The sequence below is a fragment of the Microcaecilia unicolor genome, chromosome 8, assembly GCF_901765095.1.
Source record: "Microcaecilia unicolor chromosome 8, aMicUni1.1, whole genome shotgun sequence".
Lineage (NCBI taxonomy): Eukaryota > Metazoa > Chordata > Amphibia > Gymnophiona > Siphonopidae > Microcaecilia > Microcaecilia unicolor.
The window spans coordinates 212089279-212377636 of NC_044038.1; the positions used below are offsets into that span (position 1 = coordinate 212089279).

The window sequence follows — 288358 nt, forward strand, 5'->3', positions numbered from 1 at the left end:
TAGTTGACGCTATAGATATGTTGTTTAGCCATGATGTAGGGTGGCAGTTACTACTACTACTATAAATCATTTCTATAGCGCTACCAGTCGTACGCAGCGCTTCACAAATGAACATGAAGAAAAGACAGTCCCTGCTCAAAAGAGTTACAATCGCTTCAATTTTCCCCTTTGTTTAGTGAATTGATAAGTGGATCTGTGTGATTCTCTTCTTATTGTAGTTTTATACTATTTGCATTTAGAGAATTTTTGTTCTGCCCTTTTTTGCAGTTAACTGTTCTCATATCCTCACAGTGACATAGTTTTAGCATTAAAACAATAAATATATCAATAGCATAAAACAGTGTGTTTCAAAGTCCACTGTTGTCCCTTGTATTCCTGCTGACCAGTGGCTGTGCTCTATCTTGTCCAGCAGGCAGGTCCTACAAAACACTACTACTACTACTTAACATTTCTAAAGCGCTACTAGGGTTACGCAGCGCTGTACAATTTAACATAGAGGGACAGTCCCTGCTCAAAGAGCTTACAATCTAAAAGACAAGTGAACGGTCAGTCCGATAGGGGCAGTCAAATTGGGGCCGTCTGGATTTACTGAACGGTAGGAGTTAGGTGCCGAACGCAGCATTGAAGAGGTGGGTTTTAAGCAAAGACTTGAAGATGGGCAGGGAGGGGGCTTGGCGTATGGGCTCAGGAAGATTGTTCCAAGCATAGGGTGAAGCGAGGCAGAATGAGCGGAGCCTGGAGTTGGCGGTGGTGGAGAAGGGTACTGAGAGGAGGGATTTGTCCTGTGAACGGAGGTTTCGGGCGGGAACGTAAGGGGAGATGAGGGTAGAAAGATAGTGAGGGGCAGCAGACTGAGTGCATTTGTAGGTATGAAGGAGAAGCTTGAACTGAATGCGGCATCTGATTGGAAGCCAGTGAAGTGACCTGAGGAGAGGGGTGATATGAGTATATCGGTTCTGGCGGAATATAAGACGTGCAGCAGAGTTCTGAACAGATTGAAGGGGGATAGATGGCTAAGTGGGAGGCCGGTGAGGAGTCCTTTGTTAGCAGAAACATAAGGCAGACCAAGTCTCAGGTCATCTCCCTACCAGAAGAGGACGCATAGGTTCTGAGGTCTTCAGCTTACCTGAAGACAGTAGCAAATGTGGACTCCAGCTGGCTCACAATTTCCAGGTTTCAGCTGTCTGAGGCTGGGGAGACGGAATGAACAGCAAATGAGTTACTTTTCCATGTGTTGAAGATTCAAGGCTGATAATAAGCCACCTCACCCTTAGCAACATTAAGGCAACATTGAGGGTCAAAAATGCTACCTAAATTGCTTGATTTAGATGTCATTCTCCCCAAAATATTTTTATGTGTGGGTCATTATCAAACAAAAAATGTCTATCCCCAAAACATCTAAGTGCTCACAGCTGAAATGTCTAAAGTGCCCTACAAACCTGTGCATCTCGGTATTTTCAAACCTTCACATCCAAAAAAAAACTCTACCAAGTAGGAAGGGCAACTTCAGCAATGCTGAGGTCCATCTCCTAGTGAAGGAGATAGTGGTACGCCATGGCAATCATTTTGTCCAAAAGAGCAAAAACTCTGTTCTTACTCCAGCCAAAGAGAATGGGTGAAAATATGCTACAAGCTAAATGCAACCTACTATGCTAATTGAGAGGTGAAGGACTGCAGAAAGAAATGGAGGCAGTTGAAGAGGCTTGTGAAATGCAAGGCTAGAGACACCATGCTGGATGCAGACCCCATGAACCTCATCCCAGTGGAGCACATGGTGCACAATCTCCCCTACCTTGGTAAGTCTCAGAAATTAAAAAAAAACATCCCATAGAAATAACTCGAATTAACCGCATGACTCCAACAATAAAGTGACACATTTTGGGATGCTCATTTTAGGGAACAGGAAATAACAGAGCAATGTTTGGAATGCTTTGAGCAGGAAGAAAGCTAAATATAGACTTTTTAAAACTTGTTCTGATGACTCCACAGCCACATGGATTTTCAGGATATCCACAATGACTATGTACAAAGAAAATGTGCTTACCCTGGAGACCATGTTAACACGAATTTTATCTCATGCATATTCATTGCAGGTCCTGAAAATGACTGACTATGGGGTCAATTAGGGCAGGCTTCAGAGGCCCAGGGTTTAACTAAAAATAGCCCAGGTGCAATTTGATGATGGTACAATGGAATTATCTGCGGTAACTCCAGCTTTTACTGTATTGTACATCTTTACAAACCCACATAATATGTGAGAGAAAACTGAGATGTTCCAACCTGACACCTGCTGTCTGCTCAGACAGGAAGAATCTAATCAGAATGCAGTGTGACAGATGGAAGCAGAAGGAACTGGGCCGCAGGCTGCATCCAAATTATTTTCAGACTTCTCAGAACTTCTCCATCTACACCCCTAAGAAATAGTTAAAATAGACTGGGAAACCAGCTAGTGAACCCAGGATTTTTAGCCAATGAAATACCACTGTGTTGTTTCTGTCATTTTACTTTACTTTACCATAATTGTATATTTTTCTCACACCCAGTTCAGGTTTGGAGCGGATTACAGCTGTCAGTAAACTAGTCCAATGAGACTGGGAGCTTACAAAGTAAAAAAAAAAATACAATCTTTGTCAATCAGGGAAAGATTATATTGTTCACATATTTTTTAAATGAGTCTAACCTCAGAAGAGGCACAGAAAATTACATTAAAACCAAACTAAATAAGCAAAAACGTTACAAAATTATAAAATCAACAATGCAATTCTCAATACAAAGATAAATGAGATGGACTCAGATTCAACTTGAAAGTATATATTTTCTGAATAGTTCTGCTTTAAGTAGTTTACGGAATGAAGCATATTGTGTCGGCAAGACAATGGAAGTAGGTAAAGAATTCCAAATTTTGGTAGCCTGATAGGAAAATAAACCTGTAAAAGACTTAAAAAAAAAAAAAGAAAACAAAAAGAGCGGAAGAAAACCAAAATAGACCAGATCCACACCACAAAAGAGTAAGAGCACCAAAAAGTTTATTAGGACCCTACACGGTCCGTGTTTCGGCCAACTGGCCTTCTTCAGGGGTCTTCAAATTGCCGTATACAGATGTGCCTCCAGAATTCTCTTGGAGTGGAAGGCAAAAACGCTGGTGCTGTCTAAAAACAAGCGTTTATGCCTTTCACTCGAAGAGAATTCTGGAGGCACATCTGTATACGTCAATTTGAAGACCCCTGAAGAAGGCCGGTTGGCCGAAACATGGACCGTGTAGGGTCCTAATAAACTTTTTGGTGCTCTTACTCTTTTGTGGTGTGGATCTGGTCTATTTTGGTTTTCTTCTGCTCTTTTTGTTTTCTATGTGCTCTCTGCGGGAGACTTGGACCTTCTTTTTGTTGGAAAGACTTTTTTAAAACACAATCCTCTATATGATGTAAAAGATAGTCTCAGGTGATATTTTGATGTCAATGTACTGACCATAGAGCACATATAATCAGGAACTAGGTCCTGAAAGATCTTAAACACAACACAACAGAGTTCAAAAATTTGGGCCTCCACTGGCAACCAATGAAACTGTATATAATAAGGAACAACTTTATCAAACGTTCTCAAGCCACATATAAGACGGATACCCGTATTTAGTATATGTGTTAAAAAAATTTTAGCATGCAATAATTTAGGGCCCTTTTTACAAAGCTGTGGCAAAAGGGGGCATGCTCTGGACTCGGTACGTGTTTTTGACTTACACCGAGGCCCCCATTTACCGCAGCGGGTAAAAGGCAGGTCTTTCTTTTTTTTTAGGAAATAGCCACGCGGCAAGTAAAGCGCTTGCCGTGTGGCCATTTCAGGGGGAAGCCTTCACCGCTACCCATTGAGATGGTGGTAAGGGCTCCCACGCTAATCCAGCAGTAACCAGGCAGCACACGGCATTGCCTGATTACCACTGGGTACACACCAGCGCTATAAAAATAAGTACCGGATATGACGGCACGCTAGGGGTGGGAACTACTGCCGGGCTGCTGCGGTAGCCCGGCGGTACTTCCTTTTTAGCAAGAAGTAAGCCCACATTGGGCTTACCGCCGTTTTGTAGAAAGGGCCCCTTATTTTGCCACACACTAAACTGATTTTGCATGCAGTAAAATCATTCAGCATGACCTAATAACAGTGTAGGGGCCCTTCTTTGAAAACACACAAGAATCTGGGCTTAGTGCATTTTAACATGAGACTTTCCTGCGCTCTTAGCCCAGATTTAACATGGCAGTATACAAGGGTTGTTTTGTTTTTTTGTTTTGAAGGTCTCACGTTGCAATGGAAGATGTAAAGGATTGCTTTTCAACCCTGCTTTGTCCGATAATACACTCTGAAATCTTCTGTCTTTGACCGAAACTAACTTTCCTTGTAAATACAAAAACAAGTTGGATTGTGGAAGATAAGGCACATCTCTGACCAATTCAGTTTGTGCAGGAGGGAAACAGGATATGCTCGGAGTTCAGGAGCTGAGCTACCTGACCAGTGGTTTGTTTACTTGGGCCGGAAACATGTGACTGCATCCTCATGTACATTCTTGTAATTTTCCTTAGTTCTGAACATGAGTTCTAAGCCTTATAAAAAGGGGGGCTTGTTGCAGCAGAGTTTTTGAGGCTCATCTGTGGGTAGACGTATCGCGCAGAGGACTTCTTCCTGGTCATAAGGAGACTTCGGGCTTTCGCTGCAACGGGCCTCCCAGCTGATGAAATAAGGGCTTGAAATTCCTGACCAGTGATGTTGTATGTATAATATGTATATATCTGTCTTATAGCTTTCTTTTAGTTAGATGATTTAATCATTGTATATACAGTGTATATATATATATATATATATATATATATATATATATATATATATATATATATATATATATATATATATATATATATTGATCATTGTAGATTTTAGCACCTCTAATAAAGGTCTCATTTACCTAATAAGAATCCAAAAGAATCCACAGTAATTATTGAGTAGTCTGTGTTAGTGAGACAGGCTGTAAATCCACAGCAGTACACACGTTAATATTTCCATTAGCTTGCTGGACCTGCAAAATATTAACGAGGGAGAACTTACCATATCCTATTTATGAGAAATAAGCACTCCCACATTAAATCTGTGTATCCAGTTAGTGTATGCTAATCATAATATGTTAGCTGGATAATGCTTCCATGCCCATTCCTTGCCCATGCTATGCCCCCTCCCATAAATATTTTCCAAAAAATAAATAACATGCAATTACCCCCAGATTCTTTATATGGCAAAGCATGTGCAAATTTGACAGTGCAGTCAAATTGCGTGTGCAACTTAATTGTTTAACAAAATAATCAGCGCCAATAATTGGGCACTAACAAGCAATTACCAGCACTAATTGGCACTAATTAGAATTTACACTTGCAAATTTCTAAGCCTATTCTGTAAAACGGTGCATGTTAATTCTAACTTGTGGATCTCAAAAGGGGGTGTAGTCATGGAAGGGGCATGGGCATTTCTAGATATTATGCCCACTGTTATAGAATATGCCCGATCTGCACCTAAGTTAGGCATGGGCATTTATACCAGGTTTTAGTTGGTGTAAATGGTTGCACCTAAATTTAGTCACAGGTGCAGGTGGGAATTCTATAAACCATGCCTAATGTTATAGAAAAGTGCTAAGCATTTTTTATTTCCATGATGACTGTTTGGGCGCCATATATAGAATCAGAGTGTGAAAACAAGCAAAATATCATAAAATGCTTTACTGTGTTTTGCAGTACCCTGTTCTTATCCCACCAAGGGGACCTTTTCCTAACTGCAGTAAAAAGTGGCCCTTGGCATGCCCATTCATGGGTTTTCCCCCATGCTAAGACTATTTTTACTGAAGCAGTAAAATGGCTAATTTTCCCTTTTTTGAATTAACGGCCATGAGTTAATGATAATGCACACATATTAAAGGTAAAGAATGCTTAACCAAAATATTAAATATATCTCTCCCCCCCCCCCCCCCCCAAGAAAAATAACTGCTTTTAAAATTATACAATGTTTTATCTGCTATTGATCACTTTGACTTTTAGCGGTAAGGAAAGTCCTCTGACATTGGACCTTCACATATTACTTGCTGATATTTGTGTCTGGTGAAATGGACTGGGTTCAAACCATCGGTCTGAAAAACCTCATGCTGTTTTAGCTACGTGCACACACAAAAAAATGTTTGTTCTCTACACAAAATGTTCCATTATCTACTACTACTACTACTTATCATTTCTAAAGTGCTACTAGATATACGCAGCACTGTACACTTGAACATGAAGAGACAGTCCCTGCTCGACAGAGCTTACAATCTAATTAGGACAGACAAACAGGACAAACAAGAGGTAAGGGAATATTAAAGTGAGGATGAGTGAATAAGGGTTAGGAGTTAAAAGCAGCATCAAAAAGGTGGGCTTTTAGCATAGATTTGAAGATGGCCAGAGATGGCGTTTGACGTACCGGCTCAGGAAGTCAGGAAGTCTGTTATCATGCCTCAGTCCAAAATTGCAGGCAAAAAAAAAAAAAAGAAATTTACTTAGCAAGCACTTAACCGCACCATCCCAATGGAGATCTCCATCTCACTTTTATCAAGCTTCCTCGGGGGATCCAAAATATGGTGCTTCCATGCTCATCAATAGGGAGCTTTACAGTAAGCTTGCTCCTGCAAATAAACAAATTATTAAAACTTGTGCCATTAGACAAGCACTAAAACTACTTGCGTAATTTGACATTGTTCACACTGGTTCCACCACTCACTATCTAACGACACATACATACCCTGCACTGACAGAAACCATTGAGCAACAGCCAATTCAAACTGTTGCCTAACTAATCGTAAGGGCCATGTCAATACGTAGCAATAAACTAAATCGGCAACACGATCTACTGGAAAAGTTAATCAAGAAACACCAATCACTGTGGGCCTCATTTACTAAGGCATGCTAGAGTTCTTAGCATGCTCTAATAATTAGGGTGTGCTAAACATTAGAGATATCCATAGGAATATATGGACATCTGTAACATTTAGCGTGAGCTAAAAACGCTAGCACGCCTTAGCAAAAGACCCCCTAAGCGTGTTCATCCAAAAAATATTGTCCATTCTAGATGGGTATTCAAACCATTCGGTTCTAAAGACTGGAGACAGTTCTCCCAATATTCAAAAGCATTTAACAAGCCAGGATCAGCAGCTTGCTTTTTAAGGGGTCCTTTTACTAACCTGCGGGAAAAAAAGGGCCCTGTGCTGGCAGCAGGGGCCATTTCTCTTGTGTGCCAGGGCCCTTTTTCCCAAAGCCAGTAAAACCCGAAACAAATGCCGGGTTACCGCCTCACTAGCCTTTCTGCTGATTTTCAGTCCCACTTTTGAAGTTATATTTGTCCGTTTGAATGCGTAAGATATCTTTGGCTGATTTGAACCTAACCAGCTAAGTCTGAATATCGACGTAGCCGGTTATGTCGAAAAATTAACCAGATATTCAATGCTGGTCACCAGAATTGGCCTGGCATTGAATATCCAGGTTTAGTGCTGACCGCGGGAGTTAGCCAGACTAATTCCCGTGGTCTGAATATCAGCCCTGGTATATCCATCGTTGCTCATGTTGTATCAATATCTTATCATGATCACCATCCCAACATTTCAGTAGAATATGATCAATAACAAAACACTTGAAGGAGTCAAAATCATGTCCATACTTAATCCACAAACGAACCTTTTCCGGAGACGGGAAGGTGGTAGAACTAGAGGACATGAATTGAGGTTGAAGGGGGGCAGACTCAGGAGTAATGTCACGGCTAGGGTGGTAGATACGTGGAATGCCCTCTCGCGGGAGGTGGTGGAAATGAAAACAGTAATGGAATTCAAACATGCGTGGGTTAAACACTAAGGAATCCTGTTTAGAAGGAATAGATCTAAGGAATCTTATCAGAGATTGGGTGGCAACGCCTGTAATTGGGAAACAAAACCAGTACTGGGCAGACTTTTACGGTCTGTGCCCTGAGAAAGGCAAGGAAAAATCAAACTCAGGTATACATATAAAGTATCACATGCCATGTAAAATGAGCTTATCTTGTTGGGCAGACTGGATGGACTGTACAGGTCTTTATCTGCCATCATTTACTATGTTACTGTGTAAAAGAGAAAGACACTTCCAAAAACACGAGAGAGTCAGAGATGGCTCACCGACCGTTTCATTCTTAGAATATACCCATCCAAACTATAAGAAAGATTACACTCTTCTTGCTGGAACTGACTAACATTTGGGAATAATTATGCCCCTATGGAACTTTTTAAATTTAGGCTTGTGTTTGTTCAAGTCTATTTTCTGTCCTAAGTTATCTAGTTAGTAGGGCTGCGTGGGTTGATTTTCAACAGTGTTATCTGGATAATGCCACTGAAAATCCATGCACTGCCCTCATCAGCCAGACATATTAGGGTAACGTGCTGCTATCCAGATGTCCTTTTAAATATTGGGCCCTTTGTTTCTATGTATTATCCAAACATTAAAATTACCTTTTATATTTTGCTGCTTGTCATTACCTTGTTTCCATGTGAACAGTTTCCTTATTCCCATGTCTCCAGTTTTAAAAATGTTGAATGAGTTTTATTTTGCCTGTCTAGCACTGTATTCATGGAGCTAATGGAATAGCATTAGGCTGTTGCTGAAATACATACACCAGAAATGGAAATGGCTTTAGCTTTCATATGGAAAATAGATTTCAATCAGCAACAATAAGCCTGGTATTAGTACAGACCTGCTGACTTACGCAGGACTTAGATAATTAAATCTTTTATCCTGAGGAAAAGCTAGTTAAAATGCCGCAATCGGTAAGATTCAAGCAGAGAGTTGCAAGTTCTTAGTTCCAGAGGCTGCTGGTGATCATCACTGAGAGCTATCAAATTTAGAGAAGTGCTATCATTTTTCAGTGAGATGGACAGAGGAACATTCTGTGTCATTTACCATCCAAAACAGCACACGCATTAAAAAAAAAAAAAGCAGCAAAATGGCATTTTATTTTTCATCTGTGTTTTAGCACATTCTAGGATGTCGATCATTAGAAGCATTTTATGTGATTGGCTGCAGTGCATGGAAGAAGTAGGCAGAAACCATCAGGTGCTTTCCCCTAAAGACCAGCATGACCATCGGCGCCCCTCAGAGACTGTACCCAGAGGCCATAGACTCTGATCCCTCACTATTTATGACTAATACCAAGTCAGCCCAAGCAAAGCTGACTCAGGTACCCCATACTCAGGCACCCTGAAACAGGATACACTGAACTAGGGAGAACCTGAATTTCTGGCACCCCGATGGACCAATAATACTTACCTTGTCCAAGGGAAACATCCTCTTTGTCCATTGTCATCCTGGAAAAAAGGTGGTGGTCCAGCCAATGTCCCCGATAGTTTCCTCTGTTGACTTTAACGGATCTTTATAGAATTGCGTGCAGCCAGATTCATGTGCAACTCCAAATTAGTGCCAATTAATGCCAGCAATTGATTGTTAATTGATTGTTAATGGCTCGCTATCTAATTTATTTGTGCACAGATCTTAAGATTTTGTGCAACTTGGGGCACCCAAATTTGGGCACCATTTATAGAATCTGGGGATAAGTGTCAAATTGTGGGGTCCTTTGACAAAGGTGCACTAGCGTTTTTAGCACACACTAAATGTTAGAGATGCCCATATATTGCTATGACAGTAGTATATAGGCATATAATCAGTTATGTATGTGAAGGGAGTGATAGTTAATCCCAAGCAAGTATACTCAGCTTCACTTCAACTCATAGGCGCCCCATATAAGAGGCTTGGGGAGGCTAAGCCTCCCCAGCCCAATCGTCGACTTCCGCTTGTGGTGCAGCCCCCCCCCCCCCCCCCCCCCCCCCCATTTTCATCTTTTATTTCCGTGGCAGCGACGTCAATGAAGAAAAAGACTACAGGCTCGCCGCCAGCTTCTCCCTTCTCTCTGCTCTCGCGGAAACAGGAAATGCATCATGGGACACTGTGTGCAGAGAGAAGGGAGAAGCTGGCGGTGAGCCTGTAGTCTTTTTCTTCATTGACGTCGCTGCCACGGAGCGTATGGAGGTAAGCTCCGCCCCCTTTAGCCTCCTCAAACAGTTGGGCTACCGACCGTCTATGCTTCAACTTATCCTCATTACATAGCTAAACACATTGAGGCGCTTTCAAGGGATCATCAGATTAGCGTACCAACCTCTAAAATGGCTGTAAATTATTTTGAGCCAAGCATTTTGAAAGAGACGGTATCGCAATCCTCATGAATCCCAATTTTTAAAATTTTCTTTGATTTAAAATCCGCCGCTCTAAAATATAGGAGACTACCTTGAAACAGCGTCTAGGGAAACATGGATCTATGTCAGTGATACCGAGTCTCCACTGCATATGATCTAATGTGGCTGAAAATTTGAAATTAAAAGATAAAAATGGAGAAATTAGGATATATGATATAAGTAAATGTTACACTAGAAAATCAAAGAAAAATTTTAAAATTGGGATTTATGAGGATTGCGATACCGCCTCTTTCAAAATGCTTGGCTCAAAATAATTTACCGCCATTTTAGAGGTTGGTACGCTAATCTGATGATCCCTTGAAAGTGCCTCAGTGTGTTTAGCTATGTAATGAGGATAAGTTGAAGTGAAGCTGAGTATACTTGCTTGGCATATATTGCTATGGGCATCTCTAGCATTTAACATGCGCTAATCATTAGTATGCATTAAAACCACTAGCATGCCTTTGTAAAAGACCCCGTTTATGTGCAAGTTTATAGATTTGGGGTATGAATCTATGTGAAAAATAAATACTTCATAAATGGAATGCACTACATATATTTGCTTCTTGGGATGTTCAGGACATTCCCCCAAATTCTATATAAGGTGCAATGAGCAGCATGCATTAAATTGGGTGCACACCCAATTTACGCATGCACCTTAATTGAGTAATGAGCCAATCAGTGATGATAATTGGCTGATAACAATTAGCATCAGTAATTGGGAATAATTGGAATTTACATGCATTTCTTTTAGGCAGATTCTAAAAAGAAGGCAGATGTAAATCGTACTGCATATAGCTGAAGAGGGGGGCGTAGTCATGGAAGGAGTGTGGGCATGTCAGGATGCGTTATGCAAATTTATGCATGCTGTTATAGAATTCGGGGGAGCATGCTTACACTTATGCATGGGTATTTATGTCAGGTTTTCAGTGGCATAAATGTATGTTATGCAGCTTTATGCGCTATTCTATAAACCGTGCCTAACTTTAGGTGCAGTATATAGAATAGCGCTAAAGGCTTTTTTTGTAACATGTCTAGATATTAGATGTCATTTACAGAATCTGACCCATTGTGCCTTTACAATACCTCTGTGCTAATTGCCTGGTTTTTTTTTTTGACAGTCATTAGATAATGATAATATTGAAGTACAAAACATCTCAGGCACAGCAGCACAGGAGAAGAACGAAACAACACTTTATTCAGCCGAAGGATTTATTATCAGTTCATACTGCATACATACTGAAGTGTTAGTTAGCAGACCTTGTTGAAATCCAGCAGAAAAAATATGGAAGGTTTTTTTTTTCCACTAAGTAACAAAGAATAGAAAAAAATGGAAGTTTAAACAGATGAATCATTTCCAACTCATTTCTTAACCCCCTCTTTGGACATCCGGAGTTCATCAAGAGGATGAGAACATGCACACAAAGTTATTTATGGATAAAATATTGGCATTTAACCATGTCAAATGTTTAATAAACTTACAGACAATAATGAACAGAGGTTTGACGCACACCCACTATTGTTATCCGAATTGCGACATCGGGTACAGTGACCTCCCCTGTCTAGCTTGAATCGAGATCTATTTTGTGCATTCACTGTGCCTACCGAGCATACAGGTGTCAGAGAGAGAAAAGATCAAAGATAAAGGAATGGTAGAGATGGAAGTGGAGAGATTATTTAAACATACCATTCAGAAAGAAGTATTGATAATAAATGGGTAGATTTATGGGGGAGGTAAGTACTTAGAAGTGAGCTTAAGAGAATGAAGTGTTTTCCCCTTAAAAGAGAGATGTATGCTATTACTGCATCCGCAACCCAATAATAACTACAGGGAAATGCCTGTCAAAGATAATATAAACACTCTGCTGTTAATGATCAAGCACTACCACTTTAAACCTATGTCGGATAGGGTCTCTCTATAGTCGATGACCTAATGTATATCACAATCCAATTTATTACTCAGGAACCTTCATGCAATACCATAATGTACTCTTCTTTACCATGCATGTATACACATAGTATGTATATATATATATATATATATCTCTAATATAATAAAACGCACCCTCAACGTTCTGAGGACAACGTTCTGAAGTCACTCAGACTCCCAGAACGGTTCGTAAGTTCGTGGTGGTGAAGCCACTGAACGACTTGCTGCCCCGCCCTCGCGTCAAACGTCATGACGTCGAGGGTGGAAAACCAACAGAAAAATGAAAGAAGGGACCGCATCAAGGAAGGGGGAGGAGTAGGGAAACACGCGGAGCGTGTTTCCCTACTCCTCCCCCTGCCAAGGAAACGCTGGCTACCAACCTAGAAAACCACCCAAAAGCTACATAGATAAAATGGAGCCCCGCCAGAGAATGACCGAGGTCCAACACCCCCCGCCCCCCTCGCGCAACGCCCTCCCCCCCCAAAACAACCAACAAACCTCAAGAGAAGAAAAGAAATCCCACAAAAAACAGGAGGTGCAACACCCCCCCCCAAGCCACCCACCGTCGCGTACCTTTGCTGGCAGGGGACACGAAACCCCGCCAGCATAAGTCCTGTCTTCAGACTCCGGCGTGATCTTCAGCATTACTAGCCTCTGCAGGCAGGGCTTCTGTGCGTCTGACGTCATGCACGTACAGGACGTCAGACGCACATAACCCCGCCCAGCAGAGGCTAGCAATGCTGAAGAACATGCTGAGTCAGCAGACAACACAGGACTTCTGCTGGCGGGATTTTGGGTCCCCCGCCAGCAACACTATGCAACGGTGGGTGGGATGGCGGCGGCAGTGGGACTATCGTGCTGGGTGGGATGGCGGCGGGGAACATCGCGCGGAGGAGGCAGTGAAGGCAAAAAAACAAACCCCTGCAATCTAGCAGCGCTTCCTTCACTCATCATCAAAGCACCGCTTCCAGAAACCCCTGCCCCCACACACACACTCACTCACTCATCTGGCAGCGCTACCAGACCCCCCCCCCCCACACCCCTCTTCATCCAAGTTGAACACCACAACACACCCCCCACAACCCTCCAACACACACACTCTCTCTCTAAAAATCTCATCTGCCAGCGCATCCTGAACCCCCCCCCCCCCACACACACACACATACACTCTGTCTCATATGGCAGCGCTTCCAGAAACCACGTACACACACACACATATACACACACACACACACTCACTCTCATCTGGCAGCGCTTCCTAAAACCCCTGCCACACCCACACACAGTCACTCACTAATCTGGCAGCTGTTGCTGACCCCCCCCCCCCCCCCCCCACACACACACTCACTCACTCTCATTTAGCCACACTTCCTGAACCACCCCACCACCACCACACACACACACTCACTCTCATCTGGCAGCGCTTCCTAAAACCCCTGCCACACCCACACACAGTCACTCACTAATCTGGCAGCTGTTCCTGAACCCCCCCACACACACACACACACACACACTCACTCACTCTCATTTAGCCACACTTCCTGAACCACCCCACCACCACCACACACACACACACACACTCTCTCATCTGGCAGCGCTACCTGAACCTCCCCCCCCCCCACACACACACACAAACTCACTCTCATCTGCAAACGCTTGATAAACCACCCCCCCACACTCATCTGGCAGCGCTTCCAGACCCCCCACACACCCCTCTTCTTCCAAACTGAACCACCCAACACACCCCCCACACCCCTCCAACATACACACTCTCACAAAATCTCATCTGCCAACGCTTCCTGAACCCCCCTGCCACCCCCCCCCCCCCACACACAGTCACTCACTAATCTGGCAGCCGTACCTGAACCCCCCCCAACACACACACACACTTATTCACTCACTCTCATTTAGCCCCGCTTCCTGAACCCCCCCCCCCCCCCCCCCCACACACACACACACACTCACTCACTCACTCTCTCATCTGCCAGTGCTTCCTGAACACACGCCACAAACACTCACTATCATCTGGCAAAACTTGAAAAACCGCCCCCCCCCCCCACACACACACACACTCACTCATCTGGCAGCGCTTCCTGAACCACCCACACCCCTCTTTTTCCAAGCTGAACCCCCCCAACACACCCCCACACCCCCAAAACACACACACCCACACTCTCATCTGGCAGCGCTTCCAGAAACCCCATACACACACGCACTCACTCTATCTCTCATCTGGCAGCGCTACCTGAACCCCCCTACCCCCCCACCACACACACACACTCACTCTCTCTCAACTGGCAGCGCTTCATGAAACCCCATACACACACACTTACTCTCTCTCTCATCTGGCAGCGCTTCCTGTACCCCCTGCCCCCCCCCACACACACACACTCCCTCACTCTGTCATCTGCCATTGCTTCCTGAACCCCCCCCCCCCACACACACACACACACAAACACACACTCACTCTCTCACTTTCATCTGGCAGCGCATCCTGAATCCCCCACACCCCTCTTCTTCCAAGCTGAACCCCTCCAACACATCCCCCCCACCCCACACACACACTCTCTCTCTCTCTCTCTTCCTCTCCTCCAGCACACCAATTGCTTAGGTGCAGTGGCAGCAATCTCAGACACCAGAGAAAGAGGGGGGCCTGACACCATAGAGAGAGAGGGAGGGAGGTATCTCTGTCACACACACACACTCTCTCTCTCTCTCTCTCTCTCTCTCTCTCACACACTCTCTCTCTCTCTCTCTCACAGACAATGTGTTTCTGTCTCTCACTCTCATACACTCTATGTCTCACAGTGTATCACATTCACTCTCTATGTGTCACACAGTCACTTACATACTCGCTTGGTCTCATACACTCAGTCTCACAGACAATCTGTGCCTCACACACACTCTCATTCTCGCACACACTGTATCTGTGTGAAACACACTCTCTCTCTCTCTATCACACTGTGTCTCCCATACGCAATTGCACACACTCTCATTCTCACACACACACTCTCACACAGACACACTCACACCCAGACTCACTCTGTCTCTCACACACACACACACACTCGCACTTTCACTCTCTCTATCACACACAGTCACTCTCACATACACTCTCCAAAACATACACATTATGAGGAAAACCTTGCTAGCGCCCGTTTCATATGTGTCAGAAACGGGCCTTTTTTACTAGTACTATAATAAAACTCACCCTCAACGTTCTGAAGACAACGTTCTGAAGTCACTCAGTCACTCCCTGAAGGGTTCATGGATTCATGGTTGTGAAGCCACAACACTGACCATGTCTCTCTGCCCCGCCCTCGCATGACGGACCAATCAGAAAAAACACCCTCAACATTCTGAAACACAAAGGACCATCACTACACCGTTCCCAGGCAATACTAAGCAACGTAAGACGGACCAATCAGAGGAAACTACGTGACAATAAGGGAGGAGCATTCCCCAGCAGAATGGCTCATTATCTGTGCAGCACGGAGAGCACAGAACCACCACTGGAACGAGAGAAGAATATTCCTGCTGTGGGTATGTGCAAAAATAGACCGGGGGGGGGGGGGGGGAGAGAAATTTTTTAATGCCTAATGCCAGTACTGAAAAGTGCCAGAGGGCCTATAGCACAGACTATATTTGGGATCGCTTGACATGGAGTCAGAGGAGCCGGGAAAACAACATGCCCGTCACCATCTGGGATGTGGGCGAACAGGACAAGCTGCAGCCCAGCTGGAAGGATTACCCGCGATCCAGCCAGCAGCAAACAGCGATCAAGGACAGCACAGCACATCCCCCCAACCCCCAAGCAAAAAACAAAACAAAACAAAAAAAGACACACATCAACAACCTGCACACACACCGCACCCTCACACACTCACACACACACACAAAATAACTCTGTGACACATACACACACACACACACACACACAAAAAAGCCACATGCTAGCGCCCGTTTCATTGGTTTCGGAAACGAGCCTTTTTTACTAGTATATATATATATATATATATATATATATATACACCATGATCTGTTCCATATATATTATGTTCCATGTATGTTACCATGTATGTATGCACCTTAACGCATTACCATTTGTGATTCTGTTACCCGGAAATGGCAACCGCCATTACGGCAAATGTAAGCCACATTGAGCCTGCAAAATTGTGGGAAATGTGGGATACAAAGAAGGGCATAATCGAACGTCGCCGGCGAAATAGATCGCCGGTGATGTATTTTGGCGGTGGCGCAACAGCTGGCCGGAACCGTTTTATCGAAAAAAAATGGCCAGCCATCTTTTTTTTCGATAATACGGTTTAGGCCGGCCAAATGCCAGAGTTCGCCAGGTTTGAGATGGCCGGTTTTGTTTTTCAGCAATAATGGAAAAAAATGCCGGCCATCCCGAACCCGGCGAAATCCAAGGCATTTGGTCATGGGAGGAGCCAGCATTTGTAGTGCGCTGGTCTCCTGACATGCCAGAACACCAACTGGGCACCCTAGGGGTCAGTGCGGTGGACTTCAGAAAAAGCTCCCACATGCATAGCTCCCTTACTTTGGGTGCTGAGCCCCCCAACCCCCCCAACCCCCCCCCCAAACCCACTACCCACAAATGTACAACACTACCGTAGCTCTTAGGGATGAAGGGGGCAACTACATGTGGGTACAGTGGGTTCTGGAGGGCTCCCATTTACCAGAACAAGTGTTACAGGTAGGGGGGATGGGCCTGGGTCCGCCTGCCGTAAGTGTACTGCGGTACCCACTAAAGGTGCTCCAGGGACCTGCATACACTCAGGCCTCTAGGACTTGTTGCTGCTGTATAACCTTGGCACACCAGTTGACACCTGAAGACTAATCTTTTTGAAAAAGTCCTTTATTTGAATAAGCACGTTTACTCACAGTTAACTGCAGATCAGAGGTTGTGCCCCACTGGCAAAGAGTCTCCCTGGTATTGAGATTAGCAGTAGGTCAGAGCTGGAAGAATGGTGTACAATGGCCTCTTTCAGCAACATTCAAGGTAATAACTAAGTTCTCTAACGTGGGTAACACATGAAAGGGATCTCAAACTGGCTTACAAAAATGGCCACTACCTCATGGACTACCGGAAACAAAACTGGACACACTCTGACCCAGTTAGCAGGGGGAAAAGCACCATGGGAGTAGAGCCCACTACCCTACACCCACCACAATGCATTGCTGATGTGACTCTGCAGTGCACCTAACAGAAAAGGTGTCACACTCACCCAAGAGCCACATCACAACCAGGGAAAGGCTGTCAGAGGATAGAACACATTCTGCTGTCATGGAGGTGGGTACAGCATTTGAGGCTGGCATACAGGCTTGCAAAAAAGGTTTTTAGTTTTATTGTTTTAGTGTGGGAGGGGGTTGGTGACCACTGGTCAGTTGGGGCACCTTTTTGAGGCTTGGTTGTGAAAATTAAAGGACCAAGTAAACCCGGCGAAATACTGCTGAACGCTGCTTTTTTTCCCATTATCCGTGAAAGCCGGCCATCTGGTAGCCACGCCCATTCCCGATGTCCCGCCTTCGCTACGCCACTGACATGCCCCCTTGAACTTTCGCCGGCGAGGTGACGGGAAAGCGGCGATGCTGTCAAAAAAGCCGCTTTCAATTATACCGATTTGGCCGCTTTTGCGAGATCGCCCGCCATCTCCCGATTTATGGCCGGCGATCACTTTCGAAAAATAAGCTTGAAATGCTACAAATAAATAAATAAATAAAATATGGGTAGAAGTTAACCAGTCACTCATGCAATTATTGGTCAATCAACCCATGCCATTTTTTTTCAACGAGATACTTACATCGAGGCAGATTACCAAGATCTCACATTGCAAATTTATTAGTATTAAAGTCCTTGCATTTTATTCATTACATTGTTATGTTCCATTAAAATAAAGTTCATCCTATCCATAAGGATCCTTGTTCTCTCTCTAAAGTGAGAGCAGAGAGTTGTAACTTGAATTTTAAGGGGTAATTTTCAAACTGCATGCTAAATTCATGGAATTTGCATTGGTTTTCAAAGAGGACGAACACACATACTTTCACTTTCAAACTCGCAGGAGGTACAAAGCACCCAGGAACTTTGCTCCAGATTTATATATGGGTAGATATTTTCATTTCCCTCCCACTCTCAACCTGTTCTCTAAAGCAATGTTTCTCAATCCAGTCCTTGAGCCACACCCAGCCAGTCCTGTTTTCAGGAAATTCACAATGGACATGCATGCGGACCTAATAAGGAGTGGAGGAGTAGCCTACTGGTTAGTACAGTGGGCTTTGATCCTGGCAACCTGGGTTCAATTCCCATAGCAGCCCCTTGTGACCCTGGGCAAGTCACTTAACCCTCCATTGCCCCAGGTACAAAAAACTTAGTTTGTGAGCCTCCTAGGGACAGAGAAAGTACCTGTATATAATGTGTACAGCGCTGCTTACGTCTAGTAGCATCTCAGGTATATTGACTATGGCTATCCTGAAAACAAGACTGGCTAGGTGTGTTGAGAAGAAGTGCTCTAATATATATCAGGATCTCCCAAACTACCACCAACTCTCGCTCATGTCGCACATGCTCAATTGCACTAAAACCGAGCATGCACGCAACGTGAGGAGAAGCAGGGCAGGCAATGCACAGAGAACAGCGCTGGAGAAAGGATTCAGCTGGCAGGGGTTGGGTCCCCCACCAGCCAAACCAGAGGTCCCAGATCCAATTGGGGGGGTGGCTCAGGCTCCCAAGGCCCCCCATAGCCTCGGCACTGATTAAACCTCACTGACTTAGCCAGCCACCAATATCCAGCAACACTTAACAGGTTAGTGCTGCAGAATATCACCGCTAACCATTGTGTTTAAATATTGAGCTGATTATTTTAATTCAGTTTATAAATCATTGGAATTAAATTTGACCAGTGAATACTAATGAAGTAGAACACGCTTCTTATAAGAGGATTTATCCCCAACAATGGTTACACAGTACTCAGAAAGACTGACGTTCAACAGACATGCTTCCTTGCTTTGGTGGAAAACCTGATTTCAGTTGTTTGAACAACAAGCCAAGAAGAGAAACTCACGGTCAAATATCTAAAGTGCTGCAGGGCCAAGCAGATATCTCATGAGTTGTAAGGACATGCTGCAAATTCTATTGTTTTATTTGTGGCCTGAGTTCTAGGAGAAAAGAAACTACCTAAAGTTCTAAACACTTGCTGATAATGAGCATCTGGAGCTGATAGAGCGCCCTGAGGGATTTTTAGAAACCAGCAGTACAGAGAGCAGAACCTTGCATCAGAGTTAGGATAAAGCAATACTTGAGAGAGAGGAAGAAAGGAAGAGGGGGGGAGAAGAAAGGAAATGAAGGAGAAAATGAAGGAGAGTGGTAGAGGGACCAACATTTAGGATTTTGCTTTTTGAATTACTACAAGATCTTTTCATTTTTGATTGAAAGGAAGTTCCATCAAAAGAGACCATGACAAAAGACTGTTGTAATGCATGGACACATTTCTTCACAGCAGAGGTGCAGAAATTTTCTGAGACACGCCACCCGTGGAACAAAAGTAGCAACGGAATTCCAGAAATGATCAGACAAATTTGGAGGATCCACAGTGGTGAGGGTAAATGAGCAGGGTGAAGTAGAGGCATATAATCCAAAAATTCTTGTTTCGGTTCGTTTCCCATGTTGTTTATGAAATGTTTCTTTTCACTTGGGATTTTTAAAAACTTGTTTTCATTTCGGGGGCAATGTCATCAAATAGTCGGTGATACTGCACACTATTGCCCGATAATGCACATTATCCCCAGATTCTATATAGCGTGACTAAAATTGAGTTCGCAAATCCAGTCATATTTTGGAATTGCGTGCACAATTTAACTACTTAACAAGCCAAACAGCATCAATAATTGCCACTTAGCAAGCAATTATTGGTACTAATTGGCATTAATTAGAATTTATGCGCACAACTTGCTAGGCGTATTCTCTAGAGTGGTGCGTGTAAATTCTAATGTGCATTGCCAAAAAGGGGGCATGGCCATGGGCATGGAATAGATGGACCATGGGCATTATAGAATATACCTGCTCTATGCCTAATGGCGTAAATGGACGTGCTTAGAGTTAGGTGCAGACATGGCCACTAGGCATATTCTATAAACTGGCTAGATAACTGGTGGTTATCTCCTGTTGAATATTGCCAGTTAGCACTTACCCCTGGATTCTATATAGCGCGCCTAGAGATCTACGCCGAAATCCAAGTGTATAACAACACACATAACTTAATTGGCTGAACAAGCTAATCCATTTTGATAACTCTTAACAAGCTATAATGAGCACTAATTGGCAATAATTAGAAATTATGTGCACAACTCACTAAGTGCATTCTGTAATGCAGTGTGTCTAACTTCTAACTTGCATAGGCAAAAAGGGGTGTGGTTATGGGTGGGGAAGTGGGCATTTTTTGGGCATTCTGAAGTTTACACATGTAGTTATAGAATATGGCCCAGTGTGCCTAAATCTACGCACCACCGTTTCATTGGTGTAAATGGATGCACGTAGTTTTAGGTGCTGACATATCAACTAAGCGTAACCTATATACCGTGCCTAAATCTAGGTTGTCCAGAGTGAAGTACCTTAAATTAGAATTAGCTTGTAAGTGGTACAATAGGAAACTGGTAACCAATGTTCATTATGAAGAAGAAAAGATTGAAAACTGATAATCTGAACTGTTGGTACCACTCAAAAAAACGTGTAATGAAGTAATTTCTTAGTACTAATCATCACAACCTATTGTTTGAAAAAACCCTCAGAATATACCACCACCTTTAAGGCAATATCATTTGTTTTTTTGCCTGGTGGAATAGCACCTCTTTCGTTGGGCTTATTCTTAAATGTGCTTATACGTGCTATTACAACAGTCCAAACGTGCTAACATAATACTCATAAACAGTGCTCAAAAAAATCATAAACTTATCTTTCAGACAATTCTTTGGCTGACTCCGTCTTTTAATTTGTTGATTTTTTTTCATTGACTTTTTATGATGACGCGCCCTTGTAGCTTTAAACTGCCGATCTTACATTCATAGGTCCATTAAATTTCCCCTAGTCGCACCCGACGCCGCGGGTTTCACTACTTTCCTCAGGGACTCGGCTTAAATGTCATGTTGTCTCTTGTAATCGGCTTAAACCACCACCACCAGGCAAAAAAACAAATGATATTGCCTTAAAAGTGGTGGTATATTCTGAGGGCTTTTTCAAACAATAGGTTGTGATGATTAGTACTAAGAAATTACTTCATTACACATTTTTTTGAGTGGTGCCAACAGTTCGGATTATCAGTTTTCAGTCTTTTGTTTTTGTAATTTATTAGGATTGTTCTACTTAAGACTTTGGGGAGGTTCAGTATATATTGTTCCGTTATGAAGAAGAGGCATTACATGGTCAAACTTGTGAGAGTTCATCATTAGTCGTACAGCCAAGTTCTGGACAAGTTGCAGACGATGCGTATCTTGAGCTCTATTCTATTGCAAAAGTGCATTACAGTAATCTAGCCTGGATATGACCAAGGAGTGGATAAAAATGCAGAGTGCTGAAATGGTAAAGAGATGCCAAGTAGGATAAATCATGTGAAGCTTGAAGTAACTATCTTGGATTAAAATGGAAATGTGCATTGTGAATGTCAAAGAGCTGTCAAAGGTTGCTCCCAGGACTTTGATGGAATCCACTGAAAACGTGAAGGGTTATGCTGATCTTTATATGCCCTCCCCCACCAAGGAACCTATCAGTTCTTTATCCTAAATTCCCCTGAAGAGGTCAAGTGAAATTGAAATAAAGCACATACACTATATCTATCTATCTATCTATCTATCTATCTATCTATCTATCTATCTATCTATCTATCTATCTATCTATCTATCTATCTATCTATCTATTTATAGATAGATAGATAGATATAGATATAGATATATATAGGTATATATAGCTATAGATAGATAGATAGATAGATAGATAGATAGATAGATAGATAGATAGATAGATAGATAGATAGATATAAAAGCAAAGGCCAATGCGGAGCGAGCTCCTGAGTCTCTTAAACTGCAGAGATTCTACAGGGCTAGTTCAATGATTTATTTGTTTAATTACATTTGTACCCCGCACTTTCCCACACATAGCAGGCTCAATGTGGTTTACATAGTAAAAATTAAATAGAATTACAAAGTTTTGAAAGAGATTATTACAAAATTGTAGTAAACGTAGAAATAATGGGGTTAAGGGATAAGTAAATTGAGCATGGAAAGATAAACAAATATAGGGTGCGTAAAAGGAAAAGAATATGAGGAGGGTAAGGCGTAGGAAGGAAGGGGAGGAAAAGATAGGGGGTAAGCATAAGGAGAATGCTTACACTTCAACCCTCTTCCTTTTATTGGTAAACAATCAAAGCCACATCATCATTAGATTCAGGAATCACATGTTATCAGCATCACATATTATCTTTCTTATGAAAGTTCAGCAGAATCTTGGAAAATTATTGTAATATCGGAATATGTCAGCAGTTGTCCATCCAGCATATTAGTAACAAGCTGACCCATATTTTATCTTTCTAATTCACGTCAAGTCACTTAATGCTGACAAAGCTATGATTTCCCAAAAGCAATGGGATCATGGACACGGCCTAATTCTTTATCATTCTGCTAGCTTAGAAATATGTGTTATGTCTAGCATCTCTCTGAAGTTATTTCAACATTAGCTCAATGTCCAGTAAATTATTATTATTCAGCAGTTGTTGTAAGCAGAATCATCTAGCTTTAAGCTTTTTGTCTCCCCTGATTTAATTGCTACATTAATCATAATCATTTTCAACCCGGACCTGGGGGGGTCGCTGTTCTCAGACAGATTTTCCAGACCATCACCACTACTGGAACTGTGTTCCCTGATATCAAAATTGGCACAGAAAGGATTGGCATGCATAGGCGGCCAAAGACAAGCAGTTAAGACGTATCTGGATTAAGTTTTAGTCTACTGGAGTGTATCCAGTCTGCTATTTGTGTTAAATTAAGATTGAGATTATCTATTCCATGGGTACTATTAGAGTGTAATGTTACCAAGATCTGTATGTCATTAGCATAGATGAATAGAATGAGACCAAGTGACTGAATACGAATCAGGAGACCAGTATATATATTAGGGTAGGGTAGGGTAGGGGTGAGTATGGACCCCTGTGGAATGCCACATTTTAAGATGTAAGGCTTTTTCCTTTCCTTTTGATACGTCTGATTTCTTTTTTAGATATTTTGAACATAATTAGAGCACCGCATACAGATATACAATGCAGCTTTTTGTAAGTTTGATGAACTATGCTCCATTCCTCTATATTACATTGATATTTTAGGAAAATCTAACGTCATGAAGAACTGCAGGAATGAAGAACATGCACCTTCAGATGGAAAATGGACTCCTCTATACACTCTAAACCCAAGTGTAGATCAGACATCAAATTCCATGCGTGTAACATGTGATCAGATTTAATTCAGAGAATGAGATGGAACAAAGTAAAAGATTCATACTCATGCAGTAACACCTGGCGCATCAATTCACCGAGGGGAGGCTTGTGTGGATTTTTGCAATAACATAGGACAAGTCTATGAAAATATCCTGAGTGAAAGAGACAGCCAAACTCTAACACAAACTAAATTGTGATGCAAAATTGACCTACACTAGAAGAAAAAGTAAAGCATTTTTTTAAACTGAGAGCACAATGAACAGTCTTCCATATTTATTAGAGGCAAAGAAATGGAAAATCTATTTACATTTCACGAAATCATATAAAAGGGACTAAAAAAATACTGGTAAAAACAATTCCTAATCCACCCACAGAACGTTTATGTATTGTGACAGCTGGAATATTGCTGAGAGATCCCCTCTTCAATAGAATTCATTTTGTTTCCAATTCATTATCTGAATGACAAAAGGAAATACTTTCTCTCTCTGATACAGTCTGATCATTCTGTCTCCTACCTTTCTTCCCATCCTCTCTACATACCCCCAGTCATTAAAGCAGCAATATTAAAAGGAAATAACTTTATAACAACACCTTCTTTCACCCTAAGAATAACTAATCATTGCGATTTCATTTTCTGTTTTATTTTAGTGTAATGCATTTCCTGTCCAGTCTTTGAGACACAACTAAAGCTGGCTGTGCTCTTAATAAAGAATATCCACAAAAAATATGGATGAGAAGTGTTTGCACACAATGGAGAAGTGTATACAAGTCTATCTCAAGCATATTCATTGTGTGTATTCTGAAAAACTAAGTGTGTCTCGTGGCCTGGGTTAGAACCCCTGTTTTAGAGTGTTTGTTTCTCTCTTCCTGGTTAATGGTTTATGATTTATGTAAGGTTTATTTACAATCTGCTGTTTCCAAGGTGAAGAATAAAGGAACATACATAATAGATATACAACAAACAATCAAAAACAAAAAGCTAAATGATTAAAAATACATAAAATATCAAAAATACAAACATAAGAAGCAATCAAAATCAGTATAAAAACAGAGCTCAAGATAGGCATCGTCTGCAACTTGTCCAGAAATAAAAATGGCTTCCGGGCTAACATTACATATGACCTAATAAATCATAACATAAAGATTTCCCAATAGCTGTGTTGTACATAACAATACAGGTGTCTGGTCCTAATTTAATTCACAAAGACCCCATAAGTCAATTTAAACAAATGACCTTTAAAGGAAGATGTATCAGATTGTGCTCTAATCTCCAGTGACAATTGGTTCTACTCTTGGCCTTGAAATAGAAAATACACATCTTGCAGTGTCCACAAAGTACAGATGCAAGAGAGGAGACAAGTCTCCTCAGAGCACAAAGACATAGTAGGTGTGTAGACATGCAACACATTTGTCAGATAGTAAGCTGAAACATGATGCGATGCATGGTGAATCAACAACAGCATCTTAAATTTGATTCTGTAAGCTACAGGGAGTCAATACACTCAAACAAGATGTGATGTAACATGCTCGAGTCAAGAAATACCAGCAAAAGGTGAGCAGCAGAATTGTGGACAACCTGTGAGGACCTAATGCTATTGACAGATAAACCTATATAAAAAGAATTGCGATAGTCAAGATCACTAAGGACCATAGCCTGTAATATTGACCTAAAATCAACGACAGAATGCAAAACGTTTAACATGCTCAACATCCTTAGCTTAAACTAAGTACAAGGCTTTAATTACAGCTTGTAGCTGTGGTTTAAACATCAGGCCAGAATCTAACAGAACTTCTAAATTCCTAATATAATGGGAAATCTAGATTGAATGACTGGAAAGCAGGACTTCTGAGGGAAAATCTGGAGGTAAGCCATGACTAATCAAAAAGATCTCTGTCTTTGAACTATTCAACGGAAATAAGCATACTAGAAGTAGGAACAGTCAGCAGGAAGAAAAATTGTATATCATCCACATAAATACGGTAGTGAACTCTCAAAGACTGTGATCTCTCACTCAATGGGATCAAATACAAATTAAAGAGGACCACAGACAAATAGGAGCCTTGGAGAACTCCAGGTTTGAAAGGCCTGGGAGAAGAAAACTTCACTGTCTCCCTTGCAAAAATGAGTCAGACTACTGCAGCATGGTTCTCAAAAGATCATAAACGCCGAATTATAATGGAGTGATCCATGGCGTCAAAAACAGCAGAGATATCAAGAAAAAATCAAAAGTACCTGCTGCAATGATCCAGTCCTTGCCCAAAAACATCAAGAGTGGGCAAGAGAAGAGACTCATTGTTATGGGTTATTGTTATGATGCCTTCTCTAAGTAAAACCCAAATTGGGAAAGAACCGCTTTCTTTATCAGTTCTGCCACTACAGGCAGAGAAGACATTGGGTGAAAGTTAGAGGTTACATTAGGGTCTAAAGCATAGGTTTTGTTTTTTGTTTGTTTGTTTTTTCAATAAAAGGCAGATTGCTGCAAGTTTCAGAGCTACAGGAAACTAACCTTCCATAAGAAACACATTTACAATAGATAGAGTAGGAATAGCCATGGGGCAGCAATTTGCAGGGCCTGAGGGAAACAGCAGTCTTTTGGTAATGAAGTAAGCCTAAAAGACCTCAAGATCACCTGCACCTTCATATCTCCAACCCGCTTCGTAGGTTCCCCGATCAAGAATCTGCTCTAGTGGATGCAAGCTTTAGCTTTGGATTAAAAGAATTGACAAAAAACATCAGGGGATAAATACTGTGAAGAGTACGAGGACACGGAGTGGGAAATGGCCAGGGAAGGGGATAGAAGGGCTCCTTTGGGGTGACCTGAGTCCGCCCGTAGGGGTGGCTGCTGTAGATTCCGGTCCCCAAGGATCCAGCATGTTAGGGAAAGCAGTTGGTCGCCTTCCTCAGAGGAAATAGTGAGAGCCAAAGACTACAATTCCAAGCAGCCCCTGAGGGAGATACCAAGTACAGCGTCTAGCCAGTTAGTGGCTAGACGCTAAGCGCTAATATTCAGCGGAGATAACCAGCTATCTCTTGCTGAATATTAGTTTTAAGCTAAGTGCTATTTAACCATCCAGGAGCCGTTGCTTTCCAATTAAATAGTGCTGAATATCGGGCCCTATGAGTCCAAGCAGAACCTTTGTCCCTGCAGTATATGAAATGACCATCGGGGGTGTTACGCTTCCAATGATTCTGAAAGCATAATAGAAAGTGAGACAGAAACCCACAGTCTCTCAAAACATAATGCGTAAGTCATATTCTATTATAGGAATCTAGAAAACATTGTTTGCTGGGGGCTACTGCACAAATTCTTAAAAAAAAAAAAAAAGATACCATAAAAATACCTGTTGCAATGCCTAACTTTTATATTCAATGGGCTTTATATGAATTAGAGGGTATTTTTTTTCTTCTTTACAGGAGGAACAAACTGGAAAAATAAACAAATGTTTTAATGCACAGGTGACTCATCCAGTATAGCTTTTAAAAAAAAATTAATTGCATGACATTTCTTTTGCATTGTGACTTACAGCAGTAAGTTCAGCTATTCTGTACGGTGACTGAAAGCTTCCTTTGTTCTTCATGAGCTCGTGCACAAATAGAATCTGAGGCCACCGTAAGAACATTGGTGGCCCAGCAGCAGGAAAGGGTCTTAGCTTCTGCTTTCTGCTTCCCTAATGCATACCATCCATTTCAATTAGCAGGACACAAAATGATATTGTGTTGTAGCAACATTGCGACATAGTAGATGACAGCAATAAAAGACAGTTTCCCTGATATGCAGTGCCGGGCCATGTCCTGGTACTGGCACTAAATATAGGGGGACAAGTTTGAGCAGTCAGGCTGCCAGAACTTATTGGGGCCTGGCTGATATTCAGCTGGTGCTGCATAAGAGTTATTTAGCCTTGGCTGAATTTCGGGCTGGGACAGGCATAACTTTTATTTTGTTTTTTAAATGCCCCAAATCCCACTCCTGCCCCCTGACAATAGCCCTCTTTCCTTCCCTCTTCCCCTCAGTCTACGGCAAGAACCTCCCCCCCCCCTACAGAGGGCACCTATAGCCCTGGTGGTCCATGGTGGGTATTGGGGGGAAGGAGTTAAGGCCTCTCGCTCCTGTCCCTTGTGACCGCTGAAGGAAAGTGGCTGCTGTGACGTCTCGTGGCAGCTCATGATACTACATAGTACCGCAGTACTACACAGTATCATGGCAGCCATTTTCTTTCAGCAGCCACAAGGGGCAGGAGCAAGGGGCCTGCACTCCTGCCCCCAACTACCACCATGGAAAACCCTGGGCTTAAGTTAGGCCTGGGCGAAGGGTCTACCTGGTTAGCTAGGGGGGGGAGTGAGGGGCCCTCCTGGGAAGGAGCTTTATTGCTATGTGCTGGGGGGGAGGAGGAAAAGCAAAAGGGCCATTATCAGGTGGAGGGGCTCAGAGGCTTTTTTTTACAACCCCCCCAATCCCTCCCCCCCAAAGTTATGCATGCTTTGGAACTGTCCTAAATTTGGCTGCTTATCTATGTAGGTGCTGGCATTGAATATTACCAGCACCCGCATAACCCTGGGTTCCTCTCTAATGCCACCCCCTGTATGGCCCCTGACCTGCCCCCTTTTTTTGGCAGCAGTCAGAGGCAATATTTAGCAGCACTGCCCGTTTTAGTGCCACTGAATATCAGGGGTTAGGTGGCAGTGCGTTTTTTTCTAGCAAAAAAGGTGCCGGAACTCAAATGCCAGGCCACCCTTCAGGGGTGGGGTGATCACTGAGGGACCCACCCCACAGTAGCCAGGCCCCCTGCAACCAGTCAGAGAATCTGACAAGCCAGAATTGGTGTGAAGAGCCTGAGCACTTTCATTAAAACTTGGGGTTCATGGGTCAATTTTAGCAGACAATGGAAAAGGTGCTAGTACTCAGTACCCCCTCAAAAAAAAGCCCTGGTAGGTGGTGACAAGCAACTTAAGCGAGCAGGAGCCTCTCCTATCTGCTTGAATCACTTTGAATATCAGCCTCAGTTTGACCATCCACTCTGACCAACTATACTGCTAAGGATATATGCCAGCTCCCAGATATGAATGAGCTTTTTTCATAGAACACCGAGATTGGAATTGAGATGTCCAGAGTCTTTTGTAAAATATGTTCAAGGACATGCAGGTGTTCCTGTGTGTTCGTTGCCGTGCACAGCAGACGCAACCATTTAATAAATATACGTATGGGAAAATTAGCAGCATGAACTCAACAGATTCCACATGGGTGTGCCAGCATGTCCGCGTGGAAGTGGAAATTTTGCAGCTTCCATGTGTAAGTGGCACTGCTTCCACATCTGGCAATCTCATTTTACAACTCTATGGTGCTTATTTTAGAAGCTCTATTCTCGTTCTGGACATCTGAAATCCAGCATTTAGACATCCATATTGCATGCATGTCCAAATCTCAATTTTATAAAGCCAGGATATGGACATCTGAAACTGTCTATATGGCAAAGGGGTGTGGTCTGGGTGGGAGGAGCCAAATATGACATCCAGCTCTGACTTTAGAAGGGGAAGGAATGTCTATGTCTAAAAAATGGCCAGAATACAGCAAAACACACCATGAACCTTCAGAAATGGGGCACAGTTCCTTTAATTAAAAAAAACAATTATCCACAAGAAGGAAGGGACTCTTCGCTCTCAAATGCGCGAATAACTACTTCTTCGAGTGGATGGAAATTTTCTTCTTGATTTCATGAGGAAGAAGTTTGTGTTGATACACACGGTATTCATTTCATATTAGATCATATTTGACCCCTGACGCAGGCGTTGTGTACCGAAACACGGCCCATGTCAGGTCCATAATGGATCATCGTTTTTTTTTTTTTTTAATTGAAGGAACTGTTTTCCGTTTCTGAAGGCTCTTGGTGTTTTTTGCTGTATTTTGGACTTTGTTTTGTACTTTGGACCATCTCTGTGTGGTCGCATATGTCTAAAAAATGGACATCGGTATTTTGACCTAGCACCACACATCCAAGTTACTGCTCTTGCTTATTGAATACTTGCCTTGGACATTTGCATTCCATGCGTGCTCTGCAATTTCAAGTTCCTTCTTTAAGTAAAGCTCATTTGGTTGTGACTAGAAAGGGAGCATTTTGTGTGACCCCTATATTGTGGAATGTACTCTCACGATCTTTGTGAACAGTGCAATCCCTTCCACGCTTTAAACGTTTTTTTTGAAGAAGTATCATTATGTAGCTGCCTTTGGTACTGCGCTCCATGAGGGTTAAAGGGCTTGATGCTTTGGGTGCCTGTTGATGTTAAAATTTGTCTTATTTGTTGACTCTTTTTAAGAATGATTGTGCTTGGAGTTCTTTTCTTTCTTTTTTTTTTAACATTTTTAATTGTACATCACTGTGATTTCTTGTGAACTTCAGTGTTGTATCAAGTTAATAAACTATAAAGTATTTCACTCCAGTCACCAGGACAGGCGAAGGTGCTTATGTCACTGGAACATACCATCCAGATCATATGAAGGGATGATGTAAAACAAGAGAAAATGGAGGGAAAAAACAGCACCATGCATTTTCTTGCTTTAAGGATTTTCCCTTTTCTTTGGTGTTTTCAGTACAACATGCTATTTGTTTCCTTCTTTTTCCAGTACAAATCAGACTTTACTGTAAGCTCTTCCAGTGACAAAGAGATATGTGACATCTCAACAGAGACACGGTTCAGCAGGACTACTGTACTGGGATCTTTATTAGTACAGTTAATACCAGGACCACCGAGACAAAGCCGGGTCCGGGGCAAACAACCCCCTGGACCCGCCCCCCTTCCAGGTCCACCCTGCTTACTTATCCTGCTCCGCCTCCTGTCACTGTGCACAGCAAACTTCCCCAGGACCCAGCACTAGCATTGCTCTCCTGTTTCTGTCTGCGGCAATGCCACAGAGTAGAGTCCGTCCTTCCTCCCTGTTGCGTCCAAAGAGGCTGTTTGGACGCGGCAGGAAGGAAGTACTTTGCTCTGCGGCGCTGCCGTGCACAGGATCAGGAGAGCAATGCTAGCGCCGGGTGGGCCAAACTTGAATGTCGGGCCCTGGGGAATTTTGCCCCCCCCCCCCACCCCCCTTCTCGGTAGCCCTGGTTAATACCAGCCTATTTCTTCTTTTTTTTTTGCTCTGCTCTGGATAAGGGCGGTATATACACGATAGTAAATGAAATGAAAATTCTATATGTGGAGCCTGAAAAATCCGCACAGAATGAATTTGCAACTAAGTGTATTCTATAAGTGGCGCCTAGATTTAGGTGCAGTATATAGAATATGCTTAGTTGATATCTCAGTGCCTAGAACATTCATCCATTTACACCAAGGGAAATGTAGCGCAAATACTGGCATGTAGATTTAGGCACAGAGGGACTTATTCCATATCAGTGCACACAAATTTTGGAACACCCATGAAATGCTCATCTCCCCACCCATAACCATGCCCCTTTTTTAGCTCTGCGCTTTAGGCGTTGTGCATTACAGAATACACATAGTGAGTTGTGCTAGTTAATTCTAATTATTGCCAGTTAGTGCTCATTATTTCTTGTTAAGTGCTCTTAAAAACAGTGATTGGCTTGTTAAGCCAACTAACCAGCTCATTTTCAAAAGAGATCCCCAGCCATCTTCCAACACAAATCGGGAGATGGCTGGCGATCTCCTGAAACCAGCCAAATCGGTATAATCGAAAGCCGATTTTGGCCAGGTTCAACTGCTTTCCATCGCGGAGCCGGCAAAACTTCAAGGGGGCGTGTCAGTAGGGTAGTGAAGGCAGGACGGGGGCGGGATGGGGGCGTGCTCTCGAGATGGCCGGCTTCGCCCGATAATGAAAAAAAAAGCCAGGCTTGACGAGCATTTCGTCGGCTTTACTTGGTCCCTTTTTTTTCATGACCAGACTTCAAAAAGGCGCCCCAACTGACCAAATGACCACTGGAGGGAATCGGGGATCACCTCCCCTTACTCCCCCAGTGGTCACCAACCCCTTCCCACCCAAAAAAAAAAAAAAAAAAACTTTTTTGCCAGCCTCTAAGCCAGCCTGAAATGTAATACCCAGCTCCCTCACACGAGTATGCAAGGCCCTGGAGCAGTTAATCACATAAGCACATAAGCACTGCCACGCTGGGAAAAGACCAAAGGTCCATCAAGCCCAGCACTCTGTCTCCGACAGCGGCCAATCCAGGCCCCAAGAACCTGCCAAAAATCCCAAAATTTAATAACGATCAATGGACTTTTCCTTCAGAAATCTGTCCAGATCCCCTTTAAACTCAGCAAGGCCAGCTGCCGTCACAACCTTCTCCGGCAATGAGTTTCAGATTCTAACTTCGCGCTGAGTAAAGAAAAACTTTCTCCGATTTGTTTTAAACCTACCACATTCTAATTTCATCTTGTGTCCCCTGGTTCTATTATTGTTAGAAAGCGTAAACAAACGCTTCACATCTGTCTGCTCTATCCCGCTCATTATTTTGTAAACCTCTATCATATCACCTCTCAGCCACCTTCTCTCCAGGCTAAAGAGTCCTAGCCGTCTTAACCTCTCCTCATAGGGTAGTCGTCCCATCCCTTTTATCATTTTTGTCGCCCTTCTCTGCACCTTCTCCAATTCCTTTATATCTTTTTTGAGATGAGGCGACCAGAACTGAACACAATACTCCAGGTGCGGTATTGTTTTAGTGGGTACTGCAGTGTACTTCAGACAGGTGGACCCAGGCCCATCCCCCCCACCTGTTACAATTGTGGTGGTAAATGGGAGCCCTCCAACCCCCCCAAAACCCACTGTACCCACATGTAGGTGCCCCCCTTCATCCCTAAGGGCTATGGTAGTGGTGTACAATTGTGGAGAGTGGGTTTGGGGGGGGGATTTGGGGGGCTCAGCACACAAGGTAAGGGAGCTATGTACCTGAGAGGTATTTTTTTTTATTTTTAGAAGTGCCCCCTAGGGTGCCCGGTTGGTGTCCTGGCATGTGAGGGGGGCCAGTGCACTACAAATGCTGGCTCCTCCCATGACCAAATGCCTTGGATTTGGCTGGGTTTGAGATCGCCGGCATTAGTTTCCATTATCGCTGAAAATCGATGCCGGCCATCTCAAACCCGATCATCTCTGACATTTGGCCGGGCCCAACCGTATTAGCAAAGAAAAGATGGCCGGCCATCTTTTTTGAAAATACGGTTGGCTCCGCCCATATGTGGAGCCGGCCCCAGAGATGGCCGGCGCCGTTCGATTATGCCCCTCTAAGTTACGCACATTGTTATAGAAAACACTTGGATTTTGGCTTGGAACGCTAGGTCCAATATATAGAATCAAACGGATTGTGCCTATCTTGTAAACACAAGCACTGATACTTTCTCTCAAGTAGGTGTAAGTGACCATACCTAGAACACTCATGCGTGCAAGTGGATTAGTGCATTTTATAATATATATGTAATTGCAAACTCCGTCCATGCTCTCTTTAAGCTCCACCCATGTATATATGTCTGTTGACAAACTACATCCCATCATCATAGGCTATTTAAGCCTGTATGCCACACACGTGCAAAAGTGACTTTATAAATCTAACGGAATTCAAACATGCGTGGGATAAACATAAAAGAATCCTGTGCCAAAGGAATGGATCCTCAGGAGCTTAGTCAAGATCGGGAGGCGGGGCTGGTGGTTGGGAGGCGGGGATAGTGCTGGGCAGACTTATACGGTCTGTGCCAGAGCCGGTGGTGGGAAGCGGGACTGGTGGTTCGGAGGCGGGGATAGTGCTGGGCAGACTTATACGGTCTGTGCCCTGAAGAGCACAGGTACGAATCAAAGTAGGGTATACACAAAAAGTAGCAAATATGAGTTATCTTGTTGGGCAGACTGGATGGACCGTGCAGGTCTTTTTCTGCCATCATCTACTATGTTACTATGTAGTTCATTCCCAAATGAGCAAAAGCTTCATACCCAACAGAAGTGACACCTCTCGGCCCCTTTGCTCAACCCAGTATACCCCTCATGCTCCTTCCCCCATAATATTCCCCCAGTTTTCAAAAGGTCTGGCTCCACAGGAGTCACCCTACACCAAATCACTACTTTCAAAGGTATGGTAAGGTTTCAGGAGCAGGAATGATGTTGCTGCTCACCAGCACCAAAGCTGTAACAGAATTTCCAAGTTACCCAGTTCCAGAAGATTTTAGGCCAGTCCTGGATTTCTGTCTATCTTATCCTGATAGATTATGGAATCTGCATCACTGCTTTCAATGAATGGCATCAGGAGCTGCAAATCTCACACTGCTTTGGGATGTAAGTTCAAAACCAGGGCTGGCCAAAAAGTCTCTCTCCTGGAACTTGGCAGCTCTGCTGTAAACTGCACTGAATGATCTGAAGCTTTCTTTTACCCAGCACATGAAGTGCCAATAAAAAAAAAAAATCTGAACCAATTAGGACCAATTATTACAAAATGGGTGACAGGAAATGTGAGCTGTGTATCCCTTACATAAGTTTTCATTTATGATTATTTCAACTCTGTCCTCCTGGAGGAAAAAGCCATAGAATGTTATTGAATGGACGAGGGAATAATACACTATTTCTAGGATGGGTGGGACAAATTGCTTGTTCTTTTGGCCGCTGTCGGTGACAGGGTGCTGGGCTCGATGGACCCTTGGTCTGTCCCAGCATGGCGATGCTTATGTACTTAATAGTCAGTTGGTGACTAAAACGTGTATACTTTATAGCAGGTAATAACTGTTTCTGTTGAATCTAATCCCTTCCCTGTTTTTTTTTTCCTTATTGTTTCCTTCTTCCCTGTACTATGTTTATTGCATTATTCCATTTTTTAAAATTTTTTTTCTCTAAAGGGACATGTCACAGCCAGTTAGTGCATTAAACTTAGCATCTGCTAACTGTTTTAACACAGAGGCGCCCTTTTACTAAAGGGTTGCCGAATGGCTACGGGCTTGCCGTGCGCAACCTGGAACTACCACCGGCCCGACACAGCCGCCGGCGGTAGTTCTGCCTTGAGCACGCGTCATGTCTAGCACTACGGAAAATAGTTCCATAATTTCTAGCGTGGCTTTAACCCGGCGGTAAACGGGCAGTGCCGTGCGCTGCCTCGTTACTTCTGGGTTACTGCGGAAGCCCTTACCACCACCTCAGTGGGTGGCAGTGCTCCCCCTCCCCCACCACATGGCCATGTGGTAAGAACAATATTACAGCATGGCCATGTCTTTTTGGGGTGCTTTTTACCCACTGTGGTAAAAAGGGACCTGGTGTGCAGCAAAAACGTCCCCCGCAGCTACCACAGGTAAAAGGACTCCCGCTGCTACCACAGGTAAAATGGCGCCCACAGCTTGGTAAAAGGAACCCAGAGTTAGCACACGAGCACTTTAGTGCCTCCTAGATAAGAGATTTCTTGTTAAATTGCTGAACATTGTAAAACATGTATCCACAAAAATAAATTAATAAAAAAAACATACATGTGCCTACACACACACACATACCTAAAATACCCTCATCTAGAAAGCAGAACGGTAATGATTTTTCACGATCTCGGGTATACTTGTGGTCCATTGATGTACTGTGCAGGAACACCATGGTGTAACAATACCATTATTGATTTGAATGTTATGACAGCTAGAGTTGCTTTGAGAAATGCCTCCAATTCTCCCTTCACCTTAACAATCAAGCATAAAATCATAAAAGAGGGCACACGGACAACTTTGTTCATTCCTTCTGCTGAATCTACTAGTTTAATTAAAAAGAATAAACTGTTACCAGCTACATCTTGAAAAGAAGGTTCTCCTGCAGTGGATGCAGGGTTTTGATCTTACTATAAATTAAAACACTCTTGAAAAAGAGGCAGTGAAAACGTAAAACAAACATTTAAAATTCACTGAGATAATTACATTGCAATTAATGGCTCTATTCTGACTTTAAGCAATCTGCCACTCAATTTAATTACCTTTCCATTAAAAATTGACAATTGCAGGCACCAAGAAGAAGCCATTTTGGATCGATTTTTGTCTCACTTGTGCAAACGAGAAAATTGAATGATCCATTCCAAAAACAAATGTGATAAATAACGAACTCTTACCCTGCTTCTCTCTCCATCATCCTGAATGAAATGTATTTTATATATTACTGCTTGGGGGTAGGCATATTCTATATTGATTGCTATCATTCAGACTCAAAAGGTCAGAAAAGGTCTGCCAAGGTAAAAAAAAAAGTTGTTCTTATAAATATCTCTAAGGTTCTCTACCTTCAGGAAAATATATAGCATAAAAGAAATGTGTTTTTTTCTTGGAGAGGAAATTGGACTAAAAATACAGAATCTCTCCAAAAAATCTTTAAAGAATGCTTTGTTCTGCATATGCTGCATATTAAATAGTGACAATTCTATAACGATTAAATATTTTATTTTTGGATTATTCCAGCACTTCTTCACTAGCCTTCCAGGGCAGTTATTTTGACAAGAGAATCAAAAGTTATCTGATTGAGACGCAGAAGCAGAAAATACGACAGTAGGGCTATATGGCACTTTTAGTCTGTTCCTTCCTTATACTCTGCTATGTCAAGGATTCCCAGTGATGCCTAGATATATCTTCATTTCTTTGCAGCTGCATTACTGTAAGCTTTCTTGAATTGTGTTACTGTTTTTAATGCAGCCTAGTGGTTAGTGCAGTGGATTTTAATCCTGGGGAACTGAGTTTGATTCCCACTGCAGCTCCTTGTGACTCTGGGCAAGTCACTTAACCCTCCATTGCCCCTGGTACAGAATAAGTACCTGAATATATATGTAAACCGCTTTGAATGTAGTTGCAAAAACCTCAGAAAGGTGATATATCAAGTCCCATTTCCCTTTCCCTATTTGAGATTCTACATGGAATGTTGCTGCTATTGAGATTCTGTTGCTACTATTTGAGATTCTACATGGAATGTTGCTACTATTGAGATTCTGTTGCTACTATTTGAGATTCTACATGGAATGTTGCAATTATTGAGATTCTGTTGCTACTATTTGAGATTCTACATGGAATGTTGCTATTCCACTAGCAACATTCCATGTAGAAGCCTGCCCTTGCAGATCAGGAACGTGGCTGCGCAGGCTTCTAAATGGAATGTTGCTAGTGGAGGAGTAGTCTAGCGGTTAGTGCAGTGGACTTTAATCCTGGGGAACTGAGTTCGATTCCCACTGCAGCTCCTTGTAACTCTGGGCAAGTCACTTAACCCTCCATTGCCCCTGGTACAGAATAAGTACCTGAATATATATGTAAACCGCTTTGAATGTAGTTGCAAAAACCTCAGGAAGGTGATATATCAAGTCCCATTTCCCTTTCCCTATTTGAGATTCTACATGGAATGTTGCTGCTATTGAGATTCTGTTGCTACTATTTGAGATTCTACATGGAATGTTGCTACTATTGAGATTCTGTTGCTACTATTTCAGATTCTACATGGAATGTTGCTATTCCACTAGCAACATTCCATGTAGAAGCCTGCCCTTGCAGATCAGAAACGCGGCTGCGCAGGCTTCTAAATGGAATGTTGCTAGTGGAGGAGTAGTCTAGCAGTTAGTGCAGTGGACTTTGATCCTGGGGAACTGAGTTCGATTCCCACTGCAGCTCCTTGTGACTCTGGGCGAGTCACTTAACCCTCCATTGCCCCTGGTACAAAATAAGTACCTTAATATATATGTAAACCGCTTTGAATGTAGTTGCAAAAACCTCAGAAAGGTGATATATCAAGTCCCATTTCCCTTTCCCTATTTGAGATTCTACATGGAATGTTGCTACTATTTAGATTCTACATGGAATGTTGCTATTCCACTAGCAACATTCCATGTAGAAGCCTGCCCTTGCAGATCAGGAACGCGGCTGCGCAGGCTTCTAAATGGAATGTTGCTAGTGGAGGAGTAGTCTAGCGGTTAGTGCAGTGGACTTTGATCCTGGGGAACTGAGTTCGATTCCCACTGCAGCTCCTTGTGACTCTGGGCAAGTCACTTAACCCTCCATTGCCCCTGGTACAGAATAAGTACCTGAATATATATGTAAATCGCTTTGAATGTAGTAGCAAAAACCACAGCAAGGCGGTATATCAAGTCCCATTTCCCCATAGTCGCTGAGAGGAGGGGAAGGGGGGCAAAGTTCCCTGGGCCCAGACCTCCAAGGGGGGCCCGGCGCCGCAGTCCCACCCGCCCTCCGTCATTGACCGTCTGCCCCCTGCATTGAAATCGCAGTCTCACCTCTGTGAAAGCAGCGCTGCAGGCAGCAGAACGCCTCCCTTCGGCTCTCCTTCCCTCCCTGTGTCCCGCCCTTGTCTGACGTAACTTCCGCGAGGGCGGTACACAAGGAGGGAAGGAGGGCCGAAGGGAGGCGTTCTGCTGCCTGAAGCGCTGCTTTCACAGAGGTGAGACTGCGATTTCAATGCAGGGGGCCCGACCTGGTGGCGGATGGAGAGGTGAGCGGTGGTGACCTCGGGGAGGGGTGAAGGTGGGAGCGGCGGCAGCGACCTCGGGGGGGGGGGGGGGGACAGTGCGGGCGGCAGGGGTGTGGCCCAGGGGGCGGCCTTGCCCCGGGCCCAGCCCAGTCTCTCGGCGACCCTGCATTTCCCTTTCCCTTTTACTAAATGATATTAGGCACTTAGAGCCGGATTCTTTATATGGAGTCTAAAATGTAGACACATCAGTATAACGCAAGTAGCACTATTCTATAAACAACATCTACAGTAAGAAGTGGTTAATAGAATAGTGCATAGGCTGGGGAAATGTGCTTACATTTAGGCATGGCCATTTACGCCACTGGTGTAAATGTCTGTGCCTAAGTATGCACGTGTTCCCCCGAATTCTATAACAATGCACGTAAACTTGAATGACGTCCCCAACACAGCTACACTCCTCCCATGGCCACACCCCCTTTTCAGCTACATACACTTCTGTTGAGCCTAAAAAGAGGCTCATATAAATTCCAATTATTGCCAATTAGTGATGATAATTGATTGTTATTGGCCAATTATCATGAATGGCTCATTACTCAATTGAGTAGCACACATAAAATTGGCAGCATGCATAATTTAGCACGTGCTTCTCGCCGTGCCTTATATAGAATGTGGCCCTTAAAGCGTGGTTAGTACACTGTAAAAAGGCTACCATACAAACATGTTAAAGGTATGTGAGGTAGTTATCTGTTACCACACATTAAACCCTGCATTATTCCATTTTTCTCTGAAAGGATGTGGTATGGCCAGTTAGAACAGTAAACTTAGCATGTGCTAACTGTCTAACATGGAGTTAGACTCCATTAAACTCTGGAATTCGTTGCTGGAGAACGTCGTGAAGGTGGTTAGCTTGGCAGAGTTTAAAAAGGGGTTAGACGGTTTCCTAAAGGACAAATCCATAAACCACTACTAAATGGACCTGGGAAAAATCCACAATTCCAGGAATAACATGTATAGAATGTTTGTACATTTGGGAAGCTTGCCAGGTGCCCTTGGCCTGGATTGGCTGCTGTCGTGGACAGGATGCTGGGCTTGATGGACCCTTGGTCTTTTCCCAGTGTGGCACTACTTATGTACTTATGTAGTACAAGAGCACTTACCTCAGGATTCTATATATTGTACCTTTAATTTTTGCATGGAAATCGAAGAGTATTCTATAACAATGCGTAACAGGGACCACATAAGCATCTATGCACGCCCAATGTGTGCCTAAATGGAGTTACCGCACGGCTACCATGTGGCCCTTGCGGTAATTTCATTTTTGGTACACGTTTGCTATGCGCAACTGAAAAATATTTTTTTATTTTCTGGCGTACGTCAGCTACGCGCCAAGTGGCATTTGGTGTGCGTAGGTCATTGCCGCCCGGTTACCGTGTGAGACTTTATCACTAGGTCAATGGCTGGTGGTAAAGTCTCAGACCCAAAATGGATACGCAGCAATTTTCATTTTGTCACACGTCCATTTTCGGCAAAAATTTTAAAAAGGCATTTTTTTTGCAGGTGCGCTGAAAAATTATTCTGTGCGTGCCCAAAACACACATCTACACTACCGCAGGCCATTGTTCAGTGCAGGTTAGTAAAAGGACCCCTTAATTGGTTAACTAGCTAATCAGTGCTGTCAATCGGATGTCAACAACCAATTATCAGCGCTAAGTGACATTAATTAAGATTTACACACACGATTCACTAAATGTATTCTGTAATGTAGAAAATTCTAAGTCACATAGTTGAAAAGGGGGCATGGTCATAGGCAGGGCATGGGCATTTCTAAAATCTATGCGCTTTGTTATAGAATACACCGCTCTGCGCCTAATTTAGGCGTCGGGATTTACACCAAGTAAAACATGGCAAAAATGGCCATGACTAAATTTGATCACACAGAGAGGCACTCGGCATATTCTATATACTGTGTGGAAATTTAAGCCTAGTCTATAAAACGTAGGTATACTTTAGAGAATACACCTAGGCATATTTTTTTTTCTTCATGGAATTTTTCAGGCATTATATATAGAATCTAGCCCTCAGTGCCTCCTAAATAGCAGGTGGTAAGTGGTCCTACATTAATATCGTGCAGGTACCACATACTAATGGTAATATTAACTCACAACCTGCAATAAAAACTGTGTATGGGTGTCTCTAGCAGGGGCGTAGCCAGACTTTGGCGGAAGGGGGGTCCAGACCCCGAGGTGAGGGGGCATATTTTAGCCCCCCCACGGTGCCGCCGCCCCTCCCTCGTCCCCTTTGGCCCCCTCCTGCCGCCGCCAACCCTTCCCCGTCACCACCGTCAGGTACCTTTGCTGGCGGGGGTCCTCAACCCCTGCCAGCCGAAGTCCTCTTCAACGCCGGTCTCCAAGTCCGGTACGTTCGCTGCTCTGGATTATGTTTCTGTGAGTCCTGACGTTCCTACGTGCAGGACGTCAGGACTCACAGAAACAGAATCCAGATCAGCAATGCGCTGGAGACTGGCGCTGAAAAAAACTTCGGCTGGCGTGGGTTGGGGACCCCGCCAGCAAAGGTACCTTATGGTGGTGGCGAGGAAGGTTTGGCGGCGGTGGGAGGGGGGTTCAAATGTGGCGGAGGAGAGTCGGCAGGGGGTGTGAAAGCAGGGGGGCCAGGGCTAAATATGCAAGAGCCCATGCCCCTGTGGCCCCACCTAGCTGCGCCCCTGGTCTCTAGCATTTAGCACATCCTTATCTTTAGCGACTAGTTCGCCTTTGTAAAAGGACCCCTAAGTTTGTACCTGAGGCAATAGAGGGTTAAGTGACTTGCCCAAGATCACAAGGAGCCACAGTGGGATGTGAATCGGGCTTCCCTGGGAAGCTCGCCAGGTGCCCTTGGCCTGGATTGGCCGCTGTCGTGGACAGGATGCTGGGCTTGATGGACCCTTGGTCTTTTCCCAGTGTGGCATTACTTATGTACTTATGTGCTAGCCATTAGGCTATTCCTCCACTCCCTATTCGGCCCACAGATAACCACAATACCAAGGGACAAACAGGCCAGGGAAAATCTGTCTATGGGCTGGTATTGGCCAGTGGCCTGCAGTTTGGGGATTCCTGACCTAAATTTATCTGCCAAATATTTCTTGAAAAAATCATACATTTTTTTTTTTGTTAATTGACAGAAGAGAAATAACATAGATCCAGTATACATGATTACAACATGAGTAGAGGGCAGTTCTCCATTAGTTCTCTGAAGCTTATTGATTGGGTATCTCTGCAAAGTACTTATCTTTGGGTCTCACCTCTTTGGCCATTATGCTTTCTACAGTACACGTAAAGGCTCTTCATTCAATATTGATATTTACTCACAAATTAAATTATTTTTTGCTGTAGAAGAAAACTCTGGAATTTGTTGCCGGAGAACGTAGTGAAGGCGGTTAGCTTGGCAGAGTTTAAAAAGGGGTTAGACGGTTTCCTAAAGGACAAGTCCATAAACCACTACTAAATGGACTTGGGAAAAATCCACAATTCCAGGAATAGCATGTATAGAATGTTTGTACGTTTGGGAAGCTTGCCAGGTGCCCTTGGCCTGGATTGGCCGCTGTCGTGGACAGGATGCTGGGCTCGATGGACCCTTGGTCTTTTTCCAGTGTGGCATTACTTATGTACTTATGAATCAGGCTCAGATTGCTGGCATTGTTTGGGGTTGATTAGCTATTATTTTTTTTGTCTTAAGTTTTCATCTATATTTACATTTTTGTTGATCAATTAATTTCATGTCAAGTTTAACCCAAGGCAATAATAAAAAGCCCCCCCCCCCCCCCCATTTTTTTTCTTCTGTGTTGTCAATAGTGTGCACTATTGCAGAAAAAGTATGGCCTATTGGTTTATTTAGATTTGATATACTGGCATTTGGAGACTCTGTTATGGAAGTTTACAAATATATTTATTTATTTGTTACATTTGTATCCCACATTTTTCCCACCTATTTGCAGGCTCAATGTGGCTTACATATGAACGGAGAGGCGTTCGCCAAGTCCGGTATGAACAATTACAAAGTGATGTTGTGGTAGGATAAGGTTCATGTGGAACAGACACATTAGGGAATCGTAGAGCGGAAGAGTTGCGTTATGTCCATTACGTACTTTGGTTTCGTTGTGTTGCAGAGTTTAGGCATTTAAGTTGGATCAAAGATAAATCAAAGATAAACTGGGAAAAGAAATGCAATTTCCTAAAGAAAAGAGAGTAGAACAGTCCTACCATGATTTATTGGTTTACCTAAAGGTGCCGGAGACTTTTGGCTTAATCAGTTCCAAAGGCATTTGTAAATAAGAATTTCTAAGACAATTCTTGAATATCTGATAAGAAATTCCAATTCTTATAGGTTAGGTAAACTATTCCATAAAGAAAACCCCACTACACTACAATGAGTGATGAATAATATCAAGGTGAATATATTGAAAATACCACAAGAAGATTTTGCTGGGCAGATTTTAGTGATCTAGAAGAGGAATAAGGTGTTAGTAAGCATAACAGAAAAAAAATGGCAGTCCTGAATGATACATTTTATAGACAAGTGTCAAAACTTTAAAGGTAATTTTGCGAGAAAATGGGAACCAATGCTCACCTTTATAAAGGTAAAACACTGTCCCTTTAATAATGTTTACTGCTGTGTTTTGAATTATTTGATGACATTGAACATCAATCAACTGAAGGCCTTTAAGGAGTTGAAGTAGTCAAACCTGCTTATAATCGAAAGAGAAAAACGCCTATATTGCGACCCAAATAGGGAGATGGGCGTCTTTCTCCTGTGGGCGCCCAAATCGGTATAATCGAAAGCCGATCTTGGGCGTTTCCAACTGCAATCCATCGCGGAAACAGGTAAAGTTGACGGGGGGTGTTGGAGGCGTGGTGAAGGCGGAACTGGGGTGTGGTTATCGGCCGAGGAGAGATGGGCGTCTTTAGCTGATAATTTAAAAAAAAGGCGTTTTTACTGCGATTTTGGGTCACTTTTTGTGGACCCTTTTTCTTCACGAACAAGTCCCAAAAAGAGCCCTAACTGACCAGATGACCACTGGAGGGAATCGGGGATGACCTCCCCAGACTCAACCAGTGGTCACTAACCCCCTCCCACCAAAAAACCCCCACTTTAAAAAACTTTTTTCCAGCCTCTATGCCAGCCTCAAATGCCGTACCCACCTCCATGACAGCAGAATGTGTTCTATCCTGTGACAGCCTTTCCCTGGTTCTGATGTGGCTCTCGGGTGAGTGTGACACCTTTTCTGTTATGCGCACTGCAGAGTCACATCAGCAATGCATTGTGGTGGGTGTAGGGTATTGGGCTCCGTGATTCCACTAGCTTGTGGCAAATGCTCATGATGTTGGTAGTTGGTAGGCTCTACTCCCATGGTGCTTTTTCCCCTGCTAACTGGGTCAGAGTGTGCCCTGTTGTGTTTCCGGTAGTCCATGAGGTAGTGGCCGTTTTTGGAAGGCAGTTTTAGATCCCTTTCATGTGTTACCAACGTTAGAGAACGTTCTTACCTTGAATGTGGCTGAAAGAGGGCATTGTACACCATTCTGCCAGCTCTGACCTACTGCTAATCTCAGTACCAGGGAGACTCGTTGCCAGTGGGGCACAACCTCTGATCTGCAGTTAACTGTGAGTAAGCGTGCTTATTCCAATAAAAGACGTTTTCGAAGAGATTAGTCTTCAGGTGTCAACTGGTGTGCCAATGTTATATAGCAGCAACAAGTCCTAGAGGCCTGCATGTATGCAGGTCCCTGGAGCACTTTTAGTGGGTACCGCATGCACTTGGACCCAGGCCCATCCCCCCTACCTGTAACACTTGTGCTGGTAAATGGGAGGTCTCCAAAACCCACTGTACCCACATGTAGGTGCCCCCTTCACCCCTAAGAGCTATGGTAGTGTTGTACATTTGTGGGTAGTGGGTTTTGGGGGAGGGGGGTTGGGTGCTCAGCACCCGTGGTAAGGGATTTATGCATGTGGGAGCGTTGTCTGAAGTCCACCGCACTGACCTCTAGGGTGCCCAGTTGGTGTCCTGGCATGTCAGGGGGGTGAGTGTACTATGAATCGTGGCCCCTCCCACGACCAAATGGCTTGGATTAGGACATTTTTGAGCTGGGCGTTTTTAGTTTCCATTATCGCTAAAAAAACAAACGCCCAGCTGAAAAACGTCCATTTTTTCAAAAATACGGTCTGTCCCGCCTCTTCACGTACCCGTTTTCGGACATAGACGCCCATGGAGATAGGCGTTCGCGTTCAATTATGCCCCTCCACATGGCCCAATAGCATTATCAATAGGCATACAATGGAAGAATGCTATATACTACTGTGAGATAGTGTACACTACTGAGCAATAAATTATGCTATAGAGCAATAGGGTGCACTGTTTGAGCAATAGGGAGAAGTACTGAGCATTGCCCCAAATAAAAAAAAAAAACAATCTAGATGAAAAATATCATAAACAAAAACAATGAAAATTCACACACACCTTATTACCACTAAAATATGTTTCAAGCTCTTTCCTTACCTCACTGATTAGGCCAGGATGGGAAGTGAAAGTTTGTGCTTTGTTTTGTTCCTCGTGCTATTTATGGGATTTTTTCATTTTACTAGTTTTCGTTTACCCATTTTGTCACTTTTATCAGTTTCTGATAATAGCGTGCACTCTTTGGAAATAGCACACCCTCTTTCCATATACTGCATTCTATTTCCAAAGAATGACCGCTACCATCCTATTCTTTAAATCATAACAGTAAAGTTGGAATGAATGGATGAATTCTATTGACAGTTTCATCTCTTTATAATGACTGCAAGTTTTTTCATCATGAGCTAAGGTAAGGCCTATCTTACAGATGTCTTTATATCAACCGAGATACACTTTCATTTAGCCTAATTAAATATTCAAAGACCAAAAAGAAATGAGAATAAAGTATAATACCATTAGAGGAAGGAGCATTATCAAAAAAGGCAAGCGGAGGAAAATAGGCAACACAGCACTTTATCATCTAAGGTTTTACTGCAGAAATCAATTTGATAATAAAACACTTATTCTACTGTGATTCTATTGTTATGAGACCAATAAACAAGAGACAGGATTTGATATGGCTAAAGAAACAATACAATGCATGCAGGAAGAAAGTGGAGATATATATTAGCTTTAAAATCCAGTTTCGCTAGGGATCAAAAAAATGAGCTGGACACCATGACATAGATAAAGTAAACAAAAGTATTCTGTATTTTTATCTCCTCTTTCAAAAGGGAATAGCGACACCTAGTGGCTCAGATGAAGTTTTATAGCCTTGCTAGGCTTAGATTCGCAATCCGTTGATAATGGGAGAGAATACACTACTTATTTGCCGTATTTTGAAATTTGTTTTCATTAGGGAGTGAACCTGATTTGTGCAGGAAGCTACACACAGGCACTGTGGTTCTTTCTTCATGGTAGGGGGAATTATCTTTAAGGAATATTTTATTTGGTAGGGGCAGACACTACATTTCCTTTGCACCTTCTTCTCTTTGATGTTGCAAATATAAAGGAGACCTTCTACAAAAGGCCATTAATTCTTATGCATTTATTCATTTTCATTTATTAGGATTTATTTACCGCCTTTTTGAAGGAATTCACTCAAGGCGGTGTACAGTAAGAATAGATCAAACATGAGCAATAGGCAATTACAGCAGTAAAAATATTCAAATAACAATACAAAGTATGGCATGGTTTACTACTTGGCAACACAAACAAAGCACAAAAGGGCCTTCAAAGTTGGAATAACATGGAAACTTTAATGAAAAATGACCCGACATGGGCCCTGTTTTGGCGCAAAGCGCCTGCCTCAGGGGTCAATTGGTGAACGTCTCGAATGTCAATGAGCAAATAGACCGCATTGTGGTAAACACACCGTTTTGTTTGTCACTAAAATTCTAGTGCGTAGTAGCGGGCTCTGTAGATCGCTAAAAACATCGGCCATGTTCGAAGAATAGTATACTACTTACAATGTCAACACAATATGTAACAGAACATTTTAATTGACAGTGTAGGGTATAAGCAAAGATGGAACATATAGATAGGTGAGAGAGTAAGAAGAGTTAGAAAGTAAGGTAACTGATTTAAAGAAAGTTGCACGTGAGGTCAGAGAGATGGTTAAATATTGTCTCAGCTAGGCAAGGAGTGGATAAACACGTCCTGCTGCAGTATGTGCAGCCTGAGTCACTCTTTTTGTGTGTGTGTGTGTGTGTGTGTGTGTGTGTGTGTGTGTGTGTGTGTGTGTGTGTGTGTGTGTGTGTGTGTGTGTGTGTGTGTGTGAGACTAACTAGTTACTTCTTCCATTAAAGGCCTGGTTGAAGAGCCAAGCTTTCACCTGCTTCCTGAAGTAGAGATAGTCTTTCGTTAAGCGGAGCCTTTCAGGGAGTGCACTCCAGAGTGTGGGGGCTACTCCTAAGAAGGCTCGCTTGCAGGTATCACATTGTGTAATGTCTTTTGGAGAGGGTGTGGTTAGTGATAGTCCTTGAGAGGACCTTAGTGTCCTTGGTGGTGTGTAGAGGATCATCCTATAGTGCCATTTCCTTTGAGGGCCTTGAAGTTCAGACATAAGAGTTTTAAATTTAACCCTGTATTGTACTGGTAGCCAATGAAGTTTTTGCAAAAATGGTGTGATGTGGTCACGTCGCTTGCAACCTTCTATGAGTCTTGCTGCTGCATTCTGAATCAATTGGAGCTGGTGCAGGCCCTTTGTAGTTAGACCATTGTATAGTGCATTGCCGTAATCCAGGCTTTAATGTGAGATTATTGCGTGAAAAATTGGCGACTGTGCGACTGGGTTTTGCAGTAGTTTGCCTATTTCCGTGTGTTATACCACATTACTGAATATTTCAGATTTTTTTCTTTCAGGCATGAGAGGAGAGAGAATGGGTGTGGAAGTGTTAGTCAGCTGACACATAATACTTACTGCGTCCAACCGGCTAATGAATAGTTAACGTGGAACCACTTTCTGTCTCCTGATTAGGAAGCACTAAATGCTTCTGTATTAACTAAGATCAGACATTGCGCATTAATGCTAATGTTAACTCATATCCTGCAATAAAAAATAGTGTAGAACTAGTTTGGGGCTTCCCGTGCATTAAAATTCTGCACTAACACTTTTTTGTAGAAAGGCCCTAAATACGTACATACAGTGGGGGAAATAAGTATTTGATCCCTTGCTGATTTTGTAAGTTTGCCCACTGACAAAGACATGAGCAGCCCATAATTGAAGGGTAGGTTATTGGTAACAGTGAGAGATAGCACATCACAAATTAAATCCGGAAAATCACATTGTGGAAAGTGTATGAATTTATTTGCATTCTGCAGAGGGAAATAAGTATTTGATCCCCCACCAACCAGTAAGAGATCTGGCCCCTACAGACCAGGTAGATGCTCCAAATCAACTCGTTACCTGCATGACAGACAGCTGTCGGCAATGGTCACCTGTATGAAAGACACCTGTCCACAGACTCAGTGAATCAGTCAGACTCTAACCTCTACAAAATGGCCAAGAGCAAGGAGCTGTCTAAGGATGTCAGGGACAAGATCATACACCTGCACAAGGCTGGAATGGGCTACAAAACCATCAGTAAGACGCTGGGCGAGAAGGAGACAACTGTTGGTGCCATAGTAAGAAAATGGAAGAAGTACAAAATGACTGTCAATCGACAAAGATCTGGGGCTCCACGCAAAATCTCACCTCGTGGGGTATCCTTGATCATGAGGAAGGTTAGAAATCAGCCTACAACTACAAGGGGGGAACTTGTCAATGATCTCAAGGCAGCTGGGACCACTGTCACCACGAAAACCATTGGTAACACATTACGACATAACGGATTGCAATCCTGCAGTGCCCGCAAGGTCCCCCTGCTCCGGAAGGCACATGTGACGGCCCGTCTGAAGTTTGCCAGTGAACACCTGGATGATGCCGAGAGTGATTGGGAGAAGGTGCTGTGGTCAGATGAGACAAAAATTGAGCTCTTTGGCATGAACTCAACTCGCTGTGTTTGGAGGAAGAGAAATGCTGCCTATGACCCAAAGAACACCGTCCCCACTGTCAAGCATGGAGGTGGAAATGTTATGTTTTGGGGGTGTTTCTCTGCTAAGGGCACAGGACTACTTCACCGCATCAATGGGAGAATGGATGGGGCCATGTACCGTACAATTCTGAGTGACAACCTCCTTCCCTCCGCCAGGGCCTTAAAAATGGGTCGTGGCTGGGTCTTCCAGCACGACAATGACCCAAAACATACAGCCAAGGCAACAAAGGAGTGGCTCAGGAAGAAGCACATTAGGGTCATGGAGTGGCCTAGCCAGTCACCAGACCTTAATCCCATTGAAAACTTATGGAGGGAGCTGAAGCTGCGAGTTGCCAAGCGACAGCCCAGAACTCTTAATGATTTAGAGATGATCTGCAAAGAGGAGTGGACCAAAATTCCTCCTGACATGTGTGCAAACCTCATCATCAACTACAGAAGACGTCTGACCGCTGTGCTTGCCAACAAGGGTTTTGCCACCAAGTATTAGGTCTTGTTTGCCAGAGGGATTAAATACTTATTTCCCTCTGCAGAATGCAAATAAATTCATATACTTTCCACAATGTGATTTTCCGGATTTAATTTGTGATGTGCTATCTCTCACTGTTACCAATAACCTACCCTTCAATTATGGGCTGCTCATGTCTTTGTCAGTGGGCAAACTTACAAAATCAGCAAGGGATCAAATACTTATTTCCCCCACTGTAAGTATTGCCATACTGGAAAAGACCAAAGGTCCATCAAGCCCAGTATCCTGTCTCCAACAGTGGCCAATCCAGGTCACAAATACCCAGCAAGATCCCAAAAATGTACAAAACATTTTATACTGCTTATCTCAGAAATAGTGGATTTTCCCAAAGTCCATTTAATAACGGTCTATGGGCTTTTCCTTTAGGAAGCTGTCCAAACCTTTTTTAAACTCCGCTAAGCTAACTGCCTTTACCACATTCTCTGGCAACGAATTCCAGAGTTTAGTTATATGTTGAGTGAAGAAACATTTTCTCTGATTTGTTTTAAATTTACTACATTGTAGCTTCATCGCATGCCCCCTAGTCCTAGGAGCCAACTTTTTTTTAATTAATGGGGGTGCTGAACCCAATGGAAATTACCCCTTTCTAGACACAGTTAAGGAGTTTGCTGAATATGGAGGGGGATGCTAAGCACCCACAGCACCCACAGAGCTGGATCCTATGTCCCAAATTAGTTATGCTTTGCAAGCCTTTCACTTTATTCTGAGTAGAAGTTTTGAAAGGAGTTCCAAGTATAGCATATCTTGCAGTAGCAAATGGTGTCATGGTGAGAATTAGGGAACTCAGGGCTCAAATGCCATGTCTTCCGTGAATTCATCTTTTATTTCATTAAACAGAAACTTAGAAGGCATTTTTTATAAGACCATGCAACTTAGGTAGTAGATATGCATGTAAGTTAGCCAAATTCTTAAAGGGAGTTGTCACAGACTCAGGGGAAGTGAGCCGTTGGAACGTAGCTGGATACCAACTATCGACAGGCGAGTCACATGGGCTAGGCACAGCACTAGGCAAAGTACTAGGCAAGGCAAACAGGGTTAGACTGAAGACAAGACAGACAGGACAAAGCAGACAAGGCTAGGCAGGACAATATTGTGTTCAGTTTTGTAGGCCGTATCTTGCTAAAGATGTAAAACGACTGGAAGCGGTGCAAAGAAAAGCTACGAAAATGATATGGGATTTGCGTTGCAAACCGTACGAGGAGAGACTTGCCGACCTGAACATGTATACCTTGGAGGAAAGAAGAAACAGGGGTGACATGATACAGACGTTCAAATATTTGAAAGGTATTAATCCGCAAACGAACCTTTTCCAGAGACGGGAAGGCAGTAGAACTAGAGGACATGAATTGAGGTTGAAGGGGGGCAGACTCCAGAGTAATGTCAGGAAGTGTTTTTTAACGGAAAGGGTGGTGGATACATGGAATCCGCTCCCATGGGAGGTGGTGATGAAAACGGTAACAGATTTCAAACATGATAGCCAAGTTTGTAATCTAAGGCAGCAATTTTATCAGGCATTTCTGTGTCTGAAACTGTGTTTTATGATTGGAATGTCATGTATATTCCAGCAATGTCATAAAGCACTGTTCTGCACACAGAAATGCATTAAAAAATTACTGCCTTAGACTTTAATCTCTCTGGGGCAGGGAACTATTTTTTTTTTCATATTTCTATACTTCCTGCCTATCCATAGAATCCAGGCAAAAAAAAACAACACACAGCCTAAAAATCCATTAAAGTTAACATAAGTAAAAAACATAACTATATAAAAAAATGATACTCTGAAAATAAAGGGGAAACTTCACAGCTCTGCAACCCAATCAACTACTAGAGATGTGCATTCCTTTGAAATGACATAACCAGCATTTTTAAAATCCCAATGATTACCACCATTGAAAACTGACCCATGAATGTATTTATTAGGTATACCGCCATTTGGTTTCCATCATGGCAATGAACAAAAAGGCATATAAGACCATTAAACAATTGTTCACACTGGGGGGGGGGGGAAGAAGAAGTAGCATGACAATAATTAACTATAGTGGAGACAGCAGCGGGACACAGTAGGAAAGAGGACGGTGAGGAAAACAGCAGGAAAATACAGGAAACCAGCCCCTTAGAATTTTGTCAACAAACATATATTTGGAAGAGCATGACGAATGGCCAGTTCTTCAACAGAGCTTTACATTTTTTTCAGGGAGAAAACTCAGTGGATCTCTACTGGGAGTAAGTTCCAGACAGTGGAGTCTACGCCAGAAAATGCTGAACCCCGTCAGCTCGTAAGAGTCAGTTTCCTACGTGAGGAATTGACCAGCTGATTTGTGAATGAGGAGCGCAGAGTTCTAGAAGGCCAAAGTGGTACCATCAGCAGGGGCTTAGCCAGACCTCGGGGTGGGAGGGGGCCAGAGCTCGAGGTGGGGTTGGCACATTTTGGTCTGCCGACCCTCCCACCCCGCTGCCCTGCCACTTCCCACCCACTGCCGCAGCAAATACCTTGGCTGGTGGGGGTCCCCTACCCCCGCTAGCTGAAGCGCTGTCCAGCACTGGTCTCTGGCGCTGCTGCGTTGCCTGCCCTGCTCTGTCTTCCCCTCACTTCCTGCACACTTCACTAAAAGGAGTGTACCGGACCTGAGGGGAAGACAGAGCAGGGAAGGCAGCACAGCAGCACCAGAGACCGGGGCTGGACAATGCTTCAGCTGGTGGGGGTTGGGGACCCCCGCCGGCAAGACAAAGGGCCCATAGGAAATTTGGGGGGGGGCCCAGGCCCCCGTGGCCCCACGTAGCTACGCCGCTGACCATCAGTGAGCTAAGATAAAGAATGGTGCCAGTACAGATGCTTTATTAGCAATGAATACGAAACTGGATATGCAACCAGTGTTCTTTACAAGAGAGGAGTCGGACAATCAAATTTTTTGTGTCGTCAATGAGCAGCACTGCAGTATTTTGTACCAGTTGAAGGTGTCTCAGGAAGTATAAAGGAGCTTCAATAAACAGTGCATTACAGAAATCTAGTCGGTTAAGAATCAGAGCATGAAAAAGTTTTCAATGCATGAAGCTCTAAGAATGCTTTAAGAAATTTGCATTTCTACAGTGCTATGTGGATTTCTGAGCAACTCGAGAGAAGTGATCTTTAAATCATAAGGTATATAAATTATGCTTCTGAGTGGTCTGCAGCAGCTGAATATTGACCTGGGCTTGCAAGGGGGGGGGGGGCATTCTGTACGTGGAGCCACTTTTTTAAAAAATAATTTTGTTGTGTTTTTTGTTTCAATTTTTAAAATGTCTTTGTTTTTATTCTTTTAAAAATGTAAATTATTTTTAAAGGATCCCTTTTACTAAAGCTTAACATGTACGAACAGAAAGTAGCATATTTTAAATGCTGCGCGTGTAACCCATGGTTGTTTAAGAATTAAGATAGAATGAACCCTGGGTAGCAGGTCATTAGGGGAGTGACTGGAGGACCCGGGAGGAGCTCAGAGGTTATAAAAGGGAAACCCAGTAGGAAGAGAATTGTCCCTGGTTCTGCCTCTTGACGGAGTAACAAGGTCCTTGGTTGCCTGAGTTCTGTGTTACCTATAGCCAGGTCTGGCCCAAGGCAAGATGCCATCTGAGGCGGAGCTAACATGCTGCCCCTCCTGGGCCGAGATGCCGCCGCACCCCCCCCCCCCCCCCCCCCGGGCATTTTACATCATGATGATGATGTTCCAAACCCGGCAGCGTTTCCCATATGCTGCCCTGCTGCCGCCGGCATCCACTTCTTCCCTTTACTACTACTACTACTTAACATTTCTAGAGCGCTACTAAGGTTATGCAGCGCTGAACAGTTTAACAAAAAAAAGGACAGTCCCTGCTCAAAAGAGCTTACAATCTAACGGGCGAAATGTCAAGTTGGAGCAGTCTAGATTTCCTGAATAGAAGTTAAGAATGTGTGCTTCCTGCCCTGAAATTTTAACTAAGGCATTTTTTTTCAGTTTGGCAGGAGGCTGCCTGAGCCTCTGACGAAACAAGGTTACTTCAGAGAGGTGGCCGCGGTAAAGGGAAGAGGCGGGTGCTGACAGCGCCAGGGCAGTGTATGGGAATCACTGCTGGGTTTTGAATGTCACCGTGATAAGGTAAAACACAGTTAAGCCGCTCTCAAGATGCCGCTCCTGAAGAGTGCCACCTGAGGCCCCTGCCTCAGGTGACCTAATGGTCGGGCCGCTGTTGCCTATAGCCCCCTGCCAGGTGACCCAGTGCAATTAAGGGGGGGTCCTGCAATGCTGTAACTGACGGATTGAAGTCATAGGCAGTGAACTGTTACACTGCCTCATCCATCTGAGGAGCCAGAAACTCGACGGATTTGGGGAATCCAGCCGTAACCGGGGCTCAGGTGGAGTATGATCTACACCTGGCTGTGCGAGACCTTCGAGGTGGCAGCCCGAAGGGAGAAGGCAGTTACAATGAGTCTGGCCCGGATGGTATTGAAGTACATCGGGAGAGTGAAATCTGTTCTGGGTTCCAATTAGGCTGCAGGACAGGCATGAGGGTTGTGTATATGTGTTAACCCAGTAATGTACTATTGCTGTGATCATCTTGAAAGCAATTATGATTTACATCTGAACTGTATGAAGATCAGTGCAGTGAAACCATCCAGGGCTGCCGAGAGACTGGGCCAGTTACTTTGAATCATCTGAGTGTTGTGTGGTTCCTGAGTGGATGTGCTGACAGGTCCAGAGTGAGTAAGTGACTGTCATGCCTCTCGAATCCCTTCTAACCAGGGATAGCAGGAACGGGTTACGCACGTCCTATTTTATACCTGTGAGTACATGCTAAACTTTAGTACAAGGGATTCCAAAATGAAAATAAGCAAAAAATTAAACCAAACAAACAAAGAAAAATAATGTGAATAACCTGTGTGTGAATTGGGGACAGGAGGAGCAGACAGAAGGAGCCAACTGTGATGGAAGAGTGAGGAAAGAGGAAAGGACCAATGTAGGAATCAGCAAGTGACATCAACAAGCAGGACTACAACAGTGCCACTGCCCCAGACAAACCTGACGTTATGAAATGGCACAACAAACAAGACCCATGTTTGTCCTAGAACTCTGGTAGCTAAGATCACTTTTACTAAAATAATATTTCAGGTAATGCAGCTTAATGCGAGAATTTCTCGCACATATCCTGCAAATTGAGTGTATTTCTTTTCTAGGGCATTTTTGCGAGTTGTGCGCTAATATTGCCATTAGCATGTGAGACCTGCAAAAACTAAGGGGTCCTTTTACTAAGGTGCGCTAGAAAGCGGCCAGTGCTGCGATTAGCATCTGGGTTTGCCGCATGCTCCGACCACTTTCTAGCGTGGCTGAAAAATGGCCGTGGCTGGCTTATTTAAAATGGCCACATGCTAATTTCCCTATTGGTGCATGGCTACTACCGCTGGGAGCCCTCATTGCCACCTGTTTAGGTGGCAGTAAGGGCTCCCACAATCTACTCCTGTGCTAATCAGGTAGTGCATGGTAATGTGCCCACACTACCCAATTAGCGTTGGCATGCCTACTCTGCACCAGTGGCGTAGCTACATGGGGCCACAGGGGCCTGGGCACCTGTAGATTTGGCCCTGGACCCCACTGCCGACGACCCTCTTGACCTCCCCTCCTGCCGCCAACCCTCCCCCGCCGTCGTCACCTACCTTTGCTTGCAGGGGACCCCAACCCCTGCCAGCCGAGGTCCTCTTCTTCTGGCGCAAGGCTTTGTTCTGCTTCTGTGAGTCTGACGTCCAGCCTCTGACAGCAGACTATTTATCGACTATCTGGCGTCACGTAGGATATGCTATTTTGAGCTGTTCATGCTGGTTTTTTATGAAGAAATTTTCTTATATCCTTGTCCTGATAGATTATTTGATACCGCTCTAATTCAAGAAAGATACAGACTAGCCCCTGACGCAGCCCTATCGTTGGGCGAAACACGGCCTGTGTCAGGCATTTGTCTCATACACGGTATCTTCAATAAAGTTTTTTTTGGATATTATACTGATCTGCTAGTTTGTTTTCCACGTACAACGTGCAGGACATCAGACTCACAGAAACAGAATGAAACCTTGCAGATCAGCCAGTGGCCAGACTCACAGATACAGAACGAAGCCTTGCGCCGGAAGAGGACCTCGGCTGGCAGGGGTTGGGGTCCCCCGCCAGCAAAGGTAGGCGGGGGAGGGTTGGCAGCGGGAGGGGGGTTTGAGAGGGTCGTCGGCAGGGGGGGGTCAAAGTTGTTGTTGTTGATGGTGATGGTGGTGGCGGCGGGGCGGGGCAGGGGGTCAGCAATGGCGGGGGGGGGGGGGCTAAAATGTGCTCCCTCACCTCAGGCTCTGGACCCCTCTCCCGCTGAAGTCTGGCTATGCCCCTGCTCTGCACCCCCCAAACACACCTCCCACAGCAAAAAAGAAGAACTATTTTTTCATGGGAGTAGCGTGTGCTGTCATTCAAACTACCACAGGGACATCTCCGCACATCCCACGGTAGCGCCCCTTTCCCCTGCAGTAGGCCCATCTTAGGCCTTAGTAAAAGGGCCCCTTAATGCAGGAGCACCTAGTGACCTAGTGCCTCCTATTTAGGAGACAGTAAGGGGCCCTTTTACTAAGGCGCACTGAAAAACAGCCTGCGCTGGTGTAGGCACGTGTTTTGAACGTACGCTGGTCTATTTTTCAGCGTGCCTGTAAAAAAGGCCTTTTTTATATGGCCGGAAATGGACGCACGGCAAAATTAAAATGAGCACGCGTCCATTTTTGGCCTGAGACCTTACCCCCCCCCCCCCACACTCACTGACTTGGCGGTAAGGTCTCACGCGCTAACCGGGCGGTAAGCGTCACTGTGTGTACAATGCCAATTACTGCCTGGTTAGCGCCACTCGGTAGAAAATAAATATCAGACGCGTGTAAAAAAAAATGGAATTAACGTCCAGCGCACGCGGTAGCCGGGCGGTGGTTCCAAATTGATACACATTGGACAAGCGTAGACGCCTAGGCGCCTTAGTTAAAGAGCCACTGAGCGATCCCATGATACAGCTGTATTAACCAGTTAGCCCACACTAACCATAACATGCTAGCTGGTTAACGCAAACACGCCCCCTCCCAAAAATAGCTATAGAAAATTCGTAGTGCACAGTTTATCGAGCAATAACAGGGAAAATACCAGACAACGCTGCAACGTGTTTGTGCGGTAGCCTGTTCTTTAGTACAAGGGTCCTTTAAAGAGAAAAGTCCTTGGTAAGGAGTTGAGCTGTGGACAGTTAAGAAGCAGCTATGCAGGCTTCACCCATTACATGGCCTGAACAACTTTTGCTAAGCAACTCATGATTATCAGAACATTGAATCCGGGCATGATTCTGTGAACACAAGCAAAATTATTCTAACAATTCTTAATTCTCACTCATTTATACCAGATGTTTGTCTTTCTCTATATCATTCTCTATCTACTGTTGGGGTGATTAATATATTTTCAACTTAAATTAAATCTACTCTGCGTAGAATTAACCACAGTCATTGTGATACATTAAATACCAATACAGGGGAAAAATAACCTTTTCAGTCCAATTAATTCTGCTAATGATAGTATTAGAAGGGGGAATCATTAGATAGGACTGAGTGACTTTTCTACAGGCCAAGGTCACATCTTCTTTGGTATAAGTGACGACTGAACCAGAGGTAAATTCTCACCTTATCCATCATTACATTACTGACTTCTGAATAAAGGTGTCCAGTCAAATGTCACTTATTGACAACACAACCAATGCATCTTCCTTTTCAAGACTGCAATCGAGGGTCAAGAAAACCATGAGATAAAGGATTATCTGTAATAACATGGCCTCATGGACACTAGGTGGTGGAGGAAGGCAGATATACAGCTTGCTTGCGATAAGCTACTTTGTGTAGCTTCTGTGTTAAATGATAGTCTGGTGTTGAATGAGTTGAGTGCAAAGTGAAAAAGGCATTCATTATGCTGTCAAAAGGAATCATTCAATAACGAAACCTAAACTGAAATCCATTTTGGCTTACAGCTCTGTTCCTCATCCTGATACCTAGGTTTATATCAATTATTGTTTGTTATCTGCAGAATATTTTACATGTATTTCCATTTTATGTTCTATTACTCAAGTTCATACTTAAATGGTATTACGTGGAAATGGTTGGAATGTGCATAAACAAAACAAAAAAGCTTGAATAGTCTTGCTTTTAAATGAAACATTTGTGCTTATCGTGTTTTATTTTTTTCACGCATTTCCTATTTTTGTGCACACATTGGGGTAATTCTAGATTGTGAGAGCAGCAGGGTCAGAAAAAGTACTTGTGGAGAACACGTAAACTGCTTTGGTTATACTACAGAAAGGCAGTATATTAAGTCCATGACCCTTTATCCTTTTATAATATACTAGTAAAAAAGGCCCGTTTCTGACACAAATGAAACGGGCGCTAGCAAGGTTTTCCTCGGAGTGTGTGTGTTTGGGAGAGTGTATGTGAGAGTGAGTGTTTGAGAGTCAGAGTGAAAGTGTGAGTCCAATCTATGCTCCTCTGTCACCTGGCCCCTCCATTCATCCCTATCCAGCAATTCCGCTGTCTCCCTGAGGCCTGCCCTGCAATCGATATGCATCCATGGTCATCTGTACCCTCCATTCATCCCTATCCAGCAATTCCCCTCTCCCTGAGTCCTGCCCTTCCAATCCATGCCCATCCATGCTCCTTTGTCACCTGGCCCCTCCATTTTTCCCTATCCAGCATTTCCCCTCTCTGCCTGAGGCCTGGCCTGCAATCCATATCCATCCATGGCCATCTGTCCCCTCCATTCATCCCTATCCAGCAATTCCCCTCTCCCTGAGTCCTGCCCTTCCAATCCATGCACCTCTGTCACCTGGCTCCTCCATTCATCCCTATCCAGAATTCCCCTGTCTGCCTGAGGCCTGCCCTGCAATCCATATGCATCCATGCCCATCTGTGCCCTCCATTCATCCCTATCCAGCAATTCCCCTCTCCCTGAGTCCTGCCCTTCCAATCCATGCCTATCCATGCTCATCTGTCACCTGGCCCCTCCATTCATCCCTATCCAGCAATTCCGCTGTCTCCCTGAGGCCTGCCCTGCAATCCATATGCATCCATGGCCATCTGTCCCTTCCATTCATCCCTATCCAGCAATTCCCCTCTCCATGAGTCCTGCCCTTCCAATCCATGCTCCTTTGTCACCTGGCCCCTCCATTTTTCCCTATCCAGCATTTCCCCTCTCTGCCTGAGGCCTGCCCTGCAATCCATATCCATCCATGGCCATCTGTCCCCTCCATTCATCCCTATCCAGCAATTCCCCTCTCCCTGAGTCCTGCCCTTCCAATCCATGCTCCTCTTTCACCTGGCCCCTCCATTCATCCCTATCCAGCAATTCCCCTCTCTGCCTGAGGCCTGCCCTGCAATCCATATGCATCCATGCCCATCTGTGCCCTCCATTCATCCCTATCCAGCAATTCCCCTCTCCCTGAGTCCTGCCCTTCCAATCCATGCCCATCCATGCTCATCTGTCACCTGGCCCCTCCATTTTTCCCTATCCAGCATTTCCCCTCTCTGCCTGAGGCCTGCCCTGCAATCCATATCCATCCATGGCCATCTGTCCCCTCCATTCATCCCTATTCAGCAATTCCCGTCTACCTGAGTCCTGCCCTTCCAATCCATGCCCATCCATGCTCATCTGTCACCTGGCCCCTCCATTTTTCCCTATCCAGCAATTGCCCTGTCTCCCTGAGGCCAGCCCTGCAATCCATATCCATCCATGCCCATCTGTCCCCTCTATTCATCCCTATCCAGCAATTTCCCTCTCTCCCTGAGTCCTGCCCTCCCAATCCATGCCCATCCATGCTCCTCTGTCCCCTGCCGCCTCCATTCATCCTTTTCCAGCAAGTCCCCTGTCTCCCTTCCATGACCCCCTCTTGCATCCATGCTCCTCTCTCTCCCATGTCCCAGCCTGGGCCGCCCTCTTCTCCCCCCCCCCCCCTTCGCATCCATGGTGTCGTTTCTCCCCTGCCCTCCCGCTCCCATTGTTTTTCTTTTGTGACCACCCTCTTCGCTCCCCCCAACATGGTTTTTATTTTTTTTTCTTGTTTTTAAATGTACCTACGTGGTTCCGGCAGCGAAGCGTCAGGGAAGGAGGCGGTGCTCCCGACGTCTAGGTTTCCCTTCGCTGTGTTCCGCCTTCTTTTGACGTCATCCTTGACGTCAGAAGAAGGCGGAACACAGCGAAGGGAAGGCTAGACGTTGAGAGCGCCGCCTCCTTCCCTGACGCTTCGCTGCCGAGCGTTGCGATTGGATGAGTGTCATTGCTCCGCCCTCGACGTCATCACGTTTGACGCGTGGGCGGGGCAGACACAATGCGATCTCACCCCCTTCACTTTTGGCTAACAGAGGCTTCATTCGAACGTTGGAGGTGCGTTTTATATAGAGAGATTATGGGGCACGTTTTCGAAAGAGAAAAATGTTTAAAAAGTGGTATCAGGCAGCATTTGGACGCTTTGCTTGCCAAAACATTCAAATCACTATTTTTGAAACCTATGTTGCAGATATGTATCTATGCAGTTTGACTGCAGTGTGTCCAAATCACAAGAGGGCCTGTTGGGGGCAAGATTAGGGCGTTCCCAAAATTTGGACATTTTGCTGCCATAATGGAACATTACCAAAACATCTAGGATGTTTTGAGCAAGACCTGTTTTAATATCAACTAAGGCACAAAACTGTGCCCTAAATGACCACTAGAGGAATAAGGGAATGCAGTGCCGTACCAAGGGGGGGGCGGTCCGCTCCGGGTGCACCCTGCTGGGGGGGAGGGGGTGCTGCGCGCCTGTTGGCCGAGTCCGCTCGTTCCCTCCCTGCTGCTCCCTCTGCGCGGAACAGGTTACTTCCTGTTCTGGGGCAGAGGGAGCAGCAGGGAACGAGCGGACTCGGAGCTGACAGGCATGCGGCACCCCCCAAGCAGGTAAAAATGCACCCGGGGGGGGTCACGCTGCACCCGGGGGGGGGGGGGCGCATCGGCGATCCGCCCCAGGTGTCAGCCAGCCTAGGAATGTCACTGAGGGAATAGCCCCCCTTACTCCCCCCAGTGATCATAAGTACATAAGTATTGCCATACCGGGAAAGACCAAAGGTCAATCAAGCCCAGCATCCTGTTTCCAACAGTGGCCAATCCAGGTCACAAATACCCGGCAAGATCCCAAAAATGTACAAAACATTTATACTGCTTATCTCAGAAATAGTGGATTTTCCCCAAGTCCATTTAATAACAGTCTATGGACTTTTCCTTTAGGAAGCCGTCCAAACCTTTTTTGAACTCCGCTAAGCTAACCGCCTTTACCACATTCTCTGGCAACGAATTCCAGAGTTTAATTACACGTTGCGTGAAGAAAATGTTTCTCTGATTCATTTTAAATTTACTACATTGTAGCTGCATCGTATGCCCCCTAGTCCTAGTATTTTTGGAAAGCGTGAACAGATGTTTCACATCTACCCATTCAACCCCACTCATTATTTTATAGACCTCTATCATATCTCCCCTCAGTTGCCTTTTCTCCAAGCAGAAGAGCCGTAGCCGCTTTAGCCTTTCCTCATAGGGAAGTTGTCCCATCTCCTTTATCATTTTCGTCGCCCTTCTCTGCACTGATCACTGACATCCTCCCCACCCTACCCCCAAAGATGTGAAAGAAACAGTACATACCAGTCTCTATCATATTTTAAATGTTATGGCCAGTCCTATTAGAGCAGCAAGCAGGTCCCTGGAGTAGCGGTGGTGGATGCAGTGCTCTCTGGAGAAGGGGACCCAGGCCCATAATCCACTATCACTGTTACACTTGTGGTGGAAAGTGTCAGCCTCCCAAAAATCCACCCAAAACCTACTGTACCCACATATAGGTGACACCTGGTGTATAGTTGGTTTTGGTTTGGGTGGGTTCTGGAGGGCTCAAAATACAATATAAGGGGGGAAGGGTGAGATATGTGCTTAGGAGCTTTTATGTGAAGCCCACTGCAGTACAACGTGCAGGACATCAGACTCAGAATTTGAAACTGAAGGAAGCTTTGCTGCAACGGAAGAGAGGACCTTGGCTGGCGGGGGTTCGAGTCCCCCACCAGCAAAGGTAGGTGACGGCGGTGGGGGAGGGTTGGCGGAGGGAGGGGGTGGAGAGGGTCATCAGCGGGGGGGGGGGGGTCAAAGTTGGCGGCAGGGGGGTCCGGCAATGGCGGGGGGGTCGGCGGCGCCAGGGGGGCTAAAATGTGCCCCTCACTCTGGCAATGGCCCCTCCTCCCGCTGAAGTCCAGATACGCCTCTGCCTCCTGCATTCCAATGGCTTGATTTTTTGTGTTTTCCACTTAGATTTTTTTTTTTCAAAAATAGACCAAAAAGATAAACGCACAGAACACATTTTCAAAAAAAAGGGGAAAACATTTTGCTGTTTCGAAAATCGCTACACTTGCCACTTGGATTCTGGACGTTTCATGTTGAAAATGCCTGTCTGTAGGTACAAACATTTATATGCAGCAATTAATATATAGATTAATGGCATTTACATGTGTTTGAGTGCGCATGCATGCCTAACTGACCAAATTCCATCCAAGTGCTAGTCCATTTAACTTACAAAGTACGTATTTGCGAGGTGGGATATACGCATGGGCAGAGCATGGTTGGGGCTCACACTTACATGAGTAACTTATAGAATTCTATCAGTTACGTGTGTATCTGAGGCAATTAGGCACTAAACACAAACTCTATGGCTGGCATAAGTGATCGCATCTAACTTTTATGATAGAGGTCTATAAAATAATGAGTGGAGTGGAACGGGTAGATGTGAATCACTTGTTTACTCTTTCCAAAAATACTAACCTGCTTATTTTCGAAAGAGAAGGGCGGCCATCTTCCGACACAAATCAGGAGATGGCCGCCCTTCTCCCAATTCCGGAAGGACGTCTTCAACTGCTGTCACTTCCCCTCCTTAGGAAGGAAATTATGTGCAAATGAACTAAAAGAGAGCAGCTCATTTGCAGGCAATTTCCTTCATGCATGCCCATTCCTTTCCAGATCGGTAAGGGAAGGGCTTTTTACATTCAGTTAGTGGGACCAGTGCACTACAAATGCTGGCTCCTCCCACGACCAAATGCCTTGGATTTGGCCGGTTTTGAGATGGCTCCATGGATAAATCCTTCTTATCTGTTCCTTTCTCCACTACTGCCAACTCTAGACTTCGCGCCTTCTGTCTCGCTGCACCCTACGCCTGGAATAAACTTCCTGAGCCCCTACGTCTTGCCCCATCCTTGGCCACCTTTAAATATAGACTGAAAGCACACCTCTTTAACATTGCTTTTGACTCGTAACCACTCGCCTCCACCTACCCTCCTCTTGTCCTTCCTGTACACATTAATTGATTTGTTTTGCTTACTTTATTTTTTGTCTATTAGATTATAAGCTCTTTGAGCAGGGACTGTATTTCTTCTATGTTTGTGCAGCGCTGCGTATGCCTTGTAGCACTATAGAAATGCTAAATAGTAGTAGTAATAGTAGTAGTAGTAATGGCCGGCCTCGGTTTCCATTATCAGCGAAAACCGATGTCGGCTATCTCAAACCCGGCGATCTCAACATTTATGTCGAGATTTGGCTGGCCCCAACCGTATTATCGAAAAAAAGATGGCCGGCCATCTTTTTCAAAAATATGGTTGGCTCCGCCTATTTGCGGAGCCGGCCCCGGAGATGGCCGGCACCGTTCGATTATGCCCCTCTAAGACTCCTGTTACGCATGGACCAGGTGTATTCTATAACCATGTGCATAGATTTTAGAAATGCCCATGACCCGCCCATGGTCACACCCCCTTTTCAATGATGTGACTTAGCACTTAGGTGCAACACATTATAGAATACGCTTAAACAGTTCTGTGCGTAAATTCTAATTAATGCCAATTACTGTCAATAATTGTTAAGTGGCAATTATCAACACTGAATGGCTTGTTAACTCAGTTGCACACACAAATCCAGAATGTGACTGGATTTGTGCGTGCAACGTAAGTCGCGCTATATAGAATCCGGGGGATAGTGTCAAAACCAACCCATATCATACTCAACCAATGACACTAATAAGACCATGGGTGTATCTAATATGACCTTCAGATGTGGTATCTTCTTTTGTATTCCAAAATATTTCAGCGAATAGCACACCCAACTCCTCATCAGTCAGTGAGATTCCATGTGAATCATTATATTTTAGTTATATAACAAGCTCCCAAACTAGAAAAAATATGAACATAATAAAAATTCCCATAAATAATATAGAAACATAGAAAATTATGGAAGATGAAGGCTATATGGCCTATTCAGTCTGCCCATCCATATCATCCCTATCTCTTCCTCCACTGAGATCTCACATATCCTATGCTTTTAAAAATTGAAATAGACCCTTCATCTCTACCACCTCCACTGGGAGGTCGTACCACACATCCACTACCCTTTCCATAAAAAAGTATTTCCTTTGATTACTTTTGAGTAATTTGCCCTCTCGTTTCAGAGCTTCCTTTCAGCTGAAAGAGACCTGTCTCTTGTGCATTTATGCCATAGAGATATCTAAATGACTCAATTATATATTCTCCCTCGTCTTTCTTCCAAAGTATACATAATGAGGTCTATGAATCTGTTCCTATATGCTTTATATTGAAGACCACTGACCGTTTTAGTAGCCACCATCTGGACAGACTCCATCTTGATTATATGTTTTTGAAGGTGCAGTCTCCAGAACAGTATACAGTACTCTTAATGGGGCCTCACCAGAGACTTATATAGAGACACTATCATCTCCTTTTTCCTGCTAACCATTACTCTTTTTAAGCACCCAATCATCCTTTTGGCTTTGGCTGTCGTCCTTTCTACCTGTTTGGCCACCATAAGATCGTCATAAATGATCATCTCCAAGTCTTGCTCTTCTTTCGAGCAGAGAAGTACTTCTCCCCATAAGTGGTACCACTCCCTTGAGTTTCTGTAGCCCAAGTGCATAACCTTGCATTTTTTAGCATTAAATGTTAGTTGCAAATTTCTGGACCATTCTTCTAGCTTAGCCAGAACCCTCCTCATGCTATCCACACCATCAGGAGTGTCTACCCTATTACAGAGTTTTGTATCACCTGTAAAGAGGAAAATCTTACTTGACAGCCCTTCCGCAATATCACTCACAAAGATGTTATAAAGAGCCGAGCCAAGGGCCGACCCCTGCGGTACACCACTTGTAACATCCTTTTCCTCTGAGTGAACTACATTTACCACCACCCTCTGTCTTCTTCCACTTCAACAGTTTCTAACCCAGTTAGTGACTTGTCAGTTCAGACATGGGAAGCTAAACAAAATGAAAACGTTTGGGTTGCACACCCCTAATATTTGGCACCACTATCTGCAGAAATGGTGACATTGAATATATGTATTTGGTGGTTACTGGCACTAGCTATACAGATAGTAGTGATATAATGCTGATATCTAGATAGCTACACGGCTTAACCTACGAGTGCTTTTTTGCTATCTGCAGAACAGTTGAATATTGCCAATGCTACAGTTTGCAGAATGCTTATGCTCAGCCATTGCTCCTCCCCACTTCTATCCACCGAGGTGATCTGTAAGAATTTTCAGTGGCATTATCTGGATGCCGGTTTCTATTATTCAGGTTGTGAGCAACATCTAGAAAAAAAACCAAAGTCAGTCATTTGACCTCCACAGGATCCCTTGTACCTTTGGATACTATCAGCTCCAGGTCTGGGCCTCTTACTACCTAACAAAAGTGATTAAATGGAGACTAGGGGAGTGTAGGCCCTCTACTGCTGTGGCCCTTCAGGCATTGCCCTTTTGTCCCAATGGTCAGTCTTCCCCTGATCAACCCAATATTAAAAAGCTATTATCCAGATAAGTGCTTTTGCAAATCAGGCTGATATTATTCAAAGGTATGAGACCCTTTGGAGATAAAATGACCAATCTTGCACTTTTCTATGTGCTGTTTAGAACCTAAAAGAGGTATCAATAAATAAAATGCAAGCAATATGCAAGGAAGACTCATGCTGACGTGGCATGCACTGGCATGTGGAGAAAGTGGATTTTCATTCTTGAGCTAGAATTCCACTCCTCAGGTTTATCGAGATTGGTGAAGCTACTGAGGCATCAGTGAAAGCCTTGGCTGCAAGGGGGAATTGGCAGGGGGGTATCTGCCATTGTTCAAAGTCAACACCTGATTGCCAGGATTAGGGTTTTGTATTGGCCAGCTGGTAGAAGGAGCTGCTGCCTGTGGCTTCTGACTGAGGTCTGTCATTGTGATTCACTGGGTTGAGTTGGAAAGGAGGGGGATTATAAAGAGAGGTGGGGGTGGGGACCCTGAATAGGTGCAAATGAGGTCATGTAGTGCCATAGCCCAACAGAATCCAGTTTTGGATGAGCCGGAAGCCTAGAAGGAAGGAATCGAAAAAGTAAAATTAAAAGAGGACCCAAGCCATCGCTGACAGAATGGATTACCAGCTGAAACAATAAAGTGAAATGACAAGGAAACACATTGAACCAACTCATATATTTGCAACAAATTCCTAGGATACAAAACCAGTTTATCATTATTTTTTTTTCTGTTTGTTCAACTTTAAAATATGAAACAAAATGCATTGAATATATACATAACAGAATGATTCTCAAATTTTTTTTTTTTGCAAAGGTTAAAAAATTGCATCGCAGATTTAGGATTTCCAAACCGAGCACAGACTCTTGACACAGTCCTCCTCACCAATGTTCAATTTCAGTTTCTTTTTTTTTTTCACTTTAATAATCTTGAATCAGTTTGTCTCCAAATATAACAGAAGAAGCTTCCGAAATCTTTTGCAGTCTTTATCAATGTTCTGATCTGTAGCTGGGGAACGTATCTGTTCGATGGAGCTTCAGTGGACTGGAAACATCTTCAGCAATAGAAATTAAAAAGACAAAAATAAAAAGATAATTAATGTTCTCTACTACCTTATCCTAATGAGTGAGTCAGCAGTGGAGGTGTGAACTTGGCCCAAGAACCAATGAAACTTATCAAGAGGTGAGAAAGTCTTCAAGGGCAAGCGGGCTTATGACACAAAGGCCTCCAGTGAGCTAATATCACAAGGCTGGGATAGAGTAGAGAAGGACAGAGGTGATTATCAGATTGCTTGGCTTGGGTGAGCTACCTAATTTTTCATATTCAGTATCATAAAGTACAGGTAGAACAGAAATAAGGCTTTGTGGAAATTTTATAAGAAGCTGTTTAGTTTAGGTGGCAAGAATAGGTGTGAATGGCAGTATTCTAATTGGTTACGTGTGTCTGTGGACACACATCCATGCAATGACCATTTTCTGGCTATACAGTATTCTATAAGTATGTACCAAGATTCAATGGCATGTACTTTGAAGGTTGGGGGGGGGGGGGGGAGATCACATGGGCAAGGTCCACACTTATATGCATAGACTGTAAAAGTTTATAATTTAAGTACATTATTTTGAAATCTAGGTATAAGCATTTAGACCAGCTCTATGAATGGACATGCCTGTGCCATCTAATTTTCTTTATAAAATAGGCTTCAAATAGTATCAGTTAAGTGTGCAACTTAGCACACCTATTTTACACATGCCATTGACATGGCCTAAATGGTCGCAACTAAACTTACGCTAATATTCCATGAGGGCATCTTGGTGCGCATATGCTGTTATATAATTGGCATCCAATACACACCATCGGCACAGCTAAATGGAGGTGCCAATTTGAAGAATTGCCTTGATACTTAAATATTTTTAGAGGAAATGGTGTGGTAGCCATGTTAGTCCAGAACACTGCATTAGTGACTTTATGGTGAGAATACTAAGAGGAAATTTTCAGATAATCCTGGAACATAAGACCTTTGAAGTTAACATGATGAAATATTCTGACATCCACTAGAAAGGTCTTAACAAAGATCTGGGTTTCCTATCACGTTATAAACCATAAAATGATACTGCTTTGTTACCCTCTGATCACCCAGCCATCTCTCCCTGTTTCTCATCCCCACCTCCACTCCTACTTTTCCATGGATTGTAATTGAAATGCTATTATGAGTCACTTATATATTCTGATATTTGTCACCATTTGGTCATTTCTGATATTATTATTATTGTTATTATTTAAGACATTTATATCCCACATTATCCCAAACAAGTTTGAGTTCAATGTGGCTTACAATAAACAGTATTGGATACATAACAAAGAATAATGCATAAGAAAGTAATTTGTTGTAAGAATCCAATTTTACAATACAATATCATAAACATACTGGGATCATAGGAGCCGACTCTGTGCTTGAGCACCCCAATATTGAGAACAGTCCTTGTATGTGTCCAAGGAGGGGTTATTTCCATTGGGCTTAGCACCCCCAATAATTTTGAAAAGTTAGCTCCTATGACTGGGATAGCTATGGATGTTTAACATTTAGAAAATCTATTATGAATGAGAAATTGCACATGAAGCAAAGAGAACGTTAATGGTAAATAGAGTAATAACCAATTCAGGTAATAATTAATTGTTTGAGATATGGTTGTTCTTTGTGAGGGTTTGTTTGAATAGGAACAATTTGAGGAATTTACGGAATCTAGTATATTCCTGTATATTTCTTGGGTGGTAAGGAGTTCCACCATTTGGTTCCTAGGTTAGTGACGTCTGCAGAGTGGACAGTTTTGTAAATCACTTTTTTGCAATTTGGGAGGTGTAGTCTGAGATAGTTTCTTGTCTCATATTTAGTGTTTCTTTGAGGTAAGTTTATTAATGGTACCATATAGTCTGGAGCTGTGCCATTTAGTATTTGAAAGATAAAGGTACATAATTTGAAGGTGATTCTCGCTTTGATGGGAAGCCAGTGTAATTTGATTAATAAAGCGGAGGCACTTTCAAAACGAGAGATTTTGTATATGAACCTGGCTGCAGTGTTTTGAGCTGTTTGGAGTTTTTTCAACAGCATATACTGTATGGCATTACAGTAATCGAATTGGGATAATGTTAATGATTGTACCAATAGCCTGAATGTTTCTGTTGAGAAATAGGGTCTGATCCTTTTTAGTTTCCAAAGAGACCTAAAAGATTTTGTGATTACTGAGGAAACTTGAGTATCAAATGTTAAATGTTTTCCCCGTGCGTCATGGCCTGGAAATGGTGTGTGCTTAAGGTAGAACTACATATTAACATAGTAAATGATGGTAGATAAAGACCTGTACAGTCCATCCAGTCGGACCAACAAGATAAACTCATTTTACATAGTATGCAATACTTTATATGTATACCAGAGTTTGATTTGTCCTTGCCATTCTCAGGGCCCAGAACTATTCTTGTACTAAATGTTCTGAAGCTAACATCGAAACCCCTTAAAATTTACACTCCAACCCATCCATATCTATTCAGTCATAATCAGGGCACAGACCGTAGAAGTCTGCCCAGCACTGGTTTTGCTTTCCAATTACTGGTGTTGCCACTCAATCTCCGCTAAGATTCTATGGATCATTCCTTCTAAACAGGATACCTTTGTGTTTATCCCATGCATGTTTGAATTCCATTACCGTTTTCATCTCCACCACCTCCCACGGAGGACATTCAATGCATCCACCACCCTTTCTGTTAAAAAAAACACTTCTTGACATTACTCCTGAGTCTGCCCCCCCCCCCCCCCCCTTCAACCTCAATTCAAGTCCTCTAGTTCTACTGCCTTCCCATCTCCGGAAAAGGTTTGTTTGTTTGTAACGTTTGTAACGTTTGTAACGTTCAAATATTTGAACATCTGTATCATGTCACCCCTGTTTCTCCTTTCCTCCAAGGTATACATGTGCAGGTCAGCAAGTCTCTACTTGTACGGTTTGCAATTCAAATCCTATACCATTTTTCTAGTTTTTCTTTACAGCGCTTCTAGTCTTTTTACATCTTTAGCAAGATATGGCCTCCAAAACTGAACACAATATTCCAAGTGGGGCCTCATCAATGACTTGTAGAGGGGCATCAACACCTCCTTTCTTCTGCTGGTTATAACTCTGTATGCAGCCTAGCATCCTTCTGGCCATGGCCATCGCCTTGTCACATTGTTTCTTAACCTTCAGATCCTTGGACACCAACTACCGCCAGAGGCCATGTTGGGCCAGCGGTAGTTCCAGGTTACCCCATGGCAACCCTTTAGTAAAGAGGCCCCTGAATGAAAAAATATTTCCTCCTATTTGTTTTAAAAGTATGTCCACGTAACTTCATTGGAGTGCCCCATGAACTTAGTACCTGTACTGAATATAATATATAAACCACTTTTATTGTAACCACAGAAAGGTGATATATCAAGTCCCATCCCATTTCCCTTTCTTTATACTTTTTCAAAGAGTAAAAAATCAATTCACTTTTACCCATTCTACACCACTCAGAATTTTGTAGACCTCAATCATACCTCCTCTTAGACATCTCTTTTCCAAGCTAACGAGCCCTAACCTAACACATATCGTCTCAAGAAACCCAATGACTATTCTCTATCTTGCAAATGTAATTGAATCAATGTAATCTCTAACAACTGTTAAATGTAAGCCACAATGAACCGAAACTCATTTTTGGATAATTGTGGGATACGAGTATGAATAAATTAAATAAAATAACCTCTTTAGCTTTTCCTCATATGAGGCAGATAGTAAAGTTTCTCACTCAACCAAGAAAACCAAGAGAAAAGAAAAACACCATAACATTCTATCTAGACATATCCAGTGGAAACCAACCCTCATTAATCTACTAAATTAAATGCTAACTTAAAAAATATGTTTTAAGTTGAATCTTGAAATTCTTTAAAGATTCCTCTTTTTGTAAAGCAATAGATAAGCTATTCCAAAGTGCTGAGGCCAATCAGAAAAACGTGCCATTCCCGGTCATTGCAAAACATGCTTTAGAAGCATGGGGTACAACCATCCTATTATCAGTCAATCAGTGGCGTTCCGTGCTTGGCTGACACCCGGGGCGGATCGCCGCTGCGCGCACCCCCTGGGTGCAGTGCAACACGGCGCCCCCCCCCCGGCATGGAACGGCACCCCCCCTGGCGTTGGCACCCCCCTGACGTGGACCCTAAACCCTGCCCCCCCTGGCAAAGTGCCTCTCACTCCCCACCTGCCTACCAGCTGAGCTCCGGCCGGCACCTCCAATCTGCAGCGCTGCAGACTTTAAATGAAGAAAACCATCTCGTCGTTGGCCCTTCACTACTGAGTCCCGCCCTCTGATATAACTTCCTATTTCCTTGAGGGCGGGACTCAGTAGTGAAGGGCCAACGACGAGACGGTTTTCTTCATTTAAAGTCAGCAGCGCTGCAGATTGGAGGTGCCGGGCCGGATCTCAGCTGGTAGGCAGGTGGAAACTGTTGGGGGGAGTGAGAGGTGCTGTGCCGGGGGGGGGGGGGGGGTGGACGGAGCACCCCCCCACCCGTTGACACCCGAGGCGGACCGCCCCCACCGCCCCGCCCTTGCTACGCCACTGCAGTCAATGATCTAAGAGACCTACTGGGATCACATGGGATTGCCAAAGATAATAAATAAGGTAGGGCAAGTTCAAACAATGCTCTATAGGCTAACATAAGTATCTTAAATTCAACTCAATATTTCACTGAAAGCCAATGAAACCTCAAGAACAACAAAGTAACATGGTCCCTAATAGACAAATGGCTGCATTTTGAAGAGTTTGGAGCCTCTTTAACTTACCGTCGAGAGCCCTGTATAAACTAAAATTACCATAGTCTAATATTGAAAACTTCACTCTTTGGTAGTTTCTAGTAGTGGTTTCACTTTAAGACAAACCAAGATTGGCTGGATAGAATCTGTTTTGAAAATTATTGATTCTGCACCTTTCCTCTGGCCTCACTGGCTCTTGGCTGCCCCACTGACTTTAATAGCCCATATAGACTTGAATGACAAAACAAAAATGAAACAAACCATTGGCACCTTTATTGTTTTTTTTGTTAAATTTTGGATGTGAAGCATAAGAGCATTTTTGTTTCACTTTGTACATCCTTTTCAAATTTCATTTCATATTGGCTGTAGTACTCAAGGAGTCCACTGGATGCCCTCCTCCAACAAAAAAAAAAAAGGAGAGAAAAGACCATTTTCAGAATGTTTTGAGATGAATGAAGGTCAGCAAATTTTTGCAAGTCCATATCAAGCATAATACTGCTTTAGAAGATGCAACCATTCAAAAAGATCAGCAGCAGGGACCGCTGCCATACAGACACTGATTTCAAAACACAAATCAAATGCATTAGTCAGTGGAGGAGTGGCTTAGTGGTTAGGGTGGTGGACTTTGGTCCTGGGGAACTGAAGAACTGAGTTCGATTCCCACTTCAGGCACAGGCAGCTCCTTGTGGCTCTGGGCAAGTCACTTAACCCTCCATTGCCCCATGTAAGCCGCATTGAGCCTGCCATGAGTGGGAAAGCGCAGGGTACAAATGTAACAAAAATAAAATAGATACTATTGGAGATTCTACATGGAATGTTTGCTATTCCACTAGCAACATTCCATGTAGAAGGCTGCGCAGGCTTCTGTTTCTGTGAGTCTGATGTCCTGCACGTACTTGCAGGAGGTCAGACTCACAGAAGCAGAAGCCTGCACGGCCACATTGGTGATCTGCAAGGGCCGACTTCTACATGGAATGTTGCTAGTGGAATAGCAACATTCCATGTAGAATCTCAAATAGTAACAACAGAGTGGGGAGGAGTGGCCTAGTGGTTAGGGTGGTGGACTTTGGTCCTGAGGAACTGAGTTTGATTCCCACTTCAGGCACAGGCAGCTCCTTGTGACTCTGGGCAAGTCACTTAACCCTCCATTGCCCCATGTAAGCCGCATTGAGCCTGCCATGAGTTGGAAAGCACGGGGTACAAATGTAATAAAAAATAAAATAAATAAAAATCTTATGGGATCAAAACAGAAGCAGGAATTTGCAATGCTCAGATCAGCAGACCACCGCACAAAGTTAGGAGTAGAAGAAAGGCTTTAATTCCACCAAAAACATACTAAGTCCAACGTGGCCACACTTCGCCTAAAAGAGCTGTCACAGCCAGTCTTTGAAAAGATCCTACCTTTTAGTCCGTTTTTGAAGGTCAAACACATTTATTCAGATAAAGTCATCTGTGATGGTACAAAAATCTGAGGAGAGAATATATCCAGCGAGACACAAAACAGGGATAGCCAGAACAACACAAACAGGAATATATATCCGACGAGACACATAAGAAGAGGGATAGCCAGAACAACATAAACAACACTAATGCCACCCCTAAGCAGAGGCATAGCCAGACCTCAAATTCTGGATGGGACACTGGGCAAAACTGGGTGGGCACATGTAGTCTCTATATCATCCCCCCTCTGCGCCAACAAAAAAAACATTAAATATCTGAGCTGATGGGGATCCCTAAGCTCCACCAGCTGCAGAGGTTCTCCGGAGGCAAGAACAGCTCCCTCCCCTTGCTCCAGCTGGTGGCACTGTGCATGTGCTGCCCTGACCCCTCGTGCATACTCAGGTTTCATACCTGTGTGAAAACATAGCATGTGCAGCAGGGGAGGCCAGCAAAACAGCAACACATACACAGTGCTGCCGGCTGAAGCAAGTAGGAAAGGGTGCTGTTCTTGCCGCCGGAGGATTTATGCAGCAGGTGGGGCTTGGGGATCTCCCCACCCAGCTATTACAAGGGTGCTAGAATTTTGGGCGGGCCTACACCACTTCCCCTACGACTAAAGATAACAACTTAGTGTGCACTCTTTTTTATGACCACTTTTCACGTGATATTGTGAGAATTTTAAGAAAACGTTGGCACTAATCTAGGGAATCTCAAATTTTCCTGAAAAGGAATTGATGCTGGCTTATAAGAGACATAAAAACACTTCCCACCAATCAGAGTAACAGGAGGACCAAAGTGGACATTATCCCAGTGGCCTATGTTCTATCTTTGAAGTCAATTTGAAGACAAAAGGGTTCTTTCACTAAGGAGCACTAATGAATTTAGTGTACGCTAAATGCTAAGATGCCCTTATATTCCTATGGGCATATTATCATTTACTGTATGCTAATCATTAGTGTGAGCTAAATCCGTTAGCTCGCCTTAGTAAAAGGATCCCTAAGACTCAAACAGTGGACCACTGGGGTGACTTACAAATTAAGTGGTCCTTTTACTAAGATATGCTAATGGATTTAGTGCAAACTAATGATTAGTGTATGCTAAATCCATTAACCCACCTTAATAAAAGGACCCCAAGACATTTCTCTAACTGTAGGTCAGAAGGTGTCATTACATTGTTATATGCCCTTGTGAGTTACTGTACATTGGAAAGACCAAAAGAAAATTAAAGACCAGAATTATTGAATATAGAAAGTGCAATCAACCACAGAATATTGGAGAAACCACTTGTAGATCACTGCATTAAGAACAATTGCACTTTTTAAAATGTTGTATTTATGATTTTTGCAATACTCTATCGAATCAAAACAATTTGAATAGAAATTGAGATACAACACAACAAAAAATCCCAAATATGAAACACAAACTAAAGAAGTAAAACTAAGGGATCCTTTTACAAAGGACCGCTAACAGCCTCTCTTAGCGTGTCTTAGTAGAAGGACCCCTAAGTTCTCCTTACAGAACAAATTAGGGGGAGATCCAAGATATGGAAAAGAGGAGTTAATTATTAATACAAACAAATAACACCAAAGAAAGAGCCTAAAGTCTCAAATATCTGCAAGAATCACAGCTAAAACTACTCAACTGCTCCCCATGTCACTCGCAGCCAAAGTGGGTCTTATTTTACCATCAAGGAAAAGTTGAAATTGTGCAGGTTCAAAGAAAACATATTTATGCGTTTCACAAGTCACAATACGTTTACAGGGAAATCTCGCATTCGAAGAGAACGAGCCTCCTGGGCCGAAAGTAAGAACTTTTTTCTTTGATCTTGTGTTAATTTACATAAATCAGAAAACACCCACAATTTGTGATCAAGAAATAAGACAGTTTTGTTATAACAATGCATAATTAACATCCCCCCGATATTTAGCGCTATTTAACTGGCCAGGAACAGCTCTTGGCCAGTTAAATAGTGCTTAACCGACTATTCACGAATATTTAGCGGGAGATAGCTGGTTCTCTCCCACTGAATATTCCTGGTTAGCGTTTAGCAGCTACCAAGTTATATTGTGCAATATAGCCAGCTATCCGCTATTATTCAGCACATCACCAGCTAAATTTGGCGATCTTTCGGTGGCCAAAAAAGAAAACAGGATGCTAAGAATTATTAGGAAAGGAATGGTGAATAAGACCAAAAATACTATAATGCCTTTGTATCGCTCCATGGTGTGACCGAACCTTGAGTACTGTGTTCAGTTCTGGGCTCCGTATCTCAAAAAAGATATAGCGGAATTAGAAAAGGTTCAAAGAAGAGCAACCAAAATGATAAAGGAGATGGAACTCCTCTCGTATGAGGAAAGGCTAAAGAGGTTAGGGGAGATATGATTGAGGTCTACAAAATCCTGAATGGTGTAGAGCGAGTAGAAGTAAATCAATTTTTTACTCATTCCAAAAGTATAAAGACTAAGGGACACTCGAGGAAGTTACATGGAAATACTTTTAAAACAAATAGGAGGGAATATTTTTTCACTCAACTAATAGTTAAACTCTGGAACTCTTTGCAGAAGATATGGTAACAGCGGTTAGCATATCTGGGTTTAAGAAAGGTTTGGACAAGTTTCTGGAGGAAAAGTCCATAGTCTGCTATTGAGACAGACACAGAGATGCAATTGCTTGGCCCAGGATTGGCAGCATGGAATGTTGCTATTAATTGGGTTTCTGCCAGGTACTTGTGACCTGGATTGGCCACTGTTGGAAACAAGATACTGGACTGGATGGACCATTGGTCTGACCCAGTATGGCTACTCTTATGTTCTTTGGCTGATGTAAACTTAACCAGACAGCACTGAATATTGGCTTGGCCAGTTAAGTTTAAACTGGCCAAAAATAAACTGGATATTCAATTCTGATTACCGGAAATGGCCCAACATTGAATATCCAGTCTCATCGCCGACTGCAGAAGGGCTGTCTCCCGTGGTCTGATTAACAGCCCCTCTATCTTTATCCTGCTCAAAAACAAAAGTTACCAATAATGTAACTCTATTTGTCTCTTCATCCCCTGATTGTTCTAGGGTGGATGATATACCAAGACTATCGCTAGAAATATTAGGGGTTTCTATACTCCCTTGCTCAGATCTCTTTGGCAAGAAATTGCATTTAGCAACAGGAGGATGAGTTTCCACAGGGATCTTCAGTATTTCCAAAAACACTTCTTTAAAGTGTCTCTTTTGCAGCTCAAAGTCTACTTTCAGGACATTCACAAATCTAAAATTCAAATATCTCAATTTCTTCTCAAACACTTCTATCCTACGATGAGCGATCAGTCCACCTTGTACAAATATATTAAATAGCGCACCTTATTGTTCCTGTGACTATTCCATTTTCTCAATACTTTCTATTGCTGAGGTCAACCTCTCCTCCTTTTGAGCCATTTTACCTTCCAGATTATTTGTCAAATGAGCGAGTTCTTCCAGTCTTAGTTAATGAAGATTTCATCCGGACCAGGGCTGACCAAATGGCATTGAGTGTAACAACCAGAGGTTAATCAAACTTCAAGGGGCTGGCCCCTCACTTTGGGTTCCCCCAAATAATGGCCTGGATAATCCAATTCTGAGGCCTCCAAAACTGACTTCATTACCTGCTCCAGTGCCACAGATACTAGCTCCATGCTCAAACATCTAGTTCCAGATTGTGATTTCCCCGAGCAAGTAGACTAGACCAGGGTAATCAGTACATCCCTGTAATCCACTCCAAGAAACCCAGAACTAGAGTGCACTTCGGCATTCTGGTCTGGATCTTACAGCTGCTCGATTCTGGAACTTGGCTGGGAGGGTGGACTTTGTGTGTCTGGACTCAATGAGACCTTCAGCAGTTGCCTCCAGCAAAACCTTCTCCGCCAGCGATTCTATGGCTAGAGACACTATTTTGGAAGATGCAATGAAAGTTGAAACTAAGGACTGCTTGCCATCAGGAGGTTTAGGAGACTCGGAGGACAGAATCCTTATTTTAGCCCTTCACCGGGGCCATCTCAAGTTGAAAAATTCAAACCAGGAAATCGTTCTAAGGTAAAAGCTTGAGAGCTGAACCCGTGCAGCCACACACATCTAGCAGGCAGACACCATTTTGGATCTCTCCACAACCCTGATCGTAGTTTTGATCAGTTAAGAATTTTAAGTTCAGAAGAAGGGCAAAAAAAATTATATTTAAACTCAACTTAACCTCATTCTACCACAATATCACTTTGTATTCATTCATACCATGTATTTGTTCAGACCGGAATCGGCTAACGCCGTTAATGGTAATATGTAAGCCACCTTGAGCCTGCAAAAAGGTGGGAAAATGTAGGATACAAATGTAACAAATGTAAATGTAATATCGTAACACAGGATGGATTAAACGATGAATCTGATCTTCCAGTGTTTTTATTAACATAGATGTTGAAAAGCTGACTGTAGTGCTAATAATTTAAGTAGAACTACTAATGAGCTTTTTTTATTTTTTTATTTAACACATTTATATCCCACATTTTCCCACTCAGTTGCAGGCTCAATGTGGCTTACATAATACCGAAGAGGCAGGCTCCGGTTCAGTAAAATACAAATACACAATATAGTAATAAGCATCTAAGAAACATAAGTACAAGGCAACAAAGAAATAAAGAGGGGGTGGTGATAGAAGTCCAATACGGTCCATAGTTTTGCTGTGTCGCAGGAAGTAGAAAGTTAACTGGGGTCAGGGGGGGAAAAGCCTTCTTAAACAAGTTGGTTTTCAGTAATTTCCTGAAGTTAAGATGGTTATGGATAGATTTCACGGTTTGGGGCAGAGCGTTCCACAGTTGTTTACTTATGTAAGAAAAGCTGGATGCATAAATTGATTTGTATCTAAGTCCATTGCAGTCTGGATAATGCAAATTTAAGTAAGTTTGGGAAAGGGCTGGTACTATTTCTGGGGGGTAGATTTATGAGATTCAACATGTATCCAGGAACTTCGCCGTAATAATCTTGTGGACCAGAGTTCAAACCTTGAAGGCAATACGTTCCTTGGTGGGAAGCCAATGCAATTTTTCACAAAGGGGTTTGGCACTTTCAAATTTTGATTTTCCAAATATCAGTCTGGATGCTGTATTCTGTGCAGTCTGAAGTTTCTTAATTAGTTGTTCTTTACAACCTGCATAAATTCCGTTGCAGTAATCTAAATGGCTTAATACCATTGATTGCATTAAGTTGCGAAATACATCTCGTGGGAAGAAAGGTTTTATACGTTTAAGTTTCCACATTGAGTGGAACATTTTCTTTGTAGTGGAATTTACTTGGCTTTCAAGTGTCAGATTGCGGTCAATTATGACACCAAGTAGTTTTAGGCTATCTGAGATAGGGAGGGCATGGTTAGGGATGTTTAAGGTTGAAGGTCTATATTTATTGTGTTGAGATGAAAGGATAAGACAATGAGTCTTTTCAGTATTTAGTTTCAGTTGGAATGAGTTTGTCCATGTGTCCATTGTGTTCATGTTGTGTACTGTTAATTGATAAAGGAGAAGGGGGTAGGGCAGGTTGGCTCTATCCAAAACCAAGGGAGATGTGTCGATTTCATAAGACTCCTGACGCAGGCACTTCTTGCGTCAAGTCATTTGAATGCTCTTCAATATAGGTTTTGAAATCAACACGTCTCCCTTGGTTTTGGATAGAGCTAACCTGTCCTACCCCCTTCTCCGTTATCTGACTACTTTCGTAGGAATTACTGCACCTCCACAGTACGTGGCTTTTTGCTCTCATGTACTGTTAATTTACATGTTCATATCATTTTAATGTGGGATTGTTTAATACATGATAATTGTTTATTTTTTAATTTAAAAATTATTTATAATACACAAATAAATAATAAGAATAAATTTTTAACTTGCATTCATGTGTTTTATCATCTTAGGGCCCTGTTTACTAAGGTGCGCTAGCATTTTTAGAGTATACTAAAATTAGCACGCGCTAAACGCTAGAGATACCCATATGTTCCTATGTGTATCTCTAGCATTAGCACATGCTAAAAATACTGGCGTGCCTATAGTGCAGCTTAGTAAACAGAACCCTTCATTTCTAGTTGCTATTAGAGGAGTGGCCTAATGGTAAGTGTAGCAGGCTTTGATCCAGGCAGCCTGGGTTTCATTCCCACGGCAGCTCCTTGTGACCTTGGGCAAGTCAATTAACCTTCCATTGTCCCAGGTACAAAAACTTAGATTGTGAGCCCTCTAGGGACAGAGAAAGTACCTACATGTAATGTGTACAGCACTGCATGTGTCTATTAGCACTATAGAAATGATTAGTAGTAGAATATAGAGACTCTCTGACTAATATTCAGGCCATGGCAGTCAGCATTTATTTTTAAACGGTACTTAGATGGCCATCCCTGCAGTTCGGAAGTAAGGCCAGTGCTGGGACTCAGACTTCTATGGTGTGTGTCCCAAATATAGCAAAACAGGGAAGACTTCTACAGTCTGTGTCCCGATTATGGAAAGACAGATCTGGATGGGCTGGAGTGAACTTTGACAGCAACTCCAGTAGTTGGGAAATAAGACCAGTGCTAGGCAGACTTCTATGGTCCCGAAAACAGCAAGCACAAATCAAGAACAAATATCCATATAGCTTTTATATCCTATGCTATGAGTGTATCTCAGAGGGGAGGGGAAGATAAGGTTAATAGCAAGTAAAATGTTATCACTTTGCAACGTTGTTGGATTGTTGGTTTGATCACGTATTGACTCATGTAGGTTAATATTCATTTTGAGCCCTAAAAGCCTAGTGTTATTGAAGGTTCAATGATGTTACCTTCTGGAGGGTGGCTGCCAGGAGGTCCTGGTTTGCAATTTTTTGCAAATGATGGGAGCACAGAGCCCAGAGATTATGAAGCATTACAGTAAACATCAATCTTGTTTTGTACTCAACAAATAAATTGTGTTGACAGAAACAAAATATCATTCACATATTTATATAATGAACCTTTGATCTGAAACTAGGCATTTAAAAGCACATTTAAATACAGCTAATGTGGTCTTTTTTTTTCTCCTGATGCCTTTAGAGCTAGAAATTGAAGCAAATAACTGTTTTTTCATACACTTTAATTAAGACGCACTCAGTGCGACTCCATGAATATTTCATGTTCCATAAGGCAGCTGCCTTGTTTACAGTGGGATACAATGTGGAGAAACGAAATGACCATTATCATGTCTGCTCAGTTAGGTTTATTGGCTTTTGACACCTTTGATGTTCAAACAATGTTTAAAAGCAAATTAAAATTAATGATCCCAGCAGTATTTGTCACACTTCTCAGTTGAAGATGTCACATGCAAATACCTCTATTTGTCTCGCTAGAGGATTTTTCTCACTGGTTATGTTTAAACATTGATAATAATGGCAGTGTTTAAAAATGTGTAAATCTTTGCTATAAAGGGGTGATGGAAGCAGGATATAAAGTTCTCAGTTTGTATGACTATACATTAGAAAAATGATGAAAGCTAACAGAGTATCATTACAAGCTTCCCTAGGGTCAGCAAGACACTAGAGGTGTGCCCGGCCAAAAAAAGTTTCAGTTAGCCTTCATTTTAAATGACATTTTTGTGATTTTTATATATTTTTCATGTTTTTTTCCATACATCCTGATTTTTGGCGTACATTGTGCACAAAACCTTTTGATGCACAAAACCTTTTGGTGCACATAAATGTTTGCATGCTCACTAATTCATAGATATACATGCCTAAAAAGTGATTTCAGTTCATTTTATATTTTTAGGTGCCCATATAAACCAAACATGTACTCACAATTCATATTCCGTAGAATACAGATATGAATCAGTCTAGGCTTTGAGCAAGACTGAAATTCAGCTAGGGGCAGCGGAACATCTTATTGGTTGGAGGGGCCAAACAAACCAATTTTTGGCCCTGCCCCCAAGATGCTCTGTTCAGCAAAAATTTGGTGGAGCTATGGCCCAGTGGCCCAGCCAAATCTGCTGCCTAGGAGTGCAGTTCTATGGATCTTTAGATAAGTCAATGTAATTTCAAGTATTCCGCTGACTGTCAGCCAACAAGGTAGGCACAATCTCATCTGGAAACCCTCTAGAACAGGATTTATCAACCCAGCTCTTGGGGAACCCCAAGACGGTCTGGTTTTCAAAATATCCACAATGAATATCCATCTTACTTCTAATGCCAGTCAGAATATCCATGAGATATATTCGCATGTACTGCTCCAGAACATCTCTTTGCTCTGCTCTTCTCTCCCTACAGACCATTTATTACTATTTATTTCTTCTGTAGGGACAGTGGTGGCATTAGCAGTGCTTGATAGTGAAGACACATGGGACTTAGCCAGCTTTTGCTCTGTTTCTAGGTTTTGTCACTTTCATGGAAGCTGGGAAGAGGAGAAGCTCCCACAGTGTCTCGGAGCCTTTGCATCTTCATATTTTCACTACTACTGCCACCAGCATCATAGTAGAATAAGCCACGCCTTCAAAAAAAGGATCTTAGGGAAAAAGAAAGTTGTGAAGGGGATAAGGTTGAGAAGAGAGCAAATTGGTTGTGAAGGATTGAGAATCTTGAGGTCAGGGAAGGGAAGAAAGGGTCAGACCATTTATGTTTTATCTTCTAAAGTTGGAAACCCTACTAACGATTGACTGAATAAAATGCTTCACCTAGATTTGCAGCGTTTAATATATACTTCTTTATAACTCCTATCATGTAACCGAGAGCATAAAGCCAATAGGTATGTACAGAGACACCTGTAAATTCTGCAGCTCACATGCCATCTACATTTGTCATTTCTGTAAGGAAAAACCCATTTGTAATTTGCTTTTAGCCATGTGTTTCACTGATATCCATTTAAGCATTAACTGACAGCTTAATTACAGAAAGCAAAAGTGAATTAGTAACAGTGTTATTTATGATTCCACCTAGAAGATGTAATTACTGAGATGAAAAGTGAACCTCGGAGCATCTAGTTGGAACTCAAGGGGCCAGTAAATAGATCAGATAAAAGAAAAATGAATTTACTGATTGCTTCAATTGCAGTTGCTATTTTATAAGCTATTTTACTCCAAAATCCTAAAACAGAACAAACATGAATATATTCGTATGATATGGAGGAGTCGCCTAATCGTTAAAGCAGCATTCGGTGACCCAGGGGAACCCAATGCAAATCCCACTGCTGCTTCTTGTGATCTTGTGCAAGTCACTTAACCCTCTATTGCCTCAGGTACGAACTTAGATTGTGAGTCCTCCAGGGACAGAAGAATACCTAGAGGGGCATAATCGAAAGGGGCACCCAAGTTTTCCCGAGGATGTCCTTGCAAGACATCCCGGCGAAGGGGCGGGGAAACCCGTATTATCGAAACAAGATGGGCATCCATCTTTTGTTTCGATAATATGGTCGTGGATGCCCAAATCTTGACATTTAGGTCGTCCCTAGAGATAGTCATCCTTAGACTTGGTCGTTTCTGATTTTCTGTGATAATGGAAACTAAGGACGCCCATCTCAGAAACGACCAAATGCAAGCCCTTTAGTCGTGGGAGGAGCCAGCATTCGTAGTGCACTGGTTCCCCTGACATGCCAGGACACCAACCAGGCACTCTAGGGGGCACTGCAGTGGACTTCAGAAAAAGCTCCAAGGTACATAGTTCCCTTACCTTGTATGCTGAGCCCCCCCAAAACCCACTACCCACAACTGTACACCACTACCATAGCCCTTACAGGTGAAGGGGGCACCTAGATGTGGGTACAGTGGGTTTCTGGTGGGTTTTGCTCACATTTACCATCACAAGTGTAACAGGTGGGGGGGATGGGCCTGGGTCCGCCTGCCTAAAGTGCACTGTACCCACTAAAACTGCTCCAGGGGCCTGCATACTGCTGCGATGGACCTGAGTATGACATTTGAGGCTGGCATAAAGGCTTGCACAAAATATTTTTAAAGTTCTTTTTTGAGGGTGGGAGGGGTTAGTGACCACTGGGGGAGTAAGGGGAGGTCATCCTCGATTCCCTCCAGTGATCATCTGGTCAGTTTGGGCACCTTTTTGTGCCTTGGTCACAAGAAATACTGGGCCAGGTAAAGTCGTCCAAATGCTCGTCAGGGACGCCCTTTTTTTTCCATTATGGGTCGAGGATGTGCATGTGTTAGGTACGCCAAAGTCCTGTCTTCGCTACACCTCCAACACGCCCCCCGGAACGTTGGTCATCCCTGCGACGGAAAGCAGTTGGGGACGCCCAAAATCGGCTTTCGATTATGACGATTTGGGCGACCCTGTGAGAAGGACGCCCATCTTCTGATTTGTGTTGAAAGATGAGCGTCCATCTCTTTCGAAAATAAGCCTGCTAGTGTACCTGAATGTACACCACTTCAGTGGCTTGTATAGAGGATAGTAGATGCCTAGAATGTCCTCCCAGTGGAGATGATGGAGACAAAAACACTAATGGAATTTAAAAATGCATGGGATAGACACAAAGGATCCCTAAATAGAAAGAGGATAGTATCAAAGCAAAACTGGACACCTTCACAGCTATGAGTTCATTTATGATGGACAACAGTGGTGCTTAGATGGCTACTACAGCAGTGGAGAAGTAAGGCCAATGCCAGATGGACTTTTACAGTCTGTGTCCTGTATATGACGACAGATCAGGAAAGGCTGGAGTGGGCTTCCCTGGCAACTCCAGTAGTTGACAAGAAGGACCATTGCTGGTCAAACGTCTATGGTCTGAGCCCCAAAGTTATAAGAATTTTGTACCTTTTTTGTTCAATTTTTTCAAACTTTTTTTAAAATCACTTTAACACTTCAACCAAAATAAAGTTGATTTAGTTAGAATAGTCATCTCGAGATGAAGTCATTAACGATCAGCCAGGGGATTACTTAATCCAACATAGACTATGTTTCGCCCTGGAGCTGTTTCAAGGAACACCCCCTGATTTAAACGGAACCAGCATTTCTCAGCCGTTCATACATACTGCTTCGAAATGCCAGTGCCGTTTAAATCAGGGGGGTGTTCCTTGAAACAGCTCTAGGGTGAAACACAGTCTATGTTGGATTAAGTAATCCCCTGGCTGATCGTTAATGACTTCATCTCGAGATGACTATTCTAACTAAATCGACTTTATTATGGTTGAAGTGTTAAAGTGATCAAAAAAAAGTTTGAAAAAATTGACCAAAAAAAGTACAAAATTCTTATAACTAAACACCGATGAGGAGGTGGATGCATAAACCTTCCTGGTTTAGAAGTCTATGTTCAGTAAGTGGCACTGCTGAGGTCTATGGTATATTTGAAGTATATGGGAGGTAGTTTATGTATTGGGTTAACAAGAACTTCCTGAAAGATTGTTGCAATTCTTGTTTGGTATTTTATATCACGTTCATATCAAGTGCTATGACTGTATATGATAGGAATGTGGTTTGTGTGGGCTAAAGGGTGTGTCACACAGGGCATGATTCCAGCTCAGGTCACTCCTGAGGTTGTAACTCAGTCAGAAGTAGTTAAACAGGTAGGATGTTTATGTTTATTTACATATTTACTATAGCGCCAGGCTTCGATAAGATCACAGCAGTGTGCACAATTCAATTAGAATAAAATAAAAATTATTAAAAAGAACTCTAGAGTATGATAAAAAAAAAAAAGACATAAACACATACACTCAAGATAAACAAACCATTCCCCCAATGGCATATCAACCTTCCTTTTAAAATTCCTTTACAGAGTGAATTCATTGAACAAACTCGAGCAGCAAGACCCCGACGATTTTCATGTTTTACAACTTTTTTAAATTTCATTTGGGAGCACGCCTTGTGAATTGAACTAGGAAGTTTGTTCCATAAGTTAGGGACACACTAAAAGAATGCACCCCCATGACTAATCTCCCAACAACGGCCATTCACAGATCGCAGGGATCTCCCAGGAACATAATGAATAGTTATGGAGGGCAAATCAAATGAAATACAATCACACCAACAACTCAAACGCTATCCTAGAATGAATCAGTAACCAATGATAATGAATACGTAAACATTCACTCTTTCATATTTGTGAGCACTGCCCAACAAACGGATAGCTGCATTCTGCAGTGTTTGCAGTCAAGCCTGCATCTATGATGTTGCTATAATCTAACTGCAACATTAAAAGAAAGTGAATTAAAGTATTAAGTGTTGACTCATCCAATACATAAGTACATAAGTAATGCCACACTGGTAAAAGACCCAGGGTCCATCGAGCCCAGCATCCTGTCCACGACAGCAGCCAATCCAGGCCAAGACATTTTTCATTAATCTCAATTGTCGTAACACATACAAAAAGAACTCTTACTACTATTGAAATCTGATCTACAAATGTTAACCTATAATCCAATAGAACTCCTAATTATTTAAAGAGATCTGAAACTACCACTGGTCTTCCTAACAAAGGGCTAGATGCACTAAACCTTAACGACCCTCTAACAACCCTTTAATGAACGAAATTCCCAACCGTCGGTGGAGGCAGAAGGGAGCGACGATCCGTTGTTTCATCTCGTGCAGTGCCTTCACACAAAGGTGAGAGGCGCTGCACGGCCGGTAAGGCGGAGGGGGGTCCTTTGGAGGGGGGAACAGCGGCGACAAACTCGGGGGGGGCGGAGCAAGGGGCGGAGGATGGCGGGAGGTGGAGCAGTGTTGGGAAAAGAAGAAGATGAACACAGGAAGAGAGGGGGGCCCAGCGCTGCTAAAGTTTAACTTTTTATTTTCAGTTTTTAATTTGGTGAAGGGAGGAAGCATGGAACAGCGGCGATCGGGGGGGGGGGGGGGGGAGGGCAAGGCCGTCCATACAGGACGCTTCTGAAAAGCGCCTTTACCCCCTCCCTATCCTTTTTTAAGGTATGTTTACTTTTCAGGGATGCAGCGGGGAGCGAGGAGCCACGTGTTTGTGGGGGTTTTGTTGTTGTTGTTGTTGTTCTGACAGTTCTGGCATGCGCAGAGCAGCCAGCATAACTCTTGGCTGCTCTGCGCATGATTTAAGGGCCGATTACCGAACAGCATTGATACATTGTACTTTTTAAATCTGCACCGAACTTGTGCAAATTGTTTTTTTTTTTGAGCATTGTTCATTTTTTAAAATTCGGTTCGGACTTTAACGTTTGTAATTTTTTTTACGTATGGTTGATGCATCTGGGCCAAAGTAAGGATAACAAATGGGCAATTTAAATGTCCTGTAAACCAACACATAGTTGTTTTGGCAACATAGACAATGTATAATTATGGTACAGCCAGAGACCCTGGAATGGTGGAGGGCCCAGTCATAGAGCTCAGGCTACTACAGACCTTGGCTGAGTCAGAAATCTGATGGCTGACATAACTGGGAGCTTACTGGAAAAGTATGGCCTAGTTTGTAGCCCGGATTGAGGCCTAAATCAGCTAAATTAGGAAAAGTTAGGTCAATAGATATGGAAACAAAATGGAGGATTTCAGCACAAAATGGAAGCCGTATCTGTTACAGAGTGGAATTTTCTCTAATGTAAGTTAGAAAAACAAGTTGAGAAATGAGACTTTCCTGTGAGCAGGATTGTGGTCAGCCATGGTGTGAGAAAGGAAAGGTGTAGCTGGATGCAGGGTCTTGCTTAAGATTTGTGGTCAAGCGAGCTAAAGACAAAACCATGTTAGCAAGATAGAAGCTACTCATTAGCATGACCCAATCAGTGGTAACCATGACATTAGCATAGATCCAATCAGGTATATCTACTGTCATATTATCCATATCCTGAGGGCACCTATAAAAATCAGGGTATTTCCTGGTTTAAGTTAGAGAGAGAAGGGTTGGCACTCTCTCTCTCCAAGGGAAACCAATGTGACCAGCAGAATTGACAAATTACCTAATTGCTTTCCCTTGTAAAACCTCTAATTGGTAAGAGAAATTATAAAAGATTAGGAATTAATTAACACCTGTTTGCAGCTGGATTATTATATTCCTATAACTAATTGATTGTACGTGCCTGTTGTCAATTACTGATTTGACTTGTACCTTGGCAAATAAACTCCTCATTCCAAATGATGATTTGTGGGCTTCACTTAATGATGAAAGGCTGTAAGTATAAATGCTTTTGCTGTATCAGGCTATCTTTCACTGCATTATATAACCTGTGACATAAATCCAGTTTGTCATAAGGCTGGTATCTTTTCCTTAGACCTAACATCTCCCTTAGTGGCAATTCCTTTTAGAACTTCACAACTCCTTGATTACCCCAGTACTAGTGCTATTTAGAGATGGAGTCAGATTTAAGGTCACTCCAGCCTTCTTGGGGGGGCTCGGGACCCCTCAATTCACAACAACAACCAACCCATTTTGTAAAATTCAGCGCAACAGAGTATCAAGTCATCTTTGCAAAAGAGAAAAATCAGGTCTCAGGTGAGAAGACAGAGTTGCTATATATCCTGTTCTATCCTTCGTGCTGGGAGCAACCATGAAAGGAGGCAGGAATAAATGGAGGATGGATCCTAGATTGATGACTGCTGTTGGGACAGGAGGAAAAAGGAGAGAAAGAACAGAGGAGGATGCTAGTAGTGTTGGTGGGGGAGGGGTGGAATCTAGAGCCCATTGGGGCTGGGAGGGAGGAGATAAAGAGGGGAATTACTCCTGAGCCTGGTAAAGACAGAGAGAAAGATGGGAATAATTCTAGGCCTGGGGAAGGGTTAGAAAGAGGGATGCAGGAAGGTCTTGCCCAATGCCTTTCTGAACAACCTTACAAGGGACAATTAAAATGGGAGGGGAAAAAGGAAACACAAAGCATTCCTAACTACATTTTCAAATTATGTAGGCTTACTTTATTATGCTGCGGTAAGCATTGATCTATGCTTACCATGGCAAAATATGCCTTACCGCAGGGGTGTGCTGATGCATCCCATGGTAACTTTTGGATGTGCACATGCTACCCATGTGGTAAAAAAGAAAAATTATTTTTTTTAATACTGGGGGTGGGTCTGAGGCAGGGGCGTAGCTACTATGGGTCCACGGGGGCCTGGCCCCCCTGCCGACGACCCTCTCAACCTCCCCTCCGGCCGCCAACCCGCCGTCGCCGTCTGCTACCTTTGCTGGCAGGGGACCCCAACCCCCGCCGGCCGAAGCCTTCTTCCTTCGTTTGGTTTCTGAGTCTGACGTCCTGCAGGTACAACGTGCAGGACGTCAGACTCACAGAAACAGAACGAAGCCCTGCAGATCGCAAGGCTTTGTTCTGTTTCTGTGAGACTCAGAAACCGAACGAAGGAAGAAGACTTCAGCTGGCGGGAGTTGGGCTTCCCCTCCAGCAAAGGTAGGTGACGGCGGGCGGGGGGGGGGGGGGTCGAGAGGGTCATCAGCAGGGGGGTCAAAGTTGTTGGAGGTGGTGCTGGCAGCGGCGGGGGGGGGGGGGTTCGGAAGCTCTGCGAGGGGGCTAAAATGTGCTCCCTCACTTAGGGCTCTGGACCCCCCTCCCACCGAAGTCTGGCTACACCCCTGGTCTGAGGCAGAGAGTAGGCATCTCCTGCGCTAATCAGTTAATGCGGCAACATTGATGTGCGCTAAACAATTACATTGTGAGACCTTATTGCTTACAAAACAGGTGGCAGTAGAAGCTAATGCACTAATGGCCATGCGCTAATGGGAAAATTAGCGCATGGCTATTAATACTGAAAATAGAAAAATCGGCCATTTTACCCCTGCAGTAAAAATGGCCTTAACACGTGGAAATGACCTACGAGAGGGCCAATTTTTATCGCAGTTTGGTAAAACGCTTTTCTACAGTTTTTGCAACCACATCCAAAGCAGTTTATCTGGGGCAACAGAGGGTTAAGTGACTTTACCCAGAGTCATAAGGAGCTGCAGCGGGAATCAATCCCAGTTCCCCAGGACCGAAGTCCGCTGCACTAACCACTAGGCTACACCTCCACTCTGTGGCCCCCTAACTACATTGTTAATCTTTTATTGGACACACGCTGCTTCTTATTTCACTCAATGAAAAAAAAAAAATCAAACCCATCACCTCAGGTCTCTCATTTCAGTGAGTAGGTACCAAAGCCTCTTGTCTGCAACATTCAGAAGTGCAGTCATATATTTCCATAGAGCAGAGATGATTATTTCCTGGGGCTGGTCAAACTAGCTTTATTTGCATCATTAGAAAGAAATGCCCAGCTTCCACTAACTGCCAGATATCCATCCATTTTTGTGACAAAGATGTTTCGTAGAATAAAAGGCTGAAGGATTGTTTCCCCAAAGGTGAGGCCCTGGAATGGCACAAACTTCTGATTTATGTTACCTTATAGAGTTTCCATTTCAAGAATTGGGGGATGTTGACATGACTCAGCTGGTACAGCTGTTTCATTCTGCGTTTCATACTTACTTTGTAGGCTGTACAGCTGACCTGTGCTGTGCTGTCGTGTGATGTGTTGCCAGTAGATGCTCCGGGGCAGGGGCACGATTGTGCTTAGGGAAACTGCTCTGTCGCTCATTTTCATTTGAAGCTGTTTTACAAAGAAATATATTAGGAAAAGAGAAATATTTCATATTTTTTCAGTTATGCTAAGCAATAAGGAGTGGATTTTCAAATGGCAATGAGTGGAGCAGGGGGGGGGTAGCCAGACCTTGAGGTGGGAGGGAGCCAGAGTCCAAAGTGAGGGGGCACATTTTGGTCTGCCTCCCCGCCGCCACCCCCATCGCCGCCGCATTTCCTGCCCTGCTCTCTCTTCCCCTCACATCATGTCTGGCATGCTCATAGCTACTTCACTGGAGTGGAGGAGTGGTCTAATGGGTAGAGGAGAAGAATGAGAACCAGGGAAGCCAGGGTACATATCTTTCCTTGCAATCTTGGGTAAGCAACATGAAGGAAAATTCTCTAATAGACTGGCTATATTTATGTGCCACTTGAGAGTGTAAATGTACAGAATGCTTTCACTTTCTTGGTGAGTGGACACTTACAGGGGAATTCTACAGATACTGCTTAAAATTGTGCTCACAAATTTGGGCACACCCAATTTGAGTAACGAGCCTATTAGTGCCAATAATTGGGTACTAACAATCAATTATTGGCATTAATTGACAAAAATTTGAATTTATGTGCACATCTTGCTAAGCGCTATTCTATAAAGATGCGAAAAGGAAATCCTTTAGCGTGCAACTTAAAAGGGGCGTGGCCACAAGAGCAGCACGGGCGGCTCAGGGGTGTTCATTAAAGATGCACACACTAATATACTACTACTACTACTACTATTTAGCATTTCTATAGCGCTACAAGGCATACGCAGCGCTGCACAAACATAGAAGAAAGACAGTCCCTGCTCAAAGAGCTTACAATCTAATAGACAAAAAATAAAGTAATCAAATCAATGTGTACAGGAAGGAGGACAGGAGGGTAGGTGGAGGCGAGTGGTTACGAGTCAAAAGCAATGTTTACATAAAAGAACCACAGAAATGGATGTAACTCAAGCTCGCCTTCCTTTGAAATTATGCTTCAGAATTTTTCTCTTAAGGTGCTCCAGTAAGCAAATCAAATCAATTAATGTGAACGGGAAGGAAGAGAGGAGGGTAGGTGGAGGCGAGTGGTTACAAGTCAAAAGCAATGTTAAAGAGGTGGGCTTTCAGTCTAGATTTAAAGGTGGCCAAGGATGGGCAAGACGTAGGGGCTCAGGAAGTTTATTCCAGGCGTAGGGTGCAGCGAGACAGAAGGCGCGAAGTCTGGAGTTGGCAGTAGTGGAGAAGGAAACAGATAAGAAGGATTTATCCTTCTTTTTAAGAATCCAGAGGAGAAGTTCAGTGTAAAATAAAAATAAAAAGCCTTCTTATGTCTCTGTCCTTTTTAATAAAGTTATTTCCCCCATGATCTTAGACCTGAAAAGATTATGGTACATTTTAGGTCTTTAGTTATTTCAGGCTGTCTTTAGTTAGAAGATGGAGTTTATTAGCTTTTGATTGCTTCTCTCCCACATCTACATATTTTAGTCTAAATATTTCACTCACTTGCATTTACACGTAAAGGCTTTTGGTTTGGTTTGTTCTTGTTGCAGCAAGTCCATGATATTTTTTTGTGTATTGTTTTATTTTGTACTAGGAATGTATTTTCTGTTTTTAATCTGTTTTGACTACGAAGTTGTCTAGATCTTTCTGGATAAATGTATGGATCCAAATGGTGACTGTGGACCCTCTATCTGGCCTCCTAGGAGTCACTGGGAATGTGAATGTTGTTTCTACAATATCCCCAGAGGTTGGGGCCAAACATCAAACCCAGGTCTCCTCCCTGGCAGCATACAGCACTAGCCACTGAGTTATCGAGCTGGCTGAGCACTTAGGAACTTCTAACAAAACAGAATATAGAATTTGGAGGATCCATGGCTAATTTAGGCATGAGAACTGAGACACCAGGTTTCAGCTGGTGTAAATCATCGCGCCTAAAAGCTCATCTGAGCGCCATTTACTGAATTTAGGGGTCCTTTCACTAAGCTGCGGTAAAAAGGGGCCTGTGTTAGCATCAGCGCATGTTTTTGATGCATGCTGAGGCTCCCTTTTACCGCAGCGGGTAAAAGGCTGTCTTTATTGGTCAAAAAGAAATGGCAGTGCAGTAAGTGAACCACTTGCTACGTGGCCATTTCAGGGGGGTGGGGGGCAGCACTTACCGCTACCCATTAAGGTGGTGGTAAGGGCTCCTGCGCTAATCCGGCAGTAACCGGGCAGCAATTACCACCAGGTAAGCACCGGCGCTACAACATTTTTGAGCGCCGGAAATAGTGCATGCAGGGGGTGGGAACCACTGCTGGGTTCCTGCGGTTGCCCAGCAGTTATGCCAGATCTATGGTTGGTGTAAATGTGGTTGTGTAAATGAAAGGCCGCGTAAGTGTCTATGCACGCCCAACGTGCACCGAAATGGAGTTACTGCCCGGCTACCACGTTGCTCTAGTGGTAATTTCATTTTTGGTGAGCGCCTGATAAGCACGTCTGAAAAATAATTTTTATTTTCAGACGCCCGTATTGCGTGCACGCCAAGTGGTATTTGACGCGCATAGGTCATTACCGCCCAGTTACTACGCAAGTCTTTACTGCTTGGTCAATGGCTGGCAGTAAGGACTTAGACCCAAAATGGACGCGTGGCAATTTTCATTTTGCCGCACGTCCATTTTGGTCAAAAATTTTAAAAGGGCATTTTTTACAGGTGCGCTGAAAAATGATTCTGCGCATACCCAAAACATGCATCCACACTACCACAGGACATTTTTTCAGCACGTCTTTGTAAAAGGGCCCCCTAGCAGTCAATATTTGAAACAATTTAAAAGGCCAAGAGAAGCTCCTGACCGTTTAAATGACTTGTGCGGAGCGATCTGGGGATATTCAGTGGCGCTGCCTTAGTGCTTTCTGACCTATTACTGTTATGTGGCTGTATTGCATTCTTTATCACCTTACTCTCTTCTATCCCTCTGTCTTTCCTCACCGACTGCCTAGCCCTTAATGTATCTGTTTGTTTATTTCTAGATTGATGTGTCTTTCTATACTGATGTTAGCCTTTTTTAACTAATGTAAGCCACATTGAGCCTGCCCATGGGCGGGAAAGTGTGGGATATAAATGACATACATACATACATACATACATAAATAAATAAATAAATAAATAAATAAATAAATATCCCCTCTAACTACAAATACCAAAACTGGCTAGTTTGTGGGTGGTCCAGGGGCAGAGCTAGGACAGAGCAGAAACTTAGCTGATTACCCCCTCCCCCCGGATTCTATATATGGCTCCAAAAATTGGGTGCCAATATTTGGGCATTGATCCAAGATGCAGCCCAATTAAATTGGCTAAGAAGCCAATCAGTAACAATAATTGGCTGCTAATTGGCACTAAATTGGCACCAATTTGGAATTTGGGTGCACAGTTTGCTATACGCTATTCTATAACAATGTATCCTATAGTGCAGAACTTAAAATGGGGCGTGGTCATAGAAGGTGTATGGTGGGGGAGGGAGCACTCAACACTACTCTATAATGGATGTGCATCTTTGGGTGGCCATTATAGAATAACATTGAGTGCTGATTTTTTTTCAGCGCTGATTTTTGAGCACCATTTACTGAATTTAGCTCTTAGTAGCAATTTTGAATCCAATAACCAGCTACGTAACCACATAAGGTTAGGTTAGGATAGCAAAGCAGCCATCCAAACTCTATGTGGCGAGGTAACTGGGAATTGGTCTGAATATGAGCTGGTGCTTGGTTAACTTCCAGGTAGGCAGTCATACCTAGATATTCAATGTTGAGAGCTGCACATGCCCCGGCATTGAATATCCAGGGTGTGAGGGGGTATATAGAACATTGCCCCTTATCTTTAAGAATAGTCCCTCAGGTAGTTCGAACCTCCTCAAAACCCCTAGTCTTCCCAAAGAGAAAGCGAGACAGGAGGAGTGGAGCCAAAAGGACAGGAACTATAAAAGGGCAGGTCCAGAATAGGGTTGAGGAGGTCCAGGGATAGAAGAAGTGATCTCCAGCATATGCCTTCACTCTGTACATCTAGCTACTATGACCTGGCTGAGGTTAGCCAACCTTTTCTGTTGAATGCTTGTAAACCTGGTTCTGAGGCCTGGCTGGCCTAGAGAGAGATTGAGAAAGAAAATTACAGACTGTGTTTGGGGCGTGGCAGTCACAGGCCATGGACTGTGTTTGGACCAGTAGCGTAGCTATGTGGGGCCACGGGGGCCTGGGCCCCCTCAAATTTCCTCTGGGCCCCTGGTTTTGCTGGCAGGGGTACCAAACCCCTGCCAGCTGAAGCCTTGTCCAGCGCCGATCTCTGGCAACGCCACATTGCCTGCCCTGCTCTTTCTTCCCCCTCACGTCCCGAACACTCCTTTTAGTGAAATTGAGAGTTTTACTAAAAGGAGCATTCAGGCAACGCGGTGGTGCCAGAGACCGGCGCTGGAGAAGGCTTCAGCTAGCGGGGGTTGGGGACCCCCACCTGCCAAGGTATTTGCTGCAGCAGTGGGTGGGGGGTGGTGAGGCAGCAGGCCGGCAAACCAAAATTGCCCCCTCACCTCGAGCTCCAGCTCCCTCCCACCACAAGGTCTGGCTACGCCCCTGGTTTGGACCTTGTCAGCCACAAGCCCTTATCAAGACTTTTCCCTCTGAATTTAAAGATACTTTTCTTTTCTGTTCCTCACCCCATGAATTAACAGGCCTCAGGCTTAGTGAATAAAGTATTTCACCTATTTCCAGTGGCGTACCAAGAGGGGGGGGGTGGGGCGGTCCGCCCCGGGTGCACGCCGCTGGGGGGGGGGGTGCCGCGCGCCGTCAGCTTCGTTCGTTTCCATGCTCCCTGTGCCCCGGAACAGGAAGCAACCTGTTCCGGGGCAGAGGGAGCATGGAAACGAACAAAGCTGACCGGCGCGCGGCACCCCCCCCAGTGGCGTGCACATGGGGGGGGTTCTTTCGCCAGGGTGGGGGGTGCCCTTTCACCGGGGGGGGTCGCGCTGCACCGGTGGGGGGGGGGGGGGTCGCTGCACCCGGGGGGCGGGGCGCATCCGTGATCCACCTCGGGTGTCAGCCTCCCTAGGAACGCCACTGCCTATTTCCATGACCTTGGCTAGCTGTGTTATTTGAAGGCCTACCCTCAAGCCTCGCTCACACTATCACACCGAGTTAGTTCAGCCCACATGTGGAAACAGCTTGCCAGCCGCCTACCACCATGGGCCGAATATCGGATCCCTTAGATTATTAAGCCCTCTGGAGACAGGTAAAGACATACTGTACTTAAATGCAAGTCATCTTGAGTTACTACTTAACAAAAGGCATAAGCTAAATCCAAAATCTCTTCCCTTCCCCCTTCCCTACAATGCATATCCTGGGTCAGACACAACGTGTTTTATGGCAAGCAAGGACAAAGAAACATACCATTGATTTTTTGACATTCTGTAACAAGTGTTCATGTTGTTCTGCTATTGTCAACGCAGCTGAGTGGACCTTCTGATAAATAGCCTCCCCATCTCTTGTCTGAAAGATGAACAGCCCCTCCCCAGTTTCACACATCCTGCCAACATAGAAAATAAAAGTAACTGGAAAAGGAGATTCTGTTTTTATGCATGATCTTTACACAAGGCAGTATCTAGCACTGTCAATGAAAACTGCTTGAAGCTCAAGGTGCCTTATCCAGTCAAATAAAAGTGTTCTCCCTGAGCAGTAAGGTTTTAAAATGCCAAACTAATTTAATGCCACCCGTGAAGATGCGTTGAATCCGACCCCAATCATTAGTGTTTGATCACCTTGGCCAATGTAATGTCTGCTCCTAAAATTTAAACATGACAGTGCAGCCAGAAATATGCCAACTCAGGTAAATATATGGTACTCTGTAAGCTACAAACCATTACAAAAGCTAGCAACGACCTTCACTGTTCATGAGTGCACTGTAAGTAATGATACTTTTGTGGTGTTACAAAAATATTCACCTTCCAGCTTCAAAGGTAAACCAAGTCGGGTCCCGTCCATAGCGTCGCAGTGAACACAGAGGCCAAGAGACAAGCTTTAGTCTAGGATTTTGGATGTCCCATAGACAGATATTCTCAGAGGTGATCTGTAACGTGCATTCTCCGTGGACATCTAGATTGGGGGATGGCATCAAATACACATGGAATCTCTCTGTGAAAGAAGACATATTTATCTAAAATCCCCATAAATACATATATATAAAAAAATAATGCAGCTTTGCATAGCTTGCAGGGGTTCAAGGGTTACAGATCATGAAGGCAACAGACCAAAATCTAGGACAGGGTGAGCCCACAGTCAATCATATTTTCAGGATACGTGCAAAGAATATACATGAGGTAAGTCTGACTATATTTGCATATATTGGTATTGTAGTGTATGCAAATGTGTTTCATGCATATTCATGGTAGGTATCCTGAAAATCTAGCTGAACAGATGTGGGAAACTCTTATCTAGGGGAAATATAGTTGGGTACCAAGAGATGCCTGGCCAAAGTTAATACTTGCCTTATAGAGATGTTAAACATGGTTTCTCTGCAAATCCCAGTCTTCTCAAGGTCAGATCTATATGGGCAGCAACCTATTTGTATTTTAGCTTCATGTTATTTCAACTGTCATTTATGGGAATTTTCATTGGGTTTTCTTGGCCAATTTGTCATTACGGGAGGAATGTTATGAAGTGTGCCTTCTTTCTCGATTGGGTGTGCAATTTGCAAAGAGGATGCACCCTTTCTTTGCATGCATGCACGATGGTTCATACATGGCACACTGTCAGGAAAGAGTGCATACTCTTTGTAAAGAATGCACACTATTATTGGCAAACAAAAAATACAAAATGTGTTTTCTTTCTGCTCGTTTTCATTTGTTAATGACATGGGATATGTTATTGACATTTCTCATGTCATTGCAGATGACAGCCCATCCCTAACAGATGGCAGTCTGGATTGATCAGACACACATTGGTGCATCAATGGTCTCTAGGCCTATTGTGCCTAATGAGAGATCTAGCCCTGGGTATTTTTATTGATTGTAAAGAAAAATTTAAAAGTATAGCAGCTTTTTTGACTCAGTAGTTTCCTGCTGCATCTTCCAGCTCTATTGCATCGAGGGCTGGGATACAGCACGATGCTGAGGCCTCCTTTACATCCTCTCCCAATTTACATTGCATGTCATTACCAAAATGAAAACGAGCAAAACAAAAAACAACCCCCCCCCCCCCACACACACACACACACATTTTGTGTTTTGTTGTTTTCTCAATAATAGTACTCATACTTTGGAAACAATCCAGCTAATATTCAGCCATTGGTGTTCAGTGTTTTTTGTTCTTAATGCATACTGTCACCGGCTAGATTAGACCTCAATATTCAGTGCCAGGCTATGTCCGGGCACTTGCACTGAATATTGAGGGCTAAATTTGATGGGGATGGGCGCCAGAGCCTATGCGGGTGCCAATGAAATTCAGTTGGGGCCTGCATATGACAGGCCCCGCATAAATATCGACCGGGACCTACATAACTATTTTTTTAACTTGAAAGCTCCCACGATCTCCCTCCCAGCCTTCAAAATAGACTCCTCCCTCCTTCCCCCAACCTGCGAAAATCAAAGCCCCTCCCCCGATGCCAGAACTTCTCTCTGCCGTGGCCTGCCCTTGCAGAAGGAGGAAGGTATATCAGAAGGGGTAGGCTGCAGCAGAGTCCAAATATAGCTGACCAGTTATAGAGCCACCCAAGATTTCCTAGATTCAATATCAACATACCATTCTGTTCCCGTTGTACTCCAGAAGCCAGCAGGTCCGGTTCTCCAAGGCTGATATCATTCATTTTTGTTCCCAGACATTCCATTTGCAGCACTTTGCACCATTCAGCAGCCTCAAGTTCTGCATAAATGACCAGAGAATCTGCATATCGGTACATAATCTTTGCAAAGTAAAGTCAATGCTCTGGTTTTAGGAATAAACAATGTCGGACACCTTATTCACAAGCAAATATTTTTGTTTGCTTTTTTAAAAAAAATCATTTAAAGAAAGTGTATTGAAGCTTATGAAACATTTATGCAAAATAATTAACAATTCAAACTTGATATGGCACTTGCTAGTAAACTCTACTTCAATAGCTAAATAAGCAAGTGTAACTCAGTCATCGGAAGAGATTTAGCAAATGCCATTACTACATATTTGGAGGTTTTTCTAAGACTAATGAGGAGCTCAAGCGCTGTCCACAACAGGGGCGTAGCCAGACAACAGATTTTGAGTGGGCCTAGGCAAGAGGTGGGTGGGCACCAAGTGTTTCCCCCCTTCACCACCACCCGAAAAATATCTCAGCTGGCAGAAAAACGCTTCTTTCCATCTTGGCAGTCTGCAGTAGGCATGTACTGAAAACTGAGCATGTGCAGGTGCCAGTATTGTGGAGAGTAGCATGGAGAGTAGAGTTACCATCAGAGGGAAGTCTTCAGCTGCTGGAGCTTGGCATCCCCACCAGCTACCACTAAACATGTGCTATTGTTGGGTGGGCCTGAACCCTAAGTGGGTGGGCCCTGGCCCATCCAGGCCCACCTGTGGCTACACCACTGGTCCACAAGGGAACATTTCCCTGCAAATATTGGATATAAGCATTCAATGGTCTATTGTTCAAAGGAGCAAAGATCGTTGAGCATCTGAGGTCTTTTTCCTCCGTGCAAAATAATTAAGCAATACATCAAAGTATTTATTTTATTTATGTATTTTGTACTTGATAGATATTTATTGAAATTATAATAAAATACAACCAAATATTTGAATATCAGAAAAGTCAAATAATTGAAAAATAACATTTCAGCATGAATACAATGCAACGTGGAGAGGCATAATCGAACGGGGCGCCCAAGTTTTCCTGAGGACGTCCTCGCAGGACGTCCCCGTGAAGGGGCAGGGAAACCCGTATTATCGAAACAAGATGGGTGGCCATCTTTCGTTTCGATAATACGGTCGGGGACGCCCAGATCTCCACATTTAGGTCGACCTTAGAGATGGTTGTCCCCGATTTTTGCCGAAAATGGAAACCGAGAACGCCCATCTCAGAAACGACCAAATGCAAGTCCTTTGGTTGTGGGAGGAGCCAGCATTCGTAGTGCACTGGTCCTCCTGACATACCAGGTCACCAACCGGGCACCCTAGGGAGCACTGCAGTGGACTTCAGAAAAAGCTCCCAGGTGCATAGCTCCCTTACCATGTGTGCTGAGCCCCCCCCCCCAAACCCACTCCCCACAACTGTACACCAGTACCATAGCCCTTAGTGATGAAGGGGGGCACCTAGATGTGGGTACAGTGGGTTTGTGGTGGGTTTTGAAGGGCTCACATTTACCACCACAAGTGTAACAGGTAGGGGGGGGATGGGCCTGGGTCCGCCTATCTGAAGTACACTGCACCCACTAAAACCACTCCAGGGACCTGCATACTGCTGTCATGGAGCTGGGTATGACATATGAGGCTGGCAAAAAATATTTTTAAAGTTTTTTTTAGGGTGGGAGGGGGTTAGTGACCACTTGGGGAGTAAGGGGAGGTGATCTCCGATTCCCTCCAGTGGTCATCTGGTCAGTTCGGGCACCTTTTTGTGGCTTGGTCGTAAAAAAAAAAGTTCTGGTGCTACAAAAATAGGACATATTTTTGTAGCACTAGAAATGGATCACACCAGGGGTGGGAACTACCGCCGGTGTCCTGCGGTAGCCTGGCGGTAGTTCTGGATTGCTGCGTAGTAAGCCTGTGGTGGGCTTACCGCTGCTTCATAAAACAGCCTCTAATTCAAAAACAAAAGACATAAGAAAAGTTGTTCTTTCTTCCTCTGTATTTAAAGATTTCTCTAAAATTGCAGATATGTTGAGGCTATCCGGTAAAACTGGTGATGTTACTGCTGCTTCTTCCCATTCCATTTGATCCTTTCTCCATCCCTTCCCATAGGGTAGGTAATAAGGTCTAACAACTGGGGAAAATGCTTCTGTAAGTAGCTTCAGTATGTCACTCGTACGTTTTTTCAATAGTTCCCTGGATGATAAATGTGGAACTCACCGGAAATTCAACAATCTCAAATTGCTTCTTCTCAAGTTGTTCTCAAATTGCTCTTGTCTCCAATTAATGTTAACACAATCCTGCATGAGAGTTCTCTGGACTTTTTGCAGTTCTTCAACTTTCTTCCCAATCTCAACAAAATCGTTCAACTCTCTTTCTGGAGATGATTCTGTTTCTAGGACTTTACTAGATACATTCTTAAACTGATTCTCAACTTGGTCAATTCAGATACTCATGGTATTCTTCAAATCAGTTATTGCTGTCCATAGGGTCTCCATTGTCACCGTTAAAGCTGTTATTCTTCCTCTGTTTGCTGGAGCAGGCCCAACACTAAGCATTACCTGCTGCCCAAGTTGATCTGAAACCAGGATTGTCACCAGAACATTTGAGGGTTTTCCAGAAATCTCCCATCCTGCTTTTGGAGTCCGGCTTCATGCTAACAAATGTTGCTGCTTCCTCTCTATGGATTATCCCACCCTGAAGATTCCTCTTGCCTAAAATCAGCAAGCTTGAAGCAGCCGGTTGTGGAGGAGAATGATCAGAAGGGGCTCAGCAATACTTCCTCCTCAAGGCTAGGAAGTACTTCCCCTCAAACATGGCCAGCAAGGAGTCCTTCAGCTGTGCCCAGATCATCTCTGGATCAAGTAAACTGTAGAATTGAGGCTTGTGAAGTCATCGAGGTACTCAGTAAGGGTGCAGAGCTCCAAAGTTTTCCTCTTCTATTCCTCATTGTCCAGCAATAATAATATTATATTTATATTCCTTTGATATTCCATCTTTTCATAGGATAACTTACAATATGCAGCACATAAAACATATCAAGTACAGTATGCAGAAGATTAATGCATCTCGGATACAATATAATACAATATTTACTCTTATATTCCGCAGAATACCAAAAACAGAGAACCAAAATTTAAAAAATGCATATTACCAAATGCAGGGAGGAGCTTGCAGCGATTTCGCCTCCCGGAAAGACCGCAATTTTGATTTCTAAAAGTATTGTCTGAAAGGTAAATTTAGTAAGTATATTAAGCATTGAAAACATGATGGAATAAGCACTAACTCCGTGTTGTTTTTCCCTATTCTATAGTTTGGAATTTATGTTCTCCTGAAGATGCTGTTAAGGTGAAACGTGGCCCCACGTTGGGAACGATAATAGAGAAGACCAAAATGTTTTTAAGCACTAATGAGAACTGGCACATTGGTTGAGAGTAACAACAACAGCAGCACACAACAGAGCACAGAACTTGCCAAAGACAAGTGATGCAGTTTATCTGTATTGATAATTAACATCGACAAGAGACTATGATATGCATAATAGCATCCAGTGAGAGAGGAAGGGTAGGCAGGTCCAGTGCTATGATGCTTTGAAGTTGTCGTGCTAGATGCTGTTACCGTGATAAATGGTAAATTGGCACAGCAACACACACTGAGCACTGTATATTTAAAAATTCATAAAATTGAATAATTCTATTTAGGACACTGGTGTTAATTATTAACTACAGTTCAAATTAACAAATTCCAGCTTGTAGTATTTTGAACCCTAAAGCAGTTTATTATTATTAAATTTTAATTGCCAGACCTTTGACCATTCTTCTAATTTTTGGAGATCTCTTCTCATGGTTTCTACTCCCTCTGGAGTATCCACTCTATTGGCTATTTTTGTATCATTTTCAAAAAAAAAAAAAACTTTTCCTTCTAACCCTTCATCAATGTCTCTCACGAATATATTACACAGAATCAGCCCCAGTAGTGATCCCTGAAGCACTCCACTGTTCACCTTCCTTTCCTCCGAGCGGATTCCATTTACCACCACCCTCTGTCACCTGTCGGTCTACCAGTTTCCAATCCAGTTCACCACTTTAGGTCCTAAGTTCATGAGTCTTCTGTGAAGAACTGTATCAAAGGTTTATGTTGAAAGCCAAGTGATTACATCTAGCGCATGTGCTTTATCCAGCTCTTTAGTCACCCAGTTAAAGAAATCAATCAGATTCATTTGGCAGGACTTTCCTTTGGTAAAGCTATGTTGCGTCAGATTCTGCAACCTGTTGGATTCTAGAAAGTTAACTATCTTTTCCATCAGCAGTGATGCCATTATTTTTCCTGCCACTGACATGAGGCTTACCAGCTTGTCGTTTCCCACTTTTTCCCCTGTCCTCGCTTTTGTGAAAAGGGACCACATCAGCTCATCTCTAATCCCGCAGAACATCTCCCATCTCTAATAAATCCTTGACGTCCCACCAGAATTTCTCTGAGCTCCCTCAGCATCCTGGGATGTATCCCTATCTAGCACCATAGCTTTATCCACTTCCATGCCATGCCAAGATATACCCTCGGCACTCAACTGTGATCCTTTCTCCAGGATTTTCTTCCGTGAACACCGAAGAGAATTATTTGTTTAGCACATTCGCTTTATCCTCGTTATTTATTTATTTATTTTAGAACATTGATACCTCGCCTTTTGCCACGTAAAGCAGCCCCAAAGCGGCTTACAATGAGCTAAAGAAAAACAATTACAATGACAGAAGAGGGCATAAGGGAAGGGAAGAGAAATACAATACTTAAGCAGATAGACTGCAGTTACCACTGCTTCATAAAATGGCCTCTAATTCAAAAGCAAAAGACATAGGAAACGTTGCTCTTTCTTCCACTGTATTTAAAGATTTCTCTAAAATTGCAGCTATGTTGAGGCTATCTGGTAAAACTGGTGAGGTTTTCTCCTCTCCCCAATATATCTGAAAAAGGTCTTGTCAACTCTCTTTTCATTTTTAGTCAAATTAGTTCTTCTGCCTGTACATTCGCTAGCCACATTTCCCTCTTCACTTCCTTGAGTTTAATCTAGTAATCTTTTCTGTGATCCTCTTGTTGCGTTCTGTATTTCTTGAATGCCTCCTCCTTTGGCCTTATTTCTTCAGCCACTTGTTTGGAGGGCCATATAGGCTTCCTGTTTCTCTTGTTTTTGTTTACTTTCCTTGTATCTGTTTCCATATGTATTGCAGCTTTCCACTTGGACCACTGCACTTCCACTTCTCCTATGCCTACCCATGCCGTCAGCTTCTTCTTCAGTTATTCCCCCAGTTTACCAAAATCAGCATGTCTGAAATCTAGTACTTTGAGTTTTGTGCATCTGCAGTCTGCTTTTGCTCTTATATCAAACCATATCATGTGATGATTACTATTGCCACCTGGACATTGGAAACACTTTCTTCATTTGTGAGCACTAGATCCAGCAACAACCCTTACCTCGTGGGTTCCATCACCATTTGTCTGAGCAAAGCCCTTTGACAGGCATCCAAATATGCGGAATTCAAACATGCGTGGGATAAACATAAAGGAATCCTGTGCAGAAGGAAGGGATCCTCAGGAGCTTAGCCTAGAATGGGTGGCAGAGCTGGTGGTTGGGAGACGGTAGTGCTGGGCAGACATATACGGTCTGTGCTGGGGCTGGTGGTTGGGAGGCTGGACTAGTGCTGGGCAGACTTCTACGGTCTGTGCCAGAGCTGGTGGTTGGGAGGTGGGGATAGGGCTGGCCAGACTTATACGATCTGTGCACTGAAGAGGACAGTACAAATAAAAAAAGTAGCACATATGAATTTATCTTCTTGGGCAGACTGGATGGACCGTGCAGGTCTTTTTCTGCCGTCATCTACTGTGTTACTATGTAATCTCTCTCTGCTTCTTTCTGATTCCACTGATGGGACATTCCAGTCCACATCAGGCAAGTTAAAATCTCCCAACAATAGAACCTCCCTTTTCATTCCAAGCTTATGGGTATTTTCAATCAGATCCTTGCCCAGCTTCTCAATTTGTGCCAGAGGTCTGTAGATAACACTCATGTGGATATAGCTTCCATCTTCTCTATCCAGGACAATCCATATCGCTTCTTCCTTTCCTGAGGTTCCCTGCAATTTAGCCACTCTGATATTATTTTTCACATACAGTGCCACTCCTCCGCCTCTTTGGCCCTCCCTATCCTTCCTAAAAAGATTACAGCCTGGTATGGTCGCATCCCATAGATCATTGAACAAGTCTCTATAATAGCAACACTATCCAAGTCTTCTTCAGACACCAGGGCTTGCAAATCTTGAACCTTTTTACTCAGACTACGAGTATTTGTTTTTATTGCTTTCCATGTGTTATTAAGTGAGTTTAGATGGTATTCTATATTAACATTACCTTCCCAAAACAGATCTAAAGACCAACATACAAACTTTCAACTGGAAGCCAATGCAATCTTCTTAATACTGGTTCAGGTAAAACATCAAGGTCCTTCCACAGTTTCAGCAATATGCTGGAAGAAAAGTTCCATTAAATAACAAATATATCAAATTAAAAATGAAGATAAAAATACAAATAAAGAAAATTAAAATTTCTCAGATTATATTTAGTCAGAAAACTTTGACCAGGATATAAATTGTTAATAATAAATATATAAGTAGTCTGTTTACTAAGCTGTGATGAAAATTGGCCTTAGAGCACCCTTGCACGGGTCTTTCTCACACACTAATGCCATTTTTACCATGTCTCTAAAATCCCCAGTTTTCATATATTTTTTTAAATGAATGGATGTGTGCTAATTTATTTATTTAGATTTTGCTCACACCTTTTTCAGTAGTAGCTCAAGGTGAGTTACATTCAGGTACTCTGGATATTTTTCTGTCCCAGGAGGGCTCACAATCTAAGTTTGTACCTGAGGCAATGGAGGGTTAAGTGACTTGCCCAAGATCACAAGGAACAGCAGTGGGATTTGAACTGGCCACCTCTGGATTGCAAGACCGGTGCTCTAACCACTAGGCCACTCTTCCACTCCACTTCTCCATTGCCACTATCATGTAGCCATTTTAAAGAATACTGTGAGAGCACTTACCGCCTCCTATTTTGAAGGCGGTTAGGTCGCCAGCATTATCCATGCTCTAACCAGTTACCTAGTAACACAGTATAGTAAATGACGGATCAACAGTCACATTCATTATCAATTCAAGATTAAATCAACAATGAGCGTGATGTTATATACTCAATCATGGCCTTTATTTGGTGTTTCTGGGACATAGACCGTAGAAGTCCACCCAACTCTGTCCTTATGTTCCAACTACTACTAGAGTTGCTGTCAAAGCCCACTCCAGCCTATCCACATCCGTCTTTTCATTTGAGGGAAATAGACCGTAAAAGTCTGCCCGGCACTTTCCACGCATTCCAAATTACTGGAGTTTCAGTCAAAGCTGTCTCCAGCCCATCTTATAACCAGATTGCTATATGCGGGACTCAGACCATACAAGCCAGCCCTGCACTGGCCTAGTTGATACAGCCAGAGTTCCATCTAAGTACCACTTAGTTAGCATGTGGTAATGCAGATGCGGTAACTGGTTAGTGCAGGAATGCCCACTCTCTGGCCCTGACCACAGCCTCTCAAAAAATATAATACAATGTCTAGTGCATGGTTAGCGTGTGCACTTGGCAACACTAAGATAGAATGCCTTAGCATGTACCATGTTAGGCCATTTCTGCTGCATTAGGTGCTCGATAGTGCCTAACGCAGCTTAGTCAAAGGGTCCCTATATAAATAGACCCCCATACATGATTTTGCAATGACGTCAGTCTACCCACCTGATTCACATGCAAACGTTTTTGAGGTATCGTCGTTAAAATAAATCCCAACCGCATGTTTCTTTGTGTTTTTCGGTAACCGCAGTACATTCTTCACATTATTCAGCTCTGTGACCTGAAAGAAAGAACATATACTACTCTGTTTATTGGTATCCATGAACAACAGAGAAGAGCAGAGTATGACAGCAAATTTTCTGACAACAATACAAATTCACCAGAAGCCTTGTTATAAGAAAAAGACAGATGTTTGAACGTGATGGTTGTGAAGAAGTTAAAACAGAGAAGCAATCTGTTGCATTTGTACCTCCCTGCAGGAAAATTAAAGGTCAGTGTGAAAAGATTTGGTACTGGTGTCAAGTGCAATCTTGTTAATCATATCCTATTAATATTTTAAAAAAATCTAATTGGAGAGACTCAAAGTCAGAACATTTATAAAGGGCATGATTTACTCATCTTTTTTCCTATCTGAATGAGAGCAAAACCTTGGAAGCTACATTTCAAAGCGCTATGGTGCATTAAGAGCAGGGCTGCCGAGAGACTGGGCCGGGCCAGAGGCAAGGCTGCCCCCACCGCCCCCTCCCCCCGAGGTCGCCACTGCTGCTCCCCCCCTCCACCCCGGGGTCGCCGCCACCGCTCCTTCCTCTACCCACCCCCCCGAGGTCACCGCTGCCGCTCCTCCCCTCCACCCGCCCCCCCTCCTGAGGTCGCTGCCGCCGCTCCCCCCTCCGTCCGCAACCGGGCCTGGCCCCCTGCATTGGAATCACAAGGTCTAATTCAATATTACTTACACATGCTCATCTACAAAACATTCTACATTGAACTGTACACATTATCTTAATGATTGTAAGCCACATTGGTCAGATAATGTAGGATATACAAATCATTAAATGGAAAATGTGAAAGGAGGAGGGTTGGATCAACAAAGTCAAAAGCAGATGAAAGATCGAATGAGATCAGAATGGCAGAATAGGATTTATTTAGTGTATATCTGATCTCAATGTGTAGCACAGAGAGCGGTGTTGTGACCATTATGAAAGCTTGCCTGATGAGGATGAAGTATAAGAGATTTATCTATAAATGAAATCAGTTGAGTGTGTGCTATTCATTCAAGGAGTTTAGAAACAAAAGGGAGGTTTGATATTGGCCTGTAATTATTGGGGTCAGTAGGATCAAGTTGAGGTTTCATAAGTAATGGTAATTACAGCATGCTTCCATAAGGAGGACATTAATCCAGGAGGCAAGCATTCTTGCAAGAGAGGTAAGTATAGAGGAAGAAGAAGAGATGCAATTCTTTGAACTAGGGGGTCAAGCTATGGGCCAATTGGGGAGTAGGAATAATTTAAGCTAGACAGAGATTTCTCAGCTGCTGTGCAATTAGAGGCTGAAAAGATGCCCACTTGGAGGAGAGAAAAGAAGTTTCTAAATTATCAGTGACCAAGTCAGAAGGAGATGAGGAAACAGGTCTACCAGGAGAAGCAGAAAGTCTAACAGCAGAACACAAGGAGGACACTTTAATTTGCCATGCCAAAGCAAGGTCATCAGAAGATGGTGTAAGTGGAAGAATAACAGAGAGAAAAAACAGATCATAACATAGTAACATAGTAGATGACAGCTGAAAAAGACCTGCACGGTCTATCCAGTCTGCCCAACAAGATAACTCATATGTGCTACTTTTTGTGTATACCTGTGCTCTTCAGGGCACAGATCATATAAGTCTGTCCAGCACTATTCCCCGCCTCCCAACCAGGCCCACCCAATTTCGGCCCAGGCCCGCCCACTCAAGCGCCACACAACTGCAGCAGCAGCGCAGCAGACTATCTTGATGGCAGAGATGGCACCCCCGGCGCTCTGGCAGTTGATCTCTCCTCTCCACAGGCTCCGATTTCAGGCCCTCCCACCACCCAAGTACACAGAAACAGCCTAGCGTATGTCACGTCGCGGGCACCCGCACTGCCTCAGACTCAGACGCGATGATCGATCAGATTCTTCCTGAGCCCCTACGTCTTGCCCCATCCTTGGCCACCTTTAAATCTAGACTGAAAGCCCACCTCTTTAACATTGCTTTTGACTCGTAACCACTTGTAACCACTCGCCTCCACCTACCCCCCTCTCTTCCTTCCCATTCACATTAATTGATCTGATTTGTTTACTTTATTTTTTTTTGTCTATTAGATTGTAAGCTCTTTGAGCAGGGACTGTCTTTCTTCTATGTTTGTGCAGCGCTGCGTACGCCTTGTAGCGCTATAGAAATGCTAAATAGTAGTAGTAGATTCAGCCCACCTACCTTCGGGCTTAGAGAGAGTGCATCCGCATCGCCGTCGTGGTTATCCACACATCTATCCTCCTACGCGGTAGCGGACCCGGACGTGGCTGTGCTCGGCGGTGTGCTCTCAGCCTCGCTTGCGCTCTGCTTGGCTCCTCCACTCGCTCGGGATGTGGTCTGAGGGAGGGCAGGCTAAAAAATTAGGTGCACATGGCCACATGCACACACGCATGCAGGGTTGTGCAAGCTTCAGCCTGGCCCTGCCCTCCCTGGAAACGTGGGAATTGGGAAAGAAAGGTGGTCTTCGAAAGTTCGAATTGAGAAGAAGAGATCATTCAAGAATTGGATCGGACTCAAGTTCCTGTCTTGGCCCCAGGTAACTTTACTGCCCGTGCCAAGCAGCAGCAGCTGCCAGCCCAGCAGCAGGTAATAAATTTTTGGGGGTTTTTACATCATAATTTTATCAAAGCGAATAGATCAGACAACAAAGGTAGAAAAAAGTATTTATTTTATTAATTGGAATATGTCTGCTTTTGCATGCTGAGTCTGACTTCTTGAGTTAACTTTCCAGTTCAGTATTTTGCCTTCATATTTTTTGATTTCTAGTTCCTTGTGTCATGTCTGTTGTGTCATGTGTTTTTCATGTATGATCAAGGTGCAGTATTCTGCTAGCGTGTAGTATTTGCAGCCCTTTTTGTTTTGCTTTTTTTTTCACGAGGTAGTGTATTGGTGTTTTAGAGCCTAATGTAATTACAGTTCTGCCTTTATAAGGTTGTAGCTCATCCTGTTCTTGGAATTAGTGCTGTTATGGTTTAGTAAGGATATGAGTGTGTTTTTGCACAAGTCTGTGTATAGCATTTTGCAGTAGAGAGATTGTGGGATAATGTAATTATATTTAAAAATATCAATTTTTCCATTAAGTATGTATGTGGTTATACTGATGCAGGGCAGCTGTTGGGCAGAGTACTTAGAAATCCATCATCAAGTGAATTCTAACGCATTATTTTGTAGGAGACCAAGAGACACTACTCATACTTATATAGACAGTGCGTGCCCACCCATATTAGCTCTGGGCCCACCCAAAATCTCAGGTCTGGCTACGCCACTGCTCCCAACCACCAGCCCCGCCTCCCAACCACCGGCTCTGGCACAGACCGTATAAGTCTGCCCAGCACTATCCCTGCCTCCCAACCACCAGTCCCGCTTCCCACCATAATTTGTGAGGCTTATTGTTGGAGGACTCAATAGCCTTAGTGAAGTAGGAATGTTTAGCGAGCCAAACAGCAGCCCTGTAGTCACGGTGTGTAGTACAAAAAGCAGACAATGCTGAAGAAGAACACAATGCATAACTAACTTGCTAGGAAGAGGCCATGGCACTCGTCTTTCCAGTCAGTGGCTGTCACATGTTTAGGAGTCAGAGATGCAAGAACAGTAGCAAGAGAAGAGCGTAGAGAGAAGAGAAGAGAGTTCAACGACAGGTCATATGACAGGAGAGAGACTGAAGAGAGTTGCTGAGTTAATGTATTGGTATCAGTAGGAGATAAGGGATCATTTTTATGTCATTTGCAAATGAAAACAAATGTGTGTCAGAAACAACACGGAAAATGACATGAAATGAAAATTTTCTAGCTCCAACCCCTACCTGGACTCTTTCTCCCATTATGTGTCTCTGTGAAGCAGTACTTCAGTGCGAGCTGAGCCTTTAAAATGTAGGGCTGTATGAGCATAGCAGACCAAAATATAGCGATCGTAAGTTTTATTTATATTCCCAGAAAAGATGCCAAATAACCTCCAATTTATAACATTTTTCATACTGCAAGCCTGAAGCTGTCCAAACAACGAGATTAGTTATTCATTTAAATACTTGTTTAACAGCCAGTGATTAGTAGTGTGGTTCAACTTTGAAAGTTTAATTGCTAGAAATACAGTTTTCCATCGCCATGCTTGGAAGACATTTCCAATTTACACAATTCAATTTTCCAAACGGATTCTTCTATAACTAGACAGAAAGATTGTTCAATCTGCTCTTTCAGATCAAGATTAATACAATGGGATTAAAACTCAGATCCCCTTGAGGAATCGGAGTATTCCTTCCTTTAAAACTACTGGTCAGCATTTTGCAGGAATATTAAGTCTGCATTTGGTATATTGCAATGTCAAAAGTCATTGGGGATAAAAAGAATTTAATTTCAGACTTTGCTCCTCTCATATTGCTTATGGTAATTTGCAGATGATGATTTATTTATATTTACCATGTGAAAATGAGACTACCAAAAAGGCAATTTTCTGCCCTGCTTTTGTAGTTCGCATCCTAATTATTTTTTGTCCCTTCTGGGACTGAATGAATTAAGTGAGCAATTGCTTTTGAGTATGCAAATTGCCATGTTTTATACAAGCTTCGACTGGCTTGGCTTTGCTTTCCTATAATTCTCAAAAGCATGGATTTGTTTTGATCAAAGTAGATGTATAGGGATCTTCGACCAATTAAGATAGACAGCTGTGACCTTCCTGACGACCTTATGACCTTAGCCCCAGAAATGCCAACATTTAGGGGGTATTTATTAAGGCGGGTTACTGCCCTAATGTGCATTAAATGCTCCTTAAAATGTGTTAAAGGGCAATAATATGTGTTATATTACTGTAATGCACATTAATATAAGGTACAGCAGGTTACATAGTAATGAGACACAAAGTATGCAAATGCATGCAAAGCAACTCATTACTATTCAAACCGAACAATAGCAGCATGTGGTGAACACCACAAGCCTCATTATTCATAGAAAACTATTGCCAGCTAAAAACTGGCAGTATTCTTCTATCTTGGGAGCATCGGGTTGCAAAGCCGTGGCTTAATGCGCCCAGAGAGCACCTTAAAAGGGCCTTAGCAGACCCCTGGTTCCTCCCTACCACTGATGCTCCACCTGAACATGACTTCCCTGGAAGAGCTCCCCCTCCCTAAACTTGACACCCTGGAGAGCTTCCCCACAAGGGGCATATCCCCCCCCCCCCCCGAGTAGACTCCCTCTACCTAAGCCCCCATCTCCCTGTAGGACCCCCTGTCCTATCATAAGGATTCCCTGGTGTCTACTGGGTTCAGGGCAGGAGCAATCTGCAGTTGCTCCTGCACTTTGCCGTTGCTGGGTTCAAAATAGAAAGGGAAAATATGGTATGCATGTATGAGATTTTCAAACACCGTTTTAGATAGCAGATACAAAGATATGTGGAGGCTTTTGGTGAGTTAACTTTAAGTCTGCAATTGTTTAAGGGAAACAATGCAAGGTTTTTTTTCCCCTTTGAGAACCAACACAATGTACACAGGCTAAAATAAATTGCATGCTTTATATACAACCCAGGCTATTGAAAACTGCCTCTGTAGAGCACCTTACATAAGTAACATCTCTAACCCAGCTTTGCAACTATGGTTGACAATAAAAATTGATTCAAAAATAGAATAACTTGCTTTAATTGCACTCACAACACTTCAGATGTTTTATATATATATATATATATATATATATATATATATATATATATATATACATACAGTGGTGGAAATAAGTATTTGATCCCTTGCTGATTTTGTAAGTTTGCCCACTGACAAAGACATGAGCAGCCCATAATTGAAGGGTAGGTTATTGGTAACAGTGAGAGATAGCACATCACAAATTAAATCCGGAAAATCACATTGTGGAAAGTATATGAATTTATTTGCATTCTGCAGAGGGAAATAAGTATTTAATCCCTCTGGCAAACAAGACCTAATACTTGGTGGCAAAACCCTTGTTGCTAGCACAGCGGTCAGACGTCTTCTGTAGTTGATGATGAGGTTTGCACACATGTCAGGAGGAATTTTGGTCCACTCCTCTTTGCAGATCATCTCTAAATCATTAAGAGTTCTGGGCTGTCGCTTGGCAACTCGCAGCTTCAGCTCCCTCCATAAGTTTTCAATGGGATTAAGGTCTGGTGACTGGCTAGGCCACTCCATGACCCTAATGTGCTTCTTCCTGAGCCACTCCTTTGTTGCCTTGGCTGTATGTTTTGGGTCATTGTCGTGCTGGAAGACCCAGCCACGACCCATTTTTAAGGCCCTGGCGGAGGGAAGGAGGTTGTCACTCAGAATTGTACGGTACATGGCCCCATCCATTCTCCCATTGATGCGGTGAAGTAGTCCTGTGCCCTTAGCAGAGAAACACCCCCAAAACATAACATTTCCACCTCCATGCTTGACAGTGGGGACGGTGTTCTTTGGGTCATAGGCAGCATTTCTCTTCCTCCAAACACGGCGAGTTGAGTTCATGCCAAAGAGCTCAATTTTTGTCTCATCTGACCACAGCACCTTCTCCCAATCACTCTCGGCATCATCCAGGTGTTCACTGGCAAACTTCAGATGGGCCGTCACATGTGCCTTCCGGAGCAGGGGGACCTTGCGGGCACTGCAGGATTGCAATCCGTTATGTCGTAATGTGTTACCAATGGTTTTCGTGGTGACAGTGGTCCCAGCTGCCTTGAGATCATTGACAAGTTCCCCCCTTGTAGTTGTAGGCTGATTTCTAACCTTCCTCATGATCAAGGATACCCCACGAGGTGAGATTTTGCGTGGAGCCCCAGATCTTTGTCGATTGACAGTCATTTTGTACTTCTTCCATTTTCTTACTATGGCACCAACAGTTGTCTCCTTCTCGCCCAGCGTCTTACTGATGGTTTTGTAGCCCATTCCAGCCTTGTGCAGGTGTATGATCTTGTCCCTGACATCCTTAGACAGCTCCTTGCTCTTGGCCATTTTGTAGAGGTTAGAGTCTGACTGATTCACTGAGTCTGTGGACAGGTGTCTTTCATACAGGTGACCATTGCCGACAGCTGTCTGTCATGCAGGTAACGAGTTGATTTGGAGCATCTACCTGGTCTGTAGGGGCCAGATCTCTTACTGGTTGGGTGGGGGATCAAATACTTATTTCCCTCTGCAGAATGCAAATAAATTCATATACTTTCCACAATGTGATTTTCCGGATTTAATTTGTGATGTGCTATCTCTCACTGTTACCAATAACCTACCCTTCAATTATGGGCTGCTCATGTCTTTGTCAGTGGGCAAACTTACAAAATCAGCAAGGGATCAAATACTTATTTCCACCACTGTATATACATACGCATACATATATACACATACACTTTCTAGGGATATGCACACTTTTTTTTTTTTTCATTTTGTATTATGTCTTCTTAGAAATTCATTCTTAGAAATTATTTTTAAAAAAGTGTCAGGTTTTCTCCACCACTACAAAAATACCCCCCTTTAAAAAAAAATAGTACCCTGGACCCTTGTCTGTTCCCCACCCCAGTCTTTTCCAGCCCCCTCCCTCCTACCTTAATATGGAATCTTCTCTTCTGTCCCACTGGTGCTTCAGTTACAAAGGCCAGCACCATTATTAATTTCTGCTATACAAAAAGCACCAGCCTGTTTCAGACCCTGTACAGTGCCATTTTCTTGTATGAAAAAAATTAATAATTGTACCAACCTTGGTCAGCCATGCTGTTTGTAATGTAAGCCCCAGAGTGGCAGAAGCAAATGGGAATTGTTCCTACCTACGAAAATCACTCATTAAGGTAAGAGGAACAAGAGGGACTGGGGGAGGGTCTGGAATTGTTTTGGATTTTTGCGACAGTGCTGGTCTTAGATATAAATAGAGGACAATATGCAGCTGGACTTATCCGGTTAAGAGTGGCTTCTACCCAGATAAATCTCACTGATCGGGTCCACATCTGGATTTTCAGTGGCATTTTCTGAACAGTGCCACAGAAAATCCGGACAGACTCCTCGGCAGTATCCTGGTAGTGTCGGGGTGGTAGTCGAGGAAAAGAGCCTAGACATTCCACTCACCTGGTTAGCAGTGATAATCAGGCGCTAACCCCTCAATTCTGTAAAGGCCACCAAATTTGGACACAGATGCCAGATACAAGCAAAAACTAATTAGTCAATTAGGTGCTAACAATCAATTATTGGAGTAGGTTGGCACTTAATTGGCAATAATTATAGGTTATGTGCGCATCTTCTCTATGCCCTCGTCTTTAACATGGGTGCCTAAATTCCATAGCGTACAAATCAAAAGGGGGCATGGCCATTGAAAAAGCATAGGCGGGTCAGGGGTATTCCCAGAAATACATGTGATGCTATAGAATACTTGGATTTCCACACCTAACTGCCATCAGCTGGACACCAGGATTTACACCAGGTTTCAACAGGCACAAGTTCTTGTGCCCAAGGAAGGATGCAGGAATCTGCTCTAAGCAGTGGCGTAGCTACGTGGTGCCACAGGGGCCTGGGCCCCCGTAGATTTGGCCATGGACCCCCCTGCTGATGACCCTCTCGACCCCCCCTCCCGCCGCCAACCCGCCGTCGCCTACCTTTGCTGGCGGGGGACCCCAACCCCCACCAGTCGAGGCCCTCTTCTTCCGGCGCAAGGCTTTGTTCTGTTTCTGAGTCTGACGTCCTGTACATTGTACGTGCAAGACGTCAGACTCAGAAACAGAACGAAGCCTTGCACCGGAAGAAGAGGGCCTCGACTGGTGGGGGTTGGGGTCCCCTGCCAGCAAAGGTAGCGACTGTGGGTTGGCGGCGGGAGGGGGGGGTCGAGAGGGTCATCGGCGGGGGGGTCAAAGTTGGTGGTGGTGGCGGCGGCAGCGGGGGGGGGGGCAGCAATGGCGGGGAGGGTCGGGGGCCTAAAATGTGCCCCCTCACCTCGGGCTCTGGACCCCCCTCCCGGTGAAGTCTTGCTACGCCCCTGGCTCTAAGCACTTTTATGTAAAGGTTGCTTGACGTCGCAAGCACTTTATAGAATAGTATTTTTGCACGGATCTTTCTGGCGCCTAACTTTGGACATCATTTACTGAATGTGGCCCTAATTAGGTAAGTGCCTGGATAAAATTAAGACAAAACAAAGGCTGTCCTGTTTTTATCTGGTTAGTTATTCAGGTAACAATCTGTATATATCCAGTACCCAGATAAGTACCAGAGGCCAAGTTATACCAGAATATTCAGGGGTGTAGTTTATCAAAGTGGACTACCATAAAATGTGCTATTTTAGCACAGGTCCCATTTTATGCAATGAGACCTAATTACTAATAAGGGGTTAACTACTGGGGTTAATAGTAAAATAACACGTCTTAATGGTAGCCCATATTGATAACTTCCCCCTTTAATTAAAGAACAAAGAAATGTCTCTAGAAATCAAAATCACTGCTATATATATTAAAAATGAGCCAGGTATAGGGCAATCAAGTCATTGTGACATCACTGATGAGGTTGGCTCTGGTTACCAATGACTGAAACTCTACACTAAGGGGGAAATTATCAACCTGAGCTACCCTTAAGACATGTTATTTTACCACTAACTTGTGCTATTTTAGTACAGGTTCCATTTTATGCAATGAGGCCTAGTTACTAATAACTGGCGTAAACAGTAAAATAACTCATCTTAACATTAGCCCACATTGATAAAATCCTCCTTAAATAAAGAAAAAAGAATGACTCTAGAAATTGAAATCTATATGTAATAAAAGTGAGTCAAGCATAGGATAATGAAGCCATTGTGACATCACAAATGAGGTTGGCTCTTAGGCATTGTTGGAATGAGGCATTATGACATCACAATATCAGTTCTGGTTACCAGAGTCTAAAACTCTTAAGGGTGAAGTTATCACCATGGGCTACCATTAAGACTGGTTATTTTAATCACTACCTTATGCTATTTTACCACAGGTCCCATTTTATACAATGAGACCTAGTTACTAATTATAGGGGTAACAGTAAAATAAACATGTCTAATGGTAGCCCACATTGATAACCTCAATGTTCTACTCACCGGTTAGTTATCTGGGTATTGGCACTGAATATCAGTGGTACCCTGGATTTCTTCCGGAACCCACCAAAGACAGATATACAGTGCCGGTAGCCAGATATTCAGTGGCGATCCTAGGTCGGCTGCCACCCAGGGTGGATCGCAGCTGCGCACCCCCCCCCCCCCCCAGGTGCAGCGGCGTCTGTCCCCCCAGGGTGCAGCACGACACCCCCCCTCCCTGGCGCATCAAACCCCGCCCCCCCCCGGTGCATTCTTGCCTGCTGGAGGGTGCAGAGAGCAGCCGCGCGCCTGTCGGCTCCACTGGCTCCCTGCTACCTCTGCCCTAGAACAGGAAGTAACTTGTTCCGGAGCAGGGAACCAGCGGAGCCGACAGGCGCACGGCTGCTCCTGCACCCTCCAGCAGCGTGCACCAGGGGCGGACCGCCCCACCCGCCCCGCCCTTGGTACGCCACTGCAGATATTATCATAACTCCAAACAATGGCAACATCAGTTAGACAAAGCTATAACATCAAGACAAAATAAAATCAGCTTGGCTCTGCAGTCCTTAGCCCAGAAACCTGTTTTCTTATAATTACAATGAAGACAGAAAAAACACATTGACCTTCCTTCACACGCTGTATTTTGATAGCATATGTGGGGTTAAATGACTGAGGTGTACCATGAACATGAAATTGCCTTAATACATTTTTGAGTTCTGCTGAGTCTTAAACTTAAATACTGAAAACACACTATATATCACGTCCACTCAAATGAGTGCCCGGTGACCTCTCTCCTGCCACATTATTCATTTTTATGCCTCGCAGAGATAGCTACTGTATCATCTGAATTTTTTGCCATGCAGTTGAGTTTCTTTATACTTCTAAAACAGGCCTCTCTGATTGATTCTTTTGTCATTGCCACCAAGAGGAAAAAAATAGGACTTGTAGCGCTTTCATCTGTAACATAAGCTATTCTACACCATGTCACAATTGTAAAAGTCAAGGTAACAGGCAGAATATTAACCCTCCGCATCACCTTTCATTCACAGTTGCCTAGCGTATTTTCAATATTTGTCTAACCTTTTCTAGCCCAGCCACAGAATGTGATTCAATCCAGAACCCAGGAAGCAAGTGCCCTAGTTCCAACCAGCAGGTGTCACCATTGAGTAAGAGATTGAACTCCCTTCACCTTAAGTGTACAGACGGGGGGCCAAAATGGCACCAGAATTCTGGGAGATGCTGGGTGTGAGATTGAAGAGGCTTGCTCATTGTCTCTATCACTCAATGACCTCTTCTGAAGTGGTGAGATTGTGAGACCTGATGGAGGAAGAGACGGAAAAGGGTTGTTGGGAAAATCCACTGCTTATTTCTAGGATAAGCAGCATAAAATCTGTTTTACTGTTCTGGGATCTTGCCAGGTACTTGTGACCTGGATTGGCAACTGTTGGAAACAGGATACTGGGCTTGATGGACCTTCGGCTTGTCCCAGTATGGCAACGCTTATGTTCTCGTGTTCTTATGGCTGCAAGCAAGTAATTAATAGTGTCAACTTCTATGGGTACGGAAGGAATGGAGATTAATTATGGGGATGGGTGGGGATGGAATGGATCTTGGTGGGTACAGATTAGAATCTATTGGGGATGGGCAGAGTCTGAGATGGGTGAAACGTCAGTCCCTGTGCAACTCTCTACTTTGCACTTTCCACACTTTCAGTTTTGCATGCAAAACGTTACTGCACATCAGTAAACAGACCCCTGTATTTTTGTTGTCATCAAAAGCTCCTTATCTTGTGTATCAGATCTTTTTGCACAGGCCCTCTGTAGGCAACTAAGGTTTAATCCCCAAAAAATGCAGGGTCATGCACTTGGGTCGCAAAAATCCGAGGGAACGGTACAGTATAGGGGGTGAAGTGCTTCAGTGTACAAAGGAAGAGCGGGATTTGGGGGGTGATTGTGTCTAATGACCTTAAAGCTTCCAAACAGGTAGAAAAAGTGACGACCAAAGCCAGAAGGATGCTTGGGTGCATAAAGGGAGGCTTGACCAGCAGGAAAAAGGAAGTGATAGTGCCGTTGTATAAGTCTCTAGTGAGGCCCCATTTGGAGTACTGCGTGCAGTTCTGGAGACTGCACCTACGGAAAGATATAAATAGGATGGAGTCGGTCCAGAGGGCGGCTACGAAATTAGTAAGTGGTCTTGAATGCAAAATTATAGGGACAGGCTTATGAACCTCAACATCAGTGCTTTTTTTGTGCCCCCCCCCCCCCCCCCCCCCCCCCCCGCGACACTCCGGGCGAGTCCTGCACTTAATTTTTTTTTTTAAGACTCAGAACGTGCGAACGATGCAGCCGGCAGCGATTGAAAGAGGCTGTCTGGGCTGGCGTCTGCGTCGGAGCTTCCCTGACCCTCTGCGAGTCCCGCCTTCGTTGTTACAACTTCCTGTTTCGCGGGACTCGCAGAGGGTGAGGGAAGCTCCGATGCAGACGCCAGCCCAGACAGCCTCTTTCAATCGTTGCCGGCTGCATCGTTCGCACGTTCTGAGTCTTAAAAAAAAAAAATTAAGTGCAGGACTCGCCCGGAGTGTCGCGGGGGGGGGGGGGGGGGAACGATTGGGGAGAGAAAGAGGGAAACCAACAGAGGGAAGGATTGGGGAGAGTGAGAAAGATGGAAACCAACAGAGGGAAGGATTGGGCAGAGAGAGAAAGAGGGAAACCAACAGAGGGAAGGATTGGGGAGAGAGAGAAAGAGGGAAACCAACAGAGGGAAGGATTGGGGAGAGAGGAAAGAGGGAAACCAATAGAGGGAAGGATTGGGGAGAGAGGGAAAGAGGGAAACCAACAGAGGAAGGATTGGGAGAGAGAGAAAGAGGGAAACCAACAGAGGGAAGGATTGGGGAGAGAGAGAAAGAGGGAAACCAACAGAGGGAAGGATTGGGGAGAGTGAGAAAGATGGAAACCAACAGAGGGAAGGATTGGGGGAGAGAGAGAAAGAGGGAAACCAAAGAGGGAAGGATTGGGGGAAGAGGGAAAGAGGGAAACCAACAGAGGGAAGGATTGGGGGAGAGAGGGAAAGAGGGAAACCAACAGAGGGAAAGATTGGGGAGAGAGAGAAAGAGGGAAACAAAAGAGGGAAGGATTGGGGAGAGAGAGAAAGAGGGAAAACAACAGAGGGAAGGATTGGGGAGAGAGAGAAAGAGGGAAACCAAACAGAGGGAAGGATTGGGGAAAGAGGGAAACCAACAGAGGGAAGGATTGGGGAGAGAGAGAAAGAGGGAAACCAACAGAGGGAAGGATTGGGGAGAGAGGGAAAGAGGGAAACCAACAGAGGGAAGGATTGGGGAGAGAAAGAGGGAAAACAACAGAGGGAAGGATTGGGCAGAGAGAGAAAGAGGGAAACCAACAGAGGGAAGGATTGGGGGAGAGAGAGAAAGAGGGAAACCAACAGAGGGAAGGATTGGGGAGAGAGGGAAAGAGGGAAACCAACAGAGGGAAGGATTGGGGAGAGAGGGAAAGAGGGAAACCAACAGAGGGAAAGATTGGGGAGAGAGAGAAAGAGGGAAAACAACAGAGGGAAGGATTGGGCAGAGAGGGAAAGAGGGAAACCAACAGAGGGAAGGATTGGGGGAGAGAGAGAAAGAGGGAAAACCAACAGAGGGAAGGATTGGGGAGAGAGAGAAAGAGGGAAACCAACAGAGGGAAGGATTGGGGGAGACAGAGAAAGAGGGAAACCAACAGAGGGAAGGATTGGGGAGAGAGGGAAAGAGGGAAACCAACAGAGGGAAGGATTGGGGAGAGAGGGAAAGAGGGAAACCAACAGAGGGAAGGATTGGGGAGAGAGAGAAAGAGGGAAACCAACAGAGGGAAGGATTGGGGAGAGAGAGAAGAGGGAAACCAACAGAGGGAAGGATTGGGGAGAGTGAGAAAGATGGAAACCAACAGAGGGAAGGATTGGGGAGAGAGGGAAACCAACAGAGGGAAGGATTGGGGAGAGAGAGAAAGAGGGAAACCAACAGAGGGAAGGATTGGGGAGAGAGGGAAAGAGGGAAAACAACAGAGGGAAGGATTGGGCAGAGAGAGAAAGAGGGAAACCAACAGAGGGAAGGATTGGGGAGACTGAGAAAGATGGAAACCAACAGAGGGAAGGATTGGGGAGAGAGGGAAACCAACAGAGGGAAGGATTGGGGAGAGAGAGAAAGAGGGAAACCAACAGAGGGAAGGATTGGGGAGAGAGGGAAAGAGGGAAAACAACAGAGGGAAGGATTGGGCAGAGAGAGAAAGAGGGAAACCAACAGAGGGAAGGATTGGGGAAAGAGGGAAACCAACAGAGGGAAGGATTGGGGAGAGAGAGAAGAGGGAAACCAACAGAGGGAAGGATTGGGGAGAGAGGGAAGAGGGAAACCACAGAGGGAAGGATTGGGGAGAGAAAGAGGGAAAACAACAGAGGGAAGGATTGGGCAGAGAGAGAAGAGGGAAACCAACAGAGGGAAGGATTGGGGGAGAGAGAGAAAGAGGGAAACCAACAGAGGGAAGGATTGGGGAGAGAGGGAAAGAGGGAAACCAACAGAGGGAAGGATTGGGGAGAGAGGGAAAGAGGGAAACCAACAGAGGGAAAGATTGGGGAGAGAGAGAAAGAGGGAAAACAACAGAGGGAAGGATTGGGCAGAGAGGGAAAGAGGGAAACCAACAGAGGGAAGGATTGGGAGGGAGAGAGAGAAAGAGGGAAACCAACAGAGGGAAGGATTGGGGAGAGAGGGAAAGAGGGAAACCAACAGAGGGAAGGATTGGGGAGAGAGGGAAAGAGGGAACCAACAGAGGGAAAGATTGGGGGAGAGAGAGAAAGAGGGAAACCAACAGAGGGAAGGATTGGGGAGAGAGAGAAAGAGGGAAACCAACAGAGGGAAGGATGGGGGAAAGAGGGAAACCAACAGAGGGAAGGATTGGGGAGAGAGAGAAAGAGGGAAACCAACAGAGGGAAGGATTGGGGAGAGAGGGAAAGAGGGAAACCAACAGAGGGAAGGATTGGGAGAGAGGGAAAGAGGGAAACCAACAGAGGGAAAGATTGGGGAGAGAGAGAAAGAGGGAAAACAACAGAGGGAAGGATTGGGCAGAGAGGGAAAGAGGGGAAACCAACAGAGGGAAGGATTGGGGGAGAGAGAGAAAGAGGGAAACCAACAGAGGAAGGATTGGGGAGAGAGAGAAAGAGGGAAACCAACAGAGGGAAGGATTGGGGGAGACAGAGAAAGAGGGAAACCAACAGAGGGAAGGATTGGGGGAGAGAGAGAAAGAGGAAACCACAGAGGGAAGGATTGGGGGGAGAGAGAAAGAGGGAAACCAACAGAGGGAAGGATTGGGGAGAGAGAGAAAGAGGGAAACCAACAGAGGGAAGGATTGGGGAGAGAGAGAAAGAGGGAAACCAACAGAGGAAAGGATTGGGGAGAGAGGGAAAGAGGGAAACCAACAGAGGGAAGGATTGGGGAGAGAGAAAAAGAGGCAAAACAACAGAGGGAAGGATTGGGGGGGAGAGAGAGAGAGAGGGAAAACAACAGAGGGAAGGATTGGGGAGAGAGAGAAAGAGGGAAAACACAGAGGGAAGGATTGGGGAGAGAGGGAAAGAGGGAAACCAACAGAGGGAAGGATTGGGGAGAGAGGGAAAGAGGGAAACCAACAGAGGGAAGGATTGGGGAGAGAGGGGAAGAGGGAAACCAACAGAGGGAAGGATTGGGGAGAGAGAAAAAGGAGGGAAAACAACAGAGGGAAGGATTGGGGAGGGAGAGAGAGAGAGAGGGAAAACAACAGAGGGAAGGATTGGGGAGAGAGAAAAGAGGGAAAACAACAGAGGGAAGGATTGGGAGGGGGAGAGAGAGAGAGGGAAAACAACAGAGGGAAGGATTGGGGAGAGAGAGAAAGAGGAAAACAACAGAGGGAAGGATTGGGGAGAGAGAGAGAAAGAGGGAAACAGAGGGAAGGATTGGGGAGAGAGAGGGAAAACAGATGGAAGGATGGGGAGAGAGAGAGAAAAACACAGATGGAAGGATTGGGAGAGAGGGAAAAACAGATGGAGGATGGGGAAAGAGAGGGAAAACAGATGGAAGGATGGGGAGAGAGAAGGGGAAAAACAGATGGAAGGAGGGGGTGAGAGAGAGGGAAAATGGAAGGATAGGGAGAGAAAGAGGGAAGACGCTGGATGGAAGAATGCAGAAAGAAATAGGGGAGACACTAGAAGGATGGGGAGAGAAAGCAGAGCTGCTGGATGGAAAAGGGGAATAGAGAAAGACTGGAGAATAAGAGGAAGGGGCATGGGGAGAACAAGGGTGAGGAAAAGATGAAAAGCCACAGGTAGATGAAGGAAATTAAAGAATGGATAGTAAGAATGAATTAAATCTGGACAGAGAGAGAGCCTGAAAAATATTGAAGAAAGCAAAGAAAAAGGAGACAAAAATGACAAATGGCACAGAAGAGTTAAGCGAAAACAAAGGAAAGCAGAATCACAGACTGGGACCAATATGGAAAGAAAAACAGTCACCAGACAACAAAGGTAGAAAAAAATCATTTTATTTTCATTTTAGTGTTTGTAATATGTCCAATTTGAGAATTTACTTGGCCTGTCTTATTTTGCACTGGGTATACTGGAGCTGTAAGAGCTTACAGAGATTATTTATCATGAAAAAAAAATCACGTTATTTTTTTCTCCTATAGTACTATAATATTTTCAATGATGTCTGTTTATATGCGCCATGGCTGGTATAGGGGGGTGGTTAATGTGGTTGTGGCTATCATAGGGGTGGAGCCATATGTGGTGACCCCGGCCCATAATGAGTACCGGCACCTTTTTTCTACAAAAAAAGCATTGCTCAACATGTATACGCTGGAAGAGAGGAGGGAAAGAGGAGACATGATAGATAACATTTAAATATCTCAAGGGCATTTATGTACAGGAAGAGAGCCTTTTCCAAATGAAGGAGAGCTCTGGAATGAGGGGGCATACGACAAAGTTAAGAGGGAATAGGCTTAGGAGTAACCTAAGGAAGTATTATTTCACAGAAAGGTGGTGAGGCGTGGAATGACCTCCCGGTGGAGGTGGTGGAGTCGAGGACTGTTCCAGAATTTAAAAAGGCATGGGATAAGCATGTGGGATCGCTTAGGATCAGGAAGAATTAGGGGTTACAGAGGATGGGCAGACTGGATGGGTCATATGGACTTTATCTGCCGTCATGTTTCTATGTTTCTAATTTCAGCTCTGTAAAAGGGGTATAAATTTATTCCTATATGTAGTAAGAAAATAAGGCTTGAGATATGAGAAATGTTATCAAACTCTTGATCTCATTGCCATCGTGGAATCTTTTGCACTCATGCATGTTAAAATTAGGAAGATAAGTCACAGCACAGAGGACTTCTGTAGATCAAGGAATAAGGGTTTCTCTTCAAACATGCATTGAAAGTGTGGTGCTTTGAGCATTAAATAACACTGGAAGCCAAAGTATCATTCAGAATGAATTTCATGTTTGTAAGATTAAAGTGTAGTCATTTTGAAAAGTGTAGTGTATTCCTCAGCCTTAGGCACTGTAATATTTGATTATTAGGAAGGTATTTCATACTCCTGCTTTTTATGCCTTGGGCAGACACCTAATCATTCCACCAATTTACTTCAATGGTGCCACACGTTTGGTCAGTTGTACAATAAGACTGTGTACAAAGTCCCTGTGAGAGAACCTTTCCATGGAGACCCTGAATTTAACCCATTCCATTCTCTGCATTTTTAAAAGCCACAAATCTGAACAATGGAGCTCTGAAAAAATTCACGCTAGTTTGAATTATGGCGGAACCGAGACAAATATTTTCCTGGTTAACCTTGTATATATGTCGTTTTCCAGCGCAAGAAAAAAATCCCAAAGGCCTCAAATATGTAATCATTTAAAAAAAAAAAGTCTACAGTATATGAGGACAGTTTCCTGGGACTTTGTTGAAAGAAAACCTTACTGGTGTAGCCACAGGTGGGCCTGGGAAGGCAAAGGGACCATCCACTTGGGCTCAGGCCTACCCAACAACAGCTCGTCCTTTTTGTGGTTGGCAGGGATCCCCAAGCCCCACCAGCTGAAGATTCCTGGCATCTCTCCCTCCCCTCCCTCGCTAGCGATCCAGCATCTCTCCTGGTCTCTCAACTCACCCCCACCCCAATGTACTTTTCAAATGTTTCTCTTCGCTTCCAGAGGTCGCTGGCAGGAAGCAGCGACTCACACACAATGACCAGAACTACTCTCAGCTGTTCTACTTTCTTACAACCGACCATGACAAGGCTGCCCCTTAATCTCCAGAATGATCCTTTGATCAGCTATTCCCAATTAATATCCTTTTTCCCCCACGAATACTCCCTGTTTGGAGCTTCTTACATCTGCCATCGTCTTTCATTAACTTAGAGGCCCTTTTACTAAAGTGTGCTAGACTTTGCAGTTACCATGGAAATTAACTAATGTGGAAACTATCGGGGGCATTTCCTGCAGGTAGCACTTAGCAAGGACTCATTCTTCGCCTCCTATTTAGAGAGGTGCAGTGCGGTAAGGGGCCCTTTTACTAAGTGGCGGTATGCCCACCACGGGCTTACCGTTTGCCAGTGTGGAGCTCCTGCTGGCCCAATGCAGGTGCTGGCGGTAGTACTGCCCCAGCGTATGGCATTTCTGACGCTAGTGGAAATATTCCAAAATGCAGGCGCTAACCCGGCGATAATGGGGCAGTGCCACACGCTACCCGGTTACCGCTGGGTTAGCGTGGGAACCCTTACCGCCACCTCAATGGGTGGTGGTAAGTGCTTCCTCCCCGTATGGCCATGCGGTAAGTGACATTTATTTATTTATTACATTTGTATCCAGTGCCGTAGCGAGGGCGGCTGACACCCGGGGCGGCTCGCCGCTGCACACCCCCCCCCCCCCCGGGTGCAGCATGGCGCCCCCCCCCCCTCCGGAGCACACCCTCCCCCCCAGAGCCCATTTTTAATTAATTTAAAAGCGAGAGGCGGGCGGGAGGGCCGATCCGCCCCCGAGTCCACGTCACTGGGAGCTGCGTCGGCTCCGTTGGTTCCTTGCTCTCTCTGCCCTGGAAAAGGAAGTAACCTGTTCCGGGGCAGAGGGACAAAGGAACCAACGGAGTGGACACCCCCCCAGCGGTGTGCACCCGGGGTGGATCGCCCCACTGCCCCCCCTTCCTACGCCACTGTTTGTATCCCGCACTTTCACGCTCATCGCAGGCTCAATGAGGCTTACATAGTAACAAGAGAATACAATCTGTAGTATCTGAATCAACAAAGGAGGTATGTGGTAGGACAAATGAACAAGGGTAAATGGGATAAAAGATGTATGAGAGAGAGGATAGGGATAGGTAAGGAAATGGAGCGATGAAGAAGAGGTAGGGGAAGAGCATGGAGGGTAAGACATCTTATCACATGGCCATTTCTTTTTTTGGTTGGAAACCAACGAAGCAGATCAGTAGTAAATTCAAACAAGGTTTATTAATAAAATAACATCTAGAATATACTGCCCGACACAGGCCGTGTTTCGCCCAGCAGGGCTGCATCAGGGGCTATTTATTGATACTTATTATAAACAAATCCTGAGAAATGTGTGTTCCGGTAATATTTAAAGTTAGATGTCAAAAAAACCAGCATAAACCATGCAGTAGCATGTAGAAACTGCCATGCATCCTCGCCTCTTAATAGTGGCTGGAAAACCCCGGTACCCAATTCTGACGCAGCCCTGCTGGGTGAAACACGGCCTGTGTCGGGCAGTATATTCTAGATGTTATTTTATTAATAAACCTTGTTTGAATTTACTACTGATCTGCTTCGTTGGCTTCCATCTTGGAGTTTGCGGATCGTTTGCCTCGCTGTTTTCTTGGACCATTTCTTTTTTTGGCCATTTTACCCGCCGCGGTAAAAAGGGCTTCAGCGCGTGGCAAAAATGGACCCTGCCGCTAGAGCAGGGACCTTTTTACCACAGCTGAGTAAAAGGGACCCTCAGCGCTGCAATCTCTCCACATCCATTCTCCGCCTATGCCCTGCCTAGTTATGTCTCTTAGCAAAAAATACTACTAATTCACAGTTTTGTACATGGTAATAGAAAAAATACTGCAAAAGCTGTTACTGCATTTTTGTGTTGGCTGTTAATGTGCATTAAACTGCTCACTTTAGTAAAAGGGCTGTTTAGCTTTTTCTGTGATTAATATTTCAGCCACAAAAATTTTGGTCAGGCTTGCAATCTCTTTTCATCTCTAAATCACGACGGTGTACATTTTTTTTTACCTTACCTTGTGGTAGCATCTAAAGTATGCCGCTCGCTCATCTGTAAACTTCTCCAGTCGTTTCGGCCCTTTGCTTGAAGCTTTCTTGAACACCAACCAGCATCTCTGATATATCTGGAAGCACAAAACACATCGCTTAACACCCCCAAGGCTTGGATATTACTATTTGCATCTGAAAATTGTCTTTGAATTGTTCCCAAGTGTATAATTTAACAGCCATAAACCACTGCAAATGTTCCTTGGGTACAAGGCAGACTTGAATCAACAATGGAAGGTTTATATACTGTAACTGAGAGGACTGGTGCATTAAAATGAAAAGCATGTACTTGAGATTATATAGAAAACAATAACCAAGTATGTGTTTTGTATGCTTTCCATTTTTATATGTAAAATATAAGACAAGAAGTACAGATAAAGGAACAGAAGGCCTAGAAATGCATTGAAGCCAATGTACTACATAGTGCAAACCTCAGCTGTTAACACAAGTTAAGTACTGTGAATGAAGCAGCTCGAATAAATTTTGTATGAATTTACTTGGGTTAAGGTTAGTATGTTATATGTTTTTTTTGCAAAAATTGAATTCTACATAAATGTTCTCTCCTGATGGGTCTGTGTTCACTTTTACACGTTTTTATCACACAGTTCTTTATTAATAGGTCGTTTAGGGGCCATTTTACTAAAGGGTTGCTGTGCAGCAACCCGGAGCTACTGCCAATGTGGCCTCAGGAGGTAGTTCCGCCTCGAGCGGCACCATTTCCAGAGCAACGAAAAATATTTTTGTCATTTTTACCATGGCGCTAACCCGGCAGTTATCAGTAATCAGTGGGTGGCGCTAAGTGTTCCCCGCTGCATGACCACGTAATAAGAGACTTTTTATCCGCTGCAGTAAACAGGGCCCTGGCACATGGGAAAACCATCCCCCGCTGCTACCTCAGGGCCCTTTTAGCTCGGTAAAAGAACCCCTTAATTTTCATTTTGAGGCATTTATAAATAATCTATTTGTTTATAGAATTTAAATGAACATTCAATTATTTAGTAACTAGTATCTATCCACGCGGTGCTGACACAGTTCATTCACTTTAAATGGGCTGTGTCGGCATTGCCACAGAGCTGCCAAGGGGTCCCAATTTTTAAGAGGGAGATTTTAGTACACGCCCACAGCCCTGCCCCATTTTGCATTAGCCCCGCCCACTCTACATGGCTCCGCCCCATGACACACCTCAAACCCACGGCCATTTCAGAAAATAATGTATTTAATAGCCTAACACCCTTTTCAATTAGCTTTCAGAGGCCAAACCCTCCTGCCTCAGGTCAGTATAATGCTGTTATGGTATCCTCTCCTGACCTGAGGAAGAAAGTATTGGTCTCTGAAACTTTATTAACACAGCTACCATATTACTTTACCCTAAATTAAAAATAAAATTATTTTCTTTACCTTGCTGTATGGCCATTTACTTTTTCTAATTGTGTTGCTCCAAGTCTCTTGATTCTGCTTTCCTTCGTCTTCTTTTAACTCTTTTGCCAGGGTTTCCTGGCCATTTGTCATTTTTCTTTCCTTTTTCTTTGTTTTCTTCAATATTTTTCTGCCTCTCTCTCTCTGTCCAGATTGAATTCATTCTTACTATCCATTCTTTAATTTCCTTCTTTTTACTTCATCTACCTATGGCTTTTCATCTTTTCCTCACCCTTGTTCTCCCCGTGCCCCTTCCTCTTATTCTCTAATCTTTCACTACTCCCCTTTACCATCCAGCAGCTCTCCTATTTCTCTCCCCATCCTTCCAGTGTCTCCCCTCTTTCTTTCTGCACCCTTCCTCCAGCGTCTCCTTTCTCCCTACCCTTCCATCCAGCGTCGTCCCTCTTTCTCTCCCAATCCTTCCACCCATCTACCCTCTCTCCTGATCCTTCCATCTAATGTCTCTCTCCCCCCCTCCTTCTATCCAGTGTCTTTCTATCTCTCCACCCTTGTCTGTTCAGTGTCCCTTCTCTCTCAACATCCTTCCAGTCTCTCTCCTTTCTCACTGCATCCTTTCATCCATCTCCCCTCTTTCTCTCCCTATCCTTCCATCCAGCATCTTTCTCTCCCCATCCTTCCATCTGTTTTCCCTCTTTCTCTCCCCATCCTTCCATCCGTCTTCCCTCTTTCTGTCCCAATCCTTCCATCTACACCCTCTCCTTCCATCCAGTGTGTGTGTGTGTGTGTCTCTCTCTCTTTCTCTATCCCCTTCTTTCCATCCAGTGTCTCTCTCTCTCTCTCTACCCTTTTACATTCATCATTTCCCCCCTCTTTCTCCCCATCCTTCAATGTCTCTTCTGTTACTCTCCATACCCTTCCTTCCAGCATCTTCCCTCTTTCTGATCTCAGCCAGGATCCCCCCTTTCTCCCCATCCTTATCACTAGCAGCTTCTCTCTTTCTCCAGCCCTTCTCCATCTCCCCTCCTTCTCTCCCCACTCTCTGTATTTTACCTCCTGCTCCTCCTTCCACCAGATCTTCGTTTCTTGGCCACTGCTGCTTGCAACAACAACAAAAAAAGAGCTAACAAACAAACAAAAATTTAAAAAGCAAGCGTGGCACTGCAGGCAGCCTTCAGGCATTGGCTGTCGGCTCTGCAGCCACTCCTCTCTCTGTCCCCGGAGGAGTGCAGCATAGCAGGAAGTCAATCTCAACTTCCTGCTCCAGGGGCAGTGATGTGAGAGGAGAGAGGAGCAGCTGCAGAGCCGACAGCCAATGCCTGAAGGGTGCCTGCAGTGCCACGCTTGCTTTTTACGTTTTTTTTGTTTGTTAGCTGAAGCTCTTTTTATTTTTGTTGCAGCCGCTGCTGCCAAACAGGTGAAGCAGCAGTGGCCGTAAATGGAAGAGAGAGCTAGCGCCGCCGCGTGTTCAGCTGGAGACTTTCCCGCTTTGGCGGGAGATGACCTGCTGAATGCGGGAGACTTGTCAGGTCTGTTGCCATGTGGCAGCTGCTATCATGGCTTGTAAACAGGGGGGGGGTATGAGAGATTGAGGCCCTTTTACTAAGCTGTGCTAGAAAGTGGCCTTTGCTATCACTAGCATGGGGCTTTCCCGCCCGCTAAGGCCACTTTTAACACGGCTGTAAAATGCTGCATTTTCCAATTCCTCTATTAATAGCTATGTGCCAATTTCCCCACTAGTGCACGGCCATTAGCGTGTGAGCACTTACCGACACCTATTTTCTAGGTGGTAAGAGCTCCTGCGCTAATTACACACTAATCGGTTGGTGTGTGGCAATGTAGCTGCGCTGTTTGTTGTATTGATGGCCATTTTATGTTGTGGTAAAAATAGCTTTGTTACACGGGAAAAATCTGCGCAAAGGTGCACTAAAGACTGAACTCAGTAAATTGCGCCCAAATTTGGGTGCCAAAAAAATATGCGCTACTCACTATTCTATAAATGGGCGCTCCCAGTTGGGCACTATGGGATCTGCACCAAAAAGGATTTACACAACTAAATCCTGGTGTAAAACCCCCTCCCCTAAATTAAATTAGGCGCAGATCCCCCAAATTCTGTAACACTACGCACAGATCCTAGAAATGCCCCAACCTGCTCATGTCCCTCCGATGGCCATGCAAAATTTTTGGATCTGCGTAGAAAAATTTACAAGCACATCTTTATAGAATAGAGACTATAAGATGCAGGCTTAAATTCCGATTATTGCCAACAAATCGGGCACTCAGCACACACCTCTGCCATCCCTGATAATACCATTACACAGGAATCAATTCTTGATCAAAAGTGCAATTTATTTAGGCCGCAGCCAGGAACTTATAACATTACATTTGTTACCCAGTACATATAATATTTCCATAGCTTGCAATATATCTAAGATGAAACTCCTGGCTGGGTACACAACCTTCATTACCTGCCATCTCCTATTGCCTCACAGGTGGGCTGTCCCAAGCATCCTGTGTCTACTCTCTGCACTGTCTCTATGAGCACCCACTGTCTTTCAGTGTATCCCTTTGAAGGATGTGCCTACACTGCTTTTCCAGCATCCGATGTTCCAGGCCTCCCGACCATTCAAGCTGGAAGACAAATTGTCCCAAAGCTCTTTCTTTCAGGTATCCATTAACATGCGGAATATGTTTCTTTCATCACATTTGAACTTTACCAAACATAGATTTAAACACTTAACTTACAACCATCAACAGTCAAGGTGCTGTGTACCCGGCACGGACTGTCAAACTGTAGCGCCCCCAGCTGCGAGAACGGTTGCAGCAGGGTGGGTGGGTGGGTGGATGGGGCACAGCTGCTCTTCCCCAGCTTCCTTGCTCTCAAATTCCCCTACTTCCTCTGCTCTGTGACCTCCTTACCCTGTCTTCCACCTTGCTTTCCTTTAACTCTTCCTCCTCTCTGTTCATCCGTTGTTCCTCTCCTATTCTTTTCTAGCCTAACCCCCCTCGTTCTGGTCCCTCCCTCCCCCCCTCCAGGCCTTCCGGTCCATTTGTGTCGGCCTCCCCTTAACATGTTTGCCTTGTTCTTCATGCCATTAATTGATCGTTAGCACCCATCACCCTGATTGGGCTTGTTAAGCAATTAAATTGCACACATAATTTGGGCACACACACAAATTTGCACTCGTAATTTGAACGCTATTACAGAATTAGGGTGTAGGTCTACTTTTGACACAGCTTAGTAAAAGGGCTCCAATGTGAGCTACTGTTAAGATGGGTTATTTTACTGTTAACTACTACTACTTATCATTTCTAAAGCGCTACTAGACATACGCAGGGCTGTACACTTGAACATGAAGAGACAGTCCCTGCTCGACAGAGCTTACAATCTAATCAGGACAGACAAACAGGACAAATGAGGGATAAGGACAAAGAGTAGCAAGATTCTGGAATTCCAAAGAGTAGCAAGATTCCGGAATCCCAAAGACTACTACTACTCATCATTTCTATAGCGCTACTAGATGTACGCAGCGCTGTACACTTGAACATGAAGAGACAGTCCCTGCTCGAAAGACCTTACAATCTAATTAACCCCAGTTATTAGTAATTTGGTCTCATTGCATAAGATAGGATCTGTACTATAATAGCACAACTTAATGGTAAAATAACACATCTTAACAGTTGATAACTTCCCCCCTTGGTGACGAATGTTGTTGTAGGTTTTTACCTTGCCATCCACTTATGAGTCATCGTGCTCATGAGTCCTCAGTCACAGGTTCACTAAAGAAAACCCTCTGCCCTAATGCAGAAATGACTAATTTTATGAGTCCTGACACATCCTGTCCCATCTCTCCCTTTGTTAGAAGGACTATGGCAGTGAGTCACACACAACTCTGCCCTTTCTCTATTCAATCTCAGATGTTCGGAATCATGGTTTGCTGGATCACTTTCCAAAGGAAGTATGATAGATGGTAGAAATTAATTATCAATAAAATTGTTTTATACAAATCTGAAACTTATTAAAAGGGACCAGAAATGCAGTACGTTCATCACATCCAAATGGATGCCACTTGTATAAGTTTCCAGTGTCAAAACAATAACCTGACAAACCGTATCCTTTGTGCATCACTTAATGAATATGTTATCATATTCTATATAAGCTGACACTTTTTCATGTCCTCCTGAATTTTATAAGAGAAGGTGAATTAAAATCAATAAACGTCAAACATTTTCATATGCCACATGCAAAGTAGCAGCTAACAATTTTCATTTATTGCCTATGATGGAGGTGTCCTATTATTTTTCTAATGGAAATGTTACAGAGAGCACCCTGTGTCAGTTTCTTATGAATGTGCAGTGCAATTTAATTGTTTCATCAAGTTCATCTTTAACAGCTCAACGGTTCGTCTTTGTTAACAGGTAAATCACAGCATTTCCTTTCAGAATTCGTTGCCATCTCCGTGTTCCTCAGGTCTCTGCAAAGCTTATCAGATTAATTATATCCTATACCCGGTTTCTACCTTTCATCTCATTGGTTGATGAGTGAGGCAAATGTTATGTAGTTATGAATGGTACAGATGGAAGATGAATCCCACACAAATTCTTCTGTGATCCTAAAAGAGCATCCAGGTCCCATAGGTAAAATTGAGGGGTCCTTTTACTAAGGTGCGGTGAAAAATGGCCTGCGCTAGTGTAGGCGTGTGTTCGGGATGCATACAGATCCATTTTTCAGCACGCCTGTAAAAAATGCCTTTTTGGGGCTGAAAATGGGCGTGCGGCAAAATGGAAATTGGCACGTGTCCATTTTGGGTCTGAGACCTTACCGTCACCCCATTCACTTAGCGGTAAGGTTTCACGCGTTAACCGGGTAGTAATCATCAACACATCTAGAATGCTGAGGTAGTTCAGAATTGGCGCATGTTGGACGTGCGTAGGCGCCTATGCAGCTTAGTAAAAGGGCCCCTAGATTACAAAATTTGAAAAAATATTTATTGATCTAAAGGTGCTAGCAATCGGGATGTGCTTTTTTTTTTCTTTTTAATGAAACAGGAAACACGCCCACATGCTGCTAAAGTGTTATTTTGCAAATAACCACTTGACTTACATAGTGCATATCTACAAGGGGTGGAGACAGGGCAAAGCAAGGGCGAGACATTGACATGACTTAATTTACAGAATACTGTAAGTTATGTACATAGTTGCCACAGACACTAGAACGTACTACAGCTCTATGGCTGGCATGAGCGATCAAATATTTGGCGCATTAATAGACAGTTACGTTACTATTCTATAAAGGAATAGACTGCTTAAGAATATAATAATAGCCATACTGGGTCAGGTCAATGGTCCATCTGGCCCAGTATCCTGCTTCCAGCAGTGGCCAATCCAGGTCACAAGTACCTGGCAGAAACCCAAATAGAAGCACCATTCCATGCTATCAATCCCAGGGCAAGCAGTGGCTTCTCCCATGTCCATCTCTATAACAGACTATGCACTTTTCCTCCAGGAACTTGTCCAAACCTTTGTTAAACCCAGATACTCTAACTACTGTTACAACATACTCTAGCAATGAGTTCCAGAGCTTTATTCTTTGAGTGAAATAATATTTTCTGCTATCTGTTTTAAAATTATTTCCATGCAATTTCATTGAGTGTTCCCTGGTCTTTGTACTTTTTAAAATGAGTGAAAAATAGATTCACCACCACCCGCTTTACACCACTCAGGATTTTGTAGACCTCAATCATATCCCTCTCAGCCGTCTCTTTTCCAAGCTGAAGAGCCCTAACCTCTTTAGCCTTTCCTCATATGGGAAGAGTTCCATCCCCTCTATCATTTTGGCCACTCTTTTTGAACCTTTTCTAATTCCTCTATATCTTTTTGAGATACGGTGACTAGAATTTGTTTTCATTTGGCTCTTTTGTTGTCATGGGAGTAATATCATTGAGTGCATGTTCTTTCAGAAAAAGTGCGTACAGTTTCCCTGATAATTCATGCATGTGCATGCGTTTCATGTGTGGTTTTGCTCATGCATAATATTCCAGTGGCTGGCACTATTTGAAAAACAGTGTGCACTTTTTCAAAAACTGCACCCTTTTTGCAAATAGTGAGCACTCTTTCAAAAAAGTACACTCTATTATCAGCAGATGAAAAAACATGAAATGTCATGTTTGTCTGCTCATTTTTGTTCATTAACGACATGTCATTGCAAATGACAGAATTATCACCTTTATTAACCATCCAAGCCTTGACATGAGTCGTTTTTCGGCCCACAAGGGCTTTCCTCAGGAGTCATATAGGATGTGTGTTGATGTATATCTGACCCAATACATTAAAAAAAAATCTATATAAAGTTGTCAGCTATGGACTTCCACTCTAGATTGCGCAGGGCAGGTGAAGGCGCCACTATCCACAGTACGCACGCATAGTTAGAACTCCTCTGTGGCAAGCACGCCCTCGCCTGCCCTGCACAATCTATAGTGGAAGCCTGTAGCTGGTGACTTTATATAGCATTTTGTTACATATTGGGCTCAGATATACATCAGCACACATCCTATATAAGACTCCTGAGGAAGGCCCTTGTGGGCTGAAACACGACTCGTGTCGAGTCTTGGATGGTTAATAAAAGTGATAATTGTGATATTATCGTCTGCTACCCCTTCTTTTGTCACCCTTGTTGTGACTGGTTTGTCCGTTTGACCACAAGGATTACTGTTCTTCTGCTGCCCTGCATTGCAAATGACAGCCCATCCCTCTCCATCTCTCTCATTGAAGACCCAGGCAGCCAGAGACTCTTCGTTTCTTGGAGGAGCCTTGAGGCAGAAGATAGCACTATGGCTTTACCAAGTATTGTTGGGTGTTCAAACACCTCTGGCTCACTGATGGGGGGGGGGGGGGGGAGAGAGATTCCACTACCTGGTTTATTATACAACAATGCTGTCTCCATACTAAGGGCACTTTCATTTTAAAAAAAAACTGCGTGTGCTGGTTACTGTTCAAAGGACACACATTCCATTAAATAATTTTATTACCTTACCAGTCAGCCGTGGAAATAACATCCTTGTTCAGGGTTTTTACCATCTCTCTCCCGACAAAATTTGTGGCCATCTGTTAACACATTCTTATGCAATTTGTGATTTGCCAGCCCTTGCCAGCAGTACAGAAGATGCGTTTCCATGATCATGTGGTACATGAAAAAACACCTGCTTTCAGTGCTTCAGTAGTCACTGCAGACCTTATTAATGAGGACATTGGAAATACTAACGAGCGTGGAAAAAGGACAGCATACATAATATTACATGGAGCAAAAAGCAGCCTGAATTCTAAGAAAAGGCGATTTATATTGAACATAACATGGAAAAGGAATTAATGCTGAATATCAAAAAGAGAATGCATTTACGTTTTTGTTTTCACCTTGATATTCTGTACTACACTGAAGAATTCATCGGAAATGTTTTACCTGACATAACCAATTTTATTTCAATGAGTCAGGGTCAAAGTTTAGCTAAAGAATAACTCAGCAGATTAACAATTAATAAATTCAAATACAGGCTGTCTCCTTCCACTTTCTAGCTTCTAGACCATTTCCATAACATATATATTTGGCTTTGGGAGTCCAAGAGACACCGCCTTACACATGCTTGTTAAGTTTTGGGATTCCTGAAGCAGCCCCAGCACTCACTGGTTCCTCCTTGATGAACGTGTCCTAAATGTGACCCTTTGGTCCAAATGCTTTCCCACCTCTGTTTTAAAGTAACATATCTGTGTGAGCTCCTTAGGGTATCACTTAGATATTTAGAATGGCAACATATAGGAGGGAGGGCAAAACTGTGATGGACCTTTTTTTTATATGATCTAGGCCTGATTTACTCTAGGAAGACAGAAACAAGAAGCAGACCTTATAAGAAACAAATAATCTTTGTTGATATTCAAAAGCTTCCAGGGATTCAAACATTTGTGCATGACATGGCCATGTTTCGCCTGAAAAAAAAAGACACCCAGGAGAAGGAGCGTTGCTTTCTACCAGGGCTTTTTTTGAGGGGGTACTTGAGGTACTGAGTACTAGCACCTTTTCCATTGTCTGCTAAAATTGACACATGGTCCCCAAGTTTTAATGAAAGAGCTTAGGCTCTACACACCAATTCTGCCTTGTCATAGATTCTGTGGTTGGTTGCAGGGGGCCTGGCTATTGTGGGGTGGGCCTCTTTAGTGATCACCCCACTGCTGAAGGGTGGCCCGGCATTTGAATACCAGCACCTTTTTTGCTAGAAAAAATGCACTGCTTTCTACACTTTTACGTGTTGGACCAGTCGTAGTGGTTTTAGACCAGCTGGTAACTTTGTCCCTGATGCAGCAAGTTTTCAGGTGAAACATGGCCATGCCGGGCACAGATGTTCAAATCCCTGGGAGATTTTGAATATCAATACAGACTGCTTGTTTCTTATAAGGTATGCCTCTTGTTTCTCTCTTCAATGTTGGATTTGATGGACTACTGATCTTGTTGCTTTCTCACTCCTGATTTACTGCAGGCATGATATTCAGCCTGCGATGGTCATTGGTTCTTAAGCCTCTGACAGCTGCGGGCTGAATTAAGCCTGGGTATTCAATGCCGGGCCATGTCTGGACTCTGGCACGGAATACCCAGGTAAGTATGGTGGCATGGAAATTAGTTCAGCAGATAAACAGGACAGTCTTAAAAACATCAGAATAGCCATGTTGGGTCAGACCAATGGTTCATCTAGCCAAGTATCCTGCTTCCAATACTTATGTACTTATATATAGTGATCATATAAGTAATTTTTTATATATTCCTAGAATTTAAATGGATACTTTTCTCTGTGCCCCCGTCCTGCCCCTTCCCCTCTCCAAAAAAAAAAAAATGCGAACTCTAAAGACCTGAGCTGAGGGATGGATCCACAAGCCCTGACAACTGAAGACCTCCTCCTCCAGCAGCGAGAAGTCTTCAAAGTTTGATAGCCAGTTGCATTGACCCGGAGCCACTGCTAACCCCTTCGCATACTCAGTTTTTGCACATGCATGGGGGGGGGGGGGCAGTAGAAGCGGTGGCTTGGGGACACTGCCACCAGATGCCAAGCTTGGAAAGAATTTCTCTCTGCAGGAGGAGGAGGTCTTCAGCTGGTAGGGCTTGGAGCAGGGGCGTAGCCAGACACCCAATTTTGGGTGGGCCTGGGCCCAAGATGGGTGGGCAGAAGAACTCCATCTTGTCCCACAAATGATTTGGTCTCTCCCTCTCTCGCCTGCATGCCATATGGTCTCTCAAATATCCCCCCTCCCCCGTATACCTTTTAAATAGCAGATCTTTACTTTCAGCGAGCAGCAACAAATACACACTGCTCATGTTGGCCCCACAGCCTTCCCTCTGATACAACTTGCTGTTTCCCCATAGGCGGAAATACATCAGAGGCAAGGCTGTGGGGCCGGTGCGAGCAGTATGTAACAGTCGCTGCAGGCAAAGATCTGCTATTTACAACGTATGCAGGAGGAACAGTTGTTGGGAGTTTTCGGCTGATGGGGCTTGGGGATCTCTGCCAGCCACATCATAGGTGTGCTGCTACTAGGTGGGCCAGAGCCCAAAGTGGGTGGGCCTGGGCCCACCCAGGCCCACCCTTGGCTACGCCACTGGCTTGGAGATCCCTGCCAGCTACAGTATGGGTGTGCTAGCGGACTCTGAAGTACCACAAAACTATGGTGAGAATTTGTCAAACTACAGTTCTGGTCTTTTTACCTAATCACCAATATGAGAGTTTGGCATGGTCACGGTGCAGGAGCAGGAACAAAGCACTCCACTAGACCACCAGGGATATTCAGATAGTTCTGGGGGCCTAGGGGGAGGGGAGTCATGGAGAGGGGAATTGTTTGCTTTGGGGGGAGGAGCACATGGATAGGGCCCTGAAAATTGTTGTTTCCTGTCATTTTCCATTGCAACAAATGGGGCGGAGGACATTAAAAAAAATGAATACTCTTAGAAACAACACGGGAAATGATACGAAATGACAATTTTCAGGCTGCCCATCACTAGTATTTAGCCAAACCAAAAAATAAAACTAATAATAACAATAATAATAATAATAATAAAATATTCACTAGAACCTGAAAAGTTACTTGAGAGTACATAGGAAGCGAAACCATCATAGATGCTCCATTGATGCCTGTAACGTTTCTCACGGGTAAATCCCCAAATCCTATTAATCTAAATACATGCACACCTTTTATTGTCATTTAAGAACTCCCAGAGGGGAATATCTAGCCGATCCATTTAGAAAATGGATATGTTACTTACAGGCCTGTGGGTACTTTGTACTGTGGATGTGCAAGTGAATTTTCAAAGACAACCTCTCACAGAATTTCAGTTTGAATATTTGGTGCCTAATGGCCCTGCGGTAGTTTTATAATCCTAGGTTTGCCTGTGCTTTGTAGCAGATGAAAAGTCTGTTCCTTAAAGTGCATGCTGGGATCTAAAAATGAAATTCCCAAGCACTGTCGGCCAGTTTCAGCCTTCATCTATCTCTTCATGGCACTTGTAAAAGTATTGCTGCTCAACAGAAGTGAGGCAAAAAAGACGAGGATTCCAAAGAAATCAATACAGGACCTTTAAAATGTACAGCAAATCAACACATTAAGGACCTGACATGGCCATGTTTCGGCATGTGAGCCTGCTTCAGGGGTCAAAGAACCTGTAATATATGTTGGTAAAAATATTTGCATTGAGAAAGAGTGCAGGCTCTTAGCTACCCAGGAAACATCATTTGAAAATTGTCCACCTATTGTTTCTTGGAGGTTGGTATAGACCTGGAAATGAGCACTGCCACAGTGAAGAAGTCCTATCACTTCCCAAAGGTTTGAGGAGAGGGCATGAGGTAGGATCAGGAGGATACTCTCCAATACTTCCACCCTGGAAATCCGAAGATGTTATGATGACATCACTTGTAGACTAATTACACTATTCTCACCATGTTAGACTTGGACCGGATGGAAACTTCCCAGAGGCTGAATGGGGTTATAGGTTAGTTTCTTACCTCTGATCTACTGAAACCCGATGCACATAGCAATAACATCAAGGTATGATCCAGTCCTTTACAAGGATTTCATTAATAAGGCCCGCCCCTTTTTAAAATATTTTAAAGAAGTCATGTTTAGCTTATTTACCATCTGAAGATGGAATAAAAGTATGAGGTATATTTAATATAGGTTGCTAAAAGTTAGATGTCAAAAAAACTGGACGCTAGTATTCTATGAAGGCGGATTTGTGCACCAAATCTGTTAAAGAATATTAGCATAAGTCTGCAGTTATGTGCCAAACCTTAGGCACGACTGCTTACACCATGTCTATTATTAGCGTAAATGGTGGCACCTAAATGTGGCAGTTGGGCATGTAAATGCAACTATTCTAAAAAGTGCGCACAGGAATAGAATGCCCCTGACACGCCCATGCCCCTCCCAGTTAATTTCCCTTCTGCATTTGAGCACAAGAGAAATTAGGTGTGCTGTTTACAGAACGTGTAAATCTGTTATGTGCACAATGGAACGTTACTGCCAATTAGTGCTTGCTAATTCCAATTATTGGTTTTTAGTGCCATTTAATTAAGTGTGCTACACAAGTAATTGACCCTCTTCTATAACTGTGCAGTCAGTTGAATGCCATTTATAGAATTTTGGGGATAGAGTATTTCCACTCACAGTTTGACTCTCTCTCTCTCTCACACACACGCACACACAGAGTATGGGGGGTGGGGGGTACCCTGCATTGAACAACAGGTACAAACAACCCTTACAACACGGGGATGAGGCTAACCTGTATATGGCTGCAGGTGTATCCCTGGCCACCTTTCTGGGCAGACTGAATGAGATTATGCTGGCCTTTATCTATGCTACTGTTACTGTGCTAATATCATATTATTATTTCATGGCCGTACTTGTGCTACTACTACTACTACTTATCATTTCTACAGCGCTACTAGACGTACGCAGCGCTGTACACTTGAACATGAAGAGACAGTCCCTGCTTGACTGAGCTTACTATCTAATTAGGACATACAAACAGGACAAACAAGAGATAAGGGAATATTAAAGTGAGGATGATAAAATAAGGGTTCTGAACAAGTGAATAAGGGTTAGGAGTTAAAAGCAGCATCAAAAGGTGAGCTTTTAGCAGAGATGGAGCTTGACTTACCAGCTCAGAAAGTCTATTCCAGGCATATGGTGCAGCAAGATAAAAGGAATGGAGTCTGGAGTTAGCAGTGGAGGAGAAGGGTGCAGATAAGAGAGATTTACCCAGTGAACGAAGTTCCCGGGGAGGAATGTACGGAGAGATTAGAGTGGAGTGGTACTGAGGAGCTGCAGAGTGAATGCACTTATAGGTCAATAAGAGGAGTTTGAACTGTATGCGGAAACGGATAGGAAGCCAGTGAAGTGAGGAGAGGGCTAATATGAGCATAATGACACTGGTGGAATATTAGTCGTGCAGCAGAATTTTGAACAGACTAGAGGAGAGAGATGGCTAAGTAGGAGACCTGTGAGAAGCAAGTTTCAATAGTCTAAGCGAGAGGTGATAAGAGTGTGAATTAGGGTTCTGGTAGTGTGCTCAGAAAGGAAAAGGGCGAATTTTGGTGATATTATAGATATCTAAAAAGACTCCATATTTTGCTAATTGTACCACATAAAAATGTTGCTTTGATATTAGCTACACAGTTCTAGGTTACTAGATTTTGCAAAGCAACCTAAAAAGCACTGGTTTGCTACAGTGAAAAGAGTTCTAACAACATAAAAATAGAATTAGGCATTGTGGGAGTGTTAGAATCAATCTTGTATCAAACATCCACATAGTCCATAAAATGGTATAATCTCATTTTTCTGGAACTGGTTTCTCACCATCTGCTAATTATATTGTCTTTCTTGTTTTGTATTGTGCCTACAGAAATTGTGTCTTATTTCCCACTTTTATCTCAATATCTGATACCCCTGGGTCTTGCTTTAGCTGGTACTGTAATACTTCTGCCTTTTGCAAGCTCCTCTCTTAATAAAAAGCAGGGTCTGACACATTTATAACCTGACCTAATGCTGAGTCACAGTCGAACCTGTTGATTTCACTCAGTACTTCCAGGGAATGGGTAATTCACAAAGAGATTTTATCCACTGAATTTAACAATTTGCTAACTGCTTTGCTCAAGGATTTATAGAAATATACAAAAGGTTAACATTTTTATTTTCAGTCTCGATGCTAGATTTTTATCTTGGGACTTAATTTTGTTTTCATAATCTTCCTTCATGTTCTTTCTGAACACAGTGTTCTCGTCATAAGGTTGATTTACCTGTTTGTTACAATGATGGGTTTCAATTTGAACATTTTGCTGGGACACAACACAATAACAAAATCAAGACTTTCTGCCAAGAAAAGTCATATAACCATCGACCTCAGAGCTGCCAAGCAGTGGCGTAGCCACAGGTGGGCCTGGGTGGGCCAGAGCCCACCCATTTAGGGCTCAGGCCCACCCAACAGTAGCACACGTTTAGCGGTAGCTGGTGGGAATCCCAAGCTTGACCAGCTGAAGACTTCCCCCTGATGGCAACAAAAGTGCTGCTCTCCACGATACCAGCACCTGAGCATGCTCAGTTTTCAGCGCATGCCTGCTGCAGACTGCCAGGGTGGAAAGAAGCGTTTTCCCGTCAGTTGAGATATTATTTTGGTGGTGGTTGGGGGGGGGGGGGGGAAAGAATACTTGGTGCCCACCCACTTCTTGCCTAGGCCCACCCAAAATATGTTGTCTGGCTACGCCCCTGCTGCCAAGTGACCCATTTCCAGAAAGGAGACTTTTGGACCAGTCCTGATTGTGAACTTATATCCCAAAGCAATGTGATATTTTTTGATTCTACCCATTGAAATCAATGCTACAGGTCCCATCATCCATCGGGATGTGATTGTCAGAAGTCCAGGAATGGCCTAAATCTCCATCTTACTACTACTACTATTTGACATTTCTAAAGCGCTACTAGGGTTACGCAGCGCTGTACAATATAACATAGAAGGACAGTCCCTGCTCGAAGAGCTTACAATCAAATGGAAACAAGAACAAGGCAACCACGTTAGATAGGGGCCGAACACAAATGGGCTGAAGGCTAACGAAGGATGGGGGGGAAGGGCTAGGGAAGATCAGGGTGAAAGCTCTAGAATGAAGAAAACAGATAGGGAAAGCAGGAGGATGAAGGAGAGGAAAGGGTTAAGAGTAAGGCAAGGAGAAATGAGGAAAGGAAGGGCAACTGTAGAAGAGGGGAAGCAGGGAAAGCTAGAACAGAGCACTATCGGGCAGCTCTGCTTCTCTAGAAGTAGAATTGAGCTTCATGAAAAACTGGCTGCAAGGCCAAGCAACTAGAGGTCAAATGAGTCTAACCTCCAACCAGTGGTGTAGTTACATGGTGCCTTGGGGGCCTGGGCTCCCCCAAATTTGCTCTGGGCCCCTGGTTTGGCTGGCGGGGGTCCCAACCCCTGCCAGCTGAAGCCTTCGTCCAGTGCTGGTCTCCAGTGCTGCTGCATTGCCTGCCCTGCTCTCTCTTCCCCTCATGTCCAGCACGCTCCTTTTAGCGCTGGATGAAAGCCTCAGCTGGCAGGAGTTGGGGACCCCCACCAGCCAAGATGCATAGCGGCAGCAGTGGGTGGGAAGTGGCAGGACGGCGGAGGGGGTGCAGTGAGGCAGCAGACCAAAATGTGCCCCCCCCCCCCCCCATCTTGGGCTCTGGCCCTCTTCCAACTCGAGGTCTGGCTATGCCCCTGCCTCCAACTCTGCCAAAATCATGCCCAGCTGGAGTGACTATTTTATTTATTTATTTGTTACATTTGTATCCCACATTTTCCCACCTATTTGCAGGCTCAATGTGGATTACATAGTACCATTCAGGCGATCACCAATACCGGTTTGAACAAATACAGAGTGAGGTAGTGATAGAGCAAAGGTCAATGTGTGATAGGCACATTGGAAATCGTAAGGAAGAAGAGTTAAATTATGTCCAGTTCTAGCTTTGGTTTCGTTATGCCGTTGGGTTAAGGCATCTAAGTTGGATCGCTAGGGCATGCCTTTTTGAACAAGTTAGTTTTTAGTAGTTTCTGGAAGTTTAGGTGGTCATATGTTGTTTTCAAGGCGTTTGGTACACTAGAATAATGTAAATCCAAACACATTTTTAAAAAATCTCTAACTCTGCACATTCAAGAGATGTTTAAACCTCATTTGTAGAGTATCAGTTTGGTGCTTAATATTGATGCTTCATAAAACAGTACAATGCTCTATCAAACTGACCCTATTATTAAAGATATTTTTCACCGTCAGAATGAAAGGACCCATTTAAAAAAAATGAGCCTCTGTGTAATATTAAGTAGTAAATGTAGCAGAGAAGATAATTGATTAGGACCTTCCACTTTATGAATAATGCTGCTCTTCCTCTATACGCCATGTTATTTTTGTAAATGTAAGGAATTCAAGAGAGAAACTGGACCATAGTGACTCAACCCAAGAAGAAATGATTTGATGTAAGTGTAAGAATCATTGAAAATTTATCATTATTCTTAAATATACTTTTTGTTCACCTGTGTTGAGGCATCTGTCCTCAGTTGTTGTTTTTCTTTTTTCCTCTTTCTTTCTTTTTTTTTTTCATTTGATTTTATTTCATTTGTTTTGTCTGGACAAAGTCAACCTTCCGCCAGGGTCGCTTTACTCATACTACCCCTCTCCTCAAGTCGCTTCACTGGCTCCCTATCCTTTTTCGTATCCTGTTCAAACTTCTTCTACTAACCTATAAATGTACTCACTCTGCTGCTCCCAGTATCTCTCCACACTCGTCCTTCCCTACACCCCTTCCCGGGCACTCCGCTCCATGGATAAATCCTTCTTATCTGTTCCCTTCTCCACTACTGCCAGCTCCAGACTTCGCGCCTTCTGTCTCGCTGCACCCTACGCCTGGAATAAACTTCCTGAGCCCCTACGTCTTGCCCCATCCTTGGCCACCTTTAAATCTAGACTGAAAGCCCACCTCTTTAACATTGCTTTGGACTCGTAACCACTTGTAACCACTCGCCTCCACCTTCCCTCCTCTCCTCCTTCCTGTACACATTAATTGATTTGATTTGCTTACTTTATTTCTTGTCTATTAGATTGTAAGCTCTTTGAGCAGGGACTGTCTTTCTTCTATGTTTGTGCAGCGCTGCGTGCGCCTTGTAGCGCTATAAAAATGCTAAATAGTAGTAGTAGTAGTAGTAATTTTCATTCTTCTCTTGCAATCTGAGCAGAGTTTATATCTAGCCCTCCTCCTGGATAAGAAAAAAAAACACTTTCCAGTGACCTGCATCAACTGGACCATCCAGGGACACAAGAATCAAGAAACTACAAGGTGAAAACAATTTTGCTACATTTTAACAGCCCCCCTTGGACCTCAGAACAGAGTTGTCCCATGTCAAATTTTGCTCTGCTCTGAAAACCCACCTTTTTTCTCTGGCCTTTCCCCATGGCTCCCTGGAGTAGTATGGTGAGTTGTAGGTGGCAGAGTACTCGCTCATTTGCTCCACCTCTTTCTCCTCCTGTCCTAGTTACGATGTAGTACCTTTCTATGATTTTTAAAAAAATTTTGTAAACCGCTTTGGTTGTCTGGCTGAAAGGCGGGATATCAAGCCTCAATAAAAGAAACAAAACAAAACGAATAGAATCTTTGAGTTGAAATTTAATCGACTGATATTCAGTTCATGGCAGCCAGTACCATTTTGTTATATTCATTTGAATGTATTTATAATCTTTCTACTGGAAAAACTCAAAGCTATTTCCGACATCAAAACACATAAAAATAAAACCTCACAGCCAGCCCCTATCTAGTATAAAATAGTTCTAACCAATCCTTGTACAACATACATAGAGGGGCATAATCGAACAGAAACGCCTATCTCCATGGGCGTTTATCTCCGAGAACGGGTCCGTGAAGGGGCGGAGTGAACCGTATGTTCCAAAAAAAAATAGACGCCCATGTTTTATTCGCCAAGGTGTGAGCTGGGCGTTTTTGCTTTTCACCGATAATGGAAAATGAAATCGCCCAGCTCAAAAACGAATAACTCCAAGGCATTTGTTCGTGGGAGGGGCCAGGATTCATAGTGCACTGGTCCCCCTCACATGCCAGGACACCAACCGGGCACCCTAGGGGGCACTTTTACAAAAACAAAAAAAAAGGTCAAAGAGCTCCCAGGTGCATAGCACCCTTCCCTTGGGTGTTGAGCCCCCCAAATCCCCCTCAAAACCCACTGCCCACAAGTCTACACCATTACTATAGCCCTAAGAGGTGAAGGGGGGCACCTACATGTGGGTACAGTGGGTTTGGGGGGGTTGGACGACTAAGCATTAAGCAGCACAATTGTAACAGGTAGGGGGGGATGGGCCTGGGTCCACCTGCCTGACGTCCACTGCACCCCCTAACAACTGCTCCAGGGACCTGCATACTGCTGCTTGGGAGGAGGGTATGACATTTGAGGGTGAAAGTAAAAAGTTGTGAAACATCATTTTTTTGTGGTGGGAGGGGGTTAGTGACCACTGGGGGAGTCAGGGGAGGTCATCCCCGACTCCCTCTGGGGGTCATCTGGTCATTTAGGGCACTTTTGGGGGCCTTATTCGTGAAAAAACAGGGTCCAGGAAAAGTGCCCTAAATTCTAGCTACAAACGCATCCATTATCGGCGAAAGGCGCCCATCTCTGTTCGGGTGATAACCACGCCCCAGTTCCGCCTTCACCATGCCTCCGACACGCCCCCGTCAACTTTGTCCGCATCCGCGACGGAGTGCAGTTGAAAGCGTCCAAAGTTCGGCTTTCGATTATACCGCTTTATTTGTTTTTGTGAGAAAAACGCCCATCTCCCGATTTAGGTCGGAACTTGGGCGTTTTTCTCGTTCGATTATAAGCAGGATAGTAACATAGTAGATGACGGCAGAAAAAGACCTGCATGGTCCATCCAGTCTGCCCAAGACAAACTCATATGTGTATACCTTACCTTGAATTTGTACCTGTCCTTTTCAGGGCACAGGCCATATAAGTCTGCCCAGCAGTATTTCCCGCCTCCCAACCACCAGTCCCGCCTCCCATCACCGGCTCTGGTACAGACCGTATAAGTCTGCCCTCCCCTATCCTCGCGTACCAACCACCACCCCCTCTTCCCCCCAACTGCTCCGCCACCCAATTTCAGCTAAGCTTCTAAGGATCCATTCCTTCTGCACAGGATTCCTTTATGCATGTCCCACGCATGTTTGAACTCCGTTACCGTTTTCATCTCCACCACCTCCCACGGGAGGGCATTCCAAGCGTCCACCACCCTCTCCGTGAAGAAATACTTCCTGACATCTTTCCTGAGTCTGCCCCCCTTCAATCTCATTTCATGTCCTCTCGTTCTACCGCCTTCCCATCTCCGGAAAAGATTCATTTGCGGATTAATACCTTTCAAATATTTGAACGTCTGTATCATATCACCCCTGTTCCTCCTTTCCTCCAGGGTGTACATGTTCAGGTCAGCAAGCCTCTCTTCATACGTCTTGGAACGTAAATCCCATACCATCCTCGTAGCTTTTCTTTGCACCGCTTCCATTTTTTTAACATCCTTTGCAAGATACGGCCTCCAAAACTGAACATAGATACAATTAAATCCTCTCAATTCCACCCTAAATGTAAAGGCATTGACCCTCACTTACCCCCCACAATCTGGCTTAGAAGTGAGGTTCATTCCTGTCATGGTATGTGTAAAATTAACCCATTTGGAGACATTGCCCTTGGAAGGAATCAATCAACAGCTTGACTCCAATGCTGAGCCTTCACAGCTTTTTTGGAAATTCAAGGTATGTGATTCCTGCTAACGCAGGTGACAAGTTATTCCACACAGAGAGAAATTTAAAATGGTGTCGGATTTGGGTGGGCTGATGCCATTACATACTAGTGATTGGCAGGGCAGGTGAGACTGGAGATCATTGCTACAGAAGTGTTCTGAGCCAGAAACACACCCTCTGCAGCAGGTCCCTAATGTTCCCACTGTGTCATGGCAAAATCAGGAAGGGCAATGAACAGGGAGCAATTTTATGCCCCGCCTCCCTTGTGCATTGTGAGGCCACAACACCCGCAAATAGCTCCCTGCATTCCTGCCCTATGAAGACTACCCGGATGAGATAAGATGCTCAGGGAGGTCTGGGTGGCTGGGAAAGATGAAGGGCCATGTTTACTAAGCCCCACTGTAGGCACACTAGTGTTTTTACAGCATGCTAAAAATTAGCATGCGCTAATGCTAAAGACACCCATTTGGGTCTCACTAGCGTTAGCACATGCTTAAATGCTAGTGCACCATAGTAAACAGGGCCCGAGGTGAGATATTTTGAGGGATTTTTTTTTGTTCCTTTTCACAGGAAAGGGGTATTTATATTTTGTTTTGTTTTTCATTTTCTTTTTTAAGTTTGTTGTTTCTAGTTTTAAATAAATGAAGCAAAAAAAAAAAAAATAGGCAAAATTAAGACTAGCAAAATTTCTGAGCACACTTGTAGTAAACATATACAGTCATAGTATATAACAGCATTTTAATATGATACACATGGAATTAATATATGAACAAACTCGATGCATGTATATGATAAAGAAAACAAGTCATGCAACTCAGCCACACAGAGTTACGGAGAGACATATCTGAACTTTTTCAGCAACATGACATTGCATTTAATTGAAAAAGGAGACCCAGTCAGGGAAATTATGGTAATTCAGTTTTCCAAGGCAAAACTGAAGTAAAAGCATTAAGAAAAATAATAAAAACAGAAAAATTGGAAAGAGATGGATTTTATGTACGAGAAAGCAATCTTAGAAAATGAAGAACAAGCTTTGTTATTCTTCATCTTTGGAAGATGAAAATGTTGTTAAAAAGACTCTGAGGCGAGAAGATATTGTCTAAGAAGTTAATAGATTATGCACAGCAACTATGTAGCAATTTAAACACTTAGCACCTCCTAAATCAGAAGCGGTAAGTGATTCCTCTTTAATTTTTCACAGGTACCACTCACTAATGGGAATATTAGCATATAATCTGCAAATTTTGTAAAAAAAAAAAAAAAAAACCTAAAAATGCACTGCAGAGTGGAGGAGTGGCCTAGTGGTTAGCATGGTGGACTTTGGTCCTGAGGAACTGGGTTCAATTCCCACTGCAGGCAGAGGCAGCTCCTTGTGACTCTGGGCAAGTCACTTAACCCTCCATTGCCCCAGGTACAAATAAGTACCTGTATATAATATGTAAACCGCATTGAACCTGCTATGAGTGGGAAAGCGCGGGGTACAAATGTAACAAAAAAATAAAATATATTATGCCTAAAAAATCCACATGGAAAAAAAGTACGCCTAGACATATTCTATAAAATACGCCTAGAATAAGTACTTTATAGAATAAGCCTGCATTTATAGAATACACCAAGCAGCCATCCACGTGACTAAACTCAGTTAGGGGCATTTATGCCAAGAAAAATTTGGTGTAAATGCCTATGGCTAAATTAGGCGTGGATCAGGTATATTCTATAACAATGCGCAAATTTTAGAAAAGCCCACAACCCGTCCATTCCACACCCACGGCCATACTCCGTTTTCAGTTATGCGCATTAGAATTTACACGCATAACTTTACAGAATACACGTAGACAGCTGTGCACATAGGGGCCATTTTACTAAGGCGTGCCAAAAAATGGCCTGCGCTGGTGTAGGCACATGTATTGGATGCACGCAGATCCATTTTCAGCGTGCCTGCAGAAAACGGCCTTTTTTTTATTGGCTGAAAAATAGACGTGCAGCAAAATAAATATTGGCGCGTGTCCATTTTGGACCTGAGACCTTACTGTCACCCATTGACTTAGCTGTAAGGTCTCATGCATTAACCAGGTGGTAATCGTCAGCGCGTATGCACTGTCGATTACTGCCCAGTTAGCGCCACTCGGAAGAAAATAAAAAATATTTTCTGCCACGAGTAGCAGACGCGTGTAAAAATTAGAATTACCGCCCAGGGCATGCAGTAGCCAGGTAGTTGTTCTAATTTGACACGCATTGTACACACGTGAAGGGGCATAATCGAACGGGGGCGGCCATCTATAATGGCGGCCATCTCTAATGACAGCCCCGTCAAGCGGCGTACCCGACTGTAATATCAAAACAAGATGGCTGGCCATCTTTCGTTTTGATAATACGGTTGGGGCCGGCCAAATCTCAACATTTGGGCCGCCCTTAGAGATCACCGGCATTAGAGATGGCCGCCATTGGTTTTCACCAATAATGGAAACTAATGGCGGCCATCTCAAACCCGGCCAAATCCAAGCCATTTAGTCATGGGAGAAGCCAGCATTTGTAGTGCACTGGTCCGCCTCACATGCCAGGATACCAACCGGGCACCCTAGGGGGCACTGCAGTGGACATCACAAATTGCTCCCAGCTGCATAGCTCCCTTACCTTGGGTGCTGAGCCCCCCAAAAATCCACTACCCACAAGTGTACACCACTACCACAGCCCTTAGGGATGAAGGGGGGCACCTACATATGGGTACAGTGGGTTTGGGAGGGGGGGGTTGGAGGGCTCCCATTTACCACCACAAGTGTAACAGGTAGGGGGGGATGGGCCTGGCTCTGCCTGCCTGAAGTGCACTGCACCCTCTAAAAACTGCTCCAGGGACCTGCATACTGCTGTCATGGAGCTGGGTATGACATTTGAGGCTGGCATAGAGGCTGGAAAAAATGTTTTTAAATTGGGGTTTTTTTTGAGTGGGAGGGGGTTGATGACCACTGGGGGAATAAGGGGATGTGATCCCCGATTCCCTCTGGTGGTCATCTGGTCAGTTTGGGCACCTTTTCGAGGCTTGGTCATGAACAAAAAGGGACCAAGTCGGCCAAATGTTCGTCAGGGGCGCCCTTCTTTTTTCCATTATCGGCTGAGGCCGGCCATCTCTTAACCATGCCCCCGTCCCGCCTTCGGTACACTGCCGACACACCCCCTTGAACTTTGGCCAGCCCTGCGACAGAAAGCAGTTGAAGCCAGCCAAAATCGGCTTTCGATTATACCGATTTGGCCGGCATTAGGAGAAAGCTGGCCATCTTCCACTTTGTGTCGGAAGATGGCCGCCCTTCTCTTTCAAAAATAAGGATATGCTCCTATGCAAATTAGTAAAAGGGCCACATAAATTCTAATTGATGCCAATTAGTGTCAATAATTGCTTGTTAATTGACAATTATTTGTGCTGATTGGCTTGTTAACTAATTAGGTTGCACACACAAATCCAGAATATGACTGGATTTGTGCATGCAACTTAAATCATGCTATATAGAATCTGGGAGTAAATGTGGGCAAAGCACACAGGTAAAATCCACATTAAAATGCATTAAGCCCAGATTTTACCACGTGCTAGTAAAAGGGTCTCTAAGGGCCCTATTTACTAAGCTGCGCTAGAGGCACATTAGCGTTTTAGCGCGTGCCAACCATTAGCACACACTAACCGTGTAGGCATCCTTACTATTCCTATGGATGCCTACACAGTTAGCAAGTGCTAATTTTATGCACACGCCAAAAACACTAGTGCACCTTAGTAAACAAGGCCCTAAATTTGTCAATTGTATTGTCAACCTAAACTTTATAGTATACTAGTTTAAAAAAAAAGCCCCTTTCTCATTGAAATGAAACGGGCGCTAGCAAGGTAATGACCTTCTGCCATTAATGTTTTTAAGGGAAGTGTTAGGAGAAATGTACTCTGATGGTAATCAATAATTTTCAGTGGTGTATTATCAGTACTATCATGCTGCTGTATGAGATGTATATTTTTTATGTACTTGTATTCTTTTGTTTCTGTCTGTTAGTGAAGTTTATTTACAAGATTTTCTAAAAGGTATAGAGTATGCACATTTTCAAAAACTTGTATTCCTCCCCTTCCGTTCTGTCCACTTGCCTCCTCCTTTGATGTCTGTACCTTGGAGTTCAGTGTGTTTTTCGTGGAGCTTTTTTCTCCCCTTCTGTTCTCTGCAGCTACCTCCTCCTTAGATGTCCGTACCTCGGAGTTCAACTTTCTTGAAAGTGAGAGTCCTGTCAGGCAGTTTGTATGCTTCCCGCCACCATGGTCCTCTGTTCTCTGGTCGTGGCGTTACTATGCAGCCTTCCCTTCCCTCCGAGGGTGGGGCAGTGAGAGCGAGTGCAATTGCCTGTGGTTGGTCCCTTCTCCTTCTGATGTCGCGCTACCATGCAGCCTTCCCTGCCCTTGGAGAGCGGGGCACTGACAGCGATTGCGATTGCCTGTGGTTGGTCTCTTCTCCTTCTGAAGTCGCGTTTCTTTCCCTGGCAACTGTACAGAGTTCCCTCAAGGGCGGGGCAGTGATCGGGAGTGCAATTACGAACCCTACGAATACTACATGGCTTCACTGCCACACTGCCATGGAGTCAGCTTCAGAACGCTGGAGGTGCAAATTATTATATCAAATGTGTTGGATTTTTAGTCTTGGGGGTCCTTTTACAAAGACGCGCTAAAAATGGCTTGCGGTAGTATAGGCGTGGGTTTTGGGCGCACGCCAATCCGTTTTTTAGCGCTCCTGTAAAAAAGGGCTCTTTTTAAAATTTTGCCGAAAATGGATGTGTGGCAAAATCAAAATTGCCGCACGTCCATTCTGGGTCTGAGACCTTACCGCCAGCCATTGACCTAGCAGAAAAGAATCTGGGCGGTAATGACCTACGCGCGTCCATTAAGTGCGCCAGAAAATAAAAAATAGTTTTTCAGGCATGCATAGCAGACGTGCGCCAAAACTGAAATTACCACAAGGCCCACGCGGTAACCGGGAGGTAACTCCAATTTGACGCGCGTAGGCACCTACGCGGCTTAGTAAAAGAGCCCCTTGGTTCCTTACTGAACAGAGCAGGAAAGTCCTGAGTGAGAAACACGCCATGTGCCGCTTCTATTCTACCCACTGCGCCGTGGCATATCCCAGCCAAGCAAGGAAATCCAGTGGGACCGGGTATAATTTTGGCGCACCATTCCCTTATGCCCTGTGTCACTGAACAAACCTGCTACAGCTCTGGAACAGAGGTTTATCAGATAATCCAGTAGGGATATATGCATTTTCATTTTGTTTGGCGTCATTACATATTAGCATATACAATTTCATTTTGTGAGGACTAAGAAACTGAATTTACCCTAACGAGTGCACATCCTTATCAGCCTATCAACTTCTAGAAGCACTCAAGTGATAAATGGCAACACTTTTAATTATGCAACAGGACATTCACCTTTTGATTAAAATACAGCACTTACAACAAAAGGCGTAGAATACGCAGGCTATTTTTTTTCCAGGGACAGGATAAAAGAAGAAATGATGAATACTAGAAAGAAGACCAGAAAAGCTCTTATCAGTGGTGCCTATGGTCAAGGTTCTTTAAATTAGAATATACAACTTGAACAGTTTGGAATTTGGTTTGGATCTTTGGTAACAGCCCAGCTTGTCAAATATTACCAAAACTGGGTCAACAAGAATGGATTTACCTTGCTTGTCACCAGGTCCTTTTACTTTCTGGAACAGCTTTCTTCAGTCATCCATCATGACTTCTACCTCCTAGTATCATCCATTATCCTTTCCTTAATGTTTTTTGTCTTATGCATTAATCCAATATCTCTAATGTTTCTTTTATCTCACACTAACACTACCTGATTTTGACTCACCTAGATTGTAAACCACACTGAATCCTGGAAAGGGGATATTAGCGGTATACAAGAATTGATTTGATTTGAAATTCCATGTACAAACTCTCAGCATGTAATGAAAAATGTAATGTTGTCTTAGTTATCAGGTTAGGCTTCTACCTTAGCTCTGTCTTAATTCTAATCATAATGCCAACATTAAGAAACAAAAACGGAACATGATGGCAGAGGCAATATGGCCTACCCAGTCTGTCAATGCAGACTGGGTACTACAAAGTTCTACAATCCCTTCTTCTCTCTCAAAGATCTTCAGGACCCCTTTTACTAAGCTACGGTAGACTCTATGCGCACCCAAAGCGCATGAAAATGAACTTATCGCCCGACTAGCACATGCCTTTTGTGGTAATTTCATTTTTTGCGCGCCTCCACTATGCGTGTCTGAAAAATAATTTTTATTTTCGGACATGCGTAGCGGACGCGTGCCAAGTGGCATCTGACGTGCATAGGTCATTACCTCCCAAATGTTTTACCGTTAGGTCTATGGCTGGTGGTAAGGTCGCAGACCCAAAATGGACACGCGGTAATTTTGATTTTTGCCGCACGTCCACTTTTGGCAAAAATTTTAAAAAGGCATTTTTTTTGTATGTGCGCTGAAAAATATTTCTGCACGTGCCCAAGACCCGCGCCTACACTACCGCAAGCCACTTTTTACCACGGCTTAGTAAAAGGGCCCCTCTGTGTTTCACCCATGCTTTTCTGAATTCAAATACTGTTCTTATTTTGATCACCTTCCTTTGGAGGCCATTCCATACCACCCTTTCCATAAAGAAAGATTTCCTTACATTACTCCTGAGTCCATCTTCCATCCTATGGCCTCTTATTTTAGAGCTTCCTTTCAATTGCATTTATATCATGGAGGTATTTAAATGTCTCTATCATTTATTTATTTATTTTATTTTGTTACATTTGTACCCCGCGCTTTCCCACTCATGGCAGGCTCAATGCGGCTTACATATTGTATACAGGTACTTATTTGTACCTGGGGCAATGGAGAGCTAAGTGACTTGCCCAGAGTCACAAGGAGCTGCCTGTGCCTGAAGTGGGAATTGAACTCAGTTCCTCTGGACCAAAGTCCACCACCCTAACCACTATATCTCCCTTCTCTTACCTTTCTTCCAAAGGATATATTTTGAGATTTTTAAGTCAGCCTCCATATGGGTTATGACTAGATCACTTACCATTTTAGTAGATTCCCTCTGGACTAACTCTATCTTATTTCCTTTTGAAGGTGTTGGCTCCAAAATTGTTTATAGTACTTCAAGGGCTGTAGTTATCAACATGGACTATTGTTACGATGTATTATTTTACTACTAACTCATGCTATTTTAGCACAGGTCTCATTTTATGTGATGAGTCCAAGTTACTAATAACTGGGGTTAACAGTAAAATAACATATCTTTGTGGTAGCCCACACTGATAACTTCCCCTCCCCGCCAATAAGATTTCTTCAATAACTTATGTAGAGACCTCATGGCTCTACTACAATACTGCTGGTGAATGCCCCCACCATTTGGGGATCTCTTGAGCAATGACGTAATGCAGCGGTTCACAAACCTGGTCCTGGAGGCACCCCAGCCAGTCAAGTTTTCAGGATACCCACAATGAATATTCATGAGAGACATTTGTATGCACTGCCTCCACTGTATACAAATCTATCTCATGAATATTCATTGTGGATATATTGAAAACCTGACTGGCTGGGGTGCCTCCGAGACCAGGTTTGGGAACCACTGAAGTAATGGTTTGAGTGGAACAGTAGGAAAAACTGGAGAAACAACAGAGGATCCTGGTGCTAAGAAACAGGAGGGGACAAAGATGATATCTGTGGGATCTACAAAGAGAAAAAGAGACTAACAGTGGTGCTCATATATGGAGTAAACCAACTCAGAGAGGATATAGCAGTAAAAGATATAAAGACCACACACACTGTTCCTTCTAAGTTAACCAGGAGTCCTCCACTGCATTGCTCCCAGTGGGGGGTGGTGCCTCAATCAGTGGCTAGAGACAGGCAGGTTCCCTGGAGTCCCCCAGAGCTTGCCTGTGCATCACTATTGAAAATGTGATAGTGAAACAGCACCACCCACTGGTAGGACTGTAGGTGGAGGACTCCTGCTCAGCTTAGAGGGAACAGTGAAGAAGAGACTCATAGGAGCTGAGAGTCCTAAAGAAACAAATAAAAGACTCTAAAGATATTAATACTAATTTTGCTTTCCTCTTCTGCCTGGAGTGTTTACTATTGTGCAAATATTTGTCTCTTTTTACTTAAAGACTCTATTTTAATTAAACCCTTTTTGTTGCTCAGAACCCCAGTTCTGGCCTGGACTGAGTTAAGGTGACTAGTGGAGTGTGAACAGGGTGAATTAATTTTGCCAACAGCCCCCCAGTCCTCAGTATGAGCTCTAATTGCATACAATGGAAGCCGTACATGCAAATCAATCTGATGTATATTCATTGTGGAAGTCTTGAAAACCTGACAGGGTTATGGCTCTCAAGGTCTGTGGTTGCCCACCCCTGCGTTAAATGGTAAAGACCTTCAACAATTCTAAAGCAACAGCAATTGGAATGATAACAATAATCACAAATAATAATGATAGAAAGAGAAGGACAAATGGAGGAGCGGCCTAGTGGTTAGGGTGGTGGACTCTGGTCCTGAGGAACTGAGGAACTGAGCTTGATTCCCACTTCAGGCACAGGCAGCTCCTTGTGACTCTAGGTAAGTCACTTAACCCTCCATTGCCCCATGTAAGCCGCATTGAGCCTGCCATGAGTGGGAAAGCGCAGGGTACAAATGTAACAAAAATAAAATAGATACTATTGGAGATTCTACATGGAATGTTGCTACTATTGGAGATTCTACATGGAATGTTGCTATTCCACTAGCAACATTCCATGTAGAAGGCTGTGCAGGCTTCTGTTTCTGTGAGTCTGACGTCCTGCACGAACATGCAGGACGTCAGTCTCACAGAAGCAGAAGCCTGCGCGGCCACATTGGTGATCTGCAAGGGCCGACTTCTACATGGAATGTTGCTAGTGGAATAGCAACAGTGGAGGAGTGGCCTAGTGGTTAGGGTGGTGGACTTTGGTCCTGAGGAACTGAGTTTGATTTCCACTTCAGGCACGGGCAGCTCCTTGTGACTCTGGGCAAGTCACTTAACCCTCCATTGCCCCATGTAAGCCGCATTGAGCCTGCCATGAGTGGGAAAGCACAGGGTACAAATGTAACAAAAATAAAATAGATACTATTGGAGATTCTACATGGAATGTTGCTACTATTGGAGATTCTACATGGAATGTTGCTATTCCACTAGCAACATTCCATGTAGAAGGCTGCGCAGGCTTCTGTTTCTGTGAGTCTGACGTCCTGCACATACGTGCAGGACGTCAGACTCACAGAAGCAGAAACCTGCGCGGCCACATTGGTGATCTGCAAGGGCTGACTTCTACATGGAATGTTGCTAGGGGAATAGCAACATTCCATGTAGAATCTCAAATAGTAGCAACAGTGGAGGAGTGGCCTAGTGGTTAGTGTGGTGGACTTTGGTCCTGAGGAACTGAGTTTGATTCCCACTTCAGGCACAGGCAGCTCCTTGTGACTCTAGGTAAGTCACTTAACCCTCCATTGCCCCATGTAAGCCGCATTGAGCCTGCCATGAGTGGGAAAGTGTGGGGTACAAATGTAACAAAACAAAACAAAAAAAAATAAACTTGGATATCAATAACATTTAGGCCTAAGCATTTCCACCAGTTCTATGGCTGGTGTAAGCACTCATGCCTTTATGTTAAGCTCGTATATATCCAATTATGCTAGTATTCTATAAAGGAATGTTGCTGCCTGTGTTCCTTCCTATTATAGAATTGCCCGCATGATATTAAAGAGCTGACAGTTGTTCCGCCAGATCACATTTTTCTCATGGCATTCTACATCTCATAACAAAATAATTTGGTGAGACAACTAATTTTAGAGTACATTAGAACAGACACTCGCAATTAACTGAAACTGAAATTCCCTTAATCAAAGTACAAAATTATACTGTTCCAGGGAAATGAGAAAATTGTTACTCAGCTGCAACAAAATAAATACTTGCATATGAAGATGCTAGAAAAGTGACTTCAGATGAAATCTTTATTAGCATGTCAGATTAATCAGATAAAGGACACACCTGTTGGGTGTGGTACTGTTGTAGGGCTACATGGTACCCCGAGATATTGACGGAGAAGGTTCCACCTTTGGCATTGCAGCTGGCTGGGAAGGTGCATCTTCATTCAATATCACAGCTAGGCAGAGGTCACGGTAGCAACTGCATGGTACTTTACTTCTACCAATACTCTGTTACCCCAGGCTTTTGCCTACCTCACCCAGTCCTTCTACTGCCCTGGATGGGTGTTCTAAGCAGATCAACCAAGAGGCATTTCTGGGCGAACATACATTTTTTTTTTGGGTGGGGGGCTTTCCTGTACCCAGCCAATAACTGAGTAATGTAGTGAGGAAAAGAGATATTTACATAAATAGATCTAGAAATTAAATTTGCCCTGAGCCAGATCAGATCCCATGGGTACCCAGCAATATTGCTACGTTTTATTGCCATTGTAAACTCCCCCCCACACACACACACACACCACCTCTCTTCGGCAATGAGGAGAAAATGCAGAAATGAAAGAAAATCGATATAAATATATCTTCTCTTTGCCTCCAGGCAGAGTCAGCTTCCTCTTCTATCTCTCCCCGTCAATGTAAGACATCCCTCAGTGCTCTCTGTACAACACCCTCTAAGAGTCTAGGGGGATGGAGAGAACAGGTGAAATCCACCTGTCTGCTAGGAATCAGTCACTCTATTTATTTATTAGGATTTGTTTACCGCCTTTTTGAAGGAATTCACTCAAGGCGATGTACAGTAAGAATAGATCAAACATGAGCAGTAGGCAATTAGAGCAGTAAAAATATTCAAGTAACAATACAAAGTATGGCATGGTATACTACTTGCAATGACAACACAATATGTACTAGAACATTATAATTGGTAGTGAAGGGTAAGGCAAAGTTGTAATATATAGATGAGTAAGAAAGTAGGAAGAATTAGAAAGTAAGGTGACTGATTTGAAGAAAGTTGCACGTGAGGTCAGAGAGATGGTGAAATATTATCTCAGCTAGGATAGGAGAGGATAAACGTGTCCCGCTGCAGTATGTGCAGCCTGAGTCACTCCTTGTGTGTGTGAGTGAGACTAACAAGTTAGTTACTTCTTCCATTAAAGGCTTGGTTGAAGACAGGGGCGTATCTGAACTGCGGCGGTAGGGGGGGCCAGGGCCAGGGGGGGGGGGGCACATTATAGCCCCCCCCCCCCCCGCCGCCATTGCCGATCCCCCTCCCCCCAGCCGCTGCCATTGCTAACCCTCCCCCTCCGTTGCTCGCCTACCTTCGCTGGCGGGGGACCCCAACCCCCGCCAGCCGAGGTCCGCGTCCTCCTGCCGCTGCCGGCTGCCTTTGGTCCTTTCATTTTTTCACTGAAGCTGGCGCCGACGAAAAAGTTTCTTTTGAATCTGACGTCGCTGCACGTTGCACGTTGTACGTGCAGGACGTCAGACTCAGAAACAATTTCTGAGTCTGACGTCCTGCACGTACAACGTGCAGCGACGTCAGACTCAAAAGAAACTTTCGTCGGCGCCAGCTTCAATGGAAGAATTAAAGGACCAAAGGCAGCCGGCAGCGGCAGGAGGACGCGGACCTCGGCTGGCGGGGGTTGGGGTCCCCCGCCAGCGAAGGTAGGCGAGCAACGGAGGGGGAGGGTTGGCAGCGGTAGGGGGGTCGAGGGCGAAATCTGCGGGGGCCCAGGCCCCTGAGGCCCCACGCAGATACGCCCCTGGTTGAAGAGCCAAGCTTTCACCTGCTTGCTGAAGTAGAGGTAGTCTTGTGTCAAGCGGGGCCTTTCAGGCAATGCATTCCAGAGTGTGGGGGCTACTCCGGAGAAGGCTCGCTTGTGGGTATCACATTGTGTAATGTCTTTTGGAGAGGGTGTAATTAGTGAAAGTCCTTGGGAGGATCTTAATGTCCTTGGCGGTGTGTGGAGGATCATCCTATTCTTCAGATACTTGGGGCCATTTCCTTTCAGGGCCTTGAAGATCAGACATAGAGTTTTAAATTTAGACCTGTATTGTACTGGAAGCCAATGAAGTTTTTGCAAAAATGGTATGATGTGGTCATGTCGCTTGAAACTCACTGCATCCTCTAAACAATCCCCCGTTCATGGGCTGTTGTGAGAGTGACCCCCCACCTGCAACCAACAGTGTTTAAAGGAGAGCATGAAGATACAACTATGTCATGAAGGCACAAAGGGGAGTTCAGGTTACTAATTCAGTGCTGTTTTTTGGTCAGGATTTGGGTTACACACGCAGGTTAGGGCTTGGGTCCTATATCCTAGCTTTCAGCTATGTAAAGTCTCCGAGAGTCACTGACCTTGGAGGCACACAGATGGATTCTTTCTTTTCGCCACATTTGGATATATTGACCCCACAGTGCCTTTATTATTGTGGTCATTTTATGATCTCCTAAAAAGAATAACTTTGTATGTCGTAATACAGTTTTTATATGCTGCCACTGAGCAGGATACATAGTTACTTTTTAGTCTACTTTCCCAAGAGCAAGTAGGCATAGGAGACTGCCATGTTTGTATGTTTATGAGTCCCTATAATAACGTTTACATTTGGTGTCCTATCTGCAGCCAACATGTAAAAGTGATGGGGGGAGGCATGAGAACATGATTATTTTTTCAGATCCAAACATGTACACATATGCACAAATGTGTAAGCTCCAGAAAGTTAGTTCATAAGAACATAAGCGTTACCATACTGGTCCTTCAAGCCTACTACTACTACTACTACTACTACTACTACTACTGCTACTACTACTACTACTATTTAGCATTTCTATAGCGCTACAAAGTGTACACAGCGCTGCACAAACATAGAAGAAAGACAGTCCCTGCTCAAAGAGCTTACAATCTAATAGACAAAAAATAAAGTAAGCAAATCAAATCAATTAATGTGTACAGGAAGGAGGAGAGGAGGGTAGGTGGAGGCGAGTGGTTACAAGTGGTTACGAGTCAAAAGCAATGTTAAAGAGGTGTTTCCAACAGTGACCAATCCAGGTCACAAATACCTGGCAAGATCCCAGAACAGTAAAACAGATTTTCTGTTGCTTATCCCTAGGAATAAGTAGTGGATTTTCCCAAGTCCATCTTAATAATAGCTTATGGGCTTTTCTTTTAGGAAATTATCCAATCCTTTTTTAAAACCCTGCTAAGCTAACTGCTTTTGCCACATTCTCTGGCAATGAATTCCAGATTTTAATTACACGTTGAGTGAAGAAACATTGTCTCTGATTTGTTTTAAATTTACTATTTAGTAGCTTTATTGTGTGCCCCCTAGTCCTTGTATTTTTTGAAAGAGTAAACAAGTGATTCACATCTACTCGTTCCAATCCACTCAGTATTTTATAGACCTCTATCATATTTCCCCTCAGCCGTCTCTTCTCCAAGCTGAAGTCTCTTTAGCCTTTCCTCATAGGGAAGTCATCCTATCCCCTTTATTATTTTGATCGCCCTTCCCTATACTTTTTCTATTTCTGTTATATCTTTTTTTGAGATGTGGTGACCAGAATTGGACATTGTATTCAAGGTGCGGTCACACCCTGGAGAGAAACAAAGGCATTATAACATTCTCACTTTTGTTTCCCCTTCCTTTCCTAATAATTCCTAACATTCTATTTGCATTCTTAGCTGCCACTGCACACTTGAGCAGGCGGTTTCAACATATAATCACCAATCCAGCTTATAATCGAAAGTGATCGCCGGCCATCTTCCGACACAAATTGGGAGATGGCCGGTGATTTTTTAAAAGCGGCGAAATCGGTATAATATAAAGCGGCATTTTTGACTGCATCGCCACTTTCCCGTCGCTTCGCCGGCAAAAGTTCAAGGGGGCCTGTCGGTAGATTAGCGAAGGCGGGACATGGGCGGGCATGGGCGTGGCTACCAGATGGCCGGCTTTCGACGATAATGGAAAATAAAAAGCGGCGTCAAGCAGTATTTCACCGGCTTTACTTGGTCCTTTTATTTTCACGACCAAGCCTCAAAAAGGTGCCCCAACTGACCAGATGACCATTGGAGGGAATGGGGGATGACCTCCCCATACTCCCCCAGTGGTCACCAATCCCCTTCCAAACTAAAAAATAAAGCTAAAAACTTTTTTGCCAGCCTGTATGCCAGTCTCAAATGCCGTACCCACCTCCATGACAGCAGAATGTGTTGTATCCTCCGACAGCCTTTCCCTGGTTGCGATGTGGCTCTCGGGTGAGTGTGACACCTTTTCTGTTAGGTGCCCTGCAGAGTCACATTAGCAATGCATTGTGGTGGGTATAGGGTACTGGGCTCTACTCCCATGGTGCTTTTCCCCCCTACTAACTGGGTCAGAGTGTGCCCTGTTTTGTTTCCTGTTGTAGTCCATGCGGTAGTGGCCATTTTTGTAAGCCAGTTTTAGTTCCCTTTCCTGTGTTACCCTCGTTAGAGAATGTAGTTCTTACCTTGCATGGTGCTGAAAGAGGGTATTGTACACCATTGTGCCAGCTCTGACCTACTGCTAATCTTAGTACCAGGGGACTCTTTGCCAGTGGGGCACAACCTCTGATCTGCAGTTAACTGTGAGTAAACGTGCTTATTTCAAGAAAGGACTTGTTCAGAGAGATTAGTCTTCAGGTGTGAACTGGTGTGCCAAAGTTATACAGCAGCAATAAGTCCTAGAGGCTGTATGCAGGTCCCTGGAACACTTTTAGTGGGTGCAGTACATTTGTGGGTAGTGGGTTTGGGGGGGCTTGGGGGGCTCAGCTCCCTAAGTAAGGGAGCTATGCACGTGGGAGCTTTTCTGAACTCCAGCGCAGTGACCCCTAGGGTGGCTGGTTGGTGTCCTGGCATGTCAGGGGGGCCAGTGCACTAAAAATGCTGGCTCCTCCCACGGCCAAATGCCTTGAATTTGGCCGGGGTTTGAGATGGCCGACATAACTTTCCATTATCGCTGAAAAACAAACCCGGCCATCTCAAACCCGGTGAACTCCAAGGCATTTGGCCGGGCTAAACCGTATTATCGAAAAAAAGAGATGGCCGGCCATCTTTTTCGATAATACGGTTCCGACCAGCTGTAGCGCCGCCGCCAACATAGATCGCCGGCGATTTGGCCGGCGACGTTCGATTATGCCCCTCAATGGCATCTAGATCCTTTTCCTGGTTCGGGTTCCTCTTTCCCACATGATCACTTTGCACTTGCTCACATTAAATGTCATCTATCATTTGGATGTTCAGTCTCCCAATCTCATAAGTTCCTCTTGCGATTTAACAACTTTGAATAACGTCGTCTCTATTGACTCAAACACATGATTCACATTTTAATGGCCTTTTCACTAAGCCACTAATGCATGCTTTCCGTAGGTTGTCTCTATTGACTCAAACAAGTGATTCACATTATAATGGCCCTTTTAACTAAGCTGCAGTAAGCACTAATGCATGCTTTCCATAGGTTAAAACACACTACCATGGGACACGCTGTGTCCTGCAATAGTTTTTGTATGTGTGCACGCTGCCCACGGACCAAAAATTAGTTTTTATATTTTAGCAGGGTCTGGGGGGTGGACAGTAGATGTGTTCTGTGTTAATCGGTTAGCACAGCTACATTGCTGTGGGCTAACTGATTAGCATGTAGTTAGCATATGAGCCCTTACTGCCTAGAAATTAGGGGACCCTTTTACAAACGCCAAATTGGAACTACTTTGTAAAAGGACTCCTTAAATGTGTGCCCTATTTTCATCTGAAAATTCATCTTACTTAAGGAGCTTAAAAGTTATGCTTACAAATTTAGGCCTGACATTTACCCTAAATCCACCCCTGTTGCCACCCACTTCTTGCTCCTAAATTTAAGAGCTCAGTGAAATTTTGAGTACAAATTTATGCACTGAGCCCTAGTAAAATTTTCAAAGAAGCCAATTTATGAGCATAACTCTGAAAGTTAGGAGCACAAATCTTTTGACTATCATGACCTTAAATCTGAGTTGACCTTTATAGTTGACTCACTTTCCCCAGGTACAAAAACTTAGGGTCCTGTTTACAAAAGTGCGTGATATCACTGCTATGGTAGTAAGCTTGCAGGTGACATTCAAACTCTCTTACCTGAAGAATCAAAATGGTTTTCAAAACAAGATCTCAGTGACCAACATTTCCTTTAAACTAATTATTAGCTTGAAAATAGGGGCCAAACCATAGGGCATAAGCCTTTGTGTTCATTTAAAAATCTTCCTAGGAAGGGAAGACTTTCAGGCTTATTTTCGAAAGAGAAGGGCGCCCATCTTTTGACACAAATCGGAAGATGGGCGTCCTTCTCCCAGGGGCACCCAAATTGGCATAACCGAAAGCCGATTTTGGGCATCCTCAACTGCTTTATGCCGTGGGCACGACCAAAGTTCACGGGGGCGTGTCGGAAGCATAGCAAACGCGGGACTGGGGTGTGCTTAACACATGGGCGTCCTTGGCTGAAAAATGGAAAAAAGAAGGGCGTCCCTGACAAGCACTTGGCCGACTTTACTTGGTCCATTTTTTCTTGCAACCAAGCCTCAAAAAGGTGCCCGAACTGACCAGATGGCCACCGGAGGGAATCGGGGATGACCTCCCCTTACACCCCAACTGGTCACTAACCCCTTCCTACTCTAAAAAAACAAACAAAAAAAAAAACTTTACAAATATTATTTGCCAGCCTCAAATGTCATAACCAGCTCCCTGGCAGCAGTATGTAGGTCCCTGGAGCAGTTTTAGTGAGTGCAGTGCACTTCAGGCAGGCGGACCCAGGCCCATCCCCCCCTACCTGTTACACTTCTGGTGGTAAATGTGAGCCCTTCAAAACCCACCACAAACCCATTGTACCCACATGTAGGTGCCCCCCTTCACCCCTTAGGGCTATGGTAGTGTTGTACAGTTGTGGGGAGTGGGTTTTGCACCTGGGAGCAATTTGTGAAGTCCACTGCAGTGCCCCTTAGGTTGCCCAGTTGGTGTCCTGGCATGTCAGGGGGACCAGTGCACTATGAATGCTGGCTCCTCCCACGACCAAATGGCTTGCATTTGGTCGTTTCTGAGATGGGCGACCTCGGTTTCCATTATCGCTGAAAACCAGGGACGACCATCTCTAAGGTTGACCTAAATGTTGAGATTTGGGCGTCTCCGACCGTATTATCGAAACGAAAGATGGACGCCCATCTTGTTTTGATAATACAGGTTTCTCTGCCCCTCCGTGTGGATGTCCTGTGAGGATGCCCTCAGGAAACTTGGGCGCCCCGTTCGATTATGCCCCTCCACGTGTCTATAATGCAGTTTATTGAAGGATAAAGAGGAATATGAAGTTAGCTGTTGGTCTCAGACTGAATCAAGTCCATTGCTATTTTATTAAAAACAGAAAGGAAATATTCTGTCATTTCAAAGATGAACATTTTATTTTTACTTTTTGTCTTGGTCTTTTAGACACAGGAGAGGAGTCTGACATTTCTTTGGTGCTTGTGATCAATGCAATGCTACATAATTGGGGGAGGTGGGGTCTTTTACTAAGCGGTGGTAAGCGCAATACAGGCTTATCACTCATTAAACCGGAAGTACCGCCAGGCTACCACAGCAGCACGGTGATAGTTCCCACCCCCAGCGTGTGCCATTTCCGGAAGTACAAAAATATTTTATATTTTTGCAACCCCGCTGTTTACCCAGTTGTAATCGAGCAGTGTCGCACACTGCCCGGTTACCACCGGGTTAGCACTGGTGGCGGTAAGTGTTCCCGTCCCCCCGAAATGGCCATGTGGCCAGTGCTTCACTTGCCGCACTGCCATTTCTTTTAAAATAATCAGCCTTTTATCCGCTGCGGTAAAAGGGTGCCTCAGTGCGAGTGAAAAACATGCGCTGATGCAAGCGCAGGGCCCCATTTGTCGCAGCTTAGTAAAAGGATCCCTAGGTGTGGCCAGCACTATCTTGAAACAGAAGGATCTACTGGTTACAAAAAAAAACAACAGCTTCTCCAATATAAGTACACAATTATGGAACGCACTGCCTAAAGCTGTGAAAACAATCCACAACCATCTTAACTTCAGGAAATTACTAAAAACCAACTTGTTCAGGAAGGCTTACTCCCCAACATAAATGCCTACATCCTGCAACACAGCAAAACCAAGGATCAGATTGGACACTTATTGATTTATTTTATTTATTTGTTGCATTGGTACCCCACATTTTCCCACCTATTTGCAGGCTCAATGTGGCTTACATAGTACCGTCAAAGGCGTTTGCCCAGTCGGTGGATAACAAATTCAAAGTTGTATAGTGATCGTATGAGGTGTAAGTGGAGGGTCAGAATGGATGAAGATTGCGTGATGTCCTGTTCAATCATAGTCATGCTGTGTTGGTAGGTGAAGAGGGTTACTTGGGGTCGTTGGGGTAGGCCTTTTTGAAGAGGTTGGTTTTTAGTGATTTCCTGAATTTCAAGTGGTCATGGATTGTTTTCACAGATTTTGGGAGCCCATTCCATAGTTGTGCGCTTATGTAGGAGAAGCCGGCTGCGTAAGTTGTTTTGCATTTCAGTCCTTTGCAATTTGGGTAGTGTAGGTTTAGGTAGGATCTTGACGATCTGACTTTGTTTCTTATTGGTAAGTCTATAAGGTCTGTCATGTATCCTGGGACTACGCCGTACGTGATTTTGTGGACTAAGGTGCAGATTTTGAAGATGATCCGTTCTTTGATTTGGGAGCCAATGCAACTTTTCTTGGAGGGGTTTGGCACTTTCGAAGCGTGTTTTGCTGAATATCAGCCTGGGCGGTCTGGAGCTTTTTTATGAGTTGCTCTTTGCAGCCCATGTAGATTCCGTTGCAATAATCTGCATGGCTTATAACCCTCCCCACTTTTAATCCCTTTGTGCTTTGTAACACTTGATCCTCGTCCGTTCACTACTCTAGTTTGTATTTGTTTTCTACCGGATTGGCGTTGCCTTACGGTACTATGTAAGCCACACTGAGCCTGCAACTTAGTGGGAAAATGTGGGGTACAAATGTGTTAAATAAATAAATAAATAAAATCTCTGCATACTTTCTGTAGTCATTGGCAGCTGCCATCTAGTACATAATGAAATTGGCAGGCAGAATCTCGGTAGCCTTAATGTAAGGCTAACAGATGGACGTGAACAGGGGAATGCCAGATCTTTTTTTGTATATGCAGCAGCTCTAGGTAACAGAAGCTTGATTCTCATCCATAAATGTCAAAATATCAGTTGCACAGACCTTGTAACATAATATACTATTGCCATGTTAGCTTGTAGTGATATTAACTTTGGAAAGCATAGATTCCAAATCTATAAAAAAATCTAATTCTTGGCACTAGCAAGTCACGTTTGGTGGTCCAATGAGAGAAACAAAAATATGTTTGTAATCTTGTTGGTCCAAGAAAAAGGATTCGTTGGAAGCTCTGAATCTTTCACATAAAAAGATAAGGGTGGTCAATCTCTTAGTTCCTTTCGTGCATCTCTGTACATCGGGTAACAAGCTGGAAAGACCTTGGAACATTTATAACTTTTATTCGGCAAAAGAATCCGAAAGTTAGCAGCTTTCAGGTATTGTAACCGAGAGGCCCTTTTACAAAGCCGCGGGAGGGCTAACTCACGGGTAGTGCATGCCAAATCGGCACCGGAGTAGTGTGTGTGCCCAGCGCTAATTCTGAGTTTAGCGCATGTTGAATCCCGCGGTAGAAAATATTTTTCTGTTTTCTACCACAAGGGGCATCGTAGCAATGTTGGCGTGTGCTCCATGGTGACCGTGCAGGTAGTACGTGAGCCCTTACTGATAGGTCAATGGCTGGCAGTAAGGGCTCAGACCGTAAATAGGCGCACACTAGTTTTAATTTTTGCGCATGTCCATTTCATGACCCATTAAAAAAGGAATTTTTCCCAGCCTTGGTAAAAAGTGGCTCGGCGTACACCAAAAAGACGCACCTACACTACCACAGGCCACTTTTTACTGTGGCTTTGTAAAAGGACCCCTAGGCGACTCTGAGGCTAGCTCACCCTGCAATTATGCAGAGTGTAGGGAAGGCTAAAATAGGACATTATCTTGAACGTTGACTTCACATATCATACTGTAGGGCCCTTTTACAAAGCGGCGGTAAGCCCAACGTGGGCTTACCGCTCGCTAAAAAGGAAGTATCGCTTGGCTACCGCAGCAGCTCGGTGGTAGTTCCCACCCGCAGCGTGCCTTCATATCTGACGCTACAAAAATGTTTTTATTTTTGTAGCACCGGTGTGTACCCAGCAGTAATTGGGCAGTGCAGTGCGCTGGCCGATTATCACCAAGTTAGAGTGGGAGCCCTTACCGCCACCTCAATGGGTGGCAGTAAGAGCTCACCACAAGCACCCTCCCCCTGAAATGGCCACACATCAAGTGCTTCATTTACCACACAGCCATTTCCTGAAGAAAAGAAAGACCTACCTTTTACCCGCTGTGGTAAAATATCAAAAACACGTGCCGACGCCAGCACAGGCCCCCTTTTCCCGCAGCTTGGTAAAAGGGGACCTGTATGATTAAGCTATGCTGTGGCAAGCTTGATGGACAGACTGGCTGGACCATAGAGATCTTCATCTGCCATCATTTACTATGGGGCCCTTTTACTACGCCGAGTAGGCACCTACGTGCCCCCAACACACGCCGAATTGGAGTTACCGCCCAGTTACCATGTGGCCTTTATTGTAATTTCAATTTTAGCGCACACCCGCACGGAGGTGAGAGGCGCTGTCAGGTCAGTGCAGGGGGCCCGATACGGAGGAGGGCGGGAGCGGCGGCGGGGATGGGGGGGAGGGTGGAGGTTGGTGCGCGCGATGTTCGTTTCCAGGCTCCAGCGGCAGTGTCTGACAGTCCAACTCCATTTCCCTCTCTGTTCCGCCCTCTGATGTCATCACGTCTTGACGCGAGGGCGGGACAGAGAGGGAAGTCTCTACTACGCATTTGCTGGTGAGTCGGTCACTTGACATTTATATGTTTGATAAAACAGGTCTAGACCAAAATTGAAAACTTATTGCCCTGGATATTTTTGTTTTGTTCCATTATGGCAGAAAAACGTGCAAGTATTAAGAATGCCCAGATCCTGCCCTTAACACACCTCCGACATGCCCCCTTGTGATTTGAACGAACTTCTGACGGACTTCATAGAGAAATGTCTCTCTCAATGAAGTTACTTTGGATCTCATTTTCTCATTTGAAAATGAGCTCCATAGTAACCTGTGGAACTTTGTAAGTCTAAGTGCTTTGAAAATGTGCCCAATGTGTCATTGTATACGTGTACATTGCCAAGAGCCAGAAACAAATTATAAAAATGTAATCCTGAACGAAGCAACAAGTAAAAACTTACTAGTCATTTTGAATTTCATTTGTGGGATATTACTATGTTCTATTTATTTGATTTCTGAATGAATTGCAAGACATCTGTAAGAAGCAACTCATGCAACGCAGTAGATCTGTTTCTCCTTTACCTTCCTTACAAATTCATACTGATTCAGGGTAGATGACAGTAGGTTCCATTACAAGCACTTAAATTCACAATAGCATGACATGGTTCACAAGCTCCTTCTTGAACTGAATTCAGCTACAGCTAACACATGAACAAATGCCTATTATGACCCCAACATAAGACTACTTCCTTGAATACATAAAAGGAGGCTTCATTTCACAACAGGTAAAATGTGCAAAAGCCAAATGAAATGGGGACTCGGGAAGAACGTTTTCAGTGCCAGCTGTTAATAATTTAGAAATCAAAGCAACAGAATCATGAAAGATGAGGAGAGAAAATGATACTAAAGGGAAAGCCAATTGCATTATAAGAAACCATTTCTGCATATGAAGACTTTTATTTATCACCTGAACATCATGGGGTTAGCAACTTGAGGGTATAGTTATTTTACATGCTCAAATAGGTGCTTATTTATTAGGATTTATTTACCGCCTTTTTGAAGGAATTCACTCAAGGTGGTGTACGGTAAAAATAGAACAAACATGAGCAATAGACAAATACAGCAGTAAAAATATTCAAATAACAATGCAAAGTATGACATGGTATGCTACCTACAATGTCAATATGATCGCCTAAGAGGTGCTATGGGCACGTTAGTGTTTTTAACACGTGTAAATGGTTTAAGCGCATTAAACGCTAACGCACCCATAGCAATGTATAGGAACATTAGCGTTTAATGCGCCTTAAATTTGCAGGCACGTTAAAAATGCTAACGCACCTTAGTAAACATACCCCTATATGTAATAAAACATTTTAATTGATAGTGAAGGGTAAAGCAAAGATGTAACATATAGATAGGTAAGAGAATAAGAAGAGTTAGAAAGTAGATGACTGATTTCATGAAAGTTGCACACGTCAGAGAGATGGTTAAATATTATCTCAGCTAACGTAGGAGTGGATATATAAAAGTGCTTATAAAGTGCTTGAGGGCATATATACATATTTTTTTTAATTGGATATATTAACTGCCTTTATGAAGAGATTCACCCTCATTTGGAGTAGTGCGTGTAGTTCTGGAGACCGCACCTACGGAAAGATATAAACAGGATGGAGACGGTCCAGAGGGTGGCTACGACAGGGGTGTAGCCAGACAGCAGATTTTGGGTGGGCCTAGGCAAGAAGTGGGTGGGCACCAAGTGTTTTCCACCCCACCAAAAAAATATCTCAGCTGGTGGAAAAATGCTTCTCTCCACCTTGGCAGTCTGCAGCAGGCAGGCGCTGAAAACTGAGTATGTGCAAGTGCTGATATTGTGGAGAGTAGCGTTTTTGTTACCATCAGGGGAAAGTCTTCAGCTAGCAGAGATTGGGATCCCCACCAGCTACTGTTAAATGTGTATTACTGTTGGGTGGGCCTGAGCCCTATGTGGGTGGGCCCTGGCCCACCCCAGCCCATCTGTGGCTACACCACTGGGCTACGAAATTAGTAAGCGGTCTTGAATGCAAAAATTATAGGGACAGACTTATGAACTTCAACATGTATATGCTGGAAGAGAGGAGGGAGAGAGGAGACATGATAGAAACATTTAAATATCTCAAGGGCATTTGTGTACAGGAAGAGAGCCTTTTCCAAATGAAGGAGAGCTCTGGAATGAGGGGACATATGACAAACATAAGAGTGAATAAGCTTAGGAGTAACCTAAGGAAGTATTATTTCACAGAAAGGGTGGTGGAGGCGTGGAATGGCCTCCCGGTGGAGGTGGTGGAGTCAAGGACTGTTCCAGAATTTAAAAAGGCATGGATAAGCATGTGGGATTGCTTAGGAACAGGAAGAATTAGGGGTTACAGAGGATGGGCAGACTGGATGGATCATATGGCCTTTATCTGCCATCATATTTCTATGTTTCTATAAAACTAAGGAGCACTTCTACGAAGGCGCAGTAGGGCTACCGCACAGCAAAACAGCACTACCGCTGGCTGTCCACACAGTAGTTCTATTTTTGCCGCGCACCATTTTCTGCAGTAGAAAGTATTTTTTTATTTTCTACCGCGGGGGCATTCCCAGCAGTAATTGGCCACATTGCCGCATGCTGCCTGATTACTGTATGTTTAGCGAATGAGCCCTTACCGCCTTCTAAATAGGTGGCGGTTAAGGGTTCAGGAAGTAAATGGCCGCATGCTAATTTTAATATTAGCAGACAGTCATTTAATGCTCCATTTTTTAAAAAGGCCTTTTTCCTGCCCTGGTAGAAAGTGGCGTAGCGCATGCCAATTTCATGTGCCAAAACTAGTGCGGGCCATTTTTTACCGTGGCTTAGTAAAAGGACCCCTTAGTTTTGTTAACATCAAAACAATAGCAAAATGACCAAATATAACCATAAATACAATAAGGGGTCCTTTTACTAAAGCACCCTAAAAGGTGGCATCTGCTACCTTAAGCGCATAGGTTTACTACGCACCACGGCCACCTTTAGGACGCCAGTAAAATGACCACATGCTAATTTCCCTGATTAGCACAGGCACGCCTACTTTCTGAGGAATTAGCACGTGCTGAGCGGGAAACTTCCATGAGATGCCTAAGGGGCCTTTTTACTAAGCCGTCTAGGTGCCTACACGCACACAACACACCTCAATCTGGAACTACTGCCCGGCTACCACGCAGCCCGGGCGGTAATTCCAATTTTTACGCCCATCCGCTACACATGTCCATAAATATTTTTTTATTTTCAGACTCATGGCGCTAACCGGGCAGTAATCAGCTGTGTACACATGTTGGCGATTACCGCCCGGTTAACGCGTGAGACCTTACCGTTAAGCGAATGGGTGGCGGTAAGGTCTCAGACCCAAAATGGGCGAACGCCAATTTTTATTTTGCCGCATTTCTGTTTTTGCCCCCCCCCCCCAAAAAAAGGCCTTTTTTTTACAGGCGCGCTGAAAAATGGATCTGCGCTAAGGACCCCTAAGAAAGGTAACTTGGAAACAGCAAATTAAAACCAAATAATAGGACTGCCATGAAACAGTCCGAAAAATATACACATTTAACAGCACTGCAGAACAACCACAGAACAAAAATATGATAAATGTCAATACAATACAGATAAATAATAGCAGCCAGAACATTTTTTTCATGTCGTTTCTGGGAATGTTTATTGCCATCATTTTCACTGGCTATAAATTTGTTTTTTTGGTCTTGGGGGCTGTCATGGGGCCCAATAACCCCTGCCAGTTTTGCACTCACACTTTTGAAAGAAGACGCACCATTTGGAAAAAGGGCTCAATCTTTCTTAAACAGTGTATGCTCTTTTCCTGATAGCATGTGCACGCTCAGTGTTACACACACATACGATGGTTCTCCATAAGCAATGACGCACTATCAGGAAAAGACTACACCCTTTTCCCGCTCTTTCAAAAGAGTGTACACTAATATTGGTAAATGAAAAACACACATTTTTATGGTTTTATTCTGCTCATCTTCAGGTTTTAATGACATGCAATGATGTAGGATATATTGTTGACATTTCCTATTGCATTGCATATGACAATTCATCTTTAATAAGTAGGCAATATGAAAATATAGGGCCTGATATTTAAAAGCATTCATCCAAGTTGCAGCATCTGCTACCCAGAGAAATGCCACTCTCTGGGGTCAGTCACTGATTTTCAGCTTCAATACCTGGATAATGCCGCTCAAACTCTGCAGACTGCCCCGGAAACCTTGGTGGAGCTAGAAAATATCCAGATAGTGGCAATATTAACTGTTAATATTTGGATTTCTTCCCTGATAATTAAGGAGAGCACATATTGCTGTTATCCAGATAATAATGGTGGTGGTTGGTGGCAAATGCCTCCGCCTAAATTTACCCCAGAAGCAATCATATTCTATAATTATGTGTGTAACTCAAAACCACACCCCCAATCTGACCCAAAAAACCCATGATGCTCCCATTTCCATGCCCCCTTTTTTAAGACATGCATATATTTTAGGCACAGATCCTGCGCCATAATGTATGTGCATTAGTCCCAATTAAATCTAATTAGTGCCAATAATTGCTTGCTAAAATTCAAATTATCGACACTAATTGGCTCGTTATCCTATTAATTTCTGCACCTAAATCAGGGGAATGTCTAAATTTGTGCACAAATTTTGGCAACTTTTATGGAATCAACAGCTAAGGGCCAGATTCTATAACTGGTGCAGAAAATTTGGCACCAATAAAATCTGGGCACTTTGGGATGAGCGTTGAGTGTCGAATTCAACACTCAACTCTGGGCACCAAATTCAGCACTCAACTTTGCCTGCAAGGACTTATGCCAGCTCAAACCTGGTGTAAATCCAGGCGTGCAAATTGTGCGTGGATCCCCAATATTCTGTAACACTGTGCACATCTTTTGTGAATGCCCTTAACATGCCCCGCCTCCCCCCATGGCCACACTACTTTTCAGTTGCGAATGATCTAATTTAGATGCCCACTGTTACAGAATAGCATGTTGCCAGAACAGCAGCCAAAATAATTAGTGCCAGTTAAGTGCTTGTTAGCACCAATAATTAAATCATTGGAGCCCATTAACTAAGGGCCCCTTTTACCAAGCTGCGGCAAAGAGGGACCAGCGCTGGCGCGTGTTTTACACGTGTGCCGAGGCCCCCTTTTACTGCAGCTGGTAATAGAGAAATCTTGCTTTCCTACAGGAAATGGCCAGGGAGCAAGTAAAGCACTTGCGGCATGGCCATTTTAGGGGGGAGCCCTTACCGCCATCCATTGAGGTGGCAGTAAGGGTACTCGCGTTAACCCGTCGCTATAAAAAATAAATACATTTTTGTAGCGCCAGAAATGACAGCATGCTAGGAGTGGGAAGTACTGCCAGGCTGCTGCGGTAGCCCGGCGGTACTTCCTGTATAGCGAGCAGTAAGCCCACCTTGAGCTTACAACCACTTAGCAAAAGGAGCCCTAATTATTATAGGCATCAAGCTGGGATCTTTACCCAATTTTGGGTGCCCAAATTTGGGTGACCTTTATATAAGGTTACCATATGTCCGGATTTACCCAGACATGTCCTCTTTTTGAGGACATGTCCGGGCAACCGCCCGCCCACCAGCCTGCCCGTTTGTCCAGAACTCTGGACAAACGGGCAAATTGCTAGCCTCCCCTCCACTTACTTACTACTGCCCTGGTGGTCTAGTGACCTCTTCCGCCTTCGGGGCAGGAAAGAGCCCCCTGTTTCCTGCCCGGAGCGCTGCCCTGCATGCATCCTTCCTGTTGTGATCTCGGTGCCAATTCAAAATGGCCACCAAGAGTTGAAGTGACCTCGCGAGACTTCAACTCTTGGCGGCCATTTTGAATTGGCGCCAAGCATCAGCAACAGGAAGGATGCATGCAGGGCAGTGCTCTGGGCAGGAAAGAGGGGGTTCTTTCCTGCCTCGAAGAGGTCACTAGACAACCAGGGCAGTAGTAAGGTAAGGGGAGGGAGGCTGACGGGGTGTGTGACGGGGAGAGAGGAAAATGTGACAGGGGGCAGAGCGAGGGCGTGAAAGGGGTGAGGCGGGCGTGAAAGGGGGCGGGGTGGGTGTGTAGTGGGGGCGGGGCATGTGTCCTCCTTTTTGGGGGACAAAATATGGTAACCCTACCTTTATAGAATCTGGGGGTAAGTGACTTACACATGCCAATTACAAATAGTGCCTAGCACTTACAAAAATTTCAATTATTTGCATCAATCACGGGCATAAGTGCAAGTATTCTGCTACATATACTTTGCTATTGGCACTTAAATTTAGGGACCAGCTTATAGAATTTTAATATGACGTAAAATCTATATTCAATACTTATGTGGTTTAGTAAATTGTCTCCTATAACATGTATTGCTCGGCGGTAATAAAAACTTACAGAGTACTTCTACAAAGCAGAATGTGTCTTTCTTGATTCAAGATCACAGAATGTTCCCTTTTCTCCCAACTTAAAGCTGTCATTTTTACTGAGCTATAAATTAAACGGATAAGTTCCCCACTGAAGGTAGCTTCTGCACCTTATAAAATGGATTTATTTCCACCTGTTCATAAAGTACCGTAGCTTACTTACAGCCTAATATCTTTCTGGCTGAAATACTGCTGCAGCTTACTGGCATCAATAATGAAATCTAGAACAAAGAAATGTATTATTTCTGTACTTGTTATAGAAGTTGTAGATTTTCCTGATTTTGAATAAATTCAGTCTGCAGAAGGGATGTGCTGTTAATATGTGCATGGCTTATGATGTAATTGGTATATTACATGCTTTGCGGGGGGAGGGGGAGTTACCAGTGTGGACTACTATTAAGATGGGTTATTTTACTGTTGTATTGTGTTGTATTGTAACACTTTTACCCCGCGCTTTCCCACTTATTAGCAGGCTCAATGCGGCTTACATAATATATAATAGGTTTACAAGAAAACACAAACAGGATAAAACAGCTAAACATAGTAAATAAAGAGGTGAACAATAAAAGTGCATAAGGGGTAAGGGAGGAAGGTGGTAGAGGAGGAAGTGGGAAGAGTATATAAATTGGGATAGTGTGTTAATCACAGTTCTTAGTAACTAGGTCTCAGTGCACAAAATGGGACCTGTAGTAAAATAGCATGAGTTAGTGGTAAAATATGTGCACATTTTGGGCCCTGCTTACTAAAGTGCTTTACAGGCTCATTTTCGAAAGAGAAGGACGTCCATCTTTCGGCATAAATCGGAAGCTGGACGTCCTTCTCCCAGAGACGTCCAATTCGGTATAATCGAAACCCGATTTTGGACGTCTCCAACTGCAGTCCGTCGTAAGGACATCCAAAGTTCAAGGGGGCGTGGTGGAGGCGTAGCTGAGGTGAGACTTGGGCGTGCTTAACACTTGGACGTCTTTGACCCATAATCGAAAAAAACAAGGATGTCCCTGACGAACATTTGGACGTTTTCACCCGGACCTGATTTTCTTACGAATAAGGCACAAAAAAGTACCCGAAATGACCAGATGACCACTGAAGAGAATCGGGGATGACCTCCAGTTACTCCCCCAGTGGTCACTAACCCCCTCCCACCCTCAAAAAACATCTTTAAAAATATGTCGTGCCAGCCTCTATGCTAGCCTCAGATGTCATACTCAGGTCCATGACAGTGCATGAAGGTCCCAGGAGCAATTTTAGTGGGTATGGCAGTGCACTTCAGACAGGCGGACCCAAGCCCATACCCCCCCCCCCCCCACCTGTTACATTTGTGGAGGAAACAGCGAGCTCTCCAAAACCCACCACACACCCACTGTACCCACATCTAGGTGTCCCCCTTCACCCATAAGAGCTATGTGTACAGTTGTGGGTAGTGGGGGCTGGGGGGCTCCGCACACAAGGTAAGGGAGCTATGTTCCTGGGAATATTTTATGAAGTCCACTGCAGTACCCCCTAGGGTGCCCAGTTGGCGTCCTGGCATGTCAGGGGGACCAGTGCACTACAATTGCTGGCTCCTCCCATGACCAAATGGCTTGCATTTGGACATTTTTGACATGGACGTCTTTGGTTTCAAATCGATGTTTAGGGTGAAAACTTCCAACCAATCAATAGGACTTAACCACTAAATTAGATACAAGCACTACTTCACATTCAAATAATGGTCATAACAACGTGGCAGTGATTTCTTTATGGTGGAGGAAAAAGCCTCTGTATCCCCAGATATGCCTTGAAAGTTGTGTTCATATATGCTAATTAAAGCCAATTAGTACTGCTAATTGGTTAAGTACCAATTATTGGCGCTGGTTGGCTTCTTAATTAAGTTGTGCATGTAATTTTTTCGGCTATTTGACTTGGCATACTACAGTTGACAGAGAGGTTTGTGCAGCGGTGTATTGTATGCGATATCTCTGTTAAATACAATTGACTGTGAGTCATCTGTTTTACCAATTTTCTTGCATCAAAGATCAATAGACCCCTGACGCAGGCCGTCACGGCCGAAACACGATTCTTGTCAGGTTGTTTTTATTGATTTAAATAAAGACCTTGTTTAGGAAACACCACTTGTGAGAGGACTTCTTTTGGATCCACTGTTCGTCTTCTTTGACGTGCGTGTAATTTGGCCACGCGGCCAAATTAGTTCTCACAAGTTAAGGCGTCATATATAGAATTATGGGGTTAGTGCAGAAAATGCCCACTTTCTGCTCCCCTCACAGATAAAATGTTTACATTCTTTTGGGAACTGTTACTTACTACAGGATGCCTTTCTAAGCTATGGGGGTCCTTTTATGAAGCTGCGTCAATAGTGGGCCTGCACTGGCGTGGGCACATGTTTATGACATGTGCCGAGGCCCCCTTTTATGGCAGCAGGTAAAAGGGAGGTCTTCCTTTTTCAAAAGAAATGGAGGTGCGGCAAGTGAAGCATTTGCCACATGGCCACTTCGGAGGGGATCTCTTACCACCACCTGTTGAGGTGGTGCTAAGGGCTCCTGCACTAACCCGGCGGTACCTGGGCAGCAAGCAGCACTGCCCGATTACTGCCAGGTACACACCGAAGCTACAAAAATAAAAATGGAAATGGCATGCACTGGGGGAGGGAAGCTACCACCAGGCTGCTGCGGTAGCCCAGTAGTACTTCCGTTTTAGCACGTTAGAAGTTCAGCGCACATCGTTACAGAATACGCTTAGTGAGTAGTGTGCCTAAATTCTAATCAATGCTAATTAATGCTTGTTAAGTGCTGTTATCAGTGCTCATTAGCTTATCAAGCTTGTTAAGTTACATGCATTGTTATAGAATCTGCGCCAATTTTGGCGCAGATCTCTAGGTGCCCTATATAGAATCCTGGGGGAAGTGTATTCTGTAAACTGGTGCGTGTAAATTCTAATGCGTAGATCTGAAAAGGGGACATGGCCATGGGAGGGGCATGGACAGGTCATGGGCATTCCTAGAAACTACACACACTGTTATAGAATATGCCTGATCTACGCCTAAGTTAGGTGTGGGAATTTACACAAGGTTTAAGTTGGTGTAAATTGTCGTGCCTAAATTTAGTTGTGTGTCTGGGTACTATGCATAGTCTATAAACTGCACCTAACATTAGGCGCGGTTTACAGAATAGCGCTAAGCATGTTTTTTTATCCACCTTAATTTTTTGACGCAATATATAGAATCTAGTCCTGTATGTGTACTGTTAATAGAAATTAAATGACATGTTAAGTGGGATAGTTAACAATCATACACTACGTACATTTTTCAGAGTATTTTGACTTTTCATTTTGTTTTTAACATAACTTGGGAGAAGGAAGGTGCCAACCAATTACCCTTGGAGAAGCTCTGTATATTTTGTAAGGGTCACTGATCAGTTTCTGGTGCCTTTCAGGACACTGATAGTTCTTGAAAGGAAATTTGAACGTCATCAGTCCAGTTTAATTGACTTTAATACTTCTTTGGACAGTCAAATATAACTACTGTGTACGGGGTTTTCAGACATTACATAAACTCAAACAATGGACTGTCTGGAATTTCAGCCATATTAGCAAACCCAAGAAACACTTTTCCCTTTGTAGCAATGAGCTGTTTAAATATCACTACACTGATATAGAGGTTTTCTTCCTTAGGGATTCTCAGAAAGGGATAGCAATGTAAATTATTAACAAGCCAATTATGTATGGTTATAATTTCACCCTTTCAAGTAAAGGTAATTTGATAGAGACTCAAGAATTAACTCTTAACAGCCTGATTCACTAAGGCAGCTCCTCCCATTCTGTGTCTAGAGGAATAATTGTTAATGAATTAGTTCTCAAGGGGACTCTGAATACATTCAAAATTTGCCAGGACCACAGTTAGGTTGCCTGAGTTACTGTATTTATTTCAAAATAAAAACTGCAAACCAAAATTGTACCAATGTTATCAAATTAAAGATTAACTTTAAAATAGTTTAATTTGACTTCATTCTATTTTGTGTTTTTTTGACAGGGCAACTATCAAACAAGAAGAGATGCCACACGGTATAAAAACTGTGTCAGATCTTTACAACAAAGATGAAAATAAAATCCTGTTTTCTGGTTGAGTCAACAAATGGAGATTTTACTGAGAGGGCTCTGCTATCCACAGAATGGAAACAGAACTCATGCATATATTAATAACACATTTAGGGCCCTGTGTACTAAGGCACATCAGAGTTTTTAACATGCCTACAATGAGCATGTGCGCTGTGTAGGTGCCTATAAGGAAATTGTAGGCGCATACACTGTTAATGCGCATACATGGTTAACGTGCGTTAAAAATGCTAACATGCCTATAACGCAGCTTAGTAAATACTAAGTCACGTAGGTGCCTATCCTGCTTATTTTCGAAAGAGAAGGGCGCCCATCTTCCGACACAAATCGGGAGATGGGCGCCCTTCTCTCAGGTGCGGCCAAATCGACATAATCGAAAGCCGATTTTGGCTGCATTCAACTGCAGTCCGTCGCAGGGCCGGCCAAAGTTTAAGGGAGCATGTCGGCAGTGTACCGAAGGCGGGACGGGGGCGTGGTTAACACATGGGCGCCCTCGGCCAATAATGGAAAAAAGAAGGCCGGCCCTGACGAGCATTTGGCCGACTTTACTTGGTCCATTTATTTTCAGGACCAAGCCTCAAAATAAAGCTGTGGCGAGTGGTTAGAGCACCAGAGGTGGCGGGTTCAAATCCCACTAATAGTTTTGTTAAAATTGGAGTAATTATTATTTTCTCCCCGTTTTTATTTATTTAAACATTTGTTATTTGCCATTCATGAACCTTTTCAAGACTAACAACTTCCAAACTGCACAACACATTAGCAGAAGCAGCATCGGAGCCTGTGATTTTTTAAATAAAGCTTCGCTTTAAAAAAACGTCCATTTTGTGCGTCCTCCCCCGCAATAATAAAAACATATTATAAAGGCGTATTTGGCATGCGCAGAGCAGCCAGCATAATGCTTTGCTGCTCTGCGCATGCTTGACCGGCCGATTCTCCGACTGTTTGAAAAAGGAATAGAGAATGCAAGTGAGCTACAACGAGTAGCTCATTTGCATTCCCTTTCCTTGATGCATAGCCGCTCCCTACCGATTCGCTATGGAATTCGGTACGGAACGGCTCTAAGGTCGACTTTAGTTGCCTCTTTTCTGCCCTGTTTTGCCTGTCTCGTTGTGTCTTGCCTTGTCTCATTCAGTCTAGTCCTGTCTGGATCCTGTCCTTGCCTTGTCCTTGTCTTGCCCTTTTCTGGACCCAGTTTTAATGTAGTTCTGTATCTTGCCTTGCCTTGTATTGCCTGGGTCTCTCGCCCAGTTTTAATCTAGTTCTGAGTCTTGCCTTGTCCTGTCTGGGTTCCAGTTCTAGCCCTTTTGCCTTGTTTCCCTTGTCTCACCTGGATCCAGTTCTTGTCTTGTCCCTTGTGCCTTGTTACCTCTGTTCTGCCTTGGTTTATTCTAGTCCAGTCTGTTCTGATTCCTGCCTGTGCCAGCCCAGGTGACTTGTCTGCCAAAGCTCCGGCTTTGGTCCAAGGACTCACTATTCCTGACATTTGTGACAGTAAAATCCAATTAAAAGCCAATCAGTGCCACTAATTGGTTGTTAGCCACCAATTATTGGTGCTCATTGGCATGTTAATTAAGTTGTGAATGCAATTTGGCCATGTGGCCAAATTAACATACACAACTTAAGGCGCCATATATAGAATTTGGGGGACTGTGACTTTTCTTACTCCCTCCAGTGAAGAACTACTCAATTGTAGCACCTTTCTGTAACCTGGATGTGCCAAGTACCAGGTTTTATAAAAAGGACGTCCATTTTTTTTTGGATATGAACACCTCTTCCCCTTTTGCAATCAGAAATGGATGGCTATCTTTAGGCCTCTCCCTAGTCCCACCCGAAACACACCCATTCAAGCTCCTTTGCCATATGGATGTACTGCAGTTTTAGATGCCTATATCCTGACTTATAAAAATCGGAATTCGAATGTCCATGCAATATGATCTTTTAAATTCTAGTTTTCAGATGTCCAAAACAGGAATAGAGCTCTTAAAATATCTAACTAAGGGCCCCTTTTACCAAGCTGCAGCAAAAGGGGACCGGCACTGGCGTGTGTTTTACCGCAGCTGGTAAAAGGTAAGTTTCGCTTTCCTACAGGAAACAGCCGGGTGGCAAGTAAAACACTTGCTGCGCAGCCATTTCAGGGAGAGCCCTTACTGACACCCACTGAGGTGGTGGTAAGGGCTCCCGCGTTAACCCAGCGGTAGCCGGGCAGTGCGCGGCACTGTCCGATTACCGCCAGGTGCACTCCGACGCTACAAAAATAAATAAATTTTTGTAGCGCCGGAAATGACGGCACACTTGAGGTGGGAAGTACCACCAGGCTGCCGCAGTAGCCCGGCGGTACTTCCTGTATAGCAAGAGCAGTAAGCCCACGATCGGCTTACCGCCGCTTAGTAAAAGGCTAATAAGCCGCCATTATTTCCTGCACTACAAAAACGTATTTATATTTTGAGGAGCCGGAGTGTACCTGGCGGCAATCAGGCAATGCTGCACGCTGCCCGGTTACCGCTAGGTTAACGCAGGAACCCTTACTGCCACCTCAATGGGTGGCGGTAAGGACTCCCCCCAGAAATGGCTGCACAGCAAGTGCTTTACTTGCTGCCCAGCCATTTCCTGTAGGAAAACGAGACTTCCCGTTTACTAGCTGCGGTAAAAGGGGGCCTCGTCGTGTGTGCAAAACATGTGCTGATGCCAGTGCCGGCCCCCTTTTGCCGCAGCTTGGTAAAAGGGGCCCTACCTGCAGTGGTGTGCTGGAGCAGGCTCTCACGGGCTCGCGAGAGCCGTTTGTTAAGTTTTGAAGAATTTTGGGAGCCTGCTGTTAAAGTAGGCCCTCCATGACTACTTTAACCACTGGCTCCCAAAATGTGGGCTCGGACCCCCACCTCAATTCTCTTTTACTATGCTGGTGGGGATGCTGAGCTTCACCAGCCAAGTGAATAGACTGCTGCTGCTCCCCGCTCCTGATTTCCAGCTCTGAGCAGCAGGCTGGGACTTCTCCTGCATGTGCAAGAAGTCCCAGCTTGCTGCTCAGAGCCAGAAACAAGCAGTGGGGTGTGGTGGCAGTCCATAGCATGCCTATATGAGGTGGAGAGAGAGGGGCATGCGTTTTCCCGCCAGTCCACCCATGCCCCCCCCCCCAAATTGCAGGGCTACCTATGCCAAGAGAGAGAGAGAGCCCCTTGTTAAAAATTTACCAGCACACCCCTGCCTATCTGAATGTATCACAATCAGAGACATTTTAATTTATCATCAATTTGTACCTAACATTTTAAACTCTATTGTCCTATTTTGAATAGATTAGGCGTAGGCACAGATAGAGGAAAATCATTCTGAGGGCCTTAAAAATGAAGCAATATGTGTCTTCAATAATCCTGTGAATTCTAGAATTTTAAGCGTTGTATTAAATCCTGGCCCTTTGTCTTGTGCTTCAATGAAAATATTTATTCTGCTTCTAGCACCAGTTGTTTCAGAATGTGTAACCTGTGCATTTTTGCTGTTAACCAGATATATTTCTGGAAGACAACATGACAGCTTGGAGACAAAACTAGCAGGATTGCAGTGACTAAGCAACAAGACGTTTTAAATTACTCACAGACCTTGAGAGAGAGAGAGAGAGAGAGAGAAAGAGAGATGTTTTCCTTAACAAAGGGAATACAAAGAAGAATTACCAGTGTCCATATCTGTATCATTTTACAGCAAAAGCAAACAGAAATCAGATTCCAGAGATGGACAATTGAAAAAAAAAACCAACATATTTTGATGTTACTTTGATTCACCCTTCAAATTGCTAGTGATTTCTGTCAGTTACTTATGTCAGCTGTGACATATAAAAGGGAAAGGTTAAGATAATCATTTATGTATGAAATAGAAATGGCATCTGCTACCTTTACAATGTGTCTATAACAGACTGTACCTAGAAGTAATAGACACACCTCGAAAGGTTGTTTTGTTTTTTTTAAAGACAGCAAACACCTCGCATCAAGAGTCACATTTGTAATACAATAATGTAGGCTAGACAATGATGGTCGGTGAAATAGGCATGTTGGTGCTTGCTACTGGAATTATTTTTTATAGTTACTTTGCTAATGAGCCTACCATGAGTAGGAAAGCGCGGGGTACAAATGTAACCCAAGAGTAGAGTTTGGACTGAGTTGAGGACAGGGCCTTCTTGAACTCTTAGCTGAGAGTGAGTTTAGAAATCCAGGGGTAAAAGTGGGTTAACACTCTGGGCTCCTTTTACTAAGGTGCGCTAATGGATTTAGCACATGAAAACAATTAGTGCGCGCTAAATTCTAAGAAGTCCATAGGATTAAATGGGCTTCCTAGCATTTAGCGCATGCTAATCATTAGTGTGCGTTAAATGCATTAGCGCACCTTAGTAAAAGGAGCCCTCTGAAACCTAAATACCATTGGGAACACAATTACATTTCATCCATTCCTAAAGCAGGAGGATTAAACCTCTTGATAAGAAGAACAAAACCAAATTCATCCCCAGATGAATGGCGACAGCAAATTCATACTGGAGAGTGTTAGGACTATGCACAGGCAAAACATTTTAAGGTCATTTTTCAAATTTTTATATAACTTTTAGGAGTTTTTTTCTTTTTATTTCACAAATATTTAGAAGCCCCTTTACTGAAGTACTTTAGGTACTTAGGGTCGGATTCAATAAATGGCAAACAAAATTAGGCACCATTAAGAACCACGCTAAGCGCCAATTCTATAAAGGTCACTTAGTGCTAAGAAACCTTTATAGAATAGCGCTTAGAGCAGATTCCTGCACCCAACTTCTTCTTTTTTTTATTTTTTTATTTTTATTGACATCACAATCAATACAACAGTTGTATAATTTTCAAAGTGTGCAACTTCAAATGCGAGGACTTACGTCTTATGAAACCTGGTCTAAATCCTCATGTCCAACTGATGGCAGTTGGGCGCAGAAACCGAAGTATTCTATAACATGGCGGATAAATTCTGGAAATGCTCCTGACCCACCCATACCCCTCCCATGGCCAAACTCACTTTTGAATTGTGCGCTATGAAATTTAGGTGCCCATGTTATAGAATATGGTATAGGGCAGATGTGCGCATAACTCATAATTAGTGCCAATTAAGCCCAATAATTGATTGTTGGCACCTAATTGACTAATTAATTCCCATGCACATCTGGGCTCCACACCCAAATTTGGGTGACTTATAGAATCTAGGGAGGTCAGGGCTTAATTCAGTAAAGGATGTTAAAACTCTGCACCAAAAATATGCATGTTAAGCACAAATTCTGTTAACAGCAATATTGCGCATAATTGCTGTTATAAAATACTAGTACAAGTCCACATTTTGGCACCAACTCTAGGTGCGAGCACTTGCACCATGCTCAAAGACCTGAAGTTGAGTGCCTAGCTAACAGTATTCTGTAATTGCTTGGTATGCCCCTCATCCACCCATTCTCCTCCCATGTCCATGCACCCTTACATTCATGCACAACTTAATTAGTTAAGAAGACAATAAGCGCCAATAATTGCCACTTAACAATCAATTATTGACACCAATTGGCATTAATTAGAATTTACTTGCAGAACTGTTAAGTGTATTCTACAATGTGATGCGGTCATTTCAAAGTTGCATACTTGAAAAGGGGGCATGGCAATGGGAATGGAGTGGGCGGGTTGTGGGTGTTTCTAAAATCTATGTTCGTGGTTATAGAATACACTCAGTCCACGCTTAATTTAGGCATTGACATTTACACCAAGTTTTGCTTGGCGTAACTGCCTGTGACTAAATTTAACATGCAGACGGATGCTCAGCAAATTCTATAAACCATGAGGAAATTTAGGCTTCTTCTATAAAGTACACCTACATGTAGGAATACTTTATAGAATATGCCTAGCCTAGGTGTATTTTGTTTTGGCACCGATTTTTTAGGCATGATGCAAGAGCGTAGCTACGTGGGGCCATGGGGGTATGTGCCCCCACAGATTACACCCTGGTCCCCTCTACATCTGACCCCCCCCCCCCCCGCTGCCGCCCACCCCCTGCATCAGGTACCTTGTTTGCTGGTGGGGGTCCCAAACCTCGCCAGCCGAAGAGTCTTCTTCAGCGCCGGTCGACTCCGGCGCCTTCGTTGTGTGATCATCTCTTTCTGACGCCTTACGTCCTGCACCATGCTTGTAGACCCATGCAGGACGTAAGGCATCAGAAACAGATGATCAGACAACGAAGGCGCTGGAGTCAAGTGGCGCTGAAGAAGACTCTTCGGCTGGTGGGGATTGGGGACCCCCGCCAGCAAACAAGGTACCTGATGCGGGGCTAGGGGGTGGGCAGGTGGCGGTGGAGGGGGGGGTTGCAGTCGCGGTTGCAGTGGCGGGTCCAAAGTGGCGGGGGGGTCGACGGTGGGGGGAGGCGGCTAAACAGTGCCCCCACCTCGGGCTCTGGCCCCCCTCCCGCCGAGGTCTGGCTAGGCCCCTGGCATGATGTATACAATCTAGTCCTAAGGGGGTAATATTCAGTCCACAGCGGTCAACATTTTTTTAAACACTGACAGATACAGACAGAATTAGACATAGATATTCAGTGCTAAGACATGTCTAGACACTGACATAGACTATCTGGCCTAATTGATAGGGTAGTAGCCACCACTGCTTAAGCAAGTCCCAGCTGATATTCGGCCAGGGCTTTCATAAGACAATTATGCAGTGCATGCCCTGGTCAAATATCAGCCAGAGCCCGCATTAAAAAATTGTCAAGTTTCCTTTCAATCCCCTTTTTCACCCACTCCCAACAAGGTCCATAGCCCCGCCCCCCCCAACCCACCCTTGACAAGATCGGATCTCCCTACAGGTCCAGAATATGGAGTAGGCTTGGTAAATGTCTTTTATAGTATAATAGTAACTTGGAATTTCACACAAGGATTCGGGATTATAAACCCAAAAATTCAACAAGGAAAACATCTTAACTAAGGTTCTAGAATACTTTCCCCAGAACTTACAGCGCTAGGAACGTGGCACAATGAAAGTCTTTGGAGTAAATCTCTGGAGCACTTCCAGGAGGAAGACTGAATTTCTGACAACCCCATCCTGATTCATTATGAGACCCGGAGTACTGATTTCAATGGGTAATAACAGAAACTACAAATCCCAAACTGGTCTGTGATTTAAGTTCAAAACCACGACTGGACAAAAAGTCTCCCTTCTAGAACAGGGAATTTGACAGCTCTGCTTAAGCTGCAGTTTGTACTCAAATTTAGCTGAGTCCTTCTACCAACTTACTATTTAAGGGGTCCTTTTCTTAAGGTGCGCAGAAAACTAGCTTGCGGTAGTGTAGGCACAGGTTTCGGGCACGCGCCGATCCATTTTTTAGCGTGCCTGCAAAAAAGGCCTTTTTTTGCTGAAAATGGATGTGCGGCAAAATTAAAATTGACGCGTGTCCATTTTGGGTCTGAGACCTTACCACCAAGCATTGACCTAGCGGTAAAGAATCCAGGCGGTAATGACCTACGTGCGTCAAATGCCACTTGGCGCGCATCCATTACGCCTAGATTCATTGCCGCGTGTCCATTTTGGGTCTGAGACCTTACCACCAACCATTGACCTAGCAGTAAAGAATCCAGGCGGTAATGACCTAAGTGCGTCAAATGCCACTTGGCGCGCGTCCATTACGCGTGCCTGAAAATAAAAATATATTTTTCAGATGCGCGCCAAAAATGTAATTACCACAAGAACCACGCGGTAGTCGGGCGGTAACTCTATTTTGGCGCACATAGGGCACGTGAAGACCTTTACACGGCGTATTAAAAGGGGCCCCTAAATGATTGAGTCAGTCTATCAGTACCTTTACTTTGGCTGGTTCAGTCTGTCACAGAGTCCCTACCCTGGAAATGGACAGCTAGGGACTCCTGAGGCTTGGACACTAAGATGTATGTCTATGTTATAGACATCTGAATGTGGAAAGTGTTTATGATGCCATAGTTGCAGTCTAATTATTTAAAGTGATAAGGCAATCATGTAAAACATTTATTCTCCATTAATGAAAGCCAGTTATCCCAAAGCAGTGAATATAGTATGTAAATGAAGCCATTAATTTCTTCCATTCACTGTCCTTAATTACTTTAACTTTGTTTTTCCTTTACTGTCAAAGTTACTGTTCCCTGGATAAGAATAAAACAATAAGAAAACTATGCAGGCCAATCTGCCTCTGAAAGGTTACCGGGGAGAAATGCTAATTAAGTGATCCATGTCATTCTACTTACATTATGAAAACATAAAGCAGTTTTATATTAATTGTCTCTGGCCTGTGTAATATTACTGACAACACTTGAAGAATTATGAGAAGGAAAGGGCAGCCCTGTTCCATCACCTCCTACAATATGTTTAAAACTAAAAACATAAAATTAAAATGTCAACCTTGTAACAATAATATATTAAATGGTTTTATAATTCCTCCCTGAAGGTCTCAATAAGGCAGCAAATACTGAGCCCACATGGGACATATGTTGTCTTTCTTCAACTTTTTTGTAGTGTCTCACCTCAGTATTTACTTTTTCATGCTTTTGAATTTTATTTTCTTAATTTATTTTTCCTATTTCTGGTATTTTTGTTACATTTTGTTGCATAGTTGTTTTAGGTTGAAAAAAAAAAAAAGGCTTACAAGTCCAGACAAATGAATTTTAAGCATGAGAAAATATCAACCCAAAATCAAACCATTACCAGCATTGCTAAATGGTGAGGTAAAAGATGCCAAACAATGGAAAGTGATCCGAATGAAGAAAATAGGAAAAAGCAAAACAGAATTTGTCAAAATGTTTGCCACAGAGGCAAAAACTAATAATAAAGCCCTTTTTTGAAGCACATTTGAAGAAAAAAGCCTGCAAGGAAGCAAATTAGAGCATTAGGGGGTCCTTTTATGAAGCTGCGGCAAAAGGGGGCCTGTGCTGGTGTTGGCACGCGTTTTTGACGCATGACAAGACCCCCCCCCCCCTTTACCACAGTAGGTAAAAATCAGGTCTCCCTTTTGTTAAAGAATAAAAATAGAAAAAATGATTATTTTAACCATGCAGTAAAAATGACCTTAGAATGCAGGAATGACCCGCATAAGGACGCACTAAGATCACTGTTTACTGCAGTTTAATAAAAAGGCCCCGAAATGTGTGGGTTTTTTTTCCTGGTCATTTCAGGCAAAAAAACAAATGAATGCACATCTCTACAAACTACATTGCAGAAGCAACACGATAAAACTGCAGAGCTAAAAATATTAAATGGCCAGGTAAAATGTTTTCATTCATTTTCAGACTAGGAATTCAATTCGAATAACATATACAAGACTGGACCCATCAATTTAAGAGATAATCTGGGAGTCTTTGGGGATACATTTCCTTTAAGAGAATTAACAGTCAGTGCAATGAACAGTTCATATTTTTGTAGAAATTTCTCTCAATAAAAGAAGCTCATGGCAGATAAATGGAGCAACTCCAAAAATAATCTAATGATTTTCTATATAAAGGAAGACAATAAAATCTGAGTTAGGCAGCACATCTAGAACTGGTATTTCATTGCTCCCACACTCTTCTTTGGTGAGCAGCAATGTCAGGTGGCAGGCTCGGAGGGGCTGAACGTGGGAAAAAGAAATACTGTATTCTCCCATATATATCCCGCACCCTTATATAACCCACAGGTATCCCTGGTGTCTGTTTGTAGGTAGTTGTATAGCCTGCACCCCTGCATATCCCGCACCCATGCATATCCCGCACTATGCTGAAATGTAAGTCATCCACTGAGGACTTTAAGCTGGGCGTCATTTCTCTGTGGATGAAAAAAAAAATCAATCTCCCAAGTGGAGAAAGGAAGAAGAAATATTGGCTAAACTTCATCCCCAAAAATACACTCGGTGAGGGAAAACTCCAAAATGGCCAAACATAGAGCTGAACCTCAAAGAATGAGTAATAACACAAAGAGAAAATTGCAGCATCGTCTAGACCAGTTAGCTGCGCAGATGAACACTACTGATTTCAACAGAGGGGAACAATGGATCCATAATTTCATGAGAAATGGACTATCCGTTCGAGCAAGAACAACTATAAGAGAAAAACTACCAGATGACTGGGAAGAGAAAGTTGCAACTTAACTTTGTCATAGGGGAGCGAAAGAAATATTCAACCAGAAAATATAATAAATATGGATGAAGTGTCCATGGCATTTGACATAACTCCTACATGAACACAGTACCAATACAATGGCTATAACAACAGGCCATGAAAGAACTAGCTTTACTGTGGTACTGAGCTGTGCTGTGAGTGAGCAAAAACTGAAGCCACTGGTAATATTCAAGTACATAACGATACCTGTGAAAACTTTCCAAGAGGCGAGGTTGTTATGTGCAACAACAAAAAAATGGATGAATGAAGAGTTTATGACTCCGTCACAAACAGAAGGAAAAAACCTCCATGGATGAAGCAACCAAGTGCAAAACAGTAGATCGAAACCCAAAGGAAGAAACCTTTCACAGATGGTGTCCAAATTCTCTTTATCGATTCTGTTAAAAAAAAAAAATGATTACAGCAAAGAAGACCCTTCCTTTGGGTCTCCTCTACTGTTTTGCACTTGAAGAGTTTATGAAACATTGGATTGATAAATGCTTTTGAAGGAAACCGGGAGGCTTTTTTGTACCGAAATCTTTACATAGTAACATAATAAGTGACGGCAGATAAAGAAATGAATAGTCCATCCAGTCTGCCCAAGAGTCACATTAATTTTCAATTCTAGATTAAATCAACAATGAACGTGATCATATATTTGATCATGGTCTTTCTTTGTTGTTTCTGGGACACAGACTGTAGAAGTCCACCCAGCTCTGCCTTTGTTTTCCAAATATTTTAGCGATATTTGATGTAATAGCCTCACATAGAAAAGAGTCTTTGCAGAAGCTATTAAATAGTGCAGGAGCACATATCGCTATTATACCTGGTAGACTTACCAGTAAGCTACAGCCTTTGGACATTTCAGTTAATCATTCATTCAAATGCCTCATTCATCAACAATGGGAAAAGTGGATATATGAAGGCAAGCACTCTTTCACCCCTTCGGGGAAATAATGCCATGCCACTTATGCAGAAGTGTGTTCCTGGGCAGAAAATACCTGAGAAGCAGTAAGATCCTCCATGAGGATTCAAAAAGGCACTCAAAGATGGATGCTCATTGGATGCTATCTCTTCAGAAGATGAAGATAAAAATAAAGATTATCCAGTTTATTTTCGAAAGAGAAAGTCGCCCATATTTCGACCCAAATCGGGAGATGGGCGCCTTTCTCCCGTGGGCGCCCAAATCAGTATAATCAAAAGCCGATTTTGGGCGCCTCCAACTGCAGTCTGTCGCGGGAATGAACAAAGTTGATGAGGGCGTGTCGGAGGCATGGTGAAGGCGGGACTGGGGCGTGTTTATCGGCCGAGGAGAGATGGGCGCGCTTGGCTGGTAATGGAAAAAAGAAGGGTGGCAGTAGCAAGAATTTGGGCCATTTTTGGACTCTTTTTCTTCACAAACAAGTCCCCAAAAGGTGCCCCAACTGCCCAAATGACCACCGGAGGGAATCAGGGATGACCTCCCCTGACTCCCCCAGTAGTCACTAACCCCCTCCCACCAAAAAAAAAGAACTTTAAAAACTTTTTTTGCCACCTGTATGCATAGGCGTAGACTGGGGGGGGCGAGGGGGGGGGGCAATGCCCCCCCAAACGACGCGAGGCGCCGCCGCGCCATTAGTTTAAAAAAAAAAAAAAAAAAACCACATGCAGGCACGCGCTCCTCTCGGTCCGCTTGGCTTCCCTGCCCTCTCTGTCTGCTCCCGCCTTCCTCTGACGTCATTTCCTTTCGGGCGGGACGCAGACAGAGAGGCCAGGGACGCCAAGCGGACCGAGAGGAGCGTGTCCGTCTACCTCTCTCTCTTCCTCCCTCCCTCCGGCGCAGGCAGCAGTCTTTTCCAGCATTCCTGGCAGCGGTAGCGTTGTACACGCTGCCTTTGGCTCTGCCCCGAAGCCTTCTCTTCAAGTTCCTGTTCCCGCATAGGTGGGAACAGGAACTTGAAGAGAAGGCTTCCGGGGCAGACCGAAGGCAGCGTGTACAACGCTACCGCTGCCAGGAACGCTGAAAAAGCTGAAGACTGTTGCCTGCACCGGAGGGAGGGAGGAAGAGAGGGGGTAAACGGAGTCACCATCTTGGACCTCGGGGGGGGGGAGCAGAGGGAAGATGGATGGGACTGGGAGGGGTGGGAAGCAGAGGGAAGGAGCAAGAGATGGATGGGACTGGGAGGGGTGGGAAGCAGAGGAAAGGAGCAGGAGATGAATGGGACTGGGAGGGGTGGGAAGCAGAGGGAAGGAGCAGGAGATGAATGGGACTGGGAGGGGTGGGAAGCAGAGGGAAGGAGCAGGAGATGAATGGGACTGGGAGGGGTGGGAAGCAGAGGAAAGGAGCAGGAGATGAATGGGACTGGGAGGGGTGGGAAGCAGAGGGAAGGAGCAGGAGATGAATGGGACTGGGAGGGGTGGGAAGCAGAGGGAAGGAGCAGGAGATGAATGGGACTGGGAGGGGTGGGAAGCAGAGGGAAGGAGCAGGAGATGAATGGGACTGGGAGGGGTGGGAAGCAGAGGGAAGGAGCAGGAAATGAATGGGACTGGGAGGGGTGGGAAGCAGAGGAAAGGAGCAGGAGATGAATGGGACTGGGAGGGGTGGGAAGCAGAGGGAAGGAGCAGGAGATGAATGGGACTGGGAGGGGTGGGAAGCAGAGGGAAGGAGCAAGAGATGGATGGGACTGCGAGGGGTGGGGAGCAGAGGGATGGACCAGGAGATGGATGGGATTGGGAGAGGTCAGGCACAGCAGAGGGAAGGAGCAGACGATGGATGGGACGGAGGGATGGTGAGCAGAGGGAAGGAACAGAAGATGGATGGAACTGGGAGGGTTGGGGAGCAGAGGGAAGGAGCAAGAGATGGATGGGACTGGGAGGGTGGGGAGCAGAGGGAAGCCTACTGGAAAGAAGACACTGCATAAAACAGAAGACACTGGGATCAAAGCGAATAGAAAAACTAAATGATCAGACAACAAAGGTAAATAAAAGTATTTTATTCATAATTTATTAATTGAAATGTGTCAGCTTTTTGAAATGTGCATCTGTGATATTTTGCCTGTAAATTTCATTTCCTTCCTCCATATTAGCATATTCATTTGCATATTTATATATGCAAATGATATGCTAATATGCTCCGCCCATTCTTTGCCCCCCCAAATGAAACAGTCAAACTACGCCTATGCCTGTATGCCAGCCTCAAATGTCATACCCAGCTCCATGACAGCAGTATGCAGGTCCCTGGAGCAGTTGTTAGTGGGTGCAGTGGACTTCAGGCAGGTGGACCCAGGCCCATCCCCCCCCACCTGTTACACTTCTGCTGGTAAATGGGAGCCCTCCAAACCGCCCCCAAAACCCACTGTACCCACATCTAGGTGCCCCTCTTCAGCCATAAGTGCTATGGTAATGGTGTAGAGTTGTGGGCAGTGGGTTTTGGGGGGGCTCAGCACCCAAGGTAAGGGAGCTATGGACTTGGGAGGTATTTTAATGTTTTTTTTAAACTTTTTACAAGTGCCCCCTAGGGTGCCCGGTTGGTGTCCTGGCATGTGAGGGGGACCAGTGCACTATGAATCCTGGCCCCTCCCATGACCAAATGCCTTGGAGTTGTTCATTTTTGAGCTGGGCGCCTTCGGTTTCCATTATCGCTGAAAACCGATACCGCCCAGCTCAAATCTGCCCAAACCCGATGCATTTGCCCGGCACCAAATGTATTATCGAAACAAAAGATGGACGCCCATCTTTTTCGAAAATACGATCTGTCCTGCCCCTTCGCGTATCCGTCCTCGGAGATAGGCGCCCATGGAGATGAGTGTTCGCATTCGATTATGCCCCTCTACGTTTTCCTCCATGAGGAAACAGCCACTTTTGCAGCAGAGTATTTTGTGGATTATTTCCATGACTCTGAATTTGAGGGACTCTGAACTGATGATGAAGCAGGTAAGTCTGACATTGACAGTCTTTGTAACAACTCTACGGTTGCATATGGGACCCTATAACTCATTTGTGATATGTGTTGGACAGTGTCACTAGAACAAACAAATCTTTTTTTTGTTATTTTGTCAGAAATAAACTGACTTTAAACATTTTAAGAGCAGCATTTGTCGTTTAAAACCCACAGTTTGCATGTAAAAGGTTGTAAAACCCATACCCATGTATACCCCGTGAACAGTATTTATAAAATGTAAAATCTTGTATTATCTGCGAGATACATACAGGAGAATATGGTACTCTTCCTAGAATAAGATAGTACTGGAAGTATAAGTGAGAAGTGCAAATCACCTACAAAGTTCAGGTCTGGGTACCTTTGCCCAGGAGACTCTATGGGGTCCTTTTACTAACCCGCGAAAGTGTCTATGCGCGCCCAACAGGCACCAAAATGGAGTTACTGCCCAGCTACCGCATGACTTTTGCAGTCATTTCATTTTTGTGTGCATCCGATACGTTTTCTTTTCGGCCGTGATTATCAGCCGCGCCCCAAGTGGCATTTGACGCCCGTAGGTCATTACTGCCTAGCGGTAAGGTCTCAGACCCAAACTGGATGAGCAGCAATTTTGATTTTGTCGCACGTCCATTTTCAGCAACAATTAAAAAAGGCCTCTTTTACAGGCGCGCTGAAAAATGGATCAGCGCATGGCCAAAACCCACGCCTACACTACCACAGGCTATTTTTCAGCGTGCCTTTGGAAAAGGACCCCTATGAGTGGTAAAAAAACAAAAGTGTAAATCTTTATAACACAACCTGTTTTTGGCTGCCAGGTCTCTACTGTTTTCAGAAATCTAGCAGCACAATAATCAATAAAGCAGAACTTAAATTTGGCTGTTAGGTTTCTACTCTTCTCAAGATCTCTTCAACCAACTGCGATCAGTAGAAACCTGACAGCCAAAACCAGGTTGTGTTATAAAGATTTACAGGATGTCCTAACCAACTAAGGAGGTTTTTGCCAATGATGAAGAAGTCCCGCTCCTGTATGATTGTTGAAAAACTCTAGGAGCGTCTCGAGGCTTTTCCTCCTATAACTCTAGTGCTTGCTCAAGTTGTAAAAGAGTACCCTCTAATAAGTACCAGGCACACCCGTTAAAGGGGGGGCCGACCACAACCGGGCTGAAGGCCAGCGAAGACAGAAGTGTGGGGGAGGGTACAGGGAGGGCCAGCTAGAGAGCAGAGGTAGTAGTGGGAGGGAAACAAGGGGTAGCAAGGGGAGGGGGCAGGAAAGAAGGGGAGGAGCAAGGGAGGAGGAGAGAGGAATTCGAACTGCACAGGAAGTCCTTTTGAATTTGGAGGCAGGAGAAGAGCAAAATAAATCCAATTCTATCGAAGATACGGCTTGTAGTGTGGTATTGAAGGGGGCGGGGGTTGATACGTCTGAGTGTGTGCCGAATGCTCGAGTTGTATATTGAACATTAGCACATGGCCAGATATGCAACAAACAGAAAAAAAAAAACCCTTTTTGATTGCCTTGCTTGATAAGGACGTGCTAAGCCCATTTATTAACACAGCTTAGTAAAAGGGCTCCATAGTTTTGAAAACACAAAATTACAGATGGTGCTGCCTCACCCATCTCAGCTCTGTCTCCAGGGATACCCACAAATTAGGCACACTGTTCAACAACTCATGTAATTTGATCTACATAGACACCAGACAATTTTCAAAGATCCCAGGTCTGCCAGTAAAACATTCTTTTACCATCAGAAGTGGCTTTGAAAATTGTCCCTTTTATGCATTGTAAAGCATGTTGATGTGACAAATAGCGATAAAGCTGTGGACTTGATTCCTTCAGCTGTCAATGGTGTTAGAACCCATGAGAGATGAGATGCAAATTGAGTCAAATTCCATGACAAGGAATTCACAGGAACAGAAATGCAACTCTGAGGTGCTGCCTGTCACCATCTGCACAAATTTCTATACTGAAGATGTAGAAGGAAACTCACGTTGCTCAAGACTGTGTATTGTCCATTGTATTGTGGAAATACTCAACTTGCCTGAACAATATGTCTTCTGGCTTAGTCCCATGTAAATACTACCTGTACCTGACAAAAGGCAGCTGAATTGTGAACGTTTCACTCTTGTAGGTGTTTTATAACAGGTCAGACATTCTTATATTGAGGGGAAGCTCATATTTATTTATTTATTGCATTTGTTTCCCACATTTTCCCACCTATTTGCAGGCCCAATGTGGCTTACAGAGTTTGGTTATGACATAATCATTCCATCATATCAGATACAATTAGTAATGTACAATGATTGGGTAAGGGAAGAGAGAAAGAAGGTGTTAGGCAGGATAGAAGGTGGACTGTGATAACTGGGTGGATTGGTGGGGTAGGTTTGTAGGCTATGGGTTCTCTTTGTAGGCCTTGTGGAAGAGATGTGTCTTCAGAGATTTGCGGAAGTTGGTTATCACTTACAAAATTACCCATAGCTGGCAAGAGGGGAGTGCAGGTGGGGGGGGGGGGGGGGGGGCAAAATTTTCCGGGCCCAGCACAGGGGTCTTTCTCCCCTGCTCCTGACGGGACCCGTGTGATTGTGTCCCAACAGGAGCAGGAGAAGGAAATCTCTGGCGCTGGACCCCCCCCCCCTTGCATTGCCTGCCTAGCAGCTGCTGGGCCCTCAGGCCGTGCATGCTTGGTTTTGAGACTGAGCATGTGCGACCAGAGGAGAGTAGCCGCAGGGGCAGGCAATGCTGGGAAGAGGAAGGTACTTTGTGCAGTTGAGCGGGAGGAGGGGGCGGTGGTGGCTATGATAATTTGGGGGGGGGGGGGGGGGCGGCGGTGGTGATGATGATTCTGTCCTGGGCCCGGTGGAATTATCCCAGTTTTAAAGTCAAACTCAAAACCCCTTGTGGGGCTTACAGGCCGCAAGCACATTTTTTGAAGGGAACGTGCAAACAGCTTCACTTTCCATATGCAGGGGCTGGCCGCAAAGTGGACGCAGTTGTAGTACAAACTATGCATGTGCTTCGCTATGAAGTCCATGGCTTAAACATGAATATGCATGAGAGAGATTTGAATACCAAAAAGGCGGTGCATGTAAATCTCCCTGGTGCATATTCATTGTGGATATCCTGAAAACCAATTGGTCAGGCGGTCCCTGGGTTGAAAACCACTGGTTTAAGCCATATATGGATAAATATTTCAAAAATGAAGCCCTTGTCGGTTGTGGACTGGCTCCATCCTATGCCCAAACCAAGAACGTTTCGATAGTGTTAAAACTATCTACCTGTAAAACAGCATTGAAGATTTTTTTCCCACAGAGGAGAAGGGCAAATAACACACAGCCAAAATATGCCTCTAATCTTGGGGCAACAATGTGATAGGAATCAAAATGTACACATGCCTAAAAATTCAGTTAGCGGGATCTTAGTGGCATTTCTGGCACAGTGGGCAACAGTCAGGGATTCCAAAACGGAGAGAAAGTAAGATGTGAAAGAACTATTATTATCTCATAATTATAGCTACCGCCTTGGCAAAGTGGAGTCTGACTGGGGAAAATTACATTTTGAAGCATTTAGTTACAAGTGGGGCTGTGCAAACTGAGATCAAAAATGTTTTAAACCATGGCACTGAAGGATTTTTTAAAACTCCCTTTAGCTTATAGAAATTGTTTTTCATTCTTGCTTCTTGACGTGATTGTTTAAGGACTGCAGTTTTTGCTTTGTTTTTGTATTTCAGTTTAATACTGTCCCAAATTTCCAAGATTGGCATTGGTTTATATATATATTTTTTAAGTGAGCATGTCATCCCATGCAAACTGTTTCCTAATTCAAGGCTCATAAGGTCCCTCAAAGGCTGAAAGTCAGAAATATGCTGTGAACATTTGGGAAAGATCTGCCATGTGCAGGGTCCAGAAAACAGAGGTTGTCAATAGTTTTGGCTCATATTGTGTGATCTCAGTCTCCCCTGCTTCTTTAATTAGGACTGATCAGGGCTGTATTTACATATAAGAAAGAGGAGCTACAGCCAGTGGCGTAGGAAGGGGGGCGGGGGGGGCGGTCCGCCCTGGGTGCACGCCGCTGGGGGGTGTCGGCTCCGCGCTGGTGCACTGCCCTCTCTGCCCCGGAACAGGTTACTTCCTGTTCCGGGACAAAGAGAGCAGTGACCCAGCGCGGAGCCGACACACCCCAGCAACGTGCAGTCGGGGCGGATCGGCCCTCCCGCCCGTCCCTCGCTGCAGGTATGCGCTCCGGGGGTGGGGGGGTGCGCCGTGCTGCACCTGGGGGGGTGTGCAGCGGCGACCCGCCCCGGGTGTCAGCTCCCCTCGCTACAGCTCTGGCTACAGCTTAGGTTGCAGTATCCTCTCTGACTCCTCCAAGGAACATGGCTATGACATACCTATGTACTTCTTGATGGGTTGCAATCTCAAATACAGTGCGCTTGACCCCATTTGGGGTAATATCTAGGGTTACCATATTTTGTCCGCCAAAAAGGAGGACACATGCCCCGCCCCTACCAAACACCCCGCCCCACCACACCCTCCCCATTTTACACCCTGCCACGCCCTCTTCCGCACCACCCCGCCCCCTTTCACACCCTCGCTCTGCCCCCTGTCACATTTTTCCCTCCCCCCTGTCACACACCCCATCATCCCCCCTCCCCGTCACCCCCCTCCCCTTACCTTACTACTGCCCTGGTGGTCTAGTGACCTCTTCATGCATCCTCTTCATGCATCCTTCCTGTTGCTGATCTCGGTGCCGATTCAAAATGGCCGCCGAGAGTTGCAGTCTCGCGAGGTCACTTCAACCTCTCGGCGGCCATTTTGAATAGGCGCTGAGATCAGCAACAGGAAGGATGCATGCAGGGCAGCGCTCCGGGCAGGAAAAAGGGGGCTCTTTCCTGCCCCGAAGGCGGAAGAGGTCACTAGACCACCAGGGCAGTAGTAAGTAAGGGGAGGGGAGGCTAACAATCTGCCCGTTTGTCCACTCACCAGCCTACCCGTTTGTCCAGGAATCCGGACAAACGGGCAGATTGGCAAAACCCGCCCGGTTGCCCGGACATGTCCTCAAAATGAGGACATGTTCGGATAAATCCGGACCTATGGTATCCCTAGTAATATCCCACAATTTGGGAAGTACTGGCTTAGGGCTTCATATTACAAGGGGTCTGATTATTATTATGTATCCTATATAATAATTTGTAACTCAGGGTTCTATGGCTGGCTGGCTGGGTTCGTAACATCTTGCTGACATCAGCTCGCCTCCAGCATTCCCTTCCCTCTCACTATCCCACCCTCGCGTAGAAATGAAATGACATCAGAGGAGGGCGGGACACTTAGAGGGAAGGCAAGGGAACGCTGGAGGTGACGCAAGCCCAGGCTGCCTGCCTGCCACCACTCCGACCTGGATTTCGATAGGGACAGAAGGCCAGGGGAGAGCCACTGAGTGGCAGTGCATCCTTCCGCAGCGGGTCTGGGGTGAAACACCAGAGGCCAACTATCCTCTTGATTTCAGCATGGCCGAGCCATGCTTGAGACCCCAGAAAACAGGAGGAGACCCAAGGGAACGGGCTAGGCGTGCCGCCAAAGTGGAGTCCTTCCCAGCAGTGCTGGCAAGCAGAGCTTGGCAACACTGAAGACATGATTGCTGTGGGCGGCTCCCCAACCACTAAGCACATGGTTAGACAAGGCCACAGTGCTGTGGGAAGCACGGAAAAGGCAAGAATCGCGAGGCATGGAGGGGAGGGGAGAATCGCTGGACATGGAGGGGAGGGCAGGGGAGAGAGGAAAAATCGCTTGGTTCCACTAGTTACGTAATAATAATAAAAATGTTTGTATGTAATGTTGCATTTTATGCATACTGTTTCACAAACATGGAAAACTATTAAACCTAAAATTTACTTCCTACTTAATTAAGGAGGAGAAGCTCTTAAATGTTACAGGTTAGGGGTCACAATGCATATAAATCTGGCCCTGGATCTGACTGTGCACCAAAGGACCGTCTATTATGCCTTATGTCTGAGTGCCTAGAACCAGGGCCACTGAGGGGAGGGAGGGGGGCAGGGGGGCCGGGGCGCCGGGGCCTCTCTCTTTCTCCTGCTCCCAGGCCGCCGGCGCTGAAGTCCCTGGTCTCACCTGCCTGCCCTCGGCTCCGTCAACAGCCCCCCTCTGTCTGCCACCGGGCCCCCTGCATTCAAATCGGCAGCGCCTCACCTCCATGTCCCTTCGGGCCCTCCCTCACTGTATCCCACCCTCATCTGATGTAACTTCCTGTTTCCATGAGGGTGGGGCAGAGTGAGGGAGGGCCCGAGGGGAGGCGATCTGCCGCTTTCACACAGAGATAAGGCGCTGCCGATTTGAATGCAGGGGGCCTGGTGGCGGACAGAGGGGGGACTGTCGATGAGGCTGGGGGTGGGTGGGTGGAGAGCGGGGATTGTGGTGCCGGCGGCCTGAGAGCAGGAGAAGGTGGCGTTTGGGGGGGCTCTGCCCCAGGCCTGGCTCAGTCTCTCGGAGGCCCTGCCTAGAACTCTCTCCACAGCACACTTGGTATTTTCTGATAATCAATTTAAAAGATATCAACGAGGAGTTCAGGAAAGGCATTCCAGAGGAGCTTACCTGGTGGCCCTTTTACTAAGCCGTGAAGGCACCTATCCTCGCCCAACGCATGCCAAATTGGAGTTACCACCCAGTTACTGTGTGGCCCTCACGGTAATTATCAATTTTGGTGCGTGTCCGCTACACGCGTCTGAAAAATATTTTTTATTTTCTGGCACACGGCAGCTACACGCGTCAAGTGGCATTTGACATGTGTAGACCATTACCGCCTGGTTACCGCGTGAGACCTTACCACTAGGTCAATGGCTTGCAGTAAGGTCTCAGACCCAAAATGGACGTGCGGCAATTTTCATTTTGCCGCACGTCCATTTTCGGGGAAAAAAAGGCATTTTTTTTGTAGGTGTGCTAAAAAATATTTCTGTGTACACCCAAAACACACCTCTACACTAGCGCAGGCCATTTTTCAGTGTGCCTTAGTAAAAGAACCCCTGAATTGTAAGGATGTATTATTACACATGATAATGAAGTAGAATATAGCTTCACTAAAGACTCCTCCCCCCCACCATTCTATAATTGGCACCTAAAGTTGAACACAAAAATGGACATATGGTAGTAAAATAGGGACAGTTATACATGTAACTTAATTGGCTAATTAGTGCTAAATTGGCACTTAATTGGCAGTATCAATGGTTGGCCTTAACCAGCACCAATTAGCAATAATTTGTAGTCATGCACGTAACTGAGTAACGCTTCAATTCTATAAACCAAGCACCTGATTTTTATAGCACCAACTCCAAAGAGGGTGTGGACCTGGGAGTGGCATGGACAGGTCAAGGGCATGCCAAGCAATTAGACATCATGTTATAGAATACTGTCATTTACACATCTAACACAGCAGCCAGACTTATATTTGGAAAAATACGATTCAAAAGCGCCAAGCCCCTCCGTGAAAAATTGCACTGGCTCACAATCAAAATCTGCACCCTGGTACAAAAGATTATCTACGGTGAGGCCCTGGCATACATGACAGACCTCATCGACCTACCAATAAGAAATACATCCGGATCAACACGAACATATCTAAACCTCCACTACCCAAGCTGCAAAGGACTCAAATACATAGTAACATAGTAGGTGACGGCAGAAAACGACCTGCATGGTCCATCCAGTCTGCAAATCAACTTATCCATCCAGCTTTTCCTACATAAGCACACAACAATGGAACGCACTACCAAAAAGCCGTGAAAGCAACGTATAACCACCTAAACTTCCAGAAATCACTAAAAACTTACCTGTTCAATAGGACATACCCTACCGACCCTACTTAAATACCTGAACCCTGCAACACTACGTAACCAAAGAACGTAATGGACATAACGTAACTCTTCCTCAATTTGATTCCCCAATAAGTTGTTCTACTTGGAACTGATTCTACCATAACATCACCGTGTAACTGTTTACACCGGAATTGGTGAACGCCTTTACGGTACTATGTAAACCACATTGAGCCTGCAAATAGGTGGGAAAATGTGGGATACAAATGTAACAAATAAATGAATAAATAACTGCCAATGCTTAGTCGTGAGCATTTACACCAGCCTTTCGTAGGTACAAAAATGCAGATTTAAGCTAGTATTCTGTATCAGCAGTTCCACGCAGAACTGCCATTATAAAATTTATGCTTAATACGCACCATCTTGACACCTAACTTTAGGGAACCTATAAGAAATTACCCTCTTTATAGCATGGGGTATTTAAAGAAACATAGAGCAGCCCAGCTTCACAAGGTCAACATCTCTGAAAGCAAAAGTCTAAGAGGTCTATATTGCATTACCAGATGGGAGTATTGCAGATTCCCAATTCTCAGTTGTTTCATTGGTGTCATGCTCTGAAAGAACCGAGGCTGGCAATGACACAGTCCCGAGTCAGATTCTATTAACATTGATCCAAAAGCATTTTGAAAGCTTTTGGTAAACAATTTCCAGCAGCAGAAAGACAGCATTTTTAAAGCAGAAAGAAAAAGAAATGGGAAGAAATCAGATGTCATATACAAGTAAACAGGATCCATGCTAGGCAAGCTGCTAATTTTATTTTCATAAATGCAGTCAATGGCATATTAAAAACATTCAGGAGGTAACTCTACAAGGATCTGCCTAGTTTGAGGTGGCAGAAATGTGTGTACATGGCACTATTAAAGTCATCTGTGTGCACATAGGTACTTTCATGTGTAAATGACCTCTTATAGAATAAGTACACATAATACTTTGCCAGTGGACATGTATATGGGCGGAGTTTGGATGCAGAATGGAAGGAACACATACATACATATATGCATACATTATTGAATTCTATAATTTGCATGCACTTATGGCCACATCTATGTATGCATGGTGCATCAGCTACAGGGTTGATGAAATTGGTCGCATCTAGATGAACTCACGTTCTCGGCCAGATGCACAAGTATTCTATACAAAAAAATGTGCCCCCTCACCTTGGGCTCTGGACCCCCCTCCCGCCGAGGTCTGGCTATGCCCCTGGAATAAAGAATATAATAGATTGGTCTACTTCTGTGCAGCTTAAATTGAATGCAGAAAAAAAACTAAGGGCTCCTTTTACTAATTGACAGTAAGCCCAATGCGAGCTTACCACTCGCTATACAGGAAGTACCGCCAGGCTACCGCAGCAGTCCAGCGGTACTTCCCACCCCTAGTGCGCCTTCATTTCCGGCACTACAAAAATGTATTTATTTATTTTTGTAACATACTAACATAGTAAATGATGGTAGCGCCGGAGTGTACCCAGAAGTAATCAGGTGACGGACGGTAAGGGCTCCCCTCCTTGAAATGGCCATGCGGCAAGTGCTTTACTTGCCACACAGTCATTTCCTGTAGGAAAGCGAGACTTCCCTTTTACCAGCTGCAGTAAAAGGGGGCCTCAGCGCGTGTGTTAAACACGCACCGATGCCAGCGCCGGCCCCCTTTTGCCACAGCTTGGTAAAATGAGCCCTAAGATCTTATGGTTTAGTCTACATCATTCCAATATTCCTCAATCTATTGCTATGGAAGGAGGAATCATCTTAAAAGTGGAAAAAGAGTCTAGCGTCCTGGGCATGATTCTTGATTATTCTTTATCAATGGAAACACAGATCAAAAATATAGTACGGAAAGTGTACTTTAAAACTTGTGCAACGCCGGCTGTTGCGTTCCTACTTTTTACAAGATCATTTTAGAGTTATTGTCCAACTGACTATTTTAGCGCTTCTGGATTATGATAATTCTTTATTTTTAGGTGCAGCAGTGAAGCATATTGCTAAGCTTCAGCTAGGTCAAAACTCTGCAGCGAGATTGATCTTTCACAGATTTAAGTTTGATCATGTTTCTCCCTTGCTTGCCATGCTACATTGGCTGCCTGTTCAGGCAAGGATTTCAAGTTTGTTAGATTTAAAGCAGTTTTTACAAATCTTTTTGTTTTATGGTAGTTCACCTTTGGAATAGTCTCTCTGTTTCGATTCGCCTTATGAGGGATTACTTAACCTTTCAGACGGCTTTAAAGACTTATTTATTTTCCACAAATTATCAAGGATATTGTTCTTGAAGCTTCTGTTTTTCCTGGTGTCATTTGTTTACTGTAAATTCCTGAAGACTTATCAATGTTGCTTATCTTGCCTTGAATCTTGTATGAGAGAGCTGGTGGGTTGTAAATCCTCTATAACACTGGTTCCCAAACCTGGTCCTGGAGACACCCCAGCCAGTCAGGTTTTCAGGATATCCACAATGAATATTCATGAGAGAGATCTGCAGCGCTGTCTCCACTTCATGCAAATCTATAAGATAAGAATTACCCTTCTAAAATGTTACTGCTGTTGAATGACAAATATGTATGTCACAAACGCCTATGTTTACTAAGGTGCGCTATAGGCGTGTTAGCGTTTTTAACGCACGTAAATGGTTTACGTGCGTTAAATGCTAATGTGCCCATAGAAATGTACAGGCACGTTAGTGTTTAACGTGCCTTAACTTTAAAAGCACATTAGAAATGCTAACGCACCTTACTAAACGTACGCCAATGAGTTATGTCTAAATAAAAGTAGCATTGTGCAGCATGTAAACAATATATGCATGCTTTTCCCTGTGGGGGACTGGTGAAGTATGTGCATGCTTTCATTTTTAAATATTCTACTCTGAAACCTGGAGATTTCATGTACCGACATTTACACTGGCTGTCCATCGTGCACACATTTGCTTGGCTAAAACCCCAGCTCTTCCCAACTCTAACCTCCAAGAACATCTGCACTCAGTCTGAGGCAACATACATGGATACAGGCTGCAAATACATATTTTTATTGGCAAATTGGGGGGAAATTGAACTAAAACCTATTTCTGCAGTGGTATACATGCATGCATCAGTGTACACGTACACCCTTCCACAGAGATTCTGGCAGATGTGGATATTGCGACTATTGACAGGGTACAAATCATCAGACCGGGGAACTGGAAGGAGGGAGGAAGCTATGGCACTGCACAGCCAGAGAGAGGGACTGTGGCACTGTGGGACCCACAGAACCAGAGGAAGCAATAGACATTGGAACCAGAGGATTCAAAGGCATAAAGAGACACAGCTAGAAGGGGTAGGGGAAGGAGAAGATTAGGTTCCGTCCAGCGTGGGTTATAACTGAGGCCCCGATGCTCAAAACTCCAGTGTTGTTCCAAATAGCACCATAAAAATACCACCACAGCAGCGCAGAAGAACTAATGAGATGCTAATATAGGCGTTTTCGTAGCGTTAAGCATTAGGGAGCCTGGCAGGAGGATTGTGCTTTGGTATGGGAGGATTGCGCTTGTTGCATGCGCAGAAGAGTTCTGCGGTAAACTTGGCTCCTTTGCGCATGTGCCTGGTAAACTCCGAACGTGAAGCACACTTCAGCATCTGTTTTCTGCAGCCTAAATATAAGCATTTTCAATGTTCTTTTAACGAGGATGCTTTAAGTTTAGACGCAGGAAACAGCTGCCAATGTATGCTTGGGTCTGCTGTTTCTCATGGCCAGCACTTAAGGGCTTGCACCGGCTTCCAAAAGCAAGCAAATTCGACCGATGTTGCAGAATGATTCATGAGAGAAAAATGAGAATCATGAGAACTCCTCTCTTCCAACGCCCTAACGCCTGCTCCGACCCGACAATATTTTTTCGCAGCAGTAAAGCAGTTTTGTTTCAGGCACTCTTTTCTGAGCATTGGGGAGGAATACAAAATTACCTCATTAACATGAGCTTGACTACAATAGCATTCTATCTGCATTGTCTGTCTGTACGTTCATTTGTTCCCACGCTCTGGACATTCTGTACAAGTAAAAGCAGGTGCTAGTATGGTGCTAATGGCCTCTAGTATCTGCATTTCCTTTTCAGCATCAGGGCCTAAGAGTGCTGAGTGTCAGGAGGGTCAAGTAGAATGGAAATAATCCTTTTATAGATTAACAGTTGCCGCTGGTGGTGTATTTAATACCAATGCCAAATTAGGGATGAAATTATCAATGAGGCTACTGTTAAGATACTAATAACTGGGTTTGACAGTAAAATAATGTACCTATGTCTCATAAGACTATAAAAATAGCCGTACTGAGTCAGACTGATGGTTCATCTAGCCCAGTATCCTGTTTCTAACAGTGGCCAATCCAAGTCACAAGTATCTGGAAGAAACCCAAATAATAGCAACATTCCATGCTACCAATCCCAGGACAAGCATTTGTACCTCAATAGCAGACTATGGACTTTTCCTCCAGGAACTTGTCCAAACCTTTTTGGATAACTTCATTGAATAAATTTTTTATTTATTGCATTTGTACCCCACATTTTCCCACCTATTTGGGACCTGTGCTAAAATAGCACGAGTTAATGGTAAAATAACATGCCTTAACTGTAGCCCACATTGATATTGTCCCCCTTAATGTGAAGAGTTTCAGTCTCTGATAACCAGAGCTGACTTGGAGGGGGATAATCGAACGGGAATGTCCATCTCCATGGCTGCCCATCTCTGAGGACGGGGGCGCGAAGGGGCGGGACGGACCGTATTATCGAAAAAGGTGGGCGTCCATCTTTTCTTTCGATAATATGGTTGGTGCCAGCCAAATGCCTAGGATTTGGATGGATTTGAGATCGTTGGCATTGGTTATCAGTGATAATGGAAACCGAAGCCAGCCATCTCAAAAACGACCAAATCCAAGCCCTTTGGTCATGGGAGGGGCCAGGATTCGTAGTGCACTGGTCCCCCTCACATGCCAGGACACCAACCAGGCACCCTTGGGGGCACTTTTAAAAATTAAAAAAAACCCATTAAAATACCTCCCAGGTGCATAGCTCCCTTACCTTGGGTGCTGAGCCCCCCAAATCCCCCCAACACCCACTCCCCACAACTCTACACCATTACCATAGCACTTATGGGTAATGGGGGGCACCTAGATGTGGGTGCAGTGGGTTTGGGGGGGGGGGGTTGGAGGGCTCCCATTTACCAGCACAAGTGTAACAGGTGGGGGGGGGATGGGCCTGGGTCCACCTGCCTAAAGTACACTGCACCCAGTAAAAACTGCTCCAGGGACCTGCATACTGCTGTCATGGAGCTGGGTATGACATTTCAGGCTGGCATAGAGGCTGGCAAAAAATGTTTTTAAAGTTCGGGTTTTTGGTGAGAGGGGGTTAGTGACCACTGGAGGAGTCAGGGGTGGTCATCCCCGATTCCCTCCGGTGGTCATCTGGGCAGTTTGGGCACTTTTTTGTGACTTGGACCTAAAAAAAAAGGGTCCAAAAAAAGTGGACCAAATTCTCGCTAGGGCTGCCCTTCTTTTTTCCATTATCAGCCGAGGGCGCCCATCTCTTAAGCATGCCCCGGCACGCCCCTGTCCCGCCCCTGTCTCGCCTTCGCTACCCTTCCGACACGCCCCGGGGAACTTTGTTCATCCCTGCGACGGACTGCAGTTGGGGGCGCCCAAAATCGGCTTTCGATTATACCGATTTGGGCGCCCGTGAGAGAAGGGCGGCCATCTCCCGATTTGGGTTGGAAGATGGCCGCCCTTCTCTTTCGAAAATAAGCTGGATTGTGATGTCATAATGCCTCATTCCACCAATGCCTAAGAGCCAACCTCATTGGTGATGTCACAATGGCTTGATTGTCCTATACTTCACTCACTTTTCTTACATACAGCAGCAATTTCAAATTCTAGAGACATTTTTTTTTCTTTAATTAAGGGAGAAAGTTATCAATGTGGGTTTCCATTAAGATGTGTTATTTTACTGGTAACACCAGTTGTTAGTAATTAGGTATTGTATAAAATGGGGATCTGTACTAAAATAGTGGTAAAATAACAAATCTTAACAGTAGGCCAAATTGATAACTTCCCCCCTTGGTCTTTTAAGGTTTTTTTTTTCACAGTCAGAAATCAAGCATACTTTAGGACCCTTTTACCAAGCAGCACTAAAATGTGGCCTGTGGGAACCCCAATGTGGGCCTTTCCTGCTCACTGAGGCCGCTTTTAACACTGCCAGTAAAAGGTGTCTAATAATAGCCTTGTGCTAAATTTTCCCATCAGCATGTGTTCTCCTACCACCACCTAATTTGTCGGCAGTAAGGGCTCATGCGCTAACCACACGCTAATTGATGAGCACAGTACATGCCTACTCTCTGCCTACAGACCCGCCCCCAGTACTAAAAAATAAAATCTATTTTGTAGCATGTGGGAAGCATGTACCGATGCCAAAATACTAAATGACTAAAATACAAACTAACACATGCATCTAGCTTCTCCTATATGAGCACGCAGCTGTGGAATGCATTGCCAATGGACCTGAAAATAATGTATAATCTAATTAACTTTCGCAAATCACTGAAGACCTATCTCTTCAACAAGGCATACCACAATGACCCATAATAGAAACTTAATACATCACCTCTTACTTGATATCCAAAATGTTGTCTCCCTATGCTTATTGCTTAGCTCTTGTAGATCATCTATATTCTCTGTAGAGACACACTGAACGTCAATTCTATAAAGGCATCTGTGCACCAAATTTGCAAGTTAAATACATAACTTGCAGTATTCTGTAAGTTGTCTATGTAACTATTAGTCAAGGAAAGAAAGTCATAAGGTCCAAACTGAAGAATGTATTAAAAAGACATTCTGACTGACATTTAAAATAAAAAAAAAAACCCCGCTAAAACAGCTATCCAACGATACTCAGCGTCAGACAGCCGGCTATCTGACGCTGAATATCACCGGATAGCAGCTTAAAGATAGCCTGTCATATTGCGCAATATAACCGGCTATCCCTGGATTTTTAAAACCTGACCGGCCAAGTTTGGCCGCCACAATAGCAAGAATAGCTGTGGCCGGTCTCACTTTAAGCAGTCAGTGCTGAACAACAGTATGGCCAGTTAAAATCAGACCGGGCAAACCAGATATTCAGTGCCGGTCACCAGAAACAGAGTAGCATTGAATATCCGGGTTTAGCGCCGACTATGGAAGAGAGCCTGGCAGTCTCCCACGGTTTGAATATTGGGGCCATTAAACCTAACTGGCCATGTTTCAGCAAACCCCTGCTTTGGGGTTATATAGGGGTAGATTCAGTACATAGAGCCCAAAGTTATGCAACGGGATGATGTGAGCCATGTGCAAATTCTATAAAAACAGTTCCACGTGGAACTGTCTTTATAGAATACAAGCTTAAGTCATTTTCATGCCTAATTTTAGGTGCGAGCATTTATGCCTGCCAAAGGCTGGTGGAAATGCTCACGCTCGCACCTAACTACTGTCACTCAGGTGCAGAAATGGAAGTATTTTATAACTCCGCCCCTAAATCCTGGGAATGCCCATGACCCACCCGTGCCTCTACCTTGGCCACGTCTCTTTTGGAGTTGCACATGAAAGAACTTAGGTGCCCAGTTTACAGAACAGGGGTGTAAGGCAGTTACATGCACAATTACTAATTAGTGCCAATTACTGCTTGTTAATGCCAATTATTGGTACTTATCTCCAAGTAAGTGCTGATTAGCTATTTATGTTATGTGCATAACTGATCCTACTCTATAACTGGGTACACATTTGCACGCCCAACTTTAGGAACCATTTATAGAACTTGAGGTGTAGCATGCTTGGACTGAAGACTTTGTGAAGTTCAGGCAGTGTTTGAGTTACTGCTATCACAGACTGTGGATTTAAGGCAAGTTGGTCCCGGCATGTGCTTGTATTGAATTAAAAAAAAAAAGACACTGCCATCATTGCACATAACTCCTGAAGCAGGCTTGTGCCAAAACATGGCCATGTCAAGTTTTATATCTTTAATAAATTATTCAGTTTGGATCTTAGGACTTACTTTCTTTGATTGATCATACATGTGTAAGACCTTGCCTCTCTGTTTGGACCGCATAACTATTAGACATGTCTATGGCTCACCCATGCTGCTCCCCTGTGAATTCCCCTTTCCATTTGTATGATACACAAGTTGCACGCCTACGTTATAGAATAGTGGCAGTATTCTATGAATGTATATTCTATATATGGCACCTAAAAAATTGGCACTGAAAACATTTCTGCCTAGGCAGAATAGAATATGCCTAGCAGCCACGCCTGCACCTAATTTCTAGGCACATCCATGTATGCCAAGCAAAACTTGGTGTAAATACCGGCACCTAAGTTAGGCATGGAGTAAGTGTATTCTACAACCCTGCATGTGAATTTTCAGAACTCCCTTTTCCCGCCCACCCCACACCCCCTTTTGGCAGCATGCATTAGGATTTACGTGCACCAATTTACAGAATATGCTTAGCAAATTGTGTGTGTAATTCTAATTAATGACAATTAGTCTCAATAATTGCTTGTGAAGTGGCAATTATCAGCGCTGAGTGCCTTGTTAAGGTAACTAAATTACGTTCAGAAATCTACTCTACATAGAGTCCAAAGGATGGTGCCTACATTTAAACATAAATCAATGGTATTGAGCTATTTAGATTATTGCAATGGAATCTAAGTAGGATGTAGAGAACAGTTAATCAAGTGACTTCAGATCGCCCAGAACACAGCAGCAAGACTGATTTTTGGTAAATCTAAATTTGAATCTGCCAAACCCCTTTGAGAAAGTCTACACTGGCTCCCCATTAAGGAATGCATTGCCTTCAAGGTTTGCACCTTGATTCACAGGATTATTTATGGAGAAGTTCCTGGATACATACTTAATCTAATTGACCTTCCACCCAGAAACAGTTCCAGTTCTTCCCGATCCTACCTAAATTTACACTATTCAGACTGCAATGACCTCAAATACAAGTCTACCTACGCATCCAGCTTCTCCTTCATAGGAACACAGTTTATTTATTTAATACATTTATATCCCACATTTTCCCATCAAATTGCAGTTATGGAATGCACTACCTAAAATCTTAAAATTAACTCAGAACCACCTAAATTTCAGGAAATTGCTGAAGACCACCCTATTTAAGAAAGCTTACCTTCATGATTCAACTTAATTTACCTCTTCCTATTACAGCAAATTCCATGGACCCTTACCTTTATTATTTACTCTTATTATCTCTGTTGTTCTTTACGATACCTATATGTTTGCTATTTTTTTTATTACATTATTATGTTATTTTATTGAACTATATCACATTGTTATGTTATTTTATTGAAATGTAGTTTGCCCTACGGTTTTGTAAGCCACTATTGGTGGGTAAATGTGAGGTATAAATGTGTTAAATAAATAAATAAACAACCATTTATAGAATGAGGGTGTAATGCATTGTTTCCTAAAAGTGAGTGAATGATTTAAGAGGTGGCTACCAACAAGGGAGATCTAGAAGCATATTTTTCCTAGTTGAAAACAAACGAGAAACAGGCTTTGTACTTCACACTGTTTATATTGGTTGTTGGAGAATTTTACAGTAAGTACATGTTCTGAATTCTGCATTCCAAATAAAGTCTGAAATCTGTAACAGTGTATGGAGTTCTGCTTTCACAAATTAAGATGTACTGAAGTGGAAAGTACACTGAAATTCTAAATGGCATCAGATCAGATATGTTCAAAGCTCAGGAGACGACACAGAGCATGAAGACAAGAAATTTCATGTTGAAGAAACACTTTAAGATGGAGTATCCCTTGTCACCAACACTGCATTTCTATAAATGCCTATTTCTGTATTATGGATATGTGCAAGGCAAAAAATGTTTGCTTGATTTTCAGTTTGCTTGGCTTTTCCCCCTGATTTCAGAAATTATTTTCACAAATTTGTTTTCATATAAAAAATTGTAACACAGATGAACACTTTTACCCTATAATTCTATTAACTTGCCCTTCAGTAGTAAAGAAGATGGGTGTTAAAGGAATGGTCTAGGAATCTGAGCCAAAGACAAGCGAGACCTCCCCCTGGGCTGGCTATTTATATTGACCCTGGTTTTTCCTCCTAGGGATCTATCCGCCTACCCTGTCAGTCATATGGCATGGCCCCTGTTCTGGAAACAGTAGGGTGAGAAAAAGGTCAGGTAGATGTATTGAAGATTCCAGCACTGTTCAACAGGCAGAACCTTAGTGGTCTTTCCATTATTTTTCCCAACTGTTTTCCATCAATTCTACTATTACCATAATTATTTCTGTATATCTGTTATCATGGCTTTACATAGCTGTTTTTGAGCAGTGGTTCAAATACTTAGTACATAGATACGTTCTTTTATATTTTTATGGCAACATTAGACGAAATGTCATGACTATGATGCCTTAGGTAAGCTCATTGAGATTCTCCACTCATCCCCTTTGCTCCTTCTTTTCGGTTTTTCTCCATTTTTTTAGTGGACAGTGTCCCATATTAGTACATTTAGGAGGGAAGTTTTTAATTTCACTAGATTGCTTCTTTTAGGAATTGGTTTATTCTTGTACATCACCTTTGTTTAAGTTATCTTTGGCAGTTTTATACAGTATTTGTTTTGGCTTTTTAGTTCTGTTAGTACCATTGGACAATGTGTTTTTTACTTTTTTTATTTGAATAGTGACAGTAATGGCTGGATAACACCTAACATTTACTCACACACACACACACACACACACACACACACACACACACACCCTTTTTTAAAAAATATGATAGAGGGGCATATTCGAACGGCACCGGCCATCTCCATGGCCGGCCATCTATGGGGCCAGCTCCGCAAGTGGGTGGAGCCAATAGTATTTTCGAAAAGGATGGCCGGCCATCTTTTTTTCGATAATACGGTTGGGGCCGGTCAAATGTCAGAGATGGCCAGGTTTCAGATGGCCAGCATCGGTTTTTGCCCATAATGGAAACCGAAGCCGGCGATCTCAAATCCAGCCAAATCCAAGGCATTTGGTCGTGGAAGAGGCCAGGATTTGTAGTGCACTGGTCCCCTTCACATGCCAGGACACCAACCGGGCACCCTAGGGGGCATTTCTAAAAAGTAAAAAAATTAAAATAGCTCCCAGGTGCATAGCTCCCTTATCTTGGGTGCTCAGCCCCCCAAAAACCACTACCCACAACTGTACACCACTACCATAGCCCTAAGGGGTGAAGGGGGGCACCTACATGTGGGGACAGTGGGTTTCGGGTGGGTTTTGGAGGGCTCCCATTTTCCACTACAATTGGAACAGGTGGGGGGGGGGATGGGCCTGGGTCCACCTGCCTGAAGTCCACTGCACCCACTAAAACTGCTCCAGGGACCTATATACTGCTGCAATGGACCTGAGTATGACATTTGAGGCTGGCATACAGGCTGGCAAAAAAAGTTTTTAAAGTTGTTTTTTTTAGGGTGGGAGGGAGTTAGTGTCCACTGAGGGAGTCAGGGGAAGTGATCCCTGAATCCCTCCGGTGGTCATCTGGTCAGTTTGGGCACTTTTTGGGACTTGGACCTGAAAAAAAAAAGGGTCCAAATAAAGCAGACCAAATTCTCGTGAAGGTCGGCTTTCTTTTTTCCATTATCGGGCGAAGCCGGCCAACTCAACGCATGCCCCCATCCCGCCCCTGTCCTGCCTTCTCTACCCTGCCGACACGCCCCCTTGAACTTTCACCGGCCCTGCGACAGAAAGCATTTGAAGCCGGCCAAAATTTGTGGTTTTGAAGCAAATATTTTTGAGCAGGGGTGGTAATTTCACTAAAATCTTTTTAAATTTGGACAAAGAATGATCTATTCCTGGCATACTGTTCATCCTCAAGGTCTGAAAAAATGTATCGAATGGTATGAGGTACAAGGCAAGGGACATGCACGGAGGTTGTTTTAACTTTGCATGTCTCAGAATTTTTTCAAATGAAATGCAGTTGGAGACCTTGATGACAGATCCACTCTGTTTGCTGTAAATTTGTATTATTTATTTATTTAAAAAATTTATATCCCACAATATTCCCGCCCATGGGCAGGCTCAATGTGGCGTACAATAGTTAATAAACAAACCATAATACAATAACATACAGTGGACAAGGGCCACAGGAGGGAGAAAGAGATGACTGATGAGGGAAAGGAAGAGAGGGTGTGTGATAGGGTATCACAGAGTGAGCTGTGGGCTAAAAGGCTGTGGCTCCTGCAGGACTCGTGGTAAACGCTCTGCCAAAAAGGAAGGTCTTGAGACGCTTCTTAAAGGTCGGGTGATCTGAAGTGAATTTGATCTCACGAGGCAGCCCGTTCCACAGTTGAGTGCTGAGATAAGGAAAAGAGGAGCCATAGATGGCCTTACATTTGAGGCCACGGGGAGCAGGGTAATGGAAAGTAAGGTACGAGTGGGCCAAGTTTCGGGAATTCCTGGGCGGTAGGTTAACAAGAAGGTCCATGTAGGAAGGGGCATCTCCATAGATAATTTTGTGCACCAATGCACAGGTCTTGAACGCGATGCGGTCCTTCACAGGAAGCCAGTACTGCCGCTCACGCAATGGTCTCGAGCTTTCAAATCTGGATTTCCCAAAGACGAGCCGGGAAGCTGTATTCTGGGCCGTTTGCAATTTTTTTAGGAGCATACCTGCACATTCTCCGTAGATACTATTGCAGTAGTCAAGACGGCTAATCACCAGGGACTGGACTAGATTGCGGAAAACGCCCCGAGGGAGTTTGGTATGTATAATTATTTAGTTGGATATTGTTAGTATAGATTTTAATGATATGATGCATAGATTGGGTGTTTGGTTGACTCGAGTTCTCTCGTGTAGATTTCCAGCTCCTAATGATGCTTTATAACAAAACATAGCACTGTGTTGGGCTGTGAATTGGATTTTTATATCGTGCTGCAAATTGGAACTTTTTGAAATATATTCAGGCATGGATATAACTTATCCTACTAAGCTTGTGGCTTGGTATAACAGAAGATAATATTATGCAATTGGATTTGGATTGAATGGCTCCATTTGCTTACAGTATTGAGTTATGAGATATCACAAGTTTGATCATTGAGGGAAGTCCCATGAATTTTGGAACCAGAAAGATTATTTCTTCACCAAAGCCTAACACCTCAATGACTATTATGACATTGCTGTAAGATTCCCATGATACTGAGATAAATACCGTTTGTTTGGAGATATATTAATCTCAGGTTTTTTTGAGACAAGCTTGTCTGTTTGAAAGATACTGCTGATGTTTAGAAGAGATATTTATTTCTGTGATTAGAATATGTACTGAGATTTCATGATGTTTGTTATATATTGTAAACTTTTGTAGATTAATAAATTATCTAATTATATTCTCAATTATTTGGATTTCATATTTTATACAAAGACTAGTTATCGAAGGAAGGTTCCCCATACGGTTTAACAAATCAATCTTTTTTGCAGTCAGTGGTCCACAGTTTACTCAGCTTCTTTGCACAGGTGGTACCTACTGTCATTGAATGTTTTCTCCGTTTTATCTTTTATTCCATTTGCTCAAAGTGCTTGTTCCTGTACTGCCATGAGAAGATATTTGGTTTCTTTCTTCAAGGTTCCTTTCTTCAGCCACTGCCACTCTTTGGATTTATTCACTTTTCCTTCAGTGTCTGTTTTATATTGTCCATGGAGTGATCTATTGTGCCAATCATCTATTCCATTCTTACACGTTCTCATCAGTAGACCTGCATAGCTTCTTTGGATTTAAGTAAACCTTGTTGATTTCTAGTTTTCTAGTCTTCTTTTCTATTATTAATGTAATATTATTATTATTATTATTACTACTTCTACTACAGGAGGGTTCTGATTTGAAAATCAGACTGAAAGAAACATGCTTATAGTTGGCACTAACAAAAAAAAACAGCACCACGGGCCTTTAAAAATGGAACACAGTTCTTTAATGAATGAGCCTTGACAAAAAGACCCGACACGGGCCGTGTTTCGGTGACTAGCACCTGTGTCAGGGGTCACAGTGATGACGTGGAAAACTTGGGGAATAACTCGAATATATTCCTCTACAATATATTATTCCTTACCCCACGTCTCATGTAGTAAAAGCTACAAAGCACCAAGGCACTTTCACTTTCTGTATCAAAATGGATGAAAAAAAAAAACATGCTTATAGTTGGCACTAAACCATTATTATCTCAAGGAAAGTGAACAGGCCAAAAAAAGTTTCTTTGATCTCACATAGTTTTTGATCAGGACTCTTTTTAAAAAAAAAAAAAACATGGTATTATATTTATTCACAGCTTTCTATCATCTATTAAGTGTATCATAAACATTCAGTAGAAGAGAAATTCCTCTGTGAGAGTTGATTTCTGTTCATAAAATAAAATGGGCTCAGCTTTATTTTGAGTCTTCTTAAACATTCTAGAACTCTCATGGAGGTACCATATTAATGGCAAGATCCTCCTGTCCTATGCACCATGTTAACAAAAAGGAAAGGACAACGTGGGTTTCATTATTGCTTAACTACCATTGTTTAGATCTTCTGTTTCATAGATGGAGGTTTACTTTTCTGATCCAATTAGTTGGGCCTCGTTGATGTTTATACTGTGCCCTGTTACTCTTACTTCATAGCAACAGAAAAATTGAATTTCCTTAAATGTCTCTAGAATTGACAGTGTCTCTATAATCATAGGTTGCATATAGCATTCTAGAGGGTCAAAATCTGAAAGAACTTTTGAGTCAAGCTAGTCTTCTGATGCTCAACACTATAGGCAATCCTGCGAAGGGGAGTGGAGATTGCTGTCAACTGCAAAGACAATAAGATATATATAAAACATATACTGACTGTCAATCTGATTTTGTAGTCTATGTACTTAAATGCCCTTGTAGCCACATGTATATGGAGAAAACAATAAGAAAGCTTTCTGTACACGAGTGAACATAAATCCTGCGTAACCCGAGTAAAACCAGGAGCCCTTTTAGTAGCTCATTGTGAGGCATTTCATCACTCTTTTGACCAATTACAATGTTTTGTGATTGACCAAGTACAATAGAATATTTGAGGTGGCGATAGAGGTAAAACATTGCTGACTTGAACAGCACTGGATTTATAAACTTAAAATGCTGGAACTGCTTGGATTAGATACTGTAGTTGAACGGACAGCTTTTATATAGCAATTTTAATCCCGCTCACAGATTGACGTGGGTCCTCCAAGTTGGATAATGAACTATGCATGAAGCTGTGATTGATTGGTTGGCGTCTTAGATTTAAACAATTTTAATATATTTTGAATATTATGAAAAAGAGTGAGTTGCAAAGATGCCATGAGTGACATGGCAATGTTTTTCCTTGAATTTGATTTCTTCTACAGTGCAGTATTGTGGATTTATTTCTATTTCTTATAGATAATGGTATGAACACACAACTTCTCCCGAAGAAACCGTGAGGTGAAACAAGAACCCCATAGGGATTTGTTAAGATAAGTGCTTCCTGCATATATATTTTTTGCATTTTGATACAGTAGAAGATAATGTTGCTTTAATATGAGTAAAAAATTATTGGGGGTGCTAAGCCCAGTGGAAATAACCCCTCCCTTGACACATTCAATGAATATTCTCTATATTGGGGGTGCTCAAGCACCCATAGCACCCACAGAGTTGGCTCCTATGATTACAGTGAGTCTGTTGAGACTAAAATAATCTGAGCCACCATTCATGTATAGTGTGAGTGTGTAACTAGAAGGGAATGGTATGCACCAAAAATATAATCTTTTTTTTCCAAAACAATTTTTTTATATATAAAAAAAGGAAGGGAGGAAAAGACCTCAGAAATTATCTGTGGACTCGCATCTGGCTCAGATTATTTTAGTCTCAACAGACTCACTGTAATCAATGGTCAAAAAATCCTTCCAATGTTACACAGTGTTAGTGTGTAATCATTGTTTGTTTTGAATGGATCCTCATTTTTTATCTTTTGTTGTCTAAAATTGACAGGACTAATGAGTCATGGGCAACAAAACCTCTACCTAAAACCAATCAGTAAAAAATCCAGCATGAAATAAAGGTTTCCCATACCAGGTTCAACATTTGAACCCCAAAACCTCTACTTGCCATTTAGAGAACTTTACTGACTTAATAAATATCGCAGATTCAATGAGTATAACTCTGTGCTTTGTATTTATAAGAGAACTTTTAACTACCGTGGTTCCTAAAAGACTGCCAGGAGAGGTTGTGGCAGCCATTTTGAAGATGTTGCCGCTAGAGGTAGGAGTGGGGTTCGCGCCTGTCCTCACCGCCCCAACTGGACCATCATGAATAGGAAGTAAGCCCAGGAGGTCAGGGGGACATTCTGGGGGGGGGGGGGGGGGGGGACGACAATGTCATGGGTTGGGGGGATGCCTAGAAGGAGAAAATAAAAATGCATTTTCTAGTGCCAGAGTTGGTGCACAGAAGAGGTCTGGACTACCACTGGGCTTCTGCAGTAGGCCCAATTTGCCACATGCCAATGCAGCGGTAGCCCTACCACCCTTTAGTGAAAGGGCCCCTTAGCAATCTATTTTGAACAAATCAAACTTGGAATTGAAATTATTTATTTATTTGGATTTTGATCACACCTTTTTCAGTAGTAGCTCAAGGTGAGTTACATTCAGGTATTCTGGGTATTTCCCTGTTCCTGGAGGGCTCATAATCTAAGTTTGTACTTGAGGCAATGGAGGGATAAGTGTCTTGCCCAAGATCAAAAGGAATAGCAATGGAAGTGAACTGGGCGCCTCTGGATGTCAAGACTGGTGCTCTAACCACTAGGCTACTCCACTCCATTAATTATGTTAAGGACAATTCATCATTAAATTAATTCCAGAAGAAGGGATTAGACCACACACCAGCACACACAACCTACACCACAAGAGGGCAAATAGATCCACAAGCATTTTGGCAACTGTTATATGACAACGAACGGAATACACGAACGGACTCCATAAACTACCTCAACCATTGGGAAGATAGATGCAGAAGCGTACTAAACGAAATTGCACCCTTAAAGACAAGAATATCAAGAAGACAAAACTCGATACCATGGTTCAATGATGAATTAAAAAAACTCAAAACACAAACCAGGAAACTTGACCGAGCATGGAAAAAAACAAAAGATGAACATATACTCAATGCATGAAAACAAATACACAGAAAATACAAATATGCAATAAGACAAACCAAAAGGTCCTATTACAAAACTAAAATAGGACCGGATTACAAAGATCTGAAAAAACTATTTCAACTCATAAATAAATTATTAGACACCACCCCCATCACCACAACCAACACAGACATCCTACCCACAGACAAACTTGCTAACTACTTTAATGAAAAAATAATAAAATTACGCAGCAAAATTCCTCAGCACAACACCGACATCGAAAATGTCTTCAACGACCTGGACCTAACCCCTGGTGGATGCCCACCTGACTGTATCTGGTCAACATTTACTCTCCTCATCACTGAATCAGTTACAAAGCGGCTTATAGCTTTGCCAACACCCACTGCAAACTGGATACATGTCCCAGTCACCTACTTAAATCCGCCCCTGACTGCTTCATAGAAGACCTAACATCCTACCTAAACTTCATGCTACAACAAGGTCTCTTCCCTGAGGAATACGGCAACATCCTACTCACCCCAATACCAAAATACACCAAGAAAAGCACAAACGATCTAACCAATTACCGCCCAGTTGCGTCTATCCCACTAGTTGTCAAACTGATGGAGAGCTTGGTGACCAAAGAGCTTACGGAATACATGGACAAGTTCTCAATATTGCATGACTCACAGTCAGGATTCAGTCCCCACCATAGTACTGAAACCATCCTAGTCACTCTCCTGGCCAAATTCAAGTAAGAAATAGCCACAGGTAAAAGTATACTTCTCCTCCAATTTGGCATGTTGAGCGCATTCGACATGGTAAACCACAACATACTACTAAGACTCCTTGGCCACTTTGGGATTGATGGAAATGTACTTAACTGGATAAAGGGCTTTCTAACCACCAGAACTTACCAAGTAAAATCAAACTCAAACATTTCTCCACCTTGGAACGCCACCTGCGGAGTACCTCAAGGATCACCACTATCACCAATACTCTTCAACATGATGATGATCCCACTGGCAAAGTCCCTATCCAACTGAGGCCTTAACCCATTCATCTATGCAGATGACATCACAATATACATTCCCTTCACGCATGACTTGTCAGAAATAACTAATGAAATCAATGACGGCCTAAACATCATGGACTCCTGGGCAAATTCATTCCAACTGAAACTGAACACTGAAAAAACACACTGCCTCATCCTTTCATCTCAACATAACTTTGTACAAACCCACAACCACAAACACCCCAGAACACACCCTCCCTACCTCAGACAGCCTAAAAATACTCAGCGTCACAATTGACCGCAACCTTACCCTTGAGAGCCAAGTAAACTCCGTAATAAAGAAAATATTCTATTCAATGTGGAAACTTAAACAAATAAAACCTTTCTTCCCGAGGGAAATTTTTTGAAACCTTGTACAATCAATGGTCTTAAGCCACGCAGATTACTGCAACGGAATCTATGCGGGATGTAAAGAAAAACTCGCAAAAAAACTCCAAACCACCCAAAACACAGCTGCCAGGCTGATATTTGGTAAAATATGCTTCAAAAGTGCTAAACCCCTCCGAGAAAAGTTGCACTGGCTCCCAATTAAAGAACGGATCATCTTCAAAATCTGCACCTTGGTTTACAAAATCATCTACGGCATAGTCCCAGGACAGACCACATAGATCTACCAACCAGAAACAGAATCGGATCATCACGATCATACCTAAACTTACATTAACCAAATTGCAAAGGACTTAAATACAAAACAACTTACGCATCCAGCTTCTCCTACATAAGTGCACAACTATGGAATGGACTCCCAAAAGCTGTGAAAATAATCCATAACCATCTAAACTTCAGGAAATCACTAAAAACCAACCTCTTCAAAAAGGCTTACCCCACTGATCCAAAGTAAATCCCCACACCCAGCAACACAGCATAACCAATAATCATACTGAACAATACACAATCTTCAATCCCTCCGACCCTCATGTTGCCTGACACATAACTACCTCATTCGACCACAACATAACCTTGTATTTGTTATCAACCGACTGGCGAATGCCTTTACGGTATTATGTAAGCCACATTGAGCCTGCAAATACGTGGGAAAATGTGGGGTACAAATGTAACAAATAATAAATGGGTTGTTATGGATCACTGTTAACAAATTTCAATCCTATAAAACAAAATACTTGCAGTGGAGCTCAATGTAATAAAGTGCATGTTGATAATAACCAAATAAGTTGTGGTCTTCTCTAGATGCATTGGAATTAGCACATTAACACAGATGTATAGCCAGCTCCCAAGATCTAGGTTAATGAATCTTATATTTCCATGGCCTAGCGGGTAGTGAACTGTTTTTGCTTACTTTTGCATTTCATGGTCTCATTAGCATAGGTTTTTTGCATGAAAATACTTGAGCTAAATATCATGTGTTAAAACACTGGTAATGTGCACGCATGACTGTGCATGCTAACAGCACTTTCAATCACGTATTATCACGAATATTTTGTTCAATTCTGGTCACTGCATCTCAAAAAAGATATAGTGGAATTAGAAAAGGTGCAGAGAAGGGTGACGAAAATGATAAAGGGGATGGGACGACTTTCCCTATGAGGAAAGGCTAAAGCGGCTAGGGCTATTCAGCTTGGAGAAAAGGCGGCTGAGGGGAGATATGATAGAGGTCTATAAAATAATGAGTGGGGAAGAACGGGTAGACGTGAAGACTCTGTTTACGCGTTCCAAAAATACTAGGACTAGGGGGCATGCGATGACGCTACAAAGTAGTAAATTTAAAATGAATCAGAGAAAATTTTTCTTCACTCAACGTGTAATTAAACTCTGGAATTCGTTGCCGGAGAATGTGGTAAAGGCGGTTAGCTTAGCAGAGTTTTAAAAAGATTTGGACGGCTTCCTAAAGGAAAAGTCCATTGACCATGATTAAATTGGACTTGAAAAAATCCACTATTTCTGGGATCTTGCCAGGTATTTGTGACCTGGATTGGCCACTGTTGGAAACAGGATGCTGGGCATGATGGACCTTTGGTCTGTCTCAGTATGGTAATACTTATGTACTTCAGAAAACCTTAGCATTATTGGCCTCTGTGAAATAAGACACATTGCTTGACTGCCAAAAATCTATTGAAATATTGAGAATTTCTGTCCTAGTGCACTGGCATGTGCATTCTTTAGTGCTGTGTACAGGACTGGCCCTGCAGGCCATTCACCAAATTACATTTGCATGACCTTTCTTAAGTTGTTGTTGTACTGGAACTGGTATTTAAAGTCTCAGTTAATGCAAAAGACTGTAGCCAAGCTTTTATTTTGGATTTGGCTCACACCTTTTTCAGTAGTAACTCAAGGGGAGTTATATTCAGGTAGACTACATATTTTCCTCTCCCTGGAGGACTCACAGTCTAAGTCTGTACCTGAAGCAATGGCAGGTTAAGTGATTTTCTCAAGCTCACACGGAGCAGCAGCAGGGTTTGAGCCACGCTTCCCTGATTTTGAGCCCAGTGCTCTATCCACTAGGCTACTCCTCCACTACTCATTAGCTTAACCTTGTCTGGCAAAGTAACAAAAAAAAAAGGCTCAGTGATAAATCTTCAGTAGTCACTTTTTCATATAAAACCTCACGCTATTAATTATTCAAACTACCTCTATTAATTATAAATTTATTCTTCCTGGGGGGATTTACAAAATGTATGAGTATGTTTAAGGTACTCCAAAGAATATTTAAGCAAATGATGAGGTAGAATTAGTGCGGAGATCATGACATTCACAATTATGTTGCAAAGATCACATGACAGGAAGACTTTTATAGACTAAGAGGCATGGCAATTCCCTGAACACAAAAACAATAGCCTACATCTGTACAGCTATGCTTAGATGGCACCAAAGAGTGGACAAGTGTTGTAATTCTGGGGTTGATATTCAGGCAGCGGCACGCAACGTTTTGCTGACCGCTGTGGCCTTATGCCTGAAAATTCAATGCTGGGTCATATCCAGGCTCCAGAATTGAATTTACAGCAGCAGCGTACCAAGGGCGGGGCATTAGGGTTGGTCCACCCCGGTGCACGCTGCAGGGGGGTGCATGGAGCAGCCGCTCAGCTGTCGGCTCCGCCAGTTCCCTGCTCCCTCTAATGTTACTTCCTGTTGCAAGGCAGAGAGAGAGCAGGGAACTGGCAGAGTTGACAGCCACGTGGCTGCTCCCAGCACCACAACAGGTAAGAGCAATGCACCCGGGGGGGGGGGGGGGGTCGAGGTGATGCATCGGGGGGGGGGGGGGGGGTGCAGCGGTGATCCATCCCGGTTGGCAGCCAACCAAGGAACACTACTGATTTATGGGTATATGGAGCCAGCGAAAACATAGCCAATTAAGGGTCCTTCAAATGCAGGCTTACCAAATGCTATCCAAACGCGGCCCACACTGGCCCAACACGGCTGCTGGCAGTAGCTCTTTCTTGAGCGCATGTCATTTTCTGGGCTCAGGCATCACTGCACACTGCACGATTACTGCAAGGTTACCACGGGAGCCTTTACCGCCACCTCAATGGATGACGGTACGTGCTCCCCCCCCCCCCCCCCACACACACACATACACATGGCCACGTAGTAAGAGTACTCTTACTGCATGGCCATTTTTTAGGGGTTTTTTACCCATTGTAGTAAAAAGGGTTCTGATGTGTGGGGAAAACAGCCTGCACTGCTACCGCAGGGCCTTTTTTCCCACCGCTTAGTAAAATGACCCCTAAGTGAGATATTCAGCATTTAATTGACTATGGCAAACCGCATAAAGATAGGACCGACTTTTATGGAGTCCTATTTATTCAGTTACCTTGACCAATTAGGAGCTGAATATCAACACTTAAAATGACTGGTTTCACAAATCAAAACCAGCTATTTTGGGGGTGTTCTGGGGGTGGAGTCAGCACTTGACTCCACCCCCAGAACACCCCCAAAATAGCTGGTTTTGATTTGTGCAAACCAGTCATTTTCAGCGGCATTAACCAGTTAAGTGCTGCTGAAAATGATCGGTTAGACCCAAACAGGCCATTTAATCAACCAGGAGCCTTTTCTGTCTGGTTAAATCGTTTTGAATATGGACACCTCTATTTATAGTGGCATAATGGGGGCAATTCAGTAAATTGGCGCCTAGAGGTAGATGCTACTTATGTGCATCAAAGGCACCATCAAATTGACAGCAATAAGTAGAAAACCAGGCAGACCAAAGAGTCCAAGGAATTCTTTATTGAAAAAGACCCAACCTGGCCGTGTTTCGCCAAAATGGCTGCATTGGGGGGGTAAAACTAGTACTAGTTATCATTTCTAAAGCGCTACTAGACATGCGCAGTGCTGTACAGTTGAACATAAAGAGACAGTCCCTGCTGAACAGAGCTTACAATCTAATTAGGACAGACAGACAGAACAAACAAGAGATAAGGGAATATTAAAGTGAGGATGATAAAATAAGGGTTCTGAACAAGTGAATAAGGGTTAGGAGTTAAAAGCAGCATCAAAAAGGTGAGTTTTAGATGGAGCTTGACGTACCAGCTCAGGAAGTCTATTCCAGGCATATGGTGCAGCAAGATAAAAGGAACGGAGTCTGGAGTTAGCGGTGGAGGAGAAGGGTGCAGATAAGAGAGATTTACCCAGTGAACGGAGTTCCCAGGCAGGAAAGTAGGGAGAGATGAGAGTGGAGAGGTACTGAGGAGCTGCAGAGTGAATGCACTTATAGGTCGATAAGAGGAGTTTGAACTGTATGCGGGAACGGATAGGAAGCCAGTGAAGTGACTTGAGGAGAGGGCTAATATGAGAATAACGACACTGGCGGAATATTAGTCGTGCAGCAGAATTTTGAACAGATTGAAGAGGAGAGAGATGGCTAAGTGGGAGGTCTGTGAGAAGCAAGTTGCAATAGTCTAAGCGAGAGGTGATAAGAGTGTGGATGAGGGTTCTGGTAGTGTGCTCAGAAAGGAAAGGGCGAATTTTGCTGATATTATAGAGAAAGAAAGGACAGGTTTTAGCAGTCTACTGAATATTTGCAGAGAAGGAGAGGGAGGAGTCGAAGATGACCCCAAGGTTATGAGCTGATGAGACAGGAAGGATGAGAGTGTTATCCACAGAAATCAAAATTATATAAAAAATACAAATCATAAAAATAAACAAATATGAATCATGCATACAGACATGCATAAAAATTATAAAACGTACACTGTAAATATACATTTATGTTCAATGCATGAAATAACATAAAATCTTACAAGCATACATCATGAATGTATTTATAAACAGTGCATAAAAATATATGTGATCTAATTAATCCAAACCAAGGAATATTAAAATCAGTGGCTTCTGCATATGGATAAGGGGAAAACATGTACCCAACCTTAAACAATAATAAATGGATGTAAAAACACTTCTTAATACTTGACAATCAAAAGGCTCTTACTGTAATCCAATTCTGTCAAAACAATATCAACTAATAGTGGTCTGTGCAAATAAACTGATAAGACATGTGGAAGGAAAAATGGGAGTGGGGGGGGGGGGGAAGTCTCTACAAAGTCAACACTCCACTGCTCTCTTAAGGGAGCCACAGAAAGGTTGTTGAACTAGGCTCCCTTAAGAAAGCAGTGGAGTGTTGACCCGGTGATTTATGAGACTTTTTCCTTCCACAAGTCTATCAGTTTATTTGCACAGAGAACCACTGGTCCACTATTAGTTGATATAAAAACGCTTCACCATAGTGGATGCATCTCATATACGTGGTGAAACAGAGTGAAAGTCAGACAGCCTTTCTTTGTGTTCCTGACCATCAAATTGACAGACACCTATATGCAATACGTGCTATTCTATAAGGTACTGCCTAAGTAGGGGGTGTACGTGTCAGTGGAGCAAGGGTGTGTCTCCCAGTTAGGTGCATAGTTTATAGAATACTATAAATTAGGCACATCAATTGGAGCACCTAGGCATGCCGACTTATGCCAGCCATTGACATGGTATAAGAGGGTGCACCTATACAAGGGTGTGCCCAAGCTGACCTTGGCGTCAAGATGCTTTTATAGAATTGGCACTAGCCCCTGGATTCTATATAGCGTGCCTAGAGTTACGCGTGGTTCTGCATGTAAATCTAGGCGTATTCTATAACTACGCGTGTAGATTGTTTTAACAAGCTGTTAAGTGTTAACAGCTCTTAACAAGCAATAACGAGCACTAATTGGCAAAAATTAGAATTTACTTGCGTACATTGCTAAGCATATTCTGTAATGTACTGCATGTAAATTCTAAATTCAAAAAGGGGCATGCTTGTGGCGTGGAAATGAGCGATTCATGGGCGTTCCAAAATCTACGTGCTTTGTTATAAAACATGGGCCAGTGCACATAAATCTACATGCAGGGATTTACACCAGCTTTTCATTGGCATAAATGGACGCGTGTAGATTTGGATGCATGAACTACGCCTAAGTGTATTCTAAATACCACATGTAGGGCCCAATATTCAGATCGTGGGAGTCACCAGGTCTGACTCCCGCGGTTGATGCTGAGCCTGGATATTCAATGCCAGGCCATTTCCGGTGACCGGCATTGACTATCTGGTTTATTTTTGGCTGGTTTCGAGTTAACCGGCCAAGTCAATATTCAGCGCTGGCCAGTTAAATTGAAAACGGCCAAAGACAGGCCTGCTATTTCGGTGGCCCAATTTGGCCACCAAACTTAGCCGGTGATGCGCAGAATATTAGCAGATAGCTATCATGCAATATAGCTGGTTATCCGTTAAGTGCTGACCGTAAATACTCAGCAGCAGGTAACTGGCCATTCCCGTTGAATATTTGCAGATATCCAGTTAAGCGCTATTTAACCTGCTAGGACCCGTTCCTGGCCAGTTAAATAGTGCTGAATACCGGACAGATTGGGGTTTGGGGTATGGTTGGAGTGGGCATTAGGTTGTTGTCTGTATTTTGTTTTATGTTTTATTTATAAATGTTGATTTGTGACCTGCCATGGAACAGATGGAATAAACAAAGAAACATGAGTGGTGTTCACCATCACTCCGAGTTAAAGTAAATTTTTTTACATTAACCTCCAATGATAACAACATAACACATTTTAGGGGCCCTTTGCTAACGGTGGGGCTCTTTTACTAAGCTGCGGTAAAAGGGGCCCTGCGCTAGCTGCAGTGGCCGTTTTTGCAGTGCACTGAGGACCTTTATATCGCATCGCGTTAAAAGGCCAAAAATAGAAATGGCCATGTGGTAAGATTGCACTTACTGTGTGTCCATGCAGGGGGCAGCACTTACACCACCCACTGAGGTGCCAGTAAGAGCTCCCATACTGGTCAGCATGGGGCAGAAGTAAAACCTGGTGTAAATGCCGACAGCTAAATTAGACATGGACCGGGTGGTTCAATAACAATGTGCACAGATTTTAGAAATGCCCGTGACCCAACCATTCCATGCCCATGACCACACCCCCTTTTCAACAATGTGACTCAGAATTTGGATACAGAAAGTGAAAGTGCCTTGTTGCTTTCTAGCTTTTACTATATGAGACGTGGGGTAAGGAATAATATATTGTAGAGGAATATATTCGAGTTATTCCCCGAGTTTTCCACGTCATCACTGTGACCCCTGACGCAGGTGCTAGTCACTGAAACACAGCCCGTGTCGGGTCTTTTTGTCAAGGCTTATTCATTAAAGAACTGTGCTCCATTTTTAAAGGCCCGTGGTGCTGGTTTTTTGTTCAGAATTTACGTGCAGCATGTTATAGAATACACTTAGTCAGTTCTGTGCATAAATTCTAATTAATGCCAAATAGTATAAATAAATGCTTGTTAATTGGCAATTAGCAACACTGGTTTATTAACCAATTAGGTTATGTGTATTGTTATAGAATACGCTTTGATTTCTGTGCTGCTATCCCAGTGCGATGTATAGAATCCAGGGGAAAGTTGACAATTCTATAACTGAGCATCTCTGTTTAGGTGCCCTGCGAGCATGTGGTAGGTGCTTACTTTCCTTGATGGAATGCTATAGATGCACCTAACAATTAGGCACCTATGTACAGCAGGGACAAACATACCTTTCAATATTCTGTAAGTTACATGCATAAGTGGAAATCCCAGCTGTGTCCCACCAATGTCGACCCTTATATATGCCTCCATGCACTTAACCACTATTCAAGCTCATGCATTGGAACAGAATAATGCCCAGGTATCATACCAGCATATACACATACAAGTATGCACATGCATGCATATATGCTAATATTCTAAACATTTGTGTTAGTAACACACATGCTTAGGTTATAAATTTACCCCTTAAGTGTTAGTAAACGGGACCCATTGTCTCTCAAACCCTCTGCTTAATGTCCATTGGTGCTCTGGGAATTTAACATGGGAATCTGTGACAGAATATTTTGGCATTCAAATGTTGTCCAATTGTAATGCCATTTAGTGAATTCACCCCTAAATGCCAACTTTATCAAGATGTCTAGCAATTCAGATTATCCAAAAATTTAAGTACTATATATATCAAAGTATAATGAATGCAACAATGTAATACATATTACATAATATATCAATATCAGATTATCTTGAGCCAGTATCCAGTAAACCAATCCAACTTTGCATTGGTCAAACGGAATTATTTTATTTTCGTTCATTTACAATGAAAGATGGAATTAGATACACTCTTATCTAGATAAAACACCTTGCTTTAGAAAAGAAAGTCCCCTGCCCCCCCTCCCCCCCCCATCAATACTAGTGTGCCAGAGCTAATATTTAGACTGCCTAATGCATCAGCTGGAAAGTTACTGGCAACAAGTGAACTGAGCCCTTTTCATTTCAACAGACAAGATCATAGCAGAAAGAGACCCAAATTCAAGTCCTGCTCAGCAGACCACCAAGGACAAGATTTCTTTTCAGGCACCAGAAGAGTTGGGTGAGCCTCCCCTGTCAGCTGTTCTAGTTATACAAGTGCGTTAAGGATTTGAATGGAGGTGTAATCCTCTGGTTGACACAAAGCAGGGTCTGCCACACCATGAATTCAGCAGGAGACAATGCAACAGTTTCAAAAGGCAGGCGAATCACATTACCGAAAGCAGCAAATCACTCTGAAGGAAAATCTAAGGATGACTTACCCCGAGACGTCGGCTCCTAATCCTAACGTAGCCTTGTTTCATTATGTCATTAAAATTTGAAGCCATCCCTTTGTTTGTTTTTTTTTCCTAAGCCACAATAAAAAAAAAAAAAAATGAAGGAAGTGGGGGAAGAAATATTCCCCTGAAAGTTCAGGTGTTGAACGTACTGCTGCCACGATTATATACCAGCCGGCATCAGTTGACTTTTCTTGAGGAAGAGACGACGTGCATGGCTTTTATTTTAATCCAGTTGGGAGATGGAGAGAGTGAAGAAGAAGAAGCTGGGGTGAAGGGGGAGAAGGGGAAGAAATGAAAGCCAGCAAGAATTAAGGAGGTTGAAAGAGCATCAGCTGATAGATCTGTCTGACAACATAGTGGAAAATACCACTCTGCTGAGGGAGGGCTGAGCTGCGGCCATGGAGCAAGATTCCTTACCGGCGCCTCCCTCCCCATCAGAGCATATGGAATCTCCCACTCACTCAGTACCATACACAATCTGGCAGGCATTGTTCAAATAATAATAAAAAGAAAAAATACCCTGGCATCCTGAAGCATTAGAGAACCAACATATAATAGGAAAAAAATTTTTAAAGCTATGTTATTAATTCCCAAAGCAAGGCAATATTATTGTCTATATATGTCATCATTTTTTTCTATTATATCCTCTATGTAAATTAAAATTCCTCAACCCTTGAGGTCAACCTAGAATTCAATTATCACATTATTTTATGGTCAATTAATTGCTACACTTTGCTGTGTTTTCCTTATGATGTGAAAAAGGAAGGAGGGCAGAGAATGAGAAAGAGAGAATGCCTGAATAGAAAGAAAAATTCCAAGGATTACCATAAAATACAAAAAAAGACAGTATCTACTGGCTTTTGCTATACACAATGTAATTTCTCAGGGTTTTTTTTTTACTTTTTTTTTTATTTGTTGATTGTATATTTACAAGTCTATTCTCAATTTAATGGGCCACAATGTAGGACTAGTGTGGCAAACCTACATTTTGCAATAAAACGGGTGATATTTACCAACCTGCCTTCTCATTTTGATTTCAAAGCACAGCTTACTCCAAGTACAGTAGGATTTGCATAAAGAATATAGGAAAAAGTAGAAATGCCTAAATGTTTTAGATTGGATAGTTGATGATTTGCCCATAAAACTTAGAATTCTGATCCATCTGATGTTAAATGATTCCAAACATGCAAAGTGCATCTGTTGAGAGTGAAGGAGGCTCTGTGGAAAGTGCACCAGCTGAAAATGCCAGAAACCACAGGAAAATTCAGACTAAAGGAGCTGAGATTAAAGAAGGTATGGAAGAATTTAAAAGGCAGGCTGAGACCCCGGAAAGCATGGAACACAAACCTAAAAACCAAAGTAGGCCACCTCCAGACTAGACATTGAACATAATGAGACCCTTTTACAAAGCTGCGGTAAAAAGTGGCCCGCGGTAGTGTGGGCGCATGAAATTGCCACATGCTGAGGTCACTTGTTACCGCAGCCAGAATTACCATTATTTCAAATGGAAGTTGTAAATGGCTGTGCGCTAATAAAGATATTGGGGTGCAGCAATGTACTGCCTGAGCTGTTACTGCCACCTATTTAGGGATCAGAGACTAACCTGGCGGTAATCAAACAGCACGCGGCTTTGGCCAATTACTGCTGGGCATGCCTACACCACACTTACATACTAGAAAGTAGAAATATTTTTTCTGTTGCGGAAAATGCTGCATGGCAAACTACTGCAGGGCAACTGGGCATGGCCCGCTATAGTACTGTTTTGCCCCATGCTACCCACACGGTAGCCCTACTGAGGGGCATAATCGAATGGGGCAACCTTCGAAAGCTAATCAAGAAATGTATTAAGTTATGTCCAATAAAAAAGGTATCATCTTATTTTCTTTTCCATGTTTTATTTTGTTTGATTTCTATTGATTACCTTTAAAAGTGGACTAACATTGCTATCACACCTCTCTTTCATCTAACTAGAAAGAGCCTTCCTGTCGAGATTCGCCTTTTGAAGAATTGTTTCATATTCCATAAGGTGTTGATTACTTATTTGTTTCCTTGATGTTTGCTGATGATTCTGCTTCCAGAGGTTCTTTCTGCTATTATTTTCTTTTGTTATTCCTGATGATTGTATCAGTGTTATTTATAGTTTAGTTTATAGTTTATGGTGATTTGCTAGACCGCTCTAGCTGCCAAGGCAGAGCAGAGCGATGCATAGGCTAAAATTACATAAAAATGGAAAAGGAAAGAAACTCCATTGAAAACACAGGAAAGATATTCATTCATACAAAGTCAGAGAAAACAGAGAGGGAGAATCAGAACACAGAGCTAGACAGAGATTAACACTGTTAAACATTCTCCAGCTAGAGGAAATCACTGGCTATGCTACTTCATCAAAAAAAAGCTTTTGGCCACTGTTTGAATTCAGACCCAGTTGCTACGAGAATGAAGCATGTCCATAGTGATTTAGCTCGAAACATATACAACAAGTGACATCTATCTACTCATCCATACAACACAGGAAGACTCCTGAGGCAGGCCGATGGGCCGAAACATGGCCGTATCAAGTCACTGTGTTGACCATAGAGTCATTATTGTTGTTCAATAAACCCTCTAGACCACATACATCATCATTGTAGCACTTTAGCATGTAACTTACAGTATTGTGTGTGTGTATGTGGGACCTAAGTGTGGGACTCTCCCATGCCCTGCCTATGTGTATACCCCCTTGTATTTCCATGGTAACACAGTAAATGATGGCAGATAAAGACCTGCATGATCCATCCAGTCTCCCCAACAAGGTGACCAGAGAAGCGCCAACCACTCTGTGCAGCCCCAGTCACCCATGCTTCAGCGCTGATTGTCAAGCCTCCATCATGCCAGCCATATAGGCAACCAAACATGATGGAGTCTTGGTTATAACCTTATATCATCCCTAAGTATTGCTGACAGTATTCAGTTTACCAGCCAAGATGTCTTCCCTGCCCCCTGAGCTGCATAGCACCCTCACTCGGTAACTCTATGCAAAAAAAGTATTTTATAGTTTTTGGAGGGGGCGTGTCTGAGGGTTGAGAGTCTAATACCAAAAATCCTTCAGTCTCTGGTATATAATATATGATAAATATCCAAACCAGGACACAAAGTTAGCAAAATTCAAAATTAATCAAACACAAATTCACAGCAAGGGCTACCAAAGAAGTATTAGTGTATGTTTCAAATTTTTTTTATGAATACCCTCAGAATTTCCACTCTTTACTGCAAGTGATAATATCACTGCCTGGTGGTTCAGCACTTCGTTCATCGGGTGATTCTTTTTATATATTTTTGTGCTGGTCAAGTGATACTAATCCTCAATTCATCTTCTATTAGATGTAATGAAAATATATATATAACCAATAGCCAATACTGCTGATAATATAGTCAATAAATACACACGCACTTATCTTGTGATTCGTGAATGCTCCAACTTGTTGAGTCATGACAAGAAAATATCCAATAGCCTCCCCCTAAAAGACGCCCAAGAGGGTTGAGAGTGACATTCCTGTGCTAATCAGTGCAGCTACATTATTGTACACTAACTGGCTAGTGCAGGAATTGTGCATGAGCCGTTACCGCCTACAAAATGAGTGGCGGTAAGTGAACAGGCTCTAATGTTTTCCTTTGGCTGCACACTAATGGTGAGATTAGCACATGGCTATTAATACAAAAAAATAGACAAAGGTCATTTTTACAGCTGTTGTACAAATGGCCTTAGCGCACAGGAAAACCCTACGCAAGTGTGCACTGAGGCCATTTTTAGCCAGAACTACCGCCGGCCCAACACAGATGCCATTTCTTTTTTTTAGTTTATAATTTTTTATTATTTTATATATACTTATACAGATAAATACAACTGCAAAGTGTAATACAGCCACAATTGTAATAACTTTACAAACTTAGGAAAAAGAAAAACTTTTGTTCAATTATTTATATAACATTGGCTTCCTTAGACCACAATGTAAAGGTTAGGGGGGGTAGGGATTAGTGAAGTGTATTACACAATATCACAGATTAAACAAGAAAAATAGTGACACCGTTATTCCCTTACTTCTTATCTCTAAGCTTGTTTAGTATCTAAGAAGTTCTGAAGCTGATCAGGCATATAATATATATATTTTGTTTGATTTATCCTGATAACACATTTACAAGGATACGCAAGGAAGGAGCCTCCCATTTCCAAAATTTTTGACCTCATTGACAGAAACTTTTTCCTTTTTTCCTGTGTTATTTTAGTCACATCAGGATAAAGCCAGATCTTCTGGCCTACAAACATGCGGTTGGTTGATTTAAAATAAAGTCTCATTACTGCATTTAAGTCCTGCTGGAAAACAAAAGAGACTATCAACGTTCCTCTTTCCATCGCATTTGTAACTGATTGTTCCAAAATGGCTGTGACATTTTGTAAGTCTACTGAGTCTTCTCCCTCTACTTTGTTCATTGTATTTGAAATATAATAAATTTTATTCAAAGGAGGAAATATTTCTTGGGGAAAATTCAAATTTTCTTTCAAAAATCTGCAAAACATATCATTTGGAGAGACTCCCAACATTCTAGGAAAATTTAATAGTCGAAGGTTTAACCTCCTATTACAGTTCTCCATTTGTTCCATTTTTCTTCTAATCTCAATACTATCTTTAATCACAGCCACTTTGAATTCTTCCGTTTGCACACAGATGCCATTTCTGACACCAGCAGAAATATTGAAAAAAATATGTCTGCAGGGGCTTACCCAGCAGTCATCGCTGCTGGGTTATTGTCGGATTAGTGCACAAGCCATTAGCACTACGTCAATGGGTGGTGGGAAGTGGTCCCCTCCGAAACGGACGCACTGCAAGTGTGAACTTACCATGCAGTCATTTCATTTTTAGTTATTTTCACCCACTGCGGTAAAAGGGGCCCTGGCATGTGGCAAAAACAGCGCCCCTTTTACCGCAGCTTAGTACAAGGGCCACTTAATGCCCAAGCAGCACTTATGTGTGTGAATATAACATTCACCTGCATAAGTGCCAGTAATCTATCATCTCGCATGCGAATGGTGCTTACATTTAGCCACTCTGGGGTTGATATTCACCCAACAGTGATCAGCATTTTGCTGACTGCTGCCAGCATTATCCCCAGAAATTCAATGCCGGGCCATGTCCAGCTTTTGGCATTGAATTTTCAGGCTTGCAGAGCCAGCTAATGCCTAGCTGGTTAAGTGCCCACATGAACCACAATTTGATAGGCTAATGCATAGCTGTTTTAGTACCACACACACACAATACTATAGGCTAATGCAATGCCGATTAAGTCCCACTCACACACAATACGATAGGCTAATGCATAAAGATAGGACTGTTTTTTATGAAGTCATTTTTATGCAGTTAACCTGGCTGGTTAAGTGAGGAATATTGGCATTTAACCAGCCAAGTGCTGACTCCACCCCGGAACAACCCCAAAATAGCTGGTACTCATGTGGGCACTAACCAGATATTTTCAGTAATAGTAACCAGTTAAGTGATTAAAATGAAGTGATTTAACTGACCAGGAGTCATTTCAGACCAGTTAAATCACTTTGAATATTGACCAGTAAGTTATACAATAAGGGAGTAAATGATTTAAAAAAAAAAAATAAAGTATGTTAAAATAAATCTAAAATATCTCCATATTAGAGAGGGAACAAATTTCCAAAATGTAAAAAAAAAAAAAATTACATCCTCCACCATATGTCACTCTGAATCCAATGTGTAGCCATGGAAATATCAGGTTTTCAATTTCTAATACAGCACCACTTCGCAGCGGAGCAGAAATGGTTACAGCTCACTCCTGCCCCATTTTGACACCTGGGATTTGGTGAGTTAACATGTGAGGGGGAGGGGGAGTTCTTTAAACACTTCTCCTGTGAATTTAGTCAGCTGGGGACCAAGCCTTCAGTGTGTATTGCTACTGGCAATAGCATACAGTAAACAAAAAAAAAAAAGCAAAAAACCTGGGGAAAGCAAAACAAAACGACATCTCACCAATGGAACATACAGAATACCTCTGCACACTTCTAATTTCCCTAACCCCGAGCCAGTAGGCGAGCGGTATACAGCAATACTGACCATCCGGTTTCATTTCGCTGAGTTATCGCCTCACCATTTTGGGGGGGGGGGGGCAGTGGGCTTGTGTGAAGGTAGACTATTTCAAGTTTCATTTTGGATTTCCAGGAGCACGTTCTAATCCTTTTAGCCATCTTCATTTCACACACCACTGAGAAGTGCAGTGATTTGCAAAGGTAGACCTACAGTTCAATCTCTAGTCATCTTCATCTATAAAGCACAAGCTTCTTCTTTTTTTTTTCCAAGAGAGCCTCCCTTTATTCAGAGGTCATTGGCTTGCTGTGCTTCAATGAAATCTCCTACAGGAATGTTAGAATTAGCATAGGTCATTAGAATGTCATTGATCTGCAGCCCTTGAAATCAAACTTGCATGGGTTCACATAGCATTCCAGCCAAAATTGAACAACTAATAAGAGAAAAAATTCATGATGTATTTTTTTTATTGGTACCTGCTTAGTTTATAAGCAAGCTATGAGTGAAATAAATAAATAAAAATGAGCAGATTGGTTGCTTTGAAGCCCTGTGTTTTTCCATTCCGGCTGATCCCATCCCACCTTGTTCTAATGAATGAATGCCTATATCAGAAATAAAAATGTTTTCTCTATGTTTAATGTTTAGTATATTTAGGGGTCCATTTTCAAAAGAGAAAAACATCTCAAAAATGGCACAAAGTGGCATTTGAACTTTTTTCTCCAAAAAAACATCCAACTCACGATTTTCAAAAACTCAGATTTAAGATATTATTTTTCTCTGCGGTGTGTCCAAATCCTAAAGGGATGTGTTGGGCGACGGGATTTGGGTGTTCTCAAAACTTGGACTTTTTCTGCCTAGAAACATTAGAACTGTGAACACCCATCTAAAATTTCGAAAATACCTCACCTCTTCTGGAAAGCCTACCCAGCAGACCCGAACTAATTAATGAACAATGCCTCACATCTTTCGATCTAAGAAATGAACAATACGTCTTCCACATAATCCTATTACTTCAAACTGTACAAATTTTACTCCAGTTATAATTAAGTGTACTTCTACCCTTAACCTATTCTTTATTGCTCACTAGAAGCTGTAGTCCCATCCCCAGAGACTTATCAGCCTCATTGGGATTACTTCTCTCTATATGCTACTATATATTCGTCCCTGAGTTGTATTCTCTTTTCGAGAACCGTATCAGCTTCCTTGCACCTACTGTTACTCTATTTTCCACTCTGTATATATTCCCGGAGTTGGTACTCTCCTCTCCGGAACCTGTAAGCCACATTGAGCCTACTGCTATGCGGGAAAGTGTGGGATACAAATGTAATAAATAAATAAATAAATAATGGAACAAAGCAAAAACGTCCAGGGCTAAAAGTTAAACGGTTTGGTCTAGACCTCTTTCAATCACGCCTAATTCACACAAAGATGCCCTAAATAAGGAGATGATCACTGTAAGAATTAAGGCATGAGCCCCCTTACTCCCCCAATGGTCACTGGCCCCCTTCAACCCCCAAAACTGGGACAGAAACAGTACATACTAGCCTTTATGACAGCTTCAGATGCTATGGCCAGTCCTATTAGAGAAATATGCAGGTCCCTGGAGTAGCCTAGTGGTCAGTGCAGTGCACTGTACAGAAGGGAACCCAGTCCTATATCCCATTCTAACTGGTACACTTGTGGTGGAAAGTGTGAACTCTCCAAAACTCACCAAAAACCTACTGTACCTACATACAGTGGGGGAAATAAGTATTTGATCCCTTGCTGATTTTGTAAGTTTGCCCACTGACAAAGACATGAGCAGCCCATAATTGAAGGGTAGGTTATTGGTAACAGTGAGAGATAGCACATCACAAATTAAATCCGGAAAATCACATTGTGGAAAGTATATGAATTTATTTGCATTCTGCAGAGGGAAATAAGTATTTAATCCCTCTGGCAAACAAGACCTAATACTTGGTGGCAAAACCCTTGTTGGCAAGCACAGCGGTCAGACGTCTTCTGTAGTTGATGATGAGGTTTGCACACATGTCAGGAGGAATTTTGGTCCACTCCTCTTTGCAGATCATCTCTAAATCATTAAGAGTTCTGGGCTGTCGCTTGGCAACTCGCAGCTTCAGCTCCCTCCATAAGTTTTCAATGGGATTAAGGTCTGGTGACTGGCTAGGCCACTCCATGACCCTAATGTGCTTCTTCCTGAGCCACTCCTTTGTTGCCTTGGCTGTATGTTTTGGGTCATTGTCGTGCTGGAAGACCCAGCCACGACCCATTTTTAAGGCCCTGGCGGAGGGAAGGAGGTTGTCACTCAGAATTGTACGGTACATGGCCCCATCCATTCTCCCATTGATGCGGTGAAGTAGTCCTGTGCCCTTAGCAGAGAAACACCCCCAAAACATAACATTTCCACCTCCATGCTTGACAGTGGGGACGGTGTTCTTGGGTCATAGGCAGCATTTCTCTTCCTCCAAACACGGCGAGTTGAGTTCATGCCAAAGAGCTCAATTTTTGTCTCATCTGACCACAGCACCTTCTCCCAATCACTCTCGGCATCATCCAGGTGTTCACTGGCAAACTTCAGACGGGCCGTCACATGTGCCTTCCGGAGCAGGGGGACCTTGCGGGCACTGCAGGATTGCAATCCGTTATGTCGTAATGTGTTACCAATGGTTTTCGTGGTGACAGTGGTCCCAGCTGCCTTGAGATCATTGACAAGTTCCCCCCTTGTAGTTGTAGGCTGATTTCTAACCTTCCTCATGATCAAGGATACCCCACGAGGTGAGATTTTGCGTGGAGCCCCAGATCTTTGTCGATTGACAGTCATTTTGTACTTCTTCCATTTTCTTACTATGGCACCAACAGTTGTCTCCTTCTCGCCCAGCGTCTTACTGATGGTTTTGTAGCCCATTCCAGCCTTGTGCAGGTGTATGATCTTGTCCCTGACATCCTTAGACAGCTCCTTGCTCTTGGCCATTTTGTAGAGGTTAGAGTCTGACTGATTCACTGAGTCTGTGGACAGGTGTCTTTCATACAGGTGACCATTGCCGACAGCTGTCTGTCATGCAGGTAACGAGTTGATTTGGAGCATCTACCTGGTCTGTAGGGGCCAGATCTCTTACTGGTTGGTGGGGGATCAAATACTTATTTCCCTCTGCAGAATGCAAATAAATTCATATACTTTCCACAATGTGATTTTCCGGATTTAATTTGTGATGTGCTATCTCTCACTGTTACCAATAACCTACCCTTCAATTATGGGCTGCTCATGTCTTTGTCAGTGGGCAAACTTACAAAATCAGCAAGGGATCAAATACTTATTTCCCCCACTGTATAGGTGACACCTGCAGGCATAAGGGCTATTGTAGTGGAGAACAGTTGGGTACAGTAGGTTTTTGGTGGGCTTTGGAGGGCTCACCATACAATTTAAGGAGGTAACAGTGAGATGTAAACCTGGGACCATTTATGTGAAGTTCAAGGCAGTACCCCTTAGGGTTCCCCCCTGCTTTGCTGGGATGTCTGTGTGATCAGTCTACTAAGAATGCTGCCCCCCCCCCCCCCCCCCAATACATCCCAATGGCTAGTTTGGGGGCATTTTTCTCTTGGACTTTTTTTTTCTTTCAAAGATAGGTGCACTGAGCACAAAATGTCTAGCAACTGCCATTTTTGAAACAAAAGTTGAACAATTTTCTGGTTTGAAAATGGCCATGTTCGTTACTTGATCTTTGGACATTTTTTTCTCAAAATATTCAAAATTGGATTTAGACATCATATCGAAAATGTCCCTCCATATTAACCATTTAAAAAATGATGTGGTAAACCTTTTCATGATGTGTCCAAACACCATCCCCAAAGACTATATCCTTTTATTTTATTTCTTTAGCCATTCCTTAGATTCACATACTTATAGCCAATGACAAATCTAGGAGATTATGCACGGCCAGAGTTTTGAGTATATTCTGCCATATGCAATCATTGATCTTTCCTGTTCTGTGAAGTTAAGACTTTCACTTAGTAACCTTTCACTATAAAAGACACAGCCATAGTCATTCTCTAATGTTAGCACAATTGATAATCAGTGAGAATTTGACCATGCCAGATTTACATTTTCTTTCTTAAAGCTGTCATTCAACTGGCAGAGTAAAGTGATACCATCTGCTCAGCTGACAAAAGGACAATATTACAGATCCGCTTCACTCCGATTTTCTGTCTCTTTCATAGCGCCTGCTGACACAGAGTAACTTGTGAACGTTGGTCTGAAAGGCATGAAGATGTGCTGTCATATATAAGTCCCAATTCCTTACCCCAAGTATAATTCAGTCTGAAGTCTTGGGTAAGAAGGTACATTGACCTAGGAGAATGGGGGAGATTTTTGGTAAGAGTACTTGCACTCAAAGTGACTGATATTCAGACTGCGGGAGTTAACCCAGCTAACTCCCGTGGTCCGCAGTGATGCCGGATATTCAGTGCTGGATCGGTTCTGGTGACCTGTGTTGAATATCCAGTTCATTTTTAGCCATTTTCAACTCAACTGACTAAGCTGGTATTCAGACTTAGCCGGTCATCTTGAAACTGGCCAAAGGTATCCCATGTTTTCAAATGCCCATATTTAGTCACTAAACTCGGGCTGAAAATCAATAGATATCTGGCAATATTCAGCAGGGGGATAGCCGGCTAACTCCCACTGAATATTGCCAGATAACCGGTTAAGGGGCATTTCACCAGCCAGGTGCCGATCTTGGATGGTTAAATGCTTTGAGAATATCAGGGGAAAGACTTTATTGCTAATTTTCATAAGAAAAGAGCGCAAGATATATTTCTTTGAAAATTGCTCCACGGACAGAAAACTGCCCACATACTTTGCCCTTGCTTTGGATAGAGATGTAGCTATCTGTTTAACTAGCACTGCTGAATATATGTCTCAGCAATGACCACACCTGCAGCTATTGTTAATAATGGGCTCCCCTTATCACTCTAGGATTGTCACTGTCTTTTCACTCTCACTCCAGTGTTCCAAATATCCATTACTTAGTATTGTGGAGTGCTGAAAGACCAGTGGTGTTTAGAATTTTTACCACCTCTCTAAACTATCATACATAATATAATGGCTTAAAGAGATAAAATACAAGGCCACACATATGAGAAAGTGACGTTAGAGATTTTATTACTCACCAAGAGAAAGTTACAATTACAAATTTTAACCTCTCATGGGGGAAGGGTCACAGAGCCACAACACAACTGTGATGCTTGCATCTGAAACTCCAAAGAATATATAAGCAGTTAAATACTTTTATTATTCTCCAAGTATATGTACAATTAATTGCTTATGAGAGTACAGTACCACAGCTACACATAGGTGTTCTTCTGGGTCTGAGTCTCTAAAGAAGTAGGAAGTACATACATTTTTATAGGTCTTTTCAGGCTACAGGTAACACAACAACAATCATGCCCCATTGGACACACGACAACACCGTGGCCAACACTGATTGGCTATGGTAATGAGTTGGTTAGTTCTTCTTGGAAATGCCAATAGCTATTATTTACTTAGAAATGCTAATAATATAATGGACTAACTCTTCTTAGAAAGCTAGGTCATTTTCCTGAGGAGCTATCTTGTTCTGTCAGCTACAGAACCTCTGTGACCACCACGTTGCTAAACCATGTTACTCTGTTTTTCCACCTACGCCCGTTCCTCATTCTGCTGCATGAGAGTGTCACAACAGATCATGAGTTCTGCAGTCACACTGGAGTTCAGGTTAGAGTCATGGGCCTCTAAGGTTTTCTCTCATTTTAGATATTGAACCAAAGTCAGACCTTGATATTGAATCAAAGCTCTTAGCTATGATGATAATATACACTAGCCATTGAGGAGTAAATTCAATCAACTGCAACAAAATTTAGGCGCTGGGATGATGTGCACTGAGCTCAAATTCTGTAGCAAAAGTACTGCGTGAAACTGCCTTTATAGAATACTAGCATAAGTTCGCAGTTTTGTACCTAAGCTTAGGCGTGAGGACTTAGACCAACTTGCCAAAGGCTGGTGTAAAGGCTCACACCTAACTGTTGGCAGTTAGGTATACCCTCAGGCATACCCCTGTCCTGCCCATGCCCCTCCTATGCCATACACCCCTAGAAGTTTCACATGACAAAAATTGTGGGCACAGCATCTAGAATAGCGACTATGGTCCGTAACATGGACAATGTCCAACTGCTGCCAATTAATATCAATTTAAGCCAATTATTAAATTAAATTGCACACGCAACTGACCTGATTCTACAAATAAGGAGCTCAACTTTGCAAGCTCCTCAGTACCTCTCTTATCTCTCGACTCTGTTCCTTTTATCTTGCTGCACCATATGCCTGGAATAGACTTCCTGAGCCAGTACATCAACCTCCATCTCTGGCCGTCTTCAAATCTCTGTTAAAAGCCCACCTTTTTGATGCTGCTTTTAACTCCTAACCCTTACTCACTTGTTCAGTACCCATGTTTTATCATTCCCATCTTAGTAATTCCCTTATCTCTTATCTGTCCTAATTAGATTGTAAGCTCTGTCGAGCAGGGACTTTCTCTTTATGTTCAGGTGTACAGCACTGCGTACGTCTAGTAGCACTATAGAAATGATAAGTAGTAGTAGTCATTCCCACTTGCAAAGGCCATTTTTACTGCTAGGGTAAAATGGCCAATTTTTCTATTTTCACCATTAATGACCATGTGCTAATTTTACCATTAGTGCGTGAGCCCCTACCACCACCCATTATGTAGGACGTAAGGGCTTACGCACTTATGGTAAAATTAGTGATGATAATGGCACTAAGCATGCATTAATCAGTTAGCATGTGGAAATGGCGATGAAATGAAAAATGCCTAAGTGTATGCTATAAAGTATGCCTTAATTTAAGTGTACTTTATAGAATAAGCCTAAATTTCCACACGGTTTATAGAATACTCCGAGCGCCCATGTGTGTGACTAAATTTAGCTGTGGGAGAGTTTGCCAAGTAAAACTTGGTTTAAAATCCCGACGCCTAAATTAGGCATGGACTGGGTATATTCTATAACAACGCGCATAGATTTTAGAACACATGACCATGTCCCCTTTTCAAGTAGGCAATTTAGAATTTACGCACATCACGATGTAGAATACACTTAAGACAATCGTGCATGTAAACTCTAATGCCAATTAGAGAATATGACTGGATTTGCATGCAACTTAAGTTGCACTATATAGAATCCAGGGCATAGTGTGTAAGTTGAAGGGGAAGTTCACATGGGTAGAGCATGGGAGGGCCATGGGCAGGGCTGCCACTTATATGCACAACTCATTGAATACCGTAACATACGCAGGTACCAGTTGCATTTAGGCACCTGCAGGTAAGACAAGTCTATGATTGATGTACAGTAACTGCGGGCACATAAATATAAGTTGTGCTGATGCCAGGTTGCACTAGTGTTCGAGAATGGAATCCAGGTGCCTAAATGCCCTTTCGCCCTATCTAATGTAATTGTAATTGATTTCACTGTGCATTGTAAGACACTTTGAGTCTGCTTCCTGTGGAAAAAAGTGAGGTATAAATGTTCATAAATAAATTAATAAATTATAGAATAGGCTTCCTTTAAATGGCATCAGGGTGCCGAAAAGAAGTGCCCACTTATAGAATTGTCCCCATGGGACATAAAGGTCCTTAGATAAAGACGCTATGCATTCACCACCTGCCAGCAAACACATAAATCATTTTGAATATAAAACTCTATATTTGGTTCTCCCCCCCCCCCCTTTACGTCACCCTCGATTACTATATTCCCTTCCCCTACAACATGTTCAATTAGCTCATGGAGATTCCTGGCCAACCTAAGAGCTACATAGTAGGCATCAGAAGCCTTCTAGCACTTACAAAGCCTTCACACTCAATCAACCATGACATATGGGAATCCAATCTTGTCCTCTCATGCCAGAGAACACATCATGATGTCTTAAGATACACGGCCAAAAATGGGCATATTTAGTATTTCTGGTCATATGGTAAAGTAGTGTGGTTTACTGTTGAGTCCATTTGAATGTAAGGAAAAGAAGGATAGCAAAAAAACAATAAAAAATAAAGTGATACCTTTTTATTGGGTTATGTAAATGCATTGCTTGTCTGGCCTTCAGAAGCTTACAGGTTCTTTATCAGGTCAAAACAAAATGGCTGTCTGGTAGCTTAGATAAGTAAATTCTTACCTAAGCATCAATCACAAGGAAACACTAGGAACACATTGAACACACTAGGAAACTACAGTCAACAAAGCAAGGGAAACTCTTACCTAAGAAGATTAATAGTCATGTATTACAGCATCAAAGAAATTGGTCACTCTTCTTCTATCACTGCCTACAGACCCCCCGACACAATTGGAGGACCTAGATAAAGATCTGATCGCTGATATTCAAAAGTTGGGGAAGAAAAGAGAGGTGCTGTTGTTGGGAGATTTCAATCTGCCGGATGTAGATTGGAAGGTTCCGTCTGCGGAATCGGAAAGAAGTAGAGAGATAGTGGATGCTTTTCAAAGTGCTTTGCTCAGACAAATGGTGTCAGAACCCACGAGGGACGGAGCGATGCTAGATCTGGTACTCACAAATGGGGATAATGTGTCAAATGTCTGAGTGGGTGCCCACCTGGGCAGCAGTGACCATCAAACGGTTTGGTTTGATATGACTGCTGAAGAGGAGGGTGGCCACTCAAAACTCAAAGTCCTGGATTTCAAACATGCTGACTTTAGTAAAATGGGGGAATACCTGAGGAAGGAGCTGATGGGATGGGAAGAAATACAAGAAGTGGAAGGACAGTGGTCCAGGCTGAAAGAAGCTATAAATAGGGCCACAAACCTTTATGTAAGGAAAGTAAATAAAAGCAAGCGAAAAAGGAAACCGATATGGTTCTCCAAGCAAGTGGCTGAGAAAATAAAGGCTAAAGAGTTGGCGTTCCAGAAATACAAAAAAAACTCAAGAAAAAGGGACACGAGGAGGAATACCGGATGAAACTGAAAGAAGCCAAGAGAGAGATACGTCTGGCGAAAGCTCAAACGGAAGAACAAATGGCCTAGAAATGTAAGGTAGGGGTGGCAAAATTTTCTTCAGGTATATTAGTGAAAGGAGAATGACTAAAAAGGGAATTGTGAGACTAAAAGATACTGCGAACCGCTATGTGGATAATGATGAAGAAAAAGCAAATTTGCTAAATAGATACTTCTGTTCTGTTTTCACAGAAGAAAATCTTGGAGAAGGACCGCAATGGACTGCAAAAAAGTACAAATGAGATTGAAGTGGATAGAGCACCGTTCACAGAAGAGAGTGTGTATGACAACTTGAAAAGCTAAAGGTGGACAAAGCCATGGGACCGGGATGGGATCCACCCTAGGATATTGAGGGAGCTCAGAGAGTTCTGGCGGGTCCTCTTAAAGATCTGTTAATAAATCCTTGGAGACGGGAGAGGTTCCGAAGGATTGGAGATCGGCGGATGTGGTCCCTCTTCACAAAAGTGGTGATAGGGGAAGAAGCTGGAAACTACAGGCCGGTAAGCCTCACTTCAGTTATTGGAAAAGTAATGGAAGCATGCTGCAGGAAAGGATAGTGAATTTCCTGGAAGCCATAAGTTGCAAGATCCGAGACAACATGGTTTTTACCAAAGGGAAATCGTGCCAAACGAACCTCATTGAATTCTCTGATTGGGTGACAGGAGAATTGAATCAGGGACGAGCTATGGACGTAATCTACTTAGATTTCAGCAAAGCTTTTGACACGATTCCCCACAGGAGGCTCTTAAATAAACTGGATGGGCTGAAGATAGGACCCGAAGTGGTGAACTGGATTAGGAACTGGTTGACGGACAAACGCCAGAGGGTGGTGGTGAATGGAATTCGCTCGGAGGAGCGAAAGGTGAGTAGTGGAGTGCCTCAAGGATCGGTGCTGGGGCCGATTCTGTTCAATATATTTGTGAGTGACATTGCCGAAGAGTTAGAAGGTAAAGTTTGCCTATTTGCGGATGATACTAAGATCTGTAACAGAGTGGACACCCCGGAGGAAGTGGAAAACATGAAAAAGGACCTACGGAAGCTAGAAGAATGGTCTAAGGTTTGGCAATTAAAATTCAATGCGAAGAAATGCAAAGTGATGCACTTAGGGAGTAGAAATCCATGGGAGACGTATGTGTTAGGCGGGGAGAGTCTGATAGGTACGGATGGGGAGAGGGATCTTGGGGTGATAGTATCTGAGGATTTGAAGGCAACGAAACAGTGTGACAAGGCGGTGGCCCTAGCTAGAAGGTTTGTTAGGCTGTATAGAGAGAGGTGTGACCAGCAGAAGAGAGAGGGTGTTGATGCCCCTGTATAAGTTGTTGGTGAGGCCCCACCTGGAGTATTGTGTTCAGTTCTGGAGGCAGTATCTTGTTAAGGATGTAAAAAGAATTGAAGCGGTGCAAAGAAAAGCTACGAGAATGGTATGGGATTTGCGTTACAAGACGTATGAGGAGAGACTTGCGGACCTGAACATGTACACTCTGGAGGAAAGGAGAAACAGGGGTGATATGATACAGACATTCAAATATTTGTATTAATCTGCAAACGAACCTTTTCCGGAGATGCGAAGGCAGTAGAACGAGAGAACATGAAATGAGATTGAAGGGGGGCAGACTCAAGAAAAAATGTCAGGAAGTATTTTTTCACGGAGAGAGTAGTGGATGCTTGGAATGCCCTCCCGCGGGAGGTGGTGGAAACGAAAACGGTAACGGAATTCAAACATGCGTGGGATAAACATAAGGAATTCTGCTCAGAAGGAATGGATCCTAAGGAGCTTAGACGAGATTGGGCGGCAAAGCCGGTGGCGGGAGACGGAGATGGTGCTGGGCAGACTTGTACGGTCTGTGCCAGAGCCGATGGTGGGAGGCGGGACTGGTGGTTTGGAGGCGGGGATAGTGCTGGGCAGACTTATACGGTCTGTGCCCGGAAAAGGACAGGTACAAATCAAGGTAAGGTATACACAAAAAGTAGCACATGTGAGTTTATCTTGTTGGGCAGACTGAATGGACCGCGCAGGTCTTTTTCTGCCGTCATCTACTATGTTACTATGTTACTATGTTACTATGTACTATGTACTATGTTACTATGTTACTATATCACTGCCCATTGAGTGAACACAGGCTGCACAGGACAAGTTACAGGATACATTCTCGGGACTGAATAGATTTTGCAAATTTGATGATTGTCTATCTATCTATCTATCTATCTATCTATCTATCTATCTATCTATCTATCTATCTATCTATCTATCTAGTTATTTATTTATTTATTTGTTCATCTATCTATCTAAACTAAGATGACCACAAATTACATATTGAGCCCTTTTCAAGCTGTCTGCATTGGAACAAAGTTTGTGGGTACTTTTTACTTGCAAACTTTCCACCAGTGGAGAAGTAGCCTAATGGTTAGTGCAGTGGCCTGAGAAAAACCAGGGGAACTTGATTCATTTCTCACTGCAGCTCCTTGTGACCCTAGGCAAGTCACTTAACCCTCCAGTGCCCCAGGTACAAAAACTTTAAATTGTGAGCCCACTAGGGACATAAAATGTACATGTATGTAATAAATATTAACTGCTTTGGTTTATTTATTTATATTTTGCTCACACCTTTTTCAGTAGTAGCTCAAGGGGAATTACATTGGATATTTCTCTGTCCCAGAAGAGCTCACAATCTAAGTTTGTACCTGAGGCAATGGAGGGTTAAGTGACTTTTGCCCAAGATCACAAGAAGCAGCAGTGGGATTTGAACTGGCACCTCTGGATTGCAAGAGTGGTGCTCTAACCACTAGGCCACTCTTACTACAGAAGGCAGTACATCAAATCCATGACCCTTTACTCTTTACCTGCATACAATAGGGAAACCACATTGGTTATACCCTGTAAATATAGTATATCAAATGCATGACTAAACAATGAATAAATATCTACCATATGAATGGCTCTGCTACCAGGAAAAACAATAAAGAAAGAAGAAAGAAATTTTAATTAAGAAAAATAGAAGTGAGACATTAAGATGGAAGGTTTTTTTGGCCAATGATGAAGAGAAGATTGTTTGATCTGCTCAGCTCTATTAATCTATATGATTCATGAGCTCTTTGAGGCCTTTTTTCCTTCCTTCTTTAGGATATTTCTTCAGGACATTTTCATATGGTGGATATTTATTCATTGTTTAGTCTAGCGATTACATATTTCCACACTCAAATTTTTATTTTGATTTAGTGGATATCAAATGCATGATCATGACCAATTATCAAAGTCAGGGAATGAGGGTGATTCTATAACAGGATCTCTATGAAATTTCCAAAAGTTGCTTATTTTATAATAGTAATCCTGGCGCAGAGGGTCATATTCTATAACTACACGCTTAAATCTCAGACCACCTATGAAATGCGCATTCCCATGTCCCTTTTTGTCTGTGTGTGTTAGAAGTTAGGCACAGTGCATTACAGAATATGCTTAGCGAGTTGTGAGCGTAAATTCTAGTCATTGCCAATTAGTGCTCATTATTGCTTGTTAAGTGCTGTTATCAATGCTAATTAGCTTGTTAACCCAATTAAGTTACACGCGTTGTTATAGAATACGGCTGGATTTTGCTGCCGATCTCTAGGCATGCTATAATAGAATCCGGGGTTATGCACATTAGAAAAGGAGGGAGAACGCCATTTTATGGTAGTAAAGTAGGGGATGGGTAAAAACAATCCATTTACAACATTTTGATGTGAATTCCATTTTTTGATATGAATAATATGGTTCTGATGACATTGGCAAGTGGATTATGATGAGTACTGATTGCAGACTTTCTAGTAACACCACATGTTGTCATTTCTAATTCTGAGTGATTTAAATATTTATTAATAAACATACCCCCTAATTCTATAACCTTGCATGCCCATTTTCTCACTTAGCATTTAAAACTGTGCACATAGGTTAAAGACTACTGCCAGTTACAGGCATAACTTAATTGTTAAATTAGGTGCTAATTAGTTTTAACAATCAATAATTAGCTATAACAGAGTTTGTCGGTGCTAATTGGCACTAATTTGCCTTTATACATGTAATTGCACTTAGTTGGCATTAGATAACCTTAGGGGTCCTTTTACTAAGCTGCAGGATAAAGGGCCCTGGGGTAGCAGTGGGGGCCATTTTTCCTGCACGCCAGGGCCCTTTTTACCGCAACGGGTAAAATGCCTCCCAAAAAATGGCCATGCAGTATAACATGACTATGCGGCAGCTCCCGCAGTAACCCAGCGGTAACCAGTGTGCGGCAATGCCCAGTTACTGCCAGGTTAGCGCCACGCTATGAAGATAAAGTTTCCAGCACACCAGAAATGCAGGCAGATGATCAAAAGCAAACGCCGGCGCTAGAGGCTGTTAGCACCATACTAACGCCGGCATTTGCTACCGCCTCATGATCAGAGCCCTCGAGCACATGAAACAACGCGCTCGAGGGCTATTAGCACAAGGAGCATGCAAATGCATGCTAATCAGCACTTAACGTATTCATCCCCAATGATCAGCATCCAGCGTGCCAAAGATTGGGTCGCTGGCCGCGACAAACCCTATGCCAGCTCCCAGCTGGCGTTAGGGTTTGCAGATCATTGGGGGGAATGGTAAGCCTTGTACAGCATGCATTTGCATGCTGGCAGGCCCCCATTCCCCCCTGCAGCAAACCTGCCAGCGAGGGCAGTTGAGGACGTCCAAAATTTGCATGTTTCTGTGACGGGGCAGTTGAGGACGTCCCAAATTTTGGCCGTTTCTGCAATGGGCAGTTAAGGACGTCCAAAATTGATGTTTCTATGAGAAAGCCGTCTTTCTCATAGAAACATCCGATTTTGGACGTCCTTAACTGCCCATTGCAGAAACGGCCAAAATTTGGACATCCTCTGTCCTCAACTGCCCCGTCGCTATACCTCCGACACCCCCTTGAAATTTGGCCATCCCTGCAACAGGGCAGTTGAGGACGTCCATCTTCCGATTTAAAGATGGGTGTCCTTCTCTTTTCATTGGTCTCCAGCCCAGACCTGTCAAACAAGTGCAGGAGAATTGTGCCTGAGCATGCGCTCAGCACAATCCTCCCACACTTGTACTCCATGAGCAAGAGATAATTTGCTGCTGCTTAAATTTGCATGCATTATCTCTGATCATAGGTCTAATAGCGCCCCGCGCTGTTTCCAGCGCTATTTTAGAGCGCTGTTTGAACAGCGCAGGGCTTTGATCATCTGCCTGATGGTGCGCTTTGGAGCCAGAACTACTGCCAGCAGCAGTGTTGGGCAGCGGTAGTTCCAGTTCCAAATAGCGTGCGGTAAGCCTGCATTGGCTTACCAATGCTTTGTAAAGGGCCCCGTAGTGCACAATTCCTTAAGTGCTAGGGGGGTGTGGATGTGGGAGGGGCATGGTGGTCAGGAGCATGACTAACACGTATGCGCTAACTTTATAGAACACTGTCATTGACAGTAATTGACAGCAGTAATTGACAGGGCCGCCGAGCAGAGTGGCGTTCCTAGGGGGGCGGCACCCTGCCCCCCCGGTGCAGCACCCCCCCCCCCGATGCAGCGCGGAACTCCCATCCCCCCAGGTGCACGCCGCTGGGGGGGGGTGCCGCAGCGCGCGCCTGCTCAGAGTTCCCTGACTTCGCGCGTTCGCTGCAGCTCCCTCTGACCCGGAACAGGGGAGTAACCTGTTCCAGGGCAGAGGGAGCGTGCAGCGAACGCGCAAAGTCAGCGAACTCAGAGCAGGCGCGCGCCACGGCACCCCCAGCGGCGTGCACCCGGGTCGGGCCGCCCCCCCGCCCCCCCCCCCCCTTGGTACACCAGCTGCCGCCGAGAGACAAAGCCGGTCTGGGCAAACACCCCTCTAGCCCGTCCCACCCCCCCAGGACCCTCGCATGCACCTGCTCAGGGCCGCTTACTGTCTCCTCTCCTGCTCCGCTCTGCTAGCACTGCACAAGTCCTTCTTCCTGTCGCGTCCAACAGGAAGTACTTCACACAGAGATGGTGGGATGCAGCAGGAAGCATTTACACCAGTCATTGAGTTAAAATATGTGCTCAGACCTGGTGGCTAAAATGTGGGCAGAGGGCTCCTGTGCATCTTAGGAGGTACATTGCTTGTGAATGCACCTACATAACCAACTTAAAATCAGCTTCATCTGCAGTAATCCCAAAGAACAAAATGAAATGATCTGCGCTCTGGTCTGTGCATAATGTATTTTGGATACATAAGCTTTCAAACACTCTCATAATTACATAAGAACAAACAGACTGCTCTCTTTGAAGATTTAATTACTTAATTAAAATTTAATAGCTGTAGAAGAATACTTCAACAACACATGCTACTGGCAGGGGATTTCAGTGTTTCTTGTAGTTAAAAATATGTAATACATTCACCATGACAAGAGAACAGGTGCTACAGGAAATGGAAATAGTGATAGCAGGTGTATTTAAATGGATCTTTATCCCTGAGAGAGGGGGAGTCCTAAAAGCCACTATACTACTACTACTAATCATTTCTATAGCGCTACTAGACATACGCAAGCGCTGTACACATTATATGCAGGTACTTTCTCTGTCCCTAGAGGACTCACAATCTAAGTTTTGGTACCTGAGGCAATGGAGGTTAAGTGACTTGCCCAGAGTCACAAGGAGCTGCGTGGGAATCAAACCCAGTTCCCTCAGGATCAAAGTCCGCTGCACTAACCGCTAGGCTACTCCTCCACTATAACTTACCAGTGATGCGTATGTCTCCACAGTCACTGAGAAGAGGTGAAGGTTGTCTGAAGGTTTGGCGAATTCAATACAGTAGGTTCCTTACGGTGGCATAGTCAAGAATGTATTTACAGGGGTATGTCTCCTACATCCCCCCCCCCCCCCTCAGTATCTTAAATCATCTCTGCTCCAGTCTTCTCCCCAGCAGTGGTAGCGGCACTCATAGGCTGCCTACAACCTGGGACTTCCTCCTTGAACCATCCCACCCTTCACAAAACAGGAAGTTGCATCAAATGGGGCAGAACAGTTCTGAGAGAAAGTCCTGGTGCAGGCTGCAGGCAGCCTATGAGAGCTGCTGCCGTTGCCTGGGCGAAGGCTGGAGCAGAGATGATTTTAAGGTACCACTCAGACGTCCCCCGGTAATTTGGGGATCAGCACGTGCTTCCCAAGCACTACAAAAGAGATTTTATTTTTTAGTTCTTGGGGTGTGTCTGGGGATGGAACATAGGCATGTACTGCACTAATCAGTTAGCACAGCTACATTGCTGCGCACTAACCAATTAACATATGGTTAGCACGTGAGCCCTTACCGCCTTGAAAATAGATGGTCATGCACTAATGGGGAAATTAGCATGTGGCCATTAATCTGAAAAAATGGAAAATGGGGCCATTTTACTGCTGCACTAAAAGTGGCCTCAGTGCATGGGAAAGAACCGCGCTGGGGATAGTGCTTGTCAAGTTTTAGCACAGCTTAGTAAAAGAGCGCCTGTGTTTTTTGGTGAACAATTACAAGAAGCAACTCATGTGTACAAGCCAGTAGCCATTCGCTTTTTGGCAAGTTGATGTACCAGAAACTAATGAAGGCGGTTAGCTTGACAGAGTTTAAAGAGGGGTTAGACTGTTTCCTAAAGGACAAGTCCATAAACCACTACTAAATGGGACTTGGAAAAATCCACAATTCCAGGAATAACATGTATAGAGTGTTTGTACGTTTGGGAAGCTGCCAGGTGCCCTTGGCCTGGATTGGCCGCTGTCGTGTACAAGATGCTGGGCTCGATGGACCCTTGCTCTTTTCCCAGTGTGGCATTACTTATGTACTTATGCTGTTTTTCTCTGTAACATTTTCCAGGAAGAGTCATTGGAGTGTCATACTCAATGTGATTCACTTGTTCTCCAACTGGTGTAATTTGGTCTAGCTGAAAGCATCTGTTGTTACACATTCTTGTTAGCTGCTTTTGCAGGTTCTAATGTCCGAAGCGCCTCACTATTACTGCTGATTTTTGTTGAGAGAACCGCCTGAACTATGCGATTTCAGCATATCAATGTCAATTCCATTCTTCAATGAACCTTCTTGGCTCGCTGCATGTATTCACGGCTTAATCTAGTACTTAGAGGCCATGTTTTCTTTTACCAACAACATCTAGAAACAGTTTTACCTAAGTACATAAGTGTTGCCATACTGGGAAAGACCAAAGGTCCATCAAGCCCAGTGTACAGCGCTGCGTACGTCTAGTAGCGCTATAGAAATGATAAGTAGTAGTAGTAGTAGAATCCTGTTTCCAATAGTGGCCAATCCAGGTAACAAATACCCGCAAGATCCCAAAATGTACAAACATTTTATACTGCTTATCCCAAGAAATAGTGGGTTTTCCCCAAGTCCATTAATAACGGTCTTTGGACTTTTCCTTAGGAAGCCGTCCAAACCTTTTTTAAACTCCGCTAAGCTCTGCTTACTTTTTACAGTGTTAATGTTGACAATCTCTGTAGTTAGTCCACATTGAAGTAATACTGATAAGAACCTTGGCTCTGCTTTTGGCCTTTTCACCAAACCATTGTTCATTAGGCAAGTAATTCTGTACTGTAGACTCTAACATTTACACACCAGGTACAGGTATAAAATTCTGAGAATTCTAGCATATATACATATATGTAACATTCATGGCGGATGAATGCCAAAGCACTATTCTATAACCACGCCCATATTTCCAATAGTGTGTAGTTTGCAGGTGGGGTATATACATGCGTGAAGTCTGGGCAGAGAATGGACAAGGTGCAAAGTTATACATACAGTATAACATAATATTGTATAAGTTATGCATGTATCTCTGGAACATAAGCAAGCACACATCCATACTTCCGCCCAGTGGTGTAGCCATGGGAAGGGGGGGGGGGGGGGGCCTTGGGAGCCTGGACCCTCCCACTGGGCTCAAGCCCTCTCCAAACCTGCAGCACCTGTTAAATGGTTGGCGGGGATGTTGAAGCACCGCCAGTCAAAGAAATTTGCTGCTGAACCGCTCAGGGCCTCTGAGAGACAAAGCAGGGCCTGTGGCAAACACCTCTCCAGGCCGCCCCCCCCCCCCCCCTCCGGGCCCATGCATGCCCCTCCTCTGGGCCTGCATACTTGTCTCCTCTCCTGCTCCGCTCTGCTGCACTGCACAAGTCCTTCTTCCTATAGTGTCCAAACAGGAAGTACTTCACACAGGAGGCGGGATGCACCAGGAAGAAGGACCTGTGGCCGGCAGAGCACAATTAATGTGATATCATTGTAACTTTGTTCTGCACAGGAGCAGGAGAGCCATGCTAGTGTCGGGTGGGCGCAGGGCCCCCTTGGAGGCTGGGCCCTGGAGAATTTCCCTGCCCCTGCTCCCTCCCCCCCCCCCCCCCCCCCCCCCCCCCCCCCTCAGCAGCCCTGGAGCCACTCCCCTTCTTCTCTTGCTGTTGCAAGAAACAGAAAGTCAGCAGTGTATCTCCAACCACCAACACCAGGACTCCTCATACATGCTCAGTTCATGCAGGAACTGAGCATGCTCAGGAAGTCCTGGATTCAGCGGCAGGTGGCATGTTGCTGACTTCCTGTTTCCTGCTGCAACAAGATGAGGAGGGCAGTGGCACAGAGGCAAATTTCTTGTCTGCCAGGGCTTCAGCATCCCCGCAAGCAAAGGTATTTTTTAACACACTGGAGGGGGAGAGAGAGGATATATATTGCCCCCACCCAGTCTTCCATTTCCCCTCCCCCAAATTAGAGGGCTTGCTACGCCTCTGTGATGCCAGTTGTGCTAGGATTCAACATAGAAAGAGCTAGGCAGTGGAATGGGGTGGCCACGAGGACCATGGCTCACCAATATTTTGTCAAGCACACAGCATCAACAAGTAGAGAGTTTTGGGGTGGAGTTGCAGATAGGTTGTTTTGGCCACTCCAACCAAAAGGTTGTTCTGCTGCCCCTGAAAGTGCTACTTTCTTTACATAATTCACAACAATAGCACCTTTATATAGCTCACAGTTACAGATGGCCTTCGGGTACCTACTCATTCAGTCCTAGATTATTACTTACATATTTCTATAAGGTTCTAAGGGGTCTTTTAGTAAGCTGCACCAGTGGCGTAGCCAGGGGGGGTGCGATGTTCTGCCAGCTCCAGCGCCTATTTTTTTCTCAATGTGTTGCATTGAAAATGTGTGCTTAGCACCGGCAGAAGTCCGCTCGTTGCTCCCCCTGCGCCGGCAACCTGGCTCCGCTTCTGAGCTGCACCCTTATGCAGATTTTTCGCTGTATCTATCGAACTGTACCCCTCCTGACAATTGTTAACCCCACGTGTTACCTTGCAACCATCCCCATTGTAACTGTCCCCACTGTTCCATGTAAGCCACATTGAACCTACCAACTGGTGGGAAAATGGGGACACAAATGTAATAAATAAATAATTTTTTACCTCAGCCATAAAATGGGCAGTTTTTCCATTGTTTGCATTAATGGTCATGCATTAATGTTGCTTTTAACATGTGGTCATTAAAATCTTGTACCACTGAGCACTTATCGCCTCCCTTGTAGGCAGCAAGGGCTCACCGCAATATTCAGTTGCGAGTGCAAATGCAGAATGTGACTGGATTTGCATGCATCTTAAGCAGGGGCGTAGCCAGACTTCGGCGGGAGGGGGGGTCCAGAGCCCGAAGTGAGGGACACATTTTAGCCCTTCCCGGCGGCCATTGCTGACCCCCCCACCATTGCCAACCCCCCCCCCCCGCACCCGCCGCTGCTGCCACCACCACCACCAACAACAACAACAACAACTTTGCCCCCTCGCCGACAACCCTCTCGACTCCCCTCCTGCCACCAAACCTCCCCTGCCGCCGCCTACCTTTGCTGGTGGGGGACCCCATCCTCCGCCAGCCGAGGTCCTCTTCCGGTGCAAGGCTTCGTTGTACGTGCAGGATGTCAGACTCACAGAAACAGAACGAAGCCTTGCGCCAGAAGAAGAGGACCTCGGCTGGCGGGGTTTGGGTCCCCGCCAGGCAAATGGTAGGCGACGGCGGGGGAGGCTTGGTGGTGGGAGGGGTAGGTCGAAAGGGTTGTCGGCAGGGGGGGGCAAAGTTGTTGTTGTTGTTGGTGGTGGTGGCGGTGCAAGCGGCGGTGGTGGGGGGGGTCGGCAATGGCGCCGGGGAGGGCTAAAATGTGTCCCTCACCTCGGGCTCTGGACCCCCCTCCCGCCGAAGTCTGGCTACGCCCCTGCTTAAGATGCATGCAAATCCAGTCGTATTCTGCATTTGCGCTCGCAACTGAATATTGTGCATGACCATTAATGCACAGCATGGGAAGGGCATGGGCAGGGCTGCCACTTACATGCACAATTTACAGAATACCGTAACTGCATTTAGGCACCCGCAAGTATGACAAGTCTATGGCTGATGCAACTGTGGCTACATAAATATAATGTGAGCTGATGCCAGGATGCACTAGTGTTCTGCAATGGAATCCAGGTTCTCAGATGCCAATACAGAATAGCCTCCCTCTGAGTGGCATCAGGGTTAGCATACAGTAATGTAGCTGAACTAAATGATTAGGGCAGGAATGACTATTCTCCACCCCCAGAAACACCCCCTCAAAATTAGTTTTTAAATTCTTTTCGTGCACAGTTAGCGTTTGCTGATTTGGCAGTTAGTGCAGGATGCATGAGTACATCCCATGGTACACACTTTAAGCTGTGTTAGGCTCACATTAGCACCTGACACAGTTTAGTAAAAGGCAGGGGCCCCCCAATGCCACCGCCGCCGCCCCGTGCCCCCACCACCGTCGCCCATGTTGCCCCTGTCCCCCCCCCCCCGTTACTGCAACCCCTCACACGCTACCACCGTCCCTGCAGCCCTTAACTTCCTCCATGTCCAGCAGCATGTTCTTCAATCTTCTCTTTCCTACCTTCTTTCATCCCTGCTGCTGCTACCCGCGGTGTTTTAAAATGGCATCTTCAACCTTTCACGGGTAGCATTGGCGTAGCTACGTGGGGCCAAGGGGCCTGGGCCCCTGTAGATGTGGCCCTGGACCCCCCTGCCGACGACCCTCTCAACCCCCTCCCGCCGCCAACCCACCGTCGCCAACCCGCCATCGCCGTCGCCTACCTTTGCTGGCAGGGGATCCCAACCCCTGCCAGCCGAGGTCCTCTTCTTCCTTCGTTCTGTCCTGCAGGACGTCGCAGATCAGCTGATCTGCAAGGCTTTGTTCTGTTTCTGTGAGTCCGACGTCCTGCACGTACAATGTGCAGGACGTCAGACCAGTGGCGTAGCCAGACCTGACATTTTGGGTGGGCCCAGAGCTAATATGGGTGGGCATTATAGATATAGATAGATATAGATATATAGATAGATAGCCCTGTCCTACTCCCTACCCACCCCCTATGGAATTAAATTAAAAAAAATACTTTTTTTTTCATGCCCACCTCTGCACGCACCGGTCCACCCAGAGAAAACCGCCGGTGCCTACACTTTTTTTTTTTTAATTTTAAACTAGGCACTGCAGAGACCATCCCCACCCAAAAACCCACCAAAATGAGAGAGAGACAACTTTTTAAAAAATTAAGCTAGCTTGGCACTATTAAAATTTATTGTTGGGGAATTTTTGGGTGGGGATGGGCTCTTCATTGCCCTAGGCACTGGCAGTAAATCGTCTACCTCCCCCCCCCCCCCATCCAGAAGCCCACTACCAGACCACAGCCATCATTTTGATAACAAAAGAGTAATCAAAATGCTGGCAGGTCATGGTGGTGGGGCTTCTGGGTGGGGGTGGGCTCTTCACTGCAGGGCAAAAAAAGGTATATTTTAATCATTAATAAATACATTTTTTGCCCTAAGTACATAAGTACATAAGTAGTGCCATACTGGGAAAGACCAAAGGTCCATCTAGCCCAGCATCCTGTCACCGACAGTGGCCAATCCAGGTCAAGGGCACCTGGCACGCTCCCCAAAACGTAAAAACATTCCAGACAAGTTATACCTAAAAATGCGGAATTTTTCCAAGTCCATTTAATAGCGGTCTATGGACTTGTCCTTTAGGAATCTATCTAACCCCTTTTAAACTCCGTCAAGCTAACCGCCCGTACCACGTTCTCCGGCAACGAATTCCAGAGTCTAATTACACGTTGGTGAAGAAAAAATTTTCTCCGATTCGTTTTAAATTTACCACACTGTAGCTTCAACTCATGCCCTCTAGTCCTAGTATTTTTGGATAGCGTGAACAGTCGCTTCACATCCACCCGATCCATTCCACTCATTATTTTATACACTTCTATCATATCTCCCTCAGCCGTCTCTTCTCCAAGCTGAAGAGCCTAGCCTTCTCAGCCTCTCTTCATAGGAAAGTCGTCCCATCCCCACTATCATTTTTGGTCGCCCTCGCTGTACCTTTTTCCAATTCTACTATATCTTTTTGGATACGGAGACCAGTACTGAACACAATACTCCAGGTGCGGTCGCACCATGGAGCGATACAACGGCATTATAACATCCGCACACCTGGACTCCATACCCTTCTTAATAACACCCAACTTCTATTCGCTTTTCCTAGCCGCAGCAGCACACTGAGCAGAAGGTTTCAGCGTATCATCGACGACGACACCCAGATCCCTTTCTTGATCCGTAACTCCTACGCGGCAACCTTGCAAGACGTAGCTATAATTCGGGTTCCTCTTACCCACATGCATCACTTTGCACTTGTCAACATTGAACTTCATCTGCCACTTGCACGCCCATTCCTCCAGTCCTCGCAAGGTCCCTCCTGTAATCGTTCACATTCCTCCTGCGACTTGACGACCCTGAATAATTTTGTGTCATCGGCGAATTTAATTACCTCACTAGTTATTCCCATCTCTAGGTCATTTATAAATACATTAAAAGCAACGGACCCAGCACAGACCCCTGCGGGACCCCACTAACTACCCTCCTCCCCGAGAACACTGGCCACGCAATCCTACTCTCTGCTTCCTATCTTTCAACCAGTTCTTAATCCATAATAATACCCTACCTCCGATTCCATGACTCTGCAATTTCTTCAGGAGTCCTTTCGTGCGGCACTTTGTCAAACGCCTTCTGAAAATCCAGATATACAATATCAACTGGCTCCCCATTGTCCACATGTTTGCTTACCCCCTCAAAAAAATGCATTAGATTGGTGAGGCAAGACTTCCCTTCACTAAATCCGTGCTGACTTTGTCTCATCAGTCCATGTTTTTGTATATGCTCTGCAATTTTATTCTTAATAATAGCCTCCACCATCTTGCCCGGCACCGACGTCAGACTCACCGGTCTATAATTTCCCGGATCTCCTCTGGAACCCTTCTTAAAAATCGGAGTAACATTGGCTACCCTCCAGTCTTCCGGTACTACACTCGATTTTAGGGACAGATTGCATATTTCTAACAGTAGCTCCGCAAGTTCATTTTTTAGTTCTATTAATACTCTGGGATGAATACCATCAGGTCCCGGTGATTTACTACTCTTCAGCTTGCTGAACTGACCCATTACATCCTCCAAGGTTACAGAGAATTTGTTTAGTTTCTCCGACTCCCCCGCTTCAAATATTCTTTCCGGCACCGGTGTCCCACCCCCAAAATCCTCCTCGGTGAAGACCGAAGCAAAGAATTCATTTAATTTCTCCGCTACGGCTTTGTCCCTCCTTGATCGCCCCTTTAACACCATTTTCGTTCCAGCGGCCCAACCGACTCTTTGGCCGGTTTCCTGCTTTTAATGTATCTAAAAAATTTTTACTATGTATTTTTGCTTCCAACGCTAATTTCTTCTCAAAGTCCTTTTTTGCCCTCCTTATCTCCGCTTTGCATTTGGCTTGGCATTCCTTATGATCTATCCTGTTACTTCAGTTGGTTCTCTTCTCCACTTTCTGAAGGATTGTTTTTTGGCTCTAATGATTTCCTTATCTTACTGTTTAGCCACGCCGGCTGACGTTTAGTCTTTTTTTTCCCGTTTTTTTCTAATACGTGGAATATATTTGTCCTGAACCTCCAGGATGGTGTTTTTAAACAGCATCCACGGCCTGATGCAGTTTTTACCTCTGCGAGCTGCTCCTTTCAGTCTTTTTTTCACCATTTTTCTCATTTTGTCGTAATCACCTTTCTATAGGTTAAACGCTAGCGTACTTGATTTCCTAGTTTCACTTCCTTCAATGCCAATATCAAAACCGATCATATTATGATCAATGTTATCAAGCGGCCCTCGTATTGTTACCCCCCTGCACTAGATCATGAGCACCACTAAGGACTAAGTCTAGTATTTTTCCTTCTCTTGTCGGCTCCTGAACTAGCTGTTCCATGAAGCTGTCCTTGATTTCATCAAGAAATCTTATGTCCCTTGCGTGTACAGATGTTACATTAACCCGTCTATATGCGGGTATTGAAATCCCCCATTATTATTGTGTTGCCCAGTTTGTTTGCGTCCCTTGATTTCCTTTAACATTTCCGCATCCGTCTGTTCGTCCTGGCCAGGCGGACGGTAGTACACTCCTATCACTATCCTTTTCCCCTTTGCACATGGAATTTCAATCCACAGTGATCCAAGAGGTGTTTTGTTTCCTGCAGAATTTTCAATCTATTTGATTTCAAGGCTCTCGTTAATATACAATGCTACCCCCTCCACCAATCCGATTCACCCTATCACTACGATATAATTTGTACCCCGGTATGACAGTGTCCCACTGGTTATCCTCCTTCCACCAGGTCTCAGAGATGCCTATATATCTAATTTTTCATTTAGTGCAATATATTCCAACTCAGAAGAAACTTTCGGCGCCAGCTTTACTGGAAGAGAAATGAAAGGACCCTCGGCTCGGCTGGCGGGGGTTGGGGGTCCCCCGCCAGCTGACGGAAATTCTTTTAACGGCAGCCGGCAGCGGCAGGAGGACGCGGACCTCGGCTGGCGGGGGTTGGGGTCCCCCGCCAGCGAAGGTAGGCGACAACAACGGAGGGGGGGAGGTTGGCAATGGCAGCGGCTGGGGGGAGGGGGATCGGCAATGGCGGCGGCGGCGGGGGGGGCTATAATGTGCCCCCTCACTCTGGCTCTGGCCCCCCTACCGCCGCAGTTCAGATACGCCCCTGGGTGGTGGGCTGATGATGTCTGAGCGTTCCAGCGCGGGTGCCTGCGAGTACGCTAGAGGCTGTGTGTGCGTGTGCGCTTGGGGGGTGGGCGGGCCTGAAATCGGAGCCACAGTGACAGGAGAGATCAGCTGCTGCCAGAGCGCCGCGGGTGCCGTCTTGGCCATCACGCTATGCTGCTGCTGCGGCAGTTGTGTGTGCGCTTAAGTGGGCGGGCCTGGCCGAAATTGGGTGGGCCTGGGCCCACCCAGGCCCACCCGTAGCTACGCCCCTGTGTCAGACTCAGAAACAGAACGAAGCCTTGCGCCGGAAGAAGAGGACCTCGGCTGGCGGGGGTTGGGGTCCCCCGCCAGCAAAGGTAAGCGACGGCGATGGCGGGGGGAGGGTTGGCGGCAGGAGGGGGGTCGAGAGGGTCATCGGCAGGGGGTGGTCAAAGCTGTTGGTGGTGGTGGTGGTGGTGACGGCGGGGGTGTCAGCAATGGCAGGGGGGTCGGTGGCGCTGGGGGGGGGGGTAAAATGTGCCCCCTCACCTCGGGCTCTGGACCCACCCTCCTGCCGAAGTCTGGCTATGCCCCTACACGGTAGTCCTCGCGAGAGTTTGCGACCACCATTTTCAACCATGGAGCAGGCACAGGACACAGACAGCGGTGTTGTGCGGAGGAGCCTCTGGGCCCTTGGGCATTGCCCAGTTGCCCAAATTGTCAGTCCGCCCCTGGTAAAAGGGCCCCTATGAGAGAAAGTGCCTCTCACTTTGCTTCTCTGTCAAGTCATAGTTATGCAGCTTTATTGCCGTGTTTCTTGTTTACAATCTCAGCTAGTTGTCTGCCACTACTTACAGAGAACGCAGTGGATTTATTATGACAGTGTACTGCAGATGTAAGGATTTAACATAACCCAACAAAGGGCTTTCCTTGTAAAGGTATATGTTGTGGATTCAAATGGCTGCCTCATGCAGTGCTTCCTCTTGCAAATAAGTCAAATATTTCACTGTCTGTATCTCACCAGAAATAGTTGGCTGTGTTCAGATCACTGAGGGGCCCTTTTACTAAGCTGCCTAAACGTCTACGCATGATCAGCGTATGCCAAAATGGAGTTACTGCCCAGCTACCGTTGGCTCTCGTGTTAATTTCATTTTTGGCACGCGTCTGATACGTGCATCCAAAATATAATTTTTATTTCCAGACCCGCGTATTGGACGCGCACCAAGTGGCATTTGATGCACGTAGATCATTAACGCCCGGCTACCGCGTGAGACTTTATTGCTAGGTCAGTGGCTGGCGGTAAGGTCTCAGACCCACAATGGACGCGCAGCAATTTTCATTTTGCCGCACATTCATTTTCAGCAAAAATTTTAAAAAGGTGTTTTTTATAGGTGCACTGAAAAGTGGTTCTGTGCGCGCCCAAAACACGCATCTACGCTTCCGCAGGCCATTTCCTGTGCATGCTCCTTTATGTGAAACTGAGCATGCTTAAAGGAACGTGCAGGACGTCAGGAGGAAGAAAGAGCACAGGGCAGGGAACGTGGCGCGCTGGAGACCCGGCGCTGAAGAAGGCTTCGGCTGGTGGGGTTAGGGACCCCCGCCAGCGAAACCAGGGGGCCCGGATGAAATCTGGGGGGAGGTCCAGGCTCCCGTGCCCCACCTAGCTACGCCCCTGCACCACAGGCTGTGAGTGTAGCGCAACACAAGCACTTGACTTAAAAATCCCAAGATGATATCTTAACTATTGGATCATTAGAAATCTAGGATGCCCTTTTACAAGGTGCATAAGGGCCTATGCGCATCCAGCGTGCGCCAAATCAGCAGTAATGCCTGGCTACCGCATGCACCGGATGGTAATTCTGAATTTGGCATGTGCCAAAAACATGCAGTAGAAAATATTTCTATTTCTACCGAGTGGTGCTTTCTCGGGAGTAAAATTGGAAAAGGTGCAGCAAAGGGCGACTAAAATGATAGCGGGGGATGGGACGGCTTCCCTATGAAGAAAGACTAAGGAGGCTAGGGCTTTTCAGCTTGGAGAAGAGACGGCTGAAGGGAGACATGATAGAGGTATATAAAATAATGAGTGTAGTGGAACAGGTGGATGTGAAGCGTCTGTTCACGCTTTCCAAAAATACTAGGACTAGGGGGCCTGCGATGAAACTACAGTGTAGTAAATTTAAAACAAATCGAAGAAAATTTTTCTTCACCCAACGCATAATTAAACTCTGGAATTCGTTGCCTGAGAGCGTGGTGAAGGCGGTTAGCTGAGCAGAGTTTAAAAAAGGGGTTAGGCGGTTTCCTAAAGGACAAGTCCTTAAACCACTACTAAATGGACTTGGGAAAAATCCACAATTCCAAGAATAACATATATAGAATGTTTGTACGTTTGGGAAGCTTGCCAGGTGCCCTTGGCCTGGATTGGCCGCTGTCGTGGACAGGACGCTGGGCTCGATGGACCCTTGGTCTTTTCCCAGTGTGGCATTACTTATGTACTTATGTAAACAGCAGTGGGAGCACACTGCATGCCTACTGCCTGAGTAGCTCATGAGACCTTATTGCTAAGTCAGTAGGAGTGGCGGTAAGGTCTCAGACCAATAATGTACGCGTGCTGGTTTTTATTTTGCCGCACGTCCATTTTCCAGCCCCTTAAAAAAAGGCTCTTTTCCAGGATACCCGGCGTCCACCAGGGGCGTATCTGCGTGGAGCCACAGGGGCCTGGGCCCCCGCAGATTTCACCCTGGACCCCCCTACCGCCGCCAACCCTCCCCCGCCATTGCCGTAGGTACCTTTGCTAGCGGGAGACCCCAACCCCCGCCAGCCGAGGTCCGCTTCCTCCTGCCGCTGTTAAGTTCTTCTTTGTCCTAGGCTCCGTCACTCCGTGCTGTTCAAATAAGCTGGTGCTGCTACCTCAATCCACTTTCGGAGTCTGACATCGCTGCACGTTGTACGTGCAGGACGTCAGACTCACAGAAACAGAGTCTGTGAGTCTGACATCCTGCACGTACAACGTGCAGCGACGTACAACGTGCAGCGACGTCAGACTCCAAAAGTGGATTGGTTGAGGTAGCAGCGCCAGCTTCTTTGAACAGCACGGAGTGACGGAGCCTAGGACAAAGAAGAACTTAAAGCGGCAGGAGGAAGCGGACCTCGGCTGGCGGGGGTTGGGGGTCCCCCGCCAGCAAAGGTAGGTGACGGTGGCGGGGGGGGTCAGCAATGGTGGCCCCGGGGGGGGGGGGTCGGAAATGGCGGCGGCAGCGGCGGCGGCGGGGGGGGAGGCTATAATGTGCCCCCTCACTCTGGCTCCGGCCCCCGCTACCGCCGACTTTCAGATACGCCCCTGGCGTCCACCCAAAAGACACGTTTGCCCTGCCGCAGGCCACTTTTTGCCATGGCTTAGTAAAAGGGCCACTATATGAATGTGACCTGACAATCTCTGCCCCTCCGTGGCTCCTTATTCAGTGTTTTGTATTGAAATGTAGACAACAACTGTGAAAACTGATGATATACAACCAAACAGTTTCACTCTGAAAGCTAAATTTACCATAGAGTTTTACAAATGGTGCTATTAGGGCAATGTGTCACAAAATGATTAATGCACCCAACTGGCTATCATTTCTTTTCGTTTTCATAGCAGACTAAGCCATTAATCTGAACTGTGTACCTCAAGCCAAGCCAAGTGCCATTTACTTCTTTGTTTGTCTATAGAGACAAAGATGTTGTCTTCACAACTAGACTGATCTGGAACATGCTTAGGGGCTTAGTCAGTCTTAAGCCTATCAAATAACAGTTTCATGAAGACAAGTTCTTATAGAAAGTATGTGCAGAAAAAATGGTTGTTATAATAATTATGAGCAAACATCGGCATTACGTAATCTATGGGGCTCATTTTCGAAACAGAAAAACATCCAAAAAGCGGCAGATGGACATTTTTTGACAAAACGTCCAAATCGCTATTTTCAAAGCCCATTTTTAAGACAGTTTTCTATGGAGTTCGTGTGCAGTGCATCCAGATCACAAAGGGGCATGTTGGGGGTGCATTGAGGGTGGGATTTGGGCATTCCTAAAACTTTGGACTTGTTTCTGCCATAATGGAACAAAGCAGAAACTTTCAGGGCTAAAAGTTAGATGATTTGATCCAGACCTGTTTCAATCACGACTCATCCAGTGGTCACTCCCCTCCCACCCCCAACCCCAAAGATGTGAAAAGAAACAGTATATACCAACCTCTATGACACCTTCAGATGTTATGGCCAGTTCTATTAGAGCAGCAATCAGGTCCCTGATTGTAGCCTAGTGGTCGATGCAGTGCACTGAACAGCACCCAAGCCTATATCCCACTCTAACTGGTACACTTGTGGTGGAAAGTGTGAGCCCACCAAAATCCTACTGTACCTACATATAGGTGACACCTGCAGGGGCGTAGCCAGACACCCAATTTTGGGTGGGCCTGGGCCAAAGATGGATGGGCAGAAGAACTCTGCCTTGTCCCACAAGTGATTTGGTCTCTCCCTCACTCGCCTGCATGCCATATGGTCTCTCAAACATCCCCCCATCCCCTGCATACCTTTTAAATAGCAGCTTTTCACCAGCAGCGAGCAGCAACTAATACACACTGCTCATGTTGACCCCACAGCCTTGCCTCTGATACAACTTCCTGTTTCCGCAAAGGTGGAAGTATATCAGAGGGAAGGCTTTGGGGCTGGTTTGAGCAGTATGTATCAGTCGCTACTCACTGCAGGCGAAGATCTGCTATTTACAAGGTATGCAGGAGGAACAGTTGTTGAGAGTTTCAGCTGCTGGAGCTTGGGCATTGTTGCCATCATAGGTGTGCTGCTACTGAGTGGGCCTGAGCCCAAAATGGATGGGCCTGGGCCCACCCAGGCCCACCCTTGGCGACGCCACTGGACACCTGTAGACATAAGGGCTATTGTAATTGTATATAGATGACTACAGTAAATTTTTGGTAGGATTTGGAGGCCTCACCATACAATATAAGGGCGTAACTGTGAGATGTGTACCTGGGACCTTTCATGTGAAGTCCACTGCAGTGCCCCTAAGGGTGCCCCACTGCTCTGCTGGGAGGTCTCTGTGGCCAGTCTACTAAGAACACTGCCCCCCTCCCCCCGTACATCCTAATGGCTTGTTTTTTGTGTGTTCTTCCCTTGGACTTTTTTTTTTTAATGGTCCAAAAATATAGATGCACTGAACAGAAAAACATCTAGGAAATGGCCATTTTTGAAACAAACGTTGGACGTTTTTCTGGTTTGAAAATGACCATGTTCACTACTGGATTTTGGATGTTTCCACAAAACATCCAAAATTAGATTTAGATGTCATATTGCAAATGCCCCTCCATGTCACCTTGCCAGATACGCTTATGCTTAGAACAATCAAAACAAAATTGGTCTTAGGATTTAATGTTAGGTTATTTTCTTTGTAGAATAGGAATTTGTGGTCCAATGTTAATTAGCAATTAACATTACACACTATGAGGGCAATTCTATAACTGGGGGGTTCTGTTTAGCATCTTGAGAATGAGCGATAGGAGCCTATTGTGTAACAGAACCTTGATATCTAGGTAAAATGGGACTTGATATACCGCCTTTCTGAGGTTTTTGCAACTACATTCAAAGTGGTTTACACGGCTTTAAATCTCCACTGAAAGTACAATTGTATACAGAGCTCCACACAATTTAACACATCAAGAACTCAGAGGTCACACTATAAGCTTACTGGAATAAAAGAAAAGTCTTAAGTCTTTTTTCAAAAAGGCTAAGCTCTGTGCTTTTCTTAAAAACTCTGGTGAACTGTTCCACCAAGTTGGGCCTACAACCCTAAAAGTCATTTTACGATATTACTCCAACCTTGTTTCTCGTACAGATGGAATCAAATCTCTAGGGGGGTTACTTTTCTTTTTTACCTCATCCTATAGATATGGGGCTAGATTCTATATATTTATTTATTTATTTATTACATTTGTATCCCACATTTTCCCACCTATTTGCAGGCTCAATGTGGCTTACATAGTACCATAGAAGCATTTGCCAGTCTGGTAAAGAAACAAATACAGGTGGTATTATGGTTGAGTAAGGAACATATGTTTCAGTTACAATGGGAGTCAAGGAGAGGAAAAATTATTTAGTGTCCAGTACAAGCTTTAGTATTTATTGCATTTGTATCCCACATTTTCCCACCCTTAGGTAGGTTCAATGTGGCTTACATAGTACATATATGGCATGGTTTATAGAATTAATGCTTAATCAGAGAGGTCACGCAAAAATTTAGGCATGGCCATTTCCATCAACAAAAATGTGATGCAAATGCCCGTCCCTACATTTACACACGGAGCACTGTTATTCTACAATTCCTACGTAACTTAAAAACACAATCCTGATCTGCCCTGAAACGCCTATGACTCTCCCATTTCCACGCCTCCTTTTGTGGACCATGGATACATTTTAAGCGCAGAACCCATGCCTAACTTTATGCTGGTAAGTCCCAATTAAATCTAATTAGTGGGAAGGGAAGGGAAATGGGACTTGATATACCGCCTTTCTGAGGTTTTTGCAACTACATTCAAAGCGGTTTACATATATTCAGGTACTTATTTTCTACCAGGGGCAATGGAGGGTTAAGTGACTTGCCCAGCGTCACAAGGAGCTGCAGTGGGAATTAAACTCAGTTCCCCAGGAGCAAAGTCCACTGCACTAACAACTAGGCTACGCCTCCACTCCAATAATTGCTTCTTAAAAGGCCAATTATTGGCACTAATTGGCTCATTATTCTATTAAATTGCCACACAAATCAGGAACATGCCTAAATTTGCGCACACAATTTATGGCAAGCTTTATAAAATCAGGGGGATGATGGTAATACTGTTCCTACAGTATAATGAAACATCTTACTATGTAACCGAGAGGCCAACTGCGGACATATAGATGAGGACAAGATGTTTAGTACAAAGCTAATGAAATTTAAGCATGAAGTAAAGAAATCCAAGCATAAGAACCTACTGTACCTGAAAAGAACTTGCCTTGTTATATACATGAATTAGAGCAAGAAGGGATCACCTTTCCTCGAATTCTGCTGAGCGATCAAGTATATTTTAATGGTATTGAGCGGGACAATACGACAATACATTCAATTTGTCATCTTGAAAGGAGCATGTTTTGTGGCTTCTTAGATGTCACAATTTATTTGACCCCTGATGCAGGCACTGTGCACCGAAACACGGCCCATGTCGGGTCCTTAAGGAAAGAATTGATGTCTAAGTTGCATGATTAAAGAAATTGCATCCCGATTTTGAAGGCTCCTGGTGCTTCCTTTTGCTTCTACTGAAAAGACATGAGCTGAATCCAAAATCCTAAAGGGACACGCATGTTTTATATCACTCTCCCATACATCTGGCTTAGAGCAGGATGTCAAAGATTTTAAGATGTAATAATTAACAACCTCCTTCTGGCATCATTTGAATATCCTGATGAATTATAACACTCAGTTATAGTTAGATAATCTGATGGGAAGGAAAGCTTGTTCTATTAATTAAATGCATGAGCTTGAGCTAAAGAGCCATCTGGGATCAGATGAGCCAACATCAAAACTTTATAACATGCCCGAAATTCCATGGGAAGTCAATGAAACTGAATATAAAGGGGAATCCAAGCTCCGAGCAACATATTTAGAGGATGGAAATGTTTAAATAAAATACCATGTAGTAATATTAACTGCTTCTCTAAGTCAAATCACAGCATATAAATCCTAATAAACTGTGATTGTTTAGAGACTGTGAGCAGAAATTTGGCTCAGTTATTAGTAAAGACACAGTAAGTACTGAGCTTTTGCAATAAATCAATTTAAGGTTAAAAAAAATTAAATTCTATTATAGTTAACTCATTAATAACATTATTTGCTAACTTGTTGGAAGCTAAGGGTTAGTTTGTGACATTGCTCTAATCTAGTCAAAGAAGGCTTACTTGATCCATAAATGCCAAAGGGAAATAATATAAGCATTGACACTAATCAACGACTTGGTTAAATCTCCCACCTCACTCACTCTACTGCCTGGGAATAGAATCTTTCTCCCTCCTTCCAGACAAGGAGCAATCAATCAAGGGCATAATATGGGATACTTAATGGGCAATTCCATAAGTAGATGCATAATATACACACCCCTTTCTATGTATATATAAGCTCCCTAAGCAGTATTGTATAAGACTACATTTAAGTATTATCCCCTAATTCCCCTAATTCGTTACAAATGCAATAAATAAAATAAAATAAAAAATAATTCTGTAAAGGTTGCCAAGAATTGCGTGCACAAATTTAGGTGCATTCCCGATTTTCACATGCAATTTCATTGAATAACAAGCCAATTAGAGCCAATAATTAGCTTTTAAACAAGCTGTTAGTGGCGCTAATTAGATGTAATTGGGGTCAATGCATGTAAAGTTAGGTGTGGGATACGCGCCTAAAATTTACACACGCTCCAAAAAAGGGCGCACGGAAATGGGAGGGTCATGGCATTTTAGGGTGGAACAAAGGCATGGTTTCGAGTTACATGCAAAATTACAGAATAATGGTGCTCCGCACATAAATTTAGGCTTGGGCATATGCACCACATTTTCGTTGGTGCAAATGGCTGCGACTAAATTTATACTCGACTCGTCACTTAAGTTTGCATTCTATAAACCATATGTGAAGAAACAGTGTGTTTTAAGCCTGTAAAATGTATTGGATATTTTCCTGCATTAATTATGTCTTGAAGTATACTTCTCCTATTTGGCCAGCAGATAGTGTTTCTTTGCTGTAAAGCTGTAACAGAGAAATTAATGATCTTTTCTTTCATTTTAGCAAACAAACAAGAAGCAAGAAGAAATATATTTTTTAAATTTTCTTGTTCTGGACTCTGATTGGCCCAGGAGCTCATTTTCATTTGGAGAGTACTGGCTTTTGCTCCAGTCTTAGCCAGGGAGAAAAGAGAGCAGGATCTCTTTGCTGAGGCTCAGTGAATTATATGTCCTGATCTTCCCGGCTACTTTTTAGAAAGTAAACAAATGTTTAGTTAGTGTTATAATTGATCCATATTTCAGTTACCTGGTATTGTTTGCTGACTGGACATTTTTTGTTCATTGTTCAATATATATATTTAAGTCAATAAACAATTGTTTATTGCCTCTGTCTGTCTGGACTGATAAAGAATCCTGGTGGCTTGTGTGTTGGGTCTGTAAGTGCTTTCTGGGAACTGTAGGACCACTAGGAGTGTGGCCCCAGTAACCTAGAAATCAATGGGGATAATTTGAGAGTGGGAGACTCACCCAGAGGCAGTTATGACCCAGTCGGTGGGAGGAGGGTGATATTGTAGAGCACAAGCAACAGGTACAGGCGGACCTGAGCTGTGCTGGGGATAGGCCCTCTAAGTGGCCATGGGGAAACTCCAGGTGGGTGGCTAGGCATTTCGTGACACCATGTTGAACTTTAGGTCTAGCTTATAGAATACCATTTTAGTGTTTTTTTTCAGCACCATTTATAGAATTTGCCCCTATAGGACTACATTTAAAAAATGATGCTCAAAGTTAGATACAGGAATGATCTGTGCTAATCTAGTATTCTGTAAAGGGTGCTCTGCATGGAGTGTCCTTTTTAGAATAATAGCTTAGCACACATTTTCCCCCAGATTCTATATAGCACACCTAGCGTTCTGCACCAAAATCCAAGTGGATTCTATAATAGCGCACATAACTTAATTTGCTTAACAAGCCAATCAGCATTGTTAACAGCACTTAATGAGCAATAATGAACACTAATTGACAATAATTAGAATTTACTCGCATAACTTGCTAAATGTATTCTGTAATGCAGAACACCTAAATTTTAATGTGCACAAGCAAAATGGGGCATGGTTATAGCTGGAAAAATGGGCATTTCGTGGGCATTCTAAAATGTACACACGTAGTTATAAAATATGGCTCAGTGTGCCTAAATCTATGCACCAGAATATATGTCATGTTTTTGTTGGTATAAACGGACGTGCATAGTTTTAGGTGCTGGGATATCAACTAAGCCTATTCTATATAGCATGCCTAAATCTAGGAGCCACTTATAGAATACACTTAGGCAGAAATGTTTTCCACATGGAATTTTTAGGCACCATATATAGAATCTGCCCAGTTGTGCCTAACTTTGGATGTGAGTGCTTATGCCTGCCAAAAGCTGGCATAAATGCTGGTGCCCAGCTGATGGCAATTAGGTGCACAATCTGACCAATCCATGCACCTCCTATAACCATGCCCCTTTGGAGTTGCACGTTATGAAATTTTAAGTGCCCATGTTATAGAACAGGGCATAGGCAAGATCTGTATATAACTTCTAATTGCTGCCAATTAAGTGCTTGTTAATTCCAATAATTGACTGTTATTGTCTAATTAGCTAATTAGTTTATGCATGGCTCTGAGATCTGTGTCCAAATTTGCGTGACCTATTCAGAATCCAGGGGATAGTGTGCAAATGCAAGGGGTGTACACATGGGAGGAGCATTGACAGGACATGGGTGTTTCAACCCACTTACACACATAACTTACAGAATATATAAGTTATACATGCCCTTGCTGCACTTATGCAGTTATTCAGGTCTATGGCTGATGCAACTGCGGTTGTTTAAATTTTAGGCACACCAATGCCAACTTAAATGACTGTTCTATGTTGGCATCTGTGCACCCCATGCTGAATTGGTGTGCCTTAAAGAAGGTGCCCACTTATAGAATTGCCCTCAAAGAGGTGTAGATGTATAATATCGCCTAGCCAGACCAAACAGCTGTTGTGAGGAGCAGAAAGGAGCCTTCGCATATCCTGGAAGAAGAAGAATCTCACTCGTGCCACTTGCCACATGTCGAAAGAACAGCCCAAGCTCATGGCTCTGCTCTGCCCCCTTTGTCCTCTAGACCGGAATTCACTGCATTTCCTTCTTATCTTTAACCAGAGGTGGAGGGATTAGGGGGGAAATTCTAAGGACCCCAAATTATGACTCAAGGATACTATTACTTGAGCACTGCTGCTACCCACATTCATGGTTTAGCAGTCTCAGGAACAGGCACCTAAAAGTACACACCAGTGGCGTACCAAGGGGGGGTGGTGGGGGCGGTCCGCCCCGGGTGCACGCCGCTGGGGGGGGTGCCGCGCGCCTGTCGGCTCTTCATTTTCATGCTCCCTTTGCCCCAGAACAGGTTACTTCCTGTTCCGGGGCAGAGGGAGCATGAAAACGAAGAGCCGGCAGGCGCGCGGCACCCCCCCCCCCCCAGCGGCGTGCACCGGGGGGGGGTTCTTTCGCCGGGGGATCGGGGGTTTTTTCGCTGGTGGGGGGCATCGCGCTGTTCTGGGGGGCGTTGCACCAGGGGGGCGGGGCGCATCGGCAATCCGCCCTGGGTGTCAGCCCCCCTAGGAACGTCACTGGTACACACCTCTTGTGCACACCATAAGCACCAATAATTGGCAGTGATTCACGTATATGCACTAAGCGTTATTCTATGAGGTAGTACCAAAGTGCAATAATGCATAACTGCAAGTGGATAAACACATGAGTGGAGCATAGGTGGGCCATGGGTGTGTTGTCAAAGAACATGCACAACTTATAGAGTATTATCAGTTGTGTGCATTGATTGGTGCACACAGGTGTACCCACTTACACCAGCCATTAATCTGGCTTAAGTGTAGCGAGTAGAAGTAAATCGATTTTTTACTCGCTCCAAAAGGACAAAGAGTTGGGGACACTCGAGGAAGTTACATGGAAATACTTTTAAAACAAAATAGGAGGAAATATTTTTTCACTCAACAAATAGTTAAGCTCTGGAACTGTTTGGCAGAAGATGTGGTTACAGTGGTTAGCATATCTGGGTTTAAAAAAGGTTTGGACAAATTCCTGGAGGAAAAATCCATAGCCTGCTATTGAGACAGACATGGGAAGCAACTACTTGTCCTGGGATTTGTACCATGGAATGTTGCTAATGTTTAGGGTTCCAAATCTTGCTACTCTTTGAGATTCTTCATGGAATTTTGCTATTCGTTATGATTCCGGAATCTTGTTTCTGTTTGGGTTCTGGAATGTTGCCACGATTTGGGTTTCTGCCAGGTACTTGTGACCTGGCTTGGCCACTGTTTGGAAAACAGGATACTGGGCTAGATGGACCGCTGGTTTGACCCAGTATGGCTACTCTTATGTTCTGTAAGTGATCATGCCTAACTTTTGGTGCATCAAAGTGAGTTTGCACAAAAAGTCTTTAATGACTTAGGTGTGCCTAAGTGCCATTATGAAACTGGCACTAAATGCACCCCCATTGCGGTGCCTACCTCTTGGCACCAAATTATAGAATTGCCCCCGTATAATTTTAATTTCCAGGAAAAATCCATTCCAGCACTTTCTCTCGTGAGCCCAACACAAACATCCTTAAGAGATCAACACAGATTGGAGCTATTCTTGATCAATTTACATGTATCCCCCCTGGCATATCTTACATAAAAACACTTTAATAATAAAACCAACATTACTTCCCGCAAGGAGTAAATGATTCACATTCATATTCATATAGATACTTGCTTGTTTCCTTAAGGCACAAAAAGTGACTCACCTTTTCATTATTTTTAATTTGGACTGCTCTTTTATGTTTGCACAATAAATGGTTTTCTCTTTGCATGCTACCAAGTAGCTGAGCCGTAAAGAATTCAATTTACAAGTACACTAAGGCCATTCAGCATGCACAAAAATTAGCATGCTATACACATAGAGGGAAATTCCTTTATCTAGGCACCTCCGTTTAGGTGCCCCAGGGAGGGTACAAGCAGCCTATTTTATAAGGGAACCTAGGTGCCTAGGTTCCATTTTAGAATACTAGCATCCACTGCTCCCTCTAAGCTGAGCATGAGTCCTCCAGTAGCATTGCTGCCAGTGGGGAGTGGTGTTTCAATATTGTGTGTTTTCAATGGCTAGAGACAGACAGGTTCCCTGCAGTCCTGCAGAGGTTGCCTGACCCTCACTATTGAAAGTGTTATAGTAAAACAGCACCACCCACTGGCAGGACTGGAGAATTCCTGTTCAACTTAGACGGAATAGTGATCATAACCTGGTAACATTTAGGCACCTATGCTTACACTAGCCATAGAACTGGCATTAAGTGTGGGTGCCTAAATGTAGCAGGGTACGGCAGTGCGGCTCGTGGATGGGCTGCAGGACCTCATAGAAAATGTGGCAGACACACACACACACATACACACACAGGTTAAAGGTAAAAGAAAAAAGTACTTTATTTATGTAGACCAAAAAGACTGTAGTCAGCGCTGTTATATCACAGGCTTAGTCCTTTTAAGCAGAGTCTCTCTCTCACACACAAAATGCAGTCCCAGTCAATATTCTTCATGGGGCTGGCTCCTAGCCAGGCTTAAACACTCTGGCAACAAAAGCTGTCTCAGGTCCCTTCTGCCACACCCCAAAATTATACGCTTTAAGAATACACTGCAAGGTTCTCTCCTACCTTGGTTGTCTTCTGTCCATGTATTATTAACTCCTGGAGGCAGACTTAACTACTTACAGTTTCTCACTCCAGGGAAACAGTTCTGGCCATAGGAGCCAACTTTTCAAAATGAATGGGAGTGCTAAAGCAAATTGAAATTGCTCCTCTCTGGACATAGTCAAAGAGTTTGCTCAACATTGGGGGCGCTCAAGCATCCACGGAGCTGGCTCCTATGGTCAGCTTCCCTGGCACTCCCCCTCAGGTTCTGTAGCCTCAGTTGCCACTCCTTTAGAGACATCTTTGACTCGGGACCTCTCCATGGAAACCTCTTCACTCAGGGCCTCTCTAAAGTATTATACTTTAACTCCCTCCCTGCCTCGGTCCTGTCAATCTGATTCAGCAGGTCAGCGTCATCTGCCATCAGGTGATTCAACTTCAGACACATTGAGGGAGTGATCCTATGGAAACCCAGCCATGTACCAACCACTCCCTCACCCAGGTACACTGGTAACTTGCAGTATTCTGTTCTTACATATGTCCCGCCCATGTTCTGCCCCTTTTGTATTCCCCACCCCTTGCAAACATGTGTTATGTAGGTTCGGTGAGTATTTGCAGAAAAACACTTAGGCAGCACACTAAAAGCTTATGTGTGTGTGAGTGCACATATACACACACAAATGCTAGTGTTCTAAACATTTACATATACAAGTTAACCAGGCACTGCCAAAATACACTGCTGGTGCCCAGATAACTATTCAGTTATGTACCACTGCATAAACAAAAACCATAAGAAACATCGCAAATCTCCCCCAATTGAGAAAAGAAATGAAAACCTACCTCTTCAAAAATTTCTATAGCTAATCATAAAGATATTGAGGCATATTTTCAAAGCACTTAGCCTCCCAAAGTTCCATAGAAACCTATGGAACTTAGCCTCCCAAAGTGCTTTGAAAATATGCCTCATTGTCACCTTCCTTTCAAATCTACCTCTTCAAAAATTATATGAGTAAACATCACCTAAACTCTACAACTGAACACAAAAGCTACCACTACCTTTTCCTCTTCAAATCTCTCTTCAAAAACTCTATGCAGAACCACACGAACTATAGATGCCCTCTCCACATTGCACGGCACTATTGTAACTCCACAAAAAATGTAAATTGTAAGCCACTTTGAACCGAAACTTGTTTTTGGATAATAGTGGGATACAAGCATGCATAAATAAATAAATAACTATGCTAACTGTCAGGAGCATCACAAGCGTCAAATACACCCTGTGCGACACACCCCCAACTGATGAGGTGCACTCCTGCCCCACCCACCATGTGACATCAATACAAGGGAAGCCAATGGATGGCTTCCCTTGAGCCCTGTGTGGCTGCACTGGCCGCACATAGCTTGCTACAGCCCTGCTAACTATGGCTGCTTAGTTAGTCAGGTGTCAGCACAGAATAAAATTGATAACAATTTATAAAAATTTATAAAAATGCTGACTGCTGTGGACTCACAATCTACTCCTTTATTTTGTTTTGAGGCAATTTCATTAAGACTGCCTATTTATTGTTTCCATAATGCATGTATCCACACTGTGTGTACTTTTCATGTAAATGTACATATTATTCATGAATATAGGACTAGATTCTATATATGGCGCCTGAAAAATTGGCGCCAAAAAATATATATTCTATAAAGTACGCCTAAATTCAGGTGTACTTTTTAGAATAAGACTAAATTTCCATGCAGATTATAGAATACGAAGAACGCCCATCCGCGTGACTAAATTTAGTCGTGGGCAGTTACGCCAAGTAAAACGATGTAAATCTCGACACCTAAATTAGACATGGACTGGATGTATCCTATAACCTCGTGCATAGATTTTAAAAATGTCCATGGCCATGCCCCCTTTTCAACTATGCGCATCACGTTACAGAATATGCTTAGACAATTGTATGTGTAAATTCTAATTAATGCCAATTAGTGCCAATAATTGCTTGTTATGTGGCAATTATTGGCAGTGATAGGCTTGTTAACTAATAAGTTGCATACGCAAATCTGGAATATGACCGGATTTGTCCATGGAACTTGTCGCACTATATGGAATCCAGGGGATAGTGTGTACTATTGAGGAATAATGTACACACTTCACAAATAATACGTATTCTCTCCAAAGAGCACATACTATTTACGCCACAGTTGCAAAATGCTTATGAGGACCTAGCCAACCACAGTTGTTGGAATAATATTAGGATCCTTGGCTTAGCAAAAGAGGCAAAGTATCACTTACCTCGAGGAGCTTCTGCCTAGACTGTTAAACCTTACCTTTATGCCAACACTAGAGACTGAAAGACCTAATCAAGTTCCAGCACGTCAGCCTGTCCCCACAAAAGTTAATGCCTGTCCTCATGACTAAAATTTAGGCACGACCACTTACACCAACTAAAACCTGGTGTAATTGAGGCGCAAATTAAGCATATTCTATAACAGTGTGTGTAATTTTTAGGAATGCCCATGGCCCGCCTATGCCCATGCTCCCTTTTACGATCCACACATTCCAATTTACATGCACCACTTTACACAATAAGCTTAGACAGTTGCGTATGTAAATTCTAATTAGTGCTGATAATTGCTTGTTAGTGGCCAATTTTCAGTGCTGATTAACTTGTTAAGCATTGAAATTGTGCACACAAATCCCCCGGATTCTAGATTGTGTGCTTAGATTTAGGCATCGAAATCGGCAGTTGCAATGCACGTAACTTAATTGGCTTAACAAGCTAATGAGCGCTGATAACAGCACTTAACAACCAATAATGAGCACTAATTCGCACTGATTAGAATTTAGGCACACAACTCGCTAAGCGTATTCTGTAACAATGAATGCCGAACTTCTAACATACAGAGGCAAAAAGAGGCAAGGTTATGGGCAGGGAAATGGGCGTTTCATGGATGCTCCAAAATGTAGGCGCTTACTTATAGAATACTAGTAAAAAAAAGGCCCGTTTCGGAAACAAATGAAACGGGCGCTAGCCAGGTTTTCCTCGTAGTGTGTATGTTAGAGTGAGTGTGTGTGTGTGTGAGAGAGAGAGAGTGACTGTGCGATTGTGAGAGAGAGATTGAGTACTTGTGTATCTGTGAGTGAGTGTGTGTGTTTCAGAATGAGTGTGTGCAAGTGCGTATGTTGGGCACAGTGAGTGAGACAGAGTTTTCAGAGAGCTACAGTGTGTTTGACAGAGTGAGACTCTGATTTTCCCCGTTCCCCCCCCCCCCAACCCTACTTTTGCCTTTTGTTGCCCCCCCTCCGTTTCGTCCCTCTTTCCACCTCTCCTGCCTTCCCCTCCCCCCTCTGTCCCTTCCCCACCTCTACTGAGTGAGTGAGTGTGAGCCCCTCCCCTCTCGCAGGGCCCCCACCTCTCTGGTATGAGGAGCCCCTCCCCACCTGCTTTTCCCTCTGTTAAGCATAAATAGATGCAGGCAGATATTGGTGCTGAAATATCAACTAAGTATATTCTATAATTAGTGCCTAAATCTAGATGCCGATAATAGAATACGTTTAGTCGTGCCAATTTTTTTAGGCGCCAAATATAGAAACTCCTCCAAATCGGCTATGCACGCTGATTTAGTCACCGTTTATAGAATCCGGAGGCAAATGCAGGGCTCATCCTAGCTAGCTCTTAGCTTTAAACAACATCTATCAAAGGTGGTTTAGCTTGCTTAGGTTCTCTTCATCTTTCCCACTCCTGTATTTTTTTACTGCAAACAGCTCTTTCATAATTTGTTGTGAATACAAATTAGAGTTCTTCCTTGTCTATGCATACAATTATTTTCTTCTGATATAATAGGCTGTCATACACTTCATTTGCCTATTTATGGCCTAATTTATTAAAAGCATTCAGTGACTAGCAAAGTGTCATGATGCAGTCGGCCCTTAGAGTTCTGTTCATGAAATATGGGTTAGTATCAGTTCAGTTCGAATCATTTATGCATAATTGTTCCCGCTGAAAAGAAAATGGCAACTGGTATTTGAGGAATGTTTCCTCAAACATGCATTTTCGTAATTCAGAGCTGACGTTTAAATATGATCATAGGTCATCTAAGCTCCCCATATTTAATCGCTACGGAGGAGCAACGCACACCTTTTCATTAACTAAGTTTGAGTAATCCTTGGTTTTGTTAGGTTTGGTGACAGTTCATCATGCGATACTTCATGCCGGCTAAAGAGGTGTTATCAGAGACGTGCCTCAGAGGCCAGTCCTAGGTCTGGTTCACATTTATAGTTTCGCAAATCATATTGCAGAGGTTCAGTCTTTTTGACGATCATGCTCAGGCTTCCAACAAGAAACAGCCTCCGTGTACCTCTAGGGATGGGCTGTCATTTGTAATGAATGAACAAAACAGCGAAGATGACTCAAAAAAGGAAACAAAAGGAAAAGGAAAAAGAAAAAAAGATTAAAAAAAAGACGAGGTTCTAGGTATAAATACTCAAAAATATATTTATTAGTCTTAAAAATGAAATAAAACCAGAAGATGATAAAAACAAAGTGGTGAATAAGACTCTACACAGCTGTGTTTCGGCCTACCTGGCCTGCATCAGGAGTTTTCACACCGTGAAGATGGCTCACTTTCTATTTGTGTCTCATCCAGGGCTTTTTTTGAGGGGGTACTTGGAGGTACTGAGTACCGGCACCTTTTCCAGTGTCTTCTAAAATTGACCCATGGATCACAAGTTTTAATGAAAGAGCTCAGGCTCAAGACACCAATTCTGCCTTGTCATAGATTTTGTGACTGGTTGCAGGGGGCTTGGCTATTGTGGAGTGAGTCCCTCAGTGATCACCCCACCCCTGAAGGGTGGCCTGGCATTTGAGTACCGGCACCTTTTTTGCTAGAACAATTGCACTGGTCTCATCTATCACACAAATCTTTATTTTAGTGCTGTAGCTTTGCTGCTGCCTCCCACAGGCCTCCTTGCTGTGTATCTCAGGTACCTTCACAGGCCCTGGGTTCGGTGTTGTTCTCTTTTGTAATGACAAGAAATATCAACAACATCATCATAGGTTATTCACAAAAAAAAATGAGCAGAAAAAAAAAACCATTTTCTCCCAGATTCTATAAACAGCGACTAAAGTTGCAGGTGTAAATCTACATGCATAACTGATTTGTGTGCGCTAACAAGCAATTATCGGCACTAATTGGCACTAACTGGAATATACACATCAGGGGTGTAGCCAGACTTCCGTGGGGGGTCCAGAGCCCGAGGGGAGGGGGCACATTTTAGCCCCCCTGGCGCCACCCCCCCCCCTCCGCCGCCATTGCTGCCCCCACATCTTTGCCGACCCCCCTCCTGCCGCGAACCCTCCCCCGCCGCCGCCTACCTTCGCTTTTGCTGGCGGGGGACCCCAATCCCCGCCAGCCGACATCCTCTCCGTCCTGCTCCTCCTGTTGCATGCTGACGTCCTGCACGTTGTACGTGCAGGACGTCAGCATGCAACAGCAGGAGCAGGACGGAGAGGACATCGGCTGGCGGGGATTGGGGTCCCCCGCCAGCAAAAGCGAAGGTAGGTGACGGTGGGGGCGGGTTCGCCGGGAGGGGAGTCCAGGCTGGAATCTACGGGGGCCCAGGCCCCCTCAGGCCCCACGTAGCTACGCCACTGATATACACGCAACTTTCTAAGCATATTCTGTAACGTGGTGTGTGTAAATTCTAATGTATGAATCACGAAAGGGGGTGTGGCCATGGGAGATTTATGGTCGGGTCATAGGCATTGCTGAAAATGACATGCACTGTTACAGTTAGAGGAGGAGTTGCCTACTAACTGCAAGGAGTTACCTCAATCTACATTATCCCAACTGCAGGAATGTTAAATACAAGACCCTTTTTGCTTCGTCCTTCCCCTGCATCAGTCCAAAATCCTGGAATGTTCTGCCAAAGCAACTAAAAGCGCTAGTCGACCACCAACTGTTCAAGAAGTCCTTAAAAACATTCTTATTCGACAAGGCTTATTCCACTGGCAACTCCACTGTTTAACCTCTTTCTCTTGTTGACTGTACAGGTTATTCGCCGGTTGCTTTGCCCCTGACATTCACCCGGTGCTAACCCATGCTCCTTCCCCTTCTGTCTCATTCCGTATCTGTGCCATCTATGTATTCTATTGTATCCTGTTGAATTAATGTAAGCCACATTGCGCCTGCTCTTGTGGGAAAATGTGGAGTAAAAATGCACCAAAATAAATAAATAAATAAATAATAGTGCAGCGGGCTTTGATTCTGGCAACCTGGGTTCGATTCCCACTGCAGCTCCTTGTGACCTTGGGCAAGTCACTTAACCCTCCATTGCCCCAGGTAAAAAAAAAACCCTTTAGATTGTAAGCCCCCTAGGGACAGAGAAAGTACCTGTATATAATGTGTACAGCACTGCATACATCTAGTAGTGCTATAGTAATGATTAGTAGTAGTGAAAGAATATGCCCAATCCGCTCCTAAATAAGATGTGGGTTCTTACAGCACGTTTTAGCTGGCATAAATGGAGGTGCCTATAGTCACAGAATGGCCGCTACACATATTTTATAAACCATGCCTAACTTTAGGCGAGGTTTATAGAATGGTGCTAAGCACGGCGGGGGGGGGGGGGGGGGGGGGGTTCTCCCCATATATAGAATCTGACCCACTGTGTTTAAGTGAACCGCTTTGCGGCTAGACTCACTGAAACTTAAGCTCGGCTGCAGGTTCAGCCTATACTGAACTCTCTTTTGTTCCCCTTTTAGTAAATTGTTGCATGAATGTAGGTATCTCATATACTTTTTTCTGGGATTGACTTCTTCTATTAACTTCAAAAACAGTCCACAGACCGTTATTAAATGGACATGGGGAAAATCCACTATTTCTGGGATAAGCAGTATAAAATGTTTTGTACTTTTTTGGGATCTTGCCGGGTATTTGTGACCTGGATTGGCCACTGTTGGAAACAGGATGCTGGGCTTGATGGACCTTTGGTCTGTCCCAGAATGGCAACACTTATGTACTTGGAATTCTGAATGGAATCTTGCTACTCTTTGGGGTTCTAAATGGAATGTTGCTACACTTTGAAATTCTGCATGGAATCTTGTTATTCTTTAGAATTCTAGAATCTTGCTACTCTTTGGGGTTCTACATAGAATGTTGCTACTATTTAGGTTTCTGCCAGGTACTTGTGACCTGGATTGGCCACTGTTGGAAACAGGACGCTGGGCTTGATGGACCTTTGGTCTTTCCCAGTATGGCAATACTTATGTACTTATGTAGCATCAGACTTCTCTGAGTTTTGAAATCAAATAGATAAGTATAGAACCAACTGTTAATGTTGCTGTAAAGGCTCCAGTAAATCATGGTTTACCTATTCCTAGATGTGAATCTATATGTTTTGATGTTTGCATAATTAATCTCACCCCTTAGAAAGATGGGTAATCCTTACTAATTGCCTGAAAGGAATGTATAAATGCTATTTTGCTTGCTTCTAAATTCTTATTTTACCCATATTAGCAGCAGGACCCAATTCAAGTCAAGACTGATATTACTATCTGAAACCCAGGAAATAAATGATTAGATGCTGTGCAGTTGTCATTGGAAAGGTGTCCATATCTCTCTATATATAAAAGGCACCACCAACGTTCTAAATGAAGCCTCCAGCCGGAAGTGTGAAGGGGGAGAGATATCCGGTTTCCCCATGAGTGTCTGCCCCGCCCTCGCTCTCTCTGTAACACACACAGTGAAGGAAAACACAGCAAAGCACGAAATCAAATCGCTCTCTCTGTAACAGTGAAGGACTCAGAGGGGGGAGGGGAGAGAGGGCAGAAGCCCTCACTATCTCTGTAACACAAACACAGCACAGCAGGAAACTTAACACTGAAGGACTCGACTCCGAGGGGGGAGGGGACAGACAGCACAGGGGAAGGGAGAGAGGGCAGGGACACACACACTCCCACATGCACACAGAAGAAAACCTTGCTAGCCCCCGTTTCATTTGCATCAGAAACGGGGCTTTTTTACTAGTCACTATATATATTTTTTTTAAAAATTCACCACTGTCATGTTTTGTGACAATTGGTATCTTTGTTAGCATCCTCAGTGAAGAAGAAAGAGATCATGGGCACGGAAAAAGTATGACTTTCTTGTCCTTTAGTGTCAATCCCTCTAATCGTGATTGAAGAATATCAGTGACACCATGTGAGGAAGCCTGAATGATCGCTTTGCACCCTCTGGTTAGTTTTGAAGACAATCAAGAGTCTTTGATTTTCAGTGCTGTCAATCTGACGTGTTCCATGATTTCTAAATTCAGAATAAAAAATATCTCGAGACAGAAGAAGTGCGGTTACCATGGCAGTTTGCAAGTAGGTTTTGAGCTGAACTATGGACCCCTTCATCAGGTCAAAGCAAAATAAGCAGTAAGCGCACAGTGTTAAGACTATAAAGTTGCTCTCGCTTTGACTTTTTGCTGTATAACAGAACCAACCTATAGTACAGCATCATAGTGCTACATTAAGAGATGATGCTTTTATATTGACCTTGTATTGACGGTATGGGGGGTGGGGAGAATATTTTATATAATAGATTGTGTTTTTGCATTGTATGCATTTTTTATTGTTCCCCACGCTGTAGTTTTTATAAATTGTGTATTAATGAAATGAAATTAATTTCCAATGAACCGATGAAGACTCGTAGTAGCAAGCACTTATTGCTGTGAGTCTTACCATCTGATAGTCCATAGTCATTTGTTGAATATTTTTGATTGAGAAAACGTCACACTGGATTATAATTTAGTTAACCAGATAAGTGGATGCTTGGAATGCCCTCCCGCGGGAGGTGGTGGAGATGAAAACGGTAACGGAATTCAAACATGCGTGGGATATACATAAAGGAATCCTGTGTAGAAGGAATGGATCCTCAGAAGCTTAGCCGAAATTGGGTGGCGGAGCAGGTGGGGGGAAGAGGGGTTGGTGGTTGGGAGGCGAGGATAGTGGAGGGCAGACTTATACGGTCTGTGCGAGAGCCGGTGATGGGAGGCGGGACTGGTGGTTGGGAGGCGGGAAATACTGCTGGGCAGACTTATACGGTCTGTGCCCTGAAAAAGACAGGTACAAATCAAGGTAAGGTATACACATATGAATTTATCTTGTTGGGCAGACTGGATGGACCATGCAGGTCTTTTTCTGCCGTCATCTACTATGTTATGTTACCATGTGTGATCTGCTCTTTTGTGATCCTAATTGTGCTGAATAACCAGATTTTATCAACAAACACAGAGTTGTGGAGACTAATTCTAAAAGGGGGGGGGGGGCAGAGTTACTTTCAGGCATCAAGAATGCACCTATTTGAAGCCTATTCTATGAAGAAAAGTAGATGCTTACCTTTCTTTAAAGAATACTAATGTAACAGGTCAAATACATACCTATATTTTGGGCAGAAGTGCTTACACTTGCTATAGAGTTGCTCTACCACATTTATATCACATTCATCGTTGGTATTATCATGACTTGAAAATGAGTGTGACTGTTGGGCAGACTGAATGGACTGTTCAGGTCTTTATTGCTCTTATTTACTATGTTACTATGTTGGGCTCATTTTCAAAGCACTTAGACTTACAAAGTTCCATAGGTAACTATTAGCCTTATTTTTGAAAGGGAAGGACTCCCATCTTCCGACACAAATCGGGAGATGGGCGTCCTTCTCCCAAGGTCGCCCAAATCGGCATAATCGAAAGCCAATTTTTTGCGTCCTCAACTGCTTTCCATCGCGGGTACGACCAAAGTTCACGGGGGCATGTCATCAGTGTATCGAAGGCGGGACGGGGGCGTGGTTAAGAGATGGGCGTCCTCGGCCAATAATGGAAAAAAGAAGGGCTTCCCTCAGGAGCATTTGGTCGACTTTACTTGGTCCCTTTTTTTTCACGACCAAGCCTCGAAAAGGTGCCCGAACTGACCAGATGACCACCGGAGGGAATCAGGGATGATCTCCCCTTACTCCCCCAGTGGTCACCAACCCCCTCCCACCCAAAAAAATGAAAAATCATTTTTCCAGCCTCTATGCCAGCCTCAAATGTCATACCCAGCTCCATCACAGCAGTATGCAGGTCCCTGGAGCAGTGTTTAGTGGGTGCAGTGCACATCAGGCAGGCGGACCCAGGCCCCCCCCCCCCCCCACACCTGTTACACTTGTGGTGGCAAATGTGAGCCCTCCAAAACCCACCCGAAACCCACTGTACCCACATGTAGATGCCCTTCCTTCATCCCTAAGGGCTATGGTAGTAGTGTACAGTTGTGGGTAGTGGGTTTTAGGGGGGTTTGGGGGGCTCAGCACCCATGGTGAGTGGAGGAGTGGCCTAGTGGTTAGGGTGGTGGACTTTGGTCCTGGGGAACTGAGGAACTGAGTTCGATTCCCGGCCCAGGCAGCTCCTTGTGACTCTGGGCAAGTCACTTAACCCTCCATTGCCCCATGTAAGCCGCATTGAGCCTGCCATGAGTGGGATAGTGCGGGGTACAAATGTAAAAAAAAAAAAAAAAAAAAGTAAGGGAGCTATGTACCTGGGAGCAATTTGTGAAGTCCACTGCAGTGCCTCCTAGGGTGCCCGGTTGGTGTCCTGGCATGTGAGGAGGACCAGTGCACTATGAATGCTGGCTCCTCCCACAACCAAACGCCTTGGATTTGGTCGTTTTTGAGATGGGTGTCCTCGGTTTCCATTATCGGCGAAAACCAAGGTCGCCCATCTCTAAGGTCGACCTAAATGTTGAGATTTGGGCATCCCCAACCGTATTATCGAAACAAAAGATGGAAGATTGTTTTGATAATACAGGTTTCCCTGCCCCTTCGCTGGAACGTCCCTAGAGATGGACGCCCTTGGAGATGGTCGTCCCCATTTGATTATGCCCCTCCACGTAACTTTGTAAGTCTAAGTGCTTTGAAAATTCGCCATAACTTTGTAACTCTAAGTAGTTTGAAAATACACATCTATATTATTAAATGCTAGCATCAACATTCTAAAAGAATGTATGTAAATTATAGTATTTTTTCATCTATGTGCATAACTGTGCACCTAGCCGCCAGTTCACCCATATTCCGCCCAGCTTGCAAAGTACAATCATCAAATATTGGCTCTTGCTTACCTACACACACATTAATCTCTGGATTCTAAAAATGGTGCACAAATTTGCATGCAAAAAATTACGTGCTATCCTGAGATGCATGTGCAACTAAATTGGCTAAGAAGCCAACTAGCGCTAATAATTGGATGTATTCGTTAGCAACAATTTGGATTTGTGGTCTCATCTTGCTAAGCGTTATTCTACACAGATCCATACATAATTTTTTTAGTATGCAACTCAAAAGGGGGCGTGGACATGGGAGGGGCATGGATAGGTCAGGGGCATTCACTAAAGATCTGTGCAATATTATAGAATTCGGGGAATTCACGCCTAAGCTACATGCTAGGATTTATGCCTGGTTTCAGTTGGTGTAAGTCCTCACACTCAGGGGCCCTTTTACAAAGGTGCGCTGAAAAGGGCCTGTGGTCGTGTAGGTACGTATTTTGGGTGCATGCAGAATCATTTTTCAGCGTACCTGTAAATAAAGCCTTTTTTAAAATTTTTGCCTAAAATGGACATGCGGCAAAATGAAAATTTCCACGCGGCCATTTTGGGTCTGAGACTTTACTGCCAGCCATTGACCTAGCGGTAAAGTCTCATGTGATAACCGGGCAGTATTGACCTACGCGCGTCAAATGCCACTTGGTGTGTGTCCTATACGTGCATCTAAAAATGATTTTTTGAACGTGCGTATCAGACGCACGCCAAAAATGAAATTACCGCGAGTCACACAGTAGTCGGGCAGTAACTCCATTTTAGCAAGCATTGGATGTGCGTAGATACTTACACAGCTTAGTAAAAGGGCCCCTCAAAGTTTGGAACAGATCCCGGCACTATGCGGTATTCTTTATAGACTAGCGCTCTGTGCAGATTTTTTTTCATTGCCCTAATTTGGGTACCATTTACTGAATCTAGTCTATTATGTGTTCACATAGGCAGTATATCAAGTCCATGACCCTTCACATATATGCATAAACGACTACAAAGTCGGCATTTATTTGCATTCCTCTCACCTAGATCTAGGCAGCTCCTTATTACATTACCCCCTAAATATTGACCCATTTTTATGAACAGAAATGTCATCAGTTGTGTTTGTTGCTCATTTTTTGAAGTGAAGCCCCATTCATGCAAAAACCACTTAGGTGAGTATTGTGCTCATTTTTGAAAGAGAAGGACATCCATCTTTTGACATAAATCAGAAGATGGACGTCCTTCTCCCAGGGACGTCCAAATCAGTAAAATCGAAACCCAATTTAGGACATTTCCAACTACACTCCGTCACAAGGACGGCCAAAGTTCAAGGGGGCATGTCAGAGGCGTAGCGAAGGCGGGACTTGGGCATGCCTAACACTTGGACATCCTTGACCCATAATCAAAAAAAACAAGGACGTCCCTGACGAACACTTGGATGTTTTCCCTGGACCTGTTTTTCTCACGACTAAGGCACAAAAAGGTGCCTGAAATGACCAGATCACCACCGGAGAGAATTGGGGATGACCTCCCGTTACTCCCCCAGTGGTCACTAACCCCCACCCACCCTCAAAAAACATCTTTCAAAATATGTTGTGCCAGCCTCAGATGTCATACTCAGGTCCGTGACAGTGCATGCAGGTCCCTGGAGCAGTTTTAGTGGGTACTGCAGTGCACTTCAGACAGGCGGACCCAGACCCACCCCCCCCCACCCGTTACATTTGTGGAGGAAACAGCAAGCCCTCCAAAACCCACCAGAAACCTACTGTACCCACATCTAGGTGCCCCCCTCACCCATAAGGGCTATGGTAGTGGTGTACAGTTGTGGGTAGTGGGTTTTGGGGGACTCAGCACACAAGGTAAGGGAGCTATGTACCTGGGAACAATTTATGAAGTCCACTACAGTTCCCCCCTAGGGTGCCCGGTTGGTGTCCTGGCATGTCAGGGGGACCAGTGCACTACAAATGCTGGCTCATTTGGTCATTTTTGATATGGATGTCTTTGGTTTCGAAAATCACCAAAAGTCAGAAACATCCATGTCTAGGGACGTCCAAATCTAGGGGCATCCCAATTTAAGGATTTGGACGTCCCTGACGGTATTTTCGAAACGAAAGATGGACATCCATCTTGTTTCGAAAATATGTTTTTCCCCTCCCCTGGATTTCGCCGCTTTGCAAGGACATCCAAATCGCAACTGGGACGTCCCTTTCGAAAATGCCCCTCCACATCAATCTTGTGGTTTGAATGCTGAAAATCAAGGAACTGCTGGATAATGATACAAAGAAACTGACAAAATGTAGAGATGATTCTCAAGCACAATACTTGAATTGCTGATTTTAGATCATACTGGTATGATTTTGGTGGCTCTTCTCTTTTTCCTTGTTTGCTCAGACACAAGCCAATTGCAAAAAATAACATTTAATGTTAATTGAGGCATTGATTTAAACCATGTGCCAGATGTAATGCTAGAGAGGTACTTGAGGGGCCAAAAATGACATGTGTTAAGCATAAGTGGAAGGATTAACAAAGAAAACTTGGCTTGATCATGAGACAATCTGCTTATTGTTGGAAAATGCTATAGCTGTGGGATTTTAGGCAACTGAGTCTGTGCATTGAAAGAACAAATGGATGGGTGATTTCGATGAGTATGTGCCTGGGGTGCTAAGCTGGAAGGTACACAGGGTCCAAGCCATGCACTTCTTTCCCCTGCCCCCAGATATATACATGTGCTCCCAAGGATGCCCCAACATGAGGCAGTAGAAGGGATTCTGCATTTAGCTCAGGTTCAGTAGTTGCCCAAGGCAAGTTGCATTCAGGTACAGATGGTATTTTCCTGTCCCTGGAAGGCTTACAATCTAATTTTATATCTCAGCCAACAGAGGGTTTACCCGTCATTCTATAATATCATGTAAACGTTTGCACACCCCGTGTGTGATTTTGCATGTGGAGGTTAAAGAATAGTAGCACTTATGTGTGTACTGCCATTATTTAGGACACAATTGGTGCTAACGATCAATAATTGACACTAATTGCAGTTGACTGGCACTAATTGACACATATGTAACTATGCTGTTAGCACACAAAGTCTAATGTGAGCAGTTGCAAGGGAGCTTGCATGAGGGAGGGGCATGGGGATAGCATTAAATATCCCTATAACTAAAGTGGAGGGTATAACATTGGCTGAGCAGCAGAGAGCCATTGTAATGGGGGGGGGGGGGAGGGATTCAATTGTAAAGTGATGGTTTAGGAAATTTTTTTTTGGGGGGGGGGCTCTTTTACTAAGCGATGCTAGCATTTTTAGCTCTCAGTAGAAATCAGCGGGTGGTAAATGCCAAGACATTCATTATATTCCTATGAGTATCTTTGTGTTTACCACCAGCCGATTTTTACCCCAATTTAGTAAAAGACCTTCTTAGGGTTTTCTGGGAGTGATATTGAAATAATTAACGTAATGTAATTACATTAAGGGTTGAAAAAGTTAGGACACTTAAGAAAAGGGACGCAATTAGGGAGAAAGAAAATGTTTTGGAAGCAGGGATTGGGTAAATGTGCGTTGAGGGCGGGGTTTGCATTAGTGGGAGAGAATAAAGGACACTGGGCAGGAAGGAAAAGTTGTGTGAGGAGAGGAGAAGAGAGGGAGGGTATCTGTGTGGTTGAAATTCACCCACCTGGCCCACCCTTGATAAAAATTGTTTTTATGGTGTTTTGGAATCGGGGAGGTTGTGGGGTTTACAGATTGGTTGCAGGGCATTAAGTTTATTTTTGTAAATTTGGGCAAAATTTCAAATCATAGGAGGGGTGGAAAATGGGGAAGGTATGACAGGAAGAAGTTAAATGTTGAGTAAGTTACCATTTAGCTACATGGGAGGCGAAAAAAGTTTATGATAATATATTTTTAAAAGGTTAAGTTTTTAAGTTGATATTTAGTAAATAAAGCAGCGTCCAGTGTCTTGCCAATTTGAGAAATATAATTACCTTATGTGTGTCATTGGATTTGGGTTTGTCTGTGAAGTGGCAAATAAAGCTTAATGCTCCATAACCGGATATCTGTGAATTTTCAGTGGGTCATGGCTGCCCATGGCCCACTGAAAATTCATGGTTAGCAGCTAGTGGCTAGATTGTTATATCGTACTATATAGCCTTCTATCCATCAATTTTCAGTGCATTGTTGGCCATCTTTGGCCACATGAATACCAAGCTTATCTTTGGCTGGCTCAAACTTAATCGGCCAGCACTGAATATCAGCTTGGCTGGTTAAGTTTGAACTGACCAAAAGTAAACTGGATATTCAATGCTAGTCAACGGAAACGACCCGATATTGAATATCCTTAACTTTATAGAATAATGTAATTTGCTCATGCAAATAATGCAATTAGATGTGACCATTGGCACCTGCTATTGACATGGCATAAATGCTTACTCACGATATTATTCTATAAAGGCAATTATGTGCATAATTTCTATTATAGACTGTTGCTTAGTGCACAATAATTTTGGCATTTACCTTTAGACAGTGTTTCTTAAATTGACTCCTAAGGGGCCCTTTTACTAAGCCACGAAAGGCTCTACGTGCACCTAATGCGTGCCAAAATGGAGTTATCACCTGGCTACCATGTGCATAGGCGGTCGGTGGCCCAACTGTTTGGGGAGGCTAAAGGGGGCGGGTTAGGGGTGGGGCCAGGGGTGGAGCTTAAATCCATAATTGTCTGATAACACACAGAAAAAAATAAATAAAAATAAGTCACAATTAATACCTTTTATTAAATTTAGATATTAGATATGTATCATATGTCAAAGAATAAAGTGGTTGCTCAAAGCATATTCTAAGCACAATTGCTCAACTGCAAAACACTATGCACAACTTTGTGCAAAAACACACTCAGAACCTTAATGTACCATAAATATTACACTGGGCAGAACCTAATACACCAATATACCACCCAAACGGAAAATGCAGACCGTCAACAATATGAAACAAGGGATCATAACATCACAATTCTCATGTAGAGCCACAAAACACCCTAATTCATGTTTAATGTGGGATAAAATGCCATAAATAAGTAAATAAATATAAACTTTTAATGTTGAGCACCTGATTCTCAAAGTGGACATATTCCGAACACTATAATGAAAATAAAATGATCTTTTCTACCTTTGTTTGGTGACTTTTTCTGATCATGCTGGTCCAGTATCTGCTGCTATCTGTTCTCAGTGCTGGTCAGGAAGTCATCCTCATTAAATATATCTCCCTGGCAACCCAGGACACCTCCAGCCAACCCCCCCTCCCCCCTCTCCCAGTAGTAAGGTAAACAAACCATAAACCAATTTCTACAACAGGACAAGGCTAGAGGGCTTTCACTACAGCTCCTGCTGTGAGGATGGAGGTAAATCAACAATTTAAACCCCTCAGAGCACAGCAGGGGAGGCTTAGCCTGTCCAAGCCTCTTATACCGGGCTCCTATGACCATGTGGCTTTTCTAGTAATTTCATTTTTGGTGCACGTCCAATACGCACAGCCGAAAAATAATGTTTCTTTTCGGACGCATGTATCGGACGTGCGCCAAGTGGCATTTGGCACATGTAGGTCATTACCACTCAGTTACCGCATGAGACTTTACCACTAGGTCAATGGCTGGCGGTAAGGTCGCAGACCCAAAATGGACGCGTGGCAATTTTGATTTTGTCGCTCATCCATTTTCGGCAAAACTTTTAAAAAGGGCTTTTTTTACAGGCACGCTGAAAAATGGATCGGTGAGCACCCAAAACCCACGCCTACACTACTGCAAACCATTTTTCAGTAAAAGGACTTGCTCAAGATCACATTGAGCTGCAGTAGGGTTTGAATCCTGGCTCTCAGTCCACTGCTCTAAGCACTAGGCTCCTCTTCCATGAAATTCCCTTTCAAAAACTGCCTGGCAATGGTTTCATGCATTCCAAAGGGTGGAAGAGATAGTTCCAAGAACAAACAGAAGTCCAATATCTTCAACAAAAAAGTTTATTCTCCAAAAGAAGTGACATGGATCATCCAGACCCAACACGGGCCGTGTTTCGGCAGGATGTCTTTCTCAGGGATTACAACTAGATAATTAATGCATAAACATAAATAAACATACAGTCAAAAAAGAGAAGTGGTTTCATGCACAACCCTTTCTGCATGTACTTTGCAGCAGTGGCGTAGCTACAGGTGGGCCAGGGCCCACCCACTTAGGGCTCAGGCCCACCCAACAGTACCACACATTTAGCGGTAGCTGGTGGGGATCCCAAGTTCCGCCAGCTGAAGTCTTCCCCCTGATGGTAATGAAAATGCTACTCTCCATGATACCAAACATGTATACTCAACTTCACTTCAATTTATCCTCATTGTATAACTAAACACATTGAGGCGTTTGCAAAGGATCATCAGATTAGCGTACCAACCTCTAAAATGGCTTTTAGTATTTTGAGCCAAGCATTTGGAGAGAGGCGGTATCGCAATCCTCATAAATCCCGTTTTTTCAAATTTTTCTTTGGTTTTCTAGTATAACATTTACTTATATCATATATCTTATATGATATATATAACATATAATATATATATATATTATATATATATATATATATATATATATATATATATATATAGTATAACATTTATCTTATATCATATATTCAGCCCAGAACACTGCAGCTAGACTTATATTCGGCAAACCAAAATTTGAAAGTGCTAAGCCATTACGACAAAAACTACACTGGCTCCCACTTAAGGAACGTATCGCTTTCAAGGTATGCTCATTAGTTCATAAAATTATCCATGGAGACGCACCAGCTTACATGTCAGACCTGATCGACTTACCACCTAGGAATACCAAAAGATCATCCTGCACATTCCTTGATCTGCACTTCCCCAGCTGCAAAGGAATGAAATACAAACTAATGCATGCGTCAAACTTCACCTACCTGAGCATGCAGTTATGGCAGTGGCGTAGCCAGACTGCCAATTTTGGGTGGGCCTGAACCCAAAGTGGGTGGGCACAAATTTTTCTCTGTACCCCCCCCCCCCCCCCCCCAGCAAAATTTAGTCACACTCAGATGCATTTGTCACACAGGGTAAAGTGCTGCTTTTCAGTGCATCCGATTTCAGACAATTTATTTAATAGCCTAACACCCTTTTCAATGAGCTTTCAGAGGCCAAAACCTCCTGCCTCAGGTCAGTATAATGCTGTTACGGTATCCTCTCCTGACCTAAGGAAGGAAGTATTGGTCTCTGAAACTTTATTAACACCATATTACTTTATCCTAAATTAAAAATAAAATTATTTTCTTTACCTTTGTTGTATGGCCATTTACTT

The 288358-nt window shown here is 43.8% G+C and overlaps 1 protein-coding gene across 2 annotated transcripts; it reads right to left on the minus strand.

Annotated features, from left to right (window-relative positions):
- Nucleotides 1–65303: 65303 nt before the first annotated feature.
- DOK5 (docking protein 5) lies at nucleotides 65304–225553 on the minus strand. Of its 2 annotated transcripts, none has more exons than XM_030212132.1 (8): nucleotides 225271–225553; nucleotides 124362–124469; nucleotides 103975–104089; nucleotides 96085–96204; nucleotides 94290–94479; nucleotides 93739–93874; nucleotides 88220–88340; nucleotides 65304–65666 (listed from the first exon to the last, which is right to left on the minus strand). In XM_030212132.1, the coding sequence occupies exons 1-8, from the start codon at nucleotides 225334–225336 to the stop codon at nucleotides 65602–65604; spliced, it is 921 nt and encodes a 306-aa protein (XP_030067992.1). In that variant the 5' UTR covers nucleotides 225337–225553; the 3' UTR covers nucleotides 65304–65601. The 2 variants fall into 2 exon arrangements, with proteins under 2 accessions (XP_030067992.1, XP_030067993.1); XM_030212133.1 differs by lacking the exon at nucleotides 225271–225553 and adding an exon at nucleotides 132795–132915.
- Nucleotides 225554–288358: the final 62805 nt, after the last annotated feature.

What these genes read in the sequence shown, in the direction of transcription:
- DOK5 (XM_030212132.1), bottom strand. Translation starts at nt 225,336, where the DNA reads ATGGCTTCAAATTTTAATGACATAATGAAACAAGGCTACGTTAGGATT. An exon ending in TTAGGAGCCGACGTCTCGGG is followed by an intron (nt 124,470 to 225,270) that starts GTAAGTCATCCT and finishes TTGTGCTTCCAG; the next exon opens with ATATATCAGAGATGCTGGTT. An exon ending in AGAATGTCAAAAAATCAATG is followed by an intron (nt 88,341 to 93,738) that starts GTATGTTTCTTT and finishes TTTGTAAAACAG; the next exon opens with CTTCAAATGAAAATGAGCGA.